This window comes from Orcinus orca, chromosome 6, assembly GCF_937001465.1.
Source record: "Orcinus orca chromosome 6, mOrcOrc1.1, whole genome shotgun sequence".
In the NCBI taxonomy this organism is placed as follows: domain Eukaryota; kingdom Metazoa; phylum Chordata; class Mammalia; order Artiodactyla; family Delphinidae; genus Orcinus; species Orcinus orca.
Window position 1 is genome coordinate 27,104,814 of NC_064564.1, and position 288,358 is coordinate 27,393,171.

Genomic DNA, 288,358 nt, shown 5'->3' on the forward strand with positions numbered 1-288,358 from the left:
CTCATTTATTTAAATGTCATTTCCCCTCCGTTTAATGTAAATTCTATGAGATTCCAGTGGAGTTCCATGAGATAGACCCATGTCACCTTACTCCCCATGACATCCTCAGCCACCAGAGATGATGCTGGTTACATGGAGAGTGGGGAGTAGATGCAAAAAATGATAGTATATGTTTAGTGAATTTTATATAGTCGAAATCACACTACATCTAGTTTTTTTTTACTATCTAGTTTTAAAATTACATTTATTGCTTATTTCTGGTTGCAAATAATACAAGTTAATTATAGAAATAGGGAAAATGAGCATAACACAGAGGAAGTGATCACTTGTGACAATATCACCTGGAGATAAGCATGTCTGTTTATATACATACACTAAAGTAAAATGCATTTGGACATATATGGATATATGTAGCTTGCTTTTAGCCCTGATTAGTTTTCATGGATCTTGATAGAAGGCATGAGACAAAGAATGTCATTATTTTCAAAATAACAGGCAGCCTGAGCATCAGCCTGTTTGTGACATGGAGAGCCTGGATGACACCACATAGGCAGTGAGTTGCACTGCAGGAGAAGAACATGAGCTTGGGGAAACCCATTGCTTTTTATAACAGGCAGTAAGCCCTGCTCTTTGTCCCAGAGAGGACATTACCTCATGCCTCAGCGTTGCTTGCTGCAAACACAACCCTGAGACATGGCCTGGACAAAGAGGAGTCAAGCCCTCAAATTCTTGGAACACCTGATAAGATGTGGGAGCAGTCGTGGGGAACTATCTCTCTCAACACATGTATGCCATGTAACTTTACCTATGCAGGAGCATAGTTTACAATGTTTTGTAACATAGGTCTTTTGTGTAGCAAAAATATATTAACATTTTGTTATATTTATAATATGCATAACATGTACATGTCTATGTATATATACAGCTTTAAATATTTGAGATCAGGTTATTTAATGTTTTGTAACACGCTTTTTTAGTTAGCAAAATTATATTAGCATAATATATGTCATAATTTTTAAAGATTGCATATTATTATTATATATGAATAACTGCAGTTTCTTTAAATGAATTTCTATTGTATATTTAAATTGGCAGTGAGAATTTTATAGGCAAAATTTCTTGACCATAAGATGATTTTGGAATTACTGTTTTGTGTGTGTGATGAGAACACTAAAGATCTACCCTCTTAGCAAATTTTAAGTCTACCATACAATATTGTTAACTATAGTCACATTGTTGTACATTTGATCTCCAGAATTTATTCATCCTGCATAACTGAGACTTTGTACTCCTTGACCACCATCTGCCCATTTCTCCTACCCTCAAGCCTCTGGTAACCACCATTCTACTCTCTGTTTCTATGAGTTGAACTATTTTAGATTCCACATATAAGTGAGATCATGCAGTACTTGTCTTTTTGCACTTGGCTTATTTCACTTAGCATAATGTTCGCCTGGTTCATCTATGTTGTCACAAAAGGGCAGGATTTCCTTATTTATTCATTCGTCTGTCAGTGGACACTTATATTGTTTCCTTATCTTGACTATCGTAAATCATGCTGCAATGAACATGGGAGTACAGACATCTCTTTGAGATCCTGATTTCATTTCCTGTGGGTATATGCCAAGAAGTGGAATTGCTAAATCATATGGTAGTTCTATTTTTTAATATTTTGAGGAACCTCCATAGTAGCTTTTTATAGCGGCTGAACCAATTTACTTTCCCACCAACTGTGTAGGAGGGTTCCCTTTTCTTCATATCCTCACCAACATTTGTTATCTTTCCTCTTTCTGATAGCAGTCATCCTAAAAGGTGTGAGGTCATATCTTGTGATTAAGATTTGCATTTCCCCAATGATTGGGTTAGAAATGGAGCACTTTTCATGTACCTGTTGGTCATCCAGTCATATTCCTTAAGCCAGCTGGGAAGATGTACCTTATTCTGACATTGATAATAAGACTAAAAGGGGGCTAAAAGCATTGGGTTTGGAGTTTGACGTATATGCATTAGAATCCAGTTACCCACTAGAGCTGTGTGGCTTTAGCTACATTTTTAACCTTTTCTGAGTCTATTTCTACATCTATAAAATGGGGTAACTGTTCCTATGGGACTTCTCTGAGCATTCAAGGAGATTATCTTTGTAAACCTTTAGCTCAACATCTGAGATCTAGTAATACGTATTTGCATAGTTGAGAGGAATGAATTTATTCAGAGCAAACAGCTGTCAACTTTGCCTGCCTCAAACAGAAATCATTATTGATTGGACCTACTATGTTATCCTTTGCTAACCTGGATTTTCAGTAATTGGATATTTAAGAAAATACTAAATGATGTTTTTAGTATCTTCTTCCACAGCAAACGCCAGAAGCACCTGGGTAAGAGCTGCCTGCATGGTGATTTCAAGGGTGTCCTTTCCTCAGAAAGCGTGTTTCAGTTTTGTGGAGGAGGGCTGAGCTGGAAGACCCCAGAGGGCGACGAGCTGGAGGCAGTGGTTTTGGAAAAGGAGACCAGAGCTTGGCCCTCAGGGGGGTTGGGGGTCCAGGAAAGAGAGGGCCCTGGAGTAAGAGGAGGTACAGGCTTTGGGGTTTTGTGAGAGTGAGTGTGTGTATATATGTGTGTGAGTGTGAGTGTGTGTGTGTGTACACACAGGGCTGGAAGACCCCCTGGCCCTTGGGGGCTCAGTGTAGACTGCTAATAAAGGGACACCTGTAGAGGCTGGTGGCACTGCTCAGTGGCATCAAGAGGCTGAGGGGAAGACAACAATCTCCTCCAAGAGCTCTAAGTCAGCCTGGAGCCAAGCCCGCAGCTGCCCAGGGCGACTGGGAGCATGTGTAAAGATGCACATCAGGACCACCAAAGGCCCAGCTGCCCCATCACCAGTTTTCTGGTACTCACAGTTGACAAAGAGGACATTTCCTGCTGTCCCAGGTGACCAGGAACTCAGTACAGCTTATCTGATTAAGATAAATAATGAATAGATGAATGGGTAAAGAAGATGTGGCACATATATACAATGGAATATTACTCAGCCATCAAAAGGAACGAAACTGAGTTATTTGTAGTGAGGTGGATGGACCCAGAGACTGTCATACGGAGTGAAGTAAGTCAGAAAGAGAAAAACAAATACCGTATGCTAACACATATATATGTAATCTAAAAAACAAACAAACAAAATAAATGGTCAGAAGAACCTAGGGGCAAGACGAGAATAAAGATGCAGACCTACTAGAGAATGGACTTGAGGATATGGGGAGGGGTAAGGGTAAGCTGTGACAAAGTGAGAGAGTGGCATGGACATATATACACTACCAAATGTGAAATAGATAGCTAGTGGGAAGCAGCTGCATAGCACAGGGAGATCAGCTCGGTGCTTTGTGACCACCTAGAGGGGTGGGATAGGGAGGGTGGGAGGGAGGGAGACGCAAGAGGGAAGAGATATGGGGATATATGTATATGTATAACTGATTCACTTTGTTATAAAGCAGAAACTAACACAGCATTGTAAAGCAGTTATACTCCAATAAAGATGTTAAAAAAAGAGAGAAATAATGAAATGTGTCATTTACAAAATAGAAGTGGAAATATACAAAAATTAAGTGGCAAGAAGTCAAGGAACACTGCAGATGTGTCATCTACCTGAGAGTGGGAAAGATTCTGAATCAGAATCTGGGCAAAGCACTCCAGGTGAGCATTGTGGTCCTCAGCCAGACCCACAGGTGCTAGGGGGAGCCCTATGCGGCGCGAGGTCACCATCCAAGGTGCTGGCTCAGCCCCAGGCCAACTCAGGAGAAATTCAGGGAATTGTTCAAGACTGTGAAGGCCATGAGATAACAGTGCTTTCAAGGAGGCATCTGATCCTAGGTTGGAGGCTGTTGGAATTTGCACAGCATCGCTGTGAAGAAAGAGAGAGTGACATTGCAGCTGTCAACATTCACAGAGATTGCTGAGGATGGGGTCATCTGCCTCGCCACGCTCTCTAGGGATGCAATGTGTCCCACTTGTGAACAAATGGAGGTCTTACCTCTCCAGAGCAACATGGGGGTGGCCACTTGGGGAAGATTTGGGTAGCTTGATGGCTGTGGATCCCATTTCACAGAGTAGATCCATGCCTGCCCCGCCACTCTGCCTTAAGGGCCCGAAAGGTAGGTGTCCTCTAGTTCCACTTAGTGACTCTTGGTAGGCACTAAGCCCATGTTTGCAAAGAACCCAGAAAATGGAAAGAGGGCTTTAGGTTCTCTTGTGCTTTTTAATATCACCATAGCTTGCCCTGACATTCCTTATGAAGGAACGAGTAGAAACCTGACAATCCTTAGTTTAAATTAAAAACTAGAAGTATGAACATGGGAAAAAAAAAAAAGAAAGAAAGTAAGGGTTAAAATGAAATTTCTGGTACCCACAGGCAAAGGAAGGCAGGGACATTCTTGCATATTTTAAGGACAAGTGTGTGAGGGTATAAGAAAATGCAGGTATTTGTCCATTTGTTTTGTAATTCACAAAGCACTTTCACATTCATCGTTCTCATTTAGGAAAAATTGGTTTTGAGGGGTATGAATTATGATTCCTATTTTATGAATAGAGGAAAAATAATATTTGAAATGGTGAAGAAACTGTGACAAGCCCACCTGGGAAGTAGCAGATGGGGGTTGGGATGCTGGTAAATGTTTAACAATCAGCTTTCTGGAAAACAACAAACAAATAAACCTTGATCAATGTTTGCCGATTTCTGTGGTGTCAATGCTCCACCACAGCTAATTTTAAGCTACTAAGAAAATCAGTCTCACAAAATCCCTGACAATTTAACCAGCTCTTGTGAGCTGGTACTGAGGTAGGAGATAGATGGACCCCAGGCTGAGCAGCTGCAGCCAGTCTCTGTGCTGACACTTTGAAATAAGGAAGTAGCAGCAGCATCAGGACTGATTGGGTGAAAGACAAAATGATGACATTTTTCTCATTCTTGTGGTCAAGGGGATTTCCCAGACCACACATGTGTGGAGAAGGTGGTCAGTCTAGAAAAGGGGTCAAAGGAGGAAGGAGCTGTCCAGGCTATAATCTGTGCTGCCAACCTCCCAGAAACCTTTCTGTTGGAATCCATCTTGACTGAGGGATGCACACTCACCCACCAGGAAGGACCCTGAGTCAAGCCAAATATGGGCACAAGCAAGATGATTGACCAGAGACAACCAGGAAGACTACTCCCATATAAGCAATCTAACCCACCCCTATTCCACACAACTCATTCCACCAGTTCACCGTGTGTTCTTCCACATGTAATTTCCTTTTAATAAACACTTTATCTGCTTCACAGTCTGTCTCTTTGCTGAATTCTTTCTTCAAAGAAGATGAGGACCAAGGTCCTGCTTCAAGCTGCCACATCTCCCCACCCCCACACCGCTGAGACCAGTACCAGCTAGCTCCAGCATACCACTGCTTGATAAAGAACCTGAGTGCATGTCTTTCTTTTTGTCCTGACTGCTTCCTCGCTGCCAAGGGATATTTAGGAGTAATAATTGTCATCCCCAGGAAGAAATGGGGAGGTGCTTGAAGTTGATAGGAAATTTTGTATTAAATATAAAATACTGCATGGATTAGTATGTCTTGAGCCTTTAGATGCTAATCCCTAATTACACTGTAAGGTCAAAATTGGTTCATTTTCTTGAGTTGTGTTTTTCTTTTCTTGGGGGCTGCCAATAATACTTTTGCTGCATCCACGAGACTTTGTGGTGATGCTGGTTTCTGGCAGCCAAGCTATATTTCTCAAATTTCTGTGAGTCCCCCTGAAGTCTTGGGAAGTGGAAGGACGGTGGCCAGACCTCTTGGAGAAGCCCTCACGCAGATTTCCCGTCTGCACTGAGCTGCTGTCTGTCTGTGTTTGTGGTTTGTGTGCTGCGTGGGGAGCATGTTGCCAGGGAGACAGGGCCAACCTGAAGGGAGGCAGTGGGAGTCCTTTTGCAGAGTCTCAGGAACTGGAGCTGGTTGCCTTTCCTGTGACTGGAAGGCCTTCTGCCACATGATGTTGCAGTAGGAGATACTGTGTGATGCGAGGGGTAGACGAGTGACTGCTGTGATTGTGGCAACCCTGCTGCACTGATGACATGAGGCTGCCCTTAATGCTCCACCAGGGCACCAGTCTTCCCATGGGAAATGCAGTGTGACATCTCTCAGGGCTTTGGCCTCCATCACCTATTTTAAAGTCATCTTCAACCCTACATCTGCCATTTTAGGATGAACATATGGGTGGTTAATCACCATGTATCGACATTTCCAGTTAACCTGCACACAGAGTTTAGCTTCCTGACTCTGCATGTATTTCCTCTGGAAAAATAAAGAGTTGTCTCAGGCTTTCTCTCTGATACCACAGAATAAACTGAACCCCAGAGTCAGTGCTGCGGGAACGTGGTGGTCCTGAGGTCCTGATATCCCACTGCTGCTTCCAAGATGCCTAACTTCTCTCTTTTCACTTTCTCATCTGCAAAATTGCAGACAATACTTCCGGTCTCATAGGGGTTTGGTGTGGAAATTAATCAGTTGCTCCAAAGAAAATGCTTCTCACCATCTCTGTCTCCTGGAATCACTCTGTAAATGCTGGTCCAGCCTCCCAACCAAATTGCCAGTAGCTGTCAGATTGTATACAAGCTGTAAGGTTCTAATCCCCACATTTGTCCCCATCTTTTGTCAAATTGATCCAGCCCACACATTCTCTCTCCTGCCTCTCTACCCTAGGGGTCCCAGCCTGGCCTTTCTACAATATTTCAATTGATTAAAATCTATAGTTCTTATGTTCCTCTACATGATAATGCATTTTAAAAACTAAGATGAAAACTTCTAGTTATAAAATAAATAAGTCATGGGAATATAATGTACAGCATGGTGATTATAGTTAACAGTACTGTATTGTATATTTCAAAGTTGCTAAGACAGTAGATCTTAAAAGTTCTTATCACAAGAAAAAAGAATTGTAGCTGTATGTGGTGATGGATGTTAACTAGACTTAATGTGATGATTATTTTGCAATATAGACATATGTCAAATCACTACATGGTACAACTGAAACTAATATGTTATAGGTGGATTACATCTCAAACATTTTAAAAACTGAAGTTACTTAAGTTAATTTCCTTTGAGAATTTGAAGATTTTGTAGAACCATTGGAGGAACTTTGAAGCATGCCAAACTATACAAATTGTCATCAGTGCAACTGGAAGAACAGTGTTGCTCTGGACAAAACATCAGATATCTGAGTAATTATTAATGCAAAACCATGTGGTCGTCCGAGAAATAGAACATCCCTGGGACATGAAGAGCCTCTCGTTGGCCTTTGGACTGAGCTTGGAAGACAATGTTTTTTTGTTCGTTTGTTTTTTGCGGTACGCAGGCCCCCCTCTCTGTTGTGGCCTCTCCCGTTGCGGAGCACAAGCTCCGGACGCGCAGGCTCAGCAGCCGTGGCTCACGTGCCCAGCCGCTCCGTGGCATGTGGGATCTTCCCGGACCGGAGCACGAACCCGTGTCCCCTGCATCGGCAGGCGGACTCTCAACCGCTGCGCCACCAGGGAAGCCCTGAAAGACAATGTTTTAAGGCTAAGTTCCCAATGCAGTGGCACTCTTTTAATAAACCCACATGGCGAGCTAGTATTCTAGGTCACTGGGAGGATCGTCACTTAGAAGAGAAGGTATTTCTAGGGCAAAACTTGCTCTGCTAGGCAGTATCCTGCATGTTTGCCTGAGCAATCAGCACTTATTAGAGGTATAAAACAAGTTTCAAGTGTGTCCCTGCTCTTGACCTGGGGCACAGAGAAGTGTCAGTTCACGCTGGCACACCAAGCAGGGTGTCTGGAGACCCCCAGCTGCCTGGGTGTAGGGAGGCACACTTTTACTCTTTACATGGTGACCAAAGTAGGCCCTAGATAGGGGCCAAAGGACAAGCTGAGCAGCCAGACCTGAAAGCACAAAGCTCAGGGCAGTTCTAGGGTGTCACAGCAGGTTTCTGTGAAACTTCACTCTGAGCTCTTCAACTACCTGGCTCATTTCCTAACTCTCTCTCAGCCATGCTCTCCTTGGTTCAAATTTTTGAGAAAGCATTTGATTGGCCACTGGGCATTGAGTCGTCAGCAGGTTGGTTCTCTCTGGTCCAGTCAGCTGTTGTCGGGTTGGGTGGTAGGGAGGGAGAATGGGCATCTTCTTGGCATGGCTCTGTCCTTCCAGAGCTGCGCGCTGCAGACACCTTAGCTGCTCCCGTCGCCCTTGAGATGAGGTCAAGCTCCTTTGCAAGGTCTTTCTAGACCTCTTCACTCCTCACTCACTGGCTTCATCACACACATCCTCCCTCCAGGGCTGGCTGCAAAATGTGCAAGCCCAGCACACAGTGAAAATGTGGAAGCCCCTTGTTCAAATAAGTAGGGAAAATGTGCCTTAAATTTACTTTGAAAGCTTTTTTCTTTCTCAGGTATGTTCCTTCTCCGCTTCTAATGGTGTTTATTTATTTATCTTCTTTTGTGTTTAATGATCTAAGGAAAAAACTGAGTTGTCATGAATGTTATTGTGCATCTTTATACTGGGCAATGCCAATTTTAAGTGCAAACAGCAGAGCATCTGGCTTGTATGCAGTCACTGAAATGACACAGTTTAGGTTTCCTGGCTGGTCCTGGGAGGCTTCCTCAAGCTGGCTAGTAGAGTTGGGCACAGACACTTAAGGAGGGAAGGAGGCAGAGAAGACCCCAGGCACACAGCTGGCTCAGGGAGTGCTCCCAGGCTCCCTGGGTCCCTGCCTATGACTTGGTGTCCTGGCGCTGGTTCGACCAGGGCTGCTGAGTTCCCCCTTGCCAGCTTCAGAACAGATGTGCTATGCTCCAGGTGAGGGGAGATCTGGGGAAGCAGAGCCTCCCCCATTCTCATGGGACCACTGTGCCCACCCATGGCAGATGGCTGACTCCCACAGGGATCTTCGCCTGGATCAGGGATGAGCAAGAGGCTCACTCCAGCCAAGAGGTGACCTCCCACTGGCTGCCTACCAGGGTGTGCAATGGTACAGCCAGCCTAGAGCTGGGGGAGCTGAACAGGTCCACCTCATGCCACCTGAGATGCTGCAGGCATGCCCATGTGAGCCTGGATCTCTGATAGGAGAGGAGAGCAGCTGAGGTCACAGCATGGGGACAGGGCATCTGAGCCAGATCCCCGCAAAGGCAAGCGGAAGCAAGAAGGTGAGAACTCATCCTGGGGAGGCAGATGGAGGTGGAACCACATGAGCTAACCTCCCTGGGCACACTCCACTGTTCCACTGACTCTGCTTACAAAACACAAAGTCAAAAGATACAATTATTAAGAATTTTGAGATGGTGAGAGTGGACCGCGGCATTAAACCCTAAGCATGTGCTACAGCTTTGGTCTCCGTCAGCAGGCGGGCACCATCTCCTTCTTGCTCCTTCTGTGGACAGGCTTTACTTCACCTCCCAGCCAGCTCACATGCTTTCCCTTTGCTTGGGGGAAAGCTCCCACAACCCCTTTGCCACCGTCTGGACTTAGCTAAAATGTCACTTCCTGCAGGAGTCTCCCTGACCCACCCAAGCTGGAGCAAGGGCTCCTTAGACCCCTAGATCTCCTAGATGTGGATGTAATTGCTTGTTTCCTGAGCTGTGTACTATCTGGGACTGCTTCTGTCCTCCTCCTTGCTGTGTGCCAATATGTCACGGGCACATGTGATCACCCAATAAATACTTGCTAAATGAACAAATGAAGGAGCTAGCAGAGGATGAAGTATGCCTCAATGTCTGGAATGGTCTGGAACCTTCTGATTGTGGATATAGGAAAGCAAATCTGGAGAGATGGCCCACTGTCCTTGACATTCCAGGAGAGTGGGGTCCATGCCCCTCTGACTGACCCATAACGCATGGAAACAAACTATCAAATGGTTTTTTTCTGCATGGGATGATGAGCTAGTCTATGGTATTAGTGAATAAGGATATTGTATTTTTATCTTTGAGAAACCACTGATATCTAAACACTCTCTTAATTATCAGGAAGCATCAAGAGCTTAGACAATGTGCATTTATGTCAGAATGGTAACAGAAAACCCAACAAGAAATTGGATTCTGTGGTGCTGTTTTTGATGTTTTGTACATCATTTCAATCTCCACTTATTAACTTTTCATTATGGAGAATTTCAAACACACAAAAATGCAGGAAGAGTCATATAATGACCTTCCTTGCATTCTCATGGGGACTTCCTGTTTATCGACATTTTACCAATCTTGTTTCCTGGATCCCCCAGCTTTTTTTTTTTTTTCTTCTGAAGCATTTTAAAGTAAATCTCAGATATGGTGGTAGATTCCTACCCCTGTGAGACAGTTGCTCTCCGCTCCAGCACCTAGAATATTGACTGCCATTCTAGTGGTAGCACTTTAGGGCTATTGCAGAAGCACAGGTGAAGCAGTAGGGAAGAGGGGAGGGTGGGTTGCTGGCAGCAGCATTGAAAAGGGTCTGTTCAGTCTGAAAAGAGAAAGGCAGGGGGGCAAGGATCTTGCTCCAGGAAACATAGAGTGGTATGAAAAGGAACTCCAGCAGCTGCTGCCATACCTGGAACTGGAGAAACCACTTAAAACTCGGCGGGTGAGGGTCTAAAAGTTCAAGGGAGGAAATGACTTATCACAGGTAGCACCCTGAATGGAGCTTGTGTCTGGGACAGTTAGGGACATGTGCTCACCATATAGAGCCTGGGACTTAAAACTTGTAAGTTCACTTACAGATGGCAGATCTGTCACGGATTGTGAAGGGAGCCTGAGCATTTCTGGGGCTTGATCTTCAACTCTGAGACCCAGCACACCACCGACTGCCTGTTTCATGAGGGCTGTGGGGGCTTGGAAAGGCAGAAGACCCATCACACAGTACAACAGCCCTGGGTTCCTGAGTGGGACCTGACACCGCAGTAAAAAGAACAAGCTCTTTCCGCCCAGGTTAGTGGGTCTCAACTGGGGGAGGTGCAGGTCTGGGGTGTGTTTTTCACATTGCCCTCTCTCCTGCTCTCCCAGCCCAAACAACTCTGCAAAGCCCCAAACGAATCAGCTGACCCTTTCTCTGAGGCACAAAACTACTCACTTCTTTTGTACTCCATCATTTCTTGATTCTTACCACTTATCACATTGTGTTGAACTAGCAGGATGTGTGGATTTTTCCCCCCAGACTGAAGGGGAGGATCACTTATTTTTTAAATCACCTTTGTATCATCCACTAGCATGCTGCATAGCAGGTGATGGAAGCAATAAGAATGTTTGTTACATAAATAAACAAAGTTGTTTAAAGAAAAAAAACCCCTTAGTGTCACAGTGTATACAATGTACAAATTTGGTACTTCCCCCACTTTAAGCAAGCCAAGTGTTAAGATGTTACTGTGCCATAGGTCTCACCCACTTCAGGCAAATTTAATATGTGAATTCAGCACTAAACGTGCTTTTCAAAAGGAATCTCATATTACAGATAGGATTTCTTAAAAGTGGATTGTGTTGGGGAGAGATACCTTTACAATGGGAAGATCAGGTGGCTGTGTCTTTAACCTGAGTGCTCGGACTTAATGTAGGGACATTGGATCAAAGGACAGGATGAGATGCCGTGAGAAGAGCATGAGGTCCCTCAGGCCAAGGGACATGAAGGGTGTGATGTCTGCAGTGGGCTTTCAAAGGGTTTGAAAATGTGTTGAGAGAGAAAAGTGTGATCAAGTACTGCAGAAGGTAAACAATTGTGAATGCAGGTGAGGGATACAAGGTTGCTCATTAACCTATGCCTCCAAGGCTTCTGTAGGTGTAAAAACTTTCAAAAGAGAAACTGGAGTGTGGGGGTGGTACAGAGAGAGAAGTTTCAGGAAGAGAAATGTACCTGATAAAGTGGGTGCCCCAGGAGGCAGGCCCAGCAGCTCTCAAAGAAGACGCCCAGGGGGCTCTGACTTGGAGAACATGCTGTCTGGCCCTTGGTCTGCAGACCAGGAATTCCACCTGCTGATGAGACGCACCTGTTCTATTCATCCTGTCGTCAGTCCCTCATCCTCCCCATCTGGGCAATGGTGGGGAACAGATGTCTCCCAGGGGTTATTCTGTTTCCAGTCTCACCTTCCCAGTCCATTCTCCATCCTGCTTCTAGTCTGTGAACCTAGTCACATGAAAAGATGGTTTAATACACTTCTAGAAGTTCCTGTTAACCAAAGAGTTAGTACAAGCCCTAGGCTCACTAGAGGGGTTCCCCAGAGGGGAGCTCCACTCCCCCATTCTGTGAAGCCATGCCAAACACTCGGACTCAAAGTCCGGCTCACAAGACTTAGTGAACACAGAATCCCCTGACCTTCTTATAATCCTCTTGAGGCTTCTGCTGGGCCTACCCTTGCTCCACCAGCACAGTGCAGCAGCCTCCCTCTCCTCTGGGCTCCCTGTGCCCTATGAAACTCCCTGTGCAAGCACCCAGCACCCTGTAATTCCTGTGTGGTTTCTGGCATCCGCAGCGCAATGCCTGACCCAGGCCGAAGGAAAGATACTTGTGGGCAGAATTGGGATTGTGTAATTGACAGAGAGAACTTGAACTTGCATGTCCTCCAGTGCTGGGCCAGTCCTCCTGGCCCAGCACGTCCTCTTCCTGTAGGAAAACAGCTCCACTATCTAAGTGGAGAGAAGAACGTGCTGGGTGAGCTGGACATTAGGGGGAGGCATGTGGCCCACGGCAGAGGCTCTGGAAGTAGACATAACCAGGAAGATAGCTCAGGATCCTGGGTCAGGACCAACTAGGATTTCTGGATGAAATATAGGACACCAAGGCAAATTTGAATCTCAGATAAACAACAAATGATTTTTGGATGTAATTATGACCCAAATATTGCACAGGGTATACTCATACTAAAAAATTAAAAATGACTTATGTGAGGTTCAGACTTAACTGGATGTCTTATATTTTTTCTTTTTCTCCTGAATATGGCAACTCTACATCTAACTCCTTTTTCTGTTCTTCTACAAAGCCTCCTTGTTCTGATGCACACATAGTTTTTAAAAAAATATTTGTTAAAAACTGTGATAAAAGAGGGCAGACAGCAGAAGCAAGAAGAACTACAATTCTGCAGCCTGTGGAACAAAAACCACATTCACAGAAAGACAGACAAAATGAAAAGGCAGAGTACTATGTACCAGATGAAGAAACAAGATAAAACCCCAGAAAAACAACTAAATGTAGTGGAGATAGGCAACCTTCCAGAAAAAGAATTCAGAATAATGATAGTGAAGATGATCCAGGACCTCGGAAAAAGAATGGAGGCAAAGATCGAGAAGATGCAAGAAATGTTTAACAAAGACCTGGAAGAATTAAAGAACAAACACCTAGAAGAATTAAAGAACAAACAAACAGAGATGAACAATACAATAACTGAAATGAACAATACACTAGAAGGAATCAATAGCAGAATAACTGAGGCAGAAGAACGGATAAGTGACCTGGATGACAGAATGGTGGAATTCACTGCTGTGAAACAGAATAAAGAAAAAAGAATGAAAAGAAATGAACACAGCCTAAGAGACTTCTGGGACAACATTAAATGAACAACATTCACATTATAGGGGTCCCAGAAGGAGAGGAGAGAGAGAAAGGACCCGAGAAAATATTTGAAGAGATTATAGTTGAAAACTTCCCTAAAATGGGAAAGGAAACAGTGACCCAAGTCCAGGAAACATAGAGTCCCAGCCAGGATAAACCCAAGGAGGGACACGCCAAGACACTTAGTAATCAAATTGACAAAAATTAAAGAAAAATTATTGAAAGCAACAAGGGAAAAATGACAAATAACATACAAGGGAACTCCCATAAGTTAACAGCTGATTTCTCAGCAGAAACTCTACAAGCCAGAAGGGAGTGGCATGTGATGGAAGGGAAGAACCTACAACCAAGATTACCCAGCAAGGATCTCATTCAGATTCAAAGGAGAAATCAAAAGCTTTACAGACAAGCAAAAGCTAAGAGAATTCAGCACCACCAAACCAGCTCTACAACACATGCTAAAGGAACTTCTCTAAGTGGGAAACACAAGAGAAGAAAAGGACCTACAAAAATAAACCCATAACAATTAAGAAAATGCTAATAGGAGCACACATATAGATAATTACCTTAAATGTGAATGGATCAAATGCTTCAACCAAAAGACATAAGCTCACTGAACAGATACAAAAATAAGAGCCATATATATGCTGTCTACAAGAGACCCACTTCAGACCTAATGACACATACAGACTGAAAGTGAGGGGATGAAAAAAGATATTCCATCCATGCAAATGGAAATCCAAAGAAAGCTGGAGTAGCAATACTCATAACACATAAAATAGACTTTAAAGTAAAGACTGTTACAAGAGATAAGGACACTACATAATGATCAAGGGATCAATCCAGGAAGAGCACATAGCAATTATAAATACATATGCACTCAACATAGGAGCACCTCAATACATAAGGCAACTGCTAACAGCTATAAGAGGAAATCGACAGTAACACAGTAATAGTGGGAAACTTTAACACCTCACTTACACCAAAGGACAGATCATCCAGACAAAAAATTAATAAGGAAACACAAGCCTTAATGACACAGTAGGCCAGATAGATTTAATTGATATTTTAGGACATTCCATCCAAAAATAGTAGATTACACTTTCTTCTCAAGTGCACACAGAACATTCTCCATGATAGATCACATCTTGGGTCACAAATCAAGCCTCGATAAATTTAAGAAAACTGATATCATACCAAACATCTTTGCCTATCACAATGCTATGAGATTAGAAATCAATTACAGGGAAAAGAATGTAAAAAGCACAAACACATGGAGGCTAAACAATACATTACTAAATAACCAAGAGATCACTGAAGAAATCAAAGAGGAAATCAAAAAATGATGCAGCAAAAGCAGTTCTAAGAGGGAAGTTTATAGCAATACAATCCTACCTCAAGAAACAAGAAAAATCTCGAATAAACAATCTAACCTTACACCTAAAGGAACAAGAGAAAGAAGAACAAACAAAACCCAAAGTTAGTAGGAGGAAAGAAATCATAAAGGCCAGAGAAGAAACAAATGAAATAGCAACAAAGAAAACAATAGCAAAGACGAATAAAAGTAAAGTTGTTTCTTTGAGAAGATAAACAAAATTGATAAACCTTTAGCCAGACTCATCAAGAAAAAGAGGGAGAGGACTCAAATCAATAAAATTAGAAATGTAAAAGGAGAGGTTACAACAGACACCGCAGAAATACAAAGCATCACAAGAGACTACTACAAGCAACTCTATACCAATAAAATGGACAACCTGGAAGAAATGGACAAATTCTTAGAAAGGTATAACCTTCCAAGACTGAACCAGGAAGAAACAGAAAATATGAACAGAACAATCACAAGTAATGAAATTGAAACTGTGATTAAAAATCTTCCAACAAACAGAAGTCCAGGACCAGATGGCTTCACAGGTGAATTCTATCAAACATTTAGAGAAGAGCTAGCACCCATCCTTCTGAAACTCTTCCAAAAAATTGCAGAGGAAGGAACACTCCCAAATTCATTCTATGAGGTCACCATCACTCTGATACCAAAACCAGACAGAGATACTACAAAAAAAGAAAATTACAGACCAATATCACTGGTGAATATAGTTGCAAAAATCCTCAACAAAATATTAGCAAACAGAATCCAACAACACATTAAAAGGATCATACACCATGATCAAGTGGGATTTACCCCAGGGATGCAAGGATTCTTCAATATATGCAAATCAACCAGTGTGATACACCATATTAACAAATTGAAGAATGAAAACCATATGATCAACTCAATAGATGCATAAAAAGCTTTTTACAAAATTCAACACTGATTTATGATAAAACCTCTCCAGAAAGTGGGCACAGAGGGAAGCTAGCTCAACCTAATAAAGGCCATATACGACAAACCCACAGCAAACATCATTCTCAATGGTGAAAAACTGAAAGCATTTCCTCTAAAATCAGGAACAAGACAAGGATGTCCACTCTCACCACTCTTATTCAACATAGTTTGGGAAGTCCTAGCCATGGCAATCAGAGAAGAAAAAGAAATAAAAGGAATACAAATTGGAAAAGAAGAAGTAAAACTGTCATTGTTTGCATATGACATGATACTCTACATAGAGAATCCTAAAGATGCTACCAGAAAAGTACTAGAGCTAATCAATGAATTTGGTAAAGTTGCAGGATACAAAATTAATACACAGAAATCTCTTGCATTCCTATACACTAACAACAAAAGATCAGAAAGAGAAATTAAGGAAACAGTCCCATTCACCATTGCAACAAAAAGAATAAAATACCTAGGAATAAACCTACCAAAGGAGGTAAGAGACCTGTACTCAGAAAACTATAAGACACTGATGAAAGAAATCAAAGATGACACAAACAGATGGAGAGATATACCATGTTCTTGGATTGGAAGAATCAATACTGAAAATGACTATACTACCCAAAGCAATCTACAGAGTCAATGCAATCCCTATCAAATTACCAGTGGCATTTTCTACAGAACTAGAACAAAAAAATCTTAAAATTTGTATGGAGACACAAAAGACCCCAAATAGCTAAAGCAATCTTGAGGGAAAAAAACGGAGCTGGAGGAATCAGGCACCCTGAATTCAGACTATACTACAAGGCTACAGTAATCAAGACAATATGGTACTGGCACAAAAACAGAAATATAGATCAATGGAACAGTATAGAAAGTCCAAAGATAAACCCACTCACCTATAGCCAACTAATCTATGACAAAGGATGCAAAGATATACAATGGAGGAAAGACAGTCTCTTCAATCAGAGGTGCTGGGAAAACTTGACAGCTACATGTAAAAGAATGAAATTAGACATTCCCTAACACTGTACACAAAAATAAACTCAAAATGGATTAAAGACCTAAATGTAAGACCAGACACTATAAAACTCTTAGAGGAAAACATAGGAAGAACACTCTTTGACATAAATCACAGCAAAATCTTTTTTGATCCACCTCCTAGAGTAATGAGAACAAAACCAAAAATAAACAAATGGGACCTAATGAAACTTAAAAGCTTTTGCACAGCAAAGGAAACTACAAACTTGACAAAAAGACAGCCCTCAGAATGGGAGAAAATATTTGCACATAAATCAATGGACCAAGGGTTAATCTCCAAAATATATAAACAGCTCATGCAGCTCAATGTTAAAAAAACAAACAACCCAATCATAAAATGGGCAGAAGACTTAAATAGACATTTCTCCAAAGAAGACATACAGATGGCCAAGAGGCACATGAAAACCTGCTCAACATCACTAATTGTTAGAGAAATGCAAATCAAAACTACAATTAGGTATAACCTCACACTGGTTAGAATGGGCATCATCAGAAAATCTACAAACAACAAATGCTGGAGAGGGTGTGGAGAAAAGGGAACCCTCTTGCACTGTTGGTGGGAATGTAAATTGATACAGCCACTATGGAGAACAGTATGGAGGTTCCTTAAAAAACTAAAAATCGAACTACCATATGACCCAGCAATCCCACTACTGGGCATATATCCAGAGAAAAACCTTTGTAATTCACAAAGACACACGCACCCCAACGTTCATTGCAGCACTATTTACAATAGCCAGGTCATGGAAGCAACCTAAATGTCCACTGACAGATGAATGGATAAAGAAAATGTGGTACATATATACAATGAATTATTACTCAGCCATAAAATGGGACGAAATTGGGTCATTTGTAGAGATGTGGATAGATCTATAGACTGTCATACAGAGCAAAGTAAGTCAGAAAGAGAAAAACAAATATTGTATATTAACACATATATGTGGAATCTAAAAAAATGGTACAGATGAACTGGTTTGCAAGGCAGAAATAGAAACACAGGTGTAGAAAACAAATGTATGGACACCAACTGGGGAAAATGGTGGTGGTGGTGGTGGTGGTGGTGGTGGTGTGATGAATTGGGAGATTGGGATTGACATACATACACTAATATGTATAAAATAGATAACTAATAAGAACCTGCTGTATAAAAAAATAAATAAATAAAATAAAATTCAAAATTTCAAAAAAAAAAACTGTGGTAAAATGCACATAACATAAAATTTATCCTCTTAACCATTTTTTTAGTGTACATTTCAGTAAAGTACATTCACATTGCTGTGCAATCAATCTCCAGAATTTCTTTCATCTTGTATGACTAAAACTTTATACCCATTAAACAAAAGTGCCCCATTTCCCCCTCCCTTGGCCCCTGGCAACCCCCATTCTCTTTTCTGTCTCTGTGAATCTGACTGCTCTGGGTACCTCATATGAGTGAAATCACATGGTGTTTGTCCTTTAGTGATTGGCATATTTCACTTAGCAGAAAGTCCTTGAGATTCATCCATGTCGTAGCACAGGTTAGAATTTCCTTCTTTTTTAAGGCTGAATAATGTCCATTGTATCCATATGCCACATTTTATTGATCCATTTTATCCCTTGATGGGCACTTGGGTTGTTTCCACTTTTAGCTGTTGGGATGGTACTGCTATGAACATGAATGTGGAAATATCTTTTTGAGTCCTCGATTTCACACCTTTTGGGTATATATCCAGAAGTGGAATTGCTAGATCATAGGGTAATTCTATGTGTAATTTTTTTGAGGAACCACCGTACTTACTTCCACAGCAGCTACACCATTTTACATTCCCACCAGCAATGCGTGAGGGTTCCAATTTCTCCACATTCTTGCCAACAGGTGTTATTTTCTGTTTTTGTTTGCTTGTTTGTTTGTTTGTTTTTTTGCGGTACACAGGCCTCTCACTGTTGTGGCCTCTCCCGTTGCGGAGCACAGGCTCCAGACGCTCAGGCTTAGCGGCCATGGCTTACGGGCCCATCCGCTCCGCGGCATGTGGGATCTTCCCAGACCGGGGCTTGAACCAATGTCCCCTGCATCGGCAGGCGGACTCTCAACTACTGCGCCACCAGGGAAGCCCTGTTTTTGTTTTTGATAGTAGACATCCTAATGGGTATGAGCTGGTATCTCAATGTGGTTTTGATTTACATTTCCTTAATAATTAGTCATGTTGAACATTTTTTTATGTGCTTATTGTCCATTTGTATATCTTCTTTGGAGAAATGTTTATTCAAGTCCTTTGCCCATTTTTAGTTCATTTAAAAATTGTTGAGTTGTATGAGTTTGTATATTTATACATACATATTTGTATATTTATCCAGTTTGTATGTTCTGAACATTAACCTCTTATCAGATACATCATTTGCAATTTTTTTTTCTATTTTGTGGGTTGTCTTTTCACTCTGTTGATGGTGTCTTTTGATGCATAGAAGTTTTAAATTTAGATGTAGTTCAATTTATCTACTTGTTCTTTGTTGCCTGTGCTTTTGGTGTTATATCTAGGAAATCATTGCCAAACCCAAAGTCATGAACCTTTCCCCCTGTTTTCTTCTAAAAGTTTTATAGTCTTAGCTCTTATGTTTAGGCCTTTGAGTTCTAATAAATTTTTTAAAGGTTTTTATTTATTTATTATTATTATTTGGCTACATTGGGTCTTCGTTGCAGTGCATGGGCTTCTCATTTGCAGTGGCTTCTCTTGTTGCAGAGCACAGGCTCTAGGCATGTGGGCTTCAGTAGTCATGGCACATGGGCTTAGTTGCTCCATGGCATGTGGAATCTTCCTAGACCAGGGATCGAACCCATGTCGCCTGCATTGGCAGGCAGATTCTTAACCAGTGCACCACCAGGGAAGTCTCTCTGATAAATTTTTCCATATGATGTAAAGTAAGGGTCCAACTTCATTCTTTTATATGTGCATATCTTGTTTTCTCAGCACTATTTGTTGAAAAGATATTCCTTTCCTCATTGAGTTTTCTTGGAACCCCGTCAGAACTCATTTGTCCTTATGTCCAAAGATATATTTCTGAGCTACCTATTCTATTTCATCAATCTGTCTTTATGTCTTTATTTAACACTGTTTTGATTACTGTAGCTTTGTACTATATTTTGAAATCAGGAAGTGTGAGACCTCCAACTTTGTTCTGCTTTTTCAAGACTGTGCTGGCAGTGCAGTCTCCTCCTCCAGGCTCCGCTTCTGCTGGAGATGGGAGATGCAGCCCAGCCAGCGACATTTCCTCCCTGTGAATTTCTAAGGGGGCCATCCGACCTTGTCCTACCACAGTGGCCAGGCCACCACCGCCCACGCATTCGGGAGCAGGGTGTTGCAGCTGCAGTCCTGGCCTTGGTGTTTGGCAAGCAGAAACCCCAGTGTGCCAGGATCATGCAGCCCCTCTCCCAGCCTGGCAAGCCCTGGGCATGAACCATGCTGAGGGAGGACGGCAGCCTATGGGATGGAGAAGAGCAGCAAGAAGAAGACTGAGAAGAAACTTACTGCTCGAGAAGAAGCTAAATTGTTGGCGGGCTTCATGAGCATCATGAATAACATGTGGAAACAGTGATTTAAATCCACCACGAACTGTAGTTGAATCTACAGTCTACCCAGGGATTTGTACCCAGGGTCAACTTGACATCATGCTGGGAGGTACTGATTACAGAACCTTGTTGACAAGCTACATAAATCCAAAGAAAATATTGTGTGATGTGATCCTTAAAGTCCAGCAAAGAAAGATACCTGCTCATCATGTTGTCCTTGCTGTAGCCAGTCATTTTTTTTAACTTAATATTCACAGCTAACATGCTTGAATCAACGTCCTTTGAAGTAGAACTCAAAGATGCTGAACCTGACCATTATTGAACAACTTGTGGAATTCGCTTATACTACCAGAATTTCTGTGAATAGCAACAATGTTCAGTCTTTGTTAGATGCAACAAACCAGTACCAGATTGAACCTGTGAAGAAAATGTGTGTTGACTTTTTTGAAAGAAGAAGTTGATGCTTCAAATTGTCTTGGTATAAGTGTGCTAGCAGAGGGTCTAGAGTATCCTGAATTGAAAGCAACTGCAGATGACTTTATTCATCAGCATTTTACTGAAGTTTATATACTGATGAGTTTCTACAACTTGATGTCAAGTGAGTTACACATCTTCTCAACCAGGACACTCTGACTGTAAGAGCAGAGGGTCAGGTTTATGATGCTGCAGTCAGGTGGTTGAAATATGATGAACCTAAGTGCTAGCCATTTATGGTTGACATCCTTGCTAAAGTCAGGTTTTGTCTTGCATCAAAGAATTTCTTAAGAAAAACAGTACAAGCTGAACCACTTATTCAAGACAATACTGAATGCTTTAAGATGGTAATAAGTGGAATGAGGTATCATCTCCTGTCTCCAGAGGATCGAGAAGAACTGGTAGAAGGCACAAGTCCCAGAAGAAAGAAACATGACTACTGCATTTGGAGGCTCCCAACCAGTCTTGTAGATATTTTAACCCAAAGTTGAAAAAACAAGATCAGTATTCTGCAGGACCCTGGAAGTGAGACTGTAACTTCAGAATTCTTATTTGATGTCTTACTTTGCTCTTATAAATGGCACATACTTAATGCTCTTCTGTATACTCAATCACAAGATTTTAGACTTCCAGTGGAAAATTTAAATAACTGAGGATATAATTACCAATGAAAACATCCTCATTCCATCCATTATTACTTATTCCCTAATGCTAATACCATTAGAATCCCATTACAATATTTATTAAATATTTCTATTAGAAGTACCAGCCTCTCCTTTCTTTCTTCTAAAAACTTCATCTTGGAAGTTTTCACCATTTACTATTATTTAAATGTAATATTTTTATATAAATTGGTTGTCTTTATTATTTCTAATATTAAAACAATTGGGGAGGGCTTCCCCGGTGGCGCAGTGGTTGAGAGTCCGCCTGCCGATGCAGGGGACACGGGTTCGAGCTCTGGTCTGGGAAGATCCCATATGCCGCGGAGTGGCTGGGCCCGTGAGCCGTGGCTGCTGAGCCTGCGCGTCTGGAGCCTGTGCTCCGCAACAATAGAGGCCGTGATAGTGAGGGGCCCATGCACCGCGATGAAGAGTGGCCCCCGCTTGCCACAACTAGAGAAAGCCCTCGCACAGAAACAAAGACCCAACACAGCAAAAATTAAAAAAACAACAACAAAAAAAAAACAATTGGGGAGGCTGATTTAATTATCAGTTATTCTTATTTACCTTGAATCTCCCAAGGCTAACATTATTTCATTATTCAATTCAAGTAGACTGCTTAATAATAAGTACTGTATAAGAATTGTTTTAAAATTCTTGAACTTAATATTTTCAGAGATGTTAAAATGGTTTTAACTATCATTAAATGGAACCCATTGATGTGTGTCCTATACTAGCCCCAAATGATTATTTTCACTGAATTGATCTCCTTCAAAGAGAACAATTTAAGCAGTACTACTTAACTGAATTATCTAGAATTAAGCCAATATTCCTATAAACTCTTACCTTTAGATATTCCTTGGATATCATTTGTGAGAGGCGGCAAATATTTGTATTAATGGCTGACTGAAAAATGATAATAAAGAAAATCTTAACATTGTTTCTAGTAGATAAGTTGATAAAGTAGTAGATAAAGAAATCTTGCTTTGCTATACTGAACTGAAATGATATTGTTCTTGTCATGGTCCTTTCATGAAGCCTGCTCAATCTCCCCTTCCCCACCTGTACCTGTTTTTAAAGTTTTCAAGTGCTTAATGATTACTAAAAGAGTTATTTATCTGAATCCAGTGCTCTATTCTCTTAGAATTGGTTTTCTCAAACTGTAGCATGGGAATATTTTATAATATTGATGCCAAAATAAAAGTTGACTTAATTGGAAAAAAAAAAAAGACTGTGCTGGCTATCAGGTCCCTTGATATTCCATCTGAATTTTTGGATGGATTTTTCTATTTTTGCAAAACACACCACTGCAATTTTGACAAGGATTGCATTAAATCTGCAGATTGCTCTGGGAAGTATTAACATATTAACTATATTAAGTCTTCCAATCCAAGTACACAGATGTCCTTTCATTTATTAAAAAATTTCTTTTGGTAACATTTTATAGTTTTCAATGTATAAGTTTTTCACCTCCTTGGTTAAGTTTATTCTGAAGTATTTTCTTCTTTTTGATGCTATTGTATTATTCTGAAGTATTTTCTTCTTTTTGATGCTATCGTAAATGGAATTGTTTTCTTAACTTCCTTTTCAGGTTGCTTATTGCTGCTGTATAAAAACACAAATGATTTTTGTCTGTTGATTTTGTATCCTGCAACTTTGCTGAAAAAGTTGCAAAAAAACCCCAATTGTCTCTTTGAAGGAGATCAGTTTTTCTTTGTGAGTGTGTGTGAGTGTGTGTGTAATCTTTAGAGTTTCCTACAGTATAAGATCATGTCATCTGTGAACACAGATAATTTTTCTGCTTCCTTTCCAATTATAATCAATTCCATTTCTTTTTCTTGCCCAATTGCCCAACTGCTTTGGCTAGGACTTTTAGTACTATACTGAATAAAAATGGTGAAAGCAGGCATCATTGTGTTGTTTCTCTAGTCAAGCCCTAGATTATGTGACTCTAGTATTCATTTATACTTCATCCATCCATTTATCAACCATTCACTGGGTTGGTGTTTCCTGAGATGTGATTAAGCAAGAACTTGTGCCAGCCAGAATTGAGATGCTGAAGGTGCAGGGATTCTTAGGGCAGCCTTTGCCCTTGGGGACCTCACAGCCTTCTCAGTAGAGACAAGTGTGGCTGTGGAACGCTGCATTACCAGTCATTCACTAATCACTGCTCCACTCTTCGCAGAAAGATTGAACAGCATCACCATACATGACTCAGGCATGGTCACATGACTTGCTCTGGCCAGTGAAATGTGAGCAGAGTTATGGGTGTCACTTCCTGAGAAAAGCTTGAAGGTGTGAGCATTGCCAGCACAGTTCTCTCTGCACAGGATCATGGACATAACAGGCTGCTCTGCTAACTGAGTCCCTTAGAGAAGACAACAGAGAGCAGAGTGCAGCTGACCCAGGGTTGATGTGTAGATAAAGTAAAGACCCACAAGATGTTGGGTCTTTTGTTACCACAGCATAATCTAGTCCATCCTGACAATACTGCACCAATCATGCAGATCTACTAGTAACAGAAGCAAAATTCTCTAGTCTCTTGGAACTAAAAATATCATTTATTTTTCTTGTTCTTGACCTGGCTTTCTGATAGAACTGGTCCGATATGTCTAAATACACAAACTCCTTTTGTTAAGGTGTAAATATCACTCAGATATCTAATTCAAACTTTATAGAGTTTTGAATTTTATACGTTCTATGCTCCAGTCAGTTAACATTACTGTCATAGGAGATGTGAATGCTTAGCATCAAATAATGGTTACTCTAAACTCTCAATTGGAAAATCTGAATTTGAAAAGCTGTTTCCTCTTGACCACACCTCTAAGTAAGTGTCTGATTCAGAGAGGGAAATACAGGACAAAGCTAACCTATAATCACAACTAACAGTATTAGATGGCAGCCTATAGACTCAGGGTAGGGAAATGTTCACATGTAGTAGTATCAATCATTATTCATTATTCATATATTGTTATTAAATTATAGTATTATAGATTATATAACATTACAGATTATTATCAGTCAGTTCTCTATTATTCTCTATCCTTGAAAGGGAGGTTTTAGGCCAAGCTAGAGGTAGTCATACTCCCCCTAAATCCATGTTAACTCTTTAAACCCAGTATGCTTTGATGGTTTGGTAAAACTTGCAAGGAAAGCCAAATGGAAGCAGTAAAGTGTGCAATTTTGAAAATTTCACACAAAAAGAACTCAACTTTTAAAACGAATTCTAAAAAATGACTTTTTATAGTAGATCATAATAGATTAATATTGGACACCAGTTTTCATTAACTGCTGATAGGATTATATCTTTCCACTTCACACATTTGTATCATTCCAGATTTACGTCAACACTCTGTCTAGATGGGACCCAGTATCACCACCCTCGACTAACATTCAATGTTGAGAAGTGCCCTAAGAGAAGATCTTCTACTTCAAAATGTAATGTCATGGGGGCACAACTCCTCAGAGAAAACTCAAATTATAGTATGCCTCATTTTAAAAGTTGGAAAATATTCTCTCTCTTTTGCTACAATTGCAGATCCTTTATTTTTCTAGATATCTCTCTTTCCATCTCACCCCATCTCACCTCAAACAGCTTTGCTGTTGGTGAGGTGTAGTGCAGCTGACTTCATGTAATATCTTGTATGAGGAATAAAGGACTTAAAGGAAGGTCTAACCTGTAATATCACTGGGAGAATCAGAATGGAAATGCTTTTACACAAAATCATGTCTTAGTTTCCACTTTTTATAAAGAAGTATTTCAAAATATTTTTCTTAAGACAGATTGTTTTCATACCATTAAATTCAACCATTTAAAAATTAATTTTTTAGTAAATAATCTTTACAATTTAGTAATTTTTAGTAAATTTATGGGATTGTACTACATCACCACAATGTAGTTCTAAAATGTTTCTATCACCCTAAAAACCTTCCTTGGGCCCATTTGTAGTCAGTCCCCAATCACTGCCCACCTCCCATTGCCCCCCCTGCAGGCATCCACTGATCTGCTTCCTATCTCAATATGTTTGCCTTTTCTGAACATTTCATATAAATAGAATCATTCTGTTGGTCTGCATGTCTGGCTTTTTTCTCTCAGTGTAGCAGTTTTGGGTTCACCTCTGTTGTAGTGTGTATCAATAGTTTGTTCCTTTTTACTACAGAGTAGTATTTCATTCACCAATTGATGGACATCTGGGTTGTTTCCACTATTTGGCAATGATGAGTAATGATATTATGAACATCTGTGCACAGGTCTTTTGTGGACATATATTTTCCTTCCTCTTGGGTAGATTCTAAGGAGTAGAATTGCTGGGTGCATAAGTCTATGTTTAACATTTTAAGAAACTGCCAAACTATCTTCCATAGTGTTGGCACCATTTTGCATTCCTGCTAGATTAAATTTTTATGAATGAGCTGCATGCCCTCTTAGCAAATGGTAATACCCTGCCCTGAGGATAGATGGGCCTTTGAGGCTGCCAGCAGGAGTGACCCAAAGATCAGCCAAAGCACAGGTCAAATGACTGGCAGAACCACTCAGTATGAATTTCTATAAAACCAGGCATCTCTCACCACACAGACCGACTGACAACCATAAGAAATTTCACCCAACATGTCAATTAACTCAGATATCTGGAAATACATTTACAGCCAGTTACTTCTACTAAGACCATGAAGATACAAAACTGTCAAAATCAGAGGCTTAAGGGAAAATACAATTATTTTCCTGGTTGGGGTTTCTGACTGCAGTACTTGATCTACAAAACTCTGGGCTGAAGTTATGTGTGCACGTCATCTGAGGGGTCCATCAGTTGTACAAGGCCTGTCTGGAGAAATGGCAGCCCCCATCCATTCTTTTTCTATTTCTCACACCCCAGCAGCAATGAGTCTCAATTATTCCTTAGAATCAATTGGTTCTTTGAAATTTATAATACATTCATACCACATACGCACTTTCCAAACCCCAGTTCTCCCAATACAATTATAGTGTATTTCGGTTAGATTAACATTCAGTGTTTACATTATTTTGATTATGCAAATATTACTGAGAACTGACCCATGTAGTACGCTGCAATTAGTCTTCCTTTTCTGCCCCAACTCCTTAACATTCCTTGGAGATGAAAAGTTGCCTTTTTAATTTGTTTCGTATTCTTTATACTTATCACAAGTAGTACCCCCAAGCCCCCATCAGCAGTCTGAACTGCCTCTCTCTGTGTCTGGTTTTACATTCCTGTACCGTACTCTCCTGGCAGGTGGACTTCTTAGTTGTGGCTTTCAGTCTCCTTAGTTGCAGAACAGGGGTTCCTTAGTTGTGGTATGCGAACTCTTAGTTGTGGCATGCATGTGGGATCTAGTTCCCTGACAAGGGATCGAACCCGGGCCGGGCCTCCTGCATTGGGAGTGTGGAGTCTTAACCACTGTGCCACCAGGGAAGTCCACTGATACTGATTCTTTCTCTTTTTTTTGGCCATGCTATGCAGGTTGTGGGATCTTTCTTCCCCGACCATGTATTGAACCCGGGCCCTCGGCAGTGAGAACGCAGACTCCTAACCACTGGACTGTCAGGGAATTCCCTGATCCTGATTCTTTTTTTTAAACATCTTTATTGGAGTAAAATTGCTTTACAATGTTGTGTTAGTTTCTGCTTTGTAACAAAGCGAATCAGCTATACGTATACATATATCCCCATATCCCCTCCTTCTTGCGTCTCCCTCCCACCCTCCCTATCCCACCCCTCTAGGTGGACACGAAGCACCCAGCTGATCTCCCTGTGCTATGCGGCTGCTTCCCACTAGCTATCTACCTTACATTTGGTGTATATATGTCCATGCCACTCTCTCACTTCGTCCCAGCTTACCCTCCCCCCTCCCCACCCCCAAACTGATTCTTTATATGTGACCTGTTTCTCTCTTTCTCTCTCCCACTGAGGCTTTTCCACACAGAATGGTCTCTTTGTAGCTGAATCCTGGTCAGTCTCAGTATTTATGTGCTTCAGTTCTGGGAAATTTTGCTGTGTTATTTCATTCTCTCTTCTCATTTCCCCTTCCTTCCTTCTTTCTTTCCTTCCTTCCTTCCTGCCCTCCCCTCCCCCCTCCTTTCTCCCCTCTATCTCTATCGCTCTTTTTCCTTCCTGCAACTCCTATAATTTGGCTAATGAATCTTCTGGTTTGGAGGTCTAATTTCTTATCTTTTCTACTTTCCATCATTTTGTAATTTTGTTTGGCTTTCTAGACATCCTCAATTTCATTCTCCAAACCCTGTATGAAATGGATTTTTAATTTCTGTTGTGTTTTAATTATCAAAAGGGAAGAGCAGGAGGCCTTTGCGGTGGCCTCACTGTGGGTACATTTCCCAGCCCAGCCTTTCCCCTGCTGTGCTCACTCTTATCTGCACCTGGTGTCTTAGGACAGACACCTCCACTCCACCTTCTCCAAAGCAAAAAAGGCTTATCTTTGACAGGGTGGGCAGGAAGCTACATCCTGGATGTGTGGTGTGGAGAAAAGACTTGGGATCCAACTACTTTTAAAAAGACTTTCAAGTATGCCTGCTTATGTCAGCCCCTCTCCTTTGCACACAAGTCCCCAGGTACCTGGTGTTGCTAACTCCTAAGGCTGTAGGTCAGTCATCAACAGCCTGGTGGACCAGAGCTGCCGAAGCCAAGGTCTGGCTCTATCCTAACAGCCTGTGACTGTGAACCATTACTTAAGCTCTTTGTGCCTCAGTTTCCCCACATACAAAAGGCAATGGCAGTGCATATGTGATTAGGGAGCTAGTAAAAGTGAAAGAACATTTAAAGTACTTAGAAAAGTATTCAGCCCATTGTTTTAGCCATTATTTATTTGTGGGGGTTCTTGGTTTAAATTTCTGGCTTCTTTGATTAGGAAATTCTCAAGATTTCCAATGTACAGCCAATATTGGAAACTGTTGCAGAAGGATTTCACATTGTGAAGTTCTCCAAGAGTTCTACTGAGCTCCTCAAAGACTTGTGACAGGAATTTGCCAGAATTTTGTCTTGCCAGCCTTATCAAGGTTAACCACCTTGATGTTCCCAGATGCTGGCAGGTGGAACCATTGCAGTCTGCTGTGCACCATGGCTGGAACATGTCCAGGGGTTTGGTTTTCAGTTGGGGATCACTGGCTTGCACAGCTGCTGAGTGGTCAGCAGGCATTGTCTATGTGCAAACCAACTGGGCAGCATGGTGATCACCTGGGAACCACCAACAACTACTAAATCAGAAACTCCAGATGGGACCAGCCATTTTCGTGGTGTTAAGCCCACCAGGGGATCCTCATCTGAGAACTACACAACACAGCATGGTGACTGCCGTGGGAAAACTTACAGGATTTGCATTCTCAGTCTTGCTAAGTGCTTCTGAGACAGTGAAGGTCTTTCCAGGGTACCAGTGTCAGCATATTGATGCACCAGTGTTGCTGCATCTGACTCTCCAATGAAGGAGAAATAATATATGTAATTAATATATATAAATATTATACCAACAAAGATTGTATAAGCATTTTAGTATATATAATTATGTGTAAATCATAAGACATAATACATCCATATGAAAGAGCAATAATACATATAATTAATATATATAAACATTGTACAAATGTAGGCTATATAAATATATTAGTATATATAATTATGTATGAATCACAGCATATATCCATATGAAAGAGAAGTAGTACTTTTAATTAATATATATCAGCATTATACCAATATAGATTATATAAGTATATTAGTATCTATATTTATGTATAAATCATAATGCATAATATATTATACAATATGTAAGTAATTATATAACAATGTAACTATATTATACATAATTATAGATATACTAAAATATTTTTTGAAAAAGGTAAAAATGGTAAACATTTGACTATAGTAAAAACCCACACAGAGTCTGGCAAAAATAATCCAAAATAAAAATAGCCCAAACAATACTGTGAGTCCAGAAAGATGAGTGTGAGATTCAAAGCAAGGCCTGTGTTTGATGGAAAGTTATGGGTGAGGGTCTGTACAAGTTCAAGTCCACAGGCAGACTCCCCGCCCCCCACCCCTGGCTCCCATTCCAGATCTGGGCAAATCTCACCACTTTTGGTTTGGAGCCAACCAATCAGAATGAAGGCAGAGGTATGGCACTGTCTCCACCAGTTAAAAGCCCAGACCCTTGAATAACCATCCTGCAACTATTAAATAAGAGAAACTATTTACAAATATGAAAACCAAAAAAAGGTTTCAGAGACACAGGTCTACTCCTACTGACTGCTGTCAGAGCTGAAAACATAAAGGACTTCAGGAAAGGCATTTTGCAATACTAATCGAGAGCTATGGAAGTTTGCTTTCCCTGTGGTTTACACTGAGAAATAATCCAATGATACAAAGCAAGCTGGATGTGTAAAGGCTCTCATTATGGCAATGTTTATGGCACTGATAAATTAGAAACAACAAAAGTGTCCAGTGATGGGGAAGGCCTAAGGGAATTATATTTTCTCAATTCCATGGAACATTATTCAGCCATGAAATATATTTGTGGAGATTATGTTACAAAACAAATTGTCTCTGAAAATAAATTCTTTAGAGGAAAAAGAGAAAGCATTAAATTGTTTCTACGTAAAACTAGACGTGCATATGACCAAGGAATTGACAGGACTATAGAATCCACTAAATTTTTTTTCTTTTTTTTTGTGACTGCGTTGGTTCTTCATTGCTGTGTGTTGGCTTCTCATTGCTGTGACTTCTCTTGTTGTGGAGCACAGGCTCTAGGCATGTGGGCTTCAGTAGTTGCAGCATGCTGTCTTAGTAGTTGCGGCACGTGGGCCCTAGAGCACATGGGGTTTATTTGTTGCAGCGCATGGGCTCAGAGGTTGTGTTGTGTGGGCTCAGTAGTTGTGGCTCACAGGCTGTAGAGTGCAGGCTCACTAGTTGTGGCACATGGGCTTAGTTGCTCTGTGGCATGTGAGATCTTCCCAGACCAGGGATCGAACCTGTGTCCCCTGCATTGGCAGGCAGATTCTTAACCACTGGGCCACCAAAGAAGTCCCTACATGTTTTCTAAATGAATTAATTCTTCAGGAAAAGCTATAATTTATTTTACAAAGGAATATAAGGAAAACTATATGACACTGATTAAAGAAATTGAAGATGACACAAACAAATGGAAAGATATATCATCTTCATGGATTGGCGATTAATATTGTTAAAATGACCATATTACCCAAGGCAATCTACAGACCCAAAGAAATACCTATCAAAACACCAATGGCATTTTTCACAGAACTAGAGAAAATAATTCTAAAATTTGTATGGAAATACAAAACACCCAAAATAGTCAAAACAATCTTGAGAAAGAAGAACAAAGCTGGAGGTATCAGGCTCCCTGATTTCAAACTATGTTGCAAAGTTACAGTAATCAAAACAGCATGATACTGACACATCGATCAATGGAATAGAATAGAGAGCCCAGAAATAAAACTACACATATATGAGCAATTAATTTATGACAAAGGAGGTGAGAATGTACAATGGGGAAAAGACAGCCTCTTAAATCATGTTGGGTAAACTGGACAGCTACATGCAAAAGAATCAAACTGGACTACTCTCTCATACCATGCACAAAAATAAATTTGAAGTGGAATAAAGACTTAAATGTAAGACCTGAAACCATAAAACTTCTAGAAGAAAACATAGGCAGTAAGATCTTTGACATTGTTCTTAGTAATAGTTTTTGGGATATGCCTCCTCAGGCAAGGGAAACAAAAGCAAAAATAAACAAGTGGGACTACATCAAACTAAAAAGCTTTCGCACAGTGAAGAAAACTGTCAATAAAATGAAAAGACCACCTACTGAATGGGAGAAGATATCTGAAAACGATGTATCTGATAAGGGGTTAATATCCAAAATACATAAACAGCTCATACAACTCAACATCAAAAAAACAAACAACCCAACTAAAAAATGGGCAGAGGATCTGAACAGAAATTTTCCCAAAGAAGACATACAGATGGCCAATAGGCACGTGAGAAGATGCTCACCATCACCAATCAGAGAAACGCAAATCAAAACCACAATGAGATATCACCTCACACCTGCCAGAATGTCTATTATCAAAAAGACAACAAATAACAAGTGTTGGCAAGGATGTGGAGAAAAGGAAGCCCTTGTGCACTGTTGGTGGGAATGTAAATTGGTCAGCCACTGTGGAGAACAGTATGGAGATTCCTCAAAAAACTAAAAATAGAACTGCCATGTGATCTAGCAATTGTACTCCTGGGTATCTAGCCAAAGAAAACAAAAACACTAATTTGAAAAGATACATGCATCCCCAATGTTCATGGCAGCATTATTTACAATAGCCAAGATATGGAAGCAACCTAACTGTCCATCAACAGATGTGTATATATATACATATGTGTGTATATATATAAATATAAATAAATAAATATATATATATACACACACACACACACAAACACACAAAATGGAATATTACTCAGCCATAAAAATGAATAAAATTTTGCCATTTGCAGCAATTTGGATGAATCTGGAGGGTATTATGCTTAGCGAAATAAGTCAGAGAGGGAAAGGCAAATACTGTATGTTATCATTTTTATGTGGAAACTAAAAAATAAAACCAACTAGTGAATATAACAAAAAAGAAACAGACTCACAGATATAGAGAACAAACTAGTGGTTACCAGTGGGGAGAGGAAAGGGTGGGTGGGGCAAGAGAGGAGTAGGGGATTAAGAGATACAAACTACTAGATATAAAATAAGTAAGATACAAGGATATATTGTACCATACAGGGAACATAGTCAACATTTTATAATAACTATAAATGGAGTATAATTTTTAAAAATTATGAATCACTATGTTGTACACCTGAAACTTATATACTATTGTTAATCAACTATACCTCAGTTTTAAAAAGCAAAATTAAATTTTTAAAAAGAAACTATTCTCAGTGCTGAACCATTGGCACACCCAGTTTTCAGCACCCAGGTTTCTCGCCATCAGGTGGCCTGTTACAGAGGATTCCTATACCACAGACATTCCTACATCCAGGGACCTGTGAGGCTGCTCCTCTGCCTCAGGGGCACCATTAGGGACCTTCTGCTCCCTGCCACTTCCCTGAGATTTGCATCCCAAAGGATCCAGGCTGCCACCTCCCCAGTGTTCCTCCTCTTCAATGCCACCATGCTGCACTTGATACTCCTTCCATGGCCACTTCCATCTCTGTCCTTCTTCTCCCCACAGCCCATGTCCCACTCCTGCTAGTCTGCCTTCTCCTCTCCTTTCCTTCTCTGCCTGCATCCTCGAATGAACCCTCTACCTAATGATCTACTGTCTTCCAGCTCATATGTTGGCAGATGAACCCTTTAGAAAAAATCACACCTCTGTCCTCGGGGACACCACAGAGTCATGGTGGGTTCATAACGCTGTGCAGGGATACCATCGCTCTTCCTCAGTAACATCCTCTGTTCCCCTCAGCAGGCACTCTAAGTGTTCATTCTCACCTCAGTTTCCATACTTAAATGGACCCCTCTTACTTTTTAACTACAATCTTTCCTTTTGTGTTACAGAGGAAATCAGGTGTAACATCCACATTAGGTATAAAAATTTTTTGGCTTCTTACCATGGTCACAGACAGATTTATCCTCACGGTGATGGCTGTGGTCCACTTCCCTTTACCCTGCCCAGCCTGCTCTGTGCCTGGGAGGCTGCCCCCTCACTCCCCATTACCAATCTCCTTGGACCTCTGGCTTCCCGTGAGTTTGGCTAATAAGAGGGAATCACAGGATGTCAGAGACTGGGGAGAGAGAAACTGGGGTATTTAATCTCTGTTACCTCCGCATCATTGGTTCTACTTCTCTGTCAGCAACTTTATTCCTCCAAAACTATAACTCATCCTGGCAGCCCTACCTCCAAATTTCCAGCTGGAATTCCACTGGCTCCAGAAATTCAGTTGTCTTCCCATTCCTTCAGCCCTAAAGGTGGGAATGTCTTCTGGCTCTTAGGAATCCCTGGTGTGTTATATTGACTGAAGAAAAATGCACAAGCTAAAAGTTTCAAGTTAAATTTTATTTGGGAGTCTTATTGAGGACTATACCCAGGAGACAGCCTCTCAGAAAGCTCTGAAGAAATTGTTCTGAAGAGGTAAGGGAGGAGCCAGGATATATATGAGTTTTTTTGCTGTTAAAAAAAGATGTAGTCAAACATCAGAAGATTACTGCTAATCACAAAAAACAGACTTCTCAATGATTTTAGTGCTTTTCTATGTTTTTGAAGGTGCAAGAATCTGGATTCATTGAAATTGTTCCTTGATATATGCATTTTAACTATCCAAGGCACAGAATGTTTCCTGTTTTTCTCCATCCTGAATTCCCCTTAGGGTGCAGAGATGGGCAGCTGCAGTGGCTAATAGTTTGATGCTTATAGAAATGGTACATTCCTTGTCCACAGTCACCAACCTTTGGACTTCCTTAACCCCATCTCTGAAAACATGTCTTCACTAAGGCCTCCTCCTTGAAACCACCTGTTTCCTACTCAACCCCAAATGATCTGCGCCCCCATTCCTCCCTGTCCCCACCATCCTTTCTAGGGTGATAGCTCCATCTCTCCTCTTGACCCTCCCTTTCCTGGATCTCCATTTCTCCCCTTCTGTTCTACTCTAAAGCCCTCACCTTTACTCTAAACATGCCCGTAACTCTTCTATCACCTGTTCTATACTCCTTGCTGTATTTCCAACCATTGCCCTATATCTTCCCTTTTGTTGCACTTAGTCTTCTGAAAAGTATGAGTTTTTTTCATACATTTCATCATCTCCCATTCGGTTGGCACCATCCTGTGACCTAAGTGGCAGCCCCTCCATTTTCCTGCTAAGGTGTTGTGATGGGTAATCACCGCCTCCATAGGTGATTCTCAGCAGGTCCTTACTTGAGCTCTCGGAGGCTGTGGTCATAAACATGGGTTTGGAGTCAGACAGAATGGCCAGTTCCTAACCCTGTGTGGCCTGGGCACATCTCATAACCCTTCTGATCCTCTGTTTCTTTCTGTGCAGAATGGGATGTAAACTCTATCTCAAGGTCATGGGATTGAAGGAGATAACGGGTGTGCATCACTTGGCACATGGGGATGCTCAAAGAAGTTACGACTGCCACTGCTGCTCTTATTCACCATCACTGATTTTCTCTTGAAAACAATATTTGTGCCCCACAAATGCATACGTTGAAACCTAACCTCCAGTGTGATGGTATATGGAGGTTTGGGTTTGGGAGGTGAGCAGGTCATGAGGATGGAGCCCTTATGAGTGGGATTAGTGTTTTTATAAAAGACACCTCAGAGAACTCCTTTGCCCCTTCCACCATGTGAGGACTCAGGGTGGCACTCCATGAATCAGGAAATGGGTCCTCACCAGACACAAATCTGCTGGAGATTCGATCAGCTTCCAGAACTGTGAGAAATAAGTGTTTATTATTAAAGCTGCCCAGTCTATGGTACTTTGTTATAGCAATCCCAACTAAGACACATGGCATCCATCAAATTAGATTTCCATATGTATCCTCCAAATCCTGATCATTTTTTCTCAGCTCCCATGTGGGAAGTCTGGCATTTCCTTAGGAATCCCTCCTCTTTGTTCTTCCTGCCTAAGTTTGCACCAGTCTCCGGAGACTCAACATTACCTGCACGCCTATGACTTTTAAGTTTCAGTCTCCAGCCCTGACTGTTCCTCAGCTCTGGACAGCTCTCCATGGAAGTGCCACTACTCATATGCATTCAGAACCGAGCCCTTACCTTTCCCTCAGCCACCTGTGCTCTTTATCTTAATGGATGGACTCACTCAGGCTCACCACCCAAGTCAGAATTATAGCCTTTGCTCTGCATTCCTCTCCAGGGGAGATGCAGCAGGCCCTGATCAGACTCCTCCACAGCCGGCTCCTGCCCTGCTGCCAGGCTCTGGCGAGCAGGTAGTTTCCACTGCCCACTCCTTCAAGGGCTCAGCTGCAGAGGCTGCTTGGCTGGAGGCCATTACTCCTGGGCCAGTTGAGGGGATGAGGAGTGAGGGGGCGAGGGGAGCCCCGCAGACCCTAAGGGGACCCTCAGTTGGGGGGGCCACCAGGCTGGGGCATATGTGGCTTCACAAAGCCGCACCCCTCCACCTGCCCAATCCTGCAGCCTCTTCCTGCCTTCCATGGAGGTTGGTCCCTAACGCATCTTGCACCCCCCAAACTCCATCTCAACTTTGCCTCCAGACAAGCCAACCTGCTCCACTTTCCCTCACCCATCCTTGTCATCCAGGTTGTTTTACTGTCTCCTTTCCAGACCACTGTTCTGGCCTTCCTTTAAGACCCCAACTGTGAACAACTCCCCAGAGCCACCCTGCATCACTGTCAAGGTGTCCACATAAAATGCAAACCTGACTGTGTCACCCCTCTCAAGCCACTGCAGGTCTGCTTGAGCATCTTGAGGAAGTTACCGGATATTCCTAGACCCTCCAGGTCTAGCCCTCTTAGTGGCCTGGCTTCCCAACACTCCACATCAGCCCAACCAATCTACACAGGATTCTGGAAATCCTGAGCCCGCTCAAGCCTTGAGCTGTTCCCCACACAGCATCTCCTCCCAAAGTACCTTTTCCTCTCAGCCTACCTGGAAGATCTCAGCAGTCCCTCAAAACTCTCTTGGGGGTCATCTCCCCACTGAAGTCACCCCTGACATCCTTAAGCCAAGCTCAGCATGGCCCCCTCTGGATAGTTTTTGTATCTCACACATGTTAAAACATTTACATAGCATACTGCATTATAATATTAATTTTCAATTTTCTGCCTCTCTTGCTAGAAAGAAACCTTCTATGGGGCAAAGCCACACTCCTCAGAGCCCAACTTATGGCCCATCCTCAGGAATACCTGTTTGGACAGTCTCTAGAAGCAGGAGAAGGCAAGGAGAAGGATTCTTCTCCAGAAATTCCAAAAGGCATGAGCCCTGCCCACGTCTTGACTTTATCCCCATGTAAGCCATTTTGGATTTCTGACCTACAGCACCAGGAGATAACCAATTTGTGTTGTTTTAAACCACTGATTTTGTGGTTATGGCAGCAATAGAAAATCAATATGCTTTTAAATGAATAGATTTAAAAAGAAAAACTGAAATATTCTGGAAAGGCTGCCTGGCTTTCTCGAGACTGACTTAATAATGGTTTCCTTTTTTTCTGTTTTTGTCTGTGTCACCAGACTATGAAAATTTCATCCATCATCCATCTTTATGTAGTCACAGGCTGATAAACTCAATACTCGGGCTTTGGGGATAATGTCTAAAATAAGCAGTAACAGCCCCCAGTGAGGGCCCACAAGGCTGTCGGTGGGGGGGTGCGGGGGGCTTCTTGGCTGGGCTTGCAGCTTCTAGTTTGCTGCTAAGAAGCCTTTGGGATTGTCTTTCTGCTTTTCTCCTATGTTCCAAAATGCTGATACCATCTTCCTGAAATGAGGTTTTACTGTACTATTGTATTCTTAAAATACTAATCACACTCTTAGATTATGTATCTTCTTACATGTGGTAAATTTATATTGCTATTTACATTTTAAAATGGTCAATTTCCCTTTACTTGCTTCATCATAACAAAAGAAATAAAAGTCTCCTGTTGGCTAAAGGGTTAACATTGTAGCTTTTTTTTTTTTTCCTCCTTGGAGACTCAGAACGTGCATGCCTGTTCTATACTCCTTTCACAAAAAGAATCAAGGGCGAGGAGCCTAGGTTTGAATGTGCATTCACTGTACATTCATAATAAATGCTGAACAGAATGGCACATTCATGGTTGCTCCTTGATGTAAATGAATGGCTGAATGAAAGTTTTAGGGCACAGCTCACTTCCAAGAGGGCAATCCTGTTCACACTCATACCTATCCAATGGTTCTTGAATTTCCTTGGAAAAACTAGTTTTTCCTCTCTTTGTAACAGCGGTCTCCTTCCTCCCTGCATCTTTGTAATCAAGCTGGCTTTTTTTTTTTTTTTTTTTTTCCCACACTGCCGTTGGATGAAAGATCCCGCCTTTGATTGAAATGGAATCTTCCACTATTGAGCAAGCTTTTGTTGAATGAGTCATCAGGGCGGATGCTCATTGGCTGAGTCCGCTGGAACCAGGGGATTGCCTGGCGCCGGCTGCAAGGCCCTGCTTCATTCACAGAAACGCTGGCTCGCTCGCTAGCCCTTTCATTCACACAAACAGCATTTCATTCACATTTTGCTGTTTTTGTCTGCTTCTAATGAAGATCACGGTTTGGGCATGATAGGGCAGTTTTGCTTTAGATTTTGGGGGACTTGGATAAGCATCACCATCATCTCTGGGGTGTGCCTTTGCTGTTGCTATGCCAGCAAGGGGAAGGAAAAAAATGAGTGCCATGCGGCTGCTCGGCTAGGCCTGCAGCCCTGGGAGGGGGGCCGCCGCTCCTCTGCGCTCCTGCTTCCCTGTAGCGGGCCTCACCTGGCCCGCCATCAGGGGCACTCCTTACACCTTGTTCCATAAAGCTCTTCAAGGCTCGGTGCCTCAAGTGTCACATGTCTAGTCGTGGGTGTGAGAAGACTCAGGGTGACCTGATAACATGCTAGAGGTAAATTCATTTTTTGCACAGAAGTAGCCGGGAAACTTGGACAGGGAGCGTTTTCACTGTGTCGGCAGCTTCTCTCAGTAGACAATGAAGACCGGCAGAGCCCATGGTGACAGGGGTCAGTGGGTTTGCGCCTCCGTAGACCTTCTGGGGGTGGGGGGGGGCAATGCTCTGTTCTGCCTGACAGGAAGGAGGCCTGTGTTTTTCACTTGCAGCCCGTGTCTGACTCCTGAAGATAAGGCATTTTTCTGCGGATTTGATGTGTAATGAGAGCAGCTGCATTTTTTTTTCCCGTCCTTATTGCAGGGTTGCAAGCAGCAACTAAAGGGATATTGAAATGTATTTGTAGCGTTTTTAGGCATTTTTCCAGAGCTTGAGCACATTCAGTTGGAATAAAGCTTCAAGCACAGCCCCCTTTTTGGAATGGATTTCTGGAGCTTGTTGCCATTCATCAAAGAAGCACTCTTCTTTTTCGGAAGTAGGTTTTCAACTTAACCCTGGCTGAGAAAGACTGTTGTAAATTAGCAGGGAAGAGACCCTCACTGGCTCTGGGCAGAAGTTCCTATGCAGATTTTTTCTTTTTTCTTTTTTTTTTTTTGAGGAACTGCATTGCCACAAAGGCACTTGTCATGGCTGCTCTGTTGATTTGAAAAGAAAAAGTACCCTGGAAATTGGTATTTTATGTTCACCTGGGAGTGAATATTTCCCCTTCTTCTTCTTCTTCTTCTTTTTTTTTTTTTTTTTTTTTTGGCTATTTAACAATTCCTGCTGCTTTCCAAATCAGAATTCATGAGGATCCGCTGAAGATCTTATTCTTAAAAATCCTTCGTCACATTTTAACGCTGCGCCGTCAGACACTTTTCCAGGCTCACACAGATGGGCTGAACAGGGAAGAAAAAAAAAAAACCTAGCATAGAATAATGGGTTTCAGAAAGTTCATCTGATCATCTGAAGGAACTGGATTTACCTCTGGCACAAATGCTGAGGGGGGTCGGGGGATGGGGAGGTGAAAATCCAAAGGTTGGAAGGAAATATCTGGGAAGGTAGAGAAAGGAAATTTGAGAATTGATTGGCTCTAGTGTGCTGTCAGTGGGTGTATGTGGTTTTTTTCTTCTTTTTTTCTTTCTTTTTTTTTGCTACAGGAAGTGATTTGCAGTGCTCACCGAGCCTTTGTTGAGAAGGGTCTCCTCTCGGAGTGAGTCATGCTTTTGCTGTGAGCAGCCCCAAGCAGCTGGGCGCTCATCAGAGGAAACTATGACTTTTGCAAAGCAAACGTGCCGCCCTCAGCAGCCGAGTCCGGGGCCGGGACTGCGCGGCCACGGCCGTGCGGGGTGTTAGCGGTGGTAGACCGGCGCCGCTGCTCGCGCCCCCCAGCCGGCTGTCCCGGCCGCTCCGTCCCGCCCCGGGGACCGCGGCTCGCCTGCTATGCGCGGCAGCCCGCGCCGGGGCCGGCACCTGCAGCGCCCGGGCGGATGCGGCGAGCCCACGGAGGGGCATGCTTCCACGCACCAAGTACAATCGCTTCAGGAATGACTCGGTGACATCGGTCGATGACCTTCTGCACAACCTGTCGGTGAGCGGCGGTGGCAAGGTCTCGGCGGCGCGCGCGGCCCCGGCGGCGGCCCCCTACCTGGTGTCCGGAGACGCGCTGCGCAGGGCGCCCGACGATGGGCCAGGCAGCCTGGGCCACCTGCTCCACAAGGTGTCCCACCTGAAACTCTCCAGCTCGGGCCTCCGCGGCCTGTCGGCGGCCAGGGAGCGGGCGGGCGCGCGGCTCTCGGGCAGCTGCAGCGCGCCCAGCCTGGCCGCCCCGGACGGCAGCGCGCCCCCCGGCCCCCGCGCCCCGGCCATGCGCGCCGCCAGGAAGGGCCGACCAGGCGACGAGCCGCCGCCCCGCGCCCCGCACGCTAGCGACCAGGTGCTGGGGGCCGGAGTCACCTACGTCGTCAAGGTGGGTGCGGGCGCGGGCTGCCGGGTGGGAAAGCCCGGGCGAAGGGGCGTCCGGCACAGTGGGTCGCCTTGGAGGCCGGGAGGTCACTCCTTCGCAGTCAGCTCGCCTGCCTGCGGCGACCCGGCACAGCAAAAGCGTCCGTTGCGCATCCATTGGGAGACGGTTTGAAATCGGTGACCTCACTCTGTCCTGGTTTCCCTTGGCTCCGCTCCTTTGGCATGCCTTTGCCACCTCGCTTTGCCATGTGTCCGGCCAGTACCCCTCTCCGCATGGACCACTATCCTTGGAAACTGTGCATCAGGCCTACCTAGGGTACAGTGAACATACTTGGAGGAACTGGGCAGCCCCTGCGATGAGAAAGGCAGGTGGTGTCACTACTTCTGCTGTGTTTGCCCCAGGCGGCAGGGTAGGTGGTTTCATTTCTGCCACAGCAAGAATTTCCAGCTCCTTTCAGTGCAGGCCAAGTGCTGTCCTTGCTTTATACCAGATGGGTCGTACTTTCTTACCCAGCTTTAGTGTCTGCCTTTCATTCCATACCTAACTGTGTTGGTTAACAGCAGCAGGAGAATTTGGGACTGTTTTTCCTTGGGGACTGTAGTCATCCATTTAAATAGGCTAAAGAGAGCTGAGCCACAGGCTGGAAAGGAGATTTTTTTCCTCCAACACAAGGAATTATACAATCACGCCGGATGTAGTCCACAAAATTCTTCCCTTATGCAAGTATTCTATGATATTTAAAGAACAAATACTCAGCCGCATTCAACTGGCCTGCCACATGCTTATCATGTCCTCCTGGCTGCCGGCAGTAGAGAGCCACCACAGCGCTCTCCAGCTGGGCAGATAGCCTACAGACAGGGGGAAGGGGTCAAAACTACATTATTTCAGACTGGTCACTCCAAGGCATGGCTTTTTGTTTAAAAAGAAATGAGACTCAAACTCTGTCTCCAGTGTCGTCAACCCCATTGAGAAACCTGCAGGCCATCTAGTCAATACATACTGGCTACAGATCCAGTTTAAAAATTCTACAGATCACATCCCCAGGGAAAATGTTGTAGCTTGGTAATTTTGAACCAAATATTAAAGGAAACAGTTAACTTTGTGGATTATCTTTAACTGTCTAAAAAGTACCGACAAAGGAATATGATCATTAGTATTAAACATGGGCCTTTTCTCCTTTTGAAGCTGCTTTTTAATTTCATCTTCATTCTTAACTTCTGAAAATGGATTAATAATATATTTTACAAAAGGGATAAAGATCAGCATAAAGTATGCACAGCAGGTTGAGTTTATTATAAAAGAATATTCTTCTTGTATTTCTTCTTTAAATTATATAACCAGGAGCCAAAAACAAAAAGAAAAAAAGAAAAAACAAAACCAAACAAAAATCCCTGACAACTCTGAGGTGAAGAGGTGATGCCAGAGTATATTACGTGGCATATTAGTATAATTGCTATCTAAAGAAAAAAAGCAGCCTACGTTTGAAATAGATGGATGTTGGCAAAGCTTTTTATACCTGTCATGTTGCACATAGAGGGTAGTTTCCAAATGGAGGGAGAATTTTCAAACTTATGCCTTTAAAGTGTTCCTTAAAAAAAAGAAATCATTCACTTTGCTTAGGGCTTTAGTCTTGCTTTTTGAAGGATGAAGGCAGACATCCAGTTCTAAATGTCAGTTGTGGCTGAAGAAGGATGAGCAACTAAAACTAGTCTGCTCTGCTGGGCCATTAGGTTGTGACACACCCCGCAGAAGTAGCAGCAACACTCAAATAGGCAGAAGGCTGGGTCTGCCCAGAGCCTTCTGGATTTCAGGTCACATTGTTGTGCCATGAGACTGTAGTGACCTGGGGGCAATATAGCACGGCCCGGTCAGTGCCCCTTGCTGTGGTCTGGCCCATCTTCAGTGGTGAATGGTGGCAACATAGGACGCTCAGGCTTCCCTGGAGAAGTTTGAAATCACACAGCAAAGGAGACCAGACGCTAAAGGACAATTTCTTCTGTGCACATTTGATTCACAATATCACGTGGCCCTCTGTTGGTACACATTTCTGAATTGCCCATGTTGAATTTAGAACCATGAACTTATTCTCTTGAAAAATCACAAAACTGAAAAAAACTTAATTTGGTATTATTTGCTGACTTGTAAATAGTTTTATTGGTATCCTTACTTTAAAAGATCTCTGGTAGATAGAAAGGGGCAATCTTTATAACATGCCTGTAACTCAGCTGCAAAATCTAAAGGCTTAGGGTTTGGGAAAGAACTTCTTATTCTCTTTGATTTAAATGTATTTCTAAATTAAGGAAAACCCCCAAATGTTTTCCAGTTTCCTGGAAGATTCATCTGCTGTATAATTATAGATTTCCTGCCTCATAGAAATACCTACCTACAGACAATATTAAGATATTGCACACAGATTTATTCTTCAAAAATATTTTAACGTAATCTACTTACATGAAAGTGGAAATTGTAAAATCCCGAAGTCTGGCTGGTTTTGATCAATTAGGAAACATCCAACTATTTGAACAGCGGGTTGTAATATTAATTAATGAAGGATTTAAAATTTAAAAATAGAAGTACCTGAGCAGCAGTAGAATTCCAAGCTCAGAGCATGTTTAATTTGTCCTTCGTGCCATCACTTGAGTCTGCTTTTAATAGCAGCATGAGGGTATGCAGATAAGGAAGAGTCCAGGCAGCCTCCAGGTTTGTATTTATTTACATCAGGAGACCCCACTGGCAGCACCTTTGTACCTGCCTAAGTATGCCTGACACTGGGTTTTTTCTTTTGGTGACACAAAAGGGAAAGAACAAGAAAATATGCCCTTTATAGACAGAAAAAGAACATCGTAACAGCTAAGAGCAATGAATATTTTCATTACAACCCTATTTTAAAACTATTTTAAATTTGAACTTGAAAGGCCTAGAGAAATACAGACAAGTGTTGATTACGCTGCTACCCACTTTCAAATTCTATTGCCTAAAAGTCCAAGCTGGCAAGGAGCCTGAGTGCCCATGGGGCTGATAAGCGTCTTTAGCAGGTCCCAAAGGTGCTATTTGGGTGTTCCACCTGCAGATCCACAGAGAGAACAGTTTAGGAAGGGAAGATAGACATGAACAGTTGGGAGTCAGTTCTTAAAAATAGGCACTGGCTGAGGTGGAGTAGCCATTTGAAGACAAGCGTGGTCTTGAGGTTCAGCCTTGACACCTCCCGCCCCCCAGCAGCGGAAGGCAATGCTGTGTGGGAGGTACCTGGGCTAGCTGGCAGCCCTGGGGGGGGGGTTCCCCAAAAGAAGGGCTCTCTTTACAGCACATCATGCCACAGACTCAAAACAGGATCAAAGTTACCACATTTAGGACTGACCTGAGTGCCCATGGCAAGAATCTAGAGGCCCAAGTGTTTGCTGATCACCAGCAACACAGTGAGAAAGTAGGTTATGTGTCCATAAATCCCGTGATGCCTCCCTCAGACAGCTGAGGTTTTGGTCTGCAAAGAGTGTTATATCTTTACTGATAATAGCTCTATGATACGAGCTGTTTACAGGAGATTTTAACAGAGAACTACTGAATTATTTCCTGGTATGCTGGATTGTTTTTCTTTTGGAATGAAACCTTGTTTTTACAAGAGCTCTTTAAAAAATATTTTGTTTCCTCCATTTGCAAATCTGATGATATTTAGGGTGGTATAAATTATTCATTTTATTTATAAATGTTCTATTGCTTTTTATAGATGGTCTTTATTATTTATTTATTTTTTTATTTTTTGCGGTACGCGGGCCTCTCACCGTTGTGGCCTCTCCCGTTGCGGAGCACAGGCTCCGGACGCACAGGCTCAGCGGCCATGGCTCACAGGCCCAGCCGCTCCGCGGCATGTGGGATCCTCCTGGACCAGGGCACGAACCCGTGTCCCCTGCATCGGCAGGCAGACTCTCAACCACTGTGCCACCAGGGAAGCCCTAGATGGTCTTTATTAACTGTACTCTAAAATTTATTCTCAGTTGGTAGTTTTTTCACTGTCTTTAAAAATATTTTAAATCTTTTTCTTAGCAAAAATATCTAAACTTTTTTTTCTTAACGTTGTGTTCTTTTGATAACTGTGAGCTAAGGTCATATTAAACCGTCATCAACAAAGCTATTTCAAGTATAGCCATGATATATCATTATGGTGAGACTGATTGAATTTTGCTTTAATTTTAGATTAAAAAATTGTTCCTTGATGTAGAAGACAACTTTAAAAGTTGATTTTTTTCTTAAAATTGTTGAAAAATCTCATAAATGGGTGGCTTACATGTAAATTGTCTAAATCGTTTGAAAAACAGTTTAAGAAACTCTTGAGATTAATAGACAAAATTACTAATTTGATCTGGACATCTCTTTTTTTATGTGACACAAGTATAACAGATGCATTAAATGTGTGTGTGCACATATACACTACATCACACACACACCACACATACACACATACATAGCCCACCTCCCCACATATACCACACACACACACACACACACACACACACACACATACACGTACATAACCTATCCCCCCACATATACACACACACACATCACACATATACATACACACACACACACATATACCCTGTCCCACCCACATATACACACACACACACACACACCACATCACACATACACCACACACACATACACACACACACACAACATGTAATGACTTTGGACAGGGTCATTAGAAAATAGTAAATGTTTTATTTCCAGAAATACCTGATTATTTCATTCATTGCTTTTATATTCATGTTTAAGAGAAAATAATTCCAAAAGATAAGCTTTTGATGAAACTTTAATCTCACAAAGAGTAGACTTCTTGCTCTTCTACGCTACCACTCTGTTCTGTCTTTGAATATATGTCAGCTTTTGGGGAATACATGATAAATATCATTGAAGCAAAGTAGTGGTAATGGGACACTTGGGCAGCAAACATGTAAAACATGTAAGAGGCTGTCTTTCCAGCCAACAGGCTCATCCTGAAGGGTTTGTGAAGCCTGCAGCCCCTTGCTTGGTTGTCGTGTCTCCCAGCAGGGACGTGGCCTGGACGTGGAGGGTCTGGGGGGCGCCTGGACACTGGGACCCCAGATCCACTTGGCCACCTCAGAGTGTGGAGCTCAAGAGGTCAGCCCGCCTCTCTGGACCTTTACATGGGGCCGCAGGAAGTAGAGGGTGGGCTGAGCACAAGCTCAGCCAGGCTCCTGTGACATGGGGGAGGAGGCGGTGTCATGGCTGGGGCAGTTCTTTGCTCCTGCACCTCATGCATCTGGAAGAACGGGGCTTCTGGGCTGCACCGCTGTATCAGGGTGTGCTTCTCCGGGCCAGGGCCAGACCCCATGGTGCTGCTGCCCAGAAAGTTTTGTGGGGTTCAGAGAGAAGCACAATGAGGATTCAGCATTTTAAATGAAAATACCCAAGGACAAATTAAGTTAAATGGAATTACTTAATTTAGAAATAAGATGGTTTCACGAAATTGAGTTATTTGTAGTGAGGTGGATGGACCTAGAGTCTGTCATACAGAGTGAAGTAAGTCAGAAAGAGAAAAACAAATACCATATGCTAACACACATATATGGAATCTAAAGAAAAAAATGGTTCTGAAGAACCTAGGGGCAGGACAGGGGTAAAGACATATGTAGAGAATGGACTTGAGGACACATGAAGCGGGTAGGGTAAGCTGGGGCGAAGTGAGAGAGTGGCATGGACATATATACACTACCAAATGTAAAATAGGTAGCTAGTGGGAAGCAGCTGCATAGCACAGGGAGATCAGCTCGGTGCTTCGTGTCTACCTAGAGGGGTGGGATAGGGAGGGAGATGCAAGAGGGAGGGGATATGGGGATTACATGTATACGTAGAGCTGATTCACTTTGTTATACAGCAGAAACTAACACACCATTGTAAAGCAATTATACTCCAATAAAGATGTTATTAAAAAAAAAGAAATAAGATAGTTTCATATGAAATGGAAAGAAATGATCAGTTGTACATATTTCCTGGGTAAAGGACAAGAAAAAAATTAGAATTTTAGCAGAAGAAATCTACAATATGCAGTGGATAAAGAATGTCTTTATGGTGGGAGGCATTAAGTGTAAGAATGGCCTACTGAGTAGGTAGATGTTAACTCTGTGTGTGTGTGTGTAAGTGCACAACAGGATGGATGCTGACCGTGGGGTGTGTGTGTGTGTGTGTGTGTGTGTGCAATCATACAATAATCTTACAAGTTGCTTTTGGTCCTGCAAATTCATAAGTATTGATTTTCAGTTGAGGTAAAGAAACAACAAATCATTCTGTCCCCATGTGGTTTTGCCTCTTCCCTCCCCTCCACCAGGGTGGCATGCTGCTGTGTGTCAGTCTGTGCCTCCCAGCACTAGGATTGGCGAGGTTTCCCTAAAACAAACAAAACGGCACTAGTTAAACTTGGAGGGTGGGGGGGCCAGGAATCTCCATGAGAACCACTAGATTCCAGCAAGATGCCAGGCCAAAGACGGAGTTTCCATGGTTCAGGCAATGCTGTGCTCTTCACCTTGGTGGGCAGAAGGTGCCATGTGCACCCCTGATATGTCTGGGAGGAGAGGACCAGTTGCTGCTCTTCTTGGGGAGCTGGCATCCCCTTGCATCCTCTTGACTCTGTGCAGTGCCTCAGGTTCGGATCAGCCTCTGCTCTTGCTTGGCAGATGATGGCAGCTCAGGGCACCCATGGTCTTTGGCCCTCAGATTCTGGGCTCAGACTTGCCTTGCCTCTCGACAAGAGAGGTCTGGCAAGTTCTACCACCTTCCTGCAGAGATCTGGGTTTCTAGCCATGATCTCATCTCCTGCAGAAGCTGTAGAGAAACCTAGATGCTGGAAGAGAAGCTGCAGAGAAGGGAGAGCTGAGGGACTGGAGCCTCACCTTATCACTGGTGTTCCTGATGCCCAGTGGCATCAGAATATCTGAACCCCCTCAAAGCCAAGGCTTTCTGAGAAAGAATGTCCAAAGAGCTTGTTGTTACGACGCTGCTTACTTTATTTATTATTATTTTTATTTATTTATTTATTTATTTATTTATTTATTTATTGGCCACAGCATGTGGGATCTTACTTCCCCCACCAGGGATTGAACCAGTGCCCCCTGCAGTGGAAACGTGGAGTTTTAACCACTGGACGGCCAGAGAATTCCCAATGCTGGCTGCTTACTTTAGACTTGAAGCCATCCTAGTGTGTCATTTGAAATGTGTAGTTTTTCTAAAGTGAAGGCCCCTCAGAAGAGCATTTCCTCACTTCTGTCTATTGAATGGGCAGAAAAAGCAGCAAAGATTTCTTTCTAAATTTTAAGAATTTAAACTTGTATCAAACCTGCAAACTCAGTGGAGCTTGACTTTCACCCAACTTCCCACCAGTAGTGCTCTCTGCTGGGATCCTTCTGACAATTAAATATAATTGTTTGGCATTCTAGAGGGACCGACAGATAAGGTTCAATCCTATTGCTTTTTGCTTTGCAAATATTCAGCATTTCTAATACTATTTGCCCATATAGAAACCTTCCGTTTAAAAACATCTTGAAAAACCACAACACAGTTCTAGCTCTCTTGATGGAAAACTAGCCCTAGCCTGGTTTTCAGCAGAAACACTATAAAATCGGGGTCCCTTATGCTTTCCCCCAAAGAGGGAGTAACAATGCTTTTACCTCTTGGGAGAAAACAATGAAAACATAACTGTTTTGAGTGTTCTTTGTGTGGAAGAGCCAGCCCCTTTCACGACACATCAGTCCTCCTGGAGGTGGATGCAGTGTATGCACGCAACTCGGTCCTGCTGGGACCACTGGGCTGCACCATGTTGGATCCTGAAGAGCCCTTTACCTCCTAGGATTTGGCACATCCATCTCACTTCCTTTCCCTCCGGACCTCAGTTTGGATCCTCTGATCTTCCTGAGCAGAGGCCTGTTCAAGCAGAAGTCCCCACAGCCTGCTTCTGCCGACACTGAATTATTTCTAAAAGACAGGAATAATGAGAGGGACAGGCAGAGAAAGGCAGCCTCCAGAGGCTGGGACTTGTCTTCAGATGGGCCCCAGGGCCCCCAGAGAAACACGGTCATGGACTCGAAAGACAGAGACTGAACAGCCACCTTCTCTTGCTGGCAGCAGAGATGTCACTCTTGTGATGTCACTCACCTGGTTCTTTTGTAAACCTTTCTTTATAAAATGTAGACGTTTGCTGTGGAAATTTTCACACATACATACAACATACAAAATATATCAACATTAAAAAAAAGAGAAATGATCTAAAAGGTGCCCGGTAGCCAGCTTCTACAGGTGTCAGCTCACAGCCATCGACACCCCTCCCCCGCTTCCTGAATCCTGCGGAGCTGGGGGGGCTCCCACATCAGCACTGACAGAACTCAAGGTTCTGATGAGTAAGTTGCAGGATTAGGCTTAATAGCGGTTCCAAGTCTGGCAGAGCGCGGTCAGGGTCACAGGCCCTGGAACATCCCTGCATTTGACTCTGTGGTCCCCGAGGCAGAGGAGGTGGGCCAGCCTCTGTGATTTCTCCTTCAGAGGTGATGACATTGGGATTCAGGAGATGCCTCTGATGGACACCCCCAGGGGATGGGGTGGGAGCTGTACCTCCACACCCACCCTGCTCAGGCTCCCCTGGACCACCCTACCTCCTGGCCCTGGTGGGTTCTCCTCTAGCAACCAGATGATCCTTTTAGGAACAGGTTTTCTCCCAAACTGTTTTTATAGTAGTGGATTAGTCCAGGGTCTCCAGAGAAAGAGGACAAATAGGATGTGCATATATATAGAAGGAGATTTGTGATGAGGCATTGGTGCATGTGATTATGGAGGCTGAGAAGTCTGCAGGGTGAGTCAGCAGGCTTGAGACCCAGGAAGAGCCAGTGTTTCAGTTTGAGTCCAAAGGCAGGAAAAAGCCATTATCCCAGCTTGAAGGCCATCAGGTAGGAGGAATTCCCTCTTTTCCCAGGAGGGTCAGTTTTTTGTTCTCTTCAGGCCTTCAGTTGATTCGATGAGGCCCACCCACATTAGGGAGGGCAGTCTGCTTTACTCAGTCTGTCTATCCATTTGAATACTAAAGTCATCCAAAAACACCCTCACGGAAACACCCAGAATCATCTTTTTTTTTTTTTTTTAATTGCAGGTCTTGGTGACTTGTTCTTATTAATTAATTAATTTATTTTTGCTGTGTTGGGTCTTTGTTTCTGTGCGAGAGCTTTCTCTAGTTGTGGCAAGCGGGGGCCACTCTTCATCATGGTGCGCGGGCCTCTCACTATCGCGGCCTCTCTTGTTGAAGAGGACAGGCTCCAGACGTGCAGGCTCAGTAGTTGTGGCTCACAAGCCCAGTTGCTCCGCGGCATGTGGGATCTTCCCAGACCAGGGCTCGAACCCGTGTCCCCTGCATTAGCAGGCAGATTCTCAACCACTGCACCACCAGGGAAGCCCCCAGAATCATGTTTGATCACGTATCTGGGCACCCAGTGGCCCAGCCAAGTTAACACGTGAAATTTACCATCACAGGCTGTACACAAACTTTTGGAGTCTCATCTAGAGTGGCCACTAGCTGACTCAAACACTTAAGGAGATTCAAATTCTCTGGAAGAATGGAGATGAGAGTAAGAAATGACAAAATAACCCACTTGGAAGAGTCTCAGGTTTCTTTACCATTTCTGTGGGCACCAAATGGAGACACCTTTAAAAATTCCTCAAGCCTAACCCTCAAACTAAGGTCCTGGAATACGAGACAGATGAACTATGACCCCCTACTCACCAGAAGAGCTGTGAAATAGGTCTTTATAGGACCAGTGGTAATAGAGTGTGTCTGTGGTTTGTATACTTGTCCAGAATGGAGGCTGGAACGGCCTCCTGCACCTGACGAATGATGGTGTCACACCTAACGTCATCACCGGAGGTCGTAACAAGTTCACTGGTCCCACTGGTCTCACTCCTTCAGGACTGCCCCCCTCCAGGCTCTCCTCCTGGTCCCTGAGCTGGAGACACTGCCATTTTATGGATGGTTATTTGTGAGGCGGTGGTGGCTGCACGATCTAAAGGACTGAGCTGTGATTTTTTTGCTGGAAGTAGCAACTCCTGTAATAGATAACAACCTTGTTTGCAGAGAGACTTATTTACTCACGTGGGAGAAGAAAATGAAAGTCATCAAATGATGGCCAGGAGAGGGGATTCTGATGTTCCAGTGTGGCCCACAAACTCCTGTCCTTTTATTGCAAATACCCCCCCGCCTCCCCCTGCCCCAACCCTCATTCCTGTGCTATCTGTTGGTTAAGGCTCCCAGGGAAGGGCTATGCGGGGAAACGTTAACACCTGGCTTTGTGGACTAAAACGTCATGATTTATAGGGTTTGCCAGTTCCTGTAGTATAAATAGTTATACCCTGCTGCCACTGGGAGGTGGGAAAGGATGTGCAGTAACACAGCTTTGCAGAGTCTCAACTTCAAGGGTGTAGACGATAGTAACATGTCACACAATGATTAGCAAGTGATGAGTTTTGAGTATTACCTTTAAAAAAATATAACTTATTTTTGTGGACCTCATCCTTAGGCTTCTTGTACCTAAAACAGCTTCCCCTCCAAGCATCCCTTCTTCCCTCTCCCACCCCTCCTTCCTCATTTCACTTTCTCTCACCTTATTTACACCAACATGAGACAATTGGCTTCTCCAGATCCGCAGACAGTGTCTGGAAAAGGTTCCTTGGTGACCCCCTAATTATAAAATAAAAAACTCATTTTCACCTGGTGCTGTTACCTCACAACCTTTCTCCCAGACTCCCAGCATCTGCTGTGCAGGTTCCTCTTTATTATTTCTTATTTCTGATTATTTGTGAACAGACTTACCCTCTACTTATTAATTTATTCCTCCATCAATATACTAATCAATTATTTCATTCAGCTAGTGTTTATTGAATTGCCATTCTGGGGTAGCCCTGTCCTAAGAGTTGGGGATAAAGAGGTGATTAAATAAGCATGCTTCCTGCTCTTTCAGTGTCAGTAGTAGAGACAGATGAGAGAAAATACCAGGAGATCACATTGGTAGTGAGGATACAGAAATCAAGATTGGCTTCTCTGAGGAGGCGATACGGAAGTGGAGCCCTAGATACCCAGGAAAATGGATGGGATTGGTGTGCAGGTGTTTTTGTGCGTGAGTGTGTGTGTGCGTGCATGTGTGCTGCATTCTAGGAGGAGGAGATAGAAACTGACTGTATCCAATGTAATTAGTGTATTGAGTCAGGGGGAGGGTACCTAGGAGGTGTCCCAGCACCAGGCAAGTGCAGTGGGAAACCACTGGAGATTTTCTGAAAGATTATTCTATCTTCTGTGGGGAGAACAGATTGGAAAGGCAGAAATGAAAGTAGAGGCAGTTCGGAGACAATTAGGAGCGGTGAAGGTGGCTTGGACCAGTGTCATGTGTCAAAGGGCAGTGGCATACATTGGGCTCAGGTCTGTATTGCTTACTGACCATCCAACATGCCCATCCACTGTTTCATGGCCTCTTAAGTGAAATAGGTCTCAAACTGAATTCATGACCTTTCCCACCTACATTCTGTTCCTCAGTTAATGGTGTCACTGCTCACCTGCTTCCCAAACTCGAGACCTCATCGCCATCCTTGAATACCTCCTTTTCCTAAACTTATTACATCTTTTCAGTCACTAAACTATCATTTCTGCTCAACAGGGTTTCAGGTCTTCTTTTCCCTTCCTTTTGTCCTGATTCCTGCCTTCACCATTTCTTTCTGTGATTATTACAATAAACTAACTGGTCTTCAGATGATTCCTTTGGGAAAGACTCTTCTTTTTAAATTGGCTAAAAAATATAATATAGTCTTACTTAGATGTTTCAAAGTTTCCCTTCAGCTGCTTTCCCTTCTAATTTTCTTCCTCTCAGAGGTAATCACCATCACCTGTTTGTTATTTATATTTCCAGACACACACATACACACTTATTTTTCTTCCTTTCTTTTATCTTTTCTTTTTCCTTTCTGTTTCACAAAGCAAAGTATTCTACATACCTAGTTCTGTGACTTGCTCTTTTCATTTAATATGCTTTGGAAATCTTTCAATATTAGTACCTATAATTCTGCTTCATTCTTTTTGGCATTTGCTTAATATTCATGTACAAGGAGGTGCTAATACTTATTCAGTCAGTTCCCTATTGTTAGACATGTAGATAGTTTCCAGTTTATCACAGATTGTAAAATAATGAACATTCTTCTACATGAATCTTTCCATTTAGGCAAATATTTTTGCCTGTGTGTACAATAAGTTTTAGCTAATATTAACCTTTTCTTTTCTTATTACATTCATGGGACCTAGAGTACAGTAATCAATTCTGTTGGTGAAGGTGACTTTTTTATTTTTATTTTTTTTAAAAAATCTTTATTGGAGTATAATTGTTTTACAATGGTGTGTTAGTTTCTTCTTTATAACAAAGTGAATCAGCTATGCATATACATATATCCCCATATCTCCTCCCTCTTGCATCTCCCTCCCACCTTCCCTATCCCACCCCTCTATGTGGACACAAAGCACCGAGCTGATCTCCCTGTGCTATGCGGCTGCTTCCCACTAGCTATCTATTTTACATTTGGTAGTGTATATATGTCCATGCCACTCTCTCACTTTGTCCCAGCTTGCCCTTCCCCCTCCCTGTGTTCTTAAGTCTGTTCTCTATGTCTGTGTCCTTAAGTACGTTCTCTACGTCTGTGTCTTTATTCCTTTCCTGCCCCTAGGTTCTTCAGAACCATTTTTTTTTTTTAGACTCCATATATATGTGTTAGCATACAGAATTTGTTTTTCTCTTTCTGACTTACTTCACTCTCTGTATGACAGACTCTAGGTCCATCCACCTCACTACAAATAACTCAATTTCATTTCTTTTTATGGCTGAGTAATGTTCCATTGTATATATGTGCCACATCTTCTTTATCCATTTATTGAAGATGACTTTTTCACTTCTGGCTACAAAGTCAGTCTTCTGTACTTATTATAAAGGAGTACATTTACTATTATATACACTTTTACAAGTTAATAAACATTTCCTATAACCCTAGTTTTCCAAATGAACTTCCAAATTAGTTTTCAGCATTTGAGATAAATATATATTTTTCACCCTTTTTCTATTAATGTGGTGAATCATTTAGCTTTGTAAAATAAATATCTCTCATCTTTCTAATGAAAAGCTCTCTGTTGCTTGCCTTTGCTTGTAGAAGTCAATCCAAATGCCTTATTATGACACACAAACTTTCATGGTTTGGCTTCAGTTTAGCTCTTGAGCTTCATCTTTTGCCCCTCAACCACCAATATTTCAGCCACATGAAACAGCTTGTTTTCCCCAAACCAGTTGCAACTCTGGCCTTAGCTCAAATTCTCCCACTCTGGGCCCTTTCTGTCCACTCTATCTTGGTCTGAAATAACTCTCTGTTAGCTTTCAAGACTCAGCAGCAGAGTGTATGAGGCAGAATTAATGATCACTTCTTAGGATCTCCATAGCCCTGTGGGTTTGTCTTTGTGTTCATTGATTCAATCCATGCTAAGTGGGAACCTACTGGATGCCTATTGCTGGGGCTCCTGAGAATCCAAGATGAATTAAATGGTCCCTGCTTTCAAGGAAATCATTCTCCAGAGGGGGCTTTACAGATGTGTGATAGAAGGCCATGAATTGTGGAAAAGGAGGTCAACTGGCTCTTCTCAAAACTTCCCTGGGGAAAGAGCCAGTGATAAACACTTAACATGTGAAGAAGGAGGAATCAAGGTGACTGTAGGACACTGGGGAATGTGACAGAACAAAAGAGACTGGTGAGGAGGGTGACCTGTGGGCCTATTTATATATGGTTGGTGATTAAGAATGTAACTTCAGAGAGGCACATTTTGAACTCCATTCTGTTTAAAAATCCCTTGATGATTGTTCTTTCCATGAACTGGCATGTATGACACAGCCCACCCAAAGTCTTTACAGGCTGTTCCATAGATGAGAAGCCTTATTAGCAGACCATGAATTTTGTTTTTATTGCTCTTTTTCTTTAAAGCTAATTACAGAAGGGTTTCAGTAAGAGAATCAACTTTAATGATAGCCATGAATAAGCATTATTAAGGTAAAAAATACTGTATAGCCAAATGTCACCAGCACATTTCCAAACAGAAAGCTAAACTCCTGCACACTTCCACGTGCCCCCACCTTTAATTAAAGCACGTGGATTTATGAAAAAGAATGAGAGAAAATGAGTGTATCAACAAGTAGTTTTTGAGGGCTCAGTCACTTGCCTTGTCCTGTGGAAGGTATTGTAGATTGTGAAAGAGGTACAGGGTGATTTTCCGAAAGGGACTTGTGATCCAGTTGAGGAGGAAAAGCTGCTCCATTTTAAAAAGACAGAAAAAAATATCATGTTTAATAAGGTGCTAATGGCATAGTGAGAGATTGGTGGTGGCTGGAGTTATCAAGAAAGGCTTCTCAGAGGGTGTGGGATTTTTTTCTGGGTTCTGAAAGATTGTCCAGATCTGGGTAGGTGGAGGGATGGAGGATGTTCAAGCAGGAGAACCAGAGTGAGAGACACTTTGGAGGTGGGAGTGGGCGTGGCATTTGACGGGGCGGTTGCGGGGGTTGGTGGGGGGGAGACATTCCACTGCAGACTGGCCACAGTCAGAGGGACGCTGAGATGTTGGCTGCCATTTGTCGGTAACAGGGGCTGTAGCCCCTTGGAGTCAAGATGCTGCCTGTTCAATGGGGGAACCAGTCCATTGCTAGTCCTTTTTGGATTACACTAGGCAACTTCCCTCCATGATGCTGGGAGCTGGAGGTATATTTCCCTCACTTTCTCCTCTCCAAGCTAAACATTTCTCACTCAGTCAACAGTCCTGATCTCACGATATCCTGGATTCTCTTATCTGTTTACGTCTTAGTTTGTAAATTACATTTAAGAGATTTTGCTCATGTAAAGAATTTGGTGGAATTGCTTGGGTTGGTGTATATTCTGTTTGTAGAGTTTTGTTGTGTCCTGAGAATAATTTGGACCTTATTTCATATGCCTACATGACAGAGATAAATTCATCTTTGTCTAAGATACAGCTGCTCCTTTTTCCAAGAAAGGATGATAGGGTTTTCTTTATGGCTTATTTGTTATAATCTACAAGCAGATGATTTTCAGAGTCACACTTCCTTTTATCTAAAGGCTCAGTGTAAACTCACCTCTGCCCTCCCACCCTCCTACTATAGGCCACTCAACAATTGAGAACTTCCAACCATCAGCCTTTGTCATCAAAACTCAGAATTGCAATTAAGAAGGCCAGTGGAATCATCAGTGGGAATAATGCCACCCACAGAACGAAGTGAATGTCCCACAATAGAGTGGTGCTATGAGTTCTGATGCATTCAAAACCATGCAGTAACATGTAGACATTTAAAACAGTGAGTTAGAATTTTATTATGGTTTATTGGAAAAGAGGCATCTCTGGCTGAGAAGAGCATGGTGCAACAACGTGTGTGTAATATGAACTAATTCTTATAGTAGAAATGAGTACAGAAATGCTTGTATATATCCATAATTATAGATGGAGATTTCCACAGCCCACTTTGAGCAATTGATAGGTTACTGTGCTTAAAATCATCAAGGATATCCAAAGCTGAACATCATAATCAACCACAGAATCAAGTAGACATCCATAGAGTCCTCCATGAAACCACAGCAGAATAAACATTCTTATCAAGTGCCCATGGAACATCTACCAAGACAGATCATTCCTCAAGCCATAAAATAAGCAAATCTAACCAAGGTTAAAATAATTGGAATCATACAGATTATGTTCTCTGACCACAATGGATTCAAATTAGAAAGCAATAAGGAAGGACAGCAGGAAAATATCCAAACACTTGGAAATTAAGCCACATGCCTATAAATAATCCATGGGACAAAGGACAAATTTCAAAGGAAATTTTAAAATACATAGAATTGAATGAAAATGAAACTACATCATATCAAAATATGTGGGACGCAGCTAGAATAGTGCCAAGAGGGAAATATATAGCCACAAATGCTTACATTGGAAAAAAGTTCTCCAACCAATAATCCAAGTATCTAGCTCGACACTAAAAAAGAAGAAAATAAAGCCAAAGCAAGCAGCCATAAGAAAATAACAAAGATAAAAGCAAAATCAATGTAATGAAAAACAAAATCAATAGAAAAAAGTCAATAAAACAAAAATCTGTTTCTTTGGAAAAAAATCAATAAAATGAATAAACCCAGCAAGACTGACAAAGATCAAAAGAGAGAAGATACAAGTCACCAATCCTAGGAATGTAGAAGGGGTTATTTCAACAGATCCTGTAGCCCTGACAAGGCTTCCGAGACAGCTTGGCCTTGTTCTCAGTTGTTAGAGTCCAGACCCTGGGCTGGTGGCAGCTCCCTAAGAGCCAGGACAGTGAGGTAGGCTCCAGGAAAAGGGAGTGTGGCAAGGAGTGGAATGCAAAGCCAGGAATCCAGATATAGTCTGGTGCAATTAAACGGAGGCCCAGTACTGAGACTGGGGCTCAAGTCCCTGTGAGTGGGCCCACAGAAGAAGGCTGGCTGGGCTAAGAAGGTGGCTGTTGGCACTAGGCCTACAAGGGGTTCAGCTACACAGAGAGAAGCTAAGCAGACCTCAGGGGCCATCTTGTCCAATAATCTTTTTATTTATTTTTTCAAATGGTGGGAGGTGAAGAAAACGAAAGCTCAAGGTGAGAGAATGTATCTTCTGAGACCAAGCAGCTAGTTCAGTGTCAGAGTGAGGATGAGAGTGGTGAATGGAGACACACTCCATAGGATAAAGAGGGCTGGTCAGCTTTGCCTCCTTTACACATGAACTAGAACAGGACTTTAGCTGTAATACCAATATGTATTTTGGGAATATTTCTTCCATCTTTTCCTTTGACTTTGAATAGCAGATGTGGCCTATTGCATTGCTGTGATTTTCAGATGAAATGAAGCACAGTGATTTACTTTTAACCAAACCCCAGTCATACTTCCTCTCTCTGACTCAGCTTCCTCATCGTAAATGAGATGGATGACACACGCCACCAGCTAACATTTACAATGACATCCTGGCTCTTTTGATGAAAGCCTATATGGCATTTGTATTAATAATTTTCCCTGTGAGATGAAAGATTAAAAGAGAATTGTCACACTAGCTAAGGAAACGTTAAGACATAGGGTTCCTATGGAACCAAATGGCTAATTTCTTTCCTGTAAGGGAGCTGAAAAGAATCTGATAAAGGAAATAGGGAAACTGAAAGTGGGCTGTTTCCTCTCTCAACATCCAACCCATTTATTCCCACAAGACTGTTCTGCGGCATCTACCTCTTCACGTCATGTGACCTTTGTGCCACTGCACTGGAGACACATTTCTCGCTTTACTCTTAACAGCAGGTACCCCGGGTTCTCTGGACATGTGACAACTCTACTTAACTCTTAATCTTCCCTTCCACAGGGTGATGCCTATCAGGAAGAGGTACATCTGAGACTCGAGTCCCTTATCTGAAATGGGGGTGACTACAGCATCGTCTTATAGAGTAGTCAGGAGGAGTGCAGTGAATGAACATTAGTAGGGCAACTGGCACAGTGCCTGGCAGGTGACAGAAGCTTCCTGAAAATTTGCTATTTGAGCCATCTGTGTCCCTATTATTGAATCTGGAGCTCACCTCTCCAAAGTTCCATGAGTCAGGGATGACCTCTGTCTTCAGTCAAAGAGATTGATTATTCATTTGCTTTAGTCAAGAAAGAGTACTGTCATATTAGAAGATTATAACTCCAACTCTGTGTCAGCTCAACTTCCTAACGTGTGAATCCATTCCAGGAGATGGATGTGATGGTGCAGCACTGCTCTTGATGCCACTGAGGTGGACGTGAGGCTGAGACTCGATGGGATGAAAGCTGGAAGTGATTGCTTGGTCTTCCTGGTGCCTATTTTGGGTTCTCAGCTTCACAGCTTCTGCAAATTTTCTTTGGGGCTGCAGTATGAACAGCATGGGTTTTGTCATGGAGGGTGAATAACAAGGTAATTGCCAGTAACTGGTTTTGAAAACCAGCCAACTGGTTTTTGCTGCTGGGAAGAAGCAGCATGGATGCTGGAAACAGGTTGCATTGTGGGTGTGTGGTGTCTATGCGGCCATAGCTTCTAGTATCAGTGTTGAAGTTGATAGGTTCTGATAAAGAGCTTGACAGCTGCCCTATAAGCCAGGGAACAGAAACTGAGCTGTTACAGGACTTCAAACAACATTTATTATAAAGCCAAGTTATTCTGGTGGGTTGATTAGAAATGATTTTCATCTTTTGATGCTTGTTTGTGTTTTCCAAATTTTTGTACAATGAACATACATGATTCATCAGAAAAAGTTGAGTATTAAAAATAAAATGACTTTGAGGGCTTTCTTTTTTTTTAAAGTTTTTAAAAAAATTAATTAATTTAGGGGCTTCCCTGGTGGCACAGTGGTTGAGAATCTGCCTGCCAATGCAGGGGACACGGGTTCAAGCCCTGGTCTGGGAAGATCCCACATGCCGCGGAGCAACTGGGCCCATGAGCCACAACTACCGAGACTGCACGTCTGGAGCCTGTCCTCCGCAACAAGAGAGGCTGTGACAGTGAGAGGCCCGCGCACCACGACGAAGAGTGGCTCCCGCTCACCGCAACTAGAGAAAGTCCTCACACAGAAACGAAGACCCAACGCAGCCAAAAATAAATAAATAAATTTAATTTTTTAAAAAAATTAATTTATTTTTGGCTGCGTTGGGTCTTCGTTGCTGTGTGCAGGCTTTCTCTAGTTGAGGCGAGTGGGGGCTACTCTTTGTTGTGGTGTGTGGGCTTCTTATTGTGGTGGCTTCTCTTTGTTGCAGAGCATGGGCTCTAGGCACACGGGCTTCAGTAGTTGTGGCCTGTGGGCTCAGCAGTTGTGGCTCGAGGGCTCTAGAGCACAGGCTCAGTAGTTGTGGTGCATGGGCTTAGTTGCTCCATGGCATGTGGGATCTTTCCAGACCAGGGCTCGAACCCGTGTCCCCTGCATTGACAGGAGGATTCTTAACCACTGCGCCACCAGGGAAGCCCAAGGGTTTTCTTAAAAGCAATGATCTTTTATTCTTTTTGTTGACTACATAGTAGACCATGCAACCTTGAATGTTCAGCTCAAAAAGCACCATATATATACAAATACATCACACCCACACAAGTACCTGACAAAGACCAAAAGCATATTCCCAGGTCCTCCCAGGCTTCCTCATGCCCCAGCCAGTCAGGACCCATCCAAGAGTACCCACTATTCTGACTTCTGCCACCATTGATTAGTTTATGTCCATGAACTTTTAAATGAAAAAGAATCTATGATATTGGCAAAATTAGTGCTGTTAAGTATGGCCCATTCTTCTTGTGTGGACAGTAACATTTCAATAAACTCCAGGCTATTTTTAGAGGAAATCTTATAAATATATAACTTTAAGGATACAAAATCCCATATAAAGTAGATTAGGCAAGTTAATTGATGAAATCTAGAGTTTTCCTTTTCTCAAATATGTACAGCCCGGTGTGGACCTCACGGTTCTGCTGAACAACATGCAGGCTGAGTAGGAAGCCCTGGCCAAGCAGAACTGCAGGGATGCTAAGGCCTGGTTCAATGAAAACAGCGTTTCACTGCAACAGCAGATGTATGAGGATATGGGAGCCACCACCTCAGCCCAAACACTGGAAATTGAACTTCAGTCTCTCCTAGCCACGAAACACTCCCTGGAGTGCTCCTTCACAGAGACCAAGGGCAACTACTGTGTGCAGCTGGCCCAGATCCAGGCTCAGATTGGGGCCCTTGGAGGAACAGCTGCACCAAGTCAGGATGGAGACCGAGGACCAGAAACTGGAGTACGAGTAGCTCCTGGACATCAAAGTCCACCTGGAAAAAGAAATCGAGACCTACTGTTTCCTCATCGGTGGAGATGATGGGGCTTGTGAGTCCAAAGGTTACAAGTCTAAAGATTATGTATCTGGAAATGTGGGAAACCAAATCAAAGATCTGGCCAAACCCATAGTGATTAAGAAAGTCCTTGACCAAAGCAGCAAAATACTTATCACCAGGCTCCACTCCCTGGAGGAGAAATCTCAAAGCAATTAATTTGATACACAAGAGAGAGCATATGCCAAATACTCTCTGAGAAGAGAAGGTGTTTTATATCTGTCTGGAAAAATGAGCAAGCCTAAGAAAAAGGTCTGTCCTCTTGCCTTTCTGTTACTGAAATATAACCTTTCTCTGGGCAATCAATAGCATTATCAATAACATCTTCGCATTCATTTGGAAGAACGTCATGTACCAATGTGATGACTCATTTGATTACCTTACAGAAAATGCTGTCAATTCTTTGTAGTCAGTAAACCTTCTTCCTTTAAAAAAATGTATATATATATATATATTTATATATATATAAATAACAAATAATCTTTTTTTTTATTACAGTTGCATTTAATTTTATAGATTAATATAAGGACATTTATATTATTATAGTAAGTCATCTCATCCATACCTGTGATATATATTTCTTTTACTCATGTGTCCTCTAATAAAGTTTTCATTATGAAGATTTTCTGCATAATTTAATAGGTGAAACCCCATACTCTCTATAGGTTTTGTTACTATGGTAAATTCATCTTGTATTGTATCTAGATATTGATGCTATGGAGGAACACAATTGATTTTGGTGTATTAATTTTTTTCCAGCCCCTATGTTGAGCTCTTTTCTTAGATTTAATAGCTTATTGATTTTCCTGTGTTTCCAATGACATACATAATCAAAACAATCTATAAATATGACATTTTTATCTATATTCTTCTAAACCTTCTCTCTTTCTATTTCTCTCAATACACAGCTCCAAAAAGGTCAGTTCCAATAGACCAGTAATGTTAGAAATCTTTATCTCAATTCTCTCCTTAAAGGAAATGCTAATTTTTAAAAAAAATTAGTAGTATAATTATTTTTGTTAATGTATACATGTGCCATGTATTTTTGGTATATAGCCTTTATCAAGGAAAGATAGTTATTATTTGGATCTAGTTTTATAAAATTTACCCTACCCAATAGATTTTTTTTTTTTTAATCTACAGGTAATTTATTTATTTATTTATTTATTTTTTAATTATACAATATATCATGTATTAATTATTAAAACATACTCTGGTAAATATTATATATTCAATATGAAACAGGAGGAAAGGGGGCAGGGCACAACCTTTAAAAGAATTACATAGCCCGAGGACACAACATAAACTGATTAGAACAAAATAGGTCCAAGATGGCGGACGAGTCTACTTCCACTAGACCTTGAGCCTCAGTATACACTCATTGTAACACATCAGCAAGCTAAGCGACACACCCACAGGTGCCACGACAGTTCCAAGGATGACCATAAAGGTCAAAAAGTGGGCGGTGGCTCAATTCCTAGAAATCCCCACCCCTTCCCCAAAATAGCTGGAATACTCCTCCCACTCATCAGCGTATGAAATTACTCACCCCTATAAAACTAACAACCCCATACCCTGGTGCTGCCCTCGCCTTCTTTTTTTTTTTTTTTTTTTATAGGTGTACCTGGATTTAATTCTCACTTCTACCGCTTGGTAGCTGGATAGCCTTAGGCAAGTTTCATACCTCCCTGAAATTCACTTAATTCAGTCTGTAAAATGGCATAATAACTTATTATAGCATCCTTTTAGGAATTTTAAATCAGTTCTTGAAATAAAAGTACACAATATATAGACAAGTATGGATTCCTCAATAGATGTTTGACCTTTCATTTCTCCAGTATCCCACCCGCATCAAATAAAGAAAAATACTTTTTAAAATTTACGAATATTTCATTGTTGTAAAGTTAAAGCCATAAAAATAATCAAATGGCCTACTATCATACCGTTAGAAGAAAAAAAAAAAAAAAAAAAAAAGGTGTTCATGAGAGTTCCATATTAGAATACAAGTTTTCCATAGGCACCTGTTTATGTATGCTATTCTGCTCTTTACAATAAATAATTAAATTTAAAAGACTTAATTCCTCACTTTTAAGACCTTATTAGTTTACAAATTACATATTGACCTATGCTAAATTTTATACCGACCCATGCTAATGAATTCAGTACAGAAAACAAAAAACACTGCACTCAAGCAAACTACATATATATATAACTTATATGAGAATTGCTACTCCATCTTTCTTTTGGTTTCCATTTGCATGAAATACCTTTTTCCATCCCCTTACTTTCAGTCTGTATGTGTCTCTAGGTCTGAAGTGGGTCTCTTGTAGACAGCAAATATATGGGTCTTGTTTTTGTATCCATTCAGCCAATCTGTGTCTTTTGGTGGGAGCATTTAGTCCATTTACATTTAAGGTAATTATCGATATGTGTGTTCCCATTCCCATTTTCTTAATTGTTTGGGGTTTGTTATTGTAGGTCTTTTCCTTCTTTTGTGTTTCTTGCCTAGAGAAGTTCCTTTAGCAGTTGTTGTAGAGCTGGTTTGGTGGTGCTGAACTCTCTCAGCTTTTGCTTGTCTGTAAAGGTTTTAATTTCTCCATCAAATCTGAATGAGATCCTTGCTGGGTAAAGTAATCTTGGTTGCAGGTTTTTCTCCTTCAACACTTTCAATATGTCCTGCCACTCCCTTCTGGCTTGCATAGTTTCTGCTGAAAGATCAGCTGTTAACCTTATGGGGATTCCCTTGCGTGTTATTTGTTGTTTTTCCCTTGCTGCTTTTAATATGTTTTCTTTGTATTTAATTTTTGACAGTTTGATTAATATGTGTCTTGGCGTATTTCTCCTTGGATTTATCCTGTATGGGACTCTCTGTGCTTCCTGGACTTGATTAACTATTTCCTTTCCCATATTAGGGAAGTTTTCAACTATAATCTCTTCAAATATTTTCTCAGTCCCTTTCTTTTTCTCTTCTTCTTCTGGAACCCCTATAATTCGAATGTTGGTGCGTTTAATGTTGTCCCAGAGGTCTCTGAGACTGTCCTCAGTTCTTTTCATTCTTTTTTCTTTATTCTGCTCTGCAGTAGTTATTTCCACTATTTTATCTTCCAGGTCACTTATCCGTTCTTCTGCCTCAGTTATTCTGCTATTGATCCCATCTAGAGTACTTTTAATTTCATTTATTGTGTTGTTCATCGTTGCTTGTTTCATCTTTAGTTCTTCTAGGTCCTTGTTAACTGATTCTTGCATTTTGTCCATTCTATTGTCCATTCTATCTCCAAGATTTCGGATCAACCTTACTATCATTATTCTGAATTCTTTTTCCGGTAGACTGCCTATTTCCTCTTCATTTGTTAGGTCTGGTGGGTTTTTATCTTGCTCCTTCATCTGCTGTGTGTTTTTCTGTCTTTTCATTTTGCTTATCTTACTGTGTTTGTGGTCTCCTTTTTTGCAGGCTGAAGGTTCGTAGTTCCTGTTGTTTTTTGTGTCTGTCCCCAGTGGCTAAGGTTGGTTCAGTGGGTTGTGTTGGCTTCCTGGTGGAGGGTACTAGTGCCTGTGTTCTGGTGGATGAGGCTGGATCTTGTCTTTCTGGTGGGCAGGTCCACGTCTGGTGGTGTGTTTTGGGGTGTCTGTAGACTTATTATGATTTTGGGCAGCCTCTCTGCTAATGGGTGGGGTTGTGTTCCTGTCTTGCTAGTTGTTTGGCATAGGATGTCCAGCACTGTAGCTTGCTGGTCGTTGAGTGAAGCTGGGTGCTGGCGTTGAGATGGAGATCTCTCGGAGATTTTTGCTGTTTGATATTATGTGCAGCTGGGAGGCCTCTTGTGGACCAGTGTCCTGAAGTTGGCTCTCCCACCTCAGAGGCACAGCACTGACTCCTGGCTGCAGCACCAAGAGCCTTTCATCCACAGGGCTCCTTAATTTGGGATGATTCGTTGACTATTCAGGTATTCCACAGATGCAGGGTATATCAAGTTGATTGTGGAGCTTTAATCCGCTGCTTCTGAGGCTGCTGGGAGAGATTTCCCTTTCTCTTCTTTGTTCTCACAGCTCCCAGGGGCTCAGCTTTGGATTTGGCCCCGCCTGTGCGTGTAGGTCGCCGGAGGGCGTCTGTTCTTTGCTCAGACAGGACGGGGTTAAAGGAGCCGCTGATTCGGAGGCTCTGGCTCACCCAGGCCGGGGGGGTAGGGAGGGTCACGGAGTGTGGGGCGGGCCTGCAGCGGCAGAGGCCGGCGTGACGTTGCAGCCTGAGGCGCGCCGTGCGATCTCCCGGGCGAGTTGTCCCTGGATCCCGGGACCCTGGCAGTGGCGGGCTGCACAGGCTCCCCGGAAGGGCGTGTGGCTAGTGACCTGTGTTCGCACACAGGCCTCCCGGCGGCGGCAGCAGCGGCCCTAGCGCCTCATGTCCGTCTCTGGGCTCCGCACTCCCAGCCGCGGCTCGCGCCCGTCCCCGGAGCTCTCTCAAGCAGCGTTCTTAATCCCCTCTCCTCGTGCACCAGGAAACAAAGAGGGACGTAAAAGTCTCTTGCCTCTTCGGCAGGTCCAGACTTTTCCCCGGACTCTCTCCCGGCTAGCCGCGGTGCACTAACGCCCTGCAGGCTGTGTTCACGCCGCCAACCTCAGTCCTCTCCCGGCGCTCCGACAAAAGCCGGAGCCTCAGCTCCCAGTCCCGCCCGCCCCGGCGGGCGAGCAGAAAAGCCTCTCGGCTGGTGAGTTCCGGTCGGCCCGATCCTCTGCGCTGGAATCTGTCCGCTTTGCCCTCCGCACCCCTGTTGCTGTGCTCTCCTCCGCGGCTCCCAAGCTCCCCCACTCCGCCTCCCGAAGTCTCCACCCGCGAAGGGGCTTCCTAGTGTGTGGACACTTTTCCTCCTTCACAGCTCTCTCCCGCTGGTGCAGGACCCGTCCCTATCCTTTTGTCTCTGTTTAGTTTTTTCTTTTGCCCTAACCAGGTACGTGGGGGGTTCCTTGCCTTTTGGGAGGTCTGAGGTCTTCTGCCAGCGTTCAGTAGGTGCTCCGTAGGAGTTGTTCCACGCGTAGATGTATTTCTGGTGTATCTGTGGGGAGGAAGGTCCCCAATCCAAATAATCTTAACTTTAAATAATCTTAACTCATAACAAATAATCTTAGCTTTAGCATCACTAAATCAAATCATTTTGGAACCTGAAATTATTTCATAGCAATACCAGACAGAATTACATGCCATGTTATATAAGTGGGAGAGTGGGCATGGTTGACTTGAAAATTGTGAGAAGGTGCTCTTTTTTAAAAAATTGAAACATAGCTGATTTAAATGTTAGTTTCTGGTGTACAGCAAAGTGATATATATATATATATATATATATGAACATATACATATATATATATGTATGAACATATGCATATATATATCGTATATTATTTTCCAGTATGGTTTATTACAGGATACTGAATATAGTTCCTTGTGCTATCCAATAGGACTTTGTTATTTATCTATTTTGTATATAATAGTTGGTATCTGCTAATCCCAAACTCCTAATTTTTCCCTCCACCACTCCCTTTCCCCTTTGATAACCATGTTTGTTTTCTATGTCTGCCTGTTTCTGTTTTATAAGTAAGTTCATTTGTGTCATATTTTAGATTCCACATATAAATGATATCATACAGTATTTGTCCTTTTCGTTCCAATTTACTTCACTTAGTATGATAATCTCTAGGTCCATCCATGTTGCTGCAAATGGCATTGTTTCATTCTTTTTTATGGCTGAGTAAATTTCCATTATATCTATATATAGATATATATTTACCACCTCTTCTTTACCCATTCATCTGTCGACAGACATTTAGGTTACTTCCATGTCTTGGTTTATAAATAGTGCTGCTATGAAATTGGGGTGCATGTGTCTTTTTGAATTAACAGTTTTCTCTGTATATATGCCATGAGTGGGATTGCTAGATTATATGGTAACTCTATTTTTAGTTTTTAAAGGAACCTCCATACTGTTTTCCACAGTGGCTGCACCATTTTACATTCCCATCAACAGTGTAGGAGGATCCCCTTTTCTCCACACTGTCTCCAACATTTGTTATTTGTAGAGAAGTTGCTCTTGAACACAAGAGTTTGTGATCGACTTGCTAAGATAGTTGGACCACAGCTAACTTCAGCAGTTCTAAAGGATTTTTCAAACCTAAAATTTCTGGAACAGAATTTTGCTTGAATTTAAAGTCCCCACACAGGAACTTCCCTGGTGCTCCAGTGGTTAAGAATCCGCCTTCCAATGCAGGGGATGCGAGTTCGATCCCTGGTCAGGGAACTAAGATCCCACATGCCATGGGGCAACTAAGCCCACGCACTGTAACTACTGAGCTCAACTCTCTAGAGCCCATGCGCCGCAACTAGAGAAGCCCGCACGCCACAATGAAGAGCCTGCGCACCGTGACGAAAGATCCCAAATGCTGCAATGAAGATCCCAAGTGGCTCAGCTAACACCCTACACAACCAAATAATAAAATTTAAAAAACAAACAAACAAACAAAAAAACAGTTGCCACACATTCCATAAGTTGATGACATTTGAACTCTATTGGATAGTGGGTATAGTAGCCCTTACATGTGCTCACCATTGGGGTCACCCAATGGGGATTTGGATGAAAGAGGTGAAGTTCACAGCCTGCCCTGGGCCTTTGGGTTCTCACAGGTTGCTGAGTGATGATTCACCAAGTCAGAGATGAGACTCAGGCAGGAGCTCGTTTATAGTGTACTTTATGCCCCACATATTTAATTCAGATTTCCTGGAGAACAGTTCATCACATGTGCCAGTTCTCCATAGAACCTGAAACCATTCAAGTCACTAGGGGTTGGTGCCACTAACAACAAAATCCTAAAAAGAGATTCACTGACCATTATTGCAAATCCTAAAGTCTGTACACAACCTCACTAAATATGGATACTTCTAGTTAATAATGTTTAGCTTTCTCTTATGAAAGCAATACATGCTAATTGCAGAAAAAGTAGAAACTAGAGAAAAGAATAAAGAAAATTAAACTTACCTGTAATCACAATTTTTCATAGTAACTGCTATTAAGATTTCCATGATGATTTTTAGCCTTTATTTTTACTTATGAAAAATTGAGATCAGGTTCAATGATTCTCCAAATTATTCAATATTATTAGAAGACATTTTTTTTTTCTGGCTGCGCCGTGTGGTTTGTGGGATCTTAGTTCCCCAACCAGGGATTGAACCTAGGCCCTTGGCAGTGAAAGGTAGTCCTAACTGCTGGATGGCCAGGGAATTCCCTAGAAGACATGGTTTTTAATGATTGCATAATATTCTATCCCATTAAAGCATTATAACTTACTTAAACCCTTTCTTATTTTTTAATATTTAGGCTATTTCCAATATTTATCACTATAAAAGCTTGTGTATTCAATCATTCATTCATTTACTCAGTAAATCGCACTGAGTTTATACTCAGGCCCTGTACAGTTGCAGAGGGTACAAATTGGGGATTAAAAAAACCAGTTGTGGTCTTTTGTCTCATAGAGCTTACATTCTGGTTAGGAAGTCAGAAACAAATGAAATAAACAAGCTAATCAAATAAAGACAATTTAAAAACTAATCAAATAATTTAAAAATGCAGCCATGCCCAGAAGAGCCAAAATAATCTTGATAAGAAGAAAAATGTTAGAGGACTCACATTTTCTGATTTCAAGACAATATGATACTGGCTTAAGTATAGCTATATAGATCAATGGAATAGAATTGAGAGTCCAGAAATAAATCCATACATTTATGGTCAATTTATTTTTTACATAGGTTCCAACACTGTTCAATAGGGAATTGTCTTTTCAGCAGATGGTGCTAAGACAACTAGATATCCACATGCAAAAGAATGAAGTTGGACCCCTTCCCACATCATATATAAAAATAAACTCATGCTGGATCAAAGACTTTAAGAACTAAAACCACGAAACTCATAGAAAACACATAGGGGTAGATCTTTGTGATCATGGATTAAGCAATCATTTTTCAGCTATGATACCAAAAGCATAAACAACAGAAGAAAAATAGATAAATTGAACTTCATTAAAATGAAAATTTTTGTGCTTCAAAGGACACTGTCAAGAAAGTGAAAAGACAACCAAAGAATGGGAGAAAATATTTGCAAATCATATGTCTGATAAGGGACTGACATCCAGACACATAGGGGTAGATCTTTGTGATCATGGATTAAGCAATCATTTTTCAGCTATGATACCAAAAGCATAAACAACAGAAGAAAAATAGATAAATTGAACTTCATTAAAATGAAAATTTTTGTGCTTCAAAGGACACTGTCAAGAAAGTGAAAAGACAACCAAAGAATGGGAGAAAATATTTGCAAATCATATGTCTGATAAGGGACTGACATCCAGAATATATAAGGAATTATTATAATTCAACATTAAAGACAAAAATAACCCAATTTAAAAAATGAGCAAAAGATTTGAACAGACATTTCTCCAAAAAAGACATACAGATGGCCAGTAATCACATGAAAAGATGCTCAACATCTTTAGTCATTAGGGAAATGCAAATCAAAACCACAATAAGATATCACTTCACACCCACTAGGATAGCTGAAATAAAAAAGACAAACAATATCGAGTGCTGTTGGTGAAGATGTGGAGGAATTGGAACTCATATGTTGCTGATGGGAATGTAAAATGCTACACCTGCTTTGGAAAAAGTTTTGGTGTTTCTTCAGAATGTTAAACATAGAGTTATCACATGACCCAGCAATTCCACTCCTATGTATACACCCAAGAGAACTGAAAGCATATGTTCACATGAAAACTTACATGAATGTTCATGGCAGCTTTCTTTATAATAGCCCCAAAGTGGAAATAACCCACATGTCCATCAGCTGCTGAATGGATACAATGGAATAGTATTCACCTAGGAAAAGGAATGAAATACCAACACATGCTGTAACATGGATGAGACTTGAAAACATGCTAAGTGAAAGAAGCCAGACACAAAAGGGCACATATTTATAATTCCATTTATATAGAATGTCCAGAATTGGCAATTCTGTAGAAATAAAAAGTAGGTTAGTGGTTGCCAGGAGCTAGGGTAGAGAGAGGGTGGAGACTGCTAATGAGTCTCTACCCAGGTTTATTTTGGGGGTGACAAAAATGTTCTGGAGTTAAATAGTGGGGAAGATTGTACAATATTGTGAATATACTAAAAATGACAATTGTACATGTTAAAAGGATGACTTTTTATAGCAGATGAATTATATCTCAATCAAACAGAATTGCTAAAAATGTGGGTATGTTAAATAAAATGAGCCAGAGGGAAGAGGGGACTTGACTTCATCAAGCATGTGAAGTCTGAATGTCAGAGCAGTCATCTAGGTGAAGAAAGGAGGAAAGTGTTTTAGATAACAGGGCACAGCGTGAAAGGTCTCAGGAGGGGGGTGTGGAGGGGCCATGCCTTTTCTGATGGGCCCCTTATTATCTCCTTAGATTAGGTGAAAGAGACTAGGCATTAAAATGAAAATAAAATCTCATTTCCGAGGCAATGAAGTTCATTGTAAAAATTATGATTTTCAGGTAAATAGTAAAATGAAAATAAATCACATCCTGCAGAGTTGGCAAAGAGGGAGGGGAAAGGTGCTCTCACACACCATGAGCAGATGTATAAATCGGTACAAGTTTTATGAAAAGCCAATTGAAATACTTATCACAGGAGTGTGTTGTGGATGAATAATCAGTGTTCTGAATATAGTATAGGTAGCTTTCACTCATTGTGCCTGGCTTAATTAATGCCATTTGTTTAAAGTCCATGCTGTCTCGTGTATTTCTCACAATAATCCCATTTTACAGATGAGGAAAAAGAGACTCAAAAAGGCTCAGTGGTTTGCTGCAGTTCACATAACCACGAGGTGGGTCTGTAACCTAGGGCAGTATGAATCCAAAGTCCACTCTTGTCTATCTAGCTGAATGCAGAAATATGCAAAGCTTCACAAGGCTTTGTCATTCGCCAGCCAGCAAAAGTGACGTGTGCCTTTCTTAGAACTGTCTTCTTATGCTTTTAAAAGAATGGAAGACAGAGGAGTGAAATTTGAGGTCAGTGGTTTTTCTTGTTCATTTTTATATTGTAGCGCTTGGCACATAGAAGCATTAAATACATGTTGAATTGTGTAATTATGGCATACTCGGCTTAAAAGAACACATGCCAGTTAACATACAGACTTAGAGATTAGGTGGCTAACTCATAGAATATATATTCATTTAAAAATTGTAATTAGTCATTGGGAAACTAAGTATGTGATTCAATTGGAAAACTATCAATTAGCTGGCCTTTTAGGAAATGCACCTGTAATCCCAATTGAATGTTACCTGTATCCATTTCCAGGATACTGCTCTAGATGGGGAAAAATTGACACCTAGGTAAACTGGAGAAAATGTTGAAATTTATAGCAATACTATTATAGTCTTCTTTTCTCCATTCCTGAATTTTTTAAAAAACTTTTTATTTTGAAAGAATTACAGAATATTGTCACAAATATTTATTGTGCTTTTCACTCCTCTCTTCCTTTGCTGGGATCAGCATTCCCGTCCCCCACCTTGTTTTTTCGTATTGTTCTTTAACTTAAAATACACAGTCTCAGACACCCACTTGGATTAATATAGCTAAGTGAAAAGGCTTATTTAACAGTCAAATATCTAAATTCCAGAATAATTTCAGGGAAACACAATCAGAGAATGTTCAAGTACATTACATATCACAAACCACTGTAAATTGGTGCTAATAAGTGAAATGAAAAGTTAATGAAAAAATTATGATTCATGAGATTTCTGCATTATCAAATGAAGTGTTATAAGCTTTCTAGTTCTGATTACTGGAGGGATGTTGAAAGCATCTTTAACTTCGTTAGCCTTTAGTGAATACATTCACCAAACATTTATTTTGTACCCATTCCAGGTGAGTTATTAGGAATGCAAAGAGGAATAAAGACACGATCCTGCAGCTTCTTCTGGGTGACCAAATGTGTAAATGGGTGCTAGAGCCTGCACTAGTTTAGGAGACAATGATGCAGGGCACTAACTCGACATTTTGGAGGCATCCTGGGATGTGAGGGAATTGATAGGGAGGGATGGCATGACAATGACAAAGAGCCCTAAAGGTTTAAATTTTCTTCATTTTTAATTTTGGCAGTGTAACTTTGTTACATTCTCTGTGCAAATCCTGTGCCGTGATAAAATGGTGAAAAGGCATCATGCAAACAGGCAAAGAGGTCCATGGCAGCAGAACACAAATAGCGCTCTCATACAATAAGGGATGTTATTATTTGAGGGGGAGGGGCATTTTCTGGGTGTCTGATATTTGATGTGGATCGTTAAGGATTGGAAGGGATCTGAGAAGGGGAAGTGGAAGGGAGGGGAGGAAAGAAGGGATTGCAGGAAGCAGTTCATTGCATATATGGACACAGGAGGTGTGAGAAGGTGGGGTGGAGAAGGCGGTGATGAAAAATTCGGTTTGGTTAGGAGTATGGGTATGGAGTTAGTGCATGAAGCCCAAAAGGCAGGTGAAGGATAGAACAATTATTTATTTATATTTATTACCTACTTTCCTGACTAGAATGGACCCTCAGTCAGTGCACGACCTCACCTATCCTGTTCGCTCGTGTCCTACCATCTGCTTAGACTAGTTCTGGCACAGAGTGGGGGCTCTGCCAACATTTAGAGAATGAATGACGTGGTTGAAGAGTCTTCTTTGTCAATTACAGAGATAAGCTGTTGCATATAGTTGAGGTTCTTTCAATTTTCATTGCTGTACCATCAATCACCATATTTTGTGAATATATTACTATTTATTTATTCATTATACCATTGATGGATATTTGGTTTTCCTTCAGTTTGGGACTATTATGAATAGTGCTACTATGAATATTTTCATACATTTCTTTTGGTGGCAGATGGATTTATTTCTCTTGGAGTGGAATTGCTGGATCACAGGGTATGCACATATTCAGTTTCAGAAGAAAATGCCAAACAGTTTTCCCAAGTGTTTGCCCTAATTTACACTCCTGCCAGCAGTGAAAGAGTTCCTGTTGCTCCACATCCCCCCGCACTCTTGATATTATATTTTCCACTTTACCACTAGAGTGGGTGTGTAGTGTGTGCATTGTGGTTCAATGAGCAGTTACCTGATGACTAATGAAACCGATCACCTTCCAATTGTGTATTTTCCCCTTGAAGTTACCTTAAAATGTAATGCACAGTTTAAACTAGCTTTAGTATCTGATGTTAGTCAGTATTCTAGTCCAAAGGAGACAAGAGCCTCACCACCTTTCATTTCTCTTCATTGCCATCCTCCCTCTGCTATGCTCCTTCTACCTTCCATGTCTACATAGAACTTTAGAACAGATTATTACATAGAACAGATTATTATTATATTAAGATGCAGCCATAAGATGTTTAGACTTAACAGTTAATTTCATTGATTATTAAATATTGCATCCTAGTTCTCATTTCTTTTTCTAGGATTTATTTTAATTCTTGCTGAGTACAACCTCAAGTAATTCTTTCAAGAGAGTTTCTGTGCAGTAAACTTTCTGAATCTATGTGCATCTGAGAATGTTCTCTACCTGTCCCCCTCCACAGTGTAGTTTAGCTGGGTGTTGAATTCTAGGTTCAAAAATTATCTTCCTTCAGAATTTTGAAGATGTTGCTCCATTGTCTTTTTGTATCTGAAATTGTGGATGAGAGGTCTACTGTCCATCTGCTCATTCTTTTATCTATGTATTCATGTATGTATGTATTTTAAACTGTGTTAAAATATACAAACAGAAAATTTACCATTTTAAGTGCACAGTTCAGAAGGCATTAACTACCTTCACATTTTTGTGTCTAATTCTTTTTTAAGTAATTGAATGTTCATCTCCAACTCCCAAACGTTCTAGAATTTCTTCTTTATCTTTGTTCTGACATTACACCAAGACTTGGGAGTTTTTGTTCATTTGTTCTTTTAGTCTTTTTTTTGTGTGTGTGTGGGGCTGCACTGTGTGGCTTGCGGGATCTTAGTTCCCCGCCCAGGGATCGAACATGTCCCCTGCAGTGGAAGCGTAGAGTCCTAACCACTGGACCACCAGGGAATTCCCTGTTCTTTTAATCTTGCTTAGCACTTGTTGGAACATTTCAAAGGAGAAATTGAGTCTTCTCTATTACTTCTCTGTATTCTGATGCCTGCATCTTATATTGATGGGTGTTGAAATGTCTGAATCTATCTTCAATGTCTTTTAAAATTTCTTTTACTCATCCCCAGTCTTTGTACTTTTATCCTGTTGGTGTTTAGTGTGGTCGGTTCCTCAGTCTCCATTTGCTCTTTCCACATATGTAGCAGCAATGGATTTCAGGAACTGTGCCCATCTCTAGGTGTGGTCTTGATTACTCTAAGTCAGTCGTTGTAATCATAGTCCCCCTGTAAGCAGTTAGCTCAAGAACCAGGATGAAGCCTGAACGAGGCATTCTCTTGGCAACATCCTCTTGATGCTGTCTGTGCTCATCATTTTTCCTGTGTCAGTCCTCTGCTGTGCACACAGTGTTTGGTCCACTGATATGCCCCTTCTTCTGCTTTCCATTGTAATTAGGGATTCACCTACTCTTTATAGCTCTTCTGCCAGTACTGGGAATTTGAGTGGAAGGGGGAGGCTGCAGTGTGCATGCAGGCAGCTAACATCATCCAGAACTTTTATCAATTTTTAAACAGAAAAAAAATTCTCATTCATAATATGAATGCACTTCCTTCTTAATTTCCTTGGCTTAGTTAAGCCTATTTGTATTTTGGGGTGATGCCCCACTGTTAGGGAAAGGATATGTGTTGCCAGCTCTGCGTGCCCATCATAAATGGAGTGAGTGCTTGTCTCCCACCCCAGAGAGCTGAGTCCTGTTTGGAGCTCAGCTCAGGTTCACACCAGGAAGTCCCTGTCTCTGTCAGATGCTTCACTGAGACAAAGGGAGCTTGTTATATAATTTTTTTAAAATTACCAAAGCAATGAATACTTATGAACTTTGGAAAATATAGAAAATATAGTTTATGGATTTTCAGGATGAGTTGATATTATATTTAAAAACCCAATAAGTATATTTAAAATATATATTTTAAAAAATGGTCAAAAAACAAATCCCCTTTAATCCCACAACATAAAGTTATCCCTAGGCAGCAGGTGATTGAGATCAAGAGTTTGGGTCCGATATGACATGATCTGGGTTCAAATCTTGGCTCTTCTGTGACCCTGTAAGATCAGCATTTCACCTTTCTAAGGACTGGTTTTCCAGGTGTGGCCTCTGACCAGATATCAGCATCAGACCCCATGCAGACCTACTGAGTCAAAAACTCTGTGATGGGGAGGGCCTAGCACTCTGGGCTCAACAAGCCCAGGTGCTTCTAACGTATGCTCAGTTTTGAGAACCATTACTCTAAGCATGGTTTATTTCATTTGCCCTTTACTTATGTAATTATTTGTAACTGCATAAGTAATACATGGGTACATTCTTGCTGAAAAAAATTATGTCACATAGAGTGAAAAAGCAAAAGTCCCTCTTCACAACAGTCAGGTATAAGATTCCTTCCCAGTGATCACTGCAGTTACCAGTTTGCTGCCTGTTCTTGCAGATCTTTTTGTCTGTGCATATACATGCATCTATGCAGACATACATGCTACTAGGAATATGTAGTTTTGTGGGTTTTCCTTTTTTGGTTTTAACATAAATGGTTTCATACTTTCCAGAAGTTTTTACTATTATTATTATTTTACTTGCCTTGGGAATTTTTCAAAAACAGATCCATTAAAAAATTACTTCTTGGATCAACCATGATTTAACTTCTTTCTAATACAATCGCACAGTAAAAATCTTTGCACATGTCCACTCTTAAAATGTGTGAGAATCTCCCTCGAGTAATTTTCCACAAGAGAAGTTTTGTATCAAAAGAGAAGAGTGCACATCTAAATTTTTGAGGCATTCTCTGAAATGCTTGTACCAATTATGGTCCCACCAACAGTAAATAAGCACTGTTTCATCTCATTTCCACCAACACTAATGTCATTAAACTTTGCAATTTTTGCCAATTTTCAATTTCTTGTTGCGGTTTAAACTGCATAGCTTTGAGTGCCAATGAAGTTGAATATATCTTCACATGTTTGGTGGTCACCTGGGTATGTCCTGGAAATTCCCTCTTCATACTCTGCCTCCGTTTCCACATTGTACAATGGAGCTAGTGATAGCACCTGTTGTGTGGGGCTATTGCAAGGATCACCACTCAAAATGGTCAGCACCATGTGTGGCGCATAGTGAGTGCTTAATAAATGTTTGCTCTTAATGATTAACATTTTGGTATAATTACTTCCATTTTTTATATGTAGCTTTTGAAAGACCGGGTTATTATCATACTATATAGTTTTTAAAAATTGACTATGTTGCATTCTTTTCTCAGTATTTATACAGTCTTCATAAATATGTGATGATGACATAGTCCATCCAATAGCTTCACCACACTGGCCCTCGTCTCCTGAGGACGGTTTAGTTTGTGTCTTTGTTGTTCTTGTAGTAGATAATAGTTGATAAAGCATCTTTGTGTATGAAGCTTTTTTAGGAGTGAGGATCATTAAGACACATTCCTTATAATTTCAGCAATGATGTTTCTGGAGCAAACGAACAGAGCCTCTTTATATGTATAGAAAAATTATTTTCTATGTGGTTGTACAGATTAAAAATATTTTTATTATAAGGTTAATGCATCTACTCTTTTTGTATTTGTTACACACACACACACACACACACACACATGAAAATCCAACCATCCTTAATGATATAACATCAAAGTACGAGGCCACTTCTCTCCTTCAGCATACTCCCTGTGGCATGCCAGGTGTGTATCGTATCCTTTATCAATATAAGCACATACACACACACACACACACACACACACACACACACACACAGAAAGAGAAATGTGGATGTGTGTTTGATTAGGCAGAGAAAATATGAGGAAAAAGAAGGCATTTATCTAGATTATTATTGTTAAAAAAAAAAGACAATATGGCCCTGCTTTTTTTTTTAACATTTGCAGACTTTTTTTTTTTTATGGTTTACCCTTCTATTACTCAGGTTCATGGAATTTCAAGCTAGACTTTATCTTTCTTTAAATACCGTCCTTTGCAGATGGATCCTCACGGTGAAAATTCAGATCTGCCCATGGTCCTGAAGAACAAGCACTAAGGCTCAGGAAACAACCCCAACTCCCCCTGAAGGCCCAAGAAGGGTGGGCACAGCTTTGAAAGTCTGGGTGTTTCTCAATGCCCTGAGGGTGGGCACAGTGGTATCTCTGTCTCCCCGAAGAGTGAGGAGCGTATTTGTAATCTGAATATTGCTTGCCAGTTTGTGAAGCACACTACACTCTAACTGTGCAAGAGGCTCTGCCCCTCAGGTTTCAGAGGGCCCAAGCAACATGCAAGAGTGGGATAAATTTCGGGGCCTGGGAGTTGTCGGTTCAGGGTGGCAGGTTTCAGTGAGCACTACAAACCTTCCCTGGCCTCTCAGCCCTCCTGCGAGTCCAGTTTTCTGTTGTTTTAGGACCCGGTCCCTCAGTCCTTAAATTCCTGCATCCCATGGGGAAGTTTTGCAATTCGGGCTCCAAAATGTGTCCCCATCCCCCAGACCCCTTCCCTCCCTAAAACTCCTGGTAGGGCAAGGAAAAATACACCTGCTAGGACAATTCTGATGTCCCCCTTGTCCTTAGACACTCACGGCCGAGGCTCTGGGTCTCCAGGTCTCTGTAGACCTCTGAGATGGCAGCTCCTGGCTCTCCGGGTGAGGAGAGAGCCATCAGAATCAGTGGAGGGTGACAGACCTGTGACTAATCTTTCCCAACTCATTTTTGGCTTCCTGCCCTTTCCGTTCATTTGTAGCTGGCGCAGGCACACAGTTGCCAAGAAACGTCTTTATCAAGACCCTCTTTTACAAAATAATGGCTTTTGTCTTAGTGCTATCAGCGGTTATCGCTCTTTTCTTATGTATTGAAGGCACAACATTTTCCCTTATTTTCCTCCTGCCCCGAATTGAATTGAGTTTTCTTTCAGGATCTTTGTAAGTTGCAGTTCTTTTTCTGAGGGCTCTGGATTCTTGCCTACACACCCCATTATTTCTTTGAACTCCTTTTAAAAAAAATTTCTTTGAATTCTTGAACAAGCTGGCTCAGTTTATTCTATCAGTGACACTTATTTCTGTTATAGGAACTCTGTCTCCAACCCTAGATGTTTTTGCTTTTAATGTTTCTCATCCAGAAAGCTGACTTTATTCTGAGCTCTTAAGTTATTATTGCTAATAATAGTGCTGTTTGCCCATATTCCTCTGTTTCCTGGAGAAATTCTTCAGACACAATTGCAAATACTTTATTTTAATATTGTGAACGTGGGTTTTCACAAAGTCCATTTACCAATGTTATGCCATCAGTTTCCTAAGATTTGGGATGTTCTGAGGCCCTACGTGGGGGCTGTGTCCAAGGCTTATTGCAGAAAACAGGAGCCAAAAGCCACAAAGTCCTGGGACCCTCAAGGTTAGCTGGAGTTTGAAAAAAATAAAACACACTGAAACATATGCCATTTTTAGCTAAGTATGAACTGTAGCTGAGCCCTCAGCCCCATGTATAAAGGTACCTCTAGGAACCTGGCCTCAAGTGTACAAATAATATTACTGGTATCTTGAGCCACATGTATGCCGGGAGTTATGTGAAATACTTTACAGGTGAGTTTTATACTCATGGCAAATTCAGGACATAGATATTGACATCACCATTCTTGTTTAAGGAAAACAAGACTCTGGGAGATTTATTTCAAAAAACTAAGCCTTCAACTATTAAATGGAAAAACCAAGATTTGAACTTACATAGCCTGCATACAACACTGATCAGATAAAGAAAGTTCAGAAAGTTAGAGCAGTCTTTATACAGATAAATCTCAGACCTAAGTGGACATCAAAATCCATAGAGAGCTTGCAGTAAGTTAGGGACTTGTATTTCTAACAAGTTCCCAGATGCTGCTACTGGACAGGGGACCACACATAGAAAGTCACTGCCTCAGATTAACAGTTCACATGGACAGTGCTTCGTGGTCTCTCCTTCAATTTCCTAGCAATTTGTCTTTCATCCTGGCTCTGGCACATTTCTTTTGCTGCCACATGGTGTAGCTGTCAAAGGATGACCAGAAACTGTAAGGTCTTCAAAGGCACAATACCTGTTCAAATTCTCTCTACCTGAGCATCCTAACAGGTGCAGATAAGTGTTTATAATTGTGGCATGAATGATGTAGGGTCTTGTTACCTGTTGTTAGTAAACAAATGCTTATATTATTAATAGCTATGATTTAATTATTACTTAAGCATTTTACAGTCATTTAATAGATGTTTCTTTGCTCAGTACCAGAAGCCTAAAAGGCAAATTACTCAGTAGGCTAACAAAATATTGAAGATACAATAGACTTTTCTTCAGGTCTAGATGGACAACATCCCCATTTATGGGCAATGCTTGAAAATTCAAGCCTGGGTTTACCATAATTCCAAATGAAATTTGAAAGGGGCCTCTAATAGGCCCTGAAGCTAGAAATCACCAGGGTTAATTATTCATAAATTCTTCTAAACTCCTCTGGCCAGAAAGGTATGGGGACTGAGGAACAGTTACTGTTAACAGTGCAGCTCTCAGAAGCTGCGTTGGAGCTTGTGACTCCTAGAGAGTAGACAGTCCAGGCAATTCCACCAAAACTCCCAGGTCTGTGACTTGGCCTGCCTGGGATCACACACCCATCCTTGACCAATTGCTGAGGCTTGGGGATGGAATTCAAAGACGCCCATGATAGGAATAGCCTACCTGAGAGGTGTGGCTGGTTTCACTAACCACTTCACTTTCCATTGCATTACCAGAACAAGGTAGCTCTCCAGAAGATTCAGGAGGGCTGTTCCAGATCCCTTGTAATTTGAGATACCAGATGACCTTAATCACTTTGTGATCAATTCTACATCATAGCTTGGAGGTCCAATTTTATTAAGTATGGTCTTTTTCTTTTGGTGGAAAATATTTTTATTTTTTCCTCATTTTGTAATTGTATGATTAATAAATGAACATGTTTTTGTTATAAAATGTCTAAATAATGTAGAAGTATTCAGGGATAATACTCCTTCCTAATCATTCCTCCTTCCCACTGCTCTCCCCAGCAGTATCTGCGCCATCTTTGTCTCTTCTCTGTGCCTTTATGTCTTCAAAAGTGGACCCAGTGAACCAAGCATTCTTTTGTTCACACCCTTAAGTGGTCCCCTCTTCTTGAATCTGGACTGACACTGTGACTTGCTTTAACCAGTAAAATGTGGAGGAAGTAACAGTGTTTCTTTGAGACTAAGCTTAAATCATTTTAAAAATGGCTGCTTTTGGAACCACAGTTTGGATGTGCCCTAAGTGTTTAACTATACATTTATTGATCAACATTTGAGGAGGGGATTCAAATTTTCACTCTTTAGAGGCAATGAAGTAATGAATATTTTGCATGTACAATTTCATGCACTTATGCATGAATAGAGACCTACAAATAACATTACTGGGTAAAAGGCAAGCACATTTTCCATATCCATGGATACTTCCAAATAGTCTTACACTTGTTACAAGAATGTGTGACAGGGCCCATTTTCCTGCCTCCTCACCCAACTCACTATTCTGCTGGGTGAAAAATTGTATCTCTTTCTGGTATTATTTTAATTTCTCTGATCCATCCATCTGGGCACTCGTCTTTACAGATGCATGTTGGCCAATTGTCTTTCTTCCTCTGCGAATCTTCTGTTTGTATCCTTTGCCCATTTTGTCTATTAAGTTGATGGGCTTGCTTAAATTTTTTGTGTTTGTTTTGGATTTTTCTCAGTCTTTCACTTGCCTTTTCATATTGTTTATATCATTTGTCTTTTTCTTCAAAAATGATTAATTTTCATGAGCTCACTTATGGCCTTTGAGTTTTAGGTCTTTTGATAGAAATATAATTTTCTATTTCTTGTAATGTTTCAATAATTTTATTTCTTAGCTTTAGCTCTTTAATCATTTTGTGATTACTTTTGTGCATGGGGTTAGGTGAGCATTTTGGAGAGGGCATGCCTTTCATACATAACACACACCTTATACACCATACACAACAGCTGTGGGCAGGGCTGTCTAGATAGATCTTTTCCTAATGTACAGCTAGTCAAATCCCCACACTTGCTGACTGGTTTATCTTTTCTTTAGTGACACCCACAGATCTGTATACCTTTTTCTTCTCAGCCCCATTCTAGTCCCTTGCATGATTTGTCTATTCCCATGTCAATGTCATGTAACTTTCACCAGTTACTTTTTATTTTTATTTTCTTCAGAAATTTCTTTGTGTTCTTAAGGATCCTCCTTTTTGATATAAGTTTTGGAATTAATTTTTCTAGTTCTGGGGGTAAAGTCCTGTTGGGACTTTAATTGGCATCACAGTGAAATTATAGATGAATTTGGAGGAGGATTGGCATGTTTTTAGTATTAAATCATCCAATCCAGAAATCATGGTATGTCTTTCCATATAAGCAGGTTTTAAAAAATTTACTCATCCTTCATTAAAGGTTTTTTCAACTTAATCTCGCAAATTTCTTGTTTATTTCATGTTTCTTGTTTCTTTTGATTGTAAATGGGAAATTTACTATTTCCCTGCTTTCTTTTGTTAGCATTTGCCTGATTTGAATCTGTTTTATCTTCTTAGTATTTTCTTTGTCAGTTTATTTAACACACATATATCCTTTTTACATCTTTATTGGAGTATAACTACTTTACAATGTTTTGTGTTAGTTTCTGCTGTACAACAAAGTGAATCAGCTGTATGTATACATATATCCCTATATTCCCTCCCTCTTTAGCCTCCCTCCCACCCTCCCTATTCCACCCCTCTAGGTGGTCACAAAGCATCAATCTGATCTCCCTGTGCTATGCAGCAGCTTACCGCTAGCCATCCATTTTACATTTGGTAGTGTATATATGTCAGTGCTACTCTCTCACTTCATCCCAGCTTCCCTTTCCACCCCATGTCCTCAAGTCCATTCTCTACATCTGCGTCTTTATTCCTGCCCTGCCACTGAGTTCATCAGTACACACACATATTTTTAATCAGTGTGAAAGTCTTTGACTTTTAATTAGTGGGTTTGATCCATTCATGATTGTTGTGACCAATGAGGTGTTTGGACCTATCACTGATGTTTTGTTTAATGTTTTTTCTTTCCCTTTCATTTGTGCGTTTTAATTTTTTTCCTTCTTTTTGCTGGTGGGGCTATTTAGTTTGGAAGTTGATCATTTCATTCTTATTTTTATAGTGCCTTACAATTTCTTACACATGTATGTAAACTTACATTTTTCTACTGCTACCTAGAATTTGTTCTGGCCCTACTTTCACAAAACACAACTGCCTTTAGCAAGCTTCCCTCATCCTCTTCAACCACTCTTTTTGATCTGTCCCCTACCAGCCCTGTTGAGGTCTTCTGAGATTTTAGCTCCCCATCATTGTAAAAAAAATATTTGGAGTTATGCATCAATAATTATTAAGTCATAAGGCATACCTGTAAATTTTTTTGATTCTTTTCATATCATTGTTTCTCGTAGCCCACATCCTTCTGTTTCTTGTATTCCCATTTTCCTGGAATAATTCTTTCAGAGAGCATCTGTGGGTGGTTAACTTTCTGAGTCTTTGCTTTGCCCTCCCACTTGAATGGTAGTTTGGATGGATATAAGATTCTTGGCTTAGTACTTCTCAGTCTTCTGATGTTATTTGTTTTCATGTATTTGATGCTGAAAGAGAACTTTCTTTGTAAGTAACCTATTTTCTTTCCCCCTTATGGAATGTTTTCAGAATGTTTCTCTCTTGGTCCTTTTGTACTGAAATATGAAAAAAGTGGATCTTTCTTCATATTTCTTCTTGAGCCTTGTAGCCTCCCTACAATACTATAAATTTTACTCTCTTTGTTCTTAAATACTTCTTTCCCTCTACTTTTTTCTTTTCTTTTCCTGGAATTCCTGTGAGGTTGATGCAGGGACTTCTGCATCTAAATTCCACAAATGTACACTCTCTTTTGTATTTTAATCTCTTTGGCGCTAGGAGGTTGTCTTCAGTTCTGGGAGGTTTTCTAGGCTCCATTGTCCAGGCTTTCACAATTCTTCAGTTTTGTACATCTCTGGAGCCCATTGATTGAATTTTCTATGTAGTAAAAACCAGGTAGACATGGGATGGAAAAATCAAACTCTCATTCCCTGTGGTTACCAAAACTTAGAAAATAATGCCTCAGAATACACTGAAGAAAAAAAGTGTAGGAGATATATATATATAAATAAAATAAAATTAGATAGTCTTATTAAATGTGGTAAATAATATCTGAAATGGAAACAACTCTAATGTTTATGGATACAAAAACTTAATAATAAATGTAATTCTCTTCAAGGTAATATATGAAATTTTGATCGTAATCCAAATAGTTTTTGAGGGCAGGAGAACTTGACAAAATGATCTTAAAGTTCTCAAGGAAAAATATATACAAGAGACACAGAAATTGACAAATGACATAGAATAGAGTTTAGGTAAAAGTCCATACAGAAATAGGAATTTGATATACCACAAAATTGGCACATCAATCCAGGAAGACATGGATGAATTATTAAATCAGTGGTACTGATATAAGTAATAGTCCATTTGGAGGCTAGTATTATAATTCATGTCATAGCCTGTATAGACAAATTCCAAATCGATAAAAAAGGTAAATGAAAAACATTAAAGTGAATGTATAGATAAATGATTAATATTGTTAAAATAAAATTTGGGAGAATATTGTAAGAATCTAGGGACACAAAACCTTCTTAAGCAAGACAGGGCATTCCAAAGCCATACAGAAAAGGATAGACATGTGATCACAGTAATTATTACCATATTTCTACAGTAACAATTCTTTTAGGTAAAATGTAGAAACTGGCCATCAAAAGAAAAATGACTGAATGGGAGATTAATATCACATTAATCTATAAGAAAAAGATAAAAAACTTAATAGAAAATTGGGCCAAAGATATGAATAGTCAATTAACAGAAAAAGAAGTGCAAATAGCCAATAAACAAATGAAAAAACTACATAATCTTATTAGATATCAAAGAGATTCAAATTAAAACAAAACAAAAAAAAGAAATCTTTGCCCATGAGAGGCAAAGGTTCAAAAGACTGATGCTGTCCACTGTTATGAAGGATAGAGAAATAAACTTTCTTAGACATTGGTGCTGAGAGAACAAATTGCTACAGCCCCTTGGGAGGGTAACTCAACTCGGCGATTGTGGTGGTGGTGGTGTTCACGTAGCACTGCAAACGTGGTGGTGGTGGTCATCATGTAATTCCCTGAAGTTGGTCATGGTCTTCATATAACTGTGACAGCAGTGGAGGTACTGACATATCTGTGAAGGTAGTGGTGGTAATCATATAACTCTGAGAAGTTAGTCTACATGTTACTCTGCTACATTTGTCATGGTATTCACATGGCTTTGCGTTAGTGTTGGAGGTGGTATTCACAAGAATCTGTGACACTGGTTGTGGTCACGTTCATATAACACTGCAGAGTTGGCTGTGTTATTCAAATAATTCTGCAAAGTTGTTGTTGGAGGTATTCATGTGACTCTGCAATAATCAAGGTGATAGTATTCATCTAACTCTGCAATGTTGGTCATGTTATTGGTTATTCTGTGAAGTGGGTGCAGGTGGTCTTCACATAACTCTGCTGTGGTGGCCATGATATTCACATAACTGCAATGGTGTGGTGCTGATGATATTCAATTGATGTTGGATGTTGGTTATGGTATTTATACAACCTGTGGTGTTGGTTGTGGTAGTCACATAACTCAGTGGTTTCGTTGGTGGTAGTCTTCCCATAACCTCATCACTGGCTGTCTATTCCCAAAGCTCTGTGACTTTGATCATGGTATCCACATAACCCTGTCATGGTGGGGGTGTTTGCATACACATAATCAGCAACTGTGGTAGGTGCGTTCATGTGGTTTTATGATGTTGTTGCTGATGTTATTTCCATGGCTCTGTGGTTGGCCAGGTGTTCACATTTCACATACTACCATGGTGGGGGCAGAGGTGGTGTATGATGAGGCAACCCAAGATGGCTGTTCTTTGTTCTCTGTGCATTCCCTGCTTGACCAGTACTTGCTTCACTTACACCCTACTCACATGGCTGACCTTCCTACATACTTGCCCTCAGTCCAAGCTAGTGATCATTCTGATCTTTAGATCAGGGCATCTCCACTGTGATAGCTTATCAAAGGGGCGGTGAGGGATGTGCTCCTCTGCTGGTTTCCCTGGTAACTGATTGCCAACCTGATGTCAATTCCCCCTATAATTGGTAACCTCCCTCTACCCTGGGAGTGAAGACTACTGCCATGTCCTGCCTGCCCTCTGCTGCACACGGCAGGTTGTCACTCTAGGACCTTGCTTCAGACCTGTAAGATCCCCCTATCCATTAAATTGTTGATGTCTCTGTCACTGACTCCGAGCTCTTTCTTGGGTCTTGAGGCTGGGCAAGTGCAGGGCTTGCAGGCCTGTAGGGTGCAGCCCAACAGGTGGTATTCAAATAACTATGTGGCAAAGGTCGTGTATTCACATGACCCTGCAACGTTGGTGGAAGTTGTATTCACAGATGCTGTGAAATTCATCACGGTATTCCTATAACCTTAAGACGCTATTTTGTTATGGTGTTGGCATAATTGTGCAACATTTGTGGTACTACTCACATATCTTGTGTTGGTGGTGATGGTGTAATTCAGATAACACCAGGACTTGGTCATGGAACTTACATAGCTCTATGACAATGGTAGTGTTGGCATTAACATATCACTGTGAGGTAGTGATATTCCCATAACTGAGAGAGCATTTACAAAATTCACATTATGCTGTGGTGGTGTTGGTAGTATTTACATATCTCTGCAATGTTATAAAGTGGTCTTCAATAACTCTGTGACAGTGGGCATAGTAATCAGATGATCTACAGTGGCCACGTCATATTCACACATCTGCAATGGTGGTCATGGGGTTTCCCTAAGCCTGTGACCATGGCTGTGGAATTTGCATAACCCTGCAATGGTGGTGGTGATGGTAGTCATATATCTCTGAGAGATACTGACACAACTTTGCCACTTTGGTGGAAGTAATTACTTTGGTGGAAGTAGTTAACATTAATTTGTAATGTTGCTGGTGGTGGTATTCACTTATCTCTGGGATGTTGTGTTGTTCACATAACTGTGACAGTGTTGGGTGTGGCAATCTTATAACTCGGTAAAGTATATTGTGGTCTCCACATACCTTAGTGACAGTGGTCGGCATATAACTCTGCTGTGGTGGTGATGGCATCCACACAACTCTATAATAGCAGTCACATAATGATGCACTGTTGTTCATTGTTTTCATGTGACTTGTGACATGGTTGTAGTATTACATAATTCTGCAATGTTGGTCATGGTATTCATGTAACTTTGTGATGATGTTGCATAAGTCTTCGACTTTGGTGGTGGAGGTAGTCATATAACCCTGCGATGTTAGTCTTCGTATTCACATGATTCTGAGATGTTGTCATTTTAATCACATGACTCTGCAATGTTAGTGGTCGTCTAATTTGTATGTCTCTGTGACCATTCATGGTACTCACATAACTGATGAAGGTGACAGTGTTTAAAAAACTCTGTGACTGTGCAGTGGTTAGAGTAATAGTCACATTTCAGAGAAGTTTAAAGTTTTGTTTAAAGTTATATAAGAATATATGACAGAGCCAGGCTCAAATTCAGGCTTTCTGAATAATTCAAATGCAGTCTTTTCTGTGCTACACCATGAGATCTCTTCCTGTTAAGTCTAAATTTAAAGACATTGGTATAAAACATCTGTACCGTCAAACTCCCCAAAGGCTTTGGAACACAAATATTCTATCTCTTCCACTCCAGTGGTGTGTCTATAGCTTTAGTTGTGGCCATATATTCACATATACACATACATTTTCACGTGTAAAACTGATAAAAAGTTTAGCTACAAATTTAGATGTGTAAGTTGAAATTCTGAAAATTTATGTTAAATTATGCAGAAGAGGTCTTTCTGGTAGGCCAAAATAAAGTACCTTTGGGGGTAATCTATAGTTTATTCATATAACCCAAAATACATTTATTAAATAATGAAGTTTAATGTTGGCCAAAATGTTGGTATTATAGTGTTTTCATTCTTTCTTTAAAATTATAAACTTCTAGAAGCTTTGTAAAACACTAGAAATGTGATGCTGGAATGTTGGAGTTTGGGTGGTGGTTACATGACAGGTACATGTTTAGACAATCATTGAATTATACATTTAAGATTTCTGGGGACTTCCCTGGCAGTCCAGTGGTTAAGACTTCGCCTTCCAATGCAGGGGGTGCGGGTTCAGTCCCTGGTTGGGGAGCTATGATCCCACATGCCTCATGGCCAAAAAACCAAAGCATAAAACAAATTCAATAAGGACTTTAAAAAAGGTCCACATCAAAAAAAATCTTGAAAAAAACAAATTTCTGCATTTTACAGCATGCTAGTTATACCTTGACAAAAGTTTTTGCAAATGTATTTCTAAAGAAAGCGAAAATACTAATGGATTTCAGAAAAGTTAAGCATAGTGTCAAATGTCAGCACTCAGGGTATTTGCTGATGGGTGTGAGTTATTACTTTTATTACTTTTATAGAAACGGAACAAAGTGTCACCATGAATAAAAAGTTAAAATGTGGCTAAGAAATGTGTATGCCTCCCAAAATGGCCTTGTTGTAGTTAGGAATTGTCTCTTCATGTCAGTTCTCAGTGTTCATGATTTACATTTTCTCGCCTTGCAGTACTTGGGGTGCATTGAAGTTCTTCGCTCAATGAGGTCACTTGACTTCAGTACAAGGACACAAATTACCAGGTAAGCCCTCTTGAAAATGGACTCCTGTGATTTTACTTTGGAAAGGAATGCTTTCTGAGGTTAACAACTAGAAATTTCCAGAGGGGAAGTCTGCCCCTTGAGTGCTGGTGACTGGCGACAGGGAGTCAGCACCCACTGTTTCAAGTCTCTTTAGTGTTCATCCATGTTTGTGACATGTGTGTCTTAATACAAGCCCCCTGAAGCACACTCTCCACTTCTAAGCTCTTTTTATAATTAAGCTGGAGCGTTTATGTTTTTTTCTTTAATAAATGAAACTCTAAGACCAGATTGATATTTTAAAATCTACTGAACTGTGTTATTTCTTTTTAAAAAGAAAATCAAGATGTCAGAGAGAATTTCCAACAGTATACATAGGGAATAAAATGCATAGAATTGGAAGTAGAAATCTTAATGGGAGTAGTAATTTAGAAAGCTGACCAATTATTTTAAGGTGTCAGTGGTTTTGAACAGGTTTATATATTCTCCAACATCAACTAGATTTTAAACTTCTTGAGGGTCAGTTCTGTTTTTGACCATTGTTTTTAAAAAATTCATAGTCTAGTAGAACGTGTACCTTTAGAAAAATGCCAATTTCAAGTCATCTTGAAGAAGAGAACCGGAAAGCTAGGACTGAGTCTGTGAAATAGCTACATTTCTGAGGGCAATGAGCTTATATTGCTTTGGCAGTCGTGGAATTGTTTAATCTAAATAGTGATATCAGAAAATGCCTCATTTTTATTTCATTCAAATCTCTCTATTGGATACCTTTGGATTAGCAAGCCAAAAAGTAAAGATTTAGCTTTAGAAAGCAATTATTGGTAGTAATTAGCTACTCAGTAGTGTACATTGCCTCAATTCTATGCTTTAAGCACAACAATGAAACCTCTTCTTGCTCATTGAAGAAATTCGTGTTCAAAGGGTTGAAGTTCCCCTTCTCTCTAAAGCAACTCAAGACACACGTATTGGGAGCACACCGACAGTAGTAATCTATACCAAGGGAATAATCCATCTCTACATATTTGTACAAAATGGTTTATGGAAATTGCCAAGGCAAAGAATGGTATTTTGAAGTGAGAGCATTTAAAAGAAAAGTTTGAATGTTTAATCAATCATTCATTCATCCCAGCCATGAAAAATGCACGTGCCGTGCGGGGTGGGCAGAGTGCTTGCCCGTGGGCCTGGGGATACTGGAACCTGTGACACTGGTCACCTTCTCGTGGGTGGTGGCAGTGTTTTTTTTTTAAACTTACAAAAAATTGAAGTATATTTGATTTACAGTGTTGTGTATGGTGCATTTTTTTTAAAAGACAATTGTCGACCATTTCTACTGAATTCACTTTATAGATATTAGAACTTCTGAGATGATTTTATGTCATTTTAATTCTTCTGATGTATTTATCAAGTGTTTACTGTGGCTGTCCACATGCAGCATATGCTGGCCAACTTGGGCTGTCCTGCTTTGCAAGACCTCCTGGTTTGGGGGCAGAAAGATGCACATGCAAATGACTGAGGGGCCTGCGAGGGGCGCAGAGCAAGTCGGGCTCCTCAGGAGTGGAGGTGGGTGAGGACCAGTGAGCATGCCCAGTGTGCCCTTGGATGAAGGTCTCAGCACTATTTGAGACCACCTATAGTAGTGGTAGAAGAAAGCCGTGGAACAGATATCCAATCCCATTCCATTTAGATTTCAGCAAAGGTACAGCAATGTAATGGGCCAAGTGGAGTGCCATTCTTTGACTCAGAAAACTTGGTGCTGCATTCTGGTTATACCATAATTGCTTTGGGTTTATTAGACTTTTAAGAAAAAATCAATTTATTTATCTTAATTGAAGTATAGTTGATTTACAATGTTGTGTTAATTTCTGCTGTACAGCAAAGTGAATCAGTTATACATATATATATATACATTCTTTTGGGTTTATTAGATTTTTGAAAACTATGTTTGCTTTTCTTTATGATGCTTTCTGTTGTTTGCCTCATTTTTATCGTGTGACATGTTTCTTATTTTAGTAATAGCCAGAGACCACTTGTAGGAAACAATTTGACAAGTCAGCATCAGAAAGAAGCCTTTGCACCCAGGACAGGAACGCCCAATGACGTCCTGTAGACGTGGCATATTTTAAAGCCTACGTGGTAGCTGAGTGTTAAACACCCTATGATTAAACTCTACCACCGAGGTTTACTTTATATACTAAAGTCATTCTTGAAAGGTTTTAGGGAAATCTAATGTAATTGTTATATTAGGCCTTAGTAAAACCTGTTTCCAAAGCTTCTTAGCCATGCCTTTCATAAAAATACATATATATATATATATATATAGCTTTTATAAGGAAACAACCAATCCCTACTCATCTGTTCCGCTATTTCAAGGTTTGGGTGTGTCTTTTAGAGGCTCTGACAGCCAAACCAGATGTCCTTTTGTTGGGGTCAGTTTAGTTTTATGCTGTTCCTGAGTCGGGGTTCAGATTGATTGTGGTGCTTGCAATCACATCAGCATTGGATTACTGATCTCTTACTAATAGGTCACTTTAAAAACTACCCGGGGGCTTCCCTGGTGGCGCAGTGGTTGAGAGTCCGCCTGCCGATGCAGGGGACGCAGGTTTGTGCCCCAGTCCGGGAAGATCCCACGTGCTGCGGAGCAGCTGGGCCCGTGAGCCGTGGCCGCTGAGCCTGCGCGTCCGGAGCCTGTGCTCTGCAACGGGAGAGGCCACAACAGTGAGAGGGCTGCGTACCGCAAAAAAAAAAAAAAAAAAAAAAAAAAAACAAAAAAACTACCCGGGAGCTGCCATTGTTGGTGACTGTTAATGGCCTTGCCCTCCTAGCGCTCTGGGCAGAGGCTCTTGGTGACTCGTTCACAGTAATCAGTGCCCGCCGTGTGGAGGCGATGGCCTGTATGTGGAGCCCAGCTCTGCTAATTTCTACCCCAATGGTTGTTGTGGGAAATAGAACAATTTCTATATCTCATGCCCACAGGACAGGCCCTGGCAAAAGGGCAGCCTTGTTTAAGTGTTTGCTCCGTCCTGTTGCCTGAGCTTGTATTCAACACGTACTGGGACACAAGACCCCAGTGTCCAAAGAAGTGAGTGTTGGCAAGCATGGGGGCATTTGAGGGCATATAGATCGTGGCCTCGACAGCCACTGCTTCCCCGGGTCAGCCTGCTGGTGGGGTACATGGAGGAGTTGAGAGATTCAGTATTTGTGAAAGTCTGCCCAGGGGACAGATGCACACCAGAAGAAGAAATATCTCCTGTAGAACAACTAGCTTCCCAATGTGCCCCTGGTCACACACCCGGCATGGCCTCACAGAGGGCGAATCTCTTGAGCTCCTTCCCCTCAATGTGTCCTCTGTCCGGGAAGACTCCCTACTCCCTTATGACAAGGCACTGTTAAGGCCATACAGGAATCCCGCTGCTGAAGGTGGGCCACTCTAGAGCTTGTGGCAACTGCCCTGTGCTCCCTGCCCCCACACCAGGAGCACATCACAGTCCTTGAAACCCACAAGGGACTGTTCTTCCCGCGTAGATTTCACACCGTGCTGTGCAGCCCCTGAGGGCCTTGGGGGAGGTTCTTAGCTTGGTGTCACCCTGGGGTAGGTGGGGGTCCTAAGCAGGGAGGACCCAGGTCCCCAGTCAGAGGTCAGTCAGAGACCTCGGCTTTCATCTGAGTTAAGCCACTGGGTCTCCACACGAGGTGACTGTGGTACAATGCTGACAGCCACTGCTCCGGCGACTGGCCACTCTGCCCATGGGAACCACAACCTGCGTCTCCCTGAGACGTCCTCTCCTGCGACATCCTCTCCTGTGACTTCTCTCACCTTGCCTTGGGGGAGGGGTTGAACTGAGTTATTGTACTTCCCATCAGAGCGTGATGTGCCTCATCAGATGGGGCCCACTCCGGGGAGATCGAGCTCTCGGTCTGACACTTGGAGAGCAGCCTGTTGGGCCGCCCTGCAGGGCGACAGGAAGCTCCCATGTGCTGTGGTCATGGGAATAACACGGCCTTACTTTCTTTCCCCCATCCCATCTGCTAATCTTTATTTGATTTATCGTGTTAAATTTTATCTATTATGGGAAATCACCTTAAGCCGTTTTTAGGGCATGGAAGGCTATAAATAGATACGCAGTTAAACCCAGAGCACTCAGCAAGGTGGTCCTTCTCCAACAGTAAGTGTGAACATCTGATGTGTATTTTTGGTTCTAAATGACCCCAGTTGTTCTCCTGCACTGCTTGGACTCATCCGATAACTGCTGAGTTTGCTTTCCACTCAGGCCCACGTAGACATGTGGGCTCAGTGTGCGTGGTTTTGCTATACTTCCTGGGTGAGCTTCTATTAATAAAATGTTGTCCAGGGCCCATGACAAACCTGCTTTTCCAAATTGTAGAGAGTAAACAGTTGGATCTAGTTAACGGTTTTTGTTTCTCTCATTTTAAAGTTGTCATATTTTCAGTGGGCCCTGAAGATACTGGTTTGGCCCAGACCTTGGCCAGCACTGCCCGTGGATGTGACCACTCCCTAGCATTCCGCTTTGCATCCACACACTGGGGGGTTCTACTTTGGAATTGGGGCTTTTCAAAAATCCCCCAGGAGCATGCATAAACTCCTTTTGGTTTGAAACCAAACTCAAAATTTGTAAAAGGAGAACATTCTTCTTTGGGGAAAGTATTTCCTTCTGTTCTTATTCAACCTATTGATGGGGTCTCCGGAGACTTTTATCGTGGATGCTAGCACATGTATTGAAGTTCAGAGTCACCTGGCCACGACCTTCTCATGTTACCACAGCCGGAGGAGGCAGAGTGTAATGGACACAGAATCAGCCGTGAGCTGGTGAGTGGGACTGAACTCTGTGACACTGGATCTTCTCTGTCTGATGTTTCATGAGGGGACTTTGGTTAGAAGGTAGATGTGTGACCACGTGGAATTGGTCTGACAGTGCTGGGCACTGTGATAGCTGCAGGGGCGTGAGTTTGAACAAAATAGCCGGCACTGTCTGGAGGCGGAGGGGAGAAGGGAGCCCAGAGACGAGGTGTTCAGAATCACGGATGCTCCTGCTACAGTGAGAATGGCGGCCTGGCTTGCAGGGGCATTTCTTGCCAGTCGGGTGCATGGAGGGGTCCATCCTCAGCCTGAAGGAAGGCAAGTCAGATGGCCTCGGTGCAGCGTCTCCACTCTGTCCACCCTCCCTTCCCCGAGTCGACCTGGCAGGCTTGGTAACACTCACTCCTCCAGTCACTTCTGGCTCAGTGCTCTCAAAAAGAAGAGAAAAAGGCCAAGGTAAAACCTTTCACCATGCAGTCCTTCAGCTCCATCCAGTCCCCGCACATCCTCATCCGTGTGCATCCATCCCAGCTGCAGTGCATTTCCCCTCGTGTACTTGAAGGCCCCCCGGCACCGTGCGCCCTCGTTGGACTTCCTGCAAGAGAGGGGCCAACCAGGCTGCGGGCCAGGTGCCCTGGCCCCCTCCCCCCACACCGTATCCACTGCAGCCCTTCACCATCTCGCTTCAAACATTTGTGTCGTGTGGCCATTTCATCACCAGTTCATGGGGATCAGAGCAGTGCACAGGGTGTGGTTTGGGAAAAGGCCATATTTACTAACAAGATATTTGTGTTGTTTGTGGAGGCTTTCCCATCCTCAGGGCAGCATTCACCTGTGAGGAGCTGTGGGGGCAGAAGATGGATGCAGAGGACGAAGGGCAGGTAAGGCGTTGGACACCTCTGCCTCTGGGAGAACTGCACACAGTCCAGGGAATGACACGGGGTCTGGTTGCACTACCCTGAACAGTAGAAAGGTGGAAACACCCAGGAAGGGTGGGGGTGGGGGCTCTGAACATCTTCTTTTCAGGTTTGGGGTGATCGTTCCCTCTTGGACTGTGACACGGACTCCACATGCTGCACCAAACCAGCAGGACTTTGGCTCTGTAGCTTTCTCACTTTGCAGGCTGACAGGAAGAATTTGGAAGTCCCTTTTTTGTAAACCCATCGTATCAGTGATGTTAAGATGTGTGCTTGACACCTGGCAGGTGACATGGAAAACAAGGCTGACTTTTGCTTAGGTGCCTTGGTGCTCCACGGATCTGATCTCTCCAATTAGACTCCTCGGTCATAATATTGGAGAATTCCTTTTTCACTACAAAATAAACACCTGTAATGTTGATTTAAGTTCAACATGCCAGGAAAAGGAGCAACTCTGTAAAAGTCTTCCCTGAGGCTGGTTGACTCTCAGGATTAGAAAGGAGAGCGGCAGGTGTGAACAGCCTGCACACCCGTCCCTCTGTACTCGACTAGTGCAGGTTGGTTAACTTGTGATTTTAGCCTTACTGGCTCGTTCTAAATTTACTTTTTCGGAACACGTTTTTCAGACTGAGTCTCTCGAAGCCTTCCACCCCCAGGGGGACGAGGCCTGGCAAGGGGGGGAGTTAGTGTTTTCTCAGTTTAGAATTCTTTTTGAAAACACCAGCTTGCCTGCATGCAAACGCATCCGGGCTTTGGATGAAGCAGGCTGAGTCCTTCCGCTTTACTTCTACATCGTTACTCAGGGCTTAACACCAGCCAGAATAATTGTGTGCCCCTGTGCCTCCTTCGTCATCATTTGCGTGCGAGAATGTGCTAGACAGGGGTGCATGGATCACAGGTGCCCAAGAAACCACGACCGGGGAAAGAGGTCCAGAGTCACAAGGCAGTGGGACAGGCAGCAGGAAGCATGGGAAAAGTACCTCAGAAACATGGAAGAAGGTCCCTGGGGCCTGGACAAGTCTGGAAGGACTTCCTGGGGAAGGGAGCATTTAACCCCTGGTGAATTTCTCCCCCGACCACATGGCAGACCAGAAGGAAGCATAAAACTGAGGCAGTTGCTTCCACTTGGGCCCCACAAGGGGTTCTGCCTGTCTGCCTCTGTGCAGTAATTCTAATGCCTGACAAAGGGTGGGGCCTGAGTCGGATGCCATGAAGGAACACAGGGAACCGTCTGCACCCATCTGAGGTCCTGCCCCGAGCCCGGCTGCCTTAGGACATCTGGGCCCTGGGGCAAAGGGACACTGGTGTCTGCTTTCCGATAGGCCTCAATTTCATGTTCTGTCTCTTCATGCTAATACATGTTGAGGCATTCACACGCTTTGTGAGGATTAAATGAGACATTACTTCTGGAAACACCTGGCACAGGCTATGTACAGGAAAGGTCTCAAGGCCATTCCCTTGACCAGACCCACACGTACATGTATGTGCCTTAATCTGTCCTCTGAGCAGACCCTGAGACTTGGTGTGGGGAGCGTACTAGGGAGGGTGTGGTAGGGAGCAGAGGGTGGGAGTGGGCTGAGGGTGCTTGCAAAGCCTCTATCAGAGCAGCAGAGGCCAGACCCTGGCCCTGGAGGCAGCGTGGCCATGCTTATGCAGACATCCCTGGAACCTAGAGTAGGCTGGGGGCTGTGAGATGACAGCTCTGGCTGAAGGCTTGAGGCTCCAATCACTCAGCTCCTGGGCCTGTCTCTCTGAATTGGAGTTTTCTCTTGGGACCTCCTCTCTGAGCAACTGTCCCAGCCTGATCTTTGGACAGCAGTCTGCTGACCCACATAGCAGAGCTGTATTTACATGGTTGGGGTTCCTCACCTAGCAGGTGAGTAAAAGGATCCTTGCATACTGGACCAGAATTACCTCTCACCAGAGAGGTGCATTCCAGCTTCTCATTACCTCTCAGCATTGGTTTCTTGCTCATGGAACAGGGATGGAACCCACATAAGCAGGCTTGTTGAGAGTCTTAGAAATGAGACCTACATGGGGCTGCACCTGGCACACAGTAGGTATTCAGCAAATCTGGATACGGTTTTTACCATGGATTTAATTTTGCTGTTCACTCTTTCCAAATTTCTGTATATGATAATATCAACTGCAGATTGATATTACTCTAATTATCAATATCAATCAATTCAATTCAGGGTAGCTTTTCTAGCTGAAAAGAAACTTTGGTTTGATGCAACAAACTGAAGTTACTGAAAAGGATAAAATATTTGGTAATGTGGCATTAATTTTCACTTGAGCCAATATTATCTAGTATTTCATTCTATTTTCCTGCTTTGCCAATTGCTGCTGCTGCTAATAATAATAGCACTAGTATTGAATACTTACTGTATTGCTCTAAGCATGTTATTCATTCATTCAACAAATTTTTATTGATCACGTACCATGTCTAGTCACTGTTTAGATATTAGGAACAGAGCACTACATAAGAGCAAACCTTCTACAGCAGAGAGAGAAAATAAGCACACAGACATATACAAAAGAAGGGTGTTAAGGTGAACCACATGAACTTATCGCTTTTGTAGTTGAAAGTCATCAAATGTCAGCCATTTCATGTCGTTTGGCGTAATAATTTCAGATAGTGGTGAGAGCGTGTGGGGTCTTCTCTCAGGATCCCTGGGAGGCAGGTTGTGTGCATTTTGGAGATGAGGAAGCTGAGGATCAGAAAGTTTAGAAAAACTGTCTAAGATCACAGAGCCAGGAAGTGGCAAACTCGAGATTGGAACCAGAGCAAGTCGGAATCTAGAATCAAGAGTCTCCTGTTGCTGCTTGATCAAGAGGGTTGCATCCTTCAGGAAGCCACAAGTGCTGGCAAACACCAGACACACTGGGCCGGGGGGCACACTTGGAAGAAGGAAATTCGATGTTAATTATAAAACTCCTTTCCTGACCACAGTGACATGATGGTCTTGAGCAGGGCACAAAGAAAATGAGGCACTTGCAGTCCAGTTGGGATGAATGGGGCAAATATACATAAGGAAAATGGTCAGTTGGGGGGCAGAGTGGGCTCTGCAAAGACTGTGCTACTCCTATTCTACTTGCTTTATTCATCCTGGGAATGTTTGTCCTGTGCTTCAGCAGCACTTCATTGAATTTCACTAAATAACGGAAAGAAATATAATAAATGTGTCCTTAAAAACTTTTCATATGAAAAGTTTGTAGAAAGGATGAGGCCCTTGCCACCTTAACTAGCTCAAAGTGAGTAGGGTGGGTTAGAACGGGGAGAGGGGAAGTGGGAAGCGGGTGACTGGAGGGTGAGAGGATAGATGAGATGAGGAAGGGTGGGCTGGGTGAGGGGCTGTGAAATGGGAAAGGCTGCGTAGGAGTGGGGTGAAACGGGGTGGGCTGGGTAAGGTGGAGGGGGCTGGGTGGAAAGGACAAGGTGCCATCTTTCTCTCCCAGAGGTTCTGGGCGAGTCGTATTCCTTTTCTCGCCTTGACCATTGGAATAAACCGATTCTTATCTTTTTCCCAAACTAGAAAATACAGACATTATTCTACTTCCTTGTTTCTCCTTTCATTTCAAACACTGGTTAACACTTTGTCAGGATGACCCCATCGTCATAATTTTCTGGCAAGCTGGTTATGGAGATCAGGGGCAAGTTATGTAGCTGTCTCTCCCAGTGAGGGCATAGTGCCCAAGGGCATGAAAACTTCCAACCATGGGACCTGTTCCTATGAACCTGGGTGGAGATATCTTTCTACTGACAGTCTGCTGGCTGGGTGTGTCAAGGTCAACTGGGCATGCATGGACCGGCAGCTCAGGGCTTGGCATGGGCTTGGATCTCCAGTTGACTGTACAGATGAGCCAGGATCTCATAGGATGTGTGGCTAGGAAGGGCAAGTGGCTAGGATAAGTTCATTGAAATGTTGTCATTGAAATACAGAGAAAGGGGTTAGATACAGTGTCTAAGAGTTTAAGCTGAGCAAGTTGAGGACTTTGCAGAGCCTCATGTGCAAAGCCTCAAGATTTATTTGTTTGTTTGGTTATTTTTTTACTTCTTTAGCAGCTGGCTGTGTCTCCTGGTGAACCCTTTGGTTGGTAAAGACATGTCGCTCTTTATGTGAAGGTAGAGGAAACAGGAAACTTGTCAATTACCATGATGCCCTGCCGTGGAGATTCTGTTGCACTGGGTTGGGGAGAGGCCTTGGGTGATCCCCAAGGTGGCCTGCTAATATCTCTGGATGATGGCAATAAGAACAGAAAATCTTTGTCTCTTCTCTACCATATTACACCACATGAAAAGGAATTCTCACCTAACCTGGGCTCCACTGTACTATGGATTTCTTGAAGAATCCAGCAGGCTGGACATAGAGGGGCCACACAGATATGTCTGACCTGGGACAGGGTCCCCAAAGATTTAACACACATACACATATCATCTCATTTTCTAGAGCAGTGGTTCTCAAACTTGGACATAAATCAAAATCACCTGGAGACCTTGTTACACCAGATGGCTGGGCCCCACCCCCAGAGTTTTTCATCAGTAGGACTAGGGTGGGAGCTGAGAATTTCCATTTCTGTCGAGTTTTCAGGGGGTGCTTGATGCTGCCAGATCAGGTACCACACTTTGAGAAGCAACGTTCCAGAGTTCTATTTTTAACTTCTGAACCATTTGCAACTACCATCTATGAAGCCACAGTTTGAAAATAGGTCCATTTATTATTTTTCCAAGTGATCCCACTCATCCAAAAATTTTAAAAATGGAGAGCATACATAGCTTGGTGGCTTAGAATGGTTTAAATAGAATCCATAAGATGAATATGTGGCGTTCATTCCATACTCTCCTTGAGGACCATCTGGTATGGTGTATATTTATAATCCTCATGCCAGAAGCACATTTGTGTCAGAATGTACCCCTCTGATTGCTCCTTTTCTGACTCCTTCTCTGAGTTCACTTACCCCAAATATATCATTCCATAAGGAACCCTTTGCCCTTGCCGAGGGCAGCTAGTGTTGCAGGTTTTGGAGTCAGATTATCCGGGCTTCTACTAGGCTGAACAACATTTCAGCTGTGTGATCTTGTGCAAATAACTTAAGTTCTCTGTGTCTCACTTTCCCCATCTTTAAAATGGGAATCATAATGGTACATTCTTCATTGGGTTGAGAAGAAATTGTGTTAATATCTGAAAAGCACTTAACATGCTGTCTAGTACCCGGAAGGGCTCAAGGCATGTTAACTAATACTGATATTTTCATTTTTATTATATCCTCTCGTTGTTGGTAATCTCATTGCTTTAAATACCACTTCTAGGTATATAAGCCACAAATCTGTATCTGTACCTCTGGATTTTCTCTTAAGTCCATCCCTGTATTTTTAGCAGCTGACTGGACCTGTGTCTTCTTGGAGATGCTCGGTCAGTCGCCAAGTCCTAAGCAACCTATCTCTGCCTCTCTGTTCTGTTTACATCCGTCCATTCTCACCTCTATTACCATAGTTAGGCCCAGCTCACGTCTCCTTGAATGCTTGTCATAACTACAACCCACGCATTCTCCCGAAGTAGAAACCAGGGAGTCAGTCTTATATCATCTCTCCTCCCTGTTCAATTACCAATGCTGTTGATTCTCCCGTGGAAGCCTCCTGAATAATTTCTCTCCTTTCTTCTAGTCTCTCTCTCTCCTTCAATTCTCTTTCTACTTGCTAATCCTGAATGTGCCTGAAACATATTACTTCCTGTTAAGTTTCATTGTTTTATCCACTACCTGCAGAATACAATGAAAAATATTTTAATGTTATTCAATGTTCTATTTGACCTGCCCCAGCATAACTTTCCAAATATATTTCTTATAACTCCCCATTATGCCTCCTTTGCACAACCACACTGACCTACACACTGCCCCATTCTCCTGGTCCACTGTCACACCTCAAGGGCAAAGATTCAGCCACAAGAAGTATTTGCTTTTGCCTTGAGCTATAAGACCACTTTGTCTGAATTGCTCTACAGGCTTTTTACGTTCTTGCACATTGTATTAGACTTTTAAAGACACAGGCTATATTTCATCTACTCTAAAATACCATCTCCTATACAAAACACTTCATTTTTTATAACCACTAAAAAATAAAAAAGAAAGCACTGCCTATTAAAATATGACACAATGCTTTCACGTCACTTAGATTCAATTTACATAAATTGAAAAAGCTATTTTGGAATTTTGCAGACACAGATTTATATCATTATAATACTTCTACGTTTGTTAGAAGGAAAATATAAGTAAATGAAAAAGGTATTCCTAAAAATTTCTTCTATTTCAGAGTCTGAATATAGTGAATCTTCTTTTTTTTTGACTTAGAATCTTGCTATGTTTTTTTTCTAGGCTTTATTGTCCTTTAGGCTATTTCAAGAGCATTAGAAATCAATAAAATTGGAATCAGAAAAAGAATAGAAAAGATATTTGAACCTGAAAAGTGTTTTTTAAAAAGCACTAAAATTGATAAACTACTACTTAGACTGGTCAAGGAAAGAGAGAGAAAATTCAGATTACAGGTAACAGCAAGGACACATTATTACAGATACTACAGACACTGCTAGAATAAGAAGGGAATATTATCAACAATTTTATATCAACAAATTGAATAACTTAGATAAAATGGACAAATTCCCTTAAAGTTACAACTACCAAAGTGGCTTAAAGAAAAAATAGGTAAATATAATAGGTCTGTATCTATTAAAGAAATTAAATTCATGGTAAAAACAACAAACAGGGAACTTCCCTGGTAGGCCAGTGGTTAAGACTCTGCACTTCCAGTGCAAGTGGCATGGGTTTGATCCCTGGTTGAGGAACTAAAATCCCACATGCCATGTGACGTGGCCAAAAAATAAAAATAAATTAATTAATTAAAAAGCAAAACCAAACAATAAAAAAACCTTCCCACAGTTTGCTAAACTCACTTATTAGTTCTAGTAGCTTTTATGTAGAGTCTTCAGGAGTTTCTATATAGATGATTATGTCATCTACAAATAAAGGCAGTTTTATTTTTTCCTATCTAATTTGTATGGCTTTTACTTTTCTTTTTTTCTTGTCTTACTGCACAGACTAAGATCTCTAGTACAATGTTAAATGAGTTGTGAAAGTAGACATTCCTGCCTTGTTCCTGATATTAGAGGGAAAGTATTTAGTTTTCCACCATTAACTGTAATATAGGCTATAGGGTTCTTGTGGATGTCTTGTTACCAGATTAAGGAAGTTTCCTTCTATTGGTAGTGTGCTGAGAGTTTTTATCATGAATGTGTGTTGAATTTTATCAAAGGCTTTTCTGCATCTATTGAGATTTTCATATAGTTTTTCTTTCTTAGTCTGCTGATATGAGTAATTGCATCGATTGATTTTTTTAATGTTGAACCAACCTCTCAAGCCATGGATAACCCCTCAAGTTTACGATGTATTATTATCTTTTTGATATATTGCTAGACTCAATTTGCTACTATGTTGTCAGGGGTTTGTATGTAAGTTCACAAGTTATTTTGTTTTTGTTTTTGTTTTATAATGCCTTTGTCTGATTTTGGTATCAGGGCAATCTTGGCCTCAAAAAATGAACTGGGAATTGTTCCCTCTTATTTTCTGGAAGAGACTGTGAAAAATTGGTGTTATTTCTTCTTTAAATGTTTGGTAGAATTCACCAATGGAACCATGTGCCCCTAGAGTTTTCTCTGTGAAAGGTTTGTTTTGTTTTTTAAAAAAAATTATTTATTTATTTTTATTTTTTGGCTGTGTCATGCCCATTTCTGTGAGAAATGCTATTGGAATTTTGATAGGGAGTGCACTGAATCTGTATATTGCTGTATATGGTATGGATATTTTAACCGTATTAATTCTGTCAATCCATGAGCATGGAATATCTTTCCATTTATTTGTACCCTCTTCAATTTCTTTCATCAGTGTCTTACAGTTTTCAGTGTACAGATCTTTCACCTTCTTGGTTAAATTTATTCATAAGTGTTTTATTCTTTTTGATGCAATTTTAAATGGGATTGTTTTCTTAATTTCTTTCTGATAGTTCATTGTTAGTGTGTAGAAACACAAATGATTTTTGTGTATTGATTTTGTTTCCTACAACTTTACTGAATTTGTTTACTAGTTCTAACAGTTTTTTTTGGTGGAGTCTTTAGGGTTTTCTATACATAATATGTCATTTGCAAATAGAGACGGTTTTACTTCTTTCTTTCCAGTTTGGATGCCTTTCATATATTTTTCTTGCCTAATTGCTCCGGTTAGAACTTCCAGTACTATGTGGTATACAAGTGGTAAGAATGAGCATCCTTGTCTTTTTCCTGATCTTGGAGCAGCTTTCAGGCTTTCACCATTGAGTATGATGTTGGCTGTGGGTTTGTTACATATGTCCTTTATTATGTTGAGGTATGTTCCCTCTATACACAGTTTGTTGAGAGTTTTTATCATGATTGGATATTGAATTTTGTCAAATGCTTTTTCTGCATATACTGATATGATCATTATAATTTTTACCATTCCTTTTGTTAATGTGGTGTATCACATTTATTGATTTGCAGATGTTGAACCATCCTTACATCTCTGGAATAAATCCCACTGGATCATGGGGTATGCTTTAATGGTTGTTGAATTTAGTTTGCTAATATTTTATTGAGGATTTTTGCATCTATGTTCATCAGGGATATTGGCCTATACTTTTGTAGAATTCACCAGTGAAGCCATCTGGTCCTGGGGTTTTCTGTGTTGGGAAGTTTTTTTTGTTTTGTTTTGTTTTTTTGTTTTTGTTTTTTTTTTTTGCGGTACATGGGCCTCTCACCATTGTGGCCTCTCCTGTTGCGGAGCACAGGCTCCGGACGAGCAGGCTCAGCGGCCATGGCTCACGGGCCCAGCCACTCAGCGGCATGTGGGATCTTCCCGGACCGGGGCGCGAACCCGTGTCCCCTGCATCGGCAGGCGGACTCTCAACCACTGCGCCACCAGGGAAGCCCGGGAAGTTTTTGATTAGTGATTCTATCTTACTAATGGTCTGTTCAACAAAATCTTTATACATGCAAGAATATAGATAAATCTCAAAAGCACTGTGCTGAGTGAAAGAAGCCAGACACAAAAGGCTGCATGCTATATGATTCCATTTATATGACATTCTGGAAAAGGTAAAGCTAGAGGTGGAGATCAGATCACCAGTGGCCAAGGTCTGGAGTTCGGGGGGAGAGGATTGACCACAGAAACGGCACGGGGAAACCTTTCAGGGATAATGGAAATATTCTATCTTTTGATTTTGTGGTGGTTACATGACGGTACATACCTTTCAAAACTCATAGAACTGAATCTAAAAGAGTGAATTTCACCTTATATAAAATATCTCAAGAAACCTGTCTTTCCACTATTGTCTCTGAAATTGTTTTTCAAACTAATGATACTCATTCTGCAAATTGTGATGTGTATATGCAGGAAATGGTAACTACATAATGACTGCTGCCTGGCCCACAGAGGTTTCAGAAATGTTAAGATATGAAAAAAATGTGCCTCTTAGAATCAATTCATTGTGCTTCCTTCTATTCCCTAGGGAAAAGAACCCTCTAAACTTTTAAGACCTTTGATAGCATCATCAGAGACGGAATTTTCCTTACACTTCACAGACTTTGATTAATAATTATTGGGTCAGTTAATGCATTTTACATCAGAGAAGCTTCTTAGACCTGAACTGGAAGGTGGAGAATTTTGTGCCTTGGGAAACATAGGGAGTGCACAGACAACAATCAGGCATAAAATTTTCATGAAATAACTCTATTCTGTGGATCAAGATGTATTCTTTTTTTTTCTGGGTATAAAAATGACACCAAGAAATTAATGTGTGCATATTGGTACAAAATTGGACTGTATAGAAGGAGTGTAACCTCCTACCCACAAACCCAGCACCACATTCCAACTTTCAGATGCACTCTTTTCACATTTTAACATCTCTGAAATCTGGATGCAACTATATTCAGTTGTATCTTAACCTATTCCTGCCCAGTGGACTACAGTTGTATGTTTGCTGTTATTTCTGAGCACCTGACAATCTGATTGCTGTTCATGTCAGCTCAGGTAGACAACTTTGACCCTCAATGGTCAGTCCACCAACCATTTAAGGGAACATGAGTCTTCAGAGTTGGTCAAAATCCTTCCCCCAAGCCCTTTTGGAAAGTCCAAGGGTTAACTCTTGCATAATAGGCTTCAGTGGCTTCTAAGAAAATACCGAAATAGTCATGGAGTGTTCTTTTAAAAACTGCTGTCTCACCTACATTCTTGATGGCTCAGAGGATGATTTTACATAGAAATGCATAGATACCAACAACTGAATCAGAATGTGATTCAGAAGTGTTGAAACCACAATGCAAAGAGATTGGAGGAATATTTTAGTCTATTTATTTCACTTACCTATTTCTTTTTACATATACAGAAGAGTGATAGATAGATAGATAGATAGATAGATAGATAGATAGATAAATATAAATCTATGCATTAACAAGTCTAAAAAAGTTCTCTCAAAGTATAAAAGAAAAGTTTTAAGTGATGAAGTATTGTGTCATAGTTTTTTCTTTAGTTGTGGGACATACAATATGCATTTTTTCTTTATTTCTGGGACATAAAATATGATCTATATTGTAGTCAGTTGCATCTTCAGTTTGGCTAAATGTAGCATTTCCTTCATGTTTTCTATGCATTTTAAAACATTTTATGTGATTTTAAACTAACAGAAAAGGTGTAAGAATAGGACAAAGGATTCCTGCAAATCTCTATTTTTTTTTCTGAACCATTTCAGAATAAGTTGGAGATATTGTGCTTCTTAGACCTTAACTACGTAAGAGTGTCTTTCCTAAGGACAATGGCATTTTCTTACGTATCCAGAGCACAGTGATCAAATCTGGAACTATAACACTGATAGAACACTATTATCGAATCTACAGCCCATCTCCTCATTTCATCAGTTCTCCTGGTAATGTCCTCCATAGCTGTTTTTGTCCAGTCTAGGATTCCATCCAGGCTCGCACATGGCATTTGGTTGCTGTGTCTCTTTGGAGTCTTTTAATCTGGAACAGTTCCCCAGCCTTTCTTTGTCTTTCTTGACATTGACATTTATTAAGAGTACATGTCAGTTATTTTGTAGAATTTCCGTCACTTTTAATTTTCCTGTTGCTTTCCCATGATTCATTTCAAGTTATGTATTTCTGGCAGTAAACAATAGAAATTGTGTCCTTCTCAGTTCATGACATTAGAAGGTACATGGTGTCACTTTGTCTCCATATTGATGATGTCAACTTTGATGAGTTAAGATGGGGTATTTTTCATATACATTGTTCATATAATAGTGTTCAGACTGTATATAAAAGTTTATGTTCATCTTTCCTCCTTTAGAATCATAAACATTTCTCATCATTAAAAGCTTTCAGTATTTATTGTTTATTATTTAAAAAGAATAAAGTCTAAAATGTCTGAATGCAGTGGGGGCTGAGCCAAGTTATCTTGAAATTTGGGTTTGAATTTCCTTGATGAGCTCTCAGGGAGGTATTCTTATGGCCCACAAAGGCAACAGGCTATCCCTAGAAGAGACCTAGGCCCTGGGCCAGCACATAGTAGGTGCTCAATCAAAGTTTTTTGAAATCTTAAAGTTTCATGAATCTAGGGAAATGACTAAAAATGAAGCATCAGAAAAAGCAAATTGCTAATAGTGGCAGCTCAGAAGATGTGATTAATATGACAAACTCTGAGTGGAAAAAATGATATTAAATTTCTCCTTCCTTTTGGCCCCCTGGGCCTTTTCTATGAAAATTAGTGCAGCTACATCTGCTGAGCAAAATGGAAGGCACTTGTTTTAGAAGACCTGGCTTCCTTTGTTGGAATATAATATTGTGGGATAGTGTCCTTTCTCTTCATATTTTAATTTTCTACTTATAACCTGGAAAAATGAAGACTTGTTGGATAATTTCCAGATTAGCAACTTGTAACTCCTTTTGAAGTAAAGCCTTTAAGCACTGGAAAGTAAATTCAATTAGCTAATCTGTAATTTAGTTTAATGTACTTTAATACCTAAAATATCAGAGAGAGAGACATATTGTTGAATGGTGAGTCTCATTCTGTCTCCTCTGGGGGACATGGCTTGTGGCTGGTGTTCTTTTAAAAGAATGAACTCCTTCTCTTCCTCCTGCCTGCTGGTACCTGGCCTGGCTGGTATCCTTGCTGTGCGGCATCCGCCTCAGGACCCAGGGTCTCTGCAGCGCCCCCTTTGGTGGAACTTGTAACTCTGCTTGTCACCTGGGATGGGAGCACCTGTGTCAGAAGTCTCCCCTTGCAGGGCTGGGGCGACTGGCTCCCAGCTGCATCATGCAGTTTCTTCCACACTCTTGTGAGGCCCTGGTCACTCCTTGTTATTCTCTCTTCTATTTTAACAAAACAATCCTCACTTTCTCAGGCACTGAGTTTAGCAGGACCAGCTGGACCCCTTGTCCACCTCCACTCTGTCCAGAACCCAGGACCTCTCTTCCTGGGGAGGGCAGCTGGCGGCAGATCCTGGGGTTCTGGTTTTCAGACCCTTCGAGGATTATCTGAAGTACCAGCAAATGCTCCCTGCTGCCTGTGACCATCAGAGGCCCAGCCTGTCCTCACCCCTATTCCCCCTTGACCTGTTGAGACCTGCAGGACAGGCAGGTGACGGTGAAGGTGGGGTCAGGCCATCCCTGCAGCCTGCACACCGGGTGCTCCCTGAATGTGCACTGGGAGAGTGGGGGCAGCCACTTCAGCGATTTTCACACCAAGCCTACCTTCCTTGGACATCTTTCTCTCGTGTAAAGAGCACACCCATGGGATCCTCCTGGGAAAACACACACACACACACACACACACACACACACACACACACACACACACACACACACACACACACACACACACACACACACCCCTGCACTGATGGTGGCCTGGGAAGTGGGAGTCCCGGCACTGCGGTCCCATATGGGAAACAAAAAATAGGCTCTACGCCAGGGTTTCTCGGCCTCGACATCATTGACATTTGGGGCCAGATCATGCTTTGCTGTGGGGACTGTTCTGTGCATTTCAGGATGTTTAGAAGCCCCTCTGAGCTCTACCTACTAGATACCCTCTTCCCCAACGTTGCAATGGCTCAAACCATCTTCTGAATTTGCCCAGTGTCCCCTGGATTAAAACTGCTGCTTTACACTAACCTCCACACCTTAAAACTAAATTTGAGTTCATCATAAAAGTCATACGTACATGCCCACCAGAGAAATTTTAGAAAATAAAGAAAAGTACACAAAAAAGGAAGGGAAAGTTTTCCCTTAATCTTTCACAATTTTGCAATCACACTTTATGCAATGTTTTGTGCCTTCATTTTTTTCTTAAATGTAATATTAAGTAATCAGGTTCATATTATTACTTTAATTTTATGTTATGTGTATATATTATCTCCAGGTCACTCCCTCCAGTCTATTCACTGGGTCTTAATGGAAATTAACTCAGCCCTTCACATTTGATGGGAGCCAAGTCTGAGCACAGACCTCACTTGGGGGTGGATGGGGTCTGCCTTGCAGTCTCCACCCAACTCCTTGAATCCAGGACACAAGCAAGTAACGATGTCTTGGGGAATTGAGAATCATCTCATGCCCAGTTATTAGCTGTTAACATTTTGTATGTTTGACAAAATTCTTGTTTTCATCTGAATACAACTTTCTCATCCATCCGTATTCAACATTAGTGCGTGTAGTAGAGTAGACCCTGATCCTCTGAAATGTATGTGCCTAAGTATATGTTATTCATTATTTCTTATCTGTGGTTTGTTTACATCTGAGGCAGCACTTTCTGACATGTGGCCAGACGCCCACAAAGCCTTTTAATAGCTGCAGAGCACAGGATGTGCTGAAGGATGTCCCACGAGAAGCATGTTATCATTTAGGTTTGAAAGGGCCTTAGCTCAATTATTTATAGACTCAGGCAGGAATTCTGTCATTCTGGGCATAAAAATGTATTAAAAAATGATGATGCACTTGACAGGAAATACTGAAGGTTTAATTATACCCAGAATGAAGGACAAGATTAAAATCCATGAATCTCAGTCAGTCACCTATGACCCAGTGGGTCAGCCTGTAGGTGGGAGACACACTACACTTTTATGCCCAGCTGCTGCCAGGGTGCTTGTGGTTGTACACACGGCCCTTGGTGTCTGGCTCTGACAGCAATGACTGTTGTTGTTGTTGTTGTTTTTATTTTGGCTAAACATAAAATTTACCATTTTAACCATTTAACCATTTTTAACTGTACAGCTTAGTGGCGTTAAGTACATTCCATTGTTGTGCAGCCATCACCATCAACCATCTCTAGGACATTTTCATCTTCCCAAACTAGAATTCTGTCCCCATTAGATAATCACTTCCCATTCTTTGCTCCCCTCAGCCCCTGGCAACCTCCATTCTACTTTATGTCTCTGTGAATTTGACTCCTCTAGGGACCTCATACAGGAGGAATCATACAGTATTTATCTTTCTATAACTGGCTGATTTCACTTAGCAGAATGTCCTCAAAGTTCATCCATGTGGCATGTGTCAATTTCCTCCTTTTTTAAGGCCAAATAATATTCCACTGTATGTATATTCCACATTTGGTTTATCCATTCAACTGGTCAATGGACACGGGTTGCTACCACCTTTTGGCTATTGTGAATAGTGCTGCTATGAACATGGGTGTACAAATACCCAAGTCCCTGCTTTTTTGGAGATATATATTATATATATATATATATATATATATATATATATATGTATATAATTTTTTTGATATATACCCAGAAGTGGAATTGCTGGATCATATGTTTAATTTTTTGAGTGACCTTCATACCAGTTCCCACAGCAGCAGCATCATTTTATGTTCCTGCCAGCAATGCACAAGTATTCCAGTTTCTCCATGTCCTTGCCAACACTTACTATTTTAGGCTTAGTTTAAAATTTTATTTTAACAATAGTCATCCTGATAGGTATGACATGGCATCTCATTGTGGCTTCAACAGGAATGATCATTTATACTTGTAGAGTGTTTTGCTTTTTTATTTCAAATTCCTTTCGCATATGAGTTTACATTTGATCCCCTCGTAGGTGATAGGTGTTTGTTGTGACTCTAATGCCAGGTGCCCCAGTCTGGATTCGTCCAATTTCTTCCAGCATCCAGGGCTTATGCTACAAACTAGATCCACTGCCCACAGCCACCTCCCAGCTGTGTGACCTCAGACAGGCCACTTAACCTCTCTGGTCTTAGGTTCTTCACCTGTAAAATGGGAATCATAATGATCCTACCATATTAAAATATTAATATGCTCAAAATCATAGAACAGGGCCAGACGCTTAGCAAACACTCCAAAAGTGTTAGTTGGGGCTATTATTATTACTTTTACAATCTTCCTACCTTGGCAATAACATCACCCCGTCACCAGCCTCAGAGTCAGTGTCTTCAAATTGTGTGTGCTCTTCTTGAAAATGCTTCTCGGGTTCCTACCTTCCTTCCATCCCACCTCAGCTCTTCCCAGGATTCTTTACCACAGAGACTCACTTTCACATTAGACCCCTAAGTATTTGCCCAGCATCACTTCTTCCTCCAGTTTCTCCTTAAATAAGATCATATTACTGTTCCAAAACTATTTTCATCCCCTTTTTCTCTAGCTTCAAAAGCTACATTGGGTCCTAATGACAGAGCAGAATACATTCCAGTCATGCTGGCTGGTTTTCCTCTGTGACTTTTCATTCTTGTTTTGTATTTAACAATGAATTTGTTGAGGTATAACATACCTCCAGTAGAGTGCACAAATATTCAGTGTAAAACTCACTGGAATTTTACACGTGCACACGCTGAATAGCTGACACCCAGATCAAGACTTAGAACATTACCAGACCCCAGAATGCCCTCTGTGCCTTCCCAAGCTGGTAAAACCCCACCCTGTTCTTGAACTTCTCATAGATGGGAGGATACAGGCTGTACTTGTGCCTGCCTTTTTCCTTTCCCTCATCATATTCTCTTTGACCTTAATTCCTGCTGTTGTCTGTTCTTTTTTACTGATGAGTGGTACCCAGGGAGTGTGATACCACACAGCTGCTATGCATATTCTTGTGCGTGTCTTCCAGGGAACGTGTGCATCATTCCTCTGGGATATGTACCTTAGTGTGCAGTGGTGGTCAAAGTGTAGGCTATGTTTCTTATTTTATTAAAAGTTTTTTCTGTGACTATAAATGTTTCATTGATTCATTGAGGTCTGACTTACATCAATAAAATCCATCCATTTTAAGTGTACAGTTTGATTAATGTCGGCAATTGTATAGTCATTTAATTACCACCACAAAGAAGACACAGAACATTTTTATCTCCCCTTCCAAATTCCCTTAGGCTTTTTGTAGTCAATAGCCATCCCCAAGTCTGCCCCAGGCAACCATAGCACTTTCTGGTCCTATAATTTTGCCTTTTCTATAATTTCACATAAATAGATTCATACCAAATGAGGTCTTCTGCGTCTGCCTTCTTTCATTCAGCACAATGCTCTGAGGGCCCCCATGTTGTTGTGTGTCATTGCTGGTAGGGATGCACTTTGGAAAACAGTTGGGCAGTTTTTTTTAATAAGTTAATATAAATTTACCATACAACCCAGCAAAACATATGTCCATAGTAGGTCAGTGTTCATAGCATTATAATTCATGATAGACCCAAGCTAGAAACAACTCAACCATCAATCAACCAATGAATAAATAAACAAATTCTGGTATGTACCTGCTATAAATACCACTCAGTGATAAAAAAGAATGAATTACTGATGCATGTGACCACATGGACTAATTTCTTGTTCTATTAAACTTTTTTTCTTTTAAAAATTTGATTAAAACATAGATGCTTATTGTAACATGTCAAATAGTATAGAAGTACAGAAAGAAAAGATAAAGTTTCTCTCTGTTCCAATCACACCTACTTGAGGTAAGGTAACAGGTAACCACATTTTTTTGCATTCACACACTACACACACACAGATGCACCACATATCACACACCACACACATATAGCACACACATACACACAAACACACACACAGGAACTCCCCATCTGTTTGTAAAAACGGATTGGTACTACACTCATTTCTCCACAATTTGCCTTCCTTAGGAACAGATCAGTAGCTTTGGGTCTAACTCATTTTTTTATAGTTGCAAGTCATTATGGCTACATGACAATTTAGTCAACTCCTCCCATTTTTGTTGTTTTGCTGGACAAAGCCACGCTGCAAGGTCACACGGGTCTCTATCCTTTGCACTGGAGATCTGATTTCCATAGGATTCTTCGATGTGGGGCTGCTACAGGGTCGCTTCTCAAGTTCACACCATCTCGAGCAATTTTTGAACGCAGTCCTTTCTTCACAAATTTGTAGCACGGGGTCTTAATGTTGTTAATTTACCAGTTTTATGGTCAAAACAATGTTGCTGTTGTTTTCCTTTGAGGTTTTTGTGTTCCAGAAAGGTGGCATCTTCTCACACATATTTGTTGGCCGGTTTCATTTCCTTTTTAATGAATCACTTTTACATCACTTGCCTGTTTTTCTATTGGGTACTTTTTCATTTTCTTATCAATTTTGGGGCACTTTTTGCACATTTTATATGTGCTGGAAATATTTTGTAACACAATATCTCCCTCACTGTGAGATTATACTAATGAGTTTTTAATATTTCACTTTACTTTTTATATTTGGGTCTTTTTTTCACCTGTAATAAGATACAGGTGCCCAAACTGGAATGTCCCACTGAGTTGAAATTCCACCTTATCATCTACTAAATTCCCTTATCTCTTTGGCTCTGTTTCTGGGCCCTATTTAAGTCCGCTGATGGATTTTTCTTTGGTGTACCAATAACCTACGGTTCTGATCTTTGTGGTGATGGTATCATATTTCTGATCTCATAGGAGGTGTTGCCCCTTGCTAGACTTTCTTTCTGTTTAAAAACATTTCTTCACAATTTTTGAACTTTCTTATGCAGTCTAACATCATACTGCTCAGTGCAAAAAGATCTCATTAGGATTACAATTATAATCAAATTAATTTATTGCTTTGGAGAGAATTTACATTTAATATTAGTATGTCTTTATATCTGGGGACGTTTATTCAGACCTTGTTATGTCCTGTGGTAACATTTTAGCTTGTCTTCATGCAGGCCGTGCCCCACGTGTTACACTCCATCCTGTGTCTTGCACAGTTTTGGCCTCGATGTGCATGGGGTTCCCCACCCTTCACCCCACTATTCCCCTTTCTATGTGCTCACTGCTGTTGGAAGGAAAAGAGTCTTTCTTATTTGTTTCTACATTACCAGACCTTCATATTACTTCCCAGTAGTTTTTTTCCTTATGTCTCTTCAACAACACAATTTCCCCCAGCGTTCATGACACCACCCTTGTGGCTTACTTGCCTGCATCCTTGGTTTCCGTTCAAGGTCTTGCTTCTGGGCATCCTCTGTGCTCTGTAGCTGCCTTCCAGGCCCAACCTCCCTTCTCTTCATTTCTGTGTCTTTGCTTGCCCTCCCCTTTCCTGCACTGGGCTTGGCACTCTTCTCAACAGAGAGCCTGCCAAAACCCCCGGGGCGGGGAGCCAGCCTGTGCCCAGAGGGCCAAGGATTTCCCTGCTCTGACCCTGCACTTGGAGACCCGTGGTCTTTCCTTTCTCTGAGACCATGTCACATAGTGTGGGGCTGGATGTGGTCCTTCCTTCTCCTCACTTCGTGCATTTGGTTTCCCTTCTCATGTCAGTTCTGAGCCCACCCTGTGCGGACGGCTCTTCTTGTCTGTCCCTGCTGCCCACAGGGTCTGGCTGCTCTGCACACGCTCGAGCCCCATGAGGGAAGGGCTGGCCGAGGCCCACCCCAGTGCCAGTGCTGGCCTCGTGGTCTCGGCTGACCTGCCGGCCTCCCCAGCAGAGGGAAATGGACAGGGGTTTGATGTCTGCCCCCCGTGTCTGGTCGTCTTAGTGAGATGCTGCATCTGAAGGCCCTCTCCTGACCTGGCTCATCAATGCTGTGCGCCCATCCATCGTGTGTGTTCATGGGATTCTGTGTGGACCCGATGATGTGCTTGGGTAGCTTTGGAAGGCAGCTCGGGAGTGTTGAGCATCCTCCCGAGAGACGAAGTCTCAGGGTTCTGGAGCCGTGCCCAGTGTCACCGAGCAGTGCTGCACACCCAGCGGTGCTGCCCCTGGTGGTTGTGCACTGTGACAACGGGGCAAGATCACAACCCACACCCGGATGTCCCGGCCTGACAGGGCTCGTCCCTTCTTCCTGTGTGACCGTGGGGTGCCCGCTTCTTTGCTCATGGAGGCTGATGGCAGGATGGCCCCTGGGTCACTGGGTGCATCTGATGAGTTAAGGTGGCCAGGGCCTCCCCACCACAGCCTCTAAGGAGACTCAGGGCTGGGAAAGGCCTGGCTGTGGAGGCTTGAGGATCTAATTCAGATTTTGACTCTTCTAATACGATGTGATTCTGGGAAGAATTAAGTACCTTCTCTGAGCTTAATTCCTTTTATCTTAGTTTATTTTTCCCCAAGGGGAAGGATGGTGCCTACATCTCAGGGGTGGCAGCTCAGGGAGATGAGGGGCGTGGAGGCACACAGCAGAGGCTAGCTCCCTCACTCTTGGGGTGCTGACTTAGCACGGTGTGTGTGTGTGTGTGTGTGTGTGCGTGCGAGCCCCCTTCTTACAGCTTAAATTCCTCATTTGCAGGGAGCCTGAACACCCACCCTCCAGGTCCCAGATCCCCAGTCCCCTCTCGCTCTGCCTCTTAAATTGAGAATTACCTCCACACAGCAACTGCCCAAGTATATTTCTTTGAAAGTTTATCTCTGTTTCCCTCACGGCCCTGTCTTGTGCCCTCTTGTCCTTTCTCCTCCACAAGTTCAACCAGAGGGACTTCGTTTTCACACCTACATAGAAACAGCCAAATACAGACAGAAAGCCAGACAAGAGGACTAAGAAGGGAACTCTCTCCAAATAGAGGAGCCTATGATGAATGGAGCTCGTTGAATGATCAGAGAAAGGAAACAGAGCTTGTCTAGATAAAAACCACCATGAGGCTGTGCCTCCCCCAGGAAGGGGTGGGATTAACACCATTTATACCTGAGGACGAATAAAACCAGCATGTGCTCTCTTGCCTTGCAGATGTGCTCTCACTGAAAGGCACTTTCTGAGGATCCGCGGAGGGGGGGCCCCATGCCCCAGGAGCACTCCTCGCCACCTCTGAGGCCCACGGCAGCGGGGGGTGCTGACTCCCGTGCTCCGAACTCTCCAACCCTCCGCCAGCCAGCCGGCCTGCTCATGTCCCTCCTGCGGCTCCTCCCCTGGCCCCTGTCCTGCACTTCCGCACCGCTTTGGGGGCCTCCCTGTCCTTTCCCACGGGGCCCGGCAATCATCCTTTTGACTGATTGCCTTGTAGCTCTTTCCTGATATTAAACATATTTCTGAGAAAAGCAACCCATTGTGTCTATGGAGCATTTATTTCTAGGAATTTGTACTTTGGCTTCCTGAATTCCATGCTGCTTGTCTTCTAGAGTTATATAATAATCTGTCGTTGTCTTATTAATAAAATGGTGACAAGGGAGGACGTTTTGGGACCAGCGAAGTAGACCGCCGAAAGAGGTGGGCGTGGGTGTGTGGGTGGGCGGAGTCACCTGGCTCTCCCTCCCCTCCCCTCCCCTCCTCTGACTCCCCAGGACTCCTCAACCGCCTGTGACCCTCAGCAGCTGCCCCGAAAGGGAGAGCTCACTAAGAAGGCCACCCCCCCCCCCCCCCCGCCACCGGGCTTCCCTGGTGGCGCAGTGGTTGAGAGTCTGCCTGCCGATGCAGGGGACACGGGTTCGTGCCCCGGTCCGGGAAGATCCCACGTGCCACGGAGCGGCTGGGCCCGTGAGCCATGGCCGCTGAGCCTACGCGTCCGGAGCCTGTGCTCCGCAACGGGAGAGGCCACAGCAGTGAGAGGCCCGCGTACCGCAAAAAAAAAAAAAAAAAAAAAAGAGGGCCCGCCCCCACCAAGAGTAGAGAGGAGGAGCTGTCTGACTGAGACGGCCTCCGGAGTTGCTGTGAGGCTGGCGTGAGCTCCCCGCTTCCCAGTGCACCTTGATATCGGGGGCCACAGGGGGAAACACCAGGGTGGGCAGGAGGCAGAGGACAGGAGAGAGGTTTAGGCCAGAGCCTTTACTGGGGTCTCCATGGGAAAGGCAAGGCAGGGCAGGGTGGACAGCTCAGGATGGCTAGTTTGGGCACCTCCTGCGGGCTCTGAGCTATAGGGCTGGTCGCAGTTGCCTGGCATCTGGTCCTGAGATGAGTAAGGCAGAGGAATATTGCCTCTGGGGGTGCAGGGGCCAGGAGAGGAGGCCTGGCCCTGCACTGGTTAATCTGCATGTCATAGGTGATCCGACCGGACCCTTTGCTGTCTCTAAGAATTGACTAACCCCAGAGGGGTGGTGTCTCCCCAGCTAGAAAAGTTCTTTAAGATGTCAAAATGTCATGCTATACAGAAAATAATGTCAGAGGACGTGTCTGTGTGTGACACAGGGCTGTTAACAGGGCTGCATTCGAGATCCTGTTGGCTGAGCCTATTTTTAGCTGCCTGCTCCAAGACCTGCATCCCTCCACCCACAGGATCCTAAAAGGAAAGATCTCATTGGGAAATGGGTTCTCAGTCTGCAGTGCGGTAGAGAGCACAGCACGGGATCAGGCATGGCCCAGGTGTCTGAGCTGCCTGGCCAAAGTGTCACCCACAATGATGTAGCTGCCATTTTACAAAGAAAAGTGAACACAGAGGATGGAGGGAAGGAAGACCAGGTGTTTGTTTGGTCCAGGTTTAGGCGGTTCAGTCAAGACTAGAGCCACAGAGAGACTTGGTGATGGAGGCCTGCCCTGCCCTTCGGGGGACATGATGGGAAATCCTGGGCCTAGGCTTCTACCAGGGAGTATGGGAACAGGCCCCTTCCTGCCTCCTGCCGCCTCCCAGACACCCACACAGCATCAGCACTTATAATTAGTGTGCATTTCCTGGAGTTTTTATATGCCTGGAATCATGCAGCACATACTCTTCTTTGTCTGATCTCCTTCATGCCACATAATTTTGTTCAGGCTGGTTGATGTTGTGTGTGTGTCCCTGCTCTTTTTCACTCCCAGCACAGTTTCACTTGAGCCCTCTGAACGTGGTTTGTTTATCCACTCAGGTAGATTTAGTACATATGGCACCTGGTTTCTGGTTCCCACGGTTCCCATCTTGCACACCACTTCTGGTGGGTTAGAATTGGTGTTGAGGATTTCCAAGGCCTTACGTGGTCCTGTGATTGTTAGAACTCTAAGATTCTGAGTCCTGTTGTGGGTGACCTTGCTGAGGAACAAGCAGATGGGCTCTCCCTAGGTCCAGAGAGAGACTGGAGTTCAGAAAACGTGCCATCTCCGTGGACCTCCCACGTGGCCGGTTCTTAAAGCTGTGGGTTCACTCCCTGGGCTCTGAGCAGGCTTAGGCGCTTGCTGGCTGTGTGATCTCAGGCACGTTGCTTAACTACTCTGTGCCTCCATCTCCTCAACTATAAAACCAGCATCAATGCTCCTACCTTCCAAGGATGTGTGAGGATTAAATGAGGCCATCCCATGAAAGCACATAGAACAGAGCCTGGCAAAAGTCAGGTCCCCTTGTGTTTTTGGTATGTGTATCCAAAGGGTCAGAGACTTTGGGGTCAGGTTTGCTTGCTTCTCCTGTATTTCCGCTTTGCTATTAGGAAGCAGATTTCAGCAGAGTTGGGCTCTTTAGAGCTTGTGGTAGTTGATCTCAGAAGATGCATCTCTCCAAAAAGCTGGCAGTAAAGACGGATATATGCAAGGTTTCCAAGGTCTGTGGATTCCACGCTACTTTGGGCAGCCCCTTTCAGCCCCTTCGTGGCTGGCGTTCTGAAGGCAAGTGGCACCATCTTGCCTGGAGCACAGTGCGGTTGGGTGGACCCATCCCGATTATTTGAGACCTTGCTTTTTATAAAATTGTACCTGCCATAAACAGCAATTATGAGGTGTAACTTTCTTTTTGATTGGCTTATCAGCATCTTGAAGCAGCTGAATTGGGAGTAGAGAACTTTTTCTAACCCAACGGTTAGAATTTTAAAAGGGAAAAGAAAATTCATTGAAAGTGTTCATAAGAACGAAGCAAGTCCCTGATCTCTCAAACAAAGATGTCTGTGACACCACCTGTGACCTTGAGCGAACTTTAGTTATTTAAACCATTAGGAATATTAGCTTCAATATTGTCTCGGGAGGGCTTTATTCTTTGGTTCTACATTTTTAGCAATCCTAAGGGTTTATCTTTCATTTTGTGAGATATTGTACAGCAAGGTTAAGGAATCTCTTTTCTAGTTTCCTATTGGGCTTTTTTTCAAAATGAGAAATTATAGGATACTGGTTTTTTTTTGCATCTGTTTAATAATCATCAATCAGTAGTTATTGACACCTACTATGTATGTGTGTCTGGGGCAAATCACAAACATTGGGAATGTTGGGATAAAAATGGCAGGGGTGACTGTAAAATTATGACAATTAGGGAACTTGCTTTGGCATCTCACTGATTTTTCAAGTGGTGCACAGATTTCAAAATTCATGGCTATACTTATGCTTGCAACATACCTATTGTTGGAAGATTTAAGTGGTTTCAACCTGTTCTGGTGAAATTACTTTCGACAAATTAAGGTATTTTTGATGCCTAAAATTGTGTTTAACTCTGTATGATGCTTTAGGTTGTAGGTGCTGGGAAGTTTCGATTAATTTGTGCGGATGAAGCTGGGAAGAAGCCATTTGCTCTAAGTGCTCCTCTTAGCACTCTGGGCCCCCACATGCCCTCTCACCCTGGCTGGCAGCCTCCTGGCCCCATCCTTGCTGTGTGTTGGCTCTCATACATTGCCTGCCTGTCTCATGGCTTCACGATGGAGATAATCGGCTGCTTTCATGCCTCCTTGGGGAGGGAGAGAGGCTGTCCCCACAGTGAGAGTGAGCTGTCTATAGTCCTACCCTTAGCTCTACTCTCCATGATCAGGCAGACCTGTGAGTTTTCTTCTCCAAATGGGCCTCTTTTCATTGTCATTTTCACCACAGAAGTCTGGGCTGGTCTCCCTGCCTGCTGTTTCTCAGCCCTTTCTGTGTCTTGCACACTGCTGCTAGGTTAATGTCCGTTCAATCCTGTTTCGATCATATTAGCCCTATTTAAAAGGCCTCTGCTGTTTATCACCCCTCAGCACATCCCTGGATGCTTCTCGGACCTGAGTCTGAATTCTCAATTCCTCTGCCTCTTTTTGCTGTCCTTCCGCAAATCTGACCCAGTCTGCCATTTCCCGGCACAGCCACTGCTCGACAAGGCTGCTCCTCTGGGCCCAGTTCCAATCTGTACTTTCTCCAGAGATCTTCTACCGCCCCTGGTTTCCAGCTCCTTTAGTGATGAGGCTTCTCTGTGGACTGGGTGTACATGCCCTCTCGTTTCTCTGAAAGACAGAATTGCCCTCTAGTAGTTAATAGTGCCCATGCTGTGGCTACTTTTTTCTCTAGGCTATTCCATGAGTTGTTAATCTCCTCCGCTGCCCTGTAGGTTTCTTGAGAACACAGAATGTCTTGCCTTCTCCATGGTGGTCAGGGCTGTGATGGATTTGGTGTGGGCGTGGCACAGGAGGATCAAGGACAGTTCCTGGGTGGGGGTGAGGGCAGCTCTCTAGAGGACCATGGTCTCGTTTTCCGCCATGGGAAGACCAGGGTAGGAATGCTTTTGGTGGGGACAGTCAAGGCTTTGTTTGAAAAGATTAAGTCTGAGGAGACTTTAGACAATGAGCTGGAGATATCAATTGGATGTGGTAATTGTCTATAAGATCTTGGTACCAACATCCTGGGAGATGGAAGACAAATGAGGCTGGAGATAAAGACAAATGAGGCCTTTGGAGCTAGAGACAATAAGACACCTTAGAACAGGAGTGGATGGAGGTAACTGCAGAGTAAAATTAGACTCTGTCTTTGTTTAGCTGAGATCCAAGTCAGGGCATGGCTCCAGCAGTCCTGAAGGGCTATGGTGTGGGACCACCCAGGCAGGGTTTGGGAAGACAAGATGGGCGTGGGAATCTATTTTGCTGTTATTTGTCCAACATTCACCTGGAAAGTATAATGAATGAAGCTGGGAATTACAGAGAGGATTTCTTTGGCTAGAGTCCTGTGTCCTGTGATCCCTACCCTGTTAATGTGGGAGGGGCCAGGTGGTTCCCCCTTGCTTCAGATAGAGTGAGGGGCTTTCAGCAAATGACGCTGACTTTGGCATGTGTCACCCAGAGCCTGGGGAGCCCATTGGACCACACCACTGAGACCTGAAGCAGGAGTGAGTGTGTTTGGGGAGAAACTACCTCCCGCTGATGGAAGGTGCTGTGGGCAGGAGGCACCCTAATGGGGCCATGAGCCCACTGAACTCACCCTGGAATGCTTACTGCTAAAGATTGGGGCCGTGTCAGCAGCAAGAGGCTGGACCTGCCCCATGGGTGTTGGTGCCAGGAGGGGGAAGGTGTGTGGGCAGATGAAGAACAGACACTGTCCATTTCACAGCATGGGCACCCTAATATTCCCGGGGTTGGGGGAGGAGCCTTAAAGAAACAAGGAAAGTGGCTGTGGGAGGAGTTGGCTGCAAACCTCAACCCTGGCCAGAGGGCCCAGCCGGGGCTGTCAGTGTCACTCAGTGCTCCCTGACTTCTTCATAGGCACCCCCAGAGCACCATCCCAGTCAAGGGGTCAGAAACTGCAGCCAGAAGGTTGGGAGGCACCTCCTTCTTTGACCACTGGGAGGTTTTGAGCCCCAGACAGTGCTAAGGGAAGGAGGAGAGCTCTAACTTTAAATGATGTTCTGGGTTTTTATTATTATGCTGAGGCTAAGAATTTTTACCTCTAAAATAGGAAAATGGAGTAAGTTGTAAGTTATTGAGGATATTTTCTTCTCTGGAAATGAGTGGACTAGATACGGGGCATGCCCAGGGCTCCATCCGGGGCCAGGGAGGAGCTGGCCCCGAGTGGATTTAGACAGAAGACATTGGGGCAGTAAACTCGTTCTCAGATTGTACCATCCACTCATGCAGGTCACACAGAGGACAGAGAGGAGGTGGGTGGAACGGATCCTTGGGGCTCTCCGTGATTTAGAGGTAGAGTCACGGAGAAGGCGAGAAACTGACCAGGAGCACCCAGGATGGTGGGGGACGTCAGAGGACTGTGGGATCAAGAAGTCAAGAAAAAGAAGTGTGTCAAGGAAGTGAGGACAGCAGATTGCCTGTCGATTTGGTGCCAGGGAGGGTGTTGGCGACTTTGCAGAACAGTTAGTAGGAACAAGAGTGGCCTGGGGAGAGCTGAGGAGAAAAGGGAGGTGAGAGTGGAGAGGGCACCATCAACAACGCTGTTGACGGTCCATTTTTTGGAGGAACCATAATTTATTGAACTGGCCCTTGATAGGTATTGATTGTTTCCTATCATTCTATTAAAACATTGCAGCAATCAATAGTGTGTACATGAATCTTCTGGCCTGTTTCTGAGAGTATTTAGAGGATGCATTCCCAGAAGTAGAACTGCTGGATGAAAGGGTTTTGTTAGGGATATGACCAATCTGCCCCCACAGAGGCTGCACCAAGCTACATTCTCACTGATGTGGGATACTTTACCAACAAGTTCTTATCAAGCTTAAATCTTTGGCTGTGAAAATTGACTTTTAGTATAGGCTTTAATTTGTATTCTTATTATGAGTAAAGCTGAGAATCTTTTCATATTTTCAAGGTCCATTTATCTCCTGTGTAAACTCTTTGTTCATATCTTTTACTCATTTTCTATTGGGTTTTTGATGTTTTCCTTATTGACTTATATTAGGACAATTATCTCTTTGGCTGTGAAATGTTACCATTTTTTTCTTGTGCATAAAGTTTTATTTTTATGATATTGTGTCAATATTTCCTTTTATGGTTTCTGTATCATTCTAAGATTCAGAGATTAAAAATGTCTTCCCAATTTTCTTTTAGTACTTTTATGGTTCATCACAAACAAATTAAATTTGCAATCCATCTAGGATTTATTTGCATGTAAGGCATAAGATAGGCACTCAACTTACTTTTTCCTGGATAGTTGCCCAGGCACTCAAATGCCACTCACTGGGTAACTCTTCACCCCTACTGACATGCATTACAGCATTTTTTCTGTAGGGAAGGAAAAAAACTTTTGTGCTCTGCCCTCCTATATTCTTTGGCTGGGACCCTGCAAATTAGACTAACAGAAGACAGATTAACAAGAGAAAACCAAACTTGATTAAAGCACGAAGTGCACATGCTCGCAGTGAAATTCAGTGATGAGTAACTCAAAGAAGTGGTTAGAACTTGGGCTTATATCTTAAACGAAGATGAAAAATCTGTACAGAATTGACAAGACACAGAAAAAAAGACTTTGAGTTTCTGGGGGTGACAAGCTGTGGGAAGGTAAATGTATGAGGAAACTTATGGAAGATAAGAGCTAGTAACAAGGTTTGTTATGCAGATTCCTCTGGTGCATCTCTTAGTTGATCAGGGTCTAGAGTTGTCTCCAGTGATTAATGTCTGTCCTTCTTGGTAGAGAGGGGAAGGGGATGCCTTTACAAATTTATGTCCTGCTTTTAGGCCAATAGGGGAAGTGCAGGGACTTTTCTTGTATCTGCTTCTTCTTAATTGCCTTCAGCTCAACATGATCCTTATACCAGAGAGACATATTTGGGGCTGGCATGTACTACTTATCCACACGTTCTACATACCTCTCCTTCTTGTTTCTTCATGAAATTGATTGCAATTTACCATTATATGTGTTCGTTTGTTGCACCCCCCCACACACTAGAATAGGAGTGAATGAGTGTAGAAGTAACCCAGATGTCCTATTTTTTTTTTTTTTTTTTTTTAGTCTGTAAAATACGAATGTGTGTGTGTGTGTATGTGTGTTTGGGGAGGCTGGGTGGGTAGCAATGAGATGGGTGAGTAGGGAGTAAGATGGTGCAGCGTGATTTCAAAGGATCCAGTACTACATTCTAATGAAAAAGCTATTAAAATATCAAAGGTACTGGCTCTAATGATGAGAATTTTAGACAAAAGGGGAAGATGGTGCACTCATGAGAAAGTAAGGGTTAGCATTTGGGGCTGGCTTCAGTTACTTTCAGATGACTCTGGAGGTGCCAAATATTCCATTTTCATATTAACTGAACTCCAAGGTCATGGGTTGGCTTACCAAAATGGGGTCTTACTGCAAAGAATGTTAGGAAGCACTCTCCATTACTAAAAACAGGGCAAAGTCACTACCTGAGGCTCAAACTGGGATTAAATGGATTTACACAAAGCTAAATAATTATTGCTAAAAGAACCAATTAAAATAGCACTACTCACCAAAAGGCACTCTGCTAGGCAATAAGGAGAGACGGTAAGAATGGTTATATTTAAATTAGACTTTGGAGTTCAAGTTACTAATTTCAGTCATCTAACTATTGCAATTACTAATAGTTATGTTACATTTCTATTTCAAACAGAAATAGATACCATCAACCTGGTTGAAGTGAGAATTCACACACACACAATTTATATGAGCATCAGAAACAAATTTTTGCCAGTGATGAAAGGACAGCATTCTTCTGAAAAGCAGCTTGGTTTGCAAATCTCTTTGGGAATTCTAAAGGTTGGCTGACGGGGGGATCCCTAGGACTTTCTTGAGTCCATGAGCTCTGATAAATTTCTGGAACATCTTACATTTGCAAAATTTAAGGCCAAAATATTGAGTCTCTGAATGTTCTCTGAGATGCTTGCTTGCCTCTCTGTGGGAGGATTTGTTTGATAGACCATGTTTATTATTTGCAACATTTTCTCCACAATCCCACTCTTAATGCTCACTGGTTGTTTCCACCTCCGTCTCCCAAAGTGGCACATAAGCAGCAAGGCCTTCTGCCCAAGCTTCATAGCCTGACTAGATTAGACGTTTGATGATGTGTAACCTATATAATATATTAGACATTTGACATTTCCTTTTTGAAAACTGTCATCCAAGACTGATTTTTTTCTCTTATCCTCTACGTCAGTGGATGGGAAATACGATGCTTACTAGGGGTATTTAAGGAATGACTTACTGGAAACTTTCCACCAAATAATGTCTTTCCAGCCTATTGGGACTATCAGGGACTGAGCTGCTTTGCTCAGCTAAATGTATCATTTAATATAATAAGTACAGTGCAGACACACATCAAGCTTTAAAAATTAAACAGATAAAATATAGATACTTTTTATACATGTTTCTCTAGAGAAACAACTTGACTCTCTTCAATAAGGAATTTACCTTTAGAAAATACTTTGGATGATTATTTTGATAGAACCACTTTTAGAATATTATTATAAAATAAATGACTAAGGATAAACATCAAAAAACACTTGTTTCTTTCAAACAAACTTTTTCTGAGTCATGGTGATTCATAATCTATAGTTTTTATGGCATCTGAACTTTTAAAATAGTATTTCTTTCTTCTCTCTGTACAATGAATTGAATGGCAAATGTGAAGCTTATCTTAATAGTCTCTCACCTAATTTGACAAGGTCATATTTCCCTTAAAAGCATCGCATTGTGACAGTAATTATGTTTCTAGATGATAGAAAATAATTTCAAGAAGTATTCAGCTGAGAAAGTTTGTGGAATGTTTCTAAGGACCTATTATCTTCTCTATCATTCAGTGTTTCTCCATATTCCTATTTTTTTTTTTTCTGTGTTCTTTTACTATTTTGTCCTTCCCCATGTGGGAGTTGAGAAGTTCACCCAGCTCCTTTCTGGGCTCCTGACTTTGGAGCTGCCTTTGGCATATCACCCATTATTTCTCACTGAGGCCGAGTCACAAAGTTGAGCTATGCTTGCTTTCAAGCACCTGCCCAAGCCACGTCCCCACCAGCCTCCAGCTTCTGGACTGTAGCAGTCTCTGTCTAGTCTTACTTTTTCACCCTCCCACTGCTCCCGTGCCCTCCTGCGCCGGGCAGACCTGTGGGTCAGACCCTCTGCAGCTGGTCCTTCTGTCAGCCCCCCTTGGTACCTAGGATGCTCCTTGCCTCCTTCCTCAAGACAGTGCCCAGCACATTGTAGATGCTTTAGAAATGCCTATGCAGAGCCTCATTTCTGGCTCATTTGTGTACCCCTGGAGTTCCTGTCCTCCTTCAAAATCCTCTTGATTTTATGATATTTAGTAACTGCACAAGCTGGAATAAAACTCAGAGGACCAAATTTCTTTTAATTACATTCTGACTCACTTCAGAAAGATCTTAATCAATAGCAATGCTTGATTAGGTTTGGGCCTTGTGCCATGACCATGGCCATGGAGAGGACATCGAGAAGAGTACACTTCAGCACTTCAGGGTACTGATTTTCTAAAATATAATCTTAACCAAACATTAAAAACAGAAAAAAGAAAGTGTGGCATCGATTCATATCCCACCCTTAAGATACAACCACAGCAACAGAAAGAATTAGGATACTGCCAGCCAGAGGCTCTAAGATGTGGTTTGCTTAGTTTTGTTTTTCGCACGTGTAGAACGTCTGGGTTATGTAATCCTGAAGGATGGGATAAAATGGATCTCTCTCTTCCTGTTCTCTTAAGGGAAGCCATCAGCCGGGTTTGCGAAGCCGTCCCTGGCGCCAAGGGAGCCTTCAGGAAAAGAAAGGTACTGTTCTCTCGGCTCCGTGCCTACCTGTGTCTCTTTTACTTCTTCTCTCTTCTGTCACCACTCAGCATCTTTAATCACACACAATTGTTCCGTTTCTCTTTTCCATGTCCCGGCTCTTGTCACTTTTTTTTTTTTTTTTTGCTGGGCAAAGGGGAGCCAAGAGACATCTGTTGATTTAAAGGGCATAACTCACAGTGACTCTTGTCACTTTTAAAAACAAAAAGAGCTTATATTCCCTCTTTGCCATGTGGTTGACGAGGACATTTAGCTCTCAAGGCTAACTGATAGGGTTGTCAAAATAAACACCCCAGATCTACACTGAAAGACATGTAAACCAGGGCCAGGCATTCTTCTCAGCCTTTATGTACATTAGTTCATTTCATTAGAACGACTCTGTGGTTGATGCCCTCAGTGGTGTGCTGGTAATAGTTTAACAACAGGCTCTTGGGGCTGGAGGTGGAGACTGAGAAGCACTAAATTTGCTGTGTTTGCCAGTTTCTGTGGCATAAACGCTTCCACAATGGCCGATTTCAAGCTCTAACCTGACATCTCTAAAGTGGAGTTGGGAAGAGATGTGCGGTCGGTCACCCTTACACAGTGTCCCCACTACATGTAGTGGACAAGGACATTGTCCACACTAAATAACCTGAACAGCATAGGTAATAGCTAATGTGGAAACAATTAGGAAGTGATGAGTTTTGAGTATTTATTGTTTGTTTTTTTAAAAATGTAATTGATTTAATTGTAAGTTTACATAAATTAATTTTTAATAGCAGCTCTTTTTAATGGCCAGCTCATAAAATTCCTAAAAATTTAATAATTGTCTCTCATTAGCTGGAACAAGACAGCTCTAGAACACCATTGAATATCCCCATTTTACAGATGTTAAAAACTGAGGCACAGGTATAAGAACCCACAATGCGAGAAGGTGGTGGAGCTGAGCTCAAGCTCAGGCCACCTGGCTCCACGGGCTGCACGTTCAACCCCTGGACTCGACCTTTTCATCCTGGAGGTGGTTGGACCAGAAGGAAAAAACTGGATTAAGACAAAGCTCAGAAAAACTCTTTTCTTAAGTGTGTAGTGAATACATAATTAAATATCCACCATCCAGACTTTTCTATGCCTGGACTGAATGGTGGCGAGCGCATCCCTGTGAGTATCTCCGAGTCTGTCCTGAGGCTGAGGCTCTGGGGCAGGTTGTGTGATTGCCTCTGCTGCTCCCAGGGCTGAGGGTCAGCTCTGTCTTTGTAGACCGGAGACATTTGTGAGCCCTCAGAGCAACTGGGTTTCAGGCAGAGAACTTTGGATGAAGACTCATCTAGATGTGCCAGCCTGTGTTCCAGTCAGCCCACAGGGGACATAGAAGCCAGGCAAGGCTCCAGAACCTTGAATACAGGAACTAGGAGGGCATCTGAGAACTGAGATAAGGAACCTCGTCTTTCACAGCCACTTGGTACCCGACCAGCAAGTCTCGGGGTTCCCTCTCAGGCCTCTTGGTGAAAGTGGTGGAAACAATGTCGATTTCTGAGCTTCACCCCTGGTATGCTAAATCAGAATCTCTGGGGTGGGGCCCAGGCATCTCTATTTTTAAATAGCTCTGGTAGGGGATTCAAAAGCGATGCCTGCTTGGTTAAGAACTAGTCTTAATTGGCATCTCAAAAGAGGGCATGTTCTACTCTGAAAAGGAAGGAAGGGACAGCTAGTGGGTCCCTGTGCCAAGGACAGTTCTGAAGGGCTGGTTGATGCACCAGTTAGAGCAGAACTGGGTCTGTCCATCCTTGTGCTGGCTCCAGACCCCTGAGTTTTAACTGGACCATTTAGTTGCTCATCAGCCCCATGAGCTGCTCCATTTCAGTCTGGTCCTGAGTAGTTTGATTCCTGGTAGGATGAAACTGGTTTCTGAGGCTGCAAAGCTTCAGGCCCTGGCCTGTGGCGCCTTCCTGGGACTTATGAGTGACCCCATGAGACACACCCCAACAGGAGCTGCCTGGTGTACTGACACCTCTGACCTTCCAGCAGAGTTGTCATCTCAGTGTGTGTATATTAGGTGCTTTACAGTTTGCCTATTGCGTATTCTAGAGTTTGTATGTTAGTGTCAGATCCCACACTCCCAGCTCATTCCTGGAATGTTGCCTTCACGTGCCCGATGAGAGGGGACGGTGGAGGTTGAAGGTGTGGAAGATAACAGCGTAGAGGCCTTGACAGTGTGGCCTCCTGTGAACGGAAAGCTAAAATAATGCTGCTTGATTTCACAGCCTCCGAGCAAAATGTTGTCCAGCATCCTGGGCAAGAGCAACCTCCAGTTTGCGGGGATGAGCATCTCCCTGACCATATCCACCGCCAGCCTGAACCTGCGGACCCCAGACTCGAAACAGGTCTGTAGGTGCTCAGGCCCTGCCCTGCCCATAGCCCCCAAACCATGGCTGTTGCACAAGGCTTCCCATTTCTAGCTTTACTGGGTCCCTGCGGAGCACATTTGTGTAAAATCTTCACCAGTCCACAAACTCTGGCTACTTCCAAAGGTCGCTGACAGAATGATAGATGGAATTGGGTCTCTTGAATTCTGCTATAAATTACCCTTTTTTTGAGGATAATGCATGAACTCATCAGTTTACTTATAGTGTAAAAAGAGGTGTGTGTATGCCCAGAGGTCTCCTCTCAATGTCCTTGACCTATTTTGCTTTCTTTAATATTGTATTTTGTTGGTTCTACCGTCCACATTTTATTTTCAGATTTATCATCTTTGAGATGGTGGCATGTCATGGTTTAATTGACAGTATTTTTTTACTTCTTCGTGGGTTGTTATTTTGGAGCCTCTCTTAGTTGACAGTGTCATAGGTTGGTGCAGTATGGCACATCTGTGGCATGTCCAGTGCGGACAGGGCCCTTACTGACTGAGGTGGGGACGATGATGCTTACTGAGGAAAACCCTGTTAAGATAGTTGGGTTTTTCTTCAGTGTCTATATCTTAAGTTTCTCTGATTGTTAGTTCCTTTAGCTGGGAAAGTGGGTGTATGAGTAGCTGTCCTGAAACCAGCAGGGGAGTTCTAAAGGCCAAAGGAGGCAAAGGAGGTGAAAATGCTCATAAACCATAAAGGTGGGAGGTGGAGCGAAGCCATCCTTCACTTGCTCTGCCCAGTCTGGGCCTCTGCTGCTGGCAGTGTGAGCTGGGATTTGGATGTGCCTACACGGAGAGGGATGGGCAATCCACAGACCTCTGAATGACACACTTCCTGACTCTGGCAGTGTGTTACCAGGGATGCCTAGGGGTACCTTCATGTTGCTATACATATTCATATTTATTGATTCCATATTCCCCAGGTAAGCAAGCAGCATCCCCAGCTTCATTTAGGATGAATGGGACACCACCGCACCCCTGTCCCAACCCAAGATGTTGAAATAAATTCTATATCTAGCATAGAAATGAGAGGCAACACCTGGGCTGTGTTTTGACATAGTGGATGCCACTTCTCACTCCATTCCTTTGTCCTCACTCAACTGATGGATAATCCCCTGTCTTTTCTCATCGGCCCTTCCGAGGGATGGGTAACCAGTCGTTAGGTGGCAGATTAAGAACGTGCAAGAGGCTCAGCGTTTCTCTGGAGCTGCCTCCTGCTGAGCACCGTGGTGGCTCACGGTGTGCCTTGCTCGGCGCTGCCCTCACACGCTCACTTCCATTCTTTTTGTTTTTAACTGAAGTATAGTTGATTTACAATGTTGTGTTAATTCTGCTGTACAGCCAAGTGATTCCATTATACATTTATATACATTCTTTTGAAAATCCTTTTCTGTTATGGTTTATCACAGGATATTGAATCCAGCTCCCTGTGCTATGCAGTAGGACTTCTTGTTTATATATTCTATATATAATGGTTTGCATTTGCTAACCCCAAACTCCAGTCCTTCCCTCTGCCCCCTCTGCCTGGGCAACCACAAGTCTGTTCTCTTTCATTCTTATTCATGTGGCTTCTATACCTTTTGTTTGTAGGAATCCTCAGACCACAGTCCTCAATTCTGTGAGATCTTATCTCCTAATTCTCCCTTCTACCTCAAAAAATAAAAAAAGGGAGAGAGAGGCAGACTCTCAGAGCAGAAACGATGAGGTCACCATGGTTGGCCATCCCATCCTCGGGTTGGGGGCTGGTTGGGCGTATCCAGGTCTCATTGTCCCGCCCTTGTTTATGTGGATGTGGGAGGGAGTGTGGGGCTGGGGGGATGCCTGGGGAATGGCAGCTCAGGTGACATGAGCACAGTCTGAGGAAGGTTTGGCAGGACCCAGAGCTCACATCCCTCTGCCTCTCCCGAGTTAAGGGCCAGGCTGTAGCAAATACAAGGAGCCCGAGTGGGCAGACCCTTCGCAAACCAGAGAGCCAGCAGAAAGGCAAAGCTAGCTCTCCTTTTCAGAGCTCTCAAGGAGAAGAAGCAAGATGAAACACCCTCAGAGCAAAACACATCCTTTAGTTAATTAGCTCTAATTTTCTTACTCTCCTTTTCAATGTCTATCTTACCCAAAGGGACAACATACAATCACGCAGTAACGGTCACGTTGGCCAAATATGATTTCCATTTTTTTCTTAAATCTGTGTGTTCACTTTGATTTCCAAACCCCAGTTTTAGAGCTGCTTTAGAATCAAAAATTAAATAAACAAAAAATTCAATAAGCAAAAAATGAACAACTTTAGAAGTCATAGTTTGTCATCATCTGGGGACTGCTATGTCCTCATTGCTCTCTTGGGAGCCCTCTGCCCCTGGACTAGAGGCAGAATTCAGAAAGCTGCAAAGGGCAGCTATTAGTCTGATCCAGCTGGGTTTGGGTACAGGCTACAGAGCTGGACTCGTTGTTTTTATTCATCGATATACTCAGGCTTTTCTAGATCCTGAGTAGTTTTGCAAGTGCCAACAAGTGAAGTAGGCATTTAAAAATATCTAATTTTATCTTGTAATTCAGTTATAGTTTTGCTTTGAGTTTTACTGGAGCATGGTTGGAAAAATCCCTTGGATGGTAGGATTACAGCTCTGTAAATTCTGCCTGCCTGCCGGCGAGGACCTGAGGGGGCTGTGCAGAAAGAAACCTGGTTATGCTGGGATGGAGACGAGAGTGCTGTTCCCACCCCCGGAAATTTACTTCAATGTCACTATGTTGTCTTTAAAAAGATAAAAATAGCATGGAAGACTTATGTAGCCTTTTAAATTTAGGGCAGCTCCTAATTTACTCAGTGTCTACTAAATCCCACCGTATGCTGCAGTTTATAAAGCTAATGGAAATTTCCCAATTTAAAATTAACTTGGAACATCCTCGGTGGTTTTTAAATTGATAAATTACAAGAGTGCCTGAGAGGACACCAATTTTGATCTTGGATGCCGGCTTTCTAATTCATGTGCTCATGATACAAATGGGATGAAGTAGGAGACAGCCACACTTCCCTCCACTCCAGCTATGGGGTCTGTACCAAAGACCCCATGTGTCTTTGGAAACAGAAACTGCACAGTTGACATGTTTTGGTGTGTGGTTGAGACGTTTTCCTTCTCAAAGAGTCATGGTTGTTAAGATCCCCTGTGTTCGGTCACAGCTCTGCCTTTAACTAGCTGTAGAGCTTTGAGCCAGCTGATTAGCCCCTCTGGGCCTCAGGCTCTTCATCTGTAAAATGGGATTGCAATAGTTCCTACCTCATAGGGCTGCTGTGAGACTTAAATGAGATAATTCTGGCAAAGCAGCTAGATGAGCATCTGACGTTGTGAAAGTTCATTCAGGGTTATCTATTGTTATTACTTTTATAATTGTTATTTTCATTGGGTATGAATTTTACCAATTATCAGGAATCCTTGTGGATTTGTATTTCCTGCCAACAAACAGTAAGTTTTCCAAGACATGGGAAAGGTAATAACGGCACATCTCTTTTCTTGTTTTGGACCTGGCAGATTATAGCGAATCATCACATGCAGTCCATCTCCTTTGCCTCTGGCGGAGACCCGGTAAGTGCCCGTGGAGTTGTTTCCTCTTGCTCTTGTCAGAATTGCTGCAAAGGGGCCCTGCTTCAGAAGCATGCCTCTTAGGACCCTATAAAGAAAGTTAGCTGTGATACCAACTATTTCCACTTCCCTTTCATAAGCTCTTCCTGACTCTCATTTTTTTTTAGGGGTAACCCATGACAAGGACCTACCATTAAATTTCATTTCATTAGTAAAAAGCTGTCAAAAATCCCTGAAGCACTGGCTTTCTTAAGTTGCTGGTTTCTCAAGTTGCTGGAGTGCACTCGTGACTCTGCTAATCTTGCTTTGTTCCTGTTTTTCTACTGGCTCTCCCTTAGAGTCTTCCATTTTTGGATTTTAAGTCTATTCAAAGGCTGTGAATTTACTTAGTCTGGTTTATTCATAAATATTTGAAATTGGTATTTTTCTCTCCAAATTTAACACTGTAGTCTTTTAATGCTTTGTTTTGCCAACAGGGAAGGAGTTTCAGAGATAGAGAGAGAAAAAGAGAGAGGATAGAGAATACGAGAATGTTCTAGTTTTCATTGCTTCTTTTATTAAGAAGGTGGAACAACAAGGGAAGTTGCTCCCCACATTCGGTCAGGAATTCTACGATACAATGCCAGCATTCAGTTTCAGTGTCAGGAAAGGCAGGACTCAGAAAACCACTTCCTCCTCAGGCAGGGCAGTGTTTCTGTTATCATTATTGTTGTTTGTATTATTTTGTCAAATTATCGGTAGACAATGCTCAGATTTTATGTAAGAGTTTACTGGTCCAAGATAGCCTGAGTAATTAGTGCATTATATTACTCCTTATCCCAAGGCCAGGGACCTTGTCTATTTCTAGCCCGGGAAGGGGATTTTTACCATGCCCTGTGTTTAACTCATATATCTTTCCTGACATACTCCTACCTGTGTAACCTGATTGCAGAACTGCTGTTGGCACATTGAAACCCAAATCGAGGGAGTGATCTCCACTGCTGGCTCCAATCTCGATGTTCCCAAAGGACAGTATAATCATGACACTGAGTGTCTCAGCCACAGGAAAGCCTGCGCCTGCCCTTCCCTCTCCCACCTGCTACAGCCTCCAGGGAGGCATCACTCCTATCTCCCTAGCACTGAGCTCCTGCTGGGGAGATGCAGGCTGCAGGGAGAGGCCCCAGGAGTCTCCCTGTCTCGGACCCTTGAGCCAAGGGCACTGGCAGGAGAGGGATTTGGCCACCCTGCAGATGGTTCTTTGCCCTTAATCCTCTGCTAAAGTGTCACAGGATGACCAGAGCATTATTTAAACATCTCATTCAGTGGGTTCCACTGGCTTTGGCCCTATTTCATATTTAGGGTCTAATTTTCAGAAGTCTTCCAGGATGCTTTCCTCTTCTTTTTTCCTTCCCTTCCCTTCTTTTACTTTATTTCCAATCCTTTAATTTCTTATGATCCACTGCAAAATGAAATACCTCACTGAGATGTATGTTTAGAAAGTGGAAGTGTTCCATAATCAAGCCCATCTAAGGAGCATTTCTGAAGATTATATCTAGACATATGTATACACTCATTCTCTACCTGTACTACACATATACACATATCTATACTTATATCTGTAACCAGATCTAGTTAATTTGCAGTGGCTGTCTACTTGCTTGCCTAATGTGATGCTTAGAGCCATAGATTCTTAAATTTGGAAGGTAACCCAGTTTGAAAAATAAGAGGCAGAAACGTTGCACACCTGCATCAATATCTCCTTTCAAGAACTTGTCTCAAACCTCATCTTCATGTTGACATTGAGTGGAGATGCAGAGATCTAGAAAACGGAAAGCCAAATACATTGTCCTGTGTTAAAATTATTTTATTCTCCACTATGCACAAAGACCTGTGAACTATTTTCAATTTTCCCTATCACCTCCTCTTAAAAAAAGGAAACATTCAGTGACCCTTAAAGTAATTCATAACTTTTAATATTTTTTTTCTGATACAGAAAATGTCATGATTCCAGGGGACAGGAAGCCTGGTTACTTTTTATTTTAACCAATTCAAATGCACATCACATTGTGCATGAGTTCTCATTCCAAATTTATTTATAACCATTACAATTGGTATACCTTTTAAATAAAACCAACAATTCTAGGTCCTATTCCTTGTTCTGCTGCTAAGTATATATCTACTTTTTGCTTTGTGCCTCAGTTTACTGGGTGAGAAAATGGTATTTTGAAATGTCAAATAAGACAGACTGGAAAACACAGTTAATCCCTGCAATTAAAAAAGGCATACTACAGGGCTCCCCCGGTGGTGCAGTGGTTGAGAGCCTGCCTGCCGATGCAGGGGACACGGGTTCGTGCCCCGGTCCGGGAAGATCCCACATGCCACGGAGCGGCTGGGCCCGTGAGCCATGGCCGCTGAGCCTGCACGTCCGGGGCCTGTGCTCCACAATGGGAGAGGCCACAACAGTGAGAGGCCCGTGTACCGCAAAAAAAAAAAAAAAAAAAAAAAAAAAAAAGGCATACTACAATTATAATCTACTATTACTAGCAGTTCTAAAAGATCACCAAAAGAAAGCCAGAATAATGGTCAGGCTCAGAAAAACTTGGGGAGTGAGAACAGACATGGGTAAATACAGAACAAGCACTTGGCATCCCCATCTTTGGCACTTAGAGTGCTCACTGTGTGACTGGGTGATGTCAAGAACATTGTTTTAACAGCAATACACTCCCCCACTGTGCCGGGAATGCATCAATATTGGCATTGGAAAAGCTGTGTCCTTGGCTTGGCCATTGATCATCTGAGTGACAGGGACACATCACATCTCTTACCTAGTCTTCCTTCCCTAGCTTGAAGCCAGAGGAGCATTTCTCAGACTGGAGTAAGAATTTAAAAAGAAGAATTTCCTTGTATATGCTACTAATGTGGACTCAAATTAGTTTTGTTACACAAATATGTACAAAAATAAATTATGTATAGACTCCTTATGTTTATTCCTTTTATTAAACTGTAAATCCCAATCAAACTTGGAAATTAAGTACAAATAAACACAGTAAAGGCAATAACATTCAAAGTAAAATTAATTTACTGTGATGAGTAAAGTTTTGTTGAAACTAAATCTCTGCTCCCAATGTGACTCTAGAACTGGCTACCATGGTGCAGAAGCCTTTGAGGTCAGCATCTCTCTACTACCACAGGCGCCAGATGACTCACTCCTTCCACTGATTTCTTCCACTCAAGTAAACACTTCAGTGGTACATCATTGTGTACAAATGTGACATTAATTTGCTTCAGGTGGGGCAAAGCCATCTGACTGTTCTTTTCTCTCTGATTCTTTAAAAACCTGGCACCCGTAATGTTGGAAACCCCACTGAAAATCTTGGCACTGAAATTGCGTGCAGAGCTTGATGGCACAGGTGTCATTCAGATGACCCCGCATATTACTGTATTAACTTTTAAGATTATCATAGAAATGAAAGCATGAAAAGAGATTCTGGTGACATCTCAAACACTGGAGAATATACCTGCCCAACCCTAGGGTTCCATGGATCTCAGACTGAGAAGCTAGTGCTCCCTAAGTCCACTTCTGACATTCACATCTCCTGAATCCAGGAAGAGTGTCTATGATTACAAGCTACAATCCTTATTTTTGCCAGTAACTTCAGATTCTGACCCGATCTTCCTTGATGAAATGGCAGGAAGTCAGGTCGACCGGTTGATGGACTCCCACTCCCTTTCCCAGGTCAGTCTGTGAATACACCAAAGGACAGAGATAGAGAGAGAAAAAGAGAGAGGATAGAGCCTGAGCAGGAAGGGGAAACAGCTTAGATAGACTACATGCTGGAGAATGACCTCAGGGTAGCAGTCCAATACGTCAAGAGCTGCCGGAAGAGCTCTCTCCCTTCTTAGTCTTAGTGGGTGTTTTTGAGTTGCAGGGCAGTGATGTTTGGAAAAGCGACTTGCACCCTGCAGTGGGTTCTCAGAAGCACTGCATCCTCCTCCCCTGCCTCCACACTCACTTTCCCTCTTCCCCTCACACATTGGAGGGTTTTCTGGAGCCCTGTGGAGAAAGAAGGGGTCGTTTCTTCTGCCCATAGAGTATCACAAAGAAGGAACTCACGACAGAGAATCTTGCAGATGCTGAAAACATTGGAAGCTAATCGATAACCTTGGAGTCCTCAAAAACCATCACATGGGGGAAATATCCACAACAACGAGGAGACCTTTACCATGCCCCCCCCAGACTTTTTGAATGTTGAAAATGTCAACTTTGCAGGAAAGTCTTTCTTTTGCTTTCAAGAATTAAGAGAATTATTGTTTCCTCTGTTTAGAAACTAAAATTCACATGGTCACCTCGGCTCACTCCTGAGGTCATCGTTTCCTCTGCATGCCAAGTAGATGAGGCAGGCAAGGGGACTTATATTTCATGTGTAAGGGTGAGACTTCTAAATAGAGCTCATGCTTTTGAAATATCTTAAAAGAATTAAAATTACTACTTGTGTCATCGTATCCATATCTCATCCACCCATGAGGGATGTTTGCAACCAGCCTTTGAACATCACTTCTAATTTTCTCAGTGTGGCCCCCAGATCAGCGGCAGCACCTGGTTGCTTGTCAGAAATGTACGTTTCGGGGCCTCACCTCAGACCTGCCGAATCGGATACCCTGGGCTGGAGCTCAGCAATCTGTGCTGTAACAAGCCCTGCCGGGGATTCTGACCCCAGCTCAGATTTGAGGATCGTTGTTGGAGACAGCTGACAGCAGTGGCTCTCAGCCTTGGTTCATAATAGAATCATCTGGGGAGCTTTTAAAAATCCTTAATGCCTGGGCCTCACATCCACACCAGTTAAATCAGATTATCTGGGAGTTGGGACTCAGGTATTAGTGTGTTTATAGCTCCTCAGTGATCCGACATGCTGAGAATGGATGCCCTTCACACCCTTGCTGCTCAAAGTGTGGGTGTGGCGAAGCTGCATCAGTGTCTTGTGAGAGCTGTCTGCAGATGCAGAACCTCGGGCCCAGCTCCTGGCCTGTGGAGTCAGAATCTGCATTTCACAAGATCCCCGGTGATTCCTGCCCACTGTACAGTCTGAGAAATGCTGGGCTGTCATCAGGGCTACTCTTGATTACTGATCTGCTGTATGCATGATGTGTCTGCTGTCCTGTCTTCACCTGTGATTAGTGATGTGACATCTCATTTTTCTTTCACAGGATACAACAGACTATGTTGCGTACGTAGCTAAGGACCCTGTTAATCGCAGAGGTAAGCAATGTGTGACTTTCGTCATCTCTCACTCATGAGCAGCCAGGCTTAACAATGGATACCAGATGGTCCTCATGATCTCAGCCCTCTTCATCCAAACTAAGTGTCATATCGTACTGTTAGCGATAATTGAGGTTTGCAGGCAGTGAAGCGTGGCGGCACACCTGGCTGGGTTAGGAGATGCTGGATATCTGAGAGCTTTAAACACACTTGTATCCAGATGGCTAGAGCTTGGTACACCTGACCTGCGGATGGCAGCTCCCACTCATACTCTGAAGGTGCCCTCAGTTACACCTGAAGACTTTGCAAACCGCTGGCCTCCTGCCCAGCTACAGCTCCTTGTGCGTCCACTGCCAACTAAGTCTCCCCGAGAAGCCTCGTGCTGCTCTGCATGGCCCTGGAAGCCAGTGTCCAAGCTCAGGTGCTGCCCACTTACACCCCACAAAGGTGCTAGGGCCTCAAACACAGGCTGGGTAGGCGATTTGAAACATCCAAGTACTTCCCATCTACATGGAACCTTTATTCCTAGACCCTCCCTACATACCCACCACCCCATTTCTTTCATCATTTACAAAACCAAAGGGTCCCCCCCTCCAATGTTAATAAGCTTGGACAGGTGAGCTGATTAGGGGGCACTACGCTTGAATCCCAGAAAGCCACCAGGTGCTGCACAACTCCAATTTAGAACTCACTGATGGAGGTCACCTGTGGGGTTTGTAACACTACAAATGGCACTTCCCTCTATCACCCATTGCTTCCCCTCCTCCTCCCACCCTCTACCCCAGGTACCCATTGTTAAGATTTCCTAGCTGGCTTTGCAGAAGTTTTATATCTGTCCATATACATATATATACTCTTCTACTTTTGTTTTTTTTTTTTGTTTGTTTGTTTTTTTGCGGTACGCAGGCCTCTCACTGTTGTGGCCTCTCCCGCTGCGGAGCACAGGCTCCGGACACGCAGGCTCAGCGGCCATGGCTCACAGGCCCAGCCGCTCCGCGGCATGTGGGATCCTCCCAGACCAGGGCACGAACCCATGTCCCCTGTATCGGCAGGCGGACCCTCAACCACTGCGCCACCAGGGAAGCCCTACTCTTCTTTTAAAATTTCACCACAGATGAGATTTTAGCATTCTGTTTTCCCACCAGCCTTGAGGGAGGGGGAGGTGGCAGGCTGCACTCATCCCAGAGTTAACACTTGTTGAAGTTCTTCCTTTATTTTTGTTTGTTCTAAGTTAACTTCAAGTAATCCTAGACTTTTTTTTTACACCCTTAATGGCTCCTAGGTCAATGGTTCTGAAAATGAACTATACTTTAGAATCACCTGGGGAGCTTTAAAAAAATCTCAATGCTCAGGCCTCAGAGAGGGGTACCCAGGCAACTGTACTTTTTAAAAGCTCTCCAGATGATTCCCATGTACAGCCAGGACTGAGAAATCAGGCTCTAGGTCCAGACCCTGAAGGAGTTTAACCCTGTGCTATTTGACTTAGGGCCATGGAAGCATACAAGGTGATACCTTGTTTCACGGCTGCAAACCAGCAGCACCTTCTGTCCACAGTACCTTTTCAAAGTCATGGAAATCAGGATCCACTCCATGTGCTCAACGGTTGCTGGACCAGCTCCCTTTGGGACCTGCATGCAGTGCTGGTGTAAAGACAGACACCAGACCTCTGCGCCGTTGCTGGTGCTTTGGGGGCACCAGCAGCATAGGGGTCCTTTGAGATGCTTGATAGGAGAGGATCACTCCCTCCTTCCAGTTATCTGTTGCCTGTAACAAATCTTAATGGCCTAACAGCCATCATTTTAAAATATCTTTTGATATGATGAAGTATTAAGTGTCCAGGCAGGGCTCAGTTGGCCAATTCTTCTGCTCTCTGTGGCATCAATGGGGTATTGGGTGGTCTTTGGCTGGTGGCTGGCCTGGTCTAGAGGGTCCAAGCTGACTTCACTTCCACGCCTTGGACCTTGGTAGGGAGGACAAGAAGCCAAAGCCAGAAGGGTCCTTCTCCCTCTGCAAGGAGTCTCAGGGTCCCTCCAAGTGGCCCCTGAATCAGGGCAGTAGGACTTCCCACATAGCAACTCTGGGCTCAATGATGCCAAAGTGGATGCCAAAGACCAGGCACCACTTCATCTCTGTCATAGTTGACTAGTCAAAGCTGTCCCAGGCAGCTCAGATTCAGGGGAGGGGAACCAGACCTGCCCTCCGACAGGAATTTGCAGCCTTCCTTATCCATCACATCTCTGTTCCCACACGTACCCAGGCAGCCCCAGCCTCCTGGGAGGCAGTGTGGGAAGGGAGGGGAGTCATAGATCTGGCCATGAGCAGTATCTCAGAGCAGGCTTTGCCTCCATCCGATATGTGTCCACCCACCGTTGCCTCCTTCGGCAAGGAGCTGGGGGAGGGCTCCCCTGGCTGCTCTCTTCTCTTTCCTCCTGCCCTAGGCCAGGAAGAGAGTTTAATTGAATAAGAATGGCCTCTGCCATGCAGGAGTCAGATTAGCAAGAAATTCTGGGAGTGAATGTTCTTATTTGGACTCTTAAATATCCAACTCCCCACGCAGAGGCCCCAGTTGATGTGCTGACCCCATTGTGGTTCCCTGGCTGCAGGCATAGCTACTCAAGGCAGGCAGGCATCAAGGCACGTTTGGAGCCCAGAAAGTCTTCTGTCAAAATCCTGCAGAGATGGGTCAAAGTCCCTCACTGTTATCATTTGTCCTTTCCACACTGATTCCTGCTTATACATTCTGGTGTGTGTTTTTGGATAATCTAGCAGTATTTACAGTGAGAAAAAAATTATATTTTCTCTCTAGTATCAAGAACCCATGGCTTATATAATTAATCTGGTGGAAGGGCAAAGGATCTCTGACCCATGTCATTAAGCTCTATGGTAACCACCACCATCTTGAGAAGGTAGGGATTGCAAATGAGTGAAGTTTCATGAGGTTGGCACCTTATAGCTGAAAGGCAGGTCTGACAGGAGACCTGGAAGGTGACTACTGATATATGTAGGATAAAAAGCCCCCAAAATCAGGCTTTGCTGGATCCTAATATACCATTTTCTTTTCACATTGGAATCTGTATTACTACACAAGGACTCCCATTCCCTGCAATCTAATGTCTATTGGTTCGGAATGGACTGTTTGGGTCACAAAAGTACATAAAAAATAATGTCCTAATTAGACATATGGCTGCCTGCAGGTGGCATGTACTTCCTATAATTTATAACCACAATAGCATCCCTGTTCAGGCGCCTTCTGCAACTCCTGAACTTGCGTGGAAAGTCATATCCTACGGTGCTGACCTGATGGTAGAGAGGCCTGAGTGTTCAGCTGTTATAGCTTCTAACACATCCTGCTGCCCTTTCCCCAGGATTTCCTGAATAAGGGGGAAACGTGGTGATTGGACTTGAGAGGGAAGCCCCCCCATGGACTACTGCCTCACATGGCTGTGCTTTCTTCTCCAGGCTTCTCTACTAGCTCACGGTCATTTCAACACTGAATTTAGGGTTCCTCTGGCCTCAGACAGTTGTAGGCCGCAGGAGGTGACTTTCCGGGAGAAACTTAGAGTATGAACTCCTTAAATAATACAGAACCTTTTCTGGCTTTTCTTTCCCCTAGGAGTAAAACCTCTTCTGTATAATAGGTGAAAGTAATGATTTATTTTTTTAAGCCAGGAGGTTAAATTCCATCTCATAACACTGTGGTGGGAGGTTAATTTTCCTGTGAGTGAATGTTTAGGTTGTTTCCCATATCTGGCTTTCGTCAACCATGGTTTTTTTGTGTGTGTTTTTTTAAATAAACAAGCCAGTCCCTGAGCTCTAAATACCCTGTGCCAAAGACTATGAATGTTCCTGCGTAGCCCAAACTTCTGGCTGAAAGTCAGACTTGTGTAGTTACCAGCCTGCTGCACATCTCTGCTCAGAAGCCTCCTAGCCCCCTCACCTTGACAAGCCACAGAGCTAGGTCTTTCCATCCACCACAAAGTATCTGCCTGTCTCACTCATCATGATGTGAGCTCACTCCTGCTCTATCCCCTATCTCGTTTCCTATGATCTCCCCTCACCTCCACTCCAGCTCCACTGATCTTCTGGCTCTTCCTTGAACATGGCAAGCAAGCACCTGCCTCAGGGCCTTTGCACCTGTTGAGCCCTATGCCTGCAACATTCTTAGACTAGACCTTCCCATGGCTCACCCCCTGACTTCCTTCAGGCTTCTTCTGCGATGCCACCTCCTATATGGCTTTCCCTGGTCATCCTACATGTCACCCTACAACATCATCTTCATCACCCCCTTTATTTCACATTATTGTCTTTATGGTTTTATTAGTTTCCTGTGACTGCTCTAACAAATTACTGCAAACTTTGTGGCTCAAGACAACAAAAGTTTGCTCTCTCACAATTCTGGAGGCTAAGGGTCTGAAATCAAGGTGTCAGCAGCCATGCTCCCTCCAAACGTTCCAGGGGGGAAGGCTTCCTGCTTCTTCCAGCGTCTGGTGGCTCCAGGAGTCCTTGGCTTATGGCCTCCTTGGCCTCCATCTTCACATCACCTCCTCTGTGTCTGTGTCACCTCCTCTTCTGACCCTTATAAGACACTTGTCATTGGATTTAGGGCCCACCCTAATCCAGAATGATCTCATTTTGAGTCCTTAATTACATCTGCAAAGACTCTTTTTCACAGGTTCAGGGGGTCAGGATGTAGACAGGGCTTTGGCTGCTGGGGGGCACCATTCAACCCGTTCTAATGGTATATTTTTCCTTCTTTATTTTCAGTGTCCACCTTCTAGACTGTAAGGTTGGTGAGAGCAGGACACTGTTTTGTTACTTGCTGTATCTGGAGATCCTGGGGCAGAGCCTGGTACAGAGTTGGTGCTCAATAAGTGTCTATTGAGTGAAGTCTGCAGTAAATATTTTGTACATTTGCCTTGTGCTCATGTGCAAGAATTTTCTTAGGGTTTATACCTCTGGGACAAATCACTGTGTTCTGGAACACCTTCAGTTTTTTAAAAATGGTTATTTCACTTTATAATTCCACAAGTGGCACAGGAGGGCTCCTTGGCTTCAGCTCTTGTTCAACACTTGGAATTTTCAGACTTTTAAATCCCTGTCAGTCTGATAGGTGCAAAATTATCTCCTCATAAAGTTTTAGTTTTCCACTCTGGGGCTAGAACAGATATTAAACAACTCTTAATTAAGAGCATGGCAGCTGAATCTTGGAGTTCTTACCTGTCTCAGATCAAAAAAGTCTGGAACAATGAGGAACATGTGGATATATGAAGTGAACAGACTAGGGTTGGCTGAAAACTATGCTTGAGTTTGGAGTCTCCATTTCTCTGGTAAGAATTCACTGGTGTTCAGTGTTCCTTTTAAGGGGTGAGAGTTATCAGCCCACTAAGAGGAAGAGACAGCAGTCATTGTTTGGTAGGATTTTTTTCTGATTAGGTAATGACTCCAGGTATCTCTGAGGTTCCCTATGTCAGTCACCAGTTGGTAGAGAACTTGGCTATGAATTTGAACTCTTGGAGAGTCCGTGAGTCTAGATAAGAGGACAGTGGGACAGTCTGAGATGGGACCCCTTCAAGGGCTGGGCTGCCTTGTAGAGGCCAGATGGCTGTGAAGTGTGAGTTGGGTTGGTGTGGGCGTGGGTGGGAGGGGCCATGACTTCTTAAAAGAGCAGCACAGATCCTGAGAGGTTTTCTGCTCATACTTGCAGAGTCGCCCCATGAAAAAAATGCCCACTGAGGTGGGGTGGCCCATCCCACAGGGTGTGGAAGCAGCCACTGTGGTGGGAAACACATGCTGGAGCCTCTGTCTATAGTCACTGATCTGAGATAGAGCGGGTATTACCCCGTAGTCATATGTAAATGGTGCAGTGAGCCAGTGACACCCTTTCTGTATGTCAGCTGCTCCTGACCACAGAAGGGGTGGGAAAGTGGGGTCTTACTTTTGCAAAGCAAAAAAACCCAAAAAACAAAAAAACCCACCCCAACAATAATCTAATCAGCTAAGATAAGGAATCAACCCCTCCAGACTCAAAATGATTAAGAAAAATATTTCAAAGATGGAAGGATGAATTTCTATCCATCATCATTAGTGATGAACCTCACCCAAAATATTTATCTTGCTTTGAGATAATAAATGACAGTGTGATGCTTTCAGGGCCAACAAGACATCTTGAACTTTATTTTATCTTTATTGTATCATTTTTAACATCTTTTGAAAGATATTTTTATAATATACATACTATTATATTAACACAGGAATATATGTTCACAATTTATAAATAAGTAGATACATATTTGGGACACATGCTCAGTATAGTAAAGAGTTCTTCACAGGTAAGCATGAGAAAATCTTGACAATTTCTTATTTACAGAAGTAAAGCCTTTTTGGGTGTTTGGTGCATGTGATAGGCATTGCTAGTACTCACTGATGTCCTGACCTCACTCCTTCCAAGCTCGCAGGAGACTGTACTACCAGCCTCTCCTGGGTGGAGGAGGAGCCAGGCGACAGTTCTGTGTGAGAGCAGAATGGATGAGGCAGTTAGTGCTGGTGCAAGGCCCTGGCTTGGGAGGAGACCTTGTGTTGAAATTCAGGATTGAAAGATCAAAGCAGCTTGGTTCATGGGGTCACCACCTGGAGAGTTGCCCAGAAATGAACAAGTGAGAATAGGATTGTTTTCAGCCACTAAGATGCTGGGGCTGTTTGTTGTTGTGGCGTCACTTGCCTGTGCTGACTAACGGAGCAGCCATCCCAGGCAGGGCTCAGAGAGCTAGCTCAGATGAATGGTGGCCCCCGTTGGCTTGCAGTCCATTTATCAGTCAGATGGCCAGGGCAGTCTTGAACACCGATGAACAGGTGCAGCCACTGGCCTCTGGACTTATTTGGAGCCATTGGGAAACTTGCGGAGGGACTTCTGATCTGCCAGTGTCTACTGTGCAGGGAAGATGTGTGGTTAACCCATTAGGAGGCTGCTGTGTGAGGAAAGATGCTGTGCCCCAGTTCTATCTGGCATGGTTACAAGGGCTGCAGCACATCCTGCTCTCAAGTGGCTCATCCCAGGTCGGGAGTGACCTTTGTGGTGAGGCCTGATGAAGTCCCCTCACTAGTGTCAGGGCTGAGCTGGCTGCTGTGGGGTCTGAGCTGGCTTTCCTGGAAAGCGACATCAGCCTTGCTTATTGGTCAGAGAGAGAGACCAGCATGGGCAGAAAAGCACCCCCACCCCAGCAACTACTGCACCGCTGCCAAAGAGCCCGTCCCCTTCAGAAGGGATAGAATGAGGAATGACCCCATTTTGCTGCTCCTATGTTTGTTTGGGGCCATGTTTTATGTTTTACAACATCATTCTGAGTCTTGATCCTGGGCCCCACCACTCTGTACCTGCCTCTCATCCAGTTCTCCTTCTTGCTCATGAATGACACCTCCATCCATCCTTTCCTCATGGGATGTAAAACAAGCAGCCCCGATGGTTACCTGTGGCGAGAACCTCATCATTCCTAACACACACTGAGTCACACAGGTGAGGTTAGAAGACAGTAGCTTTTAGCGAAAGACTGTTGCAACAGTCAGAGAAAATACAGGTCCAGAGAGACTGTCAGCCCAGGGTTAGATCTGGATTTGGAGTGGGTTTCTGGAACACAGAGAGGCCATTCTACAGAGGATCCTCAGACCTAGCCAACAGATGACGTTTTCACGGTCCACGGAGGAATGAGCCAGGCCCCAGAGCCTGGAGTTGTGATTTAATTCTGCATCTGCAGTTCCTGTCACCCTCTGGTATCTAGACCAGATACTAGGGCTCCACCCTCACCAAGTGAGGGTGCTTCCACCCAGAGCCCTGCATCTTCCCAATGTCCCAGGAACTGATTTAAAGAAGTCTCACTTCCAACCTCGTGCTCTCTAGTGTGTAGAAGATGAGGGGGCCATGTGGATTGATCATATGGCCCCCTCTGCAGAAACCTTGCTCTTTATTCACTAAGGCTAGGGCACTGCTTTTCTCCTTAAAAGAAAAATAAGCTTCACTTTCTTCCGTCCCCAGTTGTTATTCTGTTTCTCTAAAGTACTGGCCAGCAAGTTCTCTTGGCTGGTGCTGATGCTGCGTGGAGGGGGCAGGTGTGGCTGGAAACACAGGGCAGGTGGGGGAGCCAGGTGTCTTTCTCTCACTCTGTCTTAGACTCCTACTTCCTTATTGGCTGGAAAGACACCTCCACTGCTATCCGTTAACGAACAACCCCATGACTCCAACAGCTGCTTAATATGGCCTTGCTTTGTGCCTAACCGGGTTGATAATAAATACTAATATCAATAATAACATAAAACAATATCAATACTCAATAATAAAATACAGCCAGGACACTTGTCTCCTTGGACAAATCCCTTGGCCATATCTGAGATAGGCTAATGTATCCAAGGGATTGCATTGCAGTCTGAAGCAGCAATCCGGTTACACTTGCTCTTCCCAGGAAATGCTTGTCCCTGTGTCCTCAGGAGCATGCTCCCTCCTCGAGCCTGGGGAGAGAAGAAGCCTGAGGCCCCCCACCCTAGCAGCCACCATCAGGGTGAGCTCTGTGGTGCCTGGCTGTCTTTGTGCGTGTAGAAGGCGGCATCGTGATGGAAGAGTGGCCAAACTGTGGAGGTGGTGATGTCTCTGTTCCTTCCCTCGCAGTTCCCACCTTAATGAGTCCTCTTTCTGTGCTCGCTTCTCCTGCAGCAGAGGGATGCTTCTGCATCTCCCTAATCACTGCTGGGGAATGGCTACCCCTGTAGCAATGCCTCTTCTCACTGCTGGGCACCCACTGTGCTCCTGGAGGAACCTCCTTGAAACACAATTGTATCCTAACTGGTGGCAAGAGAAAGATGGAGTGTGACACATGCATCTGTCATTTTCTCCAGGGAGATGCCTTTATCCCATTAGTAACAGAGCATGTCATGCTGGTCACGGGACAGTGTGAAGGGTCTGGGACTCTTCTGTGGGATGCCATGGACGCATGTCTGGGGAGAAGACATTCTACTTTCTTGTAGAGCAGAGATGGGACCTTCTTCGGTGCCTTCCCCCACTCAACCCCCTTTTCTCCAAAGGTTCCACATGGATTACACCACAGCCTGGCCACCATGACAGCGGGCACCCCAAAGGGGTTAAAGGTTGCTCCAGGTCTCTGAGGGGCCTGCCAACACCCCTTTTCTGAGAACTGGCATGAATATCCAGTCTCGTCCAGTGTAGATGCAGGTGGCATGTGGTGGGATGGTCATAGTGATTAATTAATATCCCTTTAAACTCATCTTACAAGGTTGTTGATCTTATTGCTTTGAGTTGCCACGTCTGGTGGTGACACTCTACTCCCACTAGGAAGTAAGCAAACAGCTTGCTCTAAGTCCATCGGATACCTCAGGATTCATTCAATAAGAGCCAGTTTAAGTCCATTTGTTAAGCCTCACGAGGTCTTAAAGGGGTTCATTTCTTGTTACTATCAGGTTCTTTGTCTTGTTAAGGTTTCCTTCCAAACCCTGTTTCCCTACTAAGTTCTGAGTTGATATTTTATAGACTCTAAAGCAATAGAAGAGCAATCAAGTTGAACTTAAAAATGTTAAAACGTACTTACAAATAGAATCTTTACTTTTGGAGAGAATAGGCTATTAAGAAATGGATCTCTGCGGTTAAACGGTACCTCTGGGGGCTCTCAGGGATTAAGCTGCACGCAGAGCTAACAGGACATGTCATGAAAGGCACCTCCTTGTCCCTCTCTTCTTTCCTAGGCTGCGGGCTTTCACCCTCAGGAAGGAGGAGCCTGGGTAGCTCCAGTGTCTGTCTCTAATGAGCCTGTGTCCCTTGCTCCTACAGCTTGTCACATTCTGGAATGCTGTGACGGGCTGGCCCAGGAGGTCATCGGCTCCATCGGACAAGCCTTTGAGCTCCGGTTTAAGCAATATTTGCAGTGTCCTTCCAAGATCCCTGCTCTCCACGACCGGTGAGTAGCGCTGTGACACCGTTTGCAGTGACCTCTCTGCATTTTCTGACCTTTCCTCTTGAAAACACTTAAAAGGAGGAAACCACACAACTACCTCCCCGAGGAGTGCTCTGCACAGACACAGTTAATCCCAGGGCTTCCTGGGCCCAGAGACACCTGACTGGTGCTGGGCCATGGCTCAGGAAACTGACAGATGGAAGCCGACATATGGGCGATGCTCCCAATGTTTAGAAAAACATTTTCTTGAAACTATAGTGACAGTAGCCAAGGTTACAAAAAAAAAAACATTGTAATATGTTTTTGTTCTGTTTCTCCTACAAGCACGTGATGTTTCCACATGTTGCCTCCTTGGGTCGGTGTCACCACAGGTTCTACCTGTCCCATTGTCCTTGTCCTCAGGGTTAGCCAAAGTCCCGATTCAGAGGCTCCCTTCGTGAGGCACTCCGCTTGGAATGACGAGCATTGATTCTGCTTTATTGGCTTTCATAGCTTTCAGACTTGATGGCCTGTGTGGTCCTGGGCAAGTTCTTTAACCAGTCTGGGTCTCAGCAGTTTTCTCTGTAAAATAGGAATAATAGTGGCTTGGCAGTATTTTAAGTGTTAACTGAAATAGTAAATGTAAACAGGAATTGTGAGATGTTTAGTTTATTATAAAAAATGTTCAGCATCTACCCTTGAGATTCCTTAGGACATGAGAATATTCCATGCAGCATTAAAAAAAAATAATATGGCGCATGTTGGTTATTCAGTCACCTGTCTTACTGAAAGCCTATTACAATGGTGTGTTCACTGTCAATAAAACTTTATTTCTCCTGAATTTACTTTTTATGTTTTCTCCAACTTCTGCAGCCACATTCCAGGACTTAGTTGTGAAGGCAGTGCCTCCTCTACCTTCATTATTATGAAGTCTCCTTTCATCTCTCTGAAGCCTTCACCTTTCTTGAAAGAGAATTTTAATTTTTTTTTCCTTCATCCACTGGAAAATTTCTGTTAAGACATTCATTCTGGAGGTGCCTGTGAAGGCCCCATTTTTTCCCGGTTGATAAAGAAAAGGATATGAACCATCTATGGAAATTTTAAAAACACATAAAAAATTGTATATATAGTTTATGGATAAGTACATGTGTATAAAGAGTATAAAAACATGCAAGAATATTACATACCAACTCTAGGACATCTGAGGATGACAGGGACACGGGTGGGCTTTAACTGATTTTGTTAAGTGTATTTCCTCCCTAACATTTTATAACAACAGTGTTCCAATATACAAAAAGAATTTGCGGGGAACACCTGTATACCCACCATCTAGATTCTACCATTAGCATTTTACAGTTAATATCACGTATTTTTTCATCCAAAGCAAGTTTGACAAGTTTTATTTCTTTAAAAGAAAGGGATCAAATATAGCAAAATGTTCACACTTGTTTAATCTCAGTGGTGGATGTGTAGGTGGCTTTTATATTAATTTAGGCTTTTCTGTACTTTTGAAATGTTGCAAAGAAGTCAAATAAATCCTATTAAAATAATATGTCAAAAATGAGTGGGGGAAGTTAATTGAACTACCATGCTTCTCCAGAAATATACTTAAGGTATGAAGTCCTGTATATGTTTCTATATAATAAAGTTTGAAGAAGTTTTGGGGAAAGAGAATGAAGTAGAGAGATCTTATCTTCCGAGAAAACTTTCAACCCAATATGCAAGTAATGGTATAACATTTCTAAAGCAGAGCAGGAACAAGGGGACCTGTGTTCCCTGATATCAGTCTCATCTTGTCTGACAAGCTGCTTGTTGTGTCCATTGAGCAGGTCTGAGATCCAGGGAGCAGGTGGGAATGCACCACCTTCTGTCCCAGCTGGGGAAATACTGGGCTGTGAGAGAATGCACTTCGCTTCCAGCTGCCATGTCCTTCTTCCCCTCCCTGCCCTGTTATGGGGACCCTGGACTGTGGAGGGCACTGGCCCATTTTCCTTCTAGATTTCCCAGGGGCCAGCAAAACAGGAGGTTCTATTTGTGAGCAGTTCTCCTTGGGTTTTCTGCTCACTTGCTCAGGCCATTTCTCTTCAAATTGGGCATGAGCTGGAGGTATGAGAATTGGCACAGTCAGCTTCTTTGTCCACATTCCTTGGAGTAGAGCTGGGGACAGGTGAGCGTGGAGTGAGTGGGGCAGCATTAGGTCCCAGCAAGCTGCCCCAGCATCTCAAAGTTTCATGTTGGTGGCACATGACTTCCTCTTTCCTTCTTCTCTTGCTGCTAGTGAGTGGATGGCTTTACTTATTCGTGAATTCTTTTTTGTTCATTGTATTAATTATTGGGGGAGAGACTCTGTGATCTGGATTCATCACCCATCTCCAACTGGAAATAAAAAATAATACTTTTAAATGAATGGGTTTTTTGGTATGGTATGATTTTCCTTAGAAGATTTTTTCCTCTGATTTTTCTTGCAGAGCTCCAAGGTTATTTTCAACACAAAACCAGAGAAGACAATGAAAGAGAATTCAAATGTAGCCAAAGCTCCATTTATTATTTTTTTTAAAATTGATATATAGTTTATTTATGATAAAATTACCCTTTAAAAATATACAGTTCTGTGGTATTTAGTATTGTCAAAGATAGCACAAGTACAATCATCACCACTATCTAATTCCAGAACATTTTTCATCACCCCAGAAAGAAAACCCATACTCATTAGCAGTTACTCCCCATTTTCCAACCCCCTTTCCCCAGACAACCACTACTCTACTTTCTGTCTTTACTGATTTGCCAATTCTGGACATTTTGTATAAATGTTATCATACAATATGTGCCTGACTTCTTTCACTTACTGGAATGTTTTCAAGGTTAATCCATATAGTAGCATGTATCAGTATGGCATTATTTTTAGGGCTGAATAATATTCCTTTGTATGCATATGTTACCTTTTGTTTATTCATTTATCAGTTTATGGACATTGGGTTATTTTCACCTTTTAGTTCTTATGAATAACGCTGCTATGAAGATGTGTACAAGTTCCTGTGTGGACAGATGTTTCAATTCAACTAGGAGCTGAATTGCTCAGTCATATGGGAACTCTTTGCTAAAATTTTGAGAAACTACCAAACTGTTTTCCAAAGCGGCTGTACCATTTTATATTTTTACCAGCAACGTATGAAAGTTCCAATTTCACTGACATTTGTTATTGTCCATCATTTTGATTTTAGCTATCCTAGTGAGTACAAAGTGGTCTCTGATTGTGGTTTTGATTTGCATTTGTCTTGTTGACTAATGATGTCAAGCATCTTTTCATGTGCTTATTGGCTATTTGTATATCTTCTTTGGAGAAAGGTCTGCTCAAATCCTTAGCTCATTTTTAAGATTGAGTTATTTGTCTTTCTATTGTTGACTTGTATAGAAGTTCTTTATATATTGTAGATATGTCTCTTTTCAGATATATGATTAGCAAATATTTTCTCCTATTTTTTGTGTTGTCTTCACATTTTTTTGATAATGTCCTTTGAAGCACAATCATTTTTAATTTTGATGAAGTCCAATTAATGTACTTATTTTTTCTTTGGTTGCTTTTGTTTTGGTGTCATATGTAAGAAACATTGCCTAATCCAAGGTCATGAAGGTTTACGTCTATGTTTTTTCCTAAGTTTTAGCTCTTATTTTCAGGTCTTTAATCCATTTGACTTAATTTTTGTATATGGTGTGAGGTAAGAGTCCAACTTCATTCTTTCACAAATGGCTATCCAGCTGTCACAGCACCATTTGCTGAAAAGACTATTTCACACATTGAATTGTCTGGGCATCCATGTTGAATTCAATTGACCATAAATGTATGGGTTTATTTATGGACTCTTAATTCTATTCCATTGATTTGTATGTCTGTCCTTATGCCAGTACCACATAGCCTTGAATAGTATAGCTTTATAGTTAGTTTGAAATCAGGAAGTATAAGTCTTCCAACTACATTCTTCTTTGTCAAGATTGTTTTCACTATTCTGGGCCCCTTGCAATTTCAAATAAATTTTAGCATAGCTTGTCTACTTTTACAAAAAAGGCACTTGGGATGTTATAGATATTGTCTTGAATCCATAGACCAATTTGAGGAGTACTTCCATCTTAACAGTATTTAATCTTCCAATCCCTGAACACAGGATGTCTTTCCATTTATTTAGAGTTTATTTAATTTCTTTCAACAGCGTTTTGTAATTTTCATTGTACAAGTCTTGCACTTGCTTTGATAATTTTTACTACCAAAAGAATAAATCTTTTATTCTTTTTGATACTATAATAAAAGGAATTGCTTGTTAATTTTATTTTTCATTGTTAATGTATAAAAATACAATTGATTTTTGCATATTCATTATGTATCCTGCAAACTTACAGAATTCATTTATTAGCTCTAATCATTTGTGTGTGTGTGTGTGTGTGTGTGTGTATTCCTTAGTATTTTTTATGTACAAGATCATGTCCTGTGCAAATAAATATAGTTTTATTACTTCTTACTTCCTAATCTGAATTATTTTATTTCTTTTTATAATCTAATTGTCCTGGCTAGAATCTCTAGTACAATGAATAGAGGTGGAAAGACAGGACAACCTTGTCATGTTCCTAATTTTAGGAGGTAAGCATTCCGACTTTCACCATTAATTGTGTTCTTAGCTGTGGGCTTTTCATAGATGCTTTTTCAGGTTGAGAAAATGGCCTTCTATTCCAAGTTTTTTGAGTGTTTTTATCATGGAAAAGTGTTGGATTTTGTCAAATGATTTTTCTGTGTCTACTGAGATGAGTATCTGGTATTTGTTTTTATTCTACTGGTATGACATATTACATTAGTTGATTTTTGAATGTTGAACCAATCTTACATTGCTGGAAGAAATCCCACTCAGTAATGGTGTATGACTCTTTTTGTATGTTGCTGGACTTGGTTTGCTAATATTTTGTTTTCAATCCATATTCATAAGAGATATTGGTCTGCAGTTTGTTTTGTTTCTCTTGTGGTATCTTTGGTTTTCATATCAGGGTAATACTGGCATCATAGACTGAGTTTGGAAACTTCTGTCCTCTTCTATTTTTTTGGAAGAGTTATGAAGAATTGCTGTTAATTCTCCTTTAGATGTTAGATAGAAACCACCAAGAAGCCAGCCATATAATTCTGTGCTTTTCTTGGGATGCAAGATTTTGATTACTAATTTAATCTCTTTATCTGTTACAGTTCTGTTTAGATTTTCTATTTCTTCCAGTTCTGTTTAGATTTTCTATTTCTTCTTGAGTCATTTTGGTAGATTGAGTCTTTGTAGGAATTTTTCCATTTCATCTAGGTTATCCAATTTGTTGGCATATGATTTTTAATAGTTTCTCTTATAATCCTTTTAATTTCTGTGTGGTTGGTAGCAGTCTTTCCTCTTTCCTTCCTAGTTTTGGTAATTTGAGTCTTCTCTCTTTTTTCTTGGTCAGTCTAGCTGTAGATTTGTCAATATTGTTGATCTTTCTAAGAACCAACTCTTGGTTTCATTGCTTTTCTCTATTGATTTTCTACTAACTATTTTATTTATTTCCACCTTAATATTTATTATTCTTCCTTCTGCTTGCCTTGGGTTTAGCTCTTATTTTCTAGTTTATTAACGTAGAAGGTCAGGTTATTGATTTGAGATTGTCTGTTATCATATAGGCATTTATAGTTCATAAATTTCCCTCTAAGCACTGCTTTACATTCAGCCCATAAGTATTGGTATGTTGTTTTTGTTTTTATTCATCTGAAAGTTTCTTCCAATTTCCCTGTGATTTACTTTCTGATCCATTTGTTATTTAAGCATGTGTTGTTTAATTTCTACATATCTGTGAATTTCCCAAATTTCTTTCTAGTACTGATTTCTGCTTTAATTCCATTATGGTCTGAAAACATACGTTGTATGATTTTAATCTTTTAAAAATTTTGAGTCTTGTTTTGTGGCTTAACATATGGTCTATCCTGGAGAATGTTACACGTGGACTTGAGAAAAATTTATATTCTGTTATTGAATGGAGTGTTCTATAGATGTCTGTTAGGTCTAGTTGATGTATAGTGTTCAATTTTCTATTTCCCAATCTTCTCTCTGGTTGTTCTATCCATTATTGAAAGTGGGTATTGATGTCTTCAAATATTAGTACTGCATTATTTCTCCCTTTGATTCTGTCAGATTTTGCTGCATATAGTTTAGGGTCTGTTGTGAGGTACATATAGCTTTATAATTATTGTATCTTCTTGACTGGTTGCTCTTTTATCTTTGTCTCTAGTAAACATTTTGTCTTGAAGTCTATTTTGTCCGATATTAGTAGAGTTACCATAGCTCTCTTTTGGTTACTGTTTGCATGAAATACCTTTTTACATCCTTTTACTTTCAACCTAAATCTTTAAATCTAAAATGTCTTTCAATCTAAAATGTGTCTCTTGTAGAAAGCATATAGTCAGATCACGTTATCTTAAAAATCCATTCTGCCAATCTTTGTTTTTTAATTGGAGTGTTTAATGTATTTACATTTAATGTAATTACTGATAAATTAGGATTTTACCTGACATTTTGCTAGTTTTTTCTATATGTGTTATGTCATTTTTTTGTCCCTTTGTTTCTCCATAACTGCTTTCTTTGGTGTCAAATAAATATTTTATGAGTGAACTCTTTTCATTACCTTGTTTTTTTTTTCTTTTTTTTTAACTGTCTTTTAAAAGTTATTTTCTTAGTGGTTGCCCTGGGGGTTACAACTAACATCTTAATTTGTAACAATTTAATTCAGATTAACACCAATTTAATTGCAGTAGTATACAAAAACTTTGCTTCTATGTGGCTCTATTTCTCCACCTTACATTGTGCTGTTATGTTATGAAGATTCCATATTTATACATTGAGTGCTCATCAACACAGGTTTATAATTATTGCTTTATTCAGTTGTCTTTTAAATCAGAGAGGAGAGGAAAAGAGTTATGGACAAAAACTACATTTCTACTGTTTTAATATTTGCCTATGTATTTAACTTTATCATTATCCTCTATTTTTTCATGTGACATGAATTATTGTTTAGTGGCTTTCATTTTAGCCTGAAGTACTTCCTTTAGTATTTTTTCGTAGTGCAGATTTGTTAGTGATGAATTTTCTAGGTTTTTATTTATCTGGCACTGTTTTAACTTTTGATTCATTTTGAAGGATAGTTTTGCTGGGTACAGGCATACATCAGAGATATTGAGGGTTTGGTTCCAGACCACTGCAATAAAGTGAATATCACAATAAAGCAAGTCACACAAATTTTTTGGTTTCCTAGTGCATTTAGAAGTTATGTTTACAATATACTGTAGTCTATTAAGTGTGCAATAGTATTATGTCTAAAAAATAATGAACACACCTTAATTATCAATACTTTATTGCTAAAAACTTTATTGCTAGCCATCATCTGAGCGAGTTGCAACCTTTTTGCTGGTAGAGGGTCTTGCCTCTGTGTTGATGGTCACTTACTGATCAGGGGGTGATGATTGCTGAAGCTTGGGGTGACTGTGACATATTCTTAAAACAAGACAACGATGAATTTTGCCACACTGATTGACTCTTCCTTTCATGAATGATTTCTCTGTAGCATGTGATGCTGTTTGATAGCATTTCCCTCACAGATTTACCTTCAAAATTAGAGACACTCCTCTCAAACCCTGCCACTGCTTATCAACTAAGTTTATATAGCATTCTAACCCTTTGTTGTCATTTCAACAATCTTCACAGCATCTTCAGTAGGAGTAGATTCCATCTCAAGAAACCACTCTCTTTGCCCATCCCTAAGACGCAGCTCCTCATCCATTAAATTTTTATCATAACATTCCAGCAAGTCAGTCACATCTTCAGGCTCCATTTCTAATTCTGGTTCTCTTGCTATTTCCACCACATCTGCAGTTACTTCCTCAACTGACGTCTTGAACCCCTCAAAGTCATCCATGAGGGTTGGAATTAACTTATTCCAAACTCCTGTTAATGGTGATGATTTTACCTATTTCCATGAATCATGAGTGTTTTTGATGGCATCTAGAATGGTCAATCCTTTCCAGAAGTTTTCAATTGACTTTGCTCAGATCGATCAGAGGAATAACTATGTATGGCAGCTACAGCCTTATGAAATGCATTTCTTAAATACTAAGACTTGAAATTGAAGTTACTCCTTGATCTATGGGCTGCAGAATAGATGTTGTGTTAACAGGCATGAAAACAACATTAATCTCATTAGCATCTCAATCGGAGCTCTTGGGTGACCAGGTACATTGTCATTGAGTAGTAATATTTTGAAAGGAATCTTTTTTCCAAGCAGTAGGCCTCAATAGTGGGCTTGAAATATTCAGTTAACCATGCTGTAAACAGATGTGCTGTCATCCAGGCTTTGTTGTTGCATTTATAGAGCGTAAGCAGAGCAGATTTAGCATAATTCTCAAGGGCCCTAGGATTTTCAGAATGGTAAATGAGCATTGGCTTCAACTTAAAGTCACCAGCTGCATTAGCCCCTAACAAGAGAGTCAGTCTGTCCTTTGAAGTTTTAAAGCCAGGCATTGACTTCTCTCTAGCTATGAAATTCCTAGATGGAATCTCCTTCCAATATGAGGCTATTTTATCTGCACTGAAAATCTGTTGCTTAGTGTAGCCACCTTCATTAATTATCTTAGCTAGATCCTCTGGATAACTTGCTGCAGCTTCTACATCAGCACTTGGGGCTTTACCGTTCTCTTTGATGTTATGTAAATGGCTTCTTTCCTTAAGCCTCGTGAACAAACCTGTGCTAGATTCAAGTTTTTCTTCTGCAGCTTCCTCATCTTTCTTAGCCTTCATAGAATTGAAGAGAGTTAGACTTGCTCTACATTAAGCTTTGGCTTAAGGTAATGTCTTGGTTGGTTTTATATTCTATCCAGACCATTAAAACTTTCTCCATATTAGCAATAAGGCTGTTTCACTTTCTTATCATTTATGCGTTCACTGGAGTAGCACTTTTAATTTCCTTCAAGAATGGTTCCTTTGCATTCACAACTTGGCTAACTGTTTGGCACAAGAAGCCTAGCTTTTGGACTGTCTCAGCTTTTGACATGCCTTCCTCACAAAGTTTAATCTTTTCTAGCTTTTGATTTAAAGTGACAAACATATGACTCTTCCTTTCATTTGAACACTTAGGGGCCATTGCAGGGTTATTAATGGGCCTAATTTCAATACTGTTGTGTCTCAGGGAATAAGAAAGCCAGAGAAGAGGGATAAAGATAGGGGAACAGTCAGTTGGTGGAGCAGTCAGAACACACATTTATTGATTAAGTTTGCCATCTTATATGCATGAAGTTTGTGGCACCCCAAAACAATTACAATAGTAACGTCAGAGATCACTGATCACAGATGACCATAACAAATATAAGAATAATGAAAATGTTTGAAATATTGTGAAAATTATCAAAACGTGACACAGACACAGGAAGTGAGCAAATGCTGTTGGAAAAACGGCACTGAAAACTTGCTCAGTGCAGTGTTGCTACAAACCTTCAATCTGTGAAACATGCAAATTGTGAAATCTGTGAAATGCAATGAAGTGAAGCACAATAGAACAAACTATGCCTATATAGAGTTCTTGGGTAGATAGTCTTTTTCTTTTGGTACTTGGAATGTGACATCTCACTGCCTTCTGGCCTCCATTGGTTCTGATAAGAAATCCACTGTTAATATTATTGAGGATCCTTTGTATATGATGAGCTACTTCTCTCTTGCTACTTTCATGATTCTTTCTCTTTGGCTTTAACCAGTTTGATTATGAGGTGTCTAGGTTTGAATCTCTTTTGTTATTCCCCATTTGGTGAGACAGCATTGTCATGTTTGATTTTTTGTTTCCTTTAGTTCTCAGAACATATTGAAAGTAGCTAATTTAAAGTCTTTGTCTAGTTAGTCCAAAACCTGAGTTTTCTCAGGGACAGTTTCTGTTGATTGCTTTTTTTTCTTGTGTGTGAGCCAAATTTTTTTGTTTCTTTGCATCCCATAATTTTTTGTAGAAATTGGAAATTTTAAATAACGTGGTGTGACAACTCTGGAAGTCAGATTTCTCCCCTCCTCAGAATTTGTTGTTGCTGTTTGTTGTGGTTGTTTGTTGTAATGACTTTTCTAAACTAACTTAGTAAAGTCTGTATTTTTTGTCATATATGGTCACTGACAACTCAGCTCAGTTCATTTATTAGACAGCTAATGACTGAAAAGAGATTTCCTTAAATGTCTGAAACCATTAAGTCTCACAGTTTTTGCTGAGGGTTTCTGTGTGTGTGTTGGGGCACTCCTTCAACACTCAGGCAGCTGACAACTCTGCGTTAGCTTTTACTTCCTGCTTGTGCAAAGCTTCAAAGTCAGTCACAGGTGAGAACTAGAGCTTTTTTACATCTTTTCTGAGCAGGAACAGAACCCTGGCCATGAAAACAGCCCTCGTATACATGTAGCCTTCTAGATTGCCAGAATTATGTCAAAGCTTATTATTTCCCAGCTTTTCTTTTAAGCTTTCTGATTAGCTCACTCTTTACCCCAAATGTTATCTACTGTTTCAGGGAGCCACAATATTAAAGAAGTGCTTCTAATTGTTTTTGACAAATGACCCTGGGGAAGAAGCTATGTTCCCTGGACAAGCTCTGAATCAGGTCAAATAAAGACAACCTTTGGAGTGGAGGATTCTGGAGAATGACCAGAAGCGTAATAATGACTGTTCTCTGGGAATAGGGCTTTGAAGGAGCCTCAATGCTCTTTTGCCCCCTCCCATGGCTATTAGGCTGCTGGTTTTCACTGTGACTGTGGGATTTGGGTTTTTAAGGCTACCATGGAGATGACAATAAAGCAAGTTAAAATGCAACAAAGCTGTTGTTCTGACAGCAGTTTGTGGTTTTTTGTTTGTTTTAATAAACATGCTCTAGGTTGCTACAAGCTTCTGGTTAATTTCCAGAGTTATGAAAAAGTTGATTATGAAACTTTCTTTGCTAGCTTTCTTGTTGCTATTACAGAGGAGAGAATTTTCAGAGGTCCTTACTCTGCCATTTTCCCTGATGTCAATAAATCTCCATTTTAAAGTTAATTTTGTTTTGGGTAAATTTCATAATGTACTAAAATGTGTGTCTATGCCTTGAGAAACTGGTTATCCTTACATATAAATTATATTTTTCCTTATTAAAATGTAATTTTAAAAAAGGAGTTCTTTCCTGTTTCAAATATGACCAGAATTTCCTAAAGGGTAGAACTGTGAATAAGTCAGAAATATTTGGCCAAACCACTCATCTGCTTTATATATATGCCTGAGACCTGGATGGTTAAAGGGGCAGTGACTAAACTCTGCTTTCTGGGTCAACAATTACTAACATTAGATTTTTTGGTTTTGACTGCAAGCTTGACTTTTGGCTAAAGTCCCTGAAAATCCTCTTTTAACAGAATGCAGAGTCTAGATGAGCCCTGGACTGAAGAGGAGGGTGACGGCGCAGACCACCCGTACTACAACAGCATTCCAAGCAAGATGCCTCCTCCAGGGGGCTTTGTAGATGCTCGACTGAAAGCCAGACTCCATGGTCCTGACACAGCCCAGGTGAGTCTTATACCTTTTCCCTTGGATGGTGGCTAACTGAACTTTCCTTTTGCTTTCTTTAACTTTATTTTCAGGTCCAGACAGAAAAACTCACAAACTTTTCCCCCTTGAATTTCACAAAGCAGAGAAGTAGGGGAAGCTTTTGTTTCAACATCAAATGCCTTGGAGCTATATTGTGATTCCTGAGTCTGGGAGTTCCCTCTTCATCCTAGCACAAATCCCATTCTACTGTGAACTTAATGAGGAAAAGAGAGAGTTCAAGACTTCTAAAAGGCCTGGGGTGCTTTGGGTTCTCTGAAAGGAGAGTGGATGTAAGCCTTTAACATGAGATTTTTTTTGAGTTTTTCTGTTTTGCGCATTTCCCTGATTTTCCCTCTAACTCGAAATTTTAGTAAGGCATTCGTTTTCTAGAGTTATGGTATCTCCATGATATCTCTTCGTTATAGGGAATTTTTTGATGTCACCTACCTTATGTGAATGACAATGACACCAATGAAAGTGGCAAATAACATTGAAACCAAGTGTCAGTAGCTCTAACACTGAGAAGGAATCAGCAAGGTGGACTTGCCAAGGCATGAATGGTTATGGGTGTATGTGCTGGGTGGGAAGTATGTTCTGACACATAGATAATCTTTAACTGAAATCTATTTTAGGTCATGTTGAGTGATGTGGCTACATGTAAAAGAGCTCAATTTATGGTCATACTTAAGGAAGGGATGTGGGGGGTAATGAAAACAGGGGGCATTTGTAGTTTTGATGAGATACAGCCTCTTTCTCACACCCACACAAACTTATTCCCCAAATCTTAATGCCAACCGAGAGGCGTGAAGGGAAAATTGGGTGTAATAGGCATGCAATCCATTGGCCATTGAAGGCCCTTCTACTGTACTATGGCTTTTAAAGATGCAGAAACAAGAAGAGGATGAATTTTTCACTCTGTGTATTTATATATGTCTATAGTTTGCAGGAAAAGAGCAAACTTACTACCAGGGGAGACACTTAGGAGACCCGCTTGGCGAAGACTGGCAGCAAACACCTGTCAGGCAAGGTGAGAGGCAAGGTGAGGTGAACAAGAAACATAAAAAATACTTTTTGAAAGTGACATGCTCCCTAGTGGGTAGTTCCTCTCCTGTGGAGTGGCAGAGTGACCCACTGGAAATACCTGCTGTGGGTGTGGCTGCAGGTTCCCAGCCAGATCATACAAATAGAAATAATGGCTGTCGGGCATGTCTGAGGGCACACATCAGATGACGCCGCCCCTGGCACCAGGACCAGCTCACTGCCCCCACCCGCCCCAGTGCTTCCTGCACCCTGAGACTTTCCTCCTAAGGCCTTTCTCTGGCAGGAGGGCTTGACTGCCCAGGGTCTGAGGAATTCACCTCCCCAGGGGCACCTGCACCCATTTCAAACGGGGCTGGCTTGGGAGACTGTGGGGCGTGCTTTGTGTTGTCCCTCAGCTCCCCAGCAGGGCTGAACCCCGGTGGCTCCCAACAGTAGCTTGTAGCTTTCCCTTCCTTGCCTCACCCCTGCCTTCCCTCTCCAGGGTCAGCTTCAGGAAGAGTGGAGCAATGCCGGCCCTTGGCAGAGATAGTACCAGGGATACAAATCCCTCACAAGCCCTGGGTCCTGTCAGAGGACACTTCCACCTCTTATTCAACCTCTTAGCACGCACCTAACTCCCACATTAAAAATTATATGGCTATTGAAGGACCATTTAGTTTAAACTAACCGCTAACATGTCTCTATTCTCTAGACAGTTATTTCTACACATACATATATGTGTGTGTATGTATACATACATTTTTGAAGTCCCTTTTAATTTTAAACTTTTTCCCACCTCAAACATTTCTATAACTTTCAATAGCTCTGGGGCCCTGACTACTAACTGTTCAGGGCCTGGAGGAGATGGAGTGACAAATGAGCTAAGATCCAATGTACACTTCTGGGTATAGAAATTTACATTTGTTGGTTTAACATTAAGGCTTTTCCATTCATTATTGACATTTGCTCTGGCAAGTAATTGACTATATATATATATATATATATATATTTTTTTTTTTTTTTCTTTGCGGTACGCAGGCCTCCCACTGCTGTGGCCTCTCCCATTGCGGAGCACAGGCTCCGGACGCGCAGGCTCAGAGGCCACGGCTCACGGGCCCAGCCGCTCCGCGGCATGTGGGATCTTCCCGGACTGGGGCACGAACCCGTGTCCCCTGCATCGGCAGGTGGACTCTCAACCACTGCGCCACCTGGGAAGCCCTTGACAATATATTTTTAAAATTTCCCCCGATGAAAGAATTTCATGTCTTGCCTGCCCCAGCTGAAAGATGACCCATCCATACTGCCCAGCCAGTAATCCCTAAAACCCAGTCAGTACACCACATGGTTCTATCTCAGAATAGGATGGAAATAGCACATTAAAGTTATAACTTTGCCAGAGGCACTTTTTTTTTTTTAACATTTTTCATCTTTGTTCTATACACATTTAAAAAGTATTATACAGCAATTGTGTACATAGACATATAACTGCTAAAGATTAAAGGAGACACATTACTTACATGAGATATTTACTCTATTGAAAATTCATCAGGTTTATTTGAAAATGACATCTTTTTTTATGTTCAAGTTATTCCAGCCAGATCAAAAACAGACAATGGAAGAAGTTCACCAGGGCAAAAATGAGCCTTACACAAGTTCTTGTGTAAAGAGAATAAATAAATTTCAAGTTCTTATTTGTAAGCAATAAATATATTTTCCATAGAACAAATACAAATGTTCCTTATTGATCTGCTGGCAGCCATTTCCCCTAAATGAAACTGAACTCTGGGTACCAACACCAGGGAGGGTGTGTCTCCCTGCCCCCGACTCAGCACCTGCCAATGTCTGAAGTGGGAAAGGGCTGTCATCAGCAACTTATTCATTGGGCTTTTGATCTTTTTAAAGATTAGTTTGTAAAGTTGTTTTTACAGTCTGAATTGTCTGCAGTTCATACATACATCTGAATGGAAGATAGTCATCACTAAGCCACGACTGGTAGCGCAGGAACGACCAGTGATGCATAGAAACCACGTCCGGGGAGAGGAGTAGACACAGCTCAGGAATTTGTGGAGATGCTCTCCAGAGACGGGATTTTCGCAGGACACCTGCATTCTCACGCTTACAGGCCAGAGACAGTGGTGCTGCCAAAAGTCCTTTAGTGGGCTCTTGGGAAAGCTTCTCCCAAAGCCCTGAACCCACTCTAGCCAGATGGATTGAGCTGACTTCCACAGCCCACCACCTGGAGAGGTGACCTCTCTCCAGGCCCAAGGCGATCTTGAGAGTGTCTGTGGAAGCCTGTTAGAAACAGTGATCCCATACAAAGAATGGGATAGTGGCTCAAGCAGGGCGACACCCTTCATTCGCCTCAGGCAACAAAAGCAGGGACAGCTTGACCCTGCCTTAACAGAGTCTTGGTCCAGCTGGGAAGTCCCACGAAGGCACAAGCCTGACTCTGTTTTAGAAGGAAGGTGCCTCATTCATTAGGAAGTAACTTTCTAATAAAATGGGGTCACAGCACCTGCACTGCATTTCTAATGGAGTTAACATATGAAGCATTCCCCTACACTTAAAAAAAGAACAATGAAAATAAGGCCTGTTGTTCTTCTGCTCAGTTATTTTGATCTCAGGCCTTTGTAAAGGGGATGAGGAGGCTGAGGCAGCTTCTGCAGCAGGTGTGCCCCCCCCACCTGCTCCCCCCAGCCCGGGTCAGAGGCGCCTAGGGTCTTGGTAAGGCTCCTAACCTTCACGGCGTCCATCATCCTTGGCCAGTAGGTCCCATTTTGACAGGAAGGAGTGGAGAGCATCCTAGCAGAGTACAACAGGGTATGAGAGGGTCAGAGAGGAGACTTAATGGATGGGCATCTGAAGCAAGGATCTTCCTATGAATGGGCTAAAGGAACTTTTCTGTGAATCACTGGGTAGCTTAACATGAATAGCTTTACGATCAGAAGAGAAAAGAGGGCTGTTTTCTTGTTGCAGGGTCCTTGGACATCTACAGCATGCCGGAAAGGAAATCGCATGTGACCCCTACGGGAGAAGCCCCCACCTATGTCAACACCCAGTGCATCCCGCTGCAGGCTGGGCTGGCCGCGGGCAGCAGTGCAGAAAGCAGCCCACGGAAAGACCTCTTTGACATGAGTGGGTTTCCATCTGCCACTGGATTTTTCTCTTTTGAGGCTGTTTTTTTGCATTGTCTTTTGTTTGAAATCTGTGCAATTACTGAATTTTCTTCTGGTGGGGTTTTGATGAATGACACTGATTAGCTGTATTTTTCTGGGTTATGATTGAGCTTTTCAAGGCTTTGAATTTGGCCAAGCCCTGCTTTGGAATTACAACCTTCTCTGCAGTCCAGAGGCAAAGCAGCTTCCCTTTTTTTTTTTTTTTAATTAATTAATGTATTTGGCTGTGTTGGGTCTTAGTTGCAGCACATGGGATCTTCGTGGTGGCATGCGGATTTCTCTCCAGTTGTGGCATGTGGGCTCCAAAGCACACGGGTTCAGTAGTTGCAGCATGCAGGATTAGTTGCCCCACGGCATGTGGGATCTTAGTTCCCCGACCAGAGATCGAACCCGCTTCTCCTGCATTGGAAGGCGGATTCTTAACCACTGGACCACCAGGGAAGTCCCCCCACCCCCGCTTTATAATTGACTTTGCTCTTGAAGATCGTATTGAGACAAATGATATACATAAATGCATTCATTTATTTATTCATTTAGGTATTAATTGGATATTGTGCGCCAAATACTGTATCAGTTTTAAGGATGCCAAGATGAAATGGCTTGGCCCCTGTTTTCATAGAGCTCTTAGTCTGTTGAACAAGACTAACATATAAGCAAGAAATTGTAATATACCCTCTTGTTTGCCTACATACACTCACTTTCCCTCTCACTTTTTCTCTTTCTCTCTCCCCTTCTTCCTCTCTACTGAACACCTACCATGTGTCAAATACTAGTCTACTTACTGGGGATATACAGGAAAACCAAATAGACAAAGTCCCTACTCTCATGAAGTTTAAATAACCACCATGTGTTACCGGTAGTGACAGGTACTCTGATGAAAAATAAAACGGGATAAGAAGAGTAACCCCAAACTCCTGTTGATTGCACTGTAGTATGATGTGTACCATGGACCTCTGTTTGGCATATAGATTGGGAAAAATAAATCACCCGTGATTAATGAAAGTGTAAATTGTTGTTAAGGAATTTTGAAAGAGCTTCCCAAGCTCACAAACAGCTTTACATCCCCAAATTTCTTTTTCAATTTCCTTGAGAATTTTACAGGCTGAAGAGGGAAGGAGAGGAGACTAGCACTTAGTGAGTTTCTACCACGTGGCTAGGTGCTTATTATTTTATTTAATTTTTGCAATAGTCCTACGGGTAGATATTATTATTATTACCATTTTATAGAGGAGGAAACAGAGAACCCTAGAGGTTTGGTAACTTCACTGCTGGTTCACCACATACAATACATACCTGTTATTGTATGTGGGTTAGGACAGGGCTGAGTGCTTTTATAAACAGGCTGCACCATGACAACAAAAGTCTATTTTTCCCCAGAATGGGACACTGGACTCCCATTCTGATTTTAAAAATCACCAGAGCCAGAAGAACTGTAGAAGCATCTAGTCTAATCTCTTCATTTAAAAAAATGTGGAAATAGCCTAGGAGGTATGAAGCAACTTCTCAAGATGCAGAGCAAAGTGGTAGCTCCAGTTGTAACGATATCTCCCAACATCAGTTTAGTAGTTGTATTTATGGTCAGACAATTTTCACTGTTTAATTTAGTCAATATACCAGTGACTCTTGGCCCCAGAGCCTGAGGAGAGTTAGATTTGGCTGGGGTTTGAGATGGGAAAAATGAAAGCCAGACCTCCCTTTTTTCATCCATCAATTTCTACTCCTACTCCCGAAACTAGAGAAGGGGAAACCGAAAGTATAAAGAGCCCTGGAGAGGCTAGTATCTATTGAAAAGTATGGTAAAATAGACCTAGCACTCTGTGTTTATCTTGAACCACTATAGCTAAATAATGATGGTGGTAGTGGTGCTGTTAGTGATGGTAATGGTACTGATGGTGGTGGTGATGCTGATGATTGTGGTGATGGTGGTGATAGTGATGAGGGTAATGATATGGTGATGGTGATGATGGTAATGGTGGTAATGAAGGTGATAATAATGATAAGATGGTGATAGTGGTGTTGGTGATGATGATGATGGTGATGATGATGTTGATAGTGATGGTGATGATGTTGATGCTAGTGGTGGGGCTGAGGTGATGGTGATTATGATGGTGATGATGATGTGTGGTAATGGTGATGGTGGTGATGATGATGATGGTACAGAAACAATACAAATTTTCAACTACTCCAGGTAATCAGGGAAAAAGTAGAATAAAAAGAGAAAATCTACGAACATAATTTTAGCCCATAGTTTTAACCTCTTTTTTGCCCCAAATCTGTAAATCATTTAACAAGTGTCAAAATGATTTAGTTTTGGTTTCATTTATTCACTTCACTTCTGCCCATTCTCTACCACCATTTAGCAAACTGGTCTGATTTGACAGCACTCACTGAATATTTATGGGTACAAACTATGTCCCAGGAACAATGTTGGACTAGAGGGATGTTGCTGTGCCCAGGAGAGAACCATTCTTGTTCTTGTGGTGCTTGCATTGTAGTAGGTTGGCAGTGGGGTCCTAGATAATCATCACAACACCTTACACTTGTGTGGCACTGGGGGCATTTTTCAGAGTGCTGTTGTACATATTGCCTTGTTTGAAAATCGAACATTGAGATTTAATTAGATGAGCCTGGTGACTTCTCTTACCGCTGATATTTGTGGCTCTTAGAGCCATGGCCTGCAGTGAGAAGTATGTTCTGAAGGGCATAAAATCAAGCTCAATCTCAAACACTCACACAAGAGCCTTTTTCTACAGGGAAACAAGTGAAGGTCAAGGGGAGGTAGAGCTCCTAGCCTGGGGCAAGTCACACAAAATGCACCCAATAAATGTCAGTTTTCTTCTCTTTTAAGAATTCACCTAATACAAAAATTTTAAAAGAAACATTTGTTGGGCTGGGTTTCAGTTTTGCATGAAATCAAAACCTTGCAACTTTGTGTATTTTCTTTGGTATTGGCAGGTTTTTATTCAGAAGAGAACACATTTGTTGAAGAGGCTAGCCAATATTCCAGAGAAAGTAGATGGCATGTAATATTCATGGCCTCTTGCAGCGTGCAAAAATGGAGTCATTCTAACTAGTGAGGCAAAGGGTGTGCTTGAGTCTTTGGCACAAGACACAATGCCCAGCTGTCTTGGGAAAGCAGACTCATCAGAATGAGTCATGCCAAGATTTGGGCTTTGCTTTCAAATGCTTGTTATGATGAGTCTTGTTGTATTACCAGCCAGTCATTTTTCTCTACTTCTTTTTTTTCTGGTAGAAGTTGCCTTTGCATTTCCAGCCCTCACATTGTACTGTTTATCATTTGTTCTCCTTGGGATTGACGTGTTGCTGGCAAATGTTGTTGGCAGAACCTTTTGAAGATGCTCTCAAGAACCAGTCCTTGGGGCCTGTGTTGAGCAAGGCAGCCTCCGTGGAGTGCATCAGCCCCGTCTCACCCAGAGCCCCGGATGCTAAGATGCTGGAAGAGCTGAAAGCAGAGCCTTGGTACCAAGGGGAGATGAGCAGGAAGGAGGCAGAGGGGCTACTGAAGAGAGATGGAGACTTCCTGGTCAGGAAGAGCACCACCAACCCAGGCTCCTTTGTCCTCACTGGCATGCACAATGGCCAGGCCAAGCACCTGCTGCTCGTGGACCCAGAAGGCACGGTGAGCACAGGTCGGAGTGTGGCCTGCACTGGGCAACCTCCCTCCGACAGTCTACCCTGGGTCACTGCACTGGGGACCACTTTCCCTCCTCTACTCACATATGCCTGCTGAGTCCTGACGGTCACTTCTTCAGGGCCCTGGAGACCAGGCCCAGAGGACTTATGCTTTCAGGCCAGAGCCAGGCTACAGGAGCCCATGGTCAGGACCCCCTGTGCAAGTTACAAAACTTGGAAATCCCCAGGGCCTGGGTTGAAAGGTTTAATTCTCATGTTCTTTAAAATAAATACAAAAACTGAGAAAGTTGTCCTTTCAGATATGTTCATAGTGGACAAAGAAGTACAGGGCTCCTGGGCTTTTAATATTTACCTCAAATATCTCTACAAGTTGAATCACCAGTTTTTATTTGCAGGTTATAAAATGTGATGAAGAAGTAAGTAAGCCTCCTATTAATTAGTCTCTTGCTTTCCCACCCAGAGAAGTAATACCTCATGACAGTGATTTTGGCACTTCCTGGCAGTACAGTTGTGTCTGAATAATTCTATGGGGTTGACTGAATATACCATCTTTCAGTCAATAAATAAATTTGACTTCACCCTGGCACAGTCCAAGAATTACTAAGTTTAATAAATATAGTTACCTTAGCCTAACCATTGAGTAAATTCCAGGATTGTTATTTAAAATTTTTTTATCCAGTGAAAACAAAGCAGCAGGTAGAGTTATCTCAATAGTGGTTAAGAACACGGCATTTAAAAAAAATGTATTGAAGTGTAGTTGATTCACAATGTTGTGTTAATTTCTGCTGTACAGCAAAGTGACTTAGTTATGCATATATATATATTCTTTTTCATATTCTTTTCCATTATGATTTATCACAGGATACTGAATATAGTTCCCTGTGCTATACAGTAGGACCTTGCTGTTTATCCATTCTATATATAATAGTTTGCATCTGCTAAACCCAAACTTCTAATCCTTTCCTCCCCAATCTCCCCTTCCCCTTGGCAACCACAAGTCTGTTCTCTATGAAGGACATTGCATTTTTTGATTAACAGGTAGGGATGAAGACAGTCTTCAGTTGAACTTGGACACAATTTAACTGTTTGTGTTTGGGGAAAGAGGCGGTGTTACCTGAGATGATTTGTTGCCTCAGGCGTCTAGACTAAGTTGCCTGCACACCTCAGCTCCCTAGACCTCTGCACCTTCTCTTCTCTTCCATTCTCCAGCTGGGCAACCACTTCCCATGAATGTAACATATATCCAATTCACCTTCTTTCGTTGTGTGGATTTTTTTTGCATATATGCACACCAGGGAAAATACATATTTTGTGTTTGTGTGTTTCAGAAATTTGCAAACAAACATGATGTTATTCCACAAATCATTTCTTTCTTTTTCCCTTCGGTACATGTTTTTAAGATCTGTCAGTAGTGCCTTCCATATACTGAATTGTTACTTGGGTGGGCCATCTGGGGCTCACTGGATACACCATCTGCACATCACTTCCTGAGCTCTCTTGTGAAACATTGAAAAACTGAAGGTGCTGCAAACCTCATGCCTGTTTCCCCTGCACCTGGGATGGTCTCTCTGGGGCATATCCCAGGAGTGTTTGATCATAGGGTGTACATACATTTAGTGTCATCAGGGGTTGCATCTGCATCCAGAATGGCTGGGCTACTGACATGTGCAGCAGCAGAGTGTGAGGGTCCCACACCCACCCTTTTTCTATCTAGTTTTGCTAATCTGGTGCGGGTGGGGAGTGAAGTGATGTCTCATTGTTTGCTGTGCAATTCTTTGATTGCACTTTAACAGGTTTCTCCATAAATTTTATGTTCCTATCTTTCCTCCATGTTTCTCTTTTAATCTTCTTATTGGGTTTTCTTGAGTTTATTCCAGCAATAGAATCTCCATATGTACTCTCCCACATCTTCACCTATGAGACAGTTTTGTCTGTGACATTCTTCATCAGATAAAAGTCTTTTTTGGGGGAATGTAGCTGAATCCATCAATTTTCCCCTTTATGCTTTATAGTTTTGAGTTTTAAAAGGTTTCTCACCTACAAATCACAGATGTACGGTACTATATATTTTCTCCTACTAGCTTTATTGTTTGTCTTTCACATTTACCTTTCAATTCCAACTGAAGTTACTTTGGAAGATGATATAAGATAGGACCCAACATTTTAAAAATCGCCATGTAGTGAGCCAATTCTCCCGTCACTATTTACCAAATAATTCACCTTTTCTCTGTGGTAGTGATGCTCCCTCTATTACACACTAAGTCTCTGTGTCATGGGTCTGTTTCTGGACTCTCAGTTTTGTTCTACTGATTTGACTGTCTGTTTCTTGTGCAAGTTCCATACTGCTTTAGTCATTACAGCCTTAAACTGTCTTAATATCTGGTGGTGTGCGTCCTTCCTCTTGAGTCTCCTTTTTATAAGTTGTCTTAGCTATTCTCAGACCTTTATTCTTTGTACTGATTTTAGATTCAGTTTAGTAAGTCACCAAAAATACATGCTGGGGTTTCGATAGGACTTGCACTGAATTTACAGATTAATTTGGGGCGAGCTGACATTTTTCAATATTAAATAATCACCTCCATGAACATGGCATGTCTCCACTTATTTAGTTTTAAGATGTCTTTTGTTAGAATATTAAAATTCTCTCCAGAAAGTTCTTCTGTTTCCATTGTTAGGTTGCTTCCTAGGGATAGTTTTAGTTCTTGTTGTAAGTGGTATGTTATTTTTGATCACTTTTTCTCAGTAGTTGTTGCTGCAGGGAGAGGAAAGTAGTGTGATCTTGAGCCTGGAAATTTTGCTGATTGTGGTCGTTTTACTGGACCAGCGGTCGTTGCCATTGCAAACACTGAGTTTTTTCGCCTGCCTTCCAATCCCAGACATTAGAGGACACCTTTGAGCATTGGCCAGGAGAGGGCGCCCTTGTTCAGCTTCCAACCTGAAGGAATGTTTGAGGTATTGTTCCCTTAAGGATGATGTAAGCTTTTGGTAGATGTCCTTATCAACCTAAAAGACTTCGTTCATTCATTCACTCAACAAATGTGTACTGGATGACTACTAATCCAGGCATTGTTTTTGGCACCTGGGATATGTCCATGAGCCAGTTAAAAGGGCAATCTCTGCTCTCATTACCTATTTATACATATTAATTGACCAACTACTTTTATCATGTATAGGTGTTGAACTTTATCAAATGCTTCTTCAGCAGATTTTGAGATAATACCATGATTTTTTTCCTAAAGTCCATTCATGTGGGAAATTACACAGGTAGATTTTTCTGATGTTGCATCCTGGCATAAACCCTGCTTGGTCTTGACATAGTAATCATGGATTTGGAGTCCTAATATTTCCTTTAGGATTTTTCAGGCACAGTTCATGAGAGAAATCTGTCTTCATTGTCTTTGCTTCCTTCTCTTGTGTGTGCTCGTCTGGTTTGGGTGTCAAGATTATGTGGTTATACACACCTCTTACAATGATCTAGGCTTACTCAGGCCAGAGGAGACTTCCCCCACCATTTTACCTCAAATAGAATCCCCTAGATACCCCCTATTTCTTTACCCTGATTTATTTTTACCCTTAAGCACTTACCACAAACAAGCACTCGTTTATTTGCTAATTTGTTTATTATCTCGTTTCCCCCACTAGACTATAATCTCCAAGAGGGTATCAGTCTTGTTCATTGCAGTATTTCCCACCATCTAGAATAGTGCCTGGCACATAGCTTGTGTTCAATAAGCATTAGATAACTGAATACATAAATCAACCTCAGGCTTTTTCAGGTTAGGAGGTTGAGGACCGAAGAAAGTGAGCTGGGGTCACAAGTGAGATTTTCTACACAGACTCAGTCCAGAGTTCTTTCCATTTGCATTGGCTACCTATTAAATTAGTTGTAGTTATCTAAAGGAAAATAGGAGGGAAATAGAAATCCTATGAGAATATGAATATTTCAGTTGAAAATTTTAGGTATTTTTTTAAAGTTAAAATTTAGCTAAATTATACCCTCTTATAGATCAAAGACGATTAGTTTTTTTGTTCACTCAGTTCTTATAGACAAAAAGATGATTTACAGAAGATACGTACTACTACTAATATATTATACATTCATGAACCAGTATCAAGATAATGTAGAAGACAAGGAGGACGTGAAGTTAGACCAGGTGTCTGAGCAAGCCCAAACACCCCAAGCTGTGCTGTCTCTACAGCTTTAATTTTGGAGAAGAAATTTGCAGTATGGTTGAGAAAATCTGTAAATCACACCTACTAATAACTGTTCTTTTGGGGGGCTTTTTGTGGGATCTGATTATCTAGCTTAATTGATCCTATGGAGGACAGCTTTAGCTGAAAAAGAAAATGGAAATGAAAGACTTAATTAAAAACGTAATGTCACTTCCTTGCTGTGAGGACACCAAAATAGACGATGAACACATTCTCTTCAATATTTATTCATCTGATTTTCATGGTAATTGGTTGGTCCCTGACTATAAAGGCGGAAACTTGGCAGAACAGATTACTCAGATAAATAAGGATGCAAAACAGTTCTACGTCTAAATTTACTCCAGAGTATACCAACCTATGTGCCTTCCCACTGTGCACTGATTGTTCAAGACGAGGGCGCCTGGGCGAGCTGGAAATGTGGGTGACAAGGATCACTGTGGCAGGGCTTCTGAGCTCCTGCAGAGGTGCTGAGGCTACCGACCCTAGATAACAGCAGCTGAAAAGAAGCCGGCGAGTGGGTCTGTAGGAACAGCCTCAGATATGGAGTCTGGTGCACTTTTTTTTCTTTTCAACATCTTTCAGAATCATTTAGTCAGCCCTCTGTGTCTAAAATTATTCCCTGAGTCATTTATCATTGATTCATCACTTTGGCCTTGAAGGGCCAGCAAAGTGATGTGGGCACTGTGCTTGCATTTGAACAAGCTACGGCTGCACGTTGCTGGGTATTCCATGGGCTTCGTCAACGTGGTCTCAGGTTATGGCATGTTTGAGAGCGTGTACAGGGGCTTTTGCATTCCTGAACTCACCAAACCATGACAACCATCCAACATCCACATTTATCAGGTTTTTATTTTCTTCTCAGGGTAATTAAGAAAACAAAAAGCCCCCTGATCCCTCCACTTAATAAAGCCCTGTTGTTATTTTGAAATTCCCTTTGTACCAGTCAGTCTAGCCTGTGCTGCCGTAACAAATAAGGGACTCCCTTCTCCAACAATGAGAAACTTGACTCCCATTATTCTTAATGTTTTTACCTATTTGATGAACTTCCTTGTATGTGGAAACCTGCCTCATCAAGCCTGGATTTCGACTCCTCTGCCCAGCTGTCCCCACATGGGTTCCCTCCTCACCCTGTTCATGTTTTGACACCCACACTGCTCGATCCTCCTACATACATGCCCTCCCCCTCCTTGGCTGTGACTTCCATGGTGGGCTGCCCAACCTTCTCCTTGGCATGGACGCTTCTGACACCCTGTGCCAGTCCATCCATCCATCCAGCCCTTGGGCATACCCACTCTGCCCGCACTCTGGGATGCCATTTGGGGCCATTGTGGCTACATGACCCCCACATCACAGACACCTGTCTTCTTGGCATTTGGACTTTTTGTTCACTTAGGAAGGAAAAGGAGAGGAAAGGAAAGGGAAGAGGAGCTTTGCAAAGTATTTCATAACAGATCCTGGGCCTCCTATCATTCCTAGTATAACTACCTTAGCACGCATCCCTACCAATAAGGACATTAAAACAACAACAACAACATGTCATTGTTATAGCCAACAAAAACCAAAACTAATTACTAAACATACTCAAAATTTCCTGATTATCTCAAAGATATTCTTTTTATAGTAAGTTTGTTGGAATCAGAATCCATAGATGGTCCATCCACGTCATGCATTTCATTATGTCTCAAGATTCGCACTCCATAGAAGCTTTCTTTCTGTTTCCCTCTACACCTTGATTTGTTTGGTGAACTGGACATTTGTCTGTAGAATTTCCCACGTAGTGATTTGTGTCCTTGCTTTCTTGTGGCATTATTTAACTTGTTTCTTGTTTCTTGTATTATCTATGAATTGGTAAACATAAAGATCTTTAAAAACAGCTCTGTTGGGACAGAATTTACATAATACACACTTGAAGTGTACAATTCTGTGGTTTTTAGTATATTCGCAGATATGAGCATCCATCATCACCGTCCATTTTGGAATATTTTCATGCTGTACCATTTAGCTATCACCTCCCTATCCTCCGATCCCGCAGCCCTAGGAACCACTCAGCTATTTTCTGTCTCTATAGATTATCCAATTCTGGACATATGTATGAATAGAATTATATAATATGTGGACTTTTGACTAACTTCTTTCACTTAACATAATGTTTTAAAGGCTTACCCATGCTGTAATATGTGTGAGCACTCCATTCCTTTTTATGGATGAATAATATTCCATTTTTGGACATACCACAGTTTATGATTAGTCTGTTGATGGACACTTGGCTATTGTGAATAATGCAGCTATAAATGGTACGTACAAGTTTTTGCATGGACATATGTTTCATTTCTCTTGGATATATATCTAAGAGTGGGATGCTAGGTCAAATGGTAACTCTGTACTTTGTCTCTTGATGAAATGCCAGACGGTTTTCCAAAGCAGCTATACCATTTTACATTCCAACCAGCAGTGTATAAGGGTTATAATTCCTCTATATCATCACCAACACTTGTTATTATCTGACTTTTTGATTCTAGACATACTAGTGGATGTAAAGTGGTATACCATTGTGGTTTTGATTTGCATTTTCCTTGATGACTAATGAGGTTGAGCGTTTTTTCATGTGCTTATTAGCCGTGTGTGTATCTTCTTTGGAGAAATGACTATTCAGATCCTTTGCCTACATTTCTTCCTTTTCTTTCTTTTCTCTTCACTTTTTATTGTGATAAAATATATGTAATATAAAATTTACCATCTTAACTACTTTTTGAGTGTACAGTTCAATGATATTAAGTATGTTTATATAGTTAGGCAACCACCACCACCATCCATCTCCAGAACCCTTCTCATCTTTTAAACCTGAAACTTTATACCTATTGAACAATAACTTCCCATTCCCAACCCCCAGTCCCTGGCATCCACCATTTTACTTTCTGTAACTATGATTTTGACTACTGTAAGTATACCTCATATAAGTGGAATCATATAGTATTTGTCTTTTTGTAATTGGTTTATTTCACTTAGCACAATGCCCTCAGGTTTCATCCACATTGTAGAATGTGTCAGAATTTCCTTCCTTTTTAAGGCTAAATAATATTCCATTATATGTATGTATCGCATTGTATCACATTTTGCTTATCCATTCATCAGTGGATGGATATTTGGGTTGCTTCCATGTTTTAGCTATTGTGAAAAATGATGCTATGAACATGGGTATGCAAATATCTCTTCCAGACCCCACTTTCGACTTTTATAGTATATATCCAAAGGTGGATTTGCTGGATCATATGGTAATTCATTTGTAATATTTTCTTGAGAAACCATCATATTTTTTCCACAGTGGCTGCACCATTTTACATTCCCACCAGCAGTATACAAGGGTACCAATTTCTACACATCCTCTCCAACATTTATTTTCTATTTTCTTTTTTTTTTTTTTTTGCTGTATGCAGGCCTCCCACTGTTGTGGCCTCTCCAGTTGCGGAGCACAGGCTCCGGACGCGCAGGCTCAGCGGCCATGGCTCACGAGCCTAGCCGCTCCGCGGCATGTGGGATCTTCCCGGACCGGGGCATGAACCCGTGTGCCCTGCATCGGCAGGCGGACTCTCAACCACTGCTCCACGAGGGAAGCCCTCTATTTTCTTGATAGTAGCCATCCTAATGGATGTAAGATGGTATTTCATTGTAGTTTTGATTTGCATTTCTCTAATGATCAGTTTTGTTGGTCTCTTTATTTTCATCCTTATTAGAGTTCATTGAGCTTTTTGGACGTTTATACTCATGTATTTAATCAGATTTGGAAAATTTCTGTCATTATTTCTTCAAGTACTATGTCTTTCTCTTTTTACTCTCTTCTCCCTCTAGCATTCTAGCAATGCATATGTTGATCTATTTTATGGTATCCCACAGGTCCTTTAGGCTCTGTTCACTTTTCTTCAATCTTTTTTCCTTCTGTTCCTGGGACTCAAAAATTTCAATTGTCCTATCTTCAAGCTCCCTGATTCTTTCTTCTGTCTTGTGCTTTTCCACTCCAGAGTTTCATTTTGGTTCCTATTTAGGTTTTCTAAATAGGTTTTATTGATGTTTCTATTATTTTCGTACATCATTTTCTTGACTTTCTCCACATCTTTATTTAGTTCTTTGAGCATCTTTAAGGCACCTTCAAGTTATTTTAAAGTCTTTTTCATGAATATTTATCCCTCTGTTTTTTCTAAGAGTTTTATAGTGTTAGCTTTTCCATTTAGGCTTTTGGTCCATTTTGAGTTAATTTGTATATTTGGGGTGAGGCAATGTTTCGATTTTATTATTTTACAGGTGGATATCCAGTTTTCTCAGCATCATTTGTTGAAAAGACTATTCTTTCCCCCATTGAATATGTTTGGCATTGCTGAAAATCGATTGACCATATATGTGTGGGTGTATTTCTGCATCTCAATTCCATTCTGTTGATCCCTATGTCTACCTTTATGGCAGTACAACATTGCCTTGATTACTGTTGCTTAGTAGTAAGTTTTTAAGTCAAAGAGAGTGAGTCCTCTGACTTTGTTCTTTTTCAAGATCGTTTTAGCTATTCAGGGAACCTCACAATTTTATATACATTTTAGAAACAGCTTGTCAATTTTTACAAAGAAGTCAGATGGGTTTCTTATAGGAATTGTGTTGAATGTACAGATCAACTGGGGGATAGAGAGTATTGCCATCTTAACAATGCTGTCTTCTGTCCATTAACATGGGATGTTTTCCCACTTATCTAGATCTTTAATTTCTTTTGACAATGTTTTTTTAGTTTCCAGAGTGTAAGTTTTCCACTTACTTTGTTAAATTTATTCCTCTCTATATATTTGTTTCTTGGATGCACTCATGAATGCAATTGTTTTCTCAATTTCATTCTCATTGTGTTCTTTGCAAGTATATAACTACAATTAATTGTTTATATTAATCTTATATCGTGCAAACTAGCTGAACTCATTTATTAGTTCTAATAGTAGTTTTTAGTGATTCCTTAGTGTTTTCTACATATAAGATCATATTATCTGTGAATAGAGATAGTTTACTTCTTTCAAATCTGGATGCATTTTATTTCTTTTTATTGACTATTTGCCCTGGCTAGAACATCCAATAGAATAATAGAAGTGGCAAGAGTGGTCGTCTTTATCTTTTTACTTATCTTAAGGGGAAAGCATCCAATCTTTCACCATTAGGTATGATGCTGTGAGTTTTTGTGGATGTCCTTTATCAGGTTAAGTAAATTTCCTTCTACTTTTTTGAGTATCTTTTAACATGAAAAAGTGTTGGATTTTGTCAAATGCTCTTTATGTGCCTATTGAAATAATTATGTGATTTTTGTTTTTTTATTCTATTGATATGTTCAACTCCATCAATCGGTTTTCAGATGTTAAACCAACCTTGCATTCCTGGAATAAATTCTGCTTGGTCATAGTGTATAATTATTTTTATATGTTTCTGGATTTGGTTTGCTAGTACTTTTTGTTGAGGATTTTTTGCATCCATATTCATAAGAGATATTAGTCTGTAGTTCTCTTTTCTTGTAGTTTCTTTGTCTGGTTTTGGTATCAGGGTACTACTGGCCTCATTGATTGAATTTGGAAGTATTCCCTCATCTTCTACTTTTTGGAAGAAATTCCAAAGAATTTATATTAATTTTTCTTTAAACATTTGATAGAATTCAACAGTGAAGTTATCTGGTCCTGGGCTTTTCTTTTGGGGTACTTCTGTTTACTGCTTAATATCTTCACTTGTTATAGGTGTATTCAGATTTTGTATTTCTTCCTGAGTCAGTTTTGATAGTTTGTGTCTTTCTAAGAATTTGTCCATTTCACCTAATATCAAATTGGTTGGCATAAAATTTTCCATGGTATTCTTTTATAATCTTTTTTATTTTTATAATGTGGGGAAAATGTTCCCCTTTTCATTTCTAAGTATAGTAGTTTGAGTCTTCTTTGTTTTTTAATTTGGTCAATCTAGCTAAAGGTTTGTCAAGTTTGTTGACATTTTCAAAGAACCAACTTTTGGTTTCATTGATTTTTTTTCTATTGTTTCTCTATTCTCCATCTTGTTTATCTCTGCTTTAATCTTTATGATTTTCTTTCTTCTGCTTGCCTTAAGTTTAGTATACTCTTCTTTTTTTCAGGGTCTTTAAGTGAGGGGTTATGTTATTGATTTGAGATTTTGTCTGTCTTAATATAGACATTTACAGCTATAAATTTCTTAAGTATAGCTGTAGCTCATAAGTTTGGTCTGTTGTGTCTTCGTTTTCATTTATTTTAAGTATTTTCTTATTTCCCTACTGATATCTCTTTGACTCATTAATTATGTAGGAGTTTTTTTTGAATTTCTATGTATTTGTGAGTTTCTGAATTCTTTTCCTGCTGTTGAGTCCCAGTTTCATTCCATTTTGGTCAGAGATTGTATCCCCTTAGTGTGGCATTATTGTTATACATATTAAATCTATTATATTAATGTTACAGACTTAACAATGCATTGTTATATTACCTTACCCTCTGAAATTATTTCCTTAGCCTAATGCAGCTTTGCTCTGCCCACCTCCTTTGTACTGTTATTGGCAAATATGTTATACATATATTACATTTCTATGTTAGGCCCAACATTACATTATATTCATATTATTTTATACAATTACTTTTAAATAAGTTAATATTGAAGTTTCTAATTGCCTTCTTGAGAGAAGAGACCTAAGTTTTCCTCACCATGTCATTACTATTATCCAGCTCATTCCAACTATTTTTGGAACATGCATGAAGACAGTCTGATTTTCTGTTCTAATGTGGACTAATAGATTACTAAAGCAAACCCATTATTCTAAGGACATAGTCTCATTGGAGTCTTGGGTGAGTTTCAGCCTGTTGTGTATACTATATCTTCCTCTTTTATGGTTTTCACTCACTTTAATTGGAGTTATTTCTCAAAACAGGTGCATGGGCATGAACTTTCTCATTCCTACATGTCTGAAAATATATTTTGAAGTCACTTTGATTCACCTTATGGTTGCCTGTAGCATGGCTGCTCTGATTCTTAATCTTTTGTAGATTACTTTTTCTTTACCTACTAGACATTTTTAGTTTTTTCTTTACCTTCTACAATGACGTGGTCATGAATCTGTGTGTACCTTTTCTTATTCATTTTTCCAGAGATGTGATGAACCCTTTCCATCTGAAAATTTTTGTTTTTTCTTAGGTCATAGCAATTTCCTTATATTATTTCTTTGATAATTTCTTACCTTCTTTATTCTTTCCCCTTAGACACACAAACACCTTGTTGAGGGGATGGATCTCTTGGATTGATCTTCTGTCTCTTCTTTCCTGCAAGTTTCCAGTTCTTTGAAAATTTGCTCTATGTTCTGAAAGCTTTCCTTGATGATCTTCCAAACTTAATATATGTATAATTTTACAAATTGTATATTTAATTTCTAAAGGAAAATTTGTTATCTTCTGATTGTTTTACTTTTTTGTGCATCTTGTTCTTTTTAATGGTTAAAAAGAAGAAGAACATTTTTACTTTTTGGTGTTATTAATATGAGTTGTTTTTAATATTTTGTCTATTTTCCAACTTAACTTGTGGGGTCAGGTGTTTGTTTGCTTATCATGATTTTTCTTTTCATGGTACTGACATTCTTAAGATGCCCAGTACATTTCCTTGCCATATAGAAGAACAAGAGACTGGACTGATTTTCCTGGGATGGATCTCCTTTGCTGTAATACATTTAGGTATCTTTCCCTCTAGTCTTTCCTGGCATTAGCATTGAAGACTGACTGAGATTATGTGTGTGTGGTGGGTGAGACATGGGGTAGGGATATTTTGGAGGGGATTAGGTGAAGGGAAGCTGTTGTATGACAGATTAGAGGACTGTAGGGTGAGAAGGGGTGGAGGGGGCTCGGACTTTTACGCTGGGTACCTCCCAGGAGCGTTTTACTTGGAATCACCTTTACCCTCCTATAGCCTTAATTTTCCCCAGACGTCTTATTTAATTTCTTTGGATAAACATTCTCTGGCTTCTTCCCTGAAGGCAAAATACTAGTTTGGCTATAAGGAGGCAAAGGGGAAGGAGGGGGTGGTGGAGCTGCTGGCTAAGTTACTCTGGAGCATTCTCCAGGCAGCCTAACTGCTCTCCCTCCCACCATTGCTCCTCTCTCTCCTCAGCTGCAGGATCCGCCCTCCCCTCTACATTCTAGGCTACCCTCCTCCTCACTCTTTTATTTCAACAGCCTTCCTCTTTTCTGCTAGCCCACAGTGTGCTGATGTTACAGTATCCACTGGCAATCCACATCCTTCTTTTTTGTTTTAGAAGTTTTTTCCTCTACTGTCATTTCACTGGGTTTGGCGAAGATGGGATAAGACAATGCCTATACTCAGCCTTACATTTTAAATTAGAATTTCTTTACTCATGCCTTTCCTGTAAAAAGAGAATCATTTAATGATGTAAAACATCAGCTATTCACCCATCTCTATTTTCTATCGACAATTACAAAATTAAAGAAGTAAAAACACATAGGTACATTTTAGTATCTTCCCCACTCAATATTTGGTAAGGGACCTTCCCTCCTTTTTTTCTGTAAATACACCAGTGCCCTAGGGGAGCTTGGAGCTAATGTGTCCACAACATTTCTGTGCTTCTCTGGCATGGCTCTGAAGAAACCCTGATTGGTGAACATTTCCTATGAATTTCCCTTTTGGATACCGTGGTCAGGCTTCTACCTTTTTTCTCTTCTATTATCAGAAACAGACTTTGCTGACTTTTGGGTAAACTTGGGGATGATTGAGGCTCCTTAGTACCTTGGAACTGGAAAAAGAAGGGACATTACACCTAGAAGGAACCAGGGCCAGGCAGCCCAAAATAGTCCCCCCCTGGATGTGGCTGGTCAGGGAAACCATGGGGTGGGAGGGGGAGATTGGAAGATCTCCAGGATCCCAGCTGTGCAGGGATTCATGATCAAGCTTACAGTTTGGATGGAAAATGAGTGTACATGTGGAGCAAGGCATCAATTGGAAAATGTAAGCAACTGGCGTGCAAGATTCCAAGTACGACCCTTGGCATTGCAGCCCCGGGGGCTGATGTGGATCCAGCACTGTGGCCATTGGGTTTAGGAGGGACTTGGACTGCACCTTAATTTCAAGTCTGGAAGAAGCCAGGCAATGTGGCCAGGGTGGGTCTACATCCTATCTGTGTTAGGTTGCATTCAGGCATGAACTTTGGGGGTGGGAAGATGTCAGTGGATCCAGCCAAAGCTGAGACAGTAGACAGAGGGCTGCAGGTCTGTATGTGCAACTGTTCCTGTGGAATCAGAGTTTTCATCAGGAGACATCTTCAACTGACAGCTTTGCCTGTTCTAGTGCCACCCTTTGGACGGGGCTGAATGTAATCATTTTGTCATCGATTGAATGTACTCCTTAAGGCATGATTTTTTTTTTTTTTGGCCGCACCACGTGGCTTGTGAGATCTCAGTTCCCAAACCAGAGATTGAACCCGGGCTGTGGCAGTGAAAGCCTGGAATCCTAACCACTAGGCCCCCAGGGAACTCCCTTAATATACCATTTTTAAATGCACAATTTCTAAATGCCTACAGAGCAACTCCACATAAGTGTTCTAGGCAACTTGAGCCTACCACGTCTAAAGGGGAAGGTATCATCCCATCGTTCCCAGCTCCTCACCCCAGCTGCCCCCTGGATGCCTTCCCATGGCTTGCCCAGTCAGCAAGCCTCTGCCACCAGCACCTCCCTCTCACACTCCACATTCTCTGACTGACCAATCCCCTAAATATCTCTGAAAGGGTCCCTCTCTTCCTGGATTGTCAGTGCATTTCCCCCCACCCTTCACTGCCAGCAGGAGGCTCCGCTAATGTCATTCCCTGCTCTAAATCTCTCCAGGATGGCCGTTGCCTTCAGGGTAAGTTTAAACTGCTCAGTATGGTATGAAAAACAGGAACAGCAAACATTTACTGAGCATGAACTAGGGGCCCTGCACTGTGTGAAATTCTTCATGCACATTAATCAGTTACTTCTGATGAGAATCCTATGAAGTAGGACTATTATGATAACAAATTTACATGGGAATGAAGGCTCAGAGAGGTCAGTAACTTGCCCTAAAGGGCACCATTAGGAGGTGACAGGTGGGGAGGTGAACCCAGGTGCTTGAAACTGGCTTCTTGTCACTACACCAGACAGTTATCTTGGGGGTTGCGGGGGAGGTCCGATGGTAGTTCACAAAGCACACAGAATGCTGCTTGGCACCCAGCTGGGTGACGAAGGAAAGCGCTGGTGTCTGGCTGGTTTACATCTCAGTGGAGCATCTTGAGAATGTCCCATCATTTCTGTTTTGATACTGGGTGGGTGGAGGGGCTGAATGAACAGGGCAGGTACTGTCACGTTCCTGTCAACAATGCAATTAGACCAACAGAGCTTCAAGCTCTACTCTTCTCGCCCAGTGGTTCTCAGAGTGGGGTCCCCTGTCCACTGGAACCTGCTAGAAATGCAAATTCTCAGGCTCCACCTGCTGAGTCAGAATCTCTTGGGGTGGGGGTGTCAGGCAGTCTGTGCTTCCAGAAGACCCTAGGGGCTTTTGATGCTGCTCAAGCTGAGAACCACAGTCTAGTGAACGCATCCTTCCTGGCCTGTACATTTTGGGGCCTCTGCCTGGGGCTTTGTGTCACAGGGTTGCTTCATGGCTAAGAAGAAAATGTTTGGGGAGGGCAACACCAGATAATATTGAAGGAAGCTTCCAGCTCTCAGTTCAATTTCTTCGCCACTGTGTTCTGCCAGCCACTAGAGGGAGCAAAAGGCACACAGCTTCTATCCTGGGAAAGGGATGGCTGAGCCTCACCTGTAAGGATGCAGGTGAGCGTCCAACCTCCGCTTCTCAGCAGTCCAGGAAGGCTTGCAGGAGAGCCTGCTGTCCACGCTACTCTGTGCTTCTTCTCTTCCTAGTTTCCTCTGTGTTCACAGATTTTCACAAAGTTATCAGGTTAGCTTTGTGGGATGGCTCTGTCCTCCCTGGGTCTGCATTCTGCGCCCAGTGTTCTCCCCCGCCAAAGTACATTTGGCATGGTCTCTGGTGGTGAGCACTGCAGGGTCAGACAGCTTGGGGATGCATTGAGTGCCCCAGCCTTCCTCCTTTAAGCTGGAATTAGGACTTTTTTGGTACTTTCTTGAGCAGTGCCTTATCAGCTGGCATCCTGGAAGCCTCACAGAGGTGAGCACTTAGAACTAGCAGGGCCCCAGAGAATCTTCCTGGGATGAAAGTTCTGCATTTAGAGAGACTACAATTCTATCCATCTACAGAGCTCCTAAAAAATTATTTTTAAGGTAGAATTTTCTGTGCTAGTTGATACAAGCAACAAGGAATTATTATACTTTCTGAACAGTTTGAACAAAAGTTCATAAACCCAATACTGCTGGAAATTTAGAGTTCCAAAGGGCTGATCAAGCAGCCCCACATCTGCAAGGGCATGGAGGCTCACCTGTGAGGTGATCAGGTGTGCTCAGACCAGGCTGCAACTTAGCTGTCCTCTCCTTTGCCCTCCTGGATGACTGCCCCCTGCATCACCCCATCCTCATGGCACTCACGTCCACCACTGCCCTCTTCCACTGCTCATCAAGGTGAAGAGCCCAGACTACAGAGCAAAACCCGGGCATAGGGTGTCCCTTCTGACAGATGTCCACATCTGGCTTAGTCAACCTTGATGGAGAAAACGTCCAGAATCAATGAAGGGGGGTGGTGAGAAGAGCTCAGAGACTTCACTCAGTCTCTCCTGTGCCCTCAGATCCCAAACCTGATATTCTACTCCAAAAATTAACATCCTGAGGTTGACCCACCACTTCCCACCTCCACTGCTGCTCCCACCCTTGCAGATACTGCTAGGACAGTGAGGTGGAATTGCTGGATCACATGGGAAATCTATTTTTAATTTTTTGACGAATCTCCATGCTGCTTTTCCACAGTGGCTGCATCAATTTACATTCCCACCAACAGTGTAGGAGGGTTCCCTTTTCTTCGCATCCTGATCAACACTTGTTATTTTTTGTCTTTTTGACAATAGCCCTTCTGACAGGTGTGAGGTGATATTTCACTGTGGTTTTAATTTGCATTTCTGTGGTGATTAGTGATGTTGAGCATCTTTCCATGCCGGTTGGCCAACAGGCCATCTGTATGTCTTCTTTGGAAAAATGTCCATATAGGTCCTTTGACCATTTTTAATCAGGTTATTTTTCTTTTTTATGTTGAGTTGTGTGAGTTTTTTGTATATTTTGGATATTAACCCTGTATTGGGCTTATTATTTGCAAATATCTTCTCCCATTCTATAGGTGGCCTTTTTTTGTTGTCGATAGTTCCCTTCACTGTACAAAAGCTTTTTAGTTCGATGTAATCTCATTTGTTCATTTTTGCTTACATTTCCCTTGCCTGAGGAGACATGTCCAAAAAACTATTGCTAAAACCGATGTCAGAGAGTGTCTGCCTAGGTCTTCTTCTAGAATTTTTATGGTTTCAGGTCTTACATTTAAGTCTTTAATCAATTTTATTTCTGTATATGGTGTGAGAAAGTATTCTAGTTTGATTCTTTTGTATGTCCAGTTTTCCCAACACCGTTTATTGAAGAGGCTGTTTTTCCCCATTATGTATTCTTGATTTGGCCCATTTTTAAGTCTGGTTGTTTTTTTTCTTATTATTGGTTTTAAGAGTTCTTTGTATAGTAGAATATTGTATTGGATAATAGTCCAAACTTATTATTTATTGTTATTATATATTATTTTATTTATTAGATATGTCTCTTGCAAATATTTTCTTCTCATCTGTGGCATGTCTTCTCATTCTCTTGACAGTGTCATTTGAAGGGCAGAAGTTTTTAATTTTAATGAAATCCAGCTTCTCATTTCCTTCTTTCATGGATCATGCCTTTGATATCATAAATAAAATGTCATCATCAAACCCACAGTCATCTAGGTTTTCTCCTATGTTATCTTGTAAGAGTTTTATAGTTTTGCATTTTACATTTAGGTTTATCATCCATTTTGAGTCAATTTTTGTGAAGAGTGTACAGTTTGTGTCTAGGTTCAGTTTTTTGCATGTGGTTGTCCAGCACAATTTGCTGTTCTAGCACCATTTGTTGAAAAGACAATATTTACTCCATTGTATTGCCTTTGCTTCTTTGTCAAAGATCAGTCATCTATATTTGTGTGGGTCTATTTCTGGGCTCTCTATTCTGTTCCATTGATCTATTTGTCTGTTCTTTCACTAATACACTATCTTGATTACTGAAGCTTTATTGTAAAACTTGAAGTTGAGTATTATCAGTCCTCCAACTTTATTCTTCTCCTTTGGTATTGTGTTGGCTACACTTGGTCTTTTGCTTTTCCATATAAACTTTAGAATAAGTTTGTCAATATACACAATATCTTGCTGGGATTTTGATTGGGACTGCATTGAATCTATAGATCAAGTTGGGAAGAACTGACATCTTGACAATATTGAGTCTTTCAATCCATGAATACCGAATATATCTTCATTTATTTAGTTTTTTAAAACTTTCTCTCATAATTTTGTAGTTTCCCTCATATAATTGTGTATATATTTTGTTAGATTTATAACTATTTCATTTTGGGGGTGCTAATATACTGGGTTGGCCAAAAAGTTTGTTTGGAGTTTTCCATAAGATGTTTTGGGAAAATCCCAAACAAGCTTTTTGGCCAACCCAATAAATAGTATTATGTTTTTAATTTCAAATTCAACTTGTTCATTGCTTATATATAGGAAAGCAACTGACTTTTGTATAGTAACCTCTTATCCTGCAATCTTGCTACAATCATTTATTAGTTCCAGGAATGTTTGGTTGTTTGTATTTTGGTTGTTGTTGCTGTTGATTTTTTTGGATTTTATTCATAGACAATCATATCATCTGTAAGCAAAGACAGTTTTATTTCTTCCTTTCCAATCAGCATACATTTTATTTCCTTTTCTTGACTTGTTGCATTAGCTGGGACTTCCACTATGATGTTGAAAAGGAGTAATGAGATGGGACATCCTTGCCTTGTTCCTGATCTTACTGGGAAAGCTTCAAGTTATTTGTAATATTCCTTTATTATCCTTTTAATGTCTGTGAGATCTGTAGTGATGACCCCTCTTTCACTTCTGATATTAGTAATTTGTGTCTTCTTTCATTTTTTCTTACTTAGCCTGGTTAGAGGCTTATTGATTTTATTTATCTTTTCAAAGAACTAGCTTTGGGGATCATTGATTTTCTGTATTGATTTCCTATTTCAATTTCATTGATTTCTGCCCTAATTTTTATTATTTCTTTCCCTTTACTTAACTTGAACTTAACTTGCTTTTCCTTCTCTAGTTTCCTAAAGTGGAAGCTTAGATTATTGATTTCAGATTTTTCTTCATTTTCAATATATGCGTATTGAACTAAAACAAAGGCTCTCATCCGCACTATTATGTGCTTTTTTGCTATGCAAAGCCTAACGTAGTTTTCTGGGGTTAACATTCATGTGTCATCACTGTAGCAGAATCCCTTTATGTATCTGGAGAAGTTTGTCCTAGGTTTGTCTGGGCTGCTGGGCTTTTAAAATCAGCCATTGGCATTTCCAGCACATGGCAGGTGAGTCCACACAGATGGCTCTGTGTGCTGCAAGTTCTCTGGGCAGGAGCTAGATCAGAGTTTCAGCAAGTATTTATAGGAGTGAAGTAAACTGCCTACTTCTTTATATGGCTTACTCTTCTGTGTGCTTACATGTGTGCATGTTTATACTGGCCAGCCTACGTACTACAAAAACACTGACCAGTGGTCCTCAGCTTGGCAGCATGTTGGAATCATGGAGGGAACATACAACATGCTAGTGCCCAGGCCCCATCCCAAGCTCCTGCTGAAGTTGGCCTAGGCATGGGGTTACTGAGAGCAACTCAGGTGATGCCAACGTGAGCCCAGGTTTAGACCGCTGTCCCAGACACTTTCCCAACATAAATCCTTCTTCATCTGTCTCTATTGCCCCAGAACATAAATGAGTGTTAATCATTAAGAAGTGGAAATAAGGAGTCAATGATGTAAAGGCAACAGCCCGATAATACTAGGCTCAAGCTGAGCTCCTGGGTGCCTTCAGCATCCAAGGAAGGGGCCTTTTGTGTTACCCAGGGGGTCTTTCTGGGTGGGGAATTCTAAGGAGCCCCAAGAGGATTAAACAACCTTGATGCAAAGATGCCAGAAAGTCTTGCAAAAAGATTTTTTTCTGAATGTGCCCATCAGATTACACCCTTACTGAGGCTTAATGCCCAAGAGTCAGGGGACCCCATGGCCTGGGAAGTTTCTTCCCCTTCAGTGCTTACAGAGGTGGGTGGGGAGGAGCCTCACATCAGAGTTGGAACCCAGGAGAGGAGAGCATCCTAATTTTAAAAAGTTTAAAGCCCAGGGCAGATGGCCTGGGCAGGGGCTTCTGATATACACACCTGAAGCATAGATTTAGAGAGAGAATGAGATATGGGACTGAAGGCCTAGAGATGGACATCCCATTGGTGGGTTGATGGAGGGGGAGAAAAAAGGGTGGCCACATTAAGAAAGGAGAGTGAGATTAAGAACTTGGAGAAGGATGGATGGACCTAGAGATTGTCATATTGAGTGAAGTAATTCAGACACAGAAAGGCAAATATCATATGATATCACTTATATGTGGAATCTAAAAGATGTTACAAATAACTTATTTACGAAACAGAAATAGAGTCACAGATGCAGAAAAGAAATTTATGGTTACCAGGGGGAAAGGGGCGGGGGAGGGATAAATTGGGAGATTGGGATTTGCATATGCACACTATTATATATAAAATAGATAACCAATAAGAACCTACTGTATAGCACAGGGAACTCTACTCAGTACTCTGTAATGACCTATATGGGAAAAGAATCTAAAGAAGAGTGGATATATGTTTATGTATAACTGACTCATATTGCTGTACAGCAGAAACTAACACAACATTTTAAATCAACTATACTCCAATAAAATTAACAAAAAAATAACTTGGGGAAAGAATATTGGGACAAGTAAGTGAGGAGAATAGATGTGCCTTCAGATCCTTGAGGGAGGGATGGTTGTTCCCTGGTTGTTCCAAGGGAGGGATGGGTCCCAGCAATGAGGCTGGAGAGAGGGGTTGGGGTACCCAGGCATCCCAGACCCATTGTGAGGGTCATCAATGGGACTGGAGCACTAGTGGGTACAGCCAGGGGCCTACTCCCTGCCCCGTCTCCATTCCCTCTCAAAGAAGTAGGGCCCCGGGGCTGCATCCGGAGCACGCTGGGACACTGCTCCTGGCCAGAACTCATACTGCCTCCTTCAAGTGTGGTCTATACTGTGAGTGTACCGGCTCAGGGTGGGGGGACTGGTGACCCCCAGGGACCAGAGCACAGGGCCATTGTGCAGAGGGAAGAGGCAAAGCGCCACCCAGCACCCTCACCCCATCTCAGGCCTTCATCTATTCAGGAGAAGTTCATGGACAGGCACCCTACTAAGCTTTAGAACTGAGTGACCAGAAACGTGCAGCACTGCCCCTCCATCACAGCAAGGGTCACTCTCCAGTGGGAACTTGGAGCCCCTCCTCACAACTGTGGGCTCCTTTCTGGCAGGTGTGCAGGATGCTGACAGCTGGCCTGGGGAGGGGTGGTGAGGAAGGACGGGGGCCTGAAGGTGCTGACCTGGAGGCTGAGCTAGGTTCCCAGGTGGAAGAAGAGGTCTGGGCCAGTACCGCCGGGCAAAGGCCTGCAGGTGGCAGGGGCAGGGGAGCCTGCAGACACCGCTGGGTGGTGCAGGACAGAGGTTTCTGGGATGAATCCCATGAGGGCAGGAGGGGAGCCAGAGAGAGGAGGCTGTTGGGATGCAGAGGATCTCACCACGGCCCCTGGTTGCTAAAGGTGGGGGAGGCCATGGCTCAGTCCCAGAGGGGTGGACAGATGAACTGACTGAATTTACTGGCCAGTGACAGGGACCAGGGACTTAGCAGACACCACCTCTGAAAGCACAGGGAAACCCTGGGTCGCTAAGGAGGCTGCGTCTCCAGTTCTGACTCCCAGTGGGGGGCGTTCTTCTTCCTTTGCCTGTGGGTGGTGCTAACCTTCCCTCTGCACCCTCACAGATCCGCACAAAGGACAGGATCTTTGACAGTATCAACGACCTCATCAACCACCACCTGGAGAACAGCCTGCCCATCGTCTCTGCCGGGAGCGAGCTCTGCCTTCAGCAGCCGGTGGAGAGGAACCCGTGACCTGCCAGCTGCCCCATCCCGACACTGCACCTGCAGTCAGGAGGGCTCACTTCTTCCCGGTAGATGGGTACTGGGCCATGGGAACTCAAGCATCTGCCCACTAGCTCAGAGCTTTGTTCAAAAGCCCCAGGAGGAAGGCCTCCCTAAAGTGCAAGTTTCATAAACTTGTTCCGAATTCTCATGTGCATATTAAAGGTGTACATACCTATACATCCTGTACAAATTATCCCTCTATATTTATATTTTTTAAGACTAAGAAAGATGTAAGACTGATGTTCCGTGCTGTATGTTTTTAATGAAAACAAAGTTTGACTGTAGTTGTCCGGGCAAAATGTTAATTCAGCTGACCCATTCCACTGGGAAAGTCCACTGGGAAGGTGTTACCTACTAAGCACAATACAGGGAATAGAAGCAGCAGGAGGGTCGGTAATAAACACTTGGGATTGTGATAGAATAAGGCAAGATGCTGTCTATGCTCTGCACGTAAAGCCCTGTGAAGTGCTGGTCCTCATGGCTGTCCCTCCTCCTTGGCGACGCCTCCCAGGCTGCCTGCATCACACCTGTGTGCATGGGGTTTCCAGCACCAGAGATTAGGGCTGCTGCACTGAAGAGTAGGCGTTACTCCAGCTGTTTCAGGTAGTGCTGAGCACAGGAATGCCGTCTCCCATGACTCCGGTTGTCCAGGGGTTCTTGGGGATCCACTTTACTGCCAAATAGGGCACAAAATAAGCCTCACTGATCAAGATCTTGACAGGTAAATGCTTCCTTTGTTTTTATCTGTATAAGGACAAAATGAGGATGAGTGGAGGGGTAGATGGGGGTTTGTACATCCTCTTAGCCAACAGGCTGCTGCAGTACCTGCTAGTAAAACCCCGCCCCCTTTATATTCAGTAGAGGAAGAAGCATGTGTACGATCTGTGGAAGACGGGTGCAAACACATGTGCTCAGAGTTCCTGCCTGGAGACATTCCATCAGCTGTGGCTGATTCAGGTTTGCCTGAAGCTCGGGACCAGGCTCAAGAGCTTTGGGAATCAGTTTGAGGTCCCACTTCTGGAGAGATTGGTGGTAAATTGGCTGGTTTGTCTCTACAATTGTTTCCCAATTGCTCCATGAAAAGGGCTCATGCCCTGGGCAGCGCTTTGTCCCGGCTCCTTCCTTTGGGATCAAACACTGATTTCCTACTGGGTCGTTTGGTGTTAGGGAGTCGACAGTGTTTCTAACTTTTAAAAAATGTTTGGCTTGAGATTACCATATGATTTAACAGGTGCTGTCTTTTAAAAGATGGAAGGATTCACTCATTCGTTGGCACCTTCTCACTTGTGCTGCAATGTTGGCTCTTGTCCCAGTGAAATCCATTGCGGGCAGCACCCCCTTCATCAGTGCAACGGAAGGACTCTCTGCATACACTTAGCATTGGAGAGTAATAAGTTTGATGCTTCGAGAATGTGGAGTTAACGGTAGATTTAAAAAATTCTAATGAGCGCTAATTCCACAAAGTTCTAATGCTACGTGCGTGAACCCTGTTTCTACTTTTAGAGGGTGTGTATGGCCAGGATGGGAGGATGGGGTAGACCTGTTGGCTGAGGATGGCTTGGGGCAGGTCCAAGGATTCATGTTAGCCTTCTGTGGAGTTTTTACCCTTTGAAGGTCCAATGAACCAAAGCTGACAGTGGCTTCAATCTTCTAGAATGTTCTGCAGTGAATTGGAACTTTATGGGGAGTCTGGCACTAATCTAGACTGCCCTGCCTCTTCCTAGAATGGTCTGTTTTCAGGTGCAGAACAGATACCCTGCTCCAAGTTATCCAAAAGCAGTGGGGTCTGAACAGGGATGCCAGACAGCAGCTAGGTCGGGCTCTTCCCCTGTGACAATGTAGACTTTGGGGTGGCTGTGAGAATTGCCCTGCACTCTGTCTCCTTGAGGCCTGCAGCCCTGCAGACGTATACATAAAAATCTGACCTCTATGGGGATGCATGATCCTTCTTTGTGTGCAAGTGTACACACATATAAAAATGGATCAAATGACTTCTTTCAACAGAATTGCACGCCCCCCTTCATAAGGCCAAAACGCTCATGTTAAGGGCAAAGGAAAGTAGGAAACAAGAGTTAAGAACTGAGGGCCCCTGAACATTTGATCTGTTTTGTTTTTCTCTTGGGAGTATAAGAAATGGTAATCTGCAGGTTTAGTAGCTCTCTGCTCTGAAGTTAGTGTTTATCTCAATGGTGATAAGCAATATATGTTTTTTTGCATGAGAATCAATTTAGAAAATTAAAAGTAATGGGGGATCAAATATTGTTTCAATATTCATTCAAAATATGTATTTTTAAGCTCAGGTTTTAAGATCGCTTCCCACAGAACAGTGCTAGTGGGACATAACTGGCACTCCTTTGTAGCCATTGGAGCAGATTTGAGGTGTAGCAGCAATTTTCTAGTCTTTGTTTTCTCCCATTTGTAAAGCATGTAAAGCATGTAAGAGCTCACCTGGGTCATCTCTTCTCTTCCTTAACGCCACATGCTGGGTATCACGGAGCCTCACTCACAGATGGGGAAACTGAGGCTCAGGTAGTGCCCACCTTGCTCAAGGCTACAGGGTCGGTGGGCAACAGAGCTGTTCTACTCTCTCAGCGCTTCTCTGAGCTCTGCTCCATAGGGAGCTCGGGATTCAGAGGCAAACTTCGCTGCAGCCACAGTCGGGGCAGCTCCAGGGCCTCCAACTCCCAGGGCGTGGTCACTGAGCGCCGTGCCGGGCCACCCTGGGCCCTCGGAGTGTGCCAGGACCTGCTGCCCCTCTCGTGGGCCCCCTGCCACTTGACCCAGGCCTCTGTGTCTGCCGGGAGAGCCAGGCAGGGTCCAGCAGTCCTAAAATGGCCCATCTTGCTAAGTAGCTCTGGAGACCCCCCTTCCCCTTCCTACCCACACCATCCTGTTTGAATTAGCTGTGCTTTCCAGTGACACTCCTATCTGCTGGGAGCCTGCAGGGCTTCTGTGGGGCCGCTGGTCACTGGTTTCAGTCAGCTTTGACATCTGACTACTAGGGATACTCTGAACAGCTCATAGTAGAGGCAGGTGGGGAATTCCCTGGTGGTCCAGTGGTTAGGACTCGGTACTCTCACTGCCGGGGCCAAGGGTTCGATCCCTGGTTGGGGAACTAAGATCTTGCAAGCCACATGGTACGGCCAAAAAAAAAAAAAAAAGAAGCAGGTGGACAGTCAGATGGTGTGTTCAAATCAAATAACTCCCCACCTAAATCCTATGTTTAAGCCACCATTTCCGGACTTTTTATGTTTGAGAGGCCAGAGGACCGGGAGCCTGCCTGGCCTTTACCTGTGTTTCATTTGAGCAATGATTCTGTTTTGGGCCATCTCAGCTGTTGGGGTTGCTGGGCAAAGACCCAACTGGGGTTCTCCTGATGGAGGAGGGTAGCAGTGATCATTTCCAATGAGGACAGAAGGTGAGAAGCCGAGTGCGAAGGGAAAGTCCTGGCTGAAAGCAGGGCAGGCCTGGGAGAGGAGTGGATGAAACAGCACTTTGTGCGGCCCCCTCAAAGGGCCCTGTGCTTGGGGACAGTGTCGACTCATTCTCCTGGCTCTGTGTCCAGCCTGCTGTCCTGAAGATGCCCGCTTCCTGAAATGGAGCTCTCCTTTCAGGTAGCATCAGATGCCTGGGTGACTCCTTTATATAAGTAACCCTTGAAAACAAATGTCCTGGTCCTTATTTCCCTGAATCAGTCACTTCTTGAAGTCCAGTCACACGTTTCCTTGGATCCCAGGCTCCCCGGGCAGCCTACCTTGGCTCCCGTATGCACAGAGCCATGTGGCCTTGAGCTGGTTGCTCAGTTTCTCTGAGCCCTGGCTCTCCACCTGCACCACCGGGCTGTGCAGTCCCTGTCCTGAGAGGCTGTGGGGGCCAGTGACTATGTGTAAGCATGGAGGACAGTTGTTTCCTGGGATGCTTCACTCTCAAAAGTGTACATCTGTGCTCTCTCGCTGGCCAAGTATGTAAGGATGCCATCCATAAATGCCTTTCTGTGAACGGTGACAGCCCGGTGGGAAGTGGGAAGGAGATTGTGGAAAGATTGTAAATAGGTAACTGTAGGACACAGACAGATCTTGGCCTTGGGTTTCAGAATGATACTCTAGGGTTCTGTAGTAAAACTTTAAGTTGGTCCTGAGAAAGAGAAGTGGAAAAACGACTGGCACATCTTGTTAACCTGGAACTGTCCCTGCTCCTCAGGGGACAGCAAGTAAGGGAGTGTTCTGGGATAATACAGCTGGAGGGACCCATTTTTCAGTGAGGAAACCAGAGCCAATTGACTTGCTGGAGGGTGGCGACAGTCAGTGACTGAATCTAGGACAGAGTGCAGGACTTATTAGAGTCCTTTAGGGCTTGTACATAAAGCTCAGCCCCTGATGGAAAATGGCCAGTAGTGCTTCCCTCCTTAAGTTTACATTTATGTTCCATCTTTTTTTCCAAAATGCATAAAGGCGTGAGTCATTCACACGGACAAGGAAGTGTTTCTATTCCTTTGTTTAGTTTGGCGTCCCTCAGAAGCAGACCTTGAGAGAAGCTCAGAGCCTATGTAGACTTAGGGGTGGGGAAAGGAAGGAAGCTGATGAGGAAGGCATGGTCAGGCAAGTCACCAGGATGTGGCTAACGAATTGCATTGGGGACTGAGGGCAGCAGGGCTGGACATACCTCAGAGCTAATCCACCAGCGTGGGGAGAGAGCTAGATATTTACCCAAACAGCCCAGCACTGGTGGAAGGCTGTTTCTAGCCCCAGTGTCCTGGCCAGTCCTATGCACACCAAGCCAGGGAATCCTTTGGCAGAGAGACAGGCCTTCATAAGCAGACTTGGGGTGAAAGGCAGGCATCAGAGCCATCGGGGGTCCTCCCCGGAGTTCCTGACTCAGTAGTTCTGGATGGGGCCAGAGAATTTGCCTTTCTAATAAATTGTGGGTGAAGCTGGTAGGCAGTCTTGACTTTGAGAACCATCCTCAGGTGCGAATTGCTAGCCCTTACCTGTCTCATTGATGGTTTTTCCCCTCTAATGTATGATTATGTTTTCATGCCACTTCATGTTATAGATCCCAGCGTCCATGCTGTGAGTTTAAAAGTGGAGGATTAATAAGCATTTATAACTCCATGCAATCATTGCTGGCAGATAAAATGCCATCTGCCAGCCACAATTTATTTATAATGGAGTTTATACATATTTATAAGTTTGCAAGCAACAAATAAACAGTTTTAAAACTGGCATATTTTATAGCAGCCAGAAAAATTGCAACTTTATACCAGGACTTGTGAATATCAATTGCATATGTATAGATACATATATACACACACACATACATATATCTACTGATTATGACAGATGTGCATCTCTGTCTGTCTGTATATACATATATACACATGCATATACCTACATTGATTACAACGGACGTGCATCTCTGTCTGTACGTGTGCACACGCAGGTTGACTGAGCAATTAGCACTTCGGGGCTCCTCCCTGGGTTTTGGTATTTTAACTAACAAGGACAACTAGAAAGTTACACAAATGTGGAGAGTTTGGGGACCGATATATCCTAGAATTTACAGACACAGGGAGGAGGGTCCTGGATGCTGCAGGAATAGGACAAGAGGGTCACGGGGGGTCCACTGTGGAAAGTGACACAAGGGAAGAGAAGTCAATTGGGGAAGACAGGAAAGGAAAGGATGGGAGGACAGAGGAAGAAAAAGAAAAAAGAAGGGAGGGGGCAGCACGTCCAGACCTACATCCCCTGTTCACCCAGTAGCATGTAAAAAAAACAAGCAGGTGTGGGTGTTGGTGAGGCTGCCCGGGCAGGCGTGTTTGGGGGCCGAGTGTGGTCTTCCTCGGTATAGCCGTACTGCTTGTTGGCTTCTCTAACCAGCTTTCTCTTGGCCTCATCTTACGTTAGTTCACGTGAAGTAGGCATTGTTCTGGGCTCCTGTGAGTGTGCAAAGGTTCCGTCTGCCTGAGGATATAGTCCAGTAGGAAATAAACGCACAAAGAGTGTGGGAGCGTGACAGGCCTGATGGCTGGTGTGGCCAACTTCAACTAGGACCGTGGAGGGTGGAACTCCTGGGTGGGTCTGGGGAGTCTGAAGGCTTTGCAAACTAGGCTGCAGACGGGATGGGGAGGGTAAGAACAGGCAGACAAGGCGTGGATGGCCCAGGAGAAGGCCGGGACCCCCTCATGCATGAAAAATGGTCGGTGTTAGGAGGGATGCTGGAGGCGGAGGTGAGGTTGCTTCTGCCTGTTCTCGCCTCCTTCCTGCATCTCATGCAATGTAAAGTTTCTCTTTTATTGTTTCACCTTGAAATGCTGTAGGCAGGAATATATGCAAGTGGGACACACACTGTGGCCCTGGTGTTTGAGGTCATGAATTCACACTTGTCTGGGACATTTTTACCACAACCAAAGTTTCTAACCACAAATCAAGTGACAACTAAAGCCGAAATCAATGGGCAAATCCATTTTTGAACACTGAATTAACTTTTTTGTAACAGCTGTATGTTGGTTGCAAGTGGAATGGTCTCTGTTCATTTGACTTTTGAATATAACTTGTTCCAGAATAAATATTGTAAAGTTAAGTACATGAATGTTTCTTTGTATCCAGAACTAAATAAGAATTAAAATTTGATGTTTAAATCCAAGGATTAGGAGAGAACTCCGTGTACATCTAATGTGTAATAATGAGATATTTATTAATTTTTAAAAAGCATTTGGATGGCAAATTATACATATTGATAAATATTTGAAAATTTTGTGTTTTGTTTTCCGTTAACTTTTGTGAAACAAAAAGGAATTACTGTGAAGGTCTATGGTTTATTGCCAATTTACCACTTTCTACGTTGATATTGGAACAGAATCGGTATTTGGACATCTCTGAGGAGTGGAAATACAAAACCAATTTCAAGTTTTCTAACCTCTGTTCTATGAAAAATAATAAAACCTAAATTATTTGGCCAACATTTGGGATATTTGTTAACACAACGGGTAAAGAGAATTGGCTTAAGTTCCTTCCCTCCTCACATTCAGTGAATCCACTTCACTCCTTCAGTAAATGATGTGGCTTCCAGTTGTGAGCCCTGCTGCCACACTGGGCACATCCCTGAGCTTCTAGGGCAGCCAACTGGAGATGCCACATGTTGTCCCTGGACGCCATCACTGTGGCCCAGGGGCAAAGGCTGTCACACCCACTTAGGCAATGCTGCACTTCTTATCACTGGTTATTGGAAAATGTGCCTTCATTTTCAGAATAGTGGTGTGTGCATTTCTGATTATGTAGCAAACCCTTTGATATTTGACTTAGATACTAAAAACATTTGGGTGTGGAAGTTTTGCACTCGTAGATACATTTAAAAGCATGGACTTGGTAATTTAACTAGAAGTTTTCTATAAAGTACACCTTGTTACATTTCTGTGAAAGGCTCTTTACCAGTGCAGAAGCAACATGGGTCAAGGGTGGAAACAACTGTTCTCTAAATAGTCTGATGTTAACTGTCAATGTGGGTCTGCGGGCAATAAAGAATATCGTGAAAAGTCTCTCATTTGTTTGGTGGATCTTGTATTGCCTCATGAAGGAGAGGAGTTGAGTTTGAAACCTTTCCATAGAAAGCAGATATTCTCAATTATTCCCCAGGAGACCTCTTAAAACACAATCACAGCAGAACCCCGTCAGGAACACCAAAGGTGTGGGATGAAAATGGCGGCCTGGCAAAGGCATTCCTGTTGAGATTTATGTTAACTTCTGTCCACTCGGCCTTGGGCAGTTAGCAAAGGTGGCAGAATGTCACTACCAACTAGTGATGCCAAACACTGGTCTCCTTCTATGTAGAATGTAGGGTGGAGAAGTGAAAACTTACCATTTGTGCTGGAGAAAGCTAGAGAAAGGGTTAGTTCTGATCTAGTCTCTCCTGTTGCTTCAATTACACCAAATGGAACAGAACCCATCATCCCATCTCTTTCAGCTGTACTTTGGCTGCCATGACCCTTACAATTGTCCCCCTATCAAAAGGGTAGTCCATTGACCTTCCCTATTGACCTACCAAAATTGGTGGAAAAGCACCCAATACACTGAAGTTTCCTAAAACACCAGCTCTGCTAGTGGGAAGCCTAGGGGAAATGTTATTGGAATTCTCAGAGTGTTTTAACTCCTACAGAAACACTGGCACCAAGTGAGAGGTCATACTGCCACTTTGCACATCACCAGGGGCAGCCCCAGTGTACACAGCCCCTCACACGGACTCCCAAGAATGAGTTTATACAAAGGCTTTCAGTTTTATTTATTTTTTTAACAAACATACATGGGACACAGTAAAGGTTACTAACTGAACGAGATCTAATGCACAGGTTCTCTGTGGCTTTGACATATTCAACTTCTAAATGATCTCCAGCTAGCTAGTTAGGAATGTACACATCGGTACTAAATTTGATTACTTTTTGCATATATCAAATAAACACAATTACTTTTTTGGAGTATTTTTCATTCAGATTGATTGAAAGTTTTGCACTACCTCAAAAAAAGTTGAGGTTATAGTGTTATTAATATTAGTGCCAGACATCTGGGGCCCCCAAGCAACTCAGAACTAACACATAAATTTCTTAAGTCATTTCCCTACCTAAGGTAAAATGCAATACTCAATATTTGGGCTCTCTGAGGCAATTTTGTTTTTGTTGTTTTCTTATCCCAGTATCTTAATGCTTAACTTTTCCAGAAATGCCCTGGATTTTCTCATGCTATTGACAAGAGAATCAGCTCCTTTTCAGTGACATAATGAGGACAACAAAAATGCCACCTATGGGCTTCCCTGGTGGCGCAGTGGTTGAGAGTCCACCTGCCGATGCAGGGGACACGGGTTCGTGCCCCGGTCCGGGAAGATCCCACATGCCGCAGAGCGGCTGGGCCCGTGAGCCGTGGCCGCTGAGCCTGCGCGTCCGGAGCCTGTGCTCAGCAACGGGAGAGGCCACAACAGTGAGAGGCCCGCATACCGCAAAAAAAAAAAAAAAAAGCCACCGATGAGCATCTCCTTACAAATAGGATTTATCTCATCAGTAACAAAAATTAAGAAAGACATTGGTCGGTACATGATCACCCAGGACCCACAGAAATCTTCCTTAATAAAGAGGAACTGGCATCATATAACAAAGAGGAGTCCCTTTCTCTTTGAAAAGTTATTCATGTATTAAGACTACTCTTTTAGTCTTTATCCAGGCAAAATTCCCACTGAACCTAAAAACTTCAGGGGGTTCTGATGTAAGGCTTACCCAAGAAAAAATCCTTTTAAAGGTTGCTTTTTTTCTTTTTAAACAAAGAACTCAATACATCAACTATATGCTTATGACAGCTCTACAAATTTGTGTATTCTTCACCCATTTGTACTGCATGAAGAATCACTGGGGATGACTGTGTACAAAAATACCTTCTAAGTAATTGCTTCTTAAGGTAAACAGTGATACAGGGTCAACATGTGTTGAAAAGGAAGAGTACAGTATGGCTATATTTCTTTGAAGAAAGCACAAGCTGCCAGATCACAAGTAAACTGCTCTAATAGTCATGGTCGGGGTCAGCTTTCGGGAATCCATGAGGCTGCTGATGACCCCAGCTGCTCAGCTGTGACATCGCAGGGAGTTGTTGACTTGGTGCTTTCTGATACAGATTCAAACTCAACATAGGATCACAGTGCTGCCTTGCAAACCTCTCCTAATTCAATAGAAACTCCCCATTACATTGGAAAGGTGAAATGAGCCAGGGGTCTGTCCTCTGCTTCTCCCTCGTGGGTTCTTTTCTTGGTTGGTCTGGGGCACAGGCTCCTGGAATACGTTGGCTGGCTTTTCTGTGATTTGGAGAAATGCCAAACAATCACGTAATTTGGCTAACTTGGCTTTTAGATGTGCTTAAGACTGCAGGGACAAATGACAGAAGAGAAGCAGGGGTCCCCTTGGGGGATGTACGCCCACAGAACTTGCTCATTCTCACCAGGATACTCCAGACGCTGTCAAGTGTATGTCTCAGGACAGTTTGGAGTCAGAGCCACACATCTGAGACCAGCCTTGGACAAGCCCTTTGGGGGGATTTGGGCTTTCAAAACCTGCTTAACTTGAGACTTCATGTCAGTCTGAGGAGACTGGGACCAGTGCGTCCACCTAGTACCCAGCCATATCCTCATACCTGGTGCTTCAGTCAGAACATATCTGTACTTCCTGTTACGTAACAGTATCACGTACTGCGACTTATGCATGTACCAATGGCAGACGTATGAAACGCAAGTGCTCTGTAACACAGAAATGACGAATATACAGCATCTATCCTGTGCAGAGTGTAGTGTAAAGTTACCAAACATCATCCTGATGTTCTGGGAGACACACTGTACACTGTGGTCCACGACCTTCCCTCTCTAGGCACAGCAGACAGTGGTCGGTGGGATTCAAGGTAAGGCACTGATGACATCGGCAGCTTGGTACATTTGGAAGAGCCTGGAGCCTAAACGGAAAAGGCATGCTGTCTACACTGAAATGGGTTGGCAATTCCTTGGGTTCCCTCCTTAAGAGACGTCCACAACAGGCAGGCTGTTGGCAGAATAGGTTTCCTGAGTCCTAGCTCTGGAACAGCCGCCGTGGGTGAGGCGTGCAATCAATAAGAATGTGGCTGCAGGGTTAGCTGCTGCTCGTTCCATGGAGATGCAAGGACCCCACGTTCCTGGAGCCCGGCGTCCTCACTTGCAGAGGATCCCATTCTGCAGGGTTTTGTTTCTGTCTGTTATGCAGGGCGAGGCAGCTGTTTGGGGGAGGTCTTCCTTGCTCTTTGGGGAGGGGCTGCTGTTGTTGCTGCCGCTGGATTTGCTTCTGCTTGGGTCGAGAGCAGGCTGGATGGGTGAGGAGAGGGCACCCTGGCCCCTGACCAGGCAGGTGCAGACCAGCCGGAAGAAGGCCCGCCGCATCTCCTTGCTGGCCAGCGTGTAGATGACCGGGTTCATGGCGGAGTTGAGCACGGCCAGCACAATGAACCACTGGGCCTTGAACAGGATGGCACACTCCTTCACCTTGCAGGCCACATCCACGAGGAAGAGGATGAAGAGTGGGGACCAGCAGGCGATGAAGACGCTCACCACGATCACCACGGTCCGCAGCAGGGCCATGGACCGCTCTGAGTTGTGAGGGCTGGCCACCCTGCGGCTGCTGGACTTCACCAGGAAGTAGATGCGTGTGTACAGGATCACGATGGTCACCAGGATGGCCGTGAAGATGCTGACGCAGAACGCGATGTACTTCTTGGAGTAGAGGGGCAGGATGGTGGAGCAGTCAGGGAGGTTGTGCAGGCAGTTCCAGCCCAGGATGGGTAAGGCGCCCAGCGAGAACGCGATCAGCCAGCACATCCCGATCAGGAGAAAGACGCGGTGCTTCTTGTTGGCATCGTAAGGTCTCATTTTGATCATGGTCAAGTGCCGCTCGATAGCAATGGCCAGTAGGCTACAGGTGGACGCCCCGAGGGCCACGAACATGCTGCCTTCCCGTAGGAACCAGACCGTCAGAGACAGGCTCAGGGTCCTCTTGCCTGACATCAGAATGTTGACCTTGTAGGCTATGCCGGCCAGCAGGTCGCAGAGAGCCAGGTTGCCAATGAAAAAGTACATGCGGTTGTGAAATTTATTGTTTTTCCAGATGGCGATCAAAACCATCAGGTTCTCCAAGACAATGAAGCTGCAGATGATCAAGAAAACAATGGTGGTGAGCGTGCTGCCCTCGGGGGCGTCCTTCAGCCTGTCCTTCAGCTTGCCTACATAGCTGTAATGTTTGTGCAGGGTCTCGTTGGAGGTGTAGGGTCTGGGGTGCAGCGTGAGAACTGTCGCCATCACTTGGAACTCACGATCGGTTAGCTCCAGAATCCACCAGAGGGCGCCCTGGGAACGTCCATTTCCCGGGCAAAGAAAGCCTGCGGCTCAGGCTGCAATAGTGATCCAAGCCAGACACCGGCTAGGGTGTTGAGAATGGGCTCCTGAAAAAAGATAAAAGGACGGGGCGCCCAGTGATAAAGTAACAGCACCTAAGATCAACGGCAACAATAAAGTTGGGTAAAGGCACTAAAAATGTTGAAGCATTTGGACGGCTGATCTGCATGGGCCCAGAGGGGGCCTTTAACACAGGTCAAGATCCTAAGTGACCATGGAGACAGAGGGAGCAGTTCTGTGTCTGCAGTTGCTCAGGAGGGAAATTCAGTGCATGAGCTCCGCCATCATTCAGTCACGTCACCATCACACACACACCCAAGTAATACTTCCATCTGGAAATCTCTCTTTTTTTTTTTTAAGATGTTGGGGGTAGGAGTTTATTAATTAATTAATTTATTTTTGCCATGTTGGGTCTTCGTTTCTGTGCGAGGGCTTTCTCTAGTTGTGGCAAGCGGCGGCCACTCTTCATCGCGGTGCACGGGCCTCAAGGCACTTAGGAACGCTAACCAGTTCATACTCATCTACTGCACAGGAGGTGGTAAACCCTTATTCCCAGTTACTGAGAGAGAAACAGTATTATGCCAGGTCCAAAAAATAGAATAGAATCTGGAATAATGCCCGTCCGATTTCTGAAACGTCCTTGGTGGGTTTTGGCGCAACATTGTGGGAAGTACTCACACTTCCTGGATGGGATCCCCGGGTAGCAGGGCCAGGGCCAGAAATTGAGTCTAGACGGCCCCCAGGTCTGCCCAGCGGAGAGCTCGGAAACCGACCACCTGGCCACCAAAGGAAGAAGAGCACAGGCCACGCACGGCCTACATGGCCACCCCCTAGCAAGCAGCTGAGCATGGAGCCAGGGGAGGAAGAAATACAAACCTGTAAAAGTGGAATCAACAGCTTTTGAGACTAAAGGAAGAAAAGAGAGGACAACTAACTGGATTTTCGAGTCTGGCTTAAAATTCAGAGTTTAGCTCTAACTGTCTAAACTGCCAAAACTAAATCAGTGTGTGTGAACTGAAAGAAACCAACCTGGGAGCACTAGTGAGAGGGTGGGGCGGAAAACCCAAGAGCCAGACTTCCGATGGTCCTTCCCCACTGGACTTTGGATGTACCCCAACCCACCTGTGGCTTTATCCATCAGCCTCCTGTGATGTCCTCAGTGAAGCAGACCCAGCTACCAAAGCAGAAATGGATTTCACTAAGCTCACTTATTCTAAATTAAAATTATTTGAGTATTTAAATATATAATTAAGATCAAACGAGGTTAATTTACAACAACCGACTGTGTGAAGATTTTTCTTTACCTTTTTTTTTTCTTTTTGTGGTACGCGGGCCTCTCACTGTTGTGGCCTCTCCCGTTGTGGAGCACAGGCTCCGGACACGCAGGCTTATTGGCCATGGCTCACAGGCCCAGCCGCTCCGCGGCACGTGGGATCCTCCCGGACTGGGGCACGAACCTGTATCCCCTGCATCGGCAGGCAGATTCTCAACCACTGCGCCACCAGGGAAGCCCGCACACCACTTTTTAAAACAAATTGCAAGCTGTCTTTTTAAGAGTAGAAGTAGGCGCAGCAGCTGACACTCTCAGAGCACTTTCCCTGGAGCCCCTTATTTAATCCCCATGCTGACACCGTGAAGATCTGTCGTAGGAAACCAGGCACAGGAGAACTTAGTCGCCTGGTTATCTTCCCACCACTTGCCACCCCAGAGCACAACCCCGGAGAGAGTATTCCTCATCCCCACACAGATGCACTGCCACTGCACCACGTGTTACCTCATTCATGGAAAAGGCGTGGCACAAAGGTAGGGAAGAGGAACACATGTGCCGCTCCACCAAGAGCCACAAAGCAGCAGCATCCTGAGAGCGGCTATTTCCCCGACGGCAATGGGGTCACATGGCTGGCCCGAGGGCCCTACATACGCAACATCCCCCATGCCAGAACCCTGCTGCCACATCCAAGTGGCCGCCCCTCTGTCCATGACACCATCATGTCGGGTTTGCCTCAGATGCCTCTGAGACATCTGCTTTCCCATCAGGGGTTTCTCTCCCAGGACCTGATATTGGCAAGCATAACAAGGGGATTTATAATGGTAACTGACTCAGCACCAGAGCAGTCTGAATGATAAAAAACATACTAACAGGACTAAAAGGACAGGAACATGAATTGTACAGGAATTCCCACTCACACTGGGGTGAAAGGGCTCTAGGCATCTGCAACTGAAAGGCTTTTGAAACCAGGGTGTGTCCAAAGTTTGTCTCCTGTGCCTTAGTTTCCCCCATTACTCCACGGCATTTGAATACCTCTTGGACAGTCTCCACCCCTCCGACTAGGTTATATAGTATGGATAGCAGGGAAGTGAGTCCCTTTAAAACTGATGGATCTGGACTTCTCTTGGAAATAAAGGGCAGAGGAAATACACCACAGGCTTTGCAGACTCACATCAGCTTTTTTATCCCCTGAATATGTAGAGTTTTGATAAAATTGAGTAGAGGAAACAGAAGGGAACAATAAAAACTGATAACCAGAAAGAAAATAACCAAAACAAAAATTGTCTAAGATGTGCCAGAAACCCATCCAAACCATGAATCTTGAAGGTGAACATATTTTCCCATTAATTCTTGATTTATAGTTTCCCTTAATTAAATATTTATCGCTCAAGGAGCACATTTTTTCAGAACGTCTTTTGTTAAATGTGAATCTCCGCATTTTGCGTAACTGGAAGATATCCATCTCTCTTTGGAATCTAAAAGCTTATTTTCTTTGGATTATCAACATTAGAAAGTAGACCCCATCTGAGAGTTAAGTGCTGGGCGAAAGATCAGATTGATTTTGGATGCATCTGAACACCACTGTGCATAGTCCGACCATCTCACGGACGAGTTCGGGCCTCCATCCCGAGGGGCGCAGCACAGACTCCGAGTTTGCCGGAAGAACGCTCTGCCCCTCCCAGGTCCTGCTCATGGCGAGGTGGGGCATCGGCCCTCCCTGGCTCATCCATCCTGCTGCTGCTGGTCACTGCAGGGGTGCTGGGCACTGCGGGCACCAGGGCTCCTGGGAGACCAACCTATCCTATCCCTCATGGCCTCTTCTAGTCACTGACCACTCCCAGATAGTAACATTCTCTGGACGTCTCGTCCCCTAGGGTAATTTAGCCTGTGTCTGACCTTCATATAAATGGAGCCATATGATATACAGTGTGCCTGGCATCGTCCTCTCAATGTGATGCTCCTGTGAGCCATGCGTGGAGATGCCGGTAATTCCTTCCCATTGCTTCCACCATGTGGATGGATGCAACAGCCTCCATTCATTCCTGGTTGTGGACATGGAGTGGTTTCCAAGTGTTGTTGTCCTTAGCAGTGGTGCTAGGATGGGTTGAGGATGTCGTTGTGGCGAGCACGTGCCTGTGTTTCCAAGGAGTACCGTGGATTTCCTAGCATTGATGTGTAGGTTGGGCTTTGATGGGAGGGTCCCTGCAGAGGCTTATGGGTCTTAGCCCCTGGTCCTGCAAGTGGTATTTGTGGGGAGCTGGAGAAGTCCACATAGAGGGTGAGCGTTACACACTACAAATGCTCACGTTTTGTTTTATTTTAAAAGATAGGTGTCTGGGGCTGTTAGTGACCAGCATCTGCCTTTCCATTGTAAAAGGTTGATCACTGCTTAATTTCCACCAGAATACTTAAAAATACAGCCTGATGCTGAGAAGTGTGGCTGGGTGCTGGCTAGTCGTGTACACATTCCGAAAGCCAGGCATGTTATAGAAGATACTCAGGACAGAGATGCTCCTGCTTATGGACAGTGGTCTTCCAACAAACCCAGATTCCGACACAGCTGTGCCTTGCTTATGTCCACAGGCAGAGTTCTCACTCTCAAACTGTGCTCATGTGGCCCAGACCCCCACAGACCCGTCCCCTGAAGTACACTGCCCACACCTGAGCTTCCCTTACATCTACTCAACAGAGACCTGTTACACCTAAGAGTTTTCACTTCAACCTCATTCAGTTGGGGTTTTCAAGTCTACCTCAAGGCATTTCAACACCAAGCCTTTTTCTTTTTGCAGAGAAGGAATACGACACTTTCTGTAAGGTGGTTCAGAGGTGTGTCACCCCACACCTCTTCCCTCCATTCCAAGTTGGAGCATCTGCGGGGAGGAGTGAGCCCGGCAGGGGCCGATGGATTCCAGATGTGCTTTCTGTGCTAGTGATTCACTTTCTCTACACATGTCAATTTGAAAAATAAACAAACTGTAAAAAGAAGGAAAAGGAAAAAAACAAAGGGAAATATTTCCACAATCTGGGGTCTGTCTCTTTCTCTCTGTAATGGCCAAAAAAACCCCCAAACGAACAAACAAAAAAGCGCACGCACACACACAATAAGATAGTGAGAAATTTATTTCTCCTGGTCGGATGCAGGGCACTGTATTTTTAAAGGCACGTTCTCCCAGTTCATCCCCCAAACTGAATTAAAACATGAAGCATTTGCCAACAAGCCAAATTTCTTGGAAAGCAAGGGGTTTTTTTTGTTTTTTTTTTGTTTAGAAGAATTTAGGAAGGAAATAATGAGTTGGCCATTTCATGGCCCCAGAAAAATTCCTTTGCTAATGAGTATTTCCCCTCACTCCGAGCTTCTTAGGTGACCTCACTCTGCTTTCAGAGATAGTTCATAGCAAGAGGCTTCACACACTCAGTCTTGCACGCCTGCGAGTTGCTCTGTGACCAGTAGTGGAGCTCCCAGTGAGAAAACGGCTGTTACAGATGAACCACGTCAGGATTCCACACCTTCCCCTTTCTTCTCTGGAGTGTGGAAGTGAGTTGGTCCCTGATCAGGATTCCTGCTTTTCAGTGGCTTCTCCACAGCTCTTTCTCCCGGTAAACAAAGCTTGGATGATAACACAGATCTGGGGGCAGTCCAGGGAGCCCCAGGAATGCAGGTTGTACCCAGGACCTGGTGCAGCCCGAGCATCTGCCTCCGTGCACACACTCCTGGGCATCCTGGCTCGTCGATCGGAGGGCAACTGCTTTAGATGCAAAAGGTCTTTACCTTCATTGGTTTTCAACCAGCCTTGTCAAACTTTCTCTTCTGTGCTTGTTCTAAGGAAGGGCACGGGACTGAATTCCTACCAAGACTGCCACAGGACGAATGAAAGTGTGTGGAAATGAGCTCCTCCAGGCATATGCAAATAAGAGGTGTTCTGCCCAGGAAGTCCTAACTGGGGGGTCCCTGTCATCCTTTCCCACAGTAGTGCTCTTACTCGGTGATACTGCACATGTACCCCATGTTGCACATTGCAGGTACCATGTCTGATCCCCACTACAGCATCTGCCTTCCAAATGTACATAGGAGGAAACTGAGTCCGGAGGGTTGGGTGTGCGGGCTCAGTGTCCTTTGTAGCACAGCTTGGAAGAGGCTGCGCTGGGCCGGATGCCTGTGTCATTGGATTCCAGCGCACCACGTTAGGGATAAGCTCTTCCGGAGGCTGTCACCTTTCCATGTGTTCCTCACCTAGATAGTGACAAGAGTGTCACCACCATGCTTGGAACTGATAGCAAAATGCTGGAATGCTAATGTGAGGGCTTGACTGAAATATATGGAAAACTCTGACCCCGAGGAAATGGAGCGGCATCTTCAAGGCCAAAGAGCCTAGTCAACTGACTCAGGTCTCTCACTCCAGCTCACGGTGCTGATGGGACGTTAGAGCCACCCAATCCGTACCACACTCTCCTTGGAACAACCTTGTCACTGATTTACCTGACTGGCCTATTGCCTGGCCTCTTATAGATGCAGCTGTAATTCCTCAAAAATTGAATGAAAACAAAAGAGAAGAAAAGGCAACTTTATGCTTAGTAACTGTAACAACACTTAAAAGTATTATTAACTAAAACTAGACAGGATTCCACTCAGTATATCATATTATCTCCAAAAGTTCATGGAATATCTCTTAAGGCAAGTAATTAATTTTACAGAAAATGTACGGCAAAGGAATAATATGAAATGGCTCCGAAACTGCTAAGAAAGGAATCACGAAGCCAAATGCGAGGAAATAGAAAGGCTCGTGTAGCCCACGGCACAGCAGTCCTGGCTAACTGGCCAACGTAACAGATTGCCTGAGGCTGCCTTGCCAGCTGTGGCAGCACCAGAGTCATAGTCCCAAGTCCTGGCAGAAAAAAAGGGTTTCTCCAATTGGGCAACCCCAAATGTTTCAAGATTATGGTATGCTCAAATCCCCATGTCTTTGCAACAAAAATATATGTATACACTGTAGGTCCTGAAACATTTTTAGGAGGTGGAAGAGATACCGTGGAATCAAATTAGTGTCATTATTTCCAAACAAAGAAAAATCAGTTAGTAAATTTTGAGAAATAAATTCATTAGGCCAATAGGTAAGGCTCCTTGTACAGGAAATGGGAGTTTCAGTATCCACATATGGTAGAAAATTAGAAGACTCATGCCTTTAATGAAATGCACAAATGTAAAGAGGAAAGCAGCATTTTCAGAGATGAAAACTGGTCGAGGAAGCATTTTGTCTATATCTTAAGGGCTGACTTTGTGTTTCAGATCTCTGGTGTCAGGCAACAAGAGCGCCTGGACTAGCAGGCCCTAAGTGAATGTTTGCTGACTGAGAACATCCAGTGTATGGTTCTCCTCCCGCAACAAAATTATTCATACTGGCACTGAGCTCTGCATCAATTGAGAACTTGTACAGATGTGGATAATTCCACAACTCCTTAAGTACTACACACACACACACCACACCATACCACACTCCACACACATATACACACCAGAACCACCACGTACACCAGCAACAGGCTTGGCCATCCCTTGTTACTCATATACCCACAGACCATAATCCTGCCCTCGTACTTCCTAGGAATTACGTTTTTGTTAACCATGCCAGCAAGATTTTCATCAATGAAGAAATAAATGTTGAAAAGATATATTAGGAACATGTGATTATATACAAGGTCTGCAACTTCTAACTCCAGACTTGAAAAAGATGCCTAATTGTGGAAGTACCCAGAGCTCCAGAAGAGCCAGACTCAGTTCATGCTGCTACCTTTCTTCATTTTCAAAGTAAAGCATGTTCACTTTAAAAATCCAACAAGAAGTCCCTCTCTTACCTCTAAATACAAAAACACCACAAAGTAATATGTCCTTGGGAGTGTCTAATGTCAGGAAGAGAGAGAACGTAAGAAGGAGAGGGATCAAGAGAGAGGGAGAGAGAACCATTTGGAGACTGGAGGGTTAAAAGTGGCAAAGTTAGCACTTTCCTGCACCAGGTCAAAGAAGGACCTTCCCCAGCTTTATCTGTTAGGAATGTAACATACTGATCTTCCCTGGGAACCTCATTATTGCACGATAGGAACTTTTTCTTCCAGCCCCCTGATTCTGACAGCCCTGACTGCCTTGTTTGAGACATAGAAGGAAAACTGGAATTTCGTGGCGAATAAAATTAAATAGAATAATTTCCCCAAGAGAACAATCACATGTACACACGCTTCCAGAGTCCCAGGTCCTCATCCTGGGCGGGAGCCCAACTTTTTAATTGTTCCAGGAAAGTGACTGACGGAACGTCTCTGTGAAGAGTCACTACTCTTTCCTTGGCATTTAAATGCTCCAATTGTACTTAAAAAGGGACCATCCCCTCCCCCACCCCGCCTCGGCTTCAGTCACCAGAATGGCTGACCTGTGTGGAGGGGGTGATGCTGATGTAATGTGCTCGCCCACCCAGGTCACCGTCGCGCCGAGGACTGGCTGGAAATTTGTGAGAAAAGTGGACCCGGCTGCCCCCACCCACCCCGGTGCCCCGGGCCTTCGGCCGTGCCGTCTCACCTCCTTCTGGGAAGGGCACTTGGGCCACCGGCATCCTGACACCCCTTCCTCCGCTCAGATGCGAGCTGGGCTGGGACGCCGGGATAGTCCTGGGGCTCGGGAGTGGGGGCACGTTCCCGGGCCGGAGAGTCTCGCTCGGGTTCGTCCTGCCACCGCGCTTGGCGCCGGGTTCCTGTCGCGTGTCTCCCAGACCAGATTCTTCAGCCTCTGTCCCCGCCAGCCGGGCGCAAACTTTTCCAGCGGCCCGCTGGGGCGGGGCCCAAGCTCCGCCTCCCCACCCTGCCGCCCCACGCCCACATCCCGGGCCCCACCTCCACCTCCCCGAGCCCCAGCCCCCTACTCACGCCCCCCACGCCCCCTCCTCCCCTGACCTCATACCCCACCTCCCCGCACCCTGCTCCATCCCCCGGCCTCCCGGCATCTCCCCGCCCACCCATCTACCCTTTGCCCCCTCCCCCATCTCCCAGCCCTCTGCCGTCACTTCTTTGTCCCCCACCACCTTCATACCCCTTCCCTCAGCGCCGCGCTCCTATCTCCGCGTCCCTCCTTCCCCGCCCCCCGCCTCAGCATCCCCCACACTCCGCGCCCGCACTTGCCCCCAAACCCCTGTGTCCTGCTCCCGGACTCCCGCCCCCGAACTCCTGCTCCGGTCTTCCTGCCTCCCTTGCCTGCCCCCACAGTCGAGGCCCTCTCTGGTGGGTCCTAGACATTCTCCCATGGCCTCCCGCCTCCCTTCGCAGTCCCCCTGGGCTTGGCTTGCCCCTCCGCCTCTGCCCCAGAACGGCCTTCAGATCCTGCGCTCCTCCTGAGCTCCCGGCTGCCGACCCAGGGGCTCAGGACCCAGCCGGCAGGTCCAAACCGGGTCCGGGGTTGGACTTGGGCAGGGCGCACTGAGGGCGAGGGTTTGGCAGATTACTGTTATCATCATCATCATTAGCATAATTGTCGCGATCATGATCATTTTGGGTTGGAACTGACTGACCCCCAACTTGAGGGGTAACATCTGGCAACATTTTGGTTTGGACCTGTGCCTTCCACCTCCCTCGTGCTCTGGGCCTCCAGCGCAGAGGCTGTTCCCCGGGGGCACACACGCTCCGTATCCCCGGACCCGCCCTGGGCACAAGAGCTCGTGGATTTTCCGTGGCACACCTCAGGGATTCACTCCTTTTGTGTGGATAAATGAGATAATCTATGCGAAGAGCTTCCGAAAGAAGAATTCCGAGGGAGGGGACTACCAAATCTATTGGACACGGAAAGTGAAGGTCCTGAGTAAGTGAACACAGCAACCGACCGTGGAAGCTTCTAGCGAGGGAGAAAGAAAGAGAACGGGGGAGGAGGAAATGGAGAGAGGCAAGAAAAAGGAACCAGAAGGCCTGCTATCCCAAGCAAGGCTGTGCATTCCTGGGCAGACCAGACAGGCACTGCAGGGGTCCCTGAAGCAAGTTGGGGAATCTTGGGGAAAGTCTCCCTCAGTTACCTGTCTTGTGATTTGCCCTCTTGCCTCCAGAGGAAGAGCCCCAAGCATCCTTCCCCTAGAGCTGGGAGCAAATGCTTATTAGGGGTGGGATTGAGCCCTGAGAGGAGGCATAGACAACAGAGTGCAAGTTGCCAGTGCTTTTGCTGGCCTTCTCAGTTGTTCCCTGCTGAGAAACCCCAGCCCTGGAGAAAAAGCGGGGTGGGGGGCTGGGCGGTACTGCAGAGCTCTGGCTGACCTCTGGGGCTCAGTGGAGGGCTGGTGCTGCCCTGTTCTTGTTTCCACTTAATCTACTGTACTCTGCCTGCACTGCTGTGAGACCTCTCCAGTATGGTAGCCTCCAAACTGGCTCAGGGTGTCTTGTGCAAGCTCTGAGAAGCCATCTCTGCCCCAAATTATAAGGGGACCCTTATAATTAAGGTTCCTTAATCTTTCCACTCCTACAGCACCAAGTCAGGAAAAGGAGAAGAGAGACTGCATCTTCAGCCACTCACCGTGGCGAGGGTAACCAGACAGCGTACTGGCCACTGTGCTTACACCTGACCAAAACAGTCAGTTAGGTCATCAACAAATCTGTTCATTTAGTTGCGTCACACTACGAAAAATGCACTACTAGGTTACTGGCTGAAGTTTGTTTTGACTGGTGCCCATGTCTTCATTCACTGGACAAAGTCTGAAATCCAGACATTACTAGGGCAACCTTGAGGTCTAGTGATGGCTCCAAAAGCAGCCTCAGGACCTGGACTCCAGAAGGCTGAAAAACAGTGGGACTCTTTACTGTAAATGTCCCAAGGGAGATCAGAGGATTCCTGAAACTCCTCTTTTGGTAAAGACTCCTTTTCCCCAAAGATTCCCCACCCTGAGCAGCTCTCTCCAAGCACAGTCCTCTGGCTGGCCCACTGTGTACCCCTGCTTGCTCCCCACTCCATGGGCCTTAGAGCTCAGTCACTGGGCCCTGACTGGAGTGTCCTCTGTGCCCTCACACAACCTCTAGAAATCATATTCTCTCATAACTCCTCTGGAGAGAACCAGCTCTCCCTGAGTCTGTTGAATAAAAATCTCCCCCTCTGCAGCGACAGCTCTTTACAGAGGAATGGTGGCTCATAAATGTAGAAGGAATGGGAGAATTAGGAAGTTCCCATTTTTCACCTCCCGCTGAAATAATTGAGTTGAACCAGGTGAATTCATGCACAGCACGGTGAAAGTGTGGAGAATTGGTGAAGCACACAATGCTAACTGGAAAAGGAAGAACGTTCTCTGTTTTAATGGAGACATCTGGCTGTCAGGGGCTCAAGGAGGGATCAAACTTAGCATCTCTCATACTGGATCAACCTGATATTATGGGATCCAGAATCCAGCACACATCACCAATGCTGTGCTTTTGCTAAAAATGCTAAAATTCAGTCAGAGGTCAAGCCTGTGACCTTCACTTCCAGTTTACGGGAAAGAAGGGCTTAAATAGCAGAGTAAATGACGCCAGGGAGAAACGATCAGACACGTCCAGAGAGCAGGGCGTTCTGTATCAGTTGGCGTGGTCTCCTCAAAAAAGTCAGTGTCGGAGAAAGAATGGGAATGGTTGTAGTACAAAAACAGCTAAAAAGAAGTGACATTCATAACAAACATGGACCCTGATCAACTCCTGGGTCAACTAACCAGCATTAAAGAATTTGGAGGACGTTTCAACATGATGGTGTATTGAATGATATTGTAGAATTATTGTTCGTGTTATTAGGTGTGATAATAGCACACTACTTGTCTAGAATGACCTTATTTTTAGGAGATGCCTGCTGAACTATTGAAGAGTGGAATGTCTTGATACCTTAAACTTGTTTTTAAATAATTCAGCAAAAACAGTATGTACACATAAAGCTGATATGACAAAATGTTAGCGGTTATGGGATTTCAGGGGTGGATGGGGGGAGTTGTACAATGGGCTCGCCTTCTCTATGTGCTTGAAATTTTCCCATAGTAAAAAGTTGGCGAAAAATAAAATGTCAGGTAATAAATAATTTAAAAAATTTGTCCATCTCTGTCTCAAACTATCAAACCAAATCTAGGCTTATGGGAATAAAATTAAAAGATAGGATGATTTATATCAGTATACTTTTGAAAACCACGTGGCCCCAAACTTGAACATCATTTGAGCAAATACATATTATGATATATTGATATATGTAATATAATATTATACACTAGTTTGTAATTTTTATAAAGGAAATACCTTTTATTTTCCCAACACATTAGTGCCTGCAGCCTGGCATGCAGGTACCACTTGGTTAAAAGACATCCAGTTTTAAGAATCTAACTCACAGGGAAGCCTTCCCCAGCAGAGCTGAGACATGGCAGGAGCCGACTGCAGGAACGGAGAAGCTGGGAAGGCCAGACGATTGTGCCTATAAATGCACCTTCTTTCTCCCTTTTTTCCTCCCTCCCAGCATCTGCCTCTTGGATCTCTGTCTTGCTTTTATCTTGAGTAATTGTGCCTGCCACTTTTTATGGGTTTCAGAGGCCGATCCTCAAGCATACAGTCAGGACAATGTGGTGTGAGTTCACACATGTGGACAAGGCTGTGGCAGGAGCCCTGGGCAGGGCGTAGGGTAGGCTGGATGGGCCACAGGGAAGGGAACCTGGTAGAAAAGAATCCTTGGGGAGCCCTGGGCAGTGTTGGGGACTGAGGTCTTGTGGTTCTCCAACAGATCACCACGATGGAAATCATTTACATAGTGCTGGAGAGAAATAACTCTGAAACATCTGGATTGGATTTGCAAAAATGAAACTTGAACTTTTGTACCTTACAACCCTGGCTGGGGCCAAGTGAAGCCTCTGACTAGCTGTCCGAACTCTTTCCCAATAAGTATTCATTCGTTGACAGAGACAATTACACCTGGACCTCACGACTTTGTGACTTCACAGTACAGTACATCGTCTGTCCCCATCTTTATGCCTCATGCATCCCCTTTCTCCACTCACACTGTCAGTCAAGGACAACAGAGATTCCAAGAATTGTTCTTTTCACATTTCATATTTTATAAAGATGTCTCTAATATTCAGACACCTGACTAGTGTGTGCATGTGTGTTCATATAAGTGTGTAACTGTGTGTATGTGTTTGCGTGTGTATGGGTGTATGAATGTGTATAGGGGTGTATGTGTGTGTGTGCATGTATGTGTGCATGTATTTGTGCATGTATGTGTGTGTGCATGTGTTTGCACATGTGTGTTTGTGTGTGTGCTGCAGAAGGACTGTACTCCTGGTGAGGGAGGTAATGTGTCTGACCATCCCTGGAAGATAAGCCGATGGACCTTGTAGTATAATAGAAAATAAATATTCGGTCTTTGCTCCTGGTTCTTGGCACAGAGCTCCTAAAATCCCTGAATTTACTGTCTTTTACATGCTAATGAGATGGCTGGTGGCCGGGCCCTAGATAGGTTCAGGATGGCGGCTGGTTAGCAAAAGAACCAACCATGTGATTACAGGGTTGGAACTTTCAGCCCCATTCTGGGGAGAGGAGAGGGGCTGGAGCTGGAGTTAATCACTAAAGGCCAATGATTTTATCAATGAAGCCTAAATAATGAATCCTCCATAAAAGCCCCTAAACAACTGAGTTTGGGGGATTCTGGGCTGGTGAACACAGCTCTGTGCTAGGAGGATGATACACCCAGAGAGGGCATGGAAGCTCCAAGCCCTTTCTCCATACCTTGCTCTATGTATCTCTTCCATTTGGCCTTTCCTGAGCTGTATCCTTTATAATAAACCAGTTGAGATAAGTAAAGTGTTTCCTTGAGTTCTGTGAATTGTTCTGGCAAATGACCAAACTTGAGGAAGGTGTGGAACCTCCAAATTTGTAGTCAGCTGGGCAGAATGTTCAGTGGGAGCAGATAGACAGGGAAATGTGAACTCAGCCTGGGGGGATGGTGAGGGTTTAGCGCGTTTGTGTGTATGCCCACGTGGTGTGTTTTCAGCCGAGGCCCGTGCGCTCTGAAAGCAAGAGGAGAAAGGGTGGTCTGGAAGGCATCCCACTGGGTGGAGGTACCCTTGATTCTCTCCATTGTTTTGATGAGGAGAGCTGTCTGAGGGCTCGCGGCGATGCCGGTACTGAATCCCACAAAGCGGGTAGCCCAGTCTTCGGCAGCCTGATGCTTTGAGTCAAAGTAGTCCAAAAACGTGCCCTTCTTGTTGGATGCTGCGCCTGAGAAAACGTGGTGAGGGCTGGCTTGCTGGAGAAGCACTTTGCGTTTATGGAGGACTGTTGATATATACAGTCTGGGGGTGTAATTCAACAAAAATGCCCCAGTTGTGTTTATCCAGTCATTCAGATAGCACACAGTGGATGGGGTTGTTTTGTGTACACCTGTCCACCCTCTGCTTGGACCAGTTCTGTGTATTCCTCCCGTGCCCCTGGCTTTTTGAACAAGTGTCTGCAACATTGTTGAATAACTTGGCTTTTTCTTGGCTGCTGAAGGGTTGGTTGGTGATGGAATGGAGAGAGAGGGTGGTGAGATGAACTGCAACAGTAGTTGCCAATTTCCTCCCTCTTCCACCATCAGACACTATGGACCTTAAGCAGAAAGGGCTGAAGAAGTTTGGTTGGCAGCAGTAAGAACAAATACCAGCTTTGACTTGGCGCTTACTCCTGCTAGGCACTGTTCAAAGAGCTTCACACAGAGTAACTCCTTAACCCTCAGAACAACTCTAGGAGATGAAAACCAATATCATCCCATTTTTCAGATGAGGAAATTGAGACACAGAGATAATCATACATTTGCCCAAAGTCGCATAGCTGGTAAGTAGCAGAGTTGGAATGCCCTGTCTGTTTGGAGTTTGTTGATTTATTTTAGCACTTTGGAGGTTGCAACCCTCCTGAAAAACATAGGCTGGGCTTTATGCATGGATGCCCAATATCTGGGTCCCTGGCTCCCTTGATCTGGCTTGACTGGAGCCTGAGGGCAGGAAGAGGACGGTAGATGCCACCCACTGACCCTCTCGCTTACCAGTCCGCATATGTACTCTGGGTTGTGGACTGTGCATGACTGGTTTGGAGGAGACTGAATGAAACCTCCCTAAGTCCCTTATGGACAGCCTCTGCCCCAGCTGGTGAGGATGGCTAGCACAGGCTGGAATGCTATAGTGGGGAGAAGGGTGGGGAATCTTGCTTCCACCATCATTCTTAATTAATAAAAGAAACTGTTAAACTTCTGAGTATCAGGGTTCACATCTGGAAAGTGGTACATTGTACTGCATTTAATGGGTAGAATTAAACTAACTAACTATCTGGGCATTTAAATGGATCATAGAAATTCTACAGTTTTTCACAAAAAAGAAAAGGTTTTCCTTCCATATTCATTGAATTGAAACAGTGCACAGACTCTTCTTGATTAAAACATGTTTTAAAAAGCTGAGATTAGAAAAGAAAAAAGTGTCAAATCAATAATCTAAGCTCTCACCTCAGGAAACAAGAAAAAGAAGGCAAAACAAACCCAAAGCAAGCAGAAAGAAGGAAGCAAGAAAGATAAGAGCAGACATTCATTAAATGAAAGCAGAAAAATAATCAATGAAATGAAGAGTGGTTCTTTCAAAGATCAATAAATCGCCAAGTCTCTAGCAGGATTGACAAGGGAAAAATGGGGGAAGACAGAAATTAGCAGTATCAGGAATGAAACAGGTGATCACTACATTCCCTGTAGATATCAGAAAGATAATAAGGGAAAACTAGGAACAACTCCACACATATAATATTCAACAACTTAGATATAATGAACCAATTCCTTGAAAAGTGCAATCTACCGCCATTCTCTCAATGTGAAATAAACCATTTGAATAGCCCTATAACTATTAAAGAAAAGGAATTCATAATTTTTAAATTCTCAAAAAAGAAATCTTCAGGCCCAGATGGTTTTACTGAAAATTCTACCAAAGTGTACAAAGAACAATCGATGCCAATTCTGAACAATTCTTTCAGAAAATAGAAGAGGTGAGAACAATTCTCAACTCATTTTATAAAGCAAGTATTATCTTGATACCAAAACCAGACAAAGAAATTACAAAAAAAGACTACAGAACACTATTCCTCATAAATATAGACACATGCGTTCTTAAGAAAATATTAGCAAATAGAATTCAGCAGTACATAAAATAATTATTACCATGAGCAAAATGAACTTATTTTAAGGATGAAATGCTGGTTTAATATTCACAAATCAAGAAACATAATCCATAATACTTATAGGCTAAAGAAGAAAAACCATGTGATCTATCAATTGATGCAGAAAAAGCATTTGACAAAATTCAACACTCATTTATGATAAAACTCTCAGATAACTAGGAATATAGTGAACCTTCCTCAACTTGATAAAGAGCATCTGCAAAAACCCTACTGCTAACATTATACCTGATGATGAAAGACTGAATGCTTTTCCCTAAGATCAGGCACAGGACAAGGATGCTCACTGACACCACTTCTATTCAACATGGTACTGTTAAGTCCTAGACAGCAAAATAAGGAAAAGAAAGGAATAAAAATATATAGGTCATAAAGGAAGAAATAAAACTGCCCCAATTTGTAGATGGCATGATAGACTTCATAAAAATCCTAAAGAATCTATAAAAGACAAACAAACAAAAACAAACATAAAAACTCCAAGAACTAATAAACAAGTTTGCAGGATACAAGATCCATGTACAAAACTGAACTGTATTTTTATATACTAGCAATAAACATAAGGAAACTGAAATTTAAAATATAATATGACATAATCACTAAACAAAAAGAAATTCTTAGGTGTAAATCTGACAAAATATGCACAGGACTTGTATCCTGAAAACTACAAAGTGCTGAAAAAAGATATCAAAGATCTTAATGAATGGAGGGATATACCATGTTCATGGATTAGATTCAACTTATTAAAAGGGGTCAATTCTCCAAAATTGATATAAGGTTTAACACAATTCCTAACAACTTCCAAAGAAAGGAAAGATAAGCCAGGCCACATGCCAGGAAATGGTCGTCATAACAGCACCAGATTTCTCAACAGTAGCTTTGACAGAAGATGGAGCCCGGAATCCTACACTCAGCCAAATTGTCAACCAAGTCTGAGGGCATCATAAAGATGTTTTCAGACAAAGCAAGTATTGAAACAATTCTCCTTCTATGCCTCTTTCTTAGGAAGTTACTTGAGAATGAGGTTCAGCAAAATGAGAGAGTAAACTAAGAAAGAGAACAGCATGGGCCCTGAAAGTAAGAAATCTAAACCACATGGGGAGAGCAAATCCCATGATGCCTGCCTGAGAAGGAAATTTTCTGGATGATGGCTCTAAGGAGGCTCATCTGTGATTATCTTTACCCTTCTTCCCCCTACTTTCACACCAATGAAAAGTTTAAAAGGGTCAGGCCTGGAAAATAATCTTCCCTCACTTTTCTTTGTGGTTATTCCCACTTTGTCTTTAATGCCTCTGTGTGTGAACCACATCAAATATTGCTGTCTCTCGGGAATGGGAAAAATCTTGCAATTAGTTAGGATGGGAGCATTTGGAATAAGCAGAGGCTTGCTGGGGAAGCATAACCAGGAAGGGAAAGAGAGGAAAGACATTGCTGTGTTTTTGGTAGAGGGAGGGGGTTAGCTACCAAAGGAATACACTAGAATGAACTCTGTGAAATGACCACACTTGGCTACTTTAAAGCACTAATATGGTAATTTCATAAGGTGCATGCTAATAAGAATAGCGTGAACACAGGTCTTCTGTATAAATGCTTTCAGTCTTCTATAAACCCAGCACACAAATCCACCTTGTCCTCCCTCACTGGCTCTTTGCTCCCTTCTCTATTCCAAACAACAGGGAAAAAATAAAGTGATCTCTCTAGTCCCTCGGCCCAGAAGTCTGTGAAGACATCAGATCATCCTTGCTTCAGGGCTGCAATCTCTAACTAGTAAAGCCAACCAAAGTGCCCCAGACTCCTAGTTCTATGGGCTATAGGATCTTGCAAAGTCAGACAAAAGCAGAGGCAAATCATAAACCGGAAATAAATCCTGCCTTCAAGGCTAACCTGCTGCCTGAAGCCCCAGGGTAATTGAGAATCCTCCTCAGTCATCTGAAAACAGATTCCATTATGCTGGAAGGAATTGACTTTGATTCATAAAGAGTAGAGTAAATTCCATTCAATAAAGGCCACAGGGAATCTTCCAGGGCTACATAGGCTATAATGCTCACCTAGGCACTTAAAAATAAATAAAGAGGACAAAAAGGATAAAAACCTTTGGAGCATTATGATTTTAAATGTAGAGGCTCAGGCTGAGTCAGTGGAGAGCGGTGGGTAAACCCAGGAAAAACAAACGCCCCAGCTGCGGAGAGTATGGTTATCAAAAAAGCTGAGTCAGAGGCAATGAGCCACTTGAGAACCTGAAAGAAGGCAGGGCCAGGCTTTGTGCCTGGAAGGAGGAAATGGCCAGCAGCCCTGGCTCTGAACACTTCTCCAGGCACCCAGAGAGGCTGCAGCTCCGTGGTCTTCCTCTAGCTTCGCCCATCACCTTGGGATCCCAGGACTTGCTGGCTTAAGGGTTTTCAGTTCTGTGCGTTCTATTGCATTGTCCAGAAAGGGGTATCTCAGAAAAAAAAACACTCCACGTTGAGACCACAAGCTCAGGAGCAGCATGTCCATTGGCCCTTTACATCGGGTCTTTCTGCCTGCTCCCCATTCTTTGTAACAGAGAGGTATTCAGTTCTTTCTCACTGAGGGTCTGTACCCTAGTTCTCATATATATCGTTAGAACATATTTACCCTTCAATTTTCCCACTGGAACGGGGACATCATGTGTTAAACCTTTCACCAGAAAAAAAGGACTTTTCTGATTTTTAATTATTTAAAATTTTAACTTTTTATTCTGAAGTAATTATAGATGCATAGGAATCTGCAAGGTACCCTTCACCCAGTTCCCTGACGGTCACAGCTTACATAGTTTTAGTACAACATCAAAACCAGGAAATTGACATGGAGAGTGTGTGCGTAGTTCTGTGCCCTTTAATCACTTGTGTAGATTTTTGTAACCATCACCTGGCTGTGCTCTGAGAACAGGTGGGATGGGGACATAGGCTCCCAGTTGGATTCTCCTGTTTCAGCTCGCAGACTGAAGGCTCCCTGGGGTTCTCCTTGTCAGCATCTATCCCTGCAAGCCTTCCTAAGGCAGTTCCTGCCCCTTCATCCAGGTGTTCTTTCCCAAAAGTACCATGAATGTCTCTTTCCCTGATGTCCCTGTTCCATTTGTCTTTGTCCCTTAGGCTTCCAAACCTCATACATTTATTGCCATTCTGGTGGGGTTTTAAGAAGGAGAGGAAGCAAGTGTTTGGTCAATGCAATATATTCAGCTGGAAAGCTCACGATGGGTTTTTAAACATTCTCATTCTAAACAATTATAACAACAAAAACAGCAAAACCATCCCCTTCCTTGATAACTACCTCCTCCCCATGGCTACCGTCTTTCCTCTCCTTCCTAGAAAATTGCTGTTTCCTCTCTTTCTGCCTCTCTCCTCAGTTCACTCCCATTTAGCTTGGATCTGTTGCTCCAACCATAACATCTCTTACTAAGATCACCAAGGACCTACATGCTGCTAAGCCCAGAACCCTATTTTTTTCACTGTGGCCCTTCAGCCGACTGTCACCTTGACACACCTTTTGGGCTGTCCTTTCCTTCATCATCTATTTATCCTCCTCTCTGATGTTCCCTTGCTCTTCTCTATAGGTAACTCTGGCTTCACTAGAGGCTAACCTTTGACTTTCCTCAGGGCTGGATCTAGGTCCTTCTCATCTTTAATTTCCACCGTGGGCATACACAAACACAGCTGAGCTGCCCCTAATTCTCCTTTCACACTGCAGCCTAAAGGATCTTTTCAAAATGCACAAGTGATTACTTCTATCCTTATCCCTAGCCCCTCCCAGCTCCTAGGATAGTTCCCATTCTTTCATGACCTGGTGCCCTGAATGTCCTTTCTCCAGCCAACCTCCTACCTTGTCACATCTCTCTTACCTCTCCCCTCCACCTGTGGAAACCTCTTCCTTGCCACACTGCTTCCCACCACAGGGCCTTTGCACATGCTGTTCTCCCACCATCCTCATCTCATTAGATCCTACCCACACTTTGGCTTCCGGATGAAGAGGCTCTTCCTGCAGGAAGTCCTCCTTGATGCATCTGATTCTCTCTGTGTTTCCCCCTGGCCACGAAAGAGATAAATGCTCCCCTAATTCCTCCTCCCCTCACTCCCATCTGGATTCTGCATCTGCCTCCAGACCCTAGGCTCCATTATCAGGAGGGCTTGGATCTCTGTGGTATTTGAGCAACACATTCCTGAGGGTTTTGCCTCATTTCAGCCAGTCCCAACGCAGAGTGTAGGGTATTCTGTTCTCCCATGTAGTGGAAACACAATTTACATTCACTCTGCTGGCTTGCTTAGAAGTATGCAGTTCCTGGCCCCTTTTCTGAGGAGAGGGTGTGATTTCTATTTTTTCCAATTTTTTACATGAAGTGATATTTTGAATTAATGTAATTAAAATGCACATGTAACATCAGTGACCTTTCAGGATGTGGGGAGTGTTTTTGTTCTCACACTGACATGCCACAGCCACCCCACGGTGGGACCTGGTTCACCGCAGCCCCAGGAAACACCTGGGAATCCTGATGCCCTGCGGCTGGGTGGCTGCTTACCTGGGGGATGAAGCCCCGGAGGTGGCCAGGTGTGCAGATGAGGTTTCATTTAATTTACAGCCTTCCAGGGTCAAGAGGTTTTCATTCACTAAATTAAAATGTTTGACAGTTGATTGCTTAATATAAGTGGGCAGGAGGGAAATCTACACTTGGAACCAGGGCTCTGGGAAAACAGACGGACCCTTTGGATGGATTCCAAACCCGGAGATGGGAGAAATGTAGGCTCAGCAACTCTGTGGTCTGGAGCTCAGTGTGACTCTGGGAAAAGTGTACAGGGTGCGTGTGTGTACGTGTGTGTCTGCATGTGTGTCTCTGTGTGTACGTGTGTGTCTGCAAGTGTGTCTCTGTGTGTGCATGTGTGTACGTGTGTGTCTGGGCACGTGCGGAGCAGAGGTCTCAGGTCCAGACAACACTTCTCTGCAGGCTGCCTTTGGAGTGGCTGCCATGTCATCCCACTAAGCTCCTTGCTTAGCAGTTGTCTCTAATGGCTGGTGGCTCTGACAATGAGTTTTGAGTTTTATGCTAATTACTGCTTTGGTATGTAGTATTTTTACCCTGTTTTCTGTTAACTGTGTTGAAAGACAATTTAAGACGAAATTATTCTTATTTCTCTCTTATTTCCCTCTCCACTCTCAACCTTATCTGATCTGGATTACAATGAGGCAAAGTATTATCTGTGTTCACCTTGAATTTTTAAATATCCCTGCTGGCCTTTATAGCACTTTCACTTGAATTTGCAGGATAGTAACCATGCCATGAGTATCCACCAAGTTGAAGGGTAGATCTACTCATTCCTTCAGCAACAAACGTTTACACTCTTGTCACTTTGCACTGACTGCTATAAAGGTGGTGCACCAGCTACGTTCAGCGGGCCCTCTTGCCTACGCACGGTGCCACATGGAGAGTAAGTCCCAAGGTCTTAAAAAGAAATAGGATACAGGGTTTGGACAGCTAAATTCTTTCCTCTCTCCCACCTTCCCTCCCTCCCTCTTATCTGTTATTCGTTTTTTTTTTAAACTCAATTTATCAATTAACAACTAACATTTGTGGGGCCACACCCAGAACTGACATTGGATCCTGTGAATAGGACCAAACGTCTGTCCTCAAAACCCTTCTAATCTAGTAGAGTGGGAAGGACCAGAAGGTGGAGGCGATGACAGGGCTGCTCTTGAGGGTGCGGGGGGTCTCCCAGCCCAGACCGGGGGATGGGTAAGGCTTACCGAAGGCGGGGGGGCCTAACCTCCGTTTTACAGAACGGATACAAACACACAGGGCCCAGCAGCGGAGGGCCGGGTGGCCGGCGCCAAGCCTGGAGAGCGTGTGCCCTCTGGGCGCTGCGTGAAGTTAGACGCGGCTTGAGATCAGTGCGTGTATTGGGGTGGAGTGAGAAGTCAGGGTTGGCAAGGTGGTGGGAAGGATCCGACCTCTCAGTCATCACACTGAGGATTTCCAAATGTCCTTTTGGACAAAGGGCCTTTGCAGGCTTCAAAGCAGGGGTTTCCTGACCCAATGGGCCTGTGAGGAGACGCATCAGCCTCGCTCTCCGCCCTCAGGCCTCGGCGCGCACACGGTGAGGAAGTGCTCCCTGTGCAGCCTCGGAGGAGAGGTAAGGCTGAGGCCTGGGGAGGCCTGGCTGGGGGCTGCAAGAACCTTCACCCTCTTAGCCGCTGGAGACAAGAGCTCCGGGGTGGGCAGGCAGACTGGTGGGTGTGGACGATAGCGTCATCGCTAACTGAGAATGTCTTAGAGATGGTGGTGTGTGCTCCTGGTCGATTGCTCTATAAATGCAATGTTACCCGTCAACTTCCAGGGCACTGCGAGGTGTGTTCCTGCTGGCTGGTGTAAGCAACTGGGCAGAAGAAAACCTTGTTAAAGAGCCCACTTTCTTTTTTTTTTTTTTTTTTTTCGGTACGCGGGCCTCTCACTGTTGTGCCCTCTCCCGTTGCGGAGCACAGGCTCTGAATACGCAGTCTCAGCGGCCATGGCTCACGGGCCCAGCCGCTCCGCGGCATGTGGGATCCTCCTGGGCCGGGGCACGAACCCGTGTCCCCTGCATCGGCAGGCGGACCCTCAACCACCGCGCCACCAGGGAAGCCCCCCACTTTCTTTATGGAAGCAAGGGCAGAGGTTTGGCATCGCCTGGGAGCTCGTGAGAAATACAGACTCTGAGGTCCCACCGGACCTCCTGCACCAGAATCTGTGTTTTAACAGACCCGCAGGTGTTTTCTGAGGCACTGGAGTGGGAGGAGCTCTGGGCTGTAGGAGCAATTCCCTGCCTCCCTGCATGTTAGCATCACCCGAGAGATCTCACACTCTCCAGATCCAGCCACAGGCCAGACCAATGGAGCCAGCTGGTCAGGCGTTGCCCTGCGCAGCCAGCACTGAGAGCGGCTCCACCCGCTGGATCCCCTCCTCTCTCCACCTCCACTTGCAGGGCGATCTCCCCACCCCTGGCTTCAACCCTGCATCTTGTTGAGGGGTACATGGAGACCCTAGACCTCAAACTCCAACTCCACATGCCCAACATGTATGTTCATCTCAAATTCAACATACGGCAACATATATGTGTATAATCAACATGCATGTATATAATACAGGTATACAGACATGTATGTAAATTCAACACACCCTCCTCTCAAACCAGCTAACAAAGGTACCTAAGCTTTAATATGGGTACACACACACACACACACACACACACACACACTCACATGATACACACACTCACTACACATACACTCACTACACATACACTCACACACACATCTGTTCCGGTCCTAAAGTTTCTACTAAGCAAGTAAATGCTGTAGGAATTATTTTCACTTGTTTTATTAAAATCCAACTGCATCTATAACTGTGTTTTTCCTGCCTGTGATTCTTTGCAGGCCTGTGGCCTGAGGATGGTCACTTTCAAAGTGAGTCACCTAAGGTTTCACATGAGCTCATCTTCAGAGCTGAGACTCTTTGCATAGTTTGATGTTCACTTGCCATTTCTAGGTTCCCGGTTCCCCGAGCCTGAGTCACAGCAAGATGACAGGGAGAGCTGAAGGCAAACATCACAAACGTACGTTTGAAAATTGTCTTTTACTTTAAGAAAAAAATTAAGTGTAAGCAGTAAATGAAAAGACAAACTTTGAGAGTGACCTCAGGGCAAGAACTGGGGAGAGAAAAGCTGTGGCATTCAGCATACCAGGCATTTCAGTTGGGGGAGACAGGGTGCGACATTCAGAGAGATGGGGTGCACAGTAGCCTGCCACTCCCTGATGTCCTGAGAGTCTTAGCTGAAAGTGGCCGAGGCCAGGGCCTAGTCAGTTCTCCTATGACATGGAGATAATTTACTTTTACAGCTACCTCTTTAACTGAACATCCAAGCAAGATTTCACCCAGCAGGGCTCTAATAATGGCTCCAAAATGATAGCTGGTGGCAAGAAGCCCATGGACCATGACAAAGCCCCCCATGCAGGTTTCTGAGAAGCCTGAGGGCCTTGGGATCCAGACAGGGCAAAGGGCAAGCACGCAGCACTGCAGGGTGTGACAGGAACTGGGACCTGGGGTGTGGTGCGGGCAGAGGTCAGCTTGCTGTACGATGTGGGCCGACTGTCCAGAGCAGGGCTGTGAGTGGATCCAGGGCACCCACAAGCCTAGCAGCAATGTGATGTGCCAGGGCTCAGATGGCCTAATCGGGGTAAAAACGTTGGCTCTGAGGTGGCATATAGGCAAGTACATCACAGGGAACCATAGGTCCTACGTGAAGAGGAAGGGCTTTGGCCAGGTGACAGGTGGAAAAGCCCACCACAGGAAAGGCACGGCCATGCAGAATCTGGTGACAGGACCCAGGTGGCTCCTGAGAAGGTGCAGGGCTCTTCTGGCCCTGATCAGTGCCCCACCTTGGGGCAGAGAAAAGGAGACAGCTTCCCCTCTTAGTTTCAACTGGCTGTCAGGAACTGAGATCAAAAATTCCCAGAATTGTCTGAGACAGGGCAGGATGTGGCCAGCTGTGGTGAGCAGGGTGGGTGGGAACCGAGGCCACCTGACTTCTGCAGTCACCAGCCTTGTGGTGGCTCACAGACCCCTCAGAAGTTTCCGAGACAGGTCAGCAAGAGGGAGGTGGGTGAACCCCTAGGTTGGTAGTCTGGGGACATCCACTCTTCATAACGATGACTTTTGTGTTTGTTTTTGTTTTATCCGTTTGGCTTCTTTTATTCAACATGATGTTTCTGAGATTCATCTATGTTGTTGCGTGCATCAATAGTTTGTCACTTTTTTAAAAAAACTGAAGCATAGTTGATTTACAGTGTTGTGTTAGCTTCAGGTGTACAGCAAAATGATTCAGTTATATATATATAGTCTTTTCAGATTTTTTCCATTAAACATAATGATGATTTGAAAATGGATTACTTTACTGGCCATGACTTCTCTTTTTTCCCTATTATGTCAGTTTCAGGTGTACAGAATTATTCAATACAATTTGCCATCTGTATACACTACAGAGTGATCCTCGCTACAAGTCTAATTGCTGTCCATCACCATATCTTTGACCCCCTTTAACCATTTTGCCCTCCCCTCATCCCCCTTCAGATCTGGTAACTACTAATCTGTCCTCTGTATCTATGAGTTTGTTTTGTTTGATTTTGTTTGTTTCTTTGTTTTGTTTTTATAGCTTTTACATATGAGTGAAATCATACAGCATTTGTCTTTCTCCATCTGACTTATTTCACTTAGCATAATACCCTCTAGGTCCAGCCACGTTGTTGCAAATGGCAAAATTTCATTTCATTTTTTTACAGCTGAGTAGTATTCTATATATATAATATATATATATTTTATTATATATATATATATATATGCCACATCTTCTTTACCAATTCATCCATTGATGGGTACTTAGGTTGCTTCCATGTTTCCATCTCTTGGCAATTGTAAATAATGCTGCAATGAACATAGAGATGTACAGATCTTTTCAAATTAGTGTTTTCGTGTTCTTTGGATAAATACCCCAAGTGGAATAGCTGGATCATATGGTAGTTCTATTATTAATTTTTTGAGGAACCTCCATTCTTTTCTCCATAGTGGCTGCACCAAGTTACATTCCTACCAACAGTGTACAAGTGTTCCTTTTTCTCCACATCCTCTGCAACATTTGTTATTTCTTGTCATTTCCATAATAGCCATTCTAACAGGTGTGAGGTGATATCTCATTGTATTTTGATTTGCATTTCCCCAATAATTGGTGATGTTGAACATCTTTTCATGTGTCTGCTGGCCATCTGTATGCATTCTTTGGAAAAATGTCTATTCAAGCATGTCATTTTTAAGGGGTTTTTATTTTTTTGTTGTTGAGTAGTGTGAGGTTTATAAACATATTTCAGATATTAACTCCTTATTGGATGTATGATTTGCAAGTATCTTCTCCCATTAGGGAGGTTGCCTTTTGATTTTGATAATGGTTTCCTTCACTGAGCAGAAGCTTTGTAGTTTGATGTAGTCCAAATTGTTTATTTTTGCTTTTGTTTCCCTTGCCTTTGGAGTCAGATCACAAAAACATCACTAAGACCAATGACAGTGAAATTACCACCTATGTTTTATTCTAGGAATTTTATGTTTTTGGGTCTTACGTTCAAATCTTTAATCCATTTTGAGTTAATTTTTGTGTATGATGTAAGATCATGATCTAGGTTTTTTTGCATGTGACTGTCCAGTTTTTTCAACACCATTTATTAAAGAGACTATCCTTTTTCCATTGTACATTCTTTCCTTTGCCATAAATTAATTGTCCATATATGTGTAAATTTATTTCTGGGTTCTCAATCTGTTCTATTATTCTGTATGTTTTTATGCCAGTATCATACTATTCAGATTACTATAGCTACTATACATACTATATAGTAGTATAGTTTGAAATCAGGGTGTGTGATACCTCCAACTTTGTTCTTCTTTCTTAAGATTGTCTTGGCTACTTGGGACCTTTGTGATTCCATAAAACTTTTAGAATTATTTGTTCTAGTTCTGTGAAATATGCCATTTGAAATTTGATAGGGATTGCACTGAATCTGCAGATTGTTTTAGGCAGTATGGACATTTTAACAATATTAATACTTCTAATTCATGAACATGGAATACCTTTCCATTTATTTGTGTCTTCTTCAATTTCTTTCATCAGTGTCTTAGTTTTCAGTTGTATAGGTATTTTTACCTCCTAGGTTAAATTTATTCCTAAGTATTTTTATTCTTTTTGATGCTATTGTAAATGGGATTGTTTTCCTAATTACTCTTTCTGATAGTTTGTTATTAGTGTGTAGAAATGCCACAGATTTCTGTTTATTGATTTTATATCCTGCAACTTTTCTAAATTGATTTATTAGTTCAACAGTTTTTTGATGGAGTCTTTAGGGTTTCCTATATATAATACCATATCATCTACATGATATGATATGACATCATATAAAGTGACATTTTATTTCTTCCTTTTCAGTTTGGATGCCTTTTATTTCTTTTTCTTGTCTAACTGCTGTGGCTAGGACTACCAATAGCATGTTGAATAAAAATGGCAAGAGTGGGCATCCTTGTCTCATTTCTGATATTACAGGAAAAGCTTTCAGCTTTTCACCATTGAGTATGATGTTAGCTGTGAGTTTGTCATACATGGTCATTATTATGTTGAGGTATGTTCCCTCTATAGCCAGTTTGTTGAGAGTGTTTATCATGAATGGATGTTTAATTTTGTCAAATATTTTTCTGCATCTGTGAGATAATCATATTATTTTTATTGTTTCATTTTGTTAATATGATGTATCACATTGATTGATTTGTTGATGTTGAACAGCCTTGTGTCCGTGGAATAAATCCCACTTGATTGTGGTGTATGATATTTTTAATGTACTGTTGGCTTTGGTTTGCTACCATTTTGTTGAGGATTTTTGCATCTGTGTTCATCAAGGATATTGGGCTGTAATTTTATTTTTTTGTGGTGTCCTTGGCTGGTTTTGGTATAGGGTAATGCTGGCTTTGTAAAATGTGTTTAGAAGGTTTCCCTTCCCTTCAATTTTCTGTAAGAACATGAGAAGGATAGGTAGTAAATCTTCCTTGAATGTCTTGTAGAATTCATCCGTGAAAGCATCTAGTCCTGGCCTTTTGGTTGTTGGGAGATTTTGATTACTGTTTCAATATCCTTGCTGGTAATTTCTCTATTCAGATTTTTTATTTCCCCAAGACTCAGTCTTGGAAGATTATATGTTTCTACGAATTTATCCTTTTTCTTTTAGATTGTCTAAATTGTTGATGTATCGATTGTAGCAGTCTTTTACGACACTTTGTACATCTATGTATCAGTTGTAACTTCTTTCATCTTTGATTTTATTTGAGTTCTCTTTTATTTTCTTGTTGAGTCTAGTTAAAGGTGTGTTGATTTTATTTATCCTTTCTAAGAATTGGCTCTTAGTTTGATTGATCTTTTCTATTTTTTTTTTTAGTTTCTATTTCATTAATTTCTGCTTTGATCTTTGTTATTTCCTTTCTTCTACTAATTTTGGGCTTCTTTTTTTATTGGTTAGTATGTGATATGAGGTTAATATATAAAAGAGAAAAATGCAAGTCAGTTTTAATTAATTGGACAGAATTCTGTATAATATTTAATGCTCTGGAGAGAACATGAGATATCGAAGATCTCTTAAAACAAAGGTTTCTTCAAAATCCTGCTCAAGGTTTTAGCTTTAAAGCCAGGATTAGTTGTATGGAACAGGGACCATCTTTATATTCAGATAATCTAACTAGTCAGTTACTGGACAAGTGCTAACATCTGTACTCTATTATAGACAAAATATGAACTCTAACGTAATTCATCATACTTAATATATATTTGTACAAGTCCCTGAATGCCTATTCACAAGATAAAGTGTAGTAGCCTTGAATGTATTGAAGCATTTAAGGAGCAGTGTTGTTAAAGTGGGAGTCAGTGTCCTATCTTCCTTTTTTTTTTCTTTTTTAGTTCCTTTAGGTGTAAATTTAGATTGTTCATTTGGGATTTTTCTTGTTTCTTGAGGTAGGTCTGTACTGCTATGAACTTCCCTTTTAGTATTTCTGGGGTTTTTTGTCCTAGGTATTTTTAAATTTCTCCTTTGGTTTCTTCAATGACCCGTTGGTTGTTCAGTAGCATGTTGTTTAATCTTCATGTCTTTGTGATCTTTTTGTTTTATTTTCCTTGTGATTGATTTCTACTTTCATACGATTGTGGTTGGAGAAGATGTTTGATATAATTTCAATCTTCCTGAATTTATAGAGACTTTTCTTGTGACCTAACATGTCACATATCCTAGAGAATGTTCCATGTGTGCTTGGGAAGAATGTGTATTCTGTTGCTTTTGGATGGAATGTTCTGTATATATCTATTAAGTTTATTGATCTAATATGTTGCCTGAGTCTGATATTTCCTTATTGATTTTCTGTCTGGATGATCTATCCATTGTAAGTGGGGTGTTAAAGTCCCCTACTATGATTTTATTGCTTTCAATTTCTCCCTTTAAGTACATTAACATTTGCTTTATATATCTTGGTGCTCCTCTGTTGGGTGCATTTACATTTATGAATGTTGTATCTTCTTACTGGATTGACTCCTTTATCATTGTGTAATGTCCTTCTTTGTCTTTTTGTTACAGTCTTGGTTTTAAAGTTTATTTTGTCTGATATGAGCATAGCTGCTCCAACTTTCATTTTATTTCCATTTTGTATGGAATATCTTTCTCCATCCTTTCACTTTCAGTCTGTGTGCCCTTGTTTTCTGAAGTGTGTCTCTTGGAGGCAGCATATAGATGTGTCTTGTTTTGTTATCCATTCAGCTACTCTATGTCTTTTTTTTTTTCCAGCTACTCTTTGTCTTTTGATTGGTGAATTTAGCTGTTTATGTTTAAAGTAATTATTGTAGGTATGTGCTTATTGACATTTTGTTAATTGTTTTGAGGCTGTTTATGTAGTTTATCTCTTTCCTTTCTTCTTCTCTTTCTCTCTTTCCTCATGTATTGGTGATTTTCTATAGTGTTATGTTTAGATTCCTTTCTCATTTTCTTTTGTGTATTTGCTATAAGATTTTTCTTTGTGGTTACCATGAAGTTCACATATAACATATAACATCCTATTTAAGTAGTAGCCTGTTTTAATCGGTAGTAACCTAAATTTGAACACATTCCAAAGCTTTATCTTTTTACTTCACTTTACCACATTTTATACTTTTGATGTCACATTTTACATCATTTTATTTTATGCATCCCTTATCTAATTATTGTAATTTTAGTAATATTTACTACTTTTGTCTTTTAACCTTCATGCTCACTTTATAAATGATTGGTCCACTATCTTTACTATATTATAATATATATTATATATTACCATTTTCACTGAGAATTTTACTTTAATATGTTTTCTTATTATTAATTAGTGCCATTTATTTCAGCTTAAAGAAATCACTTTAATATTTCTTGTAGGACCAATTTAATGGTGATAAACTTTTTTTAGCTTTTGCTTATCTGAGAAACTCATGCTCTCTCCTTCAATTCTGAATGATAAACTTGCTGGTTATCATTTTTTTGTTCGTTTGTTTGTTTATAGATTTTTTAAAAAAAATTTATTGTATTTTTGGCTGTGCTTGGTCTTCATTGCTGCTTGCAGGCTCTTCTCTATTTGCGGTGATCAGGGGCCACTCTTCATTGCGGTGCAGGTCTTCTCATTGTGGTGGCTTATCTTGTTGTGGAGCACAGGCTCTAGACACACAGGCCTCAACAGCTGTGGCACTCAGGTTCAGTAGTTGTGGCTCACAGGCTCTAGAGCCCAGGCTCAGTAGTTGTGGTGCATGGGCTTAGTTGCTCTGCTGCATGTAGGATCCTCCTGGACCAGGGATTGAACCTGTGCCCCCTGCATTGGCAGGCGTATTCTTAACCACTGCACCACCAGAGAAGCCCCCCCTTTTTTTTACACTTTATTTAAAATTAATAAAGCGATAAACATAGCTATAGGTAAATGAGAATTCTTGGTTTGAAGTTTTTCTTCTTTTCAGTGCTGAATATGGCATGCCATTCCCTTCTGGCCTGTAAAAATTTCTGCTGAAAAAATCTGCTGGTTGCTTTATGGGGTTCCCCTTGTATTTAACAAATTGTTTTTCTCCTTCTGCTTTTAAGAGTTTCTCTTTATTTTTAACTTTTATCTTTTTAATTATAATGTATCTTGGTGTGTTTCTCTTTGGGTTCATCTTATTTGGTACTTTCTGAGCTTTCTAGACTTGGATGTCTGTTTCCTTCCCCAAATTAGGGAAGTTTTCAGCCACTATTTCTTCAAATAATTTTTCTAGCCCTTTCTCTCTCTCTCTCTCTCTTCTCCTTCTGGAACCTTATAATGCAACATCTACTTGATGTCGTCCCTACGGTTCCTTAAGGTATCTTCACTTTTTAAAGTTTTTTTTTTTTTCATTTTGCTGCTCTGGCTGGGTGAGTTCCATTGTATTGTCTTCCATCTCACTGATTCATTCTTCTACCTTATCCAGCCTGCTGTTGAACCCCTCTAGTGTATTTTTCAGTTTAGTTATAACTTCTGTTTGGTACTTTCTTATATTTTCTATCTGTTTGTTGAAGTTCATTCATTCTTCTTCCAAGTTCTGTGAGCAACCTTATGACCATTACTTTGAACTCTTTATCAGATAGATTGCTTATCTCTGTTTTATTTAGTTCTTTTCCTGAGGTTTTGTCTTGTTCTTTCGATTGGAACATATTCTTCTGCCTTCTCATTTTGCTTAATTCTCTGTGTTTATTTCTATGTATTAGGTGTATTAGCTATCTCTCACAGTCTTGAAGGAGTGGCCTTACTTAGGAAATGTTCTGTGGGGCTCAGAAGTTCAGTCCTGCCTTGCCACAAGAACCAGGCACTCAAGGGGTGTCCCCTATGTGGACTACATGCACCTTCCTGTTGTGGCAGGGCTGTGGCTGCTGTAGGGCACTGGTGGGCAGGGCTGGCCCTCAGATTGACTATGGGGCCCAGCTGTGGCTGCTACAGAACGTTGATGGTTGGGGTTATTGTTCAGCCAGCTGTGAGGCCTGGCTGAGTTGCAAGGGTGGGCAGGGCTCTCAGAAGGTTATGCCCACTGGCACTAACACGTTAGAAGGAGAATTCTAAAATGGTGCCCACAAATGCAAGTATTAGTGAGATAGCCTGAGATTGCATAAATTGCTCCCGCCAGTAACTCAGTCCCTGCGAAGTATCCCGACTTGTTCCTGCCTCTCCAGCAGATGCTTCAAGATTAGTAAGTGGGTCTCCTTAACCTATGAAGAAGGTGTTTTTGAGTTGGTTTTGGGGTTGAGTGAGTTTGCACATGATCCCTTTAAGAGTGGGTTCTCCATTCCCTACAGTTTTATAGTTTTCCTGGGCACATTCCCTGTTAGTTTTCAAAGCCAGGTGTTTCGGGGACTCTCTCCTGTGCAGGACCTAGGGGTTGGAAAGTCAGATATGAAGCTCGAATCCTTCATTATTCAGGAAGAAGACCCATGCCTTTGTGATCTCTCTTGATTGTGGATCACTGCAGCTGGGATATGGGTTTTTCCCTGGCAAACTTGTATCTCTGCTTCTTTTACCCATTTAGATGCTGTCCTTTTACCCTTTGTTGTGGCAGCTCTGTTCATCTGGATTTTAGGTCCTTTTCTGAGGGAATTATCTCATATGTAGTTGTAGATTTGTTGTGTCCATGGTAGGAGATGAGTTCAGGGTCTTCCTATGCTGCCATCTTGAACCCTCTCTGGCTGTGACTATCAATGCAGGAGGAATGTTTATAGACAGTGGTTGGGAGAAATGCCTTGATGATTTAAAAATTATAGCAAAGAACTGCCCAAGATTGTTTTCTGACACTATGAATACAGCTACTTTTCTTTTTTAAGTTTTCAGGTGCTTTTAAATGATGGTTAAGGACAATGCCATCGGGAAAGATGAACAGCATGAGCATAAATTACATCAGGAGGTCAAGATAGTTCCCATTCTGGATACTTTTCAGGGATGATCCTCAAAGCAAGGACATTTGCAATGCTTGGGTTTGTTAAATAAAAAGCTGATGTTCAGCTCAAACGGTGTGTTTGTTTATGTGATTCTCCTTCCTCGAGGTAGCTTTCTCTGTCTCTGAGAAACACAAATATGTCTTGCATCAGAAGAATTTCTGAGTAGTCCACTATTCATAATCCCTTTGCAGAAGCTGGACTACAAAGGGCACTCATCAAGGTAAGAACCTTAACAGTTAAAGGAAACTTCCTGAAGTTGCTCAACACTTCCTAGTGACTAGCAATATAGATCCAAGCTCAGAGAGCAAGAACAGAGACCTGGAAACATGATGAGAGGAAAGACTGTGATATTTCAGGAGGTCTTCAGGAGATATTTGACCTCTGAGTACAAGGGGGTCACCCAGATACAGCACTCCAAGTGAGAGTGGGTCCAGACGCCTTGGAGGGCCTGAGTCTGCACTCACAGGCAGCCCATCTGTGGGATTCAGACAGAAGAAAATAATGTCACAAGTCACCTTGCAGGATATGTGTATATTCACTGAGAGGTGTGGAGTCAGCCGGCCCAAGACAGGCTGTCCACTGCAGTCAGTTCAGGAACACTTGGTATGCTGACTCCGAGAAGTTAACCCCATTGAATTTAACCCACTCCAGACCCTTCCCAAGAAGTCCCAGGACTCTCTGCATCTTGCCCCACAGCTCTTATCTGAAGGGGAAAGCATTTTGGGCTAATTTAATCTGGCTAGCTGAGAGATCCCGGCCAGAGCTACAATTCACCTCTTGTTATTTATAAAAGTCCCTTCCAATTTATCTCTTGTATTTAAGAAACTCAACTTACATGTATAACCAAATTTGATTTTGTAAAACTTCTGTCATGGTTACTAGTGTCTTGGACTTCTTATCTTGGATTTTATTTTAGTTTTTCCTTAGACTAGTTCTGTCTTTGACTGAAGACATTGGTGCCAAATGCTTTAGAAGGCTTAGTGGGGAAGGTCATCCTCTTGTTTGTCAGGTTGAAGCTGGGCACTGCCCCCTGGCTTGGATGTGCAGGGTGAGGGGAGAGCCTGCTGCTTCCCTGATCAGGTATGTGGGGCAGATGGCTCTCACATCCAGGATCCTTGGTGACTTCAAAGCATTTTTTTAAAAGTGTTAATTGCAAAGCCATGATTTCAAACATGGGTGTTATAAGAGTCACCATCTCTGGGGGGTAAAACAATTGTGTGATTGTGTGAGAGTTTAATGATCCCACTTGTGCAGCTGGGAAAATGAGAAGCCATGGGGACCACCAGGGGCCTCCAGGAATCATCATCCCAGGACATTACATTCCCAGCCCATTTTGTAGCCAGACTGGACACCCTGGATGTTATAACAGAGCCAAGAGCCATTTTTACCAGGTTCAGGTTTTAGGGAAGCTGTGAAACGTTGCTTTTGCCTCTCGTGGGTTGAAAAAATAGAAAAGGGAAAAAGTGGAAAGAAGAAAAAAATAGTGTTTGTGGGAATAAGATAGAAATAAAAGTGACCAGGAGTGATGATGTCTAAGGTTGTATACTCACACGTCGTCTGTGTGACAGATGGAGATGGGTGTAGCAGGGGTGTGGCACCTTTTCCCCAAATCACTTCAAGTCAGAAAAGGAGTGCTGAGGTCCACAAGGAAGGCCTCTGAGGATGTGCTTACCTGTGATGTTACCAGTTGGCTGGGAGATCAAGCCTTGCAAAAATGGGGGGCGGCCAAGTGGTACAAGCAGGAAGAACAGCCAGTGCAAAGGTCCTGAGGTAGGAACCAGCTTGGCATATTGGGGAAGAGTGAGAAAGTTGGTTTTCGCAGAGAATATTAAGCCAGGATGAGAGTGGTATAATCTAAGGTCAAAGGAACAAAACTTTGTATTGGTTTTCTCTAGCTGCTGTTACAAGTGACCACCAACTCAGTGACTTAAAACTACACAAATGTATTACCTCACAGTTCTGCAGATGAGAAGGCTGGCATGTATCTCACTGGACAAAGATCAAGGTGTCTGAAGGGTGCATTCCTTTCTGGAGGCTGTAGTGTTGAATCTGTTACCTTGTGTTTTCTGCTTCTAGAAGCTGCCTGCATTCCTTGGCTTGTGGCCCCTTCCTCCACCTTCAAAGCCAGCAACATTAGGCAGAGTCCTTCGCATGCTGCCATCTCTCTGGTTCTCTCCTCCCCTTTCCAGGACCCTTGTGATTACATTGGGCCCACCTGGGTAATCCAGGATGGTCTCCTTTGTCAGAGTCACCTGATAAGTGCTCTTAATTCCACCTGCAATCTTTGCCATGGCAGGTAACATATCCATGGTTTCCAGGGATTAAGACATGATTAGGATGCCTGTGAGGGGCCAGCCATTATAAGTCAGGTAAGAAATTTGCGTTTTTATCCTGCATGTGGCAGGAGCCTCTGGAGGAATTCAGGTAGGGAAGTATTCTGATTAGGAGTCCCACAGGGTGTTCGCAGCACCTGTCACAGCCCCACCCTCAGAGAAGCAGCCTGCTGGGTGCTAGGCCCTCCCTGGGGGCCACCCAAATCCTAGCTGCCCACTGTGTGTGTCCAGTGTAGAGGGGAAAGGGAGCCGGAGGGGAATCCTCTCTACCATCCAGCTCTTCTGGTCGAGGCCTCTTCCCTGATTCAGCCCTCACTGTCTTCCAGGGTTCTCCAACCTATGTGTTCTAGAAGAGACTGAAATGGTGAAATGCCCACTGATCAGGGCTTTTTAAAACAGAAGAGAACCCCAAATACCTTAGAATGTATTATGGGTCTGACCCCCTTCATATTGCAAGAGGGACATATATTGTTTTGAGAGTCCCATTTTTATGTCTGGCAACTCTATCACATTTGCTTTTCTATTCAATTTAAAAGTCATCTTCAGTACAATCCCCAAATTATTTAATCATTCATGTTAATATACTTATTGTGATCAATATTCTTGTATAATGAATGATGCTTGTCCTATTTACCTGTTTATATAAGTTTATATATATAAGTTTATATACAAAGTGCCAGGTAATTACTATTATCATAGTAAGTCATTTTGTAAATTAGCACAAGTTATTGAAACTCACTGGTAAAATAGAAAATCTTTGGTTTAAGGAGACTCTTCACCAAAGCCTGGAAATTTGCTCTAACAGCTTACACCCGGGTTACATTTACTCTGTCTTGTTCTGTAGAAGTTGTTACAACGTTTGACAACCACCCAGAAGAACGAGAGGAAGAGAGTCCCTTGAGAAGGCTATTTCCAAGGAGGCCAGGAGCAGGAGACAGAGATGTGTGACCTCAGTTAACAGCTACCAGTGCACCTGGAAACTATTAACTAGAGGGTAGCTCTTGAGCGTTGTAATGTATTCATCTCGTGGGAGGCTGATTAGAACACGTTCATGCTGACCATGTGCAGAGCCGTGAGGCAAGTGTGGACTTAGCTTCTTGCAGACACCAGTAGTGGTGGGAGCCGGGGAGATGCTCACGATGCACAAGGATGCTGTGTGGTAGGAGAGGGAACTTTACAGCCTACGATTCTGAATTCTCACCTCTCCTGGCCACAAGCCTCATTCTTAGCCGTCCTTCAGCCTTTCTCTTGTGTCATTGCAATCGAAACAAACACAAATTACTCTTTGTTAAACTCCTAGCTGACTATAATAATGAATAGCAGAACATCTTTAACCTTGTGCCTGGTATCTTGCTATGCATGCAGTGCTTGGAGTTTAATATGCATTTTCTGTGTTCTGCTCTTTCATATTTTTGATAGTTTGTTACTTATGTACTGTTTTGTTTTTCTGGTTTTTTATCAGTCTCTCTCAATTTTTATTGATTTATTTATTTCTCTGTCTACATTTATCATTTTCAAATGGCATGTTAGTCTTGTGGTCTATTTGTCCTTCCTTATTTCTTTTTCTTTTTAATATTTCTTCTGTTGTGTCTCAGACATTTCCTTTCACTCTCAAACCTTTGATTAGGTAAACAACTGCTAACAATCCATAACCTTCGTGAAGGAACTAAGTGCTTAGAAATGTCTGTAACTGTGACCTAATCTTATCCATCTCATTAAGTCCTATGATGCATGCTTAACAATACCTATAGAAATGAAAAGTTGAATTTCCAAAATATTAAGCAATAAATTTCCAGCAGCTAAAGTCCACCATAGTAACTTTTAGTGTGGTTTTCCTGGGTACCACCATCTCCTGATGTGTCTGTCAGAATTGCAGACGGCAGGCTCTGCTGAGGGGTCCACTGCAACGAAGGGACCCTGTTTCCCCATCAACCTGCGCAGGCCCAGCCTTTTCTCTTAAGTCCTAAAACAGTGTTCCGCTATAACAAAGTAACCTACGATGTGCTCACTGGTGTTACCAACTCCCAAGATTTTGAAGGTGGAAGTGAGAACTGTGGCTTGGCCACAGTTGTTAGCAAACTGTACCTTTAAACCTCTTTACCATGTGGCCTACAGGGAAGGCTTCTCATAAAGGGTTTGCTTTCTTCAGTCTGAACTCTTTGCCTGTTTGTGTTGCCTGTGATGTCTATTCTCTGTCTTCCCTGAATAAATACAACATGAAGCTGGAGCTTGTTAACTTGGTCATTGAGCTGAAAGGTAGAAGCTGGGGATGGATGGGTGGCTGGAGGGTAGACAGGTGGAAAGATGGATGGATGTGTGATAAAGCAGGTAGGGTAAAATGGAAATGGTAGGACCTAGGTGGTACATATGTGGGCATTCACTGCAAAATTCTTTTGGCTTTTTGGTTTATTTGAAACATTTCACAACAAAATGTTGGAGGAAAAAGGTGGAGATGGTAGGATGATGGCTCAAAATCTTATAAATCCCTACAACTTTGATTTTCTCCCCTAGTTAGTTATGTGCAGCTTACCTCCAGCCAAGAACAGGCAGGTGCACCTAGAGAACACTGGTCACGTCCGCCAGAGCTGCTGCTTTTCAGTCCAGTAGTTATGAGGTTTGAGTCTTCTCAATTAGATACCCATCCTCTTTGGCAGGGATCAAGTTACATACCTTTTTCTCTTCCTGACTGTGGATCAATGCTGAGCATAAAATGCATTTTCAAATACAATTTTGCCAGGGTGGATTGGCTAATTGGCTCTCACAGTGTATTTCTTATTATGTTGGCAAACCAGGCAGGGTCAGTGGAAACAAAGTAACTGATCCCTTCAGCAGCCACTTGGATGTTGCAGGTATTCAGTTCCTTCCTTCCTGTATCAATTATCTCTTGAGGGTACCAGGCCTCTGTCTCTGGGAACACAAAGCTGAAAGACATGGTCACTGTTGTATAGGAGTTTATGGGGAAATGGCGATGGTTGCAGTGTGATGTTCACATTTGCTGGGAAAGGTCAGTGAGAGCAGCTGCGGCGAAAGCCCTGCCCTCGCCCCTGGCCCACTCCAGAGGCCACGTGCTCCTCCCACAGAACCCCCCACCCCGAGCAGGCCCAGACCCCAACGTCAGGAAGGGCTGGGGAGCCAATGCCCGGGGTCACCCCTCACCCAGGAGCGGCTGGGACTGCCGATCACTGTCTTCCTTGCTCCATGGTATGGGGGTCCCCTCAGCCTGGAGGGTTCCCAGCAGGACTGAGCCCCAGGTGCTCCTAGCACCTCAGCAGCACACACTTCATCAGCCCTCCTCCCTTCTCCCCAAGTAAGCGTTTCCTGCAACTAACTCCAAATGAACTACTGCAACCGAACTTTGTCTCAGCAACTGCTCTGGGAAAGACTCAAACTAAGACACAAATGCAAACAGCCTGGAGCCAGGTGGGGTCAAAGGTCTAGGGCTCCATCCAGCAGGAAGGGTGGGGCAGTCTGGAGAGCTGGCTTGGGGGTGGGGGTGGGAACAGATGCAACACTTGGAGACGTGAGAAAGCACAGCATGCTTGGGACATCTTTTTAACTGAATCATTAAAATACACAAATTAACTTTTTTTAAAAAAGCATGTAAAGCAGGGTTTCATATCCTTGGTACCACTGGCATTTGGGGCCAGAAAATTTTTTCTTATGGGTCCTGTCCTGTGCGCTGTAGGATGTTGAGCCTCTATCCATTAGATGCCAATAACATCCCTTCCTCCCAGTTGTGACAACTAAAAATATCTTCCAAGCACTGCCAAATATTCCCTGGGCGGGGGGGTGGGGGGTGGGGGGGTGGGGGGGTTGTACATAATCACATTCAGCGGAGAACCACTGTTATAGAGCTTTTGAAGGAGTTTCAAAGTGGCATCCTAATTCCAGAACATCCCTAAGAGTATACAGGTGCTCCTGTGATGGTATTGTCAGGGCTGTCATTGTGCTGGTCCAGAGGCCCACCCCACTGACGGGGCAGCTCTGGGCTCTGCAGGGATGCCACCTGTCCCCAGCTGCATGCTGACCCCATGGGCACAGAGCTGTGAATTTGTGGGGGTCCCTTGGAAGAGTCGAGTGGGGGAGAGCTGAGCTGAGCTGCCTGATGCCACCCTAAAGCAGCCCCATTCTCCCTGCTCCCGCCTCTGTGACTGACTCTGGGAGCCCGGGGCTTGGCCCTTCCTTGGCTGCAGGCCTTTGGGCAGCCTTGAGGCCACACTAGTGAGCTCTCCACCAAAGGTTGGGTCCGGCCCCTGGAGAGGGAGGTCCTGTGTGGGACCCAATGGGTCTAGGCTGCTTCCCAAGAGAGCTCCTGGACAGGCCCAGAGAAGCTCTGAATCAAAACATGCTGGCAGAGTCTCCTGCTCTTGCCCCCAAGCCGGCACAGACCCCAGGGATCCAGCCCACCCTGGAACCCCAGGAGCAGTTGGCTGTTTCTGCATAGAAGGTGACATTCTCCGTTTAGCAGGCCTCTCTCAAGTGGTCTGTCGGTGTTCACGGAGGGTTCATGCATGCACACAGGTGAGAAGTCTGCAGAGAACACCGTTCCATCCCAGAGTTTTCAAATTCAGCGTGGAGGACAAGGCAGGCCTATCACAGTGGAGAAAATTATCAGTTCCCTGCAAGATGACTCGCTCTCTGGTGCACAGTGATCACTTCAGAGTCTGCAAGGCTGAGTCCGCAAGGCTGAGGCTGCAGTGTCATGTGGGCAAGCACCCCTCTGCCCTGGCCGCCTGGAAGGCTGGCTCTTCTTAGTGGCCCTTCCAGTTGGTCTCTGGCTGACCTTTGCCTGGGAGATTTTCTGCCTCCCCTCTCCCACCCCTTCTCTGTGATGGTCTAGGAAACTCCCTCTTGGAGTGACAGTGAATGTGTTGGTTGAATGGGTGGAGGCAGCCTCATCCGGAGCAGTGGGTGAGGCACAGAGGACGCCTCCCTGCTCTGCAGCCTGTACGGTCCTTAAAGACAAGGCTTGCTCTCGTTGACTCTCGAACCTCAGCTTGCCTGATAGGATCAGGGGTGCTCTGAGATGCAGGTGATGGGGTTCTGGCTCCACAACTTTGGATTTGATTGCTTCAGGAAGCAGCTTTTCATTTTAATTTTAAATAAATGTCCCCAGGTATTCAATGGACAATGCTCTGCTCTGAGAAGCATGAGCATCTTGCACTCTTCTGAAGGGACAGAGATATGGGTCTTTAATTGTGGGATTTCATCCACAAGTTGGAGGGAAGGCAAGCTGGTTGAGGGATAGCCCGCAATCACTCTGGTCTGTGAGAGCGTGAGGTCTTAGCAGAGGGCAGATGAAGGCAGCCAGAGGCAGAGGGTCCCTGATGTTGACACTGAGACAGAACACGGCAGGCCTCTGGACATGCTGTCTCCCCACTGTGGCAGCCCCCAGAAAAAGCCAGATCAGTCAGGACATAACAGAAAGGTGGTCGTGAGATGAGACTCAACCAGCATTCCTCAGCACCCTGCTGATCGCACCTATGGAAACAGAGTTTTCCAGGGGCTGTTGGATTGAAAAGATTTAAAAATCATCCTGAGAGAAGGACATAAATTGTGTATGAGTCTACCTTCTAACCCAGATTCTTGCCTGGGTGACCCAGGAAGCTGGATGTGTGTGGTTGTGAAGACAGTTGAATGATGGGGAGGGTTTCACCTGCAACCTCCTTGTCCTTCAATGAGAAGCTGGCACTGAAAACCTCAACTTTTCTTAGGTGGCTTTCTTTTGGGTTCTGGGTAAAGTTGATGATTAAATGGTCCTATAGATTAGCATATGTGACAGTTCACCCAACCCTCAATCTAGAAGTACCACAGATCCTTAAAAATCTATCCCAGTAAGATGGATTCTCAAAGTGTGGCCCCAAGGCCAGTAGCATCACCTGAGAAATGTAAATTATTGAGCCCCACCCAGACCTACTAAGTCAGAGATTCTGGGGTAGGGCCCATTACTCTACATTTCAAAGAGTTCTGCAGGGGCTCCTGATGCCAGGAACCATTGCAATGAAAAAATAGTAAGTCTCATAACAATGCAAATCAGTTGAGGCAAAATTAAGCCCATGCTCCCAAACACCAAGACTAGTGACCCTTTACGCCATTATCCTGGCACCCATTTTTCCAGAAGAACCAGAAGGCGTTCCATCTCTCTAGCTGTCTCTTTCCAAGCTGGCTTTTCTCCTGCCAGAAACATTCTCTGACATCCTCACTGAAGACTGGGTTATGTCTGCCTCCTCTCAGCTCCCCAGTGTCTCTGTTCGATACATCCTTCCCTGACTGGGACCCCTGGAGAGTGAAGACTGTGTCTAACTGCATGGGCCTGGAGCTGAGAAGGTGTACCTTGATGATCACAGAACATCACTGATGGTGGCTTTGCTTGGATTCCACTCAAGAGAAAGGTGCCATGAACTCATCCTCTGGAGTTTTAGTCAGGGTTCTCCAGAGAAACAGAACCAGATAAGAGACTTATTTTAAGGAATTGGCTAACACAATTTTGGAGGCTGGCAAGTCCAAATCTACAGGGCAAGTCGGCAGGCTGGAGACCCAGGGAAGTGTTGATGTTGCAGCTTGAGTCCAAAGGTCATCTGGAGTCAGAATCCCCTCTTTCTTGGGAATCTCAAGTCTTTTTTCTCCTAAGATCTTCAAATGATTGATGAGGTCCACCCACTTTATGGAGGGCTATCTGCTTTTCTCAAATTCTACTGATTTAGATGTTAATCACAGCTAAAACTACCTTCACAGCAGACATTGGGCCAAACACTGGGTGCCATGTCCTAGCCAAGTTGACAGTTAAAATTAAACATCACAGGGGGAATTCCCTGGCGGTCCAGTGGTTAGGACTCAGTGCTTTCACTGCCGTGGCCCAGGTTCAATCCCTGGTCAGGGAGCTGAGATCCCGCAAGCTGTGCGGTGAGGCCCCCCCAAAATAATTAAACATCACACTAGTGACATCGTGGAAGCAATACACTTTGTGGAACTACATGGACAAGAGCCAGGGGGTAACCACTGTTAAGCTGGGTTAGATGCATGTGCATCTGCTTAGGGACACACTCTATGCACACACACACATACATGGGTTACAGAATGTGGCAATAACCACCCAAGAGTGCCTCTGAGGTGAAATTGTCACACTGGGGTTTTCATATGCACCACCTTCTAAATATACATTTCTATTTGTAACACAAAAGCGGGTCAAAAGCCACTCTGTGTTTACCAAAAGCCCAGAGAACACCACTGAGAACCCAGGCAGGTCAAAACAATTCAAAACCCACAGAATTTTGCTGGTTTCTGCTTTGACCTTTCTAATCAGCTGAGGGCTAAGAAAATAACCCTTAGTTTATGAGGAATTAATTTTTCAGTATCTACAGCTAAGTTGTGCCATGTTTGCCACCCTTAACCAGTATGACTCATTCCTTTCCCCCCATGGTGTTTACCTCACAAAAAATATTCTATGTGATCGATGGCTCTGTGAAGGGTTCAGATTCAGGGTTTTGACCTTTAGTCAACTACGACTTCGTTTTTGCTTTGGCCCTTTCTTTTTACAACCATCCATTTCCCTCTTTATTTTTAAAAACAATGGGGATAAAAATAAAAGTGATCAAAGAGCTACATCACTGAATTCTCTAAGTTTCAAACTGCACCTGTCTCACTGATGCATGCATTCTTGTAATAGTAATAATAGAGGAGTAAATAATAGAGGAGTGTGAATTTTCCCAAGCTTTACATTCATGAAACTTTTGATCCTTTTAAACTAATAATGACAGTGAGCACATTTCAGTGAAAAATTTTAGAAGTTTTTGTCTTGTTTGCCTCTGTCTGTGATGCGTTGGTATAACAATGTTTCATGAATGTGTTACTGTGAAAGACACAAATAAGGCAATAGGATAAACAAGCTCCAAACAAGTCCCAGGTGATTACAATCATGCAGAAAGCAGTGAGTGTGAGAGGGAGCCAGTCCAGCCCCTGGGGATGTCAGGAGAATGCAGGAGCCTCTAGGAGGACTTGGTCATCTTTTTTTTTTTTTTTTTTTTTTCCGGTGTGTGGGCCTGTCACTGTTGTGTCCTCTCCCGTTGCAGAGCACAGGCTCCGGAAGCGCAGGCTCAGCGGCCATGGCTCACGGGCCCAGTAGCTCCACGGCATGTGGGATCCTCCCGGACCGGGGCACGAACCCGTGTCCCCTGCATCGGCAGGTGGGCTCTCAACCACTGCGCCACCAGGGAAGCCCACTTGGTCATCTCTTGAGCAAAGCCAGAAGTAACTGACAGGTAAGGGAGGAGAAGCAGCAGCTGCTGAGATTGGCTGGGAAGATGTCACTGGCAATTGAAGGACAGGCATGCAGAATGCTTGTATGAATAAGTGCCTTTGTTCTCCTTGGCTTTCATCAAAGTTTCAAAGGGATACCTGAACTGGGGTGGGGCTAGGGTAAACCGCATGCTGTAGGGAGAGTGGTGTTGGTCAGTCGTATAGAAAGTGAGATTGCAGGATCTCCAGGGTGGTGGGCAGAGCAAGGAAACTGTCCCACAGGGTGCCGATGACACTCAGTGGATGATGGATGACACGGTGCAGGTTCTCAGCTTCTAGGTGGTGGCTGCAAGGGGCGTCTTCATAATGGGCAAGCCAGCTAAAGAGAGGGTTTTCCAGAGTGTATTGGTATTGGCCTAATGAGCAGGTACTAATTTGGACAAGTCATTTTCTATTCAAGTCTGCACGTCTGTGAAATCAAGCCTGGACCTTCTGTTCGAAATATTGTCAAAACGGATTAGATAAGTCCTAAAAGAAGTGTCAGCTCTTTAGGCGGGTGGTTTAAATTTTGAAGAGTGTTAAGAGGTGTAGTGACTTTTGTCAGGGAGGGGGCAAAATAAACCTTTCAGCAGTAAGCATTAGAGCACGCACACACTTGTAAGTTCACGGTGCTGGAAGGTTGGTCAGGTCACCTTTAGAATACGAAAGTTTGAACTCCATTGCTCTTGGGGAATTTCTATATACATTAAAAAAAAATCACAGTGCATTTTTATGACTTTGTGCTACAAATAGGCTGTCCTAGGACAGCCTATTGTCCTGTTCATCTGCTGTCTGTGCACGTTTTGGGGACCCTGGTCTCCAGGCAAAGGATGAAAACGCTGGTCTACCAAGCACATGGTCACATGCAGGTGAGCCAGCAAGGGCACCCGCAGTGAGCCGGGCTGGGACCGCCTGAGTCAGTCACGCAGGGAGCGCTGCCGGAAGCAGCAGAGACGCTTCTATTCTGGGAACCGTCTACACCACCTTTGAACTTTGCCTATCAGTAAGGAGTGTGTGGGCATTGTTGAGTGGCTGGGTCTTAAAATAAACTGTGTTGAGTCTCCAGGGTCAGATTCCAGATGCTAGACAATGAGGGAAAAAAAACCCCACAGAAAACCCCTAAAAACAGGGCTTCCCTGGTGGCGCAGTGTTTGAGAGTCCGCCTGCTAGTGCGGGAAACACGGGTTCAAGCCCTGGTCTGGAAGGATCCCACATGCCGCAGAGCAACTGGGCCCGTGAGCCACAACTACTGAGGCTGCGCGTCTGGAGCCTGTGCTCTGCAACAAGAGAGGCCACGATAGTGAGGGGCCCGTGCACCACGATGAAAAGTGGCCCCCACTTGCCACAACTAGAGAAAGCCCTCGCACAGAAACGAAGACCCAACACAGCAAAAATAAATAAAATAAATTAATAAACTCCTACCCCCAACATCTTCTTTAAAAAAAAAAAAAAACCCTAAAAACAAACAAACAAAGAAACCTCTCAGGGAAGTGATGCTCTGTCTTGATTGCTGAATGAGGCACGCATCCAGAAATGAAGTATCCTGGCTGTGCAGAAACTCAGCGATCTCTGACTTGTTCCAGGATGTTTCCCTACAGAATGTGCACGTGCACAGAACATCGACATGATGGCATCCACTGCATCTTTTCTTTTTTTAAACTTACTTTCCTTTCTGTAACCTCAAGGATGCTTCTCTGACAAGCTTCATTTATAGGGATGTTAATATTTTTTGTTTAATTCTCTTTTCTCTTTGAATACTTTTGGGTGCCTGTGCCTCAGAACTCTCCCGGAAGACATAACCACTCCGGCCAGGACCCCCACCTAAGGGACGGTACCATAGATGGAGGGCAGGCTGGCTCTGAAGCAATTGCCTTGAGAGCATTAAAACCTTCCTGATGAGCACCCAGAATGAACTGAGACTTGCATGCATTAGAGAAAGTCAAAAATCAACCAACACACCTCTCCAGTCACAAAGGAAAAAGGGTAACTTGAAAATGTTGGCAGGGGTACATAGGAAAATCCATTAGGCCAAATAGCAGGAAGAATTTTGATTAGAAGAAATGCAGCAGATGACACCTTAGCCGTCCCCCACTGTAGACACACACACACACACACACACACCTTATGGTAACACCCCCACCATCCCTCTTGGCTGACCTTTGCCTTGAGCTGGGCCCTTGGCACAGGGCCAGAACTTTTTCATTTTTCCCAAACTGAAACTCTGTCCTTATTAAACACTAACTCCCGGCTTTTCCTCCCCAACCCAGCCCCTGGCAACCACCATTCTGCTTCCTGTCTCTATGAATTTGACTCCTCTAGGGGTGTCATACAGGTGGAATCATACAGTATTTGTCCTTCGTGACTAGTTTATTTCACTTAGCATAATGTCCTCAATTTTATCCATGTTGTAGCATGTGCCAGAATTCCTTCCTTTTAAAGGCTGAATAATATTCTATTGTATTTCAACATCTTCTTAAATGACTTCATAATATTTCTTTTGCAGATGTACCATGGTTTAACTAATTCTTTATTCTTAGATGCTTGATTTATTTCCACTTTTTTATTATTATAAACAACACAACAGTGGATATTTTCATAGCTAAATATTTGCACACATACCTGATTTTTCCTTAGGACAAATTCCTAGGAAGAAATGGAATTGCTGGGTCAATGGGAGAGGACACATTCTTAGTAGCTACAGGAGGTACTAGCCTTTTACTTTGGTGAAAGTGGCCCCCTCACTGGTCTCTGTTGCCTGAAATTCTGCCTCTAAAAATTTATCTTATTCAAATGGCTCTCCAGTGATAGTTACAACCCTTCTTAAGGAAAAAAATGCAGCTAATGGCTACCACTTTGGGCTTACTTAGGCGGCTTATTCTGTTTCTTCAGCAAGAGGAAGTACTTAGGATGGGAAGAGAAGGGGACCAACATTTTTTGAATATATCAGATGTATCAGGCCTTTTGTATGGCTATTTCCTCAATAGCTTCTCATCCTCCAGCATTTGATGGCCTACCTTCTTGTTTTAAAACAATTTAATTTTTTATTTTGAGATAATTTATATTTACAAAGGGTCAAAAATAGTACAGAGCACGCTCATCTTCACCATTTCACTGATGTTGAAATCTTATGTAACCATGGTACATTTGTAGAAACTAAGAATTTAGCATTGGTACTACACTATTTACTGAAATCCAGACCATTCAGATGTCACATGTTTTCCCACCAATGTCCTGTTTCTACCCCAGAATCCAATCCAGGATTCCATGTTGCGATTAGTTGTACGACTCCCCCTGGGGCCTGGGACAGTTTATGGTGTTTCTTTGTTTTTGTGACTCTGATGGTTTTGAAGAGCATGGGTCAGGTATTTTGTAGAATGTCCCTTAGTGTGAGTGTGTCTGATGCTTTCTCATGAGTATTCTGGAGAGAATATTATAGGGGTAAGTGTCTCCTCATACACTCATATCAGGAGGTACGTCCCTGGTGCTAGTAACCTGGATCTCCTGGTTACGGTGGGGTGTCTGTTAGTTGGTAACGAGGCACTAAGTCCTCTTTCAGTAAGTTGGTAACAAGGCACTAAGTTCACACTCAAGGGCAGAGGAAGTAAGATCCTCCTCCTGGAGGTTGATCAAAGAATTTGTGGACTATGATAAACCACCACAGTAATTAATAAACATTTTGCAGTAGGTACTTTGAGGCTATGCCAATATCCACTGATTTTAACATCATCTGTGGACCTTGCCTGCAGCAATGATTATTGAGGTGTTCTCATGGGGATTTTCTCTTTCCCTCAGTCCTATGTTTATTGTTTGGAATTCATGAAGAAAGTTTTTTCCCATTTCCCCAGTTATTTATTTTTCAATCATTTGTTTATGTCAGTGTGTACTCATAGATATTTATTTTCTTCTCTGGGTTACAATCTAATATTCTCCTTATTTATTTTGTTGCTCAACTTGTTCCAGCTTTGGCCACTGGGAGTTTTTCCAGGTTGGTTCCTGTGCTCTTTCAAAATGCCCCAGCTCTTATCTTTTTGTTCTTTTTTTTGAGCACTTTCTTAATTTCTGGCACAACAAGATGTTCTGAGCTCATCTGGTATTTTCTTTGCCCCTGTCCTAGAATCAGCCTTTTCTGCAGGGAGTTGTGGTTCCATTTGTTGGAAATTGGTGTTTAGACACTAAGATCTGGGACCTGGATCTGCTTGTTGCTCCTGGAATATCACTGCTTCGAGACCCTCATGGTGGACAGAGCTAGTTAGTGACCCTAACCTTTAATGCTTAGAGCTTAGTGCAGGCTAATCTTTAATGCACACTGATCGACATTTATTTTGTTATCTATCTGTCCTTTTCTATATGAAAACAAACATGAATTCTAACCAATGTCTTTAGCTTTATTCCATCATCAGTCTATTGATATTTTAGTTAGATTTAGAACAAGAAATGTTAAAAATACCATTTCTTTTTTATTTTACTTTTATTTTTTAAATTGAAGCATAGTTGCTGTACAATATTATATGTTACGAGTGTATAGTACAGTGATTCACAATTTCAAAAACTTACACTCTATTTATAGTTATTATACAATATTGGCCATATTCCCTGTGCTGTACAATATATCCTTGTAGCTTATTTTATACCTAATAGTTTGTACCTCTTAATCCAATACCCTTATATTGCCCCTCCCCCCTCCCCACTGAACCATTAGTTTGTTCTCTATATCTGTGAGTCTGCTTCTTTTTTGTTTTATTCACTAGCTTGTTGTATTTTTTAGATTCCATATATAAGTGGTATCATACCACTTGGTATGATATGGTATTTGTCTTTCTCTGTTTGACTTATTTCATTTAGCATAATGCCCTCTCTCTAAGTCTATCCATGTTGCTGCAAATGGCAAAATTTCATTCTTTATGGCTGAGTAATATTCCATTGTGTGTGTGTGTGTGTGTGTGTGTGTGTGTGTGTGTATACCACACCTTCTTTATCCATTCAGCTGTTGATGGGCACCTAGGTTGCTTCCATATCTTGGCAATTGTAAATAGTGCTGCTACAAACATTGGGATGCCTGTATCTTTTTGAATTAGTGATTTGGTTATTTTTTTGGATATATACCCAGGAGTAGAGTTGCTGGATCATATGGACTCAGGTCAGCAAAACACAGTCATGTCTTCATTTTCCTCGAAATCTGACTTTGAAACTTTATGCTTCTAGGCTGGTGGAGAATTGGACCTCAGGCAGTCTCGGAATCTCCTTTTCCCCCAGATGGCACCCTGGGAGGTTCACATGATGGGAGGGGCCTCTAAGCTGAAATCCATCTTGGTGGTTGCCTGTGTCCTCACTGTCTAGGCTGGGTGTGGCCTGGAGAACTGGGGAGATCTCTGTCCCCACATGCCAGGCAGGAAACCGGAACTGTAGCCAAGCTGAGAGTGTCTGGCAGCTGTCCCTCTCTGGCCTTCCTCCTCCTTTGGTTCCCTTATTTCTACTCCCAGCCTTCACACCCATTCTGTCTACCTGGTTGTCCACAGAGGCTCTTAGGGTAGTCTTTTTCATAAACTCAGGCCTTAGGAAAACAAAGGCCAGCAAAGGAAGAGTCTTGCAAGCAACCTCTGCTTTGGGCCATACACGAACTGCCGCCAGGAAGCAGCCTGGCTGCTTTCACAGATTAGGACAGCGAGAAACACAGGTAGGGAAGAAAATGACAAATGATGTTGATCCTCTGTACTTCCGTAAGCTCTCTGTCACAGATTTTGCTAGTGTACCCAGGTTTGTCTGGATTCACTCTTCGGCAGTTTCTCTTATGTTACCAAAGACTGAGAGTGACCATCCATGTGTTTGCATTTTGTCCCCTGCAAGGCCGATCTTCCAGTTGTTTCAACGACCTGTAGATTTGGTCTCGATAATAGAGAAAGTTTCATTTTCGGGATTGTTGTTTTAATATTCTTGTTCTGGACTCCTACGATCTGAATTTTGTGGAAATGTTTTTAAATTTATGTTCTTATTTTGGTGTTTCACAATACTCTATCACGTCATTTTCGTAAGTAAACTTTTGTTGCTTCATTAGTTTAAAATGCAGCTTATTTGAATGCAAAAGTTTTTTGAGGAGAAATTCACTGTTACTTTCTGCTAGAAGACTTAATCTAGCTGAGTTAGTATAGGGGAGGGGAATAAGAATTGTAAACAAAGAAATAACCCTTACACAAATAGTTCCTGTATCTGTTTGGATGCTTTCAGCTGCAAATAACAGAGGACTCAAATCACATGCCTGAAACAATATGGGTGGGGTTCAGGTAGGGATGGATCCAGAAGCTCTGTGATGGCACCAAAAGATCTGAACACAGGATGTGGGGTTCCTTTTGAATCTTATACTTGATAATATTTTCTGAAGTTATAGAATAAATTATTAGAAAAACAGATTGATGGTCTTCACCTTGAGTTTGTGTAGCGCTTTATGTAACCGAGCAGGACTCTATGGGGCCTTCCCAGAACAGATCCTCCCCCACTCCCCATATCCTCTGTCTACCTCTTGCCTGTAGAAAAATATTAGCCTCCTAGGCCTTCCCTGAGTTCCAAAGAATAAATTTAATCAGAGAAGTGAGAAAATGAACAAAGAAAGGAAAACAGTCAAGCAAGACAAAATAATAATAGTTCAGCCATTAATCAAAGTCAAGGACTTTTAGTTCCTCCTCAAGAACTGTAGATAATATTCTGGGCCATATCCTTTGAGCTGTTTTGCAGATACTGAAACCCCCACCAGGTGGAAGAAGTTAACTGTATGCTGCCCACAAGCAGTAGACCCCAGACTGACTGGAACCAGAAGATTGACGATGTTGACTCCCAATCACCTCACCACCAACCAATCAGAAGAATGTCCACGAGCTGATCACACATCCCTCTGACCCTCCTCCCTCACCCTATCTTTAAAAACCTTTCCCTGAAAGCCATCAGGGAGTTCAGGCCTTTTAAATACTAGCTAGTTGGACTACTTGCTTGGCACCCTGCAATAAATGCTACACTTTCCTTCACCACACCCTGGTGTCAGTAGATTGGCTTTACCGTGTTCAGGCAAGCAGACCCAAGGGTTGTTTGCTAACATTTAGACTTTGAACAAATTCCATGTTAAACACAATTCTCCCACCAGCCAGGGACACTCCTGCCAGCATCTTGGACCACTACAGTGTCTGTGAACAGCCGGTGTTCCAACAACCTTTACACATCTCACTTCGTACCCATGCCATGTGTCATCTTGTGATTGTCTGAAGACTTCCACGTCCAACATGCTGAGCATAACCCCAGCCCTCTCCTTCCTCCATCTGTGAGGAGTGCTCTGACTTCATAGAGTTGTCTAGTCCTTTGACCCCCTGCCCAAGGTTTTACTGTCTTCCCTCACAACCCAGCTCTCCTCATGCACTATTCTACCTCTTTTCTATACCCTCAAATTACTGGTCCTCTTGTCCATCTGCCACAGCTGCCCTGTCAGTGTCGCATTTTGAATCCTTCCAGACACCTGCCTTCTTGCCTCCTAAGGCTTCATCCTACAGATGGATAAAACCACAGCTTTAGCCTCTCACCTCAGCCCGGCTCTCAGAGCTGATGGCTGTACATTCCATCCCCCGTCCTGGTCCCACCCACGCTGTTCCCAGCATCACCTCACCTCACACCAGATGTCCCACCCATGCCCCTCTCAGGAGGGGGAGACGCTGCACCGCCTCTGCACGACCTGCACTGGCACATCCCTTGCCTCCTTTCTCTGACTCCCTTCAAGGATGCTGCATCCACCTTTGACTTCCCATCCCCCCTTTCTTCCTCCAGGGTCAAACCCTGTTTCCATGCGATGTTTCCAATCAATCATCCTTCATCTCGTCCTCTCTCCTGGCTCCTTCTTACTCCTGGACATCTCACCTCATAAATATTAGACAGATGCATGACAAGCCCTCCCTGGCCCTCTGTCCACACCTCTGCCGAGATGCCCTGACTCCCACCTACCCCTCTACTTCCGTTTGGATTCTGCTTTTATATAAACAAGAAAAATGTGAAAAGGGCCTGTTACTGCCTGCACACTCCTCCAAAGGGTGCACCTACGCATTAAAAGCAGGAGAAGTTTCCACGACCCATTGTTTGCAGGACCAATTAAGAAGAGGTGTCAGGCACTTGTAACAGTGAAGGAGACAGGGTTATGGTGGGCTTCTGGTAATATAACTCTGTGATTTAGGAAAGCGTTCTCCTTTAGCCAGCCATGCATTTAGGGCTGACATTCTTTCCCAAATTTCCTGTCATTTGGAGAACTTTCAGGTTGGTGGTCAGCAGGTTGCCTGTCTTCCTGATGTCATTGTTTTCTAATGAAAACTCTACATAGTAAGTATTCTCAGATCACCGAATGCACTCATCTAAAATAACACGTGTGAAAGTTGGTTATAACAGCGCGTTCAGTTTTATTTGACTCACATTGGGATTATATTTACAACAAACTTCCTGTTTTCAACATTTATAATTAAATCTTTATTAATAACAATAAAAGCAGTAAATAAGTTTTTCCAGAATGTTTTAGTCATTTCCTTACTTCATCTCCCTCCTCACTTCACCCCAACAGCCCCCCAAAAGAAGAATTTAGAACTTGTAGTTCTAGGACATCATTTGATTTTAAAATATTGTATGTCTCTTTGTTTTAAGTCATCCACAATGCCTGCCTACCCACACTCAGCCACATCACCACCTTCACTGCCTCTGTGACTCAGAGATCATCGCACTCTATACTTGCATGCCCTGTTGGCCCATTTACTCACCCCGCTGTGCTTCTCATGTCAGCATCCTTTGGTTGGAGGACTTCCCACAGGAGTTCCTTCAGGGAGGCCACATGGACCGACACACAGGTCATATCAATCTTGGCTGGAAGGGTGAAGAAGCAGTGGTTTTTGTGTCTCTGGTGGGAGGAGCAGGAGACTGTTTTCTCCTGCTTTTGGAGACCAAGAGCCATCGGCCCAACAGGATGTCTGCTCTCAGGCCTCCGGAAGGTCTGCAGAGCATCAGGTCCCTGGAACACTACCCTGAGCCGTGTCAGCCTTTTTCGTGAGTACTCGTGTGGACAAGCACACAGCTGCAGTTCACACCAGGCCCCCAGCAGGGCTGTCTGGATCGTCTGCAGGTCCTGGGCACCAGGGGGCAGCCCTGCTGTTGCCCCAGGATTTACTCCAGAGTAGGAGTTGGAAGGAAGAGGAAAACATACCAGATTCAAGCCCTCATGCGGTGGCATTTCCAAAAGCCTCGACTGGGAAATAGAAACAATCAGCATTCTTGGTGGAAATAAATGTGCTTGTGGCCTGACTTCTTGAATAGGTTAACATGGGTGCTGCTGGGTCATAGGGCAACGTAGAGTGAGGCAGAATTCCCTTAAGCAACACCCCCTCCCCCCCGACTTTCCCGCCCCATCGGGGAGTGCTCCTGGGGAACCAAGGCCTTGAAGGATGGGCTCTGCTTTCACCTGGAAATCCCACACAATACTAATTTTTTTTTTTTAAACATCTTTATTGGAGTATAATTGCTTTACAATGGAATGTTAGTTTCAGCTTCACAACAAAATGAATCAGTTATATATATACATATGTTCCCATATCTCTTCCCGCTTGCGTCTCCCTCCCTCCCACCCTCCCTATCCCACCCCTCCAGGCGGTCACAAAGCACTGAGCTGATCTCCCTGTGCTATGCGGCTGCTTCCCACTAGCTATCTACCTTACGTTTGGTAGTGTATATATGTCCATGCCTCTTTATCGCTTTGTCACCGTTTACCCTTCCCCCTCCCCATAGCCTCAAGTCCATTCTCTAGTAAGTCTGTGTCTTTATTCCTGTTTCACCCCTAGGTTTTTCATGACATTTTTTTTTCTTAAATTCCATATATATGTGTTAGCATACGGTATTTGTCTCTCTCTTTCTGACTTACTTCACTCTGTATGACAGACTCTAGGTCTATCCACCTCATTACAAATAGCTCAATTTCGTCTCTTTTTATGGCTGAGTAATATTCCATTGTATATATGTGCCACATCTTCTTTATCCATTCATCCGATGATGGACACTTAGGTTGTTTCCATCTCTGGGCTATTGTAAATAGAGCTGCAATGAACATTTTGGTACATGACTCTTTTTGAATTATGGTTTTCTCAGGGTATATGCCCAGTAGTGGGATTGTTGGGTCATATGGTAGTTCTATTTGTAGCTTTTTAAGGAACCTCCATACTGTTCTCCACAGTGGCTGTATCAATTTACATTCCCACCAACAGTGTAAGAGGGTTCCCTTTTCTCCACACCCTCTCCAGCATTTATTGTTTCTAGATTTTTTGATGATGGCCATTCTGACTGGTGTGAGATGATATCTCATTGTCGTTTTGATTTGCATTTCTCTAATGATTAGTGATGTTGAGCATTCTTTCATGTGTTTGTTGGCACTCTGTATATCTTCTTTGGAGAAATGTCTATTTAGGTCTTCTGCCCATTTTTGGGTTGGGTTGTTTGTTTTTTGTTCTTAAGCTGCATGAGCTGCTTATAAATTTTGGAGATTAATCCTTTGTCAGTTGCTTCATTTGCAAATATTTTCTCCCATTCTGAGGGTTGTCTTTCTGTCTTCTTTATGGTTTCCTTTGCTGTGCAAAAGCTTTTAAGTTTCATTAGGTCCCATTTGTTTACTTTTGTTTTTATTTCCATTTCTCTAGGAGGTGGGTCAAAAAGGACCTTGCTGTGATTTATGTCATAGAGTGTTCTGCCTATGTTTTCCTCTAAGAGTTTGATAGTTTCTGGCCTTACATTTAGGTCTTTAATCCATTTTGAGCTTATTTTTGTGTATGGTGTTAGGGAGTGATCTAATCTCATACTTTTACATGTAGCTGTCCAGTTTTCCCAGCACCACTTATTGAATAGGCTGTCCTTTCTCCACTGTACATTTCTGCCTCCTTTGTCAAAGATAAGGTGACCATATGTGCGTGGGTTTATCTCTGGGCTTTCTATCCTGTTCCATTGATCTATATTTCTGTTTTTGTGCCAGTACCATACTGTCTTGATTACTGTAGCTTTGTAGTATAGTCTGAAGTCAGGAAGCCTGATTCCTCCAGCTCCATTTTTCGTTCTCAAGATTGCTTTGGCTATTCGGGGTCTTTTGTGTTTCCATACAAATTGTGAAATTTTTTGTTCTAGTTCTGTGAAAAATGCCAGTGGTAGTTTCATAGGGATTGCATTGAATCTGTAGATTGCTTTGGGTAGTAGAGTCATTTTCACAATGTTGATTCTTCCAATCCAAGAACATGGTATATCTCTCCATCTATTTGTATCATTTTTAATTTCTTTCATCAGTGTCTTATAATTTTCTGCATACAGGTCTTTTGTCTCCTTAGGTAGGTTTATTCCTAGATATTTTATTCTTTTTGTTGCAATGGTAAATGGGAGTGTTTTCTTGATTTCACTTTCAGATTTTTCATCCTTAGTGTATAGGAATGCCAGAGATTTCTGTGCATTAATTTTGTATCCTGCTACTTTACCAAATTCATTGATTAGCTCTAGTAGTTTTCTGGTAGCATCTTTAGGATTCTCTATGTATAGGATCATGTCATCTGCAAACAGTGACAGCTTTACTTCTTCTTTTCCGATTTGGATTCCTTTTATTTCCTTTTCTTCTCTGATTGCTGTGGCTAAAACTTCCAAAACTATGTTGAATAACAGTGGTGAGAGTGGGCAACCTTGTCTTGTTCCTGATCTTAGTGGAAATGCTTTCAGTTTTTCACCATTGAGGACGATGTTGGCTGTGGGTTTGTCATATATGGCCTTTATTATGTTGAGGAAAGTTCCCTCTATGCCTACTTTCTGCAGGGTTTTTATCATAAATGGGTGTTGAATTTTGTCAAAAGCTTTCTCTGCATCTATTGAGATGATCATATGGTTTTTCTCCTTCAATTTGTTAATATGGTGTATCATGTTGATTGATTTGCGTATATTGAAGAATCCTTGCATTCCTGGAATAAACCCCACTTGATCATGGTGTATGATCCGTTTAATGTGCTGTTGGATTCTGTTTGCTAGTATTTTGTTGAGGATCTTTGCATCTATGTTCATCAGTGATATTGGCCTGTAGTTTTCTTTCTTTGTGACATCCTTGTCTGGTTTTGGTATCAGGGTGATGGTGGCCTCGTAGAATGAGTTGGGGAGTGTTCCTCCCTCTGCTATATTTTGGAAGAGTCTGAGAATTGCCCTGGGAGTTGAAGCTGCTAGTGGTTTGGCTGCCCCACTGGCTGTAAGCCTTTCTCCTCGGAAAGAAATCACTGCTGTTTCTTACTGCTGTTTTCTGCATTTAGCCTCAACCTGGCTCCCTGAGGAAGGGCCTAGAATGGAAAGATGAGGAGGGCCCTTCACAGGTGACCACAGTCTCATCTGGTGTGGAGCCATAATTCTTTAATAACATTCTTTTCCTTGGATTTATAAACATTAACTACATTCACCATAAAAAACTGGAATTTACAAAAAAGTATAATAAAAAAATTAAAATCATCTATTGTTCAGCTACCCCAAATAAATGCTGAAATTAAATTTTCTTTCCTGTGAAATTTATCAAAAACTGGGAGTCAGTGTGGCTTGGGTTCTGGGTCTCTCAGGCACCACTTTACTAGCATTTGAATTCTGTCTCTGCAGCTACTAACTGTGTGGCCTTAAACCTACTGATGCTAATTGTCTTTATGTAGCCAATGGGAATAAATATATTGATACTTTGTAATAATGTCCTAGGGCCACCGTAACAAAGTACCACAAAGTACCATAAAAAGAGTGGCTTAAAACAAGAGACATTTATCATCTCACAGTTCTGGATGCCAGAAGCCTCAAATCCAGGTGATGTCAGGGCCATGCTCCCTCTGAAGGTTCTAGGGAGGATGCTTCCTTGCTCTCCCAGCTTCTGGTGGTTGCTAGAAATCCTTGATGCTCCTTGGCTTAGACACATCACTCCAATCTCTGTCTTCACATAGGCTTTTCCCCTATATGTCTGTGTCCAAATTTTCTTCTTCTTATAAAGACACCAGTCATTCGATTGGGGGACCTCCCTAATCCAGTATGACCTCATCCTAACTGGGTCACATCTGCAAAGACCCTATATCCAAATAAGATTACAGTCAGTTTCCAGGTGGACATGAATTTTGGAGGACATTATTCAACTCAGCACATACATCCCTCACAGGGTTGTCGCAAGGAATAAATGAGATAATGGTTCTAAAGCACTTAGTACTGTGCACGGCAGGGCACACAGTAGGACCACTATATATATATATATATATATATATATATATATATATATAGAGAGAGAGAGAGAGAGAGAGAGAGAGAGAGAGAGAGAGAGAGAAAGCTACCATATGGTGTGTGTATATGTGTGTGCAACGTATAGGAAGATACCGTGTACTGTCTGTGTATTTGTATGTACCTAGAACACATATGTATAAAATCTATAGGGAGCTACCATGTATTGTATACTATAAATTAGTGTTGTGTGACATAAAGTCTGTATCCTACTTGTAAAAATAACTGGTATTGTTTTCTTTATACCATAAAATATCAAAAACATGATTTTCAATAGCTGTTTTCCATGACATGGATGCATAATTGTTTAAGTTACACTCACCTACAGTCTGATGGCTAACATGTTCTGAATCTTCACAGGTATTGATACTCCTGTAATGAACCTCCTATGCAAAGCCTCACCAGCCTCACTTGATGGTGCATTTCTGCCCTTGGTCCTCCCAAGAAGGGCAGCAGCAACTAATGTGATTCTGTGCCTTGTCAGGCCTCCAATTCAGTTTGTTTCCTTCCTATGTAATGTCTGCTTCAGCTGAAGGTCTCACATCACTTCTCCAGAGTAGGTTAACAGTTTCCCCCTAGGATGGCTGGCTACAACACGTGGACCTGCCAATTGGCATACGATGGTTCCTGAAAATGAGGTTGCAGGAATCTTTCCCAATGGTTGGATTACTGAAAGAAGTCAATTTCACTTATATAAATGGAACCCTTTTTCTAAAATAAGACACAGGAATTTAGTAAATCTAATCATGGCTAGTTATAACTTACCAATAACCTCAAACAGGATGATTAAAAGAAAAACAAATCCTAGTTATTTGCTAAGAACTTATTAAATTTAACTGTTAAAGGCACATCCGCATTTAATCTCTCAAGTTAAATGCATACTTCATCCTGAATAGTTTTTCTTGGTCATAAGTTGGGGCTAATTTGCTCTGAGTAAAGGTGCTTCAGGCTCAGATGTTGGGCTGTGGTGTTATCAACACCCCTGGGTTGCTGGGCAGAGGCAAAGAGAGAGCCCTGCAGCCAACCTACTTGAATGGGAGAAGATATTTTCAAATGACATATCCAATAAGGGGCTAATATCCAAAATATATAAAGAACTCATACAACTCAATACCAAAAAACCAAACAATCCCATTTAAAAATGGGCAGAGAGGGCTTTCCTGGTGGTGCAGTGGTTGAGAGTCTGCCGGCCAATGCAGGGGACACAGGTCCGTCCCCCGGTCTGGGAAGATCCCACATGCCGCGGAGCGGCTAGGCCCGTGAGCCATGGCCGCTGAGCCTGCGCGTCCAGAGCCTGTGCTCCGCAACAGGAGAGGCCACAACAGTGAGAGGCCTGCGTACCGCAAAAAAACAACAACAACAAAACAAAACAAACAAAAAAACATGGGCAGAGAAACTGAACAGACTTTTTTCTAAGGAAGACATAAAGACAGCCAACAAAAAGATGAAAAGATACTCAACACTACTAATCATGAGGTAAATGCAAACCCAAACCACAAAGAGATATCACCTCACACCTGTCAGAATGGCTATTAACAAAAAGACAGCAATTAGCAAGTGTTGGTGATAATGTGCAGAAAGGGGAACCCTCCTTTGTGGTTGGTGGGAATGTAAATTGGTGCAGCCACTATGGAGAACAGTATGGAGATTCCTAAAAAACCCAGAATTATTATATAAGCCAACATTTCCATTTCTTGGTATATATCTGAGGAACATGAAAACACTAATTCAAAAAGATATTTGCACCCTGATGTTCACTGCAGCATTATTTACAATAGCCATAATATGGAAGTAACCTAAGTGTCCATCAACAGATGAATGGATAAAGAAGATGTGATACACATTACAACGAAACATTGATCAGCCATAAAAAAGAATGAAATTGTGCCATTTGTGACAATATGGATGGATCTAGAGGGATCTAGATGGATCACTTATCCTAAGTGAAATAAGTCAGACAGAGAACCATACCATCTGATCTAATTTATATGAGAAGTCTAAGAAACAAAACAAATGAACAAACAAAACAAAGCAGAAACAGACTTATAGATAGAGAGAACAAACTGATGGTCACCAGAAAAGAGGGAAGTAGGGTGTTGGATGAAATAGGTAAAGGGAATTAAGAGATATAAACCTCTAGTTATAAAATAAAGCAGTCACAGGGATGTAATACACAGCATAGAGAATATAGTCAATAATACTGTAATAACTTTCTGCGCTGACATATGGTTATTAGACTTATTGTGCTGATCAATTTGTAATGTATATAAATGTCGAATCACTAAGTTGTATACCTGGAACATAACATAATATAATATAATATAATATTGTATGTCACCTATACTTCAATTAAAAAAGAAAGAACCCTGAAACTCCTTGGGACTTGTACTGCACCTGGGCTCCATCCCAGTCCCCATGAGTTTGCCAGGAAGAGTCAGGGGCCTCCAGGAATAAATGCCCTCAGCCCTTGTGCTCTTGGGTGGTGGCCAGAAAGGATAAATCTTCCGAAGAGGCATTTTTCCTACACTTTGCTACAGTTGCTTTGCCATTCTCAATAGAATAGCTATCTGAATACAAACCACACTTTTATTAGTTTTCTATTGCCACACAACAAATTACCATACATTTGACAGTTAAAAAAAAAACAACTTACAGAACTTCTGGAATGACTGAGTAAAGAGCTCCATGGACCCTCTCTCCAACAAAACAACAATTTAACTGGTGAAATTATTAAACAAAACCCCAAACCCGATGATTTAAAGTCTCTGGAAATTGTCCTGAGGCCATACAACAAATGGTGAAACATTCATTTAAGAAAATCTACTAAATCTCATAAAGAACAGTGAGTCATGGAATTTGAACTACAACTTGCTCTATTAACCCTCCTCCCCCAACAGCTCCATGTGATTGAAGCTCTGCCCTGGGTATATGCAGCCAAGAATTCAGGAGTTCTCTCTCCCCCAGTCTGAAGTTACTATAGGCCCATCTTGGGATAAGCAGATTGTGGTGTTTCTCATCCCCCATCTCTGTGTTGCAGAAGCTCTACAGAGACAAGATGGCTGGCAGGCACAGACAAGAAGACCAGATCTCTCTTTCCCCACACAGTCCGGCTCATAGGGTGAACATTATATCCCCTGTGTGTCAGGCTGGGTATACAAGGGCCCCAATCACCCCCTGCCATGCTGGAAGAAGCAAGCAGAGAAGACCAGGGGCTGCTACCCGCCCCCCATCCAGAATCCATCTGTAAAGTAGTGGTGTCACTCCCAGAGAAGCAAAGTCTGGCCTCTCAGCTCTGGTGTAGGGGTCTTGTCCAGTGGATAGGAAGACCATAAGATAGTTCTGTGTCTCTAGTGGAAAGGACTGTCTATTTGGTACAGAAAGTGGAGAATCTATGCCTGAAGGTGTTGGGGGAAATGAGTCATAACTTGGTGAAAAGAAGTTAAGAGAAGGCTAATTCCAAGATATAACAAAATGAGCAGAAGAGCAGAGAAATGTGGGATACCGTTAGACATATCATTATGCAAGTAAAGAGAATACCAGAAGAGAGGAGAGAGAAAAAAAAAGGAACAGGAAGAATATTGAAGAATTATGGCTGAGGACTTCCCAAATTTGATTTAAAACATTTTTTTTCTATATATCCAAGGAGCTCAATAAAATCCAGGTAGGATAAACACAAAGACATGAATACTTAGACACACAAATCAAGGTCAAAAATGTTGAAAGACGAGGAGAAAATCTTGAAAGCAGCAAGAGAAAAATGACGCTTAATGTACAAGGGAACACCAGTACAATGAGTACCTGACTTCTCAACAGAAGCAATGGTGGCTAGAAAGCAGTGGGATAACATGCTCAAAATGCCAAAAGAAAATCCCCCAAACTATCAAACCAGAATATCATATATAGCAGAAACTATTCTCCAAAAATGAGGAAGAAATTAAGACATTACTAGATAAGCAGAAACAGAAAATTTGTTGTTTCAAGATCTACCTTATAAGAAATATTAAAGGAAGTTCTTTAGGCTGAAAGTAAAAGATACTAGACAATAATTCAAATCCATATGAAAAAACAAAGTGTGTCAGTAGAGGTAAATATGCAGGTAGTTATAAAAGCGATAAAATTTTCTATTTGTCTTCTCTTTCCTCTTAACTGATTTGAAAAATAATTGTATAAATTGCTATATATATTATATATATATAATTTGTATTATATATTTATATATATAATTTGTATTATTGGACCTATAGCATATAAAATGTAATATATTTGAAAATAAAAGCAAAAAGCTGTGGTTGAACCAACACTAAAAATATATACTAGCTCATTTTTTCCTCTAAGCTTTCAAAAAAGATACAAAATTACATAAAGTAATAATTATAGCAATGTATTATTGAGTTTGTAACATATATAGACATAATATGTAGAGTAATAATAACACAAAAAATGTTATAGGGACTATATATATGTCACTGAAATTGTTAGTGTCAATCTGAAGTAGATTCTGATACATTAAGATGTATATTGTAAACCCTAGAGCAATCACTAAGGAAATAACTTTAAAAATGGTAAAAAAATCATTAAATCATTAAAAGAATTAAACCTTTACACTAAAAAATATTCAGTAAATACAAAACAAGAAAAGGAGGAAGAAAGGAACAAAGAAGCATGAGACAGAAAGCAAAAAGTAAAATTGCAGATGAATTAAACAATCAAAGGCAGAGATTGTCCAGGTGGGTAAAATTTAAAAAGATCAAATTATATGCTGTTTGTAGGAGACATACTTTAGTTTCAGAAGTTCAAATAGGCTGAAAGTAAAAGAATGAAAACATACATACCTTAAAAACAGTAACCAGAAGAAAGTGGAATGGCTATGATGACATCCCGCAAATAAACTTTAAAACAAAAAAAGTCACTAAGATAAAGTGGGGTCATTATATAACAATAAAAGGGTCAATCCATCAGGAAGATATAACAATTAAAAACATACATACATATAACAACAAAACACATCCAAAATACATGAAGCAAAAGCTGGCATAACTCAAGGGAGAAATAGAGAGTTTGACAATAAAAGATGGAGACTTTAATTCCCCACTTTCAATAATGAATAGAAAAACTAGGTAGATGATCGACAAGAAAGTAAAAGACTTGAACAGCACTCTAATCAAAGAGACCTAATAGACATGTAAAGAACACTCCACCCTTCTGCAAGAAAATACATATTCTCAAGCACACATGGAATATTATCCAGGATATACCATATGCTAGACTATAAAACAAGCCTTATAAATTTAAAAGGACTGAAGTCATACAAAGTATTCCATTCCAATACCTGCAATGGAATGGAAATTAAAAATCATTAACAAAAGGAAATTGGGGTAATTCATAAATATGTGGAAAGTAAACAACACATTCTTAAATAACCAATGACTTAAAGAAGAAAATCACAAGGGACATTAGGAAAGTCTTTGAAATGAATGAAAATTAAGACATAACATAGTAAAATTTATGAGATGCAGCTAAAGTAAGGCTTAGAGGAAAATTTATGGCTATAAATGACTGTATTTAAAAAAGAATAATAGTCTCTAATGAATAATGTAAGATTCTCCCTTAAGACACTGGAAAAAGAATAAAATAAACCTGAAGTGAAAAAATGGAAAGAAATAAAGATTAGAGCAGAAATTAATGAAATAGAGAAAAGTAAAACAATAGGGAAAATCAATGCAACCAATGTTGGTTTTTAAAAAGATCAACAAAATTGACAAATCTTTACCTACATAGATGAAGAAAAAAAATAAAGAGAAGACATGACATTATAGAAATAAAGAAGATTATAAGGCCCAATTATGAATTTTATGCCAGTAAATTAGTTAACTTAGATGAAATGGATAAATTCATAGCAAGATACAAATTATTGAAACCGACTCAAAAGAGAGTATCTAAATGTACCTTAAACAAGAGATTCAATTAGCAATTTTAAAAACTGCACAAACTATAAAGAAAAGCCCATGCCCAGATGATTTCACTGGTGAATTCTACCAAATATTTAATATTTAATAAAAAATTAATATTAATCCTTCACAAATTTATCCAAATAATGGAAGAAGAAACACTTCCAAACTTCATAATAAGGCTGATACCGAAACCAGACAAAGACACCAAAGAAAACTACAGACCACTACCCCATATGAATATAGATGTAGAAATCCTCAACAAAATACAAACAAACCTGAATCCAGCCATATATAAATAGTATTATACACCATTAGCAAATAGGATTTGTCTGAGTAATTCAAGGTTGCATTTAAACCAATAAATTCATTAAAAATCATTAAAAATCAATTGGTGTAATGCAATATTTAATGGAATAAAAACAAAAAAATATAATCATATCAATAGATGCAGAAAAATCACATGAAAAAATTCCAAAACCCTTTCATAATAAAACCACTCAACAAACAAAAGTAGAAGGGAACTTAAACCAGATAAAGGATATTTATAAAAAACTCACAGCTAACATCATGTTAATGGTGAAAAACTGAATGATTTCCCTCTAAGATCAGGAACATGACAGGGATGTCTGCTCTTAACATTTCTATTCAAACTTGCACTGAAAGTTCTAGTCAGGACCATTACACAAGAAAATAAAATAAAAGGCATCCAGATTAGAGAAGAGGTAAAACTATAATCACAGATGGCATGACATTGTATGTACAAAATACTAAGGAATCTACCATAAAAACCCACCTTTTGAACCTAATAAATCAGTTCATTAAGGTCTCTGAAGATAATATCAATATCCAAAAGCAATTGTATTTCTATATACTGGCCATGAACATTTTGAAAAAACAATTTTAAAGGAAATAATTCAATTTTCAATAGTATCAAAAAGAAGAAGATATTGGGGAATAAATTTAACAAAAGAAGTGCAAAACTTTTACACTAAAAACTATAAAACATTGTTGAAATTAATTAAAGTAGAGCTAAATAAATGCAAAGACATTCCATTTTCATGGTTTATAGGAGTTAATATTATTAAGATTGCTATACTCTCCCAAATAATCTACATATTCAATGTGAATTAAAATCCCAGTTGGTGTTTTTGGCAGAAATTGACATGCTGATCCTATAATTCATATAGAAATGCAAGAGTCCCAGAATAGCCAAAACAATCTTGAAAACAAAGAATAAGGTTTAGGACTCAACATCTCAATTTTAAAACTTAATACAAAGCTGCAGTAATCAAGGTATAAGGATAGTCATATAGGTCAATGGAACAGAAGTGAGAGTTAAGAAATAAATCTTGACATTTATGGTCAATTGATTTTTGAAAAGGGTGCCAAGACAATTCCATTAGGGAAAGAATAGTCTTTTTAAATAGTGGTGTTGGGACAACTGGATATCCACATGCTAAAAATGAAGATGGTCCCATACCACACACCATACACAAAAATGAACTCAAAATGAATTATCAACCTAAATGTAAGAGCTAAAGCTATAAAACTCTTAAAAGAAAATATAGGACTAAATCTTCATGATGTTGGCCTAGCCAAAGTGTTCTTACATAATGACACCAAAAGCACAAATAGCAAAAGAAAAAATAGGTATATATTAGACTTCATCAAAATTAAAAATTTTGTGCTGCAAAAGATACATCAAAAAGGTGAAAAAGACAACCCACAGAATAAGAGAAAGTATTTGAAAATCATATATGTGACAAGGGGCTTGTTTCTAGAACAGATAAAGAACACTTACAACTCAATATTAAAAAGACAATTCAATTAAAAATATACAAAAGATTTGAGGAGATATTTCTCTAAAGGAAACAAACAAATGGCCAACATGTACATGAAAAGACATCATTAGTCATTAGGGAAGTGCAAATCAAAACATACCTCACATCCACTAGAATGACTATAATTAGATATGACAAATGCTGACTAGAACATGGAGAAATTGGAACATTCATACCTACTGTTGGGAATGTAAAATGGTGCAGTCGCCTTGGAAAACAGTCTGGCAGTTCCTCAAATGGAACAAAACATATATCCATACAAAAACATGTACATAAATATTTATAGCAGTGTTATTCATAATAGCCAAAAAGTGGAGACAACCCAAATGTCCACCAGCTTATGAATGAGTAAATAAAATATGGTATATCCATACAATATAATACTATTCAGCCATAAAAAAATGAATGCAGTAATAATACATGTTAATACATAGATGAACCTTGTATATAATATGGTAACTGAATGTACCCAGTCACTAAAGACCTCATATTATATGATTCCATTTATGTGAAATGTCCAGAGCAGACAAATTCATAGAGCTAGAAATTAGATTAGTGGTTACTTAGGGCCGGGCAGGAGTTGGGGAAAAAATATGGAGTGATAGCTAATGGGAATTGAAGCTCTTTCAGGAGGGATCAAAATGTTCTAGAATTGGTGTTGATGACTGCATAACGCTGTAAATATATTAAAATACAGTGAATTATACACCTTTATGGATGAATTGTATGTATGTGAAATGATTATAATAAAGCTGTTTTGAAAACAAAAAAACACCTGTTTATTATCTCACTGTACCCATGAGTCAGGAGTCAGGGCATGGCTTGGCTGAGTTTTCTGCTCAGGGTCTCATAGGGCTGCGATCAGGGAGTAGTCAGGCTGCATTTTCCTCTGAAGTTTGCGGTGCCCCCCAGAGCTCCCATGGTTGTTCGCATAATTTAGTTGCTCCTGGCTCAGTTTCTAAAGACTTTCTGAGTTTCCGACTTATCCTTAGGCAGTTCACAAGATGGCAGTTTTCTTCTTCAAGGACAGCAGGAGTCTGTTTCTTACATACGAAGCACAACAAAGACAGAGTATTGTAACCTACTCACAGCAGCTACATCTCCATCCCCTCTGCTGTGTTCTCCTGATTGGAAGCAGGCTCTAGGTCCCACCCACAAGCAAGGGGAGGGGCTCACACTGGACACACGGGGGTGGTGAGTTCATGGCACTCTCTCAGAATTCCCCCATCTCACCCATCTCCCTTTTCTCCCCTCACAGATTCCGTTCTCAAGAGATATTTCTTTCCCTGAACTGAGCAATTTATTTTTTTATTTTTTTGGGGGGGGTACGCGGACCTCTCACTGTTGTGGCCTCTCCCCTTGCGGAGCACAGGCTCCGGACGCGCAGGCTCAGTGGCCATGGCTCACGGGCCCAGCCGCTCTGCGGCATGTGGGATCTTCCCGGACCGGGGCACGAACCCGTGTCCCCTGCATCCGCAGGCGGACTCTCAACCACTGCGCCACCAGGGAAGCCCCAATTTATTTTTAAACTGGATTTTCTGCCAGAAACTTCTCTCCCTTTCCTCTTTACATTTTCTTTCTACACTTTAACCCCTTCAAATTAAGGGAGACTTGTTTTAAGAGCCACAGCACAACCATTCCCTAAGAGCTAATTGAGGATTTATAGAATCTTAAGTATTTGGGAGGAAGGTGAACTGCTGAGAGGCCAGTGCATTTAAAATTTTAATAGGTTGAGGAAAATAAGATGCCCTCAAAGCATTTCTCATTGTGCTCCAGTAAAAATCTCCCCATTGCCTTTTAAAGGCTCCTTGTAATTAATTTGGAAAAGTTTTGATGTGAGTTGTTTCATGTTTACAAAGACCTTAAATGATTGTGTTAGTTTCAGGAGAATCACCGAAAACATTTATTCTGTGCCCTTTCTCACACTAAACACAAACCGGAAACTTGCTTCATCTTAACCTTCAGTTCATAACACCCTCCACACACAACTTCCATATATACCCTCTACATTTACTCTCTACATACACACTCTGCATATCCCAAACCCACCCTCTACAATCATTTTTCCTCCCAGGAGATACACCTGATTCAGAGAATGAGTTTACGCAATTCACAGTTTTTTGGGTTTTTTTGTTTTTTTTAACATCTTTATTGGAGTATAATTGCTTTACACTGGTGTGTTAGTTTCTGCTTTATAACAAAGTGAATCAGTTATACATATACATGTGTTCCCACATCTCTTCCCTCTTGCGTCTCCCTCCCTCCCACCTTCCCTATCCCACCCCTCTAGGTGGTCACAAAGCACCGAGCTGATCTCCCTGTGCTATGCGGCTGCTTCCTACTAGCTATCTATTTTATGTTTGGTAGTGTATATATGTCCATGCCACTGTCTCAATTTGTCCCAGCTTACCCTTCCCCCTCCACAGTTATAGGGTCCGCAGCTGCTATGGGCTCAAGCTCTGCATGTTAGATCAGCATTTGTTGGCAATAAGAACAAAAGAAAATTCCCCTCTGAAACTCTTGTCCCAGCACCTCCTGCTTGACAGGAAGTAGACCCAGGGCCAGTGAAGGCTGCTCCCCTCTGGGGGATGCTGGCACAGGCAGTTCCTCTTGTTCCTGGAGATTGGCCTACGTTTGCATGGTCCCCAGCAGGGTCTTTCCTCCTCGGTGAGAGAAGTCTCTGGGAAAAGACTTGGGGTTGATTTCAGATGTCTCCAGGAATAATACTCTTGGTTGGAGGCCATAGCCCTTTGGCAGAATGGCCCTGCAGGGTGCGAGAGACATCTGGGCAGCAGGTGGGGCTCATACTTCTTGTGAGTTTCTGCTGAAGGAGTAACTCCTTCTGGTCACCAGCACTATTCACCTGCCTCTTCAAGAAAAAAAGCTGATCTGCTAGGTGCAGGAGAAATGGGGAGGAAGCCAGCATGGGGTAGTCCATGTGCCCGGACATCCGTGTTGGACAGATAAGGGGTTATGAAAATGGAATTTGCTAAATAAACAATCTGTTTGTCATAGAAATGACATGAGATGGGGATTGAGCTAGTTAGTTCCCAGCAAAAGAATGAGGATATTAGGTTTGAGATACAGACGGAGAAAGGGCTAGAGGATATTTATAGCTGCTAAGAATGAATCCCTTACCTGAGTCACCGAAGTTACCTTTCTATGCCTGCCTCAAAGGATGCTCCAGGGACAGACTGCCCCTCCCATGGAACACATGGCTCAACTGTCCCAGTCAAATCCCATGGAAAATGTTTCTGAAACGTGTTTTGCCAAAGGCAACTTGAGGTTATTTAAGTGTTTTAAAGGATTCTATTAACGAAGATGCTGTTGACCTTGACAAGGATTGGCTTAAACCTAAAATAAAAATAAAAACTGAGTTGACGGAGTTCTGAACATGGGTTTCTCAGCTGTTTGAAGGAGGCTGTTGGTTCTTTGGGTCAGGAAAGGGTGGAGAGGATGCTACTGGTGCCATTTACCCAGGAACCAGTGGAGGAGAGTCATGAGACCACTGGACGTGGGGTCCAGGGGCCTGACCCAGAGCTCATGTGGCATTTATTGGCTCTGTGTCCTTGGGAAAGAAACGCACCTGCTAGGGTTTGAGTTCTTCAATGAATGAGACAATCTGTGTGAATGTTCTTTGTAAACTTAAATACGTGTGGGTCCTCACGCTCAAAAACCTGCAGAGCACCCCCAAAACAACCCATTAGCTCTGGAAGGAATCTGCAAGGGCACCTGGCTGTGGTGTGTTAACGGGGCAGGAAAATGCATCACCTGGAGAGGGTTCTCTGAAATGCCAGCCTGCTGCTCCACAGGTCATGATACAGCTGTGATGCCCCAGGATGCACCCCAAGTGGGCCTGACCTCATCTGACCATGGACAGGGTGAATGACCAGAGAGGTTGCCCAACTTTCCAAGCTGGTTAGTGACAGCTGGTTGGCGGCACAGCTGGCTGCAGCCTGGCTGGAGCCTGGCTGGAGCCTGGCTGGAGCTGCTCATCCTTCCACAGTACTTCATGGTCACCCTTCTACTTCTTGCTTCCTGAACCAAACGGAAGCCAGCACACCCACCAAGTAACCAATGTCAGCTTTTTAAATGGTTTTACTAGGCTCTCAGTGTTTGTGACACACCTCTGAGGGATCTGTGCAAAACCATTGTTGATGGCAGTGCTTTGGCCAGCCCAAAGCACAGGCTCTGGGTCACCTGTTGGCTCTGCAGCTCCTACAGCCTGTCCTGGGTAATTCACTAAACTGCTGTGACCCTCTCCAGAGAAAGCATGTGCTGTGCTGATTCCTGGGCTTTTTGATAGTCTTTTTTTTCATGGTGAATTGGTCAAGTGGCTTCTGGTTATGACTTGCTTTCCATGCAGCCTATTTGCAGAGCAGTGTGAGTGGCCCACGTGGACAGTAATCGGGGGAGCTCCCAGTGGGCACTTTATTCTCAGGAGCATTTTGGAAGTGGACGTTGGCCTTTCAGAGACTGACTGAGTCTGGATCCTGCAAGGGGCACCTACTCTTCAAAGGCACTGGAGCAGCAGTACCTCCAGGTCTGATTGGTCTGATTGTCACATGGACCCGTGACACCGTGTGCTCCGAGGGTGGCTTTCTAGACCACCCACCAGCTTCTCCCAGCACTGTGAGCACAGGGAGGCCACAGCGCTGGAGCCAGCATCCCACCAGGTGACAAATCAGGACGCACATGATTAACTCCTCAGGCTCAGTAGACAGAGCAGCAAGAAGAACACATGTGAAGAGGCACAGCCTGGCCTTTGTCCATGATTAATGGAAATGTCCAGCTTCAGAGGTCCGGGATAATGCTGACATTCCTGAGGATGAAGAAATCTGTTCTCTGCAAACAACTGAGGAGAGAAAATTGGGAAGGAGTGAAATGTATGAGGGAGAGTGAAAAAGCACATGCCCGCCTTGAAACTCTGTGTTAGTAGGGGAGAACCAGTAGTGCATTTTAAAAACACCTGGAAACAGGCAAAGGAAAGCTAGCTGAATGGACCAGAATCCTGTTGGTGGAGTGGCCTTTCTCATCCTTTGTGCTCTGAAGCTGGGGTCACTCCACTGAGGGTGAAGGTAACTGTGCAGACAGGCCAAAGGAGTGAAATTCAAAACTGCCCCAGTCCCCACGTTTGGCAGCTCTGGTCACCAGTGAGTGATGCTGTGTGGATGGCCAGGGATCCCACACTTCCTAACATTCTGAGATCTTGTCACCGCACCACAATATATCTATGTTTATAATCCAATGAGGAAGAACACACAAAATGACAAAAAAGAAAAAGGAAGAAACTCTTTCTGCACTGAATTTTAATAACTAGTGTTTTGTCAGGACAAGTAAAAGTTGAACTTAAGAATCAAGGAAAAGAAAAAGGTGGGAAACTACAAGGATGAAAAAGGGTTGGAAAATTAGAGAAAATTAACGACATGAAACAAAAGCACACAGAAGAAAGAATGAAAGACGGGAATAGCAAAAGAAAATGGAAAGGTACTGAGAGACCAGAGATCCTTTTAGCATAACTAAAAATTGAAAAAAAAATAGCTCTTTTTATACACCTTTATTTGGGAGATTATCTGGACCTTCAGATTTGAAGAATTTATGACCTTGAAGTATCACGTGTACATACAAAAAATTCAAATGAGCCATATCTAACAATGTTCACTTGAAATCAAATGTTAGTTTTCAGTTCTTCTATTGGGACAAATAAGGCTGGAGATTCTCAGAGTGTTCGACTTTATGATCTTAGGTATAAGAATGAAAAAAACCTATATTATTATGTTTAGTAGGTTGGATTCAAGTGAAACAACTGATCTGAAGACTGAGGTTCTCATTCGTTTTTCAGTTTTCCCAGGTGGTAAAACATATGTGAGACTGATAAAAAGGAGAAACAAAGGTGGTCCAGTCAATGAGCCCCAAAGTCTCTAAAGATGAAAACAAGCTTTTTGCTTTTTCATGTGTGATAAACCTGCAGAGCTTGTGCCTGTGAACTTTCTAACCCATGAAACTGCAAGCAAACCTCAAAGATCAAGGCTCAAGGCCTTGTTTTTGCCACAAAAATGTCATTACAGCCTCACAGCTGAGGTTCATTTGTTACACTGAAACACTGGAGAAAGGAGGGGTCTGGTCGTGCACAAGGGGCCGATCTGTTCCAGAGGTTTCTAGCGCTTGCATTATACAATATCTCTGGGCTGCCCCTGACCCCACCTTTCTGGGTGCTATGGGCTGAATTGTGTCTCCCCCCCACCTCAAAGATTCATAAGCTGAAGTTCTAATCCCCAGCACTTCAGAATGTGACATTATTTGGAGATAGGGTCTTTGCAGGAGTAATCAAGTTAAAACGAGGTCATTAGGGTGAGCCCTAATCCAGTATGACTGGTGTCCTTATAGAAAAGGGAAATTTGGACACAGAGACATGCACACAGGGGACCCATGTGAAGTAAGGACAGCCACCTTCAAGCCAAGAAGAGAGGCCTGGAACAGATTTTCTCCCATAGCCTCAGAAAGAACCAGCCCTACTGATACCTTCATCTCAGGCTTTCCAGACTTCAGAGCTGTGAGATGATGATTTTCTGTTGTCTAAGCCGCTTGTGTGGTGCTTTGTTACAGCAGCCCTAGCAAACGCGTACACTGGGCCTACATATTTGGAGGCAGAGAGGATCTGTGGTCATATAAAGGCCATTTAATTTTAGAGCCCAGTGCTCTGTTTTCCTGCATCCCACATCCCTCTTCCTTCTGCTTGTGTGTGAATCACTTTTGGAGATTTGTAAATGTATAGACTCCCAGGCCCTCCCCATGCCCAATATTTTGGGATCTATTGGGTGGTCCCCCAAATCTCATGGGGATGCTGTTGCAATGCCAGTTTTATTCAGTACTTCTGGGTGGGCCTGGAGGATCTGAGGCCACCTTTCATGGTCACTTTGGGGAATTAAATGCCTTTAACTTTGCTACTCAAAGTATGGTCTACAGACTGCCTGCACAGACACTGCCTGAGAGCTTTGCTGATGTGCAGAACCTCAGGGCCCACGCTGACCAGCTGAATGAGGCTCTGCCTGGGTGTTTCACTGCATTGTTCTTAGACCACACAGGGACTAAGTTTCTAAAAGCAACCATCAACTATTAAGCCAATGTAAAAAGAACTTTTTGTTCTAATGAAGCAACTGGATTTCAGGGAATCTCTAGATTTTGCTTCTTATAGATCATCATTGTCATCATCTTCTGATCCATACAAAGAAACACTGCAGTAGAGTAAATCTTACAGTTGGCATGAGGGGTGTATCTGGTAAGAATTTGCTGGGAATTTTTGCATTCCCATTGGGATTCCCCTTTTGTTAATGGTAGAAGTTCTAAATCTTCTATGTGTGTGCGTGTGTGTGTGTGTATGTGTGTGTGTGTGTGTGTGTGTGTTTAAGATTAAAGTAAAAACACTGTTCAAAAACATGGTCAATTTGAAACTTAGAAAAGATATTTCTCTTACTGCCTAAGTAGTCAGTCACCTTTGCCATCCCAAGGCCTGGCTACCTGTGACACTTGCAGAAGTAATCCCCTGAGTCTCTTCCTCCACCAGACATCATCAGCCAGTTTCCTGTCTTGAGTCTTTGTTCTTTTTGGAGGAAAAGAGATTTGGAAATTTCTTCAATACAATCTGTCATCATTAGAAGGTAGACTTAAAATCAGCATGGAGCTTGTTACAGACCCCACCCAGGTGAAGATGACTGAGATTCCCAACAGCAGGGCAGGGTCAGCTAGAAGGAGAACCTCCAGCAGGAGCTGAGGGTGTCAAGTTCAGCCCTACCCACTGCTTAACCTGGAGTCCTGGAGGGGCTATTCCAAAATGTGATTATTCTCCTCCAATTCAGGGGGGAGTAGCCCTCCTCTCAGCAGTGCCTTCTAGTCAGAGCAGTCTGTTCATCAGTTTACACCCTGAGCTCTTGTTTACAAGGTATTCTGGGTTTATCCTGGGTATCCAGTTTACACTCAGGATATTCACTGGGCCCTTATTTTCCTTTTCTTCACTCAGGACTCTGGCAGATCCTTAGCCCTTCCCAGACCTTGGCTTCCTGGTCAATGACACATCAATGACCACACCTATGACGGGGTTTACAGTCTGTGGAACAATTCAGATGAAAATGTCTGTATTTTACGAAACACATCAAACCTTTATTCTAGAAGGGCCTTAGACTTTCCCAGGAATCCAAACAGACTCCAGGAAGTCTGCTAGCTTTGGATGGCCAGAACTATACAGGCTTCTTAGTAGCTTGAGAACAAGGAGACTGAGGTTGGTAGGGGGAGATATGTGAGAAATAAGGTTTGGAATAAAAAATAATTTAAGCAACCATTTCTGAAAGGCTAATAGCCTCCGGAGATGGCCTTCTCTGCATACACACATTTGTTTTACTTGCCGATTTTGGCTTTGGGTGTCTTCTGTGAAATTCTTGAGTGTCAATCTTCTCAGTCATATAGTGGAGATATGAGTACCATTTGGATTTTACCAATAGGTGACACCATCATCACCACCACCCCACCACCACCATCATATCAATGTCTGAGGAGAGGCTTGGGCAAGGGCACCCCAAAGGCAGCTTGGAGTCCTGGTCATGCAAAGAAGCTCCTCAGTCAATATCTGTGCAGCCAGTGTGGCTCCAACACTTCACTCATATGGCAAATGACATCCATACAAGGTTGAAGACAGCAAAACCCACAGTCAGCTCTTTTAGCATCTTTAAAAGATGTTAATTGCGGTAAAATACAAATAATGTAAGATTTGTGATCTTAACCATTTTAGAATACACAGTTCAATAGTACATTCACATAGTTTGCACAACCATCACCACCATCCAAGAACTTTTTCGTCTTCCCAAACTAAAACTCCATCCCCATTAAACAACAACTCCCAATTACCCCTTCTCCCTAACACCTGGCATCCACTGTTCTATTTTCTGTCTCTATGAATTTGACTATTCTAGGGACATCATATAAGTGGAACCATGCAGGATTTGTCCTTTTGTGACTGGCTTATTTCACTTAGCGTAATGCCCTCAAGCTTCATCTGTGTTGTAGCATGTGTCAGAATTTCCTTCCTTTTTTAAGGCTGAATGATATTCCATTGTATGCATCCCTCAAGCTTCATCCATGTTGTAGCATGTGTCAGAATTTCCTTCCTTTTTAAGGCTGAATGATATTCCACTGTATGCATCTCATCTGGTCAATGGACACCTTTTGGCTATTGTGAATAATGCTGCTATGAACGTGGGTATACAAATATCTCTTCAAGACCTTGAATTCAATTTTGGGAGGTATATACTAACCATGTTTTATTAACAACACATTTCATTCTGAACTTCTATCAGAATGAGCGGAGACTGAGGGCTCTCAAAATGCTTCCAGCCACCAGGGCTCTCAGTGGCTGGTACCAGGTGACTAGTTGATTATCCTCCAAGTGAGTCAGGGGTCTCAGGCCCAACCTCAGCTCTGGCTTTTTTCTGGATGAGCCATTTTATTTCATGGGAGGCTTCAGTTTTCTCTTGTGAAGTGATGTGATTGGCTTGGTGATCACAGGGGTCATTGCACTGAAATCATGAGAAAGGAATTAATGCCACTCATCAGTTGAACTTCCCAGAAGGCAGGACCTGAGGCCCAGGAGGCTGGCAGCAGCCAGAAGGAACAGCATTGGTTCTTCCTCCCTTCTCTCCTGACCACCTGGCTGTTTCCCAGGAACAGGAGCAGCTCATACCTGGTTTGTGAATTGCTTAAGCTATATGGTCATTCCCAAGGCTCAGATGAAAGCATGGCGTCCACATGGTTCCTGGTAGCCCTGCATTCTTTCTCCTAAGGGGTCCTCAAGTGGCCTTCATCAGCTCACCTGCTCACGTCTGCTGCTCTTTTCAGTGGCTGTGACCAGATAGGAATGAGAATCCTTTACATTTACCTGTTTTTAGGTTCAATGTTTGGTCCCTGCAAGTCAACACCATTTCTTTGCTTTTGAAAGAAGGGAAATGAGGTAGTTATTCTAAGATATGAGTGTTAGCACAGTTGGGCAGTGATCTCCAAAATTCCCTTCTTTGTGGTGATGTGGTGAGAAGCAGGATGGAAGTTTAAAGTTCAGGTTCATTGGACACTTCATTGGATGTGCCTCCAAACACACACACATGTGTGTCCAAAATAATATAAACCCCATAATATAAACCACCTGCAGTTGCATAACTCAGCCAGAAAACACATGAGAATGGGCTTTTCTGTGGGTTCTGGGACTTTATCCATCCCAATCTCACAGCAGCACTGCTGGGAAGAGCCTTTTCACAGGACTTGGCCATTTGTGATTCTGCTCCCACCTGGGACTGCAGGAAGACCTGAAAAGGAAAAATACAACAGGCATAAATAAAAAACTTTCCAAAACCAGCAGAATTAAACTTTAAGATTTGGGTTGGTTTGGATTTGAGAGGAGGAACAAACTAGTAGTTGCCCCTCACTAGCAAAACAAAAGGCTCTAATTAAATTTTACCACCCAAAGTTGTAGGCATTGCATGATACTCTCAATGTTGATAGAATACGATCTGAAAGAGCCAGACTCCTCTTTCCATGTCAGTTCAAGGGACAAGTGCATTTGAGATTCTTTGGGAGAGTTTACCCACTATAAGCTCCAGTTTTCGATTTCCAGTGGAGAAACAACTCTATGCCTGAACGGCCTCAGGAGCTACCTGTGCAGGACCTGGTAGCCATGTGGTTTGCTGCAGCTTCTTCTACTTCTCTTCCTCTTTCTTCTTTTAATAAACTATTTATTTTATAACAGTGTTAGATTTACAGGAAAACTGCAAAGATAGTACAAAGAGTTGCTGTAACCCTCTCCACCAGTTTCCCCCATTGTTAAGATCTTACCTTACCTTAGTACATTTGTCACAACTAAAGCCCACAGTTTATTCCATTCCACCAGCTTTTCCAGTAACATTCTCTTTGTGTCCCAGGATCCAGTCCAGGGCATCACATTGCTTTTACTAGTCATGCCTCTCCAGCCTCCTTTGGTCAGTGATAAGTTTCTCAGTGTTTCCTCATTTTTGATGACTTTGACCATCTTGAGGAGGACCGGCCAGTTATCCTGTAAAATGTTCCCCAATCTGGGCTTGTCTGGTTTCTTTTTCTTAGTTAGACTCAGGTTATGGGTTTTTAGAAATAGTACTACCGAGGTGAAGCACCTACTCAAGACATCTTATCAGGAGTACAGGACATTTGCTCAACATCACAGGTACGAGTTAACCTTCATCACTGGTTAAGATGCTGTCTGCCTGGTTTCTCCACTGTCAAGTTACTATTTTCCTTTATCCTATTTTATTCTTTGCAAGTCACTAAGTCTAGCCCATTGTCAAAGGAGGACAGAGAATGGAATTAAGCTTTACCTCCTGGAGGAAGTATTCCAGTATTCTTTGGACTTCTTCTCTGCAGCTACTTTTTAGACTTGCATTTCTGGCACAGTTCTTGAACATTTTCTACTCCTACAAGGACACATAACTGTGACTGGATAAGTTGTGACTCTGGGGTGGTGGGACCTCGGTCAGAGTCACAGACCTCAAGCATATTAAAAGCATACATATTACATTGTATGTTCCCCAGCCACAGTGGAAGTAAGTTACAAATTAATAATAGAAGGGCAACCAGAAAATCCATAAGTGTTCAGAAATGAACATTTTAAATACATTTTAAAATAACCCACTGATCAAAAAAATTCAATGACTATTAGAAACTATTTTAGATGGAATGGTAATAAAAATGTCATATCAAGACTTGTAGGATACAAATACAGCAGTGCTTAGAAGGAAAATTATAGCCTTAAAAGTATTTATCAAGAAAGAATAAAGACTGAAGTTCATTACTCATGTGAGCCTCTCAAAAAGTTAGAAAAACATGCAAGTTTAACTTGATGGAAGGGAATAATGGTAAGAGCAGAACCAATGAAATGGAAACAAACATGCAACACAGAAACTCAAAAAAGGCAACAGCTGGTTCTTTGAAAAGACTAATAAAATTGACAGACCTCCAGAAAGACTGTAAGAGAATAAGAAGGAGAAGAAAGAGGAGAGTGAGGAGGAAGAAGAGATAAGAGGAGAAATAACCTATAATATGTTTAAAAAAGGACCGTACACAATTTGTCCATTAAAAGACAATAGTAAGAGCATAAGAAGGCAAGCTAGAAAGTGGCAGAAGATATTTGCTATTTATACAAATACTCAGTAAAGGGCTCATATCATATGTAAGGAATTTCCACAAATCAATAAGGAGGAACAATAATGAATAATAAACATATGGAACCCTCGTACATGGCTGGTGGGAAGATACATTGACACAAGACTTTGGAAAATTGCTTGGCAACATCTGCTCAAGATGAACATATGCCTACCAGATGACCTAGCAGTTCCACCCCTAGGAATATACCCAACAGAAGTGTGTCCAGATGTTCCCCAGGAGACATGCCTGAGAGCGTGTGTGGAAACTATTCACAAAAGCCCCAAATTGGAACCCGCCCAATGCCAGCCTCGGGTGGGACGGTTGCACCAGTGGTGGTCTTCTGCTGGAAAAGAGCACCACTCAGCTGGAGAATGAAGAGCCACATCTACATGCAGCCACGCAGGTGAATCTCACCGATATAACGTGGAGCAGAAGAAGCCCCCATGAAGACTCAAACAAGTCCACGGAGCATGGTTACAATTCCAAAATCTAAAAACCAGGCAAACATGTATGGGACTGGAAATCAGCATAGTGGTATTTGGGAGGATAGTGATAGTGAAGGGGTCGCTAGGGGCCATTTGGAGGTGGTCATGCTTCATGTCATGATCAAGGTGCTGGTGACCCAAGGGCGTTCGTCTTATGAGCATTTTCGAAGCTGGAGGCGTGTCTGTGCGCAACCATCGTGTACTTCTGGGAGCAGCCTGCCTCCTCCCAGGTAAGTGGTCCCCTGAGGCTCCCAACGTAGCACGTGAGAAGTTTTCATCTTTACAGTCTCACGGCTCTCTTCTTGCTTCTATTTCAAAACACAGCAGAAGTTAAAAGCGTTTAATAACAGGGTTGTCCCCCAGCCCCACACTGGCTCCCATCACTGCGATGAATGAGCTGTGTGACCCCATGTAGCTGCCGTCTCCCCTGTGAGCTGGGTGCAAAGCAAGATCAACCTCTGAGTTTATCAGGAGGATTAAATGCTTCCTACCTAGCACAGAGGCTGGCAATGAGTAATAACCACAACTCAGTACAAATGAGCTTTATCATTAGAGCAAATTTTAAACCATACTTGATTTTAAATACCAATGCATATTACCTTCTTTCTGGCTGTTCAAACCTTTAGCTGTCAACACTTTTTTTTTCCCCAATATTAAGAAACAATTTTAACAACAGTTAATATTGAATTATTTAAAAAACAAATACTTGTATCTCTACAGAACAAAACTCTTTTTTTCTAACTTAATTAGTTACAAAAATAGAGTAAATGATAATGACAGTAAGGTTTTTTCATACTTCTCACAGATGAAAATGACATCTTTTACGATTGCTGTAATTAGGGGCTCATTCTACATTGGTAAGAAAAACAGTAGTAACAGCATAGAACTACAAAACCAATTGTTGGATGGTATCTTAGTAAGCCATCAAGGTCAAGTGTTCCCAAACACACTCATCAGAACCTCAGATCTGTGGGGACCTGTGCGCTTAAAAGCCCTTAAGTGCTCTTGAAATATCTTTCAAAGTGATTAGAGCAATCAGCCAGGATTGGCAATCACTGTTATGGTTTACCTCCACCTTTAAAAGAAAACTCAGCCACCAAAAACATGAACATCTACCCTCCTATTAAAGGTGTTTAAGTGATGGCTGTTGGGCAGACCTGTTCATGATTTATTTCAGTGATTACCCTTTTTCCTTGAGTGAGCAGAGGTTCTTTGTGCTCCAGTGTAAGTCATCTGTTTGGGGAATGTCTTGACTGAATATAGAATACCTGAACCCTGTTTTGTCCTAGGAAAGCAGGGGCGGGGACCGGGGTGGGGGGTTGTTCTTGCCAAGGACCAGAACAGCAAATGCACAGCTGACTCATGAGGCGGGTCAGGACTGAGGAAGTAAATGCAGAAATCCAGATGGGTGAGGAAGCCAGGGGGGCATGGGGCTTCAGGGTCTGATGTGCTGCAATTCCAGGGGCTAGAGGTTGGGACAGGCCAGAGCCCCAACTCAGCCGGTGAGAAGACGGGGGCTGGGGAAATCTCTTGTCATGCCGTCCCAGGGCTCACCATGGGGCTGTCCAGCAGAGAACTATACTTCTTATGGGGTGGCCCAGGGGCCCAGGAACACATGACAGGGCTCAGGCTGCGAGGCCTTCTTGGGGTTCAGTCTGGGAATCAGCATTTTGTCACTTCTGCCACTTTCCACTGGTTAAAGCAGGTCCTGGACCCAGCACAGATTCAGGGGACAAGGTTAGCCAAGGACATGGATCCTGGGAGGGCTAGTCACTGGGGCTACCAGTCCACTGGGCCACCCTTACTCACATATCTCTCCATCTTCACACTCCACAGAGTGGACACAGGGCAGGGGGTGGGCACTCTTTGGTGAGGGAGGGAAGGTGTGTACCAATAACCAATCCAACCTGCTTTTGTGTTTCAGTCCTAGCCTTTGCCTCCAAATTCATAAGGTTTCAAAACCTTGTTTCCCAGTTTGTTGTTTGGAACTCAGGCCCCACCTTATTCAAGACATAGCTGTACCTGTGGCTAGTTTCCTAGGCTGGCCCAAAGAAATGGTCATTTTGCGATAACCCCTGTGATTGTGATATTATTTCCGCTACATGGCATGATTAAAAAAATCTAGAGCTGGTCTGGAAGCTGGCTGCCCCTTATAACACTTCATAGGAGGAAGAGGGTTCTGTGGTTCCCTGCGTGGGAGGTGGCAGCTCAGTCTTCCCACAGTCGTCCCCCCAACCCGTCCCTGCCTCCCTCCCTCCCTCCCTCTCCATCCCCCTCCCCCTGCTCACAGCCTCTACTGGGGCCTGGGGCGCAGGCAGGCTTGGGCTTGAAGTCTGCCTTTGCCACTCATTCCCTGGGCAGCCTTTGAACCTCACTCTCCACGTCTACCCAGAGGGGAAAGAAAGAGAAAACACAGGCAAAGCACCCAGATCTGTCCGAGGCATTCTCTAGGGAAGGCTGTCAGGAGGAGGGTGGGGTGGAAACAGAGACCCTGGCCTCCCTGGAGAGTGTCATGATGAGTGTCAGCCCCGGGCCAACTGTCCTTCAGACTCTTGGGGTTTTATTGACCCTCCAGAGCCAATGGCGTTTGCATGATGGAATGGAGTTTGCATTATGCTGAGCTTTCGTTTCTTCTAATACCTAGAGATTGTGTTTAAAACTTGGCATCACTATGAAATTGCCAACATAACCCATTTGGATGGAAGCAAGTTGTAAACTTGTGCTTACTTTTCCTGCAGGCTGACCAAGAGGCCTGTCTTTGCCTCCAGGATCAAGGAATTTTGCCACTGAGCATAACAGGTGATAGGTTTCTCATTTGTTTTTTGTTCAGGAGACAAGAATTCAAATCCCACTCAGTTAGTGGGTGATGTGGCACTTCTTGTCCCATTGTTCTCTGGGTAGGTCAGTGGGCAACCTGGCAAGACACTTGATTGCAAGCCTGAGTCCTGGGGCTTGGGTGGATCCTGAGTGTAAAGAGCAGAAATTTTGCCCTTTCATTATGCTTTCTGCTGGCCCTACCCCCAGGCAGAGAGCTTGGGCTCTCCTGAACATCTGTCCCCTCCCTGACTGCGTGCAGGCCCTTGTCTGCCACCCTGGCAGGTGGACTGGACCCTGATGGAGACGTTGGTTGCAGGCTCATAGACTCAGGACGCTTCCGGATTCATCCTGTTTCATCCACCTTTTCTGCCACATTGGGCCAAGAGGCAGTGGAGTGACCCCTGACCACCTCGTGAGGCCCAAGAGGAAAGAGAAACATTTATCTCATTTAAGCCACTGTTGTTGTTTTTTTTTTCCCAGTGGGGGTGGCGTAGAGGGAGTGAGTGGCAGGTGGGTTTCTGGCATTTACAGCCAAGCAGTACTAAATATTTCAACAGCCAACTTATCTGAACATGCGTTATAAAATTGTATCTAAACACAGATTTTTCCCATTGTGGAGAATTGCTGGGACCATTCCACCTGTTCTCTTTTCTTCACAAGGCTTGTTTATGGCCAGAATCTCTGCAAGTGGGAAAAGGGAGAGGCAAATGGCACCCAGTGGCTGGGTTGGTTGAATCTTTACTGGAGTTGCTACTTGATTTCTCAATGAATGTTTAGGTAGATGAAGATGTTGGCAAGAATTTGATTTCTGACTTGTCAACATGTTTTGCAACTCTAAACAGGTGTAAAGGATGTTTAAAAACCTTCCATTTCAAGCACACAAGTGTAGAGAGAATGGTATAAGGAAACCCCACGGACCGCAAACCCAGCTTCAACAATTATCAGCACTTTTCAATTTTATTTCATTTATACAGTAGTTCTTTAACTTGTTAGAAATGCAAATTATAGGCCCTATCCCAGGCCTAAGGAATCAGAAGCTCTGGTGGCTCAGCAATCTGTGTTGAGCAATCCCTCCAGGGGATCATGGTGATGCCAAAGTTTGAGAACCCCTGCCTTCATTCCTCCAGGTTTGTTCTTTTTTTTGTTTTTGTTGAGTTTATTAGAGCAAATAATGGACTGCATATTTTTTATTACTAGATCCTTCTGTGTCCATCTCTAAACCAAAAGGACATTTATTCTTTGATATAACAGATGTGATATTATCACCTCTAACAAACCCAATTGTTGTTCATTAATATCATCTAATGCCCAGTGCATATTCAAACTTCTGATTATCTCTAAAATGCCTTGTTACATTTGGCTTTTAAAATCTGGATCCAAACAAGGGCTACACATTGCATTAGCCTGTTAGGTCCCTTGATTCTCTTGTAGTCTAAAAGCATCTCCCATCTCTATTTATTTATCTACTTATTTATTTCTGTTTAGAGGAAACATGTCATTTTTCCTATAGAATGTCCCACATGTTCAGATTTTTGAGTCTCCATGTTTCTGTGTCCACAGCTACGTGACAAACAGTTCTGTGAAAGCACAGCTGAGCATTACAGCCTCTGTGAGGTGTAGCTAATGATGCCGCCCTGCTCTTGGCCCCCCAGTGACTCTTCTAGTTTCTAATGGTGCCATGGCCAGTATCATTTCTCCATCAACGAAATACTAAGTTTGGAAGGAGGTGGGGAATGGGCTGGAGACTAATACACCAGCAGGGGTACCTGGCACATAGTAGGTGCTCAATATTATTTGAACAAATAAGTGAAACAAAAGGACCTATTATCTGTTCCCTCAGCATCCCCAGGGGGGCCACTATGCCCACTGCTGACTTAGGACATCAGACACTTTCTCCTGGACCCCCCTGCAAACATGACCAAGTCCGACACCTAGAGCCCCATCTAGGTAGAGACTCAACTGGTGAAGCTCAGAGGAGAGGTTAATCTTCTGGATTATTCTAGCTCTATTGTGTTTCTGCCAAGGCCTGCTTGATAAAAAAATGAGTGAAACAACAGGAACTCTCATTCAAAGCTCCTGCTGGTGGGAATGCAAAATGGAAGATGGGCTGGCCGTTTCTTTCAAAACTAAACTACTCTTACCATGCTATCCAGCAATCGTGCTCCTTAGTATTTACCCAAAGTAGTTGAAAATGTATGCCCACACAACAATTTACACATGGATATTTATAGCAGCTTTGTTCATAAATTCTAAAACTTGGAAGCAACCAAGATGGCCTTCAGTAGGTGAATGGATAAATAAACTGTGATATATCCTGACAAGGGGATATTAGTCAGTGCTAAAAAGAAATGAGCTATCAAGCCACAAAGAGACATGGAAGAACCTTAAATGTATGTTATTAAGTGAAAGAAGCCAATTTGAAAAGGCTACATACTGTATGATTCCAACTCCATGACATACTGGAAAAGGCAAAACCATGGAGATGATAAAAGGTGAGGGGGGATGGGGGGAAGATGGCGGAAGAGTAAGACGCGGAGATCACCTTCCTCCCCACAGGTACACCAGAAATACATCTACACGTGGAACAACTCCTACAGAACACCTACTGAAGGCTGGCAGAAGACCTCAGACCTCCCAAAAGGCAAGAAACTCCCCATGTACCTGGGTAGGGCAAAAAAAGAAAAAAGAAAAAAGAGACAAAAGAATAGGGACGGCACCTGCACCAGCGGGAGGCAGCTATGAAGGAGGAAAAGTTTCCACACACTAGGAAGCCCCTTCGCGGGCGGAGACTGCAGGAGGCAGAGGGGGGAGCTTCGGAGCCGCAGAGGAGTGCACAGCAACGGGTGCGGAGGGCAAAGCGGGGAGATTCCTGCACAGAGGATCGGTGCCGACCGGCACTCACCAGCCCGAGTAGCTTGTCTGCTCACCCGCCAGGGCGGGCGGGGCTGCGAGCTGAGGCACGGGTTTCGGTTTCCAACGGAGCGCAGGGAGAGGACTGGGGTTGGTGGCTTGAACATAGCCTGAAGGGGTTAGTGCACCACGGCTAGCCGGGAGGGAGTCCGGGGAAAAGTCTGCACCTGCCAAAGAAGCAAGAGACTTTTTCTTCCCTCTTTGTTTCCTGGTGCGCGAGGAGAGGGGTTTAAGAGCGCTGCTTAAAGGAACTCCAGAGACGGGCGCGAGCCGCGGCTAAAAACGCGAACCCCAGAGACTGGCGCGAGCCACTGCTAAAAGCGCGGACCCCAGAGACGGGCGGGAGACGGTAAGGCTGCTGCTGCCGCCACCAAGGGGCCTGTGTGCGAGCACAGGTCACTATCCACACCCCTATTCCGCGGAGCCGGTGCAGCCCGCCACTGCCAGGTTCCCGGGATCCAGGGACAACTTTCCCGGGAGAACGCATGGCGGACCTCAGGCTGCTGCAACGCCATGCCGGCCTCTGCCGCCGCAGGCCCGCCCTCACGCAGTGCCCCTCCCTTCCCCTCCCCCCCCCCCCCCCCCCCCCCCGCCGGCCTGAGTGCGCCAGAGCCCCCGAATCAGCGGCTCCTTTAACCCCGTCCTGTCTGAGCAAAAAACAGACGACCTCCAGCGACCCACACGCAGAGGCAGGGCCAGATCCAAAGCTGAGCCTCTGTGAGCTGAGAAAACAAAGAAGAGAAAGGGAAATCTCTCCCAGCAGCCTCAGAAGCAGCGGATTAAAGCTCCACAATCAACTTGATGTACCCTGCATCTGTGGAATACCTGAATAGACAAGGAATGATCCCAAATTGAGGAGGTGGACTTTAGAAGCAAGATCTATGATTTTTTTTCCCTTTTCCGCTTTTTGTGAATGTGTATGTGTATGCTTCTGTGTGAGATCTTGTCTGTATAGTCTTGCTTCCACCATTTGTCCTAGGGTTCTATCCGTCCATGGTTTTTTTTTAAATTTTTTTCTTAATTAATTTTAATTTTAATAATTTTATTATACTTTACCTTCATTCTTTCCTTCCTTCCTTCCCTCCTTTAGACAACGAATCATCCCAAGTTGAGGAGGTGGTCTCTGAGAGCAGAATTTATGATTTTTTCCCCTTTACCTCTTTTTGTGAGGGTGTATGTGTATGCTTCTGTGTGAGATTTTGTCTGTATAGGTTTGCTTCCAACATTTGTCCTAAGGTTCTATCCGTCCCTTTTTTTCTAAATAAGTATTTTTTAATTCAATAACTTTATTATACTTTATTTTATTTTACTGTATCTTCTTTCTTTCCTTTTTCCTTCTTTCTCGCCTTCCTTCCTCCCTCCCTCCCTCTCTCCTTTCTTTCCTTCTTGCCTTCTTTGCTTCTTTCTTTCTTTCTTCCTTCCTTCCTTCCTTCCTTCCTTCCTTCCTTCCTTCCTTCCCTCCCTCCTTTCCTTCTTTCTTTCTTCATACGTCTACTAATTCTCTCTACTTTTTCTCCCTTTTATTCTGAGCCACGTGGATGAAAGGCTCTTGGTGCTGCAGCCAGGAGTCAGGGCTCTGCCTCTGAGGTAGGACAGCCAAATTCAGGACACTGGGCAACAAGAGACCTCCCAGTTACACATAATATCAAATGGCGAAAATCTCCCAGAGACCTCCATCTTAACACCAGCACCCAGCTTCACTCAACGACCAGCAAGCTACAGTGCTGGACAACATATGCCAAACAACTAGCAAAACAGGAACACAACCCCACCCATTAGCAGAGAAGCTGCCTAACATCATAATAAGGCCACAGACACCCCAAAACACACCACCAGATGTGAACCTGCCCACTAGAGAGACAAGATCCAGCCTCATCCACCACAACACAGGCACTAGTCCCCTCGACCAGGAAGCCTACACAACCCAGTGAACCAACCTTAGCCACTGAAGACAGACATCAAAAACAGCGGGAACTACGAACCTGCAGCCTGCAAAAAGGAGACCCCAAACACAGTAAGATAAGCAAAATGAGAAGACAGAAAAACACACAGCAGATAAAGGAGCAAGATAAAAATGCACCAGACCTAAAAAATGAAGAGGAAATAGGCAGTCTACCTGAAAAAGAATTCAGAATAATGATAGTAAGGATGATCCGAACTCTTGGAAATAGAATGGACAAAATGCAAGAAACAGTTAACAAGGACCTAGAAGAAATAAAGATGAAACAAGCAACTATGAACAACACAATAAATGAAATTAAAAGTACTCTAGATGGGATCAATAGCAGAATAACTGAGGCAGAAGAACGGATAAGTGACCTGGAAGATAAAATAGTGGAAATAACTACTGCAGAACAGAATAAAGAAAAAAGAATGAAAAGAACTGAGGACAGTCTCAGAGACCTCTGGGACAACATTAAATGCACCAACATTCGAATTATAGGGGTTCCAGAAGAAGACGAGAAAAAGAAAGGGACTGAGAAAATATTTGAAGAGATTATAGTTGAAAACTTCCCTAATATGGGAAAGGAAATAGTTAATCAAGTCCAGGAAGCACAGAGAGTCCCATACAGGATAAATCCAAGGAGAAATACGCCAAGACACATATTAATCAAGCTGTCAAAAATTAAATACAAAGAAAGCATATTAAAAGCAGCAAGGGAAAAACAATAAATAACACACAAGGGCATCCCCATAAGGTTAACAGCTGATCTCTCAGCAGAAACCCTACAAGCCAGAAGGGAGTGGCAGGACATACTGAAAGTGATGAAGAAGAAAAACCTGCAACCAAGACTACTCTACCCAGCAAGGATCTCATTCAGATTTGATGGAGAAATTAAAACCTTTACAGACAAGCAAAAGCTGAGAGAGTTCAGCACCACCAAACCAGCTTTACAACAAATGCTAAAGGAACTTCTCTAGACAAGAAACACAAGAGAAGGAAAAGACCTATAATAATGAACCCAAAACAATTTAGAAAATGGGAATAGGAACATACATATCGATAATTACCTTAAATGTAAATGGACTAAATGATCCCACCAAAAGACACAGATTGGCTGAATGGATACAAAAACAAGACCCTTATAAATACTGTCTACAAGAGACCCACTTCAGACCTAGAGACACATACAGACTGAAAGCAAGGGGATGGAAAAAGATATTCCATGCAAATGGAAACCAAAAGAAAGCTGGAGTAGCAATTCTCATATCAGACAAAATAGACATTAAAATAAGGACTATTACAAGAGACAAAGAAGGACACTCCATAATGATCAAGGGATCGATCCAAGAAGATGATATAACAATTTTAAATATTTATGCACCCAACATAGGAGCACCTCAATACATAAGGCAAATACTAACAGCCATAAAAGGGGAAATTGACAGTAACACATTCATAGTAGGGGACTTTAACACCCCACTTTCACCAATGGACAGATCATCCAAGATGAAAATAAATAAAGAAACACAAGCTTTAAATGATACATTAAACAAGATGGACTTAATTGATATTTATAGGACACTCCATCCAAAAACAACAGAATACACATTTTTCTCAAGTGCTCATGGAACATTCTCTAGGATAGATCATATCTTGGGTCTCAAATCAAGCCTTGGTAAATTTAAGAAAATTGAAATTGTATCAAGTATCTTTTCCGACCACAACGCCATGAGACTAGATATCAATTACAGGAAAAGATCTGTAAAAAATACAAACACATGGAGGCTAAACAATACACTACTTAATAATGAAGTGATCATTGAAAAAATCAAAGAGGAAATTAAAAAATACCTAGAAACAAATGATAATGGAGACACAACGACCCAAAACCTATGGGATGCAGCAAAAGCAGTTCTAAGGGGGAATTTTATAGCAATACAAGCCCACCTTAAGAAGCAGAAAACATCTCAAATAAACAACCTAACCTTGCACCTCAAGCAATTAGAGAAAGAAGAACAAAAAAACCCCAAAGCTAGCAGAAGGAAAGAAATCATAAAAATCAGATCAGAAATAAATGAAAAAGAAATGAAGGAAACAATAGCAAAAATCAATAAAACTAAAAGCTGGTTCTTTGAGAAGATAAACAAAATAGATAAACCACTAGCCAGACTCATCAAGAAAAAAAGGGAGAAGACTGAAATCAATAGAACTAGAAATGAAAAAGGAGAAGTAACAACTGACACTGAAGAAATAAAAAAGATTATGAGAGATTACTACAAGCAACTCTATGCCAATAAAATGGACAATCTGGAAGAAATGGACAAATTCTTAGAAATGCACAACATGCCAAGACTGAATCAGGAAGAAATAGAAAATATGAACAGACCAATCACAAGCACTGATATTGAAACTGTGATTAAAAATCTTCCAACAAACAAAAGCCCAGGACCAGATGGCTTCACAGGCGAATTCTATCAAACATTTAGAGAAGAGCTAACACCTATCCTTCTCAAATTCTTCCAAAATATAGCAGAGGGAGGAACACTCCCAAATTCCTTCTATGAGGCCACCATCACCTTGATACCCAAACCAGACAAGGATGTCACAAAGAAAGAAAACTACAGGCCAATATCACTGATGAACATAGATGCAAAAATCCTCAACAAAATACTAGCAAACAGAATCCAACAGCACATTAAAGGATCATACACCATGATCAAGTGGGGTTTATCCAGGAATGCAAGGATTCTTCAATATACGCAAATCTATCAATGTGATAAACCATATTAACAAATTGCAGGAGAAAAACCATATGATCATCTCAATAGATGCAGAGAAAGCTTTTGACAAAATTCAACACCCATTTATGATAAAAACCCTGCAGAAAGTAGGCATAGAGGGAACTTTCCTCAACATAATAAAGGCCATATATGACAAGTCCACAGCCAACATCATCCTCAATGGTGAAAAACTGAAAGCATTTCCACTAAGATCAGGAAGAAGACAAGGTTGCCCACTCTCACCACTGTTATTCAACATAGTTTTGGAAGTTTTAGCCACAGCAATCAGAGAAGAAAAGGAAATAAAAGGAATCCAAATCGGAAAAGAAGAAGTAAAGCTGTCACTGTTTGCAGATGACATGATACTATACATAGAGAATCCTAAAGATGCTACCAGAAAACTACTAGAGCTAATCAATGAATTTGGTAAAGTAGCAGGATACAAAATTAATGCACAGAAATCTCTGGCATTCCTATATACTAATGATGAAAAATCTGAAATTGAAATCAAGAAAACACTCCCATTTACCATTGCAACAAAAAGAATAAAATATCTAGGAATAAACCTACCTAAGGAGACAAAAGACCTGTATGCAGAAAATTATAAGACACTGATGAAAGAAATTAAAGATGATACAAATAGATGGAGAGATATACCATGTTCTTGGATGGGAAGAATCAACATCGTGAAAATGACTCTACTACCCAAAGCAATCTATAGATTCAATGCAATCCCTATCAAACTACCACTGGCATTTTTCACAGAACTAGAACAAAAAATTTCACAATTTGTATGGAAACACAAAAGACCCCGAATAGCCAAAGCAATCTTGAGAACGAAAAAAGGAGCTGGAGGAATCAGGCTCCCTGACTTCAGACTATACTACAAAGCTACAGTAATCAAGACACTATGGTACTGGCACAAAAACAGAAAGATAGATCAATGGAACAGGATAGAAAGCCCGGAGATAAACCCACGCACATATGGACACCTTATCTTTGATAAAGGTGGCAGGAATGTACAGTGGAGAAAGGACAGCCTCTTCAATAAGTGGTGCTGGGAAAACTGGACAGATACATGTAAAAGTATGAGATTGGATCACTCCCTAACACCATACACAAAAATAAGCTCAAAATGGATTAAAGACGTAAATGTAAGACCAGAAACTATCAAACTCTTAGAGGAAAACATAGGCAGAACACTCTATGACATAAATCACAGCAGGATCCTTTCTGACCCACCTCCTAGAGAAATGGAAATAAAAACAAAAATAAACAAATGGGACCTAATGAAACTTCAAAGCTTTTGCACAGCAAAGGAAACCATAAACAAGACCAAAAGACAACCCTTAGAATGGGAGAAAATATTTGCAAATGAAGCAACTTACAAAGGATTAATCTCCAAAATTTATAAGCAGCTCATGCAGCTCAATAACAAAAAAACAAAAAACCCAATCCAAAAACGGGCAGAAGACCTAAATAGACATTTCTCCAAAGAAGATATACAGACTTCCAACAAACACATGAAAGAATGCTCAACATCATTAATCATTAGAGAAATGCAAATCAAAACTACAATGAGATATCATCTCACACCAGTCAGAATGGCCATCATCAAAAAATCTAGAAACAATAAATGCTGGAGAGGGTGTGGAGAAAAGGGAACACTCTTGCACTGCTGGTGGGAATGTGGATTGGTTCAGCCACTATGGAGAACTGTATGGAGGTTCCTTAAAAAACTACAAATAGAACTACCATATGACCCAGCAATCCCACTACTGGGCATATACCCTGAGAAAACCAAAATTCAAAGAGTCATGTACCAAAATGTTCATTGCAGCTCTATTTACAATATCCCGGAGATGGAAACAACCTAAGTGCCCATCATCAGATGAATGGATAAAGAAGATGTGGCACATATATACAATGGCATATTACTCAGCCATAAAAAGAAACAAAATTGAGCTATTTGTAATGAGGTGGATAGACCTAGAGTTGGTCATACACAGTGAAGTAAGTCAGAAAGAAAAAGACAAATACCGTATGCTAACACATATATATGGACTTTAAGAAGAAAAAAAAAAAGTCATGAAGAACCTATGGGTAAGACAGGAATAAAGACACAGGCCTACTGGAGAACGGACTTGAGGATATGTGGAGGGTGAGGGTGAGCTGTGACAGGGCGAGAGAGAGTCATGGACATATACACACTAAAAAACGTAAGGTAGATAGCTAGTGGGAAGCAGCCGCATGGCAGAGGGATATCAGCTCGGTGCTTTGTGACCGCCTGGAGGGGTGGGATAGGGAGGGTGGGAGGGAGGGAGACGCAAGAGGGAAGAGATATGGGAACATATGTATATGTATAACTGATTCACTTTGTTATAAAGCAGAAACTAACACACCATTGTAAAGCAATTATACCCCAGTAAGGATGTTAAAAAAAAAAAAAAAAAGTGAGGGGGGCGGCTTCCCTGGTGGCGCAGTGGTTGAGAGACCGCCTGCCGATGCAGGGGACACGGGTTCGTTCCCCGATCCGGGAAGATCCCACATGCCGCGGAGCGGCTGAGCCCGTGAGCCATGGCCACTGAGCCTGCGCGTCTGGAGCCTGTGCTCCGCAACGGGAGAGGCCACAACAGTGAGAGGCCCGCGTACCGAAAAAAAAAAAAAAAAAAAAAAAACGGTGAGGGAATGCCAGGGGTCAGGGGTGGGGAACAATGAATAGGTGGAGCACAGAGGATTTTTATGGCAGTGAAAAATACTCTGTATGATACTATCATGATGAACACATTATGCATTTGGTAAATCCCATACAATGTACAACTCTAAGAGTGAACCATAATGTAAACTATGGACTCTGCATGATTATGATGCATCAGTGTAGGTTCATAGGTGGTAACAAATGTATCTCTCTGGTGGGGGATGTTGATATAGGGAGTCTGTGCATGTGGGAACAGGGGATATGTGAGAAATCTCTGTACCTTCCCTTCAGTTTTGCTGTGAATCTGAAAGTGATCTAAAATAAAGTCTATTATTTTTTAAAGGATCTGGGAATGGGAAGTCCTTCTTCACCTGCCCCACTTTCCTCTGACAGAAACAAGGGAGCAGTTAGGGGTGATGAGTGTCTGCAGCGCTTCAGGGGTGGGGCTAGTCAGGGGCATTTACCTGTACAACCCCTGAGGGGTTGCTCCTTTCTCTGGACACGCGGGTCTGTGAGAGTTCTCAGGGCTATTTCTTTTTTCTTTATGCAGCATTTCGGAATTTGATGTTTATTTCACAACAGTGTCTTTTTTCTCAGGTTGCTGTGAACAGAAACAAAATAATAGGTATGAAAATGTCTTCAGAAGAAAGCCATCCTATAAACCCAAGTTATTATTCCTAATAAAATGATTCAGGACATCCATCTTCTATTTGTCCACTTCATCAAATAACAGATAATCTCCATTATTTCCCTCTTCAACTCCTACCCACACCTTTCTCCTCCCACCTCCTCTACAGAAAATAAATATCTGGTTTCGTTTAATTATGGGGTATAAAGTTTATATTTGTCTCAGAGATTTCCCTCTTTTAAAACAACTTTGTAGCTTTCCAGGTAGAAATAAAGGAGGACTGGGACTTGCTACCTCACTTTTCCCTTTCCTTAAGATTTTAGCACCAGGCACTCTCAATTCTGTAATTGCACAACTTTCCAATATTGGGTTTTTCAATATAATTGGAAGGTTTCCTAAGGAAACTTAACTAGGTCTTTTATCTAATCATTGCCGTTTAACAACTTTTAACTTATGGGGTTATTTCCCATACTTGGCTGGCTATGAGGTAATTTCTAGTATTTCA

The 288,358-nt window shown here is 42.6% G+C and overlaps 2 protein-coding genes across 5 annotated transcripts; one reads left to right on the plus strand and one right to left on the minus strand.

Moving 5' to 3' along the window:
* Positions 1 to 37,761: 37,761 nt before the first annotated feature.
* SHC3 (SHC adaptor protein 3) lies at positions 37,762 to 188,880 on the plus strand. Of its 4 annotated transcripts, none has more exons than XM_033429607.2 (13): positions 37,762 to 38,184; positions 39,324 to 40,132; positions 87,040 to 87,110; positions 123,549 to 123,612; positions 125,871 to 125,990; positions 129,535 to 129,588; positions 134,770 to 134,821; positions 144,648 to 144,774; positions 156,192 to 156,342; positions 157,303 to 157,402; positions 160,360 to 160,518; positions 163,904 to 164,199; positions 185,555 to 188,880. In XM_033429607.2, exons 2-13 carry the CDS (start codon positions 39,677 to 39,679, stop codon positions 185,681 to 185,683), a joined length of 1,779 nt encoding a protein of 592 aa, XP_033285498.1. In that variant the 5' UTR covers positions 37,762 to 38,184; positions 39,324 to 39,676; the 3' UTR covers positions 185,684 to 188,880. The 4 variants fall into 4 exon arrangements, with proteins under 4 accessions (XP_033285498.1, XP_049567466.1, XP_049567465.1 ...); XM_049711509.1 differs by lacking the exon at positions 37,762 to 38,184 and adding an exon at positions 38,210 to 38,299; XM_049711508.1 differs by lacking the exon at positions 37,762 to 38,184 and having other exon boundaries at positions 38,667 to 40,132.
* Positions 188,881 to 193,975: 5,095 nt separating this feature from the next.
* Positions 193,976 to 205,702, minus strand: S1PR3 (sphingosine-1-phosphate receptor 3). Its single transcript, XM_004270599.3, has 2 exons — positions 205,486 to 205,702; positions 193,976 to 197,700 (listed from the first exon to the last, which is right to left on the minus strand). The coding sequence occupies exon 2, from the start codon at positions 197,555 to 197,557 to the stop codon at positions 196,421 to 196,423; it is 1,137 nt and encodes a 378-aa protein (XP_004270647.1). The 5' UTR covers positions 197,558 to 197,700; positions 205,486 to 205,702; the 3' UTR covers positions 193,976 to 196,420.
* Between the last annotated feature and the right edge of the window lie 82,656 nt (positions 205,703 to 288,358).

Excerpts from the sequence above, each read along its gene's own strand:
- SHC3 (XM_033429607.2), top strand. The coding sequence starts at position 39,677 with ATGCTTCCACGCACCAAGTACAATCGCTTCAGGAATGACTCGGTGACA. Across the intron at positions 40,133-87,039 it reads GAGTCACCTACGTCGTCAAG|TACTTGGGGTGCATTGAAGT; the intron begins GTGGGTGCGGGC and ends CTCGCCTTGCAG. Across the intron at positions 125,991-129,534 it reads GGACCCCAGACTCGAAACAG|ATTATAGCGAATCATCACAT; the intron begins GTCTGTAGGTGC and ends TGGACCTGGCAG.
- S1PR3 (XM_004270599.3), bottom strand. The coding sequence starts at position 197,557 with ATGGCGACAGTTCTCACGCTGCACCCCAGACCCTACACCTCCAACGAG.